Here is a 288,358-nt window from a genome sequence, read left to right as displayed (position 1 = left end):
TTAGATGGAGTTCACATTGAAAAGGTTGCTGAGGTGCTTTGTAGACCAGAGCTCTTTGAGCTAGTGTTAAGTGGAAGCAGCCAGTCGCAGATTGCATGATGCAGACCAAAGAGTGGAGAAAGTCGCTCTGCCCACAGAGGGATGGATTTACACCTAACAGTTAGCCACATACTTGCCAAACTGTGGAGCTTCTTTTTTAACCAAGAGCACAAGGTGATCATTGTGTGAGTAGAAAATGCAAGGAAAACTACTATCCTCCACCAATCTCTATGTATTATTGTAGTGTCTACCTTACAATATAAAGCACCTTGAGGTGACTGTTGTTGTGATTTGGTGCTGTATAAATGCAATTTAATTGAAAACTGAATTCAATTATTCCTTTGGGAGTGAAAAGAAGAAAGAAGGAAAAAAGCAAGTCAGTAATGAGTGGAGCAGATAACAATTATTAACTACTAATAGTTATTGTTACTAGTTTAGCAAAGTAAATGTGGGAGAAACACACACATCAACTTTTACTAGAATCACATCATTGTTTTTTTTTAAATCTTTTTTATTTTGACAGTTAATATTAACTCAGTAGCAGAGTAGCCTGGTATGTTTAGCTCTGCTTGCCATTATGTGACTGAGTATTGTTCATGTCGTTAGCAAGTCAAAGTAACGTACAAGCAGTATAAACACCGGCGATCGTGGCTCAAGAGTTGGCAGTTTGTCTTGTAATCGGAAGGTTGCTGGTTTGAGCCCTGGCTCGGACAGTCTCGGTTGTTGTATCCTTGGGCAAGACACTTTACCCGTTGCCAACTACTGGTGGTGGTCAGAGGGCCCGGTAGCGCCAGTGTTCAGCAGCCTCGCCTCTGTCAGTGCGCCCCAGGGTGGCTGTGGCTACAATGTAGCTTGCCATCACCAGTGTGCGAATGTGTGGATAACTGAACGTGTAAAGTGCTATACAAATACAGGGCATTTACCATAACCAGGCCACTTAGTCTTGGGCATTGTAAATGGGCATAAATTAAATATGGCCTCGCCCATTTCTGGGGTAGTCTTTTACCTGTTCTTTTTATAGGTATGTTGTTGTCCTTGTTAGTCTCAGATTATTCATTAAATAAATGTGATGAACACTGATTGGAGGGGCTCTATCTGAATTTTGGCGTAGAGCCTGGGCAAACTCTAGAATCGCCACTGAAACTTCTTTTATGTACAGATGTTCCAGCATACAAATGTATGTCTCCACTCACAAAATTAAACTCACTGAACTTGATTTGACTACCACGCTACCATGCTAAACGCTAACTGTATCCTAATGTAACTGATAGATGATTCATTTAACATGGGATCTAATACAGAGGTGGAAAGTAATGAAGTACAAATACTTTGTTACTGTATTTAAGTAGAATTTTCAGGTAACACAAATGTCTGTATTTTCTAGTCCTTACAATTTCAAAACATACTTGTTGAATCAGATTTAAGACATTTTAGGGCAGTTATTATTTCACATCACTGCACATCTTCAAATATCAAACAAATGTATTTTCTTATTGTGGAACTTTCTGCTAACAAAACATCTACATCATATCTAGGAGAGTAATCTAACTAAAGTATCATTAAATGACTAAAACTATTGGTTGAATATATGGGTTCTTCATTTTGTAGAAACAGAAGATTGCCTAAATAGTCTGACTGTTCTTTGTCACTGTTGCTGACATTGTGTTCTCAGCTGCAGAGCTGCTGCACTGTTAGTCTGAGAGAAACACATCATTATCCAAACAACAGCATGGGTGTGGGGATTTTGAAATAAAACAGACTGGAATCAGTTTATTTCCAGCACTCCATCAAAGCTGTAAGCTTGTTGAGCTGGCAAGGGACTTCCACTTCAACCAATACTCAGGTTAGCCACAGCACATGGAAACATGCCGGTCGGAATGCCAGATCAAGAACTGGTTCCAGAACTGAATAAGTACAAGAAGGACTGGAAGGATGATGGTCTGAGTGCCAACTTTGTAGGGATTTCACCATTGACAGTCCTCCTCTGCCTCCACCTGTTGGGTTCATGGAATTGTTTACATATTTAATTTTTTAACATTACATACATAAATATATAAAGCAGGTTTAAAGGACTCAACCCAGATAAGAAACTATTTGTGAAACTAAGAGAGCATGTGAATTGACAGCTAGAAGACTGGTCAGCTTCACAATAGAGTTTTGGTAGAAATGTCAGTCCTTTACAAGCCCATGTGTGTGTATGTGACATCACTTGGTAGCAGTGTCATCTCATTTCAGCATTGATCCAGGCTAAAATAATTATCTACAGGACTCACACACACATACACACACATGCACATTAGCATGTAAATTAAGCTCCATTCAAGCGCGAGCCCCTAGCCTTCCTCTTTCATTTGACCACATATCAATCCACAGGTTTAGGCATTCAGAGTGAATGAATATGGAAATAATACAGTACACTCTGCAAACTAAGTAGATCTGCTGCTTGGCTGAATGCTGCCTGGTTGAAAAGTGCTTGTGTGTGTTTTGCAATTAGATTCTAACGATGCTAAAAAACTGAGCAGATTGTAGGAACAACAATTGTAGCTTCTAGCAGTCATGATCTCGGACCTTCTTCTTCTCCTTCTTCCTCTATCTGCATATAGAATCACTACTTCTTTACCATGTACTCACGTTTTCTTGTTACTGTGTATCTGTAAGTGAGACTGATATGGGAAATCTTCTATAAAGACCATCACTACAAGTGAGTGACATTTAATTATTCAGAATTATCCAGGACAGAAACACAACACAAACACTCACATACCAGTATCTGTAAAAAAAAATCAGGGTTTCCACACTGGTTCTCCCTGTTTCTGCATCCACTCTTACAAAACTGTCATACATGTACACATACTAACATGCAGAGAGAGAAGAATAGCGAGAGACTTGCCCTTTACACAGTGAAGATGACGTTGGGGGCTTCACTGATATATTAAAGCAAGTCATTTTTACATTACTGCTTTTCATATATGTTAGCCTTGAGGTTTAAAACACACACACACACAAATCTGAAGAAAGCTTGAGTCAACAAGACAACGATAGAACCTTAAACATTATAAGGCATTATCAGTGACTGTTGAGATTGTCCAGACAGCAGCACCACTATAGTTTGCTTCAGAGTATAACACATATCTAAGAACCCTCATAGATATGTTCACCTTTGCTTTACAAAATATATCTGAAATATTCTTTAAACATGAGTATAAGAAATTTCAGCTGGGCACAATTCTCAGTGTTACTACCAGCTTGGGATTATGTATATATTTAAGACATAACTTTAGATTTTTGGAGGAATTTGGAATCACAAGGGATTATTTCAACAAGGGACATTCAGGTGACGATCCATACAAGGACCCTGCTTTGACCCTGCTCTTAATAGCGCACTTTTTTCCTTGGCAGAAGGGGTAGCGGCCAAAGTAAAACAAAAGGCTGATAAATTATTATTGTAATGATTAATTGTTCTTAATTATTATAAAGATCCTTTCTAACACTTTAAAAAGTTATTATCACAATGATTGGGGTCCAAGGTGTCACTTTGTTCACAAGTTTGTTTTTAATTACTAACATGATTCTGTCAAACTGAATATAATGTCATGATTGAAAGCTTTGACATGGTCAGCTACTGTCACACAGGCACTTACGCATCTTTATTTGGGAATAGACTCAAATAGAGTAGTAATGCTGAGGAGGAGATAGAGTGTTTACTTTTCCATAAACATGACTGAGTGCTTCAAACTGACAATGTTTGGTGTTCTGCAGTAAACGGAAGTAGCCAACATGAGGGACTCAAGGCGTTGTCATACTTTTTCTGGTTAAATGTGCATTTTCTAAGCTAATTGTAAGCTAATGTCCTTAGCTTTCTATCAGCAGGATTGGTAGTTAACTACTGGAGAAAAGCTATGTTTGGTAGCTAGGCTATTTTCTTTTTTTTTTTTTTTTAAATGACATCAGAAACAGCAGTATGCGACATTACGTGATGGCAGAGCTTCAGTTCATCCTTTGTCATTTTTTTTTTTTTTTTTTTTTTTTTTTTAATAAATAGGACAGGGGGAATGAATGAGAGAAAGAGGGGGAGAGAAAGAAAGAAAACCAAAGGGGAGAAGAGACGGTGAGAAGGGGGGGGAAGAGAGAGAGAGAAAAAAAAAAAAGAACTCCTGGGTCACCTGTATGGAGAAAAAAAAAAAACAAACAAAAAAAACAAACAGAGGAGACAGCAAACAACAAAGAGCGACATAATAATAGAGAAAACAAAGCACCATCACAATAAACTAGCTAGCCATAGATATCAATATTTACTAAATAATAAACGATATTGTGCAGCACGCAAGATAGACAGCGCACAGTGTGCTTTGAGGTAGCAGCCAAGAAAGCTTTAGTCCGCGTCTGTGAATACCCATGTGTGCATACCTGTGTGGATCAGCATGCTTGCATTCCAAAGGTTTCTCCATGTAATGATCTGCTAGGGAGTGTGGGGGGGCCACAGCCCCGTCCTCCAGGGTGTGAAGCGGGTATGGAGGAGATCAAAACTCTAGACATCCAGAGGCCCCCAGAACACAAGAGACCATGGAAGACCAACAGAGGGGCAGCCGCGCCACTATTCCAGTAAGAGCTGAGGAGAGTCCCAGATGAGGGCTCGCCCAGCAGCCGCGGAGCAGAAGTCAGGGGGAGTTGCAGTGACGCGCCCGTGAGCTCCGCCGGCCCCCAGCTGCGCCTGAGTGACCGAGCCCCAGGCCGAGAGGCCGGGGGCACCCCACCTCCAAAGGGGGCCCGAGCGAGCCCCAGGCCCCAGGCCCCGACAAGCGGCCACCAAGGAGTGAGCCGGTGTGTACCCGGACGCCCACCCCCAGACACAAAGAACCACCAACACACCGACACCTGAGGGAGTCCGCCACCGGCAGGGGAAGTGGTGGTGGGTGGAGATAGGCCTCCAAACCTTGGAGGGCCTGAGGTGTCCCCAGAGCGGTGGCGTCTGATACCCAACCTGACATATAGACACAGACATACAGGCACACACAGACACAAACATCCATTCCCACCCTCATGCTCTCATATGCACTCACTCCACACTCAACCAACGTGGAGACAGACATAAAGAGACGCTGTACACACAATCACACTCCCCAAGCGTACTCTACAAACCGGGTCTAGGTACCCTTGCCCCTGGAGGGGGGAATTGCTAGGCTATTTTCATTTGAGAAAACAATCAATGCACCTGAATAAATGACTGTTACTGTTATTGTACTTTTATTATGCACCTTATACTGTAAGAACAACAGTGGGTCTTGTTTTCAGTTCATGGGCACTGCTAAAATATCTGCAAACACCAGTGTGTTTTTTCACTCTCAGCATAGACATTCCAAAGTGATTCCAAAATTTTTTATTGATTCCAATGTAATTTGTGATCATTCAGAAAGAATGCAGTGTGCTGTGGTCAATGTTCTGCTGGAAAACTTTGGGTCCTGCCATTCATGTTGATATTACTTTGACACATACCACCTACCTAAGCATTGTTGCAATCATGCACCCTTTTACATGGAAACGGTATTCCCTGATTTCCTGAACCCTCCCACAAATTAAAAATAATGCAGGAATTATTTGAGGAGAACAAGTCTGAGGTGTCGACTTATATAGACCTCTGTTTGTGTGACTCTATATAGGTATGCCTCGCTAAATCGACACTGACCCACCACCAGTCATGCTTTCCAATCTTACAGGCAGTGTAACATTCATTTCTGTCACATGTGCTCACTTAAAAGCACATTCTGCTATTCTATGGCAAATGCCAATCAGACTCCAGACAGACAGTGAGCACAGGCATGACTAGAGCATATTGGGTCCTCAGGCCATCTTCGATTGTTTGGTCATATTTATTCACAGTAGTGGTCTCTGTAGGCCTCTGACAGTGCTCATCCTGTTCCTTACTGCACACTAGAGAAGAGAATGGTCCTGATGATAGGTTAAGGAACTTTTACGGCCCTGTCCAGTTCTCCTAGAATAACTGCCTGTCTCCTAGAATCCAGCCTGGAGGAGTTCAACTACATGTGCAATTCAGTACATTCCAGGTATTGTCTCCTGCTACCAGTTGTAACGCTGACAAATGCAAAAGTAAAAAAAAAATGTCAGAAAATGTCAATGGCGTCCACCTGTAAAAACCATGCCTATTTGGGGTTTTTCTGTGGGTTTTCTGTGTGGACGTGTGCAAAAGAAACAAAAAATCTTTCAAAGACATTTTTTCATACGTAAAAACATATAAATTCAGTTAATCACTTGAATTCTGTGACCGAATAATTAAAACCTTTCACCTCCATTTGAACTCAGACTTAAGGCACCAAAAGTTTTTATACCTCAAATTCCTACTGACTTTGGAAAATGTGTTGCAAAATCTAGGCCTAATGTAGAAGAAAATGTGTCCAGACATTAAAATGAAATGTGAATGATTTAGTTGAATCTGTATAAAACTGCTGTAACTGAGAAATCAGAATGATAGTCAAGAGCCTATATGCATAAGAAAACAAAGAAAATATATAAAATCTTAGATAGCACCAGCTACTTTGTAGTCCAGTAAAGTCATGCTACACAGATTCTGCAACCACTTTATAACATATGCTAGTTCCTTAAGTACTCATTAAGGCCAGTATCTAATCAGCCAATCATGTTAGCAGCTCAAAGTATCTAGGTGTGTAGACATAGTGAAGGTAGTTCAAAACCGAGCATCAAAATGGGGAATGAAGGTGACTGAACGTGGCATGGTTGTTGATAGGAAAGCAACAGTAAATCAATCAACCACTCGTTACAAACGTTCTCTGAACAGCAACATGAAATTTATCTCTCACAGAATCACCAAAACTGGACAACAGCAGATTAGAAAAATGCCTTTACTGGATCTCAGTCCAGTAGAGCATCTATGGTATGTGGTCAAAGAGGAAATTTGGATAAACAGGTAACAAATCTGTAGCAAGTGTGTAATACTATCATTTCAATATGGACCAAAATCTCTGAGGAATCTTTCCAACACCTTGCTGAATGTCTGTTTTTTTCAAATAAACCTTTGCTGAGAACATCAGAAAAGGTGTTTATTGCCCATATATACTTTCAGCTGAGGGGCAGTTTCACTGCGACCACTAAGTCAGGGCTGTGTGTCGGACAGGGTTGTCTGCAGCACGGGGGCCCCACAGGGAACGGTTCTGGATCCGTTCCTCTTCACCATCACACTGCAGACTTCTCCCACAACTCCACCCAGTGCTTCCTGCAGACGTTCTCTGATGACTCTTCAATAGTCGGCCTCATCACTGATGGGGACGGCAAGGAGTACAGAGAACTGACCCAAGACTTTGTGGACTGGTGCCAGCTGAACTACCTCCAGATCAACACTAGTAAAACCAAGGAGCTGGTGGTAGACTTCCGCAGGCACAAACATCCTCCACTGCAACCACTGAACATCCAAGGTATGGACATCAAGGCTGTGGACAGCTACAGGTACCTTGGTGTTCATCTGAACAATAAACTGGACTGGACTCATAATTCAGAAGCCTTCTACAGAAAAGGGCAGAGCAGGCTGTACCTACTGCGGAGACTCAGGTCTTTTGGAGTGAGGGGCCCACTCCTGAAGACCTTCTATGACTCTGTGGTGGCCTCAGCCATCTTTTATGGTGTGGCCTGCTGGGGCGGCAACATCTCTGCCGGGGACAGGAAGAGACTCAACAGGCTGATCCGAAGGGCCAGCTGTGTTCTAGGATGCCCTCTGGACCCAGTGGAGATGGTGAGTGACAGGAGAATGGCGGCTAAGCTGTCATCCCTGTTGGACAACATCTCCCACCTCATGCAGGAGACTCTGACAGCACTGAGCAGCTCCTTCAGTGGCTGCGGCACCCACGATGTGGGATGGAGAGATTTGGCAGGTCTTTCTGGGGTGGGCTCGGGTGAGCCTGAGTGCTGAAGATATCTACCTATTCTGAACCATGATAACAGGGTTCTGGCTGATCGGAGCTGGCTTGGCCCTGACTTATCGAAGAATTAAGGAAGCGGAACCGGCTGTTCAAACCCCCACAAGGCTGCCCACTGGGAGTGAAACGATGGGAAGAGGCGTGAGTTTCTCAAAATGGGCTCATTGAGTGCAGCACGGATAAGATCTTGGAAGGCTATGGCTGCTGTGAATACTCAGAATAAAATCTCTGACTGCAGACTGGATTACATCTCGGAAGGGCTAGCTTGGAATAACATCTCTGGGCGCAAATTGGATGACATCTCGGGGAGGCACACTGTCGTGAGTTCTCAGAATCGGCTCCTTGAGCACAAGAAATGACAACATCACAGAACGCAAGTATGGCGAAGCTCGTGGCTCTCCAACGGAAGATTGAGAGACCAGTGTTGGACTGTAGAACTGCTTTGAAATTCATATGAGCTGTTCGCACTAAAGTAAAAACCACCATCACTTCATGCGGAGACCCCATCGGCGCCAGCTGCGGTCTCAAGGCTGGAGCCGAACAAAAACACCCTGATAACGACTGTGTTTAGTCTGTTCCTTCCCATTCCATGCAAGGTCACCTGGGTTGGCTGTAAGACTGTTTACTTAGCCTAGCAGGGTGAAGGACACTGTCTCAGCTGAACTCTGGACATGCACACACATACATATACACTGATATGCACACACTCCCGTTCCAAACGCCTTCGACGCTTATTCCCTTCCGATGCTGACGGTGGATCAAGGAGACCAGCGCACAGGCTGCAGGCCCGGATGTACTGTCTAAATCGGCTGTCTCTCACCCTTTACCCACCCCTGTTGCTTGTCATGTGTTTCTTTGGTGCATTAAGAGTTTTTTCATGTGCAGAGGTGTTTTTTTCTATTCTCAAACTGATCTCCCTGTTGGAGCTCAGTCTGGGGGAAGTTATTTTTTTCTCCTTATCTTTCCTCGTGCGGTACATTTTCCATTGTTATACTTCTCTGACCTGTCTTCCCCATGTGATGTTTTGTGTAATATATGTATGGTCGGAGGGTAAGATGGTGTCGCCATTGCGTGCAATAGGTCGGCAGCCTTATGAAATTTCCCCTTGTGGGACTAATAAAGGTATATCAAACAAAGACTTTTGCAGCTGATCAAACCCACACATGTGCAATTAGAATGCTATATGTGCAATTCTTTTTCTGACAAAGTTGTACTTTTGTATGTTCTTACTCAGTTGTAAATAGCATTTGTATTCTATTTTATTCCAGTGTTTTCTAATTTCTACTACATAACTTTGCACTTTTGCTGTAACGAAACAAATTTCCCACCTGTGGGACTAATAAAGGTAATCTTATCTTATCTTATCTTATCTTATCTTATCTTATCTTATCTTATCTTATCTTATCTTATCTTATCTTAACAGTGTGTTTCTGGTCTTGCTCTTTCACATTTCATATATAGGCTACACATGTTTTCATTTCTAAGTAATTTGACTGAAAACACAAATGAAATCCTGGAAAGCATTCAGGCAAGTAAGAGCTCTGACAGACAAGTACAAACACTTTTGATGAGTTATGCGATTTCGATGAGAATCGCATCAGCACAACAACAAATATATGGAATTCTTTTTCTATCATAAGTCGAGCCCAAGAAAACAGTTGTGCCCTGAGGCAACTGTCGTTATGATTTGCGGCTATATAAATAAAATTGAACTGAACTTAATTGAAAAAACTTAATCTGAGCAAACAATTTAATTTTTTGAGTGCAATGAAATAATTAAAGAACTCACATGTTCATAACACAAAGAAGCCATCATGCACGTGAGAGTGTCTGTTTTGCACGCATTGCTACAGTTTCCCGCTCTTGCAGGTTGCTCTATGCACTTGGAGGTGAATCCTGCTGACAAGTGACTTTTGACTATTTGGAGGTGGAGCCCAAAGGAAGTGGGGTGTCATATTGTCATTGGTCACTTTGATGGATAGTTCAGGTTACTGCGTTAAACTGAGTAACATCGTGGCAGCCATTTTAAGCTGTATTTGTTTACAGTATTTGTTTGCTATAGAGCAGTGGAAATACTGACAGCTGTCACTGGATTACTTTACTGCTTAAGAAATCTAAGCCAAGTTCTGAAGCCACTGCAAAAACATTTAAACCTGTCAACAAAAAGTTGCTCAGTCTGCAGCAACAACATGTAACTGCACAAACTGGATGGGAATGCTTCAAAACATGCTCCAGAAAACTATGGTTTTTAATAGATTTTTTTTCTATATTAAAGTGAAGTCAATAAATCAATGCATCCACTGTGCTCAGTAGAAGTAACAACTGTATTTGAATTGGCAAACTGTAATTTCAAAAGGTCAAGAAATCCTCAAGACAGCAAGTTACTCATGTGTAGCACGAGTATAACTTATAGCTATTGATCGATGGTCATGACAATTTAATGATCATGAACCTGACCTCACGGCCTATTGTTTGCCAGTGGCGCTAGTGTCAGTCATTATGTAAATGTACTGTCTATAAGGTACAGGCATTCAGCTGAGACTGAAGAAGTCACTTGAATCAGTAACAAAACATTTTGTACAGATGAATAGAATTATAAAATTAATTATACAAAGGCTAATATTTTACAATAAGCTGTTTTTAGTAGGATTTAGGATTTTTCCACAACTGTAAAAAGTTGGTAATCAGCACTTGATCATTGCATTTGTTTGCTGTTCATCAAAACAGTATTACAACATTTTTACTGCCAATCACAGATCTATGTACCAACCAGAAACAGCTCCTTTAATGCTGTTCCCTTTATAAACACTATTAAGATTTGTAAATAAAGAAATACATAAACTTATCAAACAAAAATGTAAAAAAATGTCAAGAAAATTGTGCAAGAAGTATTTAAGCAATGACAACAGACAACAAATAGTTGTTGTTGTTTTTTTTGTTTTTTTGTTTTAGAAACGATGCATCCTCTTCATTATGATGATGTTTTCTAATCATAAAATCTATGTAATCCTGTACAACTCATTGATGGAACAGCAGTGCAGTAGCTTCAAAACTTGTTCTGGTTTTAAAGATTTTATCAGCAGTAAAGTAATCTCGTGACAGTTGTCTGTATTTCCACTGCTGCACTACAAACAATAACTGCTGACAACTGTTTGGAGTTTGAAACATGAAAGCACAGACTTTGGCTCCAAAAATGCAGCATTGCAGCTCCCATATTTGGGAAATTTTGGCTTAATCTTTGTTTAGTGCAGTGGTGTCCAACTCCAGACCTCAAGGGTCGGTGTCCTGCAGGTTTTATATGTGTCCCTAAATTACTTTCTCAACATGTCTTGAACTTTTCAAGAAGCCTGGTAATGAACTAATCATTTGATTCAGGTGTGTTGACCCAGGATGATATCTAAAACCTGCAGGACGCCGGCCCTTGAGGCCTGGAGTTGGACACCCCTGGTTTAGTGGAATGAAATAGAGCCAGGTCATTCATGTAAAGTCACTGGTGCAACTTTTGCTTTGGAAAAACTTGCGGATGGTTCTTGCTGTTGTTTGATACTGGCATAGATACTGGTAGTAATAAATACAGAAATAACAACCCGATAAACTCAACAAAGTTAGCAATTAAATTTTTCATAACAGCTGACACATTTCTTGAAAACTCCTTCCCGTTTCACTTAATTGCAAACACAAAACTACATTTTCAAAATGCATTTACAGAATGTCTCCTGGGAAAATAAAGTAATTACATAAAAGCTGTTTTATCTTTGCTCATAGATACAGTGTTTTTAGATTGTACAGTGAGTATATAAATACCACTGCTGAGCAATCATTGAACAGTAAACAAGGTAAATAAGTATTTAGAGCAAGTCCACTCTAGTCCATGTATCCATCTTATATTTCTACAAAGTATACATACACTATACAGTTAATATTCAAGATCATAATGGCCACAAAGAATCTGTTGAGACTGGTTTTCTACTTATTGAGCTGCCTCTCTTAGGCATAATATAAAAAAATGTTTTTACAATTGTATTGTACTTCTCATATGACTTGAAGATTTATCAATTTTCTTATGCAATACATAGTAAAACAAGCAATATATGTGCTGCATTAGAAAAATTGAGAAATGATTAAAGCCACTTTCATGAGAGAACTAGAACATGAGACGCATATTCTTATGTAGAGTTAGGTGTAGAGTTGGATTTCAGAAGAGCAAAAGAGTGTTTTTAGGATTCTAAAAGTGAAAGACTGAAAACAGGTTGTTAATGTGACAGCAAATTCAGACTTATGTTGAAAGTGATTTAATGTTACCAGTAAGATTGCTGCCTTAACTTTTACAATGTTACACTCCTTCAATCAGAATCAGAATCAGAATACTTTTTCTGATTCAATGACATGAAACCAATAAGTTCATATGTTGTCAGATTAATAGAAAACAATGCATGTGTGAAAGGGGCTTACTGAGTCTCTGATGGATGTTCCCTCTGTGTGCACACGTCTTCTCTACAAACATCTGTCCTTTGCTACAGAGCAACTGTGGGTGGGTGTGTTTGTGTGTGTGACTGAGGGAAAGGTTGATGAGACCAGACTGACCACCTGCTCACTGACAGAAGTAAAGACACACAGCGACATTTCATAATCCTGAAAACCTCATTCACATTACTGCTGGAGGGAATAATGTGAATGCACGCACACACACACACACACACACACACACACACACACACACACACACACACACACACACACATAGTCATCACATTGCTGAGGGATGTCCCTGCCTTTGTGTGTCCCTTCCCTTGTCAATATGAGGGTTATTGATGAGACAGCACAGCAACAGACCTCAGTGAAAGAGGGACTCCTCCTCTCCCCCAAACATTCACCACACCAGCACAGCATTGTTTTTACACTTTTGTGGGAAATGTCTTTAAAACATTCGGAAATAACCACTGATTGTATTTTTTGTCTCAAAACTTGGACTCAGCACTCACCTTGACTTATATTCTGTTGGAGCCAGTCTCAAGTAGTTCTTCTGCAGTTTTTGGTAATTTTACGTTCATGTTTACGTTACGTTCGTGCTTTGTTAATGCAGTGCAGGTCCAGTAAAAGTACGAGGAAGATGCAGTGTACATTTCTATCTGCAGAAGCTTACTGCTAGCAAGGTTGTAAAACTGTGCAAATATATATTTCCGTTGAAAGTAATAACTCCCAATTTTAAAGCAATTGGCAGAGTCATTTTGAGCCAAAAACAATTTAAATGTTAAATTAATCTGTAGTGATGTGGTCTGTCTTGGTGAAAAGAGACCTGAGTGTTAAAGTGAAGCTGTTTATTTACCATTCAATCTATGACCCTACCTATGGTCACAAGCTTTGGGTAGAGAACAGAAGACCGAGATTGGAGATATAACAATGGATTGAGCTTCTCCAAAGAGTGGTTGGTCTCTCCCTTAGAGATAGAGGTAAGAGTGGAGTCTATCTAGAGGGGCACAGGGTAAACCTGCTACTCCTCCACATCGAAAGGAGTTGAGGTGATCACACAAGGATACCTTACAGGCGCCTCCAGTGTGAGGTCTTCTGGGCATGTTGTCCCTGGAGAAGAGGCTAAACCTAGGACATGGCGGAGAGATTATATCTCTCATCTGGCCTGGGGATGCCCCAGTGTACCCCCAGATAAGCTGGAGGTGGCTGCTGGGGAGAGGGAGATCTGGATTTCTCTGATTAGGCTCCTGCCCAGGATGACTAGACAAAAAAGATAGATAGATGTTATTTCTTCTATACACCTGTGGATGTACTGATTTCTCACTGACTCCACTTTGCTACCGAAAAGAATCCAGTATCTTCACTGCTACACAGAAAAAAGTAACTGTTGGTAATAAATAATGAGAAGTTAATTTTCAAAATTGTAAACAAATGTGGTTTTAAGCTTATGATGTTTCCAAGGTATAACTTGGTTTAACACAGTAAACCGAACCTGTCCATTACAGATGCTGCGGCGTCTGTGATTTAAAGTGACCAGTCACATTAGGATCCCATTTTCTTTGAGCTTTGTCAAAAGTCAGGTTATTTCCAGCAAGCAGAATTCAGCTTTGACAGCAGAGTTGCCTGCATTAATCTGCTGCAGTGCTCACAAAGAAGCCACTTGTGGGCATGAGTTGCTGAATTTATGGGCAAGGAATTTAATTGCATGAGTAGCAATGAATACCTGCACCTCTGAAATGAAATTATTTGCTTGTGATTATGTTCTTTTTTCTTGTATGCAACACTTCCATACACCCTGTCTGTTTCTTTCTCTCTGCCAGGTGTTGTTCAGAACTTCTTCAGTACACTGAAAGAGCAGAAGCATTCAATTATACAAACTACTTCTTCAGTGTCTTTCTTCTGCATTCTCTCCATTCTATCTCACACACACACACACACACACACACACACACACACACACACACACACACACACACACACACACACACACACACACACACACACACATACACAAAGGTTTGAATTAAGTTAAAAGCTTCCAGCTGACTGCTATACAGGAAGTCAGATGAATTCACACACTCATCCGTCTTCCGCACTGCTCACACATTCACACATATGCGCATTCACAGTGCATATGCATTCACACAGTGCATTCACACACACAAACATTGCAGTCATTGCAGTCACATACACATTGGTACCAGTTTTCACACATTCACTGTTTCCACATGCTGTTGGTGGAAGATGTGCCAGAGCATCTGCCTTTTTCTTTGTGTGCAAGCCAATAATCTGGAATCAGTAAGTAACGGTTTCCTCACTGCTCAGTGGTCAGCAGATTGGAGTCTGTTCCAGACCGAAAACTGCTCTACCAGAAAGGAGCTACTGAACATGTTGGGATTCAGGTGAGTTTATTGATAAGATAAGATAAGATAAGATAAGATAAGATAAGATAAGATAAGATAAGATAAGATAAGATAAGATAAGATAAGATAAGATAAAACTTTATTAATCCCTCAGGTGGGTTCCTCTGGGAAATTCGGTTTCCAAAAGCACAGCACCGACAGAAGTTACAGTTACAGAATATTATATATATATATATATATATATACACAAACACACACACATATAAATACAGAGACATACTGTATATAAATAAAATATACGAAGGGGATAAATAGAATAAATAGGAATAAAAATAAAAATACAAGTGAATTGCACATTTCAAGTATTGAGGTCTATTGCACCATTGGCTATTACAGTTTTTGCCCGTTGCTTGAACACTATAAACCCATGCTCAGACTAAAGTAACACAACGTGAAGCTTTTGTTACCATACCTCAAACACATGTACCCATACCTTAAACAAAAGCGCTGCTTTGCACCCCAGTACCAATTATGCAACACTCCTACTCCTTTATGCAACACACCTACCCCTTTATGCAACACACATGGTCCTGCATGCTACACTCTATTTCATACATAAGACACTTCGCTCACAAAATGAAATTTCAGGGTGCCATTCGGAAAACACATGTATCCAAAATACAAAACACATCGGATAATTGCAACCACTCAAATATACACCTGAAGGCACGTACTTGCAAAACCGAACACCAATTAGCCAACTACAAAAAGCCCTCAGCGTAGCCATTTCAAGAACTTTGCAAGCATGGATGGAGGGAGAGCAAGAGGAAGAGGAAGAGGAAGAGGTAGAGGAAGAGGTAGAGGAGGAGGAGGCCGAAGAGGCCATGCACGGACCCATATTTCTGATGAAATAAGAGCAACTTTGGTGGACCATGTCATCAACCATGGCCTGACTATGAGGGAAGCTGGGCAGAGAGTCCACCCACATCTAAGCCGCTTCACAGTGGCATCTGTAATACGAACATTCCGACTAGAAAACAGGTATGTCTTCACCTCCATACCTTCTGCTCTACTCAGATGGTTCCATAGCACTGTTCTACAGTATATCACATTACCATATCAAGTGTACGGGGTGCTAATGCTCCTTTTGCAGCCAAAGTGGCTGATTCCTCATATTGAAGTACAGTGTTGTACAGTGGATGACACAGTACATACAGTAAAGTACTGTATGAAAAATAAGCAAACCGATGACAATATGTGGTTGTATTCCTCCAGAATGACCCGAAGACCTTCTGGGGGTGGACGGCAACGCCTGTTCACACAACAGCAGGAACTTGCCGTTGTGGACCTAGTGAGGGCAGACAATGCCATCCGTCTCCACCAGCTACGACGGACAATACTTGCAGACAGGCGAGTGTTCAGCAACATAGACCATGTGAGCATCACCACCATCAGACGCATCTTGGGTAAACACAGCATCACCATGAAGCAGCTCTACAGAGTCCCATTCGAGAGGAACAGTGACAGGGTCAAAGGACTTCGAGCTGAATATGTACGGGTACGTGTAACTGTCCCTTACATTTACAATAGAGTATTGGTGAAGTCCAGTAGCAGCTGAATATGTACCATATCAGTACCACATGGATCTATTCTGAGAGCTACACAGGTACCTGTGTGATGGGGTGAGGGTGCTGTATGTGTAGCACTGTAGTACAGTGACATGTTCCCCTTTTTTTCAGAGGATCATGGCCATGGATGGAGCTGCACAGCCTCATGAATACATTTTCATTGATGAAGCTGGATTCGACCTGAGCAAAACAAGACGACGGGGTCGTAATGTGATTGGCCACAGGGCAATTGTGCACGTCCCAGGGCAGCGCGGGGGAAACATCACATTATGTGCTGCCATATGCCTTCGAGGACTTCTGCACCATCATGCAATGCTAGGTCCATACAATAGCCAACACATACTCACATTTCTAGATGCTCTCCATAACATAGTTGTACAGAACGGACCAGATCAGCCCAGGTTTGTGGTGATATGGGATAATGTCAGTTTCCATCGGGCTGCTCTGGTCCAGGCCTGGTTCACCGACCACAATCAATTTGAGGTGGTATACTTGGAACAGGCCTGCGGCGACATTGAGGTGACAGCGATCCATGGATGGTTTCGGCATGCAAGAGGGTATTTTCCCCGGTGCCTAGCGGGAGAGGACATAGCTTGCGATGTTGATGAGGTCCTGTGGCCAGACCCCAACAGACGGCGGGATCCATGAGCCCACTTATGCACACTTGTCATGGTTTTTTGTGTTTACAGTATAGTGTTTTTTCTATTGCAGTATTATTGTGTTGTGGTTTTTTTTTTTTTTGCTTCATCTGAATTCATGGTACTGCGATGTACACTATTGAGTAGGTCTATTTGCGTTTTTGGTTGTTTGGAAATGTGTCTCCTGTAAATGTGCCTTCTGAATACACAATGGAAATCAAGGACTGCAGTGTTTTATGTAAAGAAGACTAGTGTGTTCCCCCTGATCTGTAAGTGTTTGCATATGATGCAAGTATGTGTCATTTTGTCAACAGAGTTACATTTTGACAGAGGAATGTTAGGTTTTGACAGCAGAGTTTAGGTTTTGGGAGTGGAGTTTCATTTTGGCACAGATGTGTATGGTATATTTCCCAGTGTTGTGTCGTGTTTACTTGTGTTTAGAGTTTTGGCACAATGAGCGACGTTTTGCCAAATGTGTTCAAGCAACGGGCAAAAACTGTAACAAAAATATTGCACAAAAGGTATTGCACAGTGAGGTGAAGAGGCACTACAGCTTAGTTGTTCCCCCCTCCTAATGTTTTTGATGCCATCTTGTATATGGTCACTTTGCAAATATAGCTAGACTAGACCTCACATTAAAATGGTGTCATAATGGGTTCAAGCCATTTATGTGTTTTCAGCATTTCACATTTGTTCAGATTAACTTGGTTTCAACTGGCAACCACTGGAACTGAAAAGTAAATAAACACTGTTATTTAGCTAGTTGTTAGTTGTCAAGTGAGGTTTATTTTTATCATGGAGTGAGTTTCTAGTTATTTTTTTGACTATCTTTCTCCTGAAAAACAGAAAGACAAGATTCAAAGTGTTCTTCCTCTTTAACTAATGAACAGAATGGACTCTGTTTAGGGTGAAAAGGGTTGCCAGTTTGACTGCATGTTACTGTTTCAGAATACAACTGCCTGCTGTGTGTGTGTGTGTGTGTGTGTGTGTGTGTGTGTGTGTGTGTGTGTGTGTGTGTGTGTGTGTGTGTGTGCTTTAGTGTGAGTGTGACTCAGGCATTCAGCAGGGCTGCAGAGACCAGTAGACAAGCTGCACCACAGGGGTTTACCTGCCTCAGGCTATTTCTGGACTTCTGGATGAAGTTTGTGCCCCATCACCAGGCTGCTTATCTTTAATGAGGAGTACAGACGTTTCACCAGTACATGCAGTGCTGAATGGATCACTTTGAAAAGCATTTTGATATCACTGGCTTTTATTTTGTCTGTATTATTTTGTTGTACTGCATCAACTATTGAAGCAAGTATGTAAGATTCTGTTGAGCTGGGAGAAAAAAACCTTCCTATATCAATATAGGCAAACATCAATAATACAATAAAAAAAAGTATATATATATTAGGGGTGCAACGATACACAAAATTCGAGATTCGATACTTTGGTGTCACGGTTCGATATTTTTTCAATAAAAAAATGTTCATGCCTTTTTAATTTGTCATTTATTAAAATTATAAAAATATATTTTAACTCAAAAATACAGTTTTTAAATTTAATGTTGTTGAAACAAAAAAATAATAAAAAAAAAATCTATCTGATCGAGAAATCACTCATCTTTGGAAAAGAGGGTTTATTACAGAGAAATGGCTCTTTCCAAAATAAAAGCTATACTATACGCTTCTTCTGGGCTATATTCTCAGCAGCATATTAAACATATCAGGTCCCCATAAGGAGAATCATCATCTTGTTGTTTTTGTCTGCTTCCATTTGTCTTTGCACTAGGATGATGTCGGCGTAAATGTGCAGTCATATTCGTTGTTCCCACTAGTGCTGTCAGTGTTAATCTCGTTAAAATGACATTAACACTATAACGCGGCAAAACTCCGTTAACAGAGACCATGGCTCAGGGGGTTGGGAAGCTTATCTGTAACCGGAAGGTCGCCGGTTCGATCCCCGGGCTCTTTTTCCTGGTCGTTGTGTCCTTGGGCAAGACACTTTACCCTACTGGTGATGGCTAGAGGGGCCGATGGCACGATATGGCAGCCTCGCTTCTGTCAGTCTGCCCCAGGGCACCTGTGGCTACAACCGTAGCTTGTCTCCACCAGTGTGTGAGAGTGAATGAATAGTGGCATTGTAAAGCGCTTTGGGTGCCTTGAAAAGCGCTATATCAGGGCTGCCCAATCCCAGTCCTCGAGAGCTACTATCCTGCAGCTTTTAGATGCATCCCTACTCCAACACAGCTGAATCAAATGGTTTGATTACCTCTTCAGCATGCCATCGTGTTTGGCAAAGGCCTGATAACAAGCCATTAATTTGATTCGGGTGTGTTGGAACAAGGATGCATCTAAAAGCTGCAGGACGGTAGCTCTCGAGGATCGGGATTGGGCACCCCTGCGCTATATAAATCCAATCCATTATTATTATTAACGACTTACCACGGATCGTCCTGTGTGTGGGGCTGGACGGTGTCAACACGTTAACAAGCTAACTGTGCTAACGCTCTAATTCCCACCAATTGAGCATTGCATGGCACATCCGACATACTGTTTTACTTTTGTCCATGACGCTCTTACCATCAGGGTCATGCTTCACATGAAAACCAAAATAGTTCCAAACGCCAGATCTGAATGAGGGTGGGGGAGGCTCAATTTCGGGTAGCGTTGAGGCAGTTGCCATGTTGCAACGGGCTTAGCTTCTGTCTTGCTAGCTTGCGCTGTGCTCAGTGGATCTGCACTCAACAGTGCAGCCTAGGCGGAGTAGTCGAACGCAGATCCACTGAGCGCTCAACACAGACAGCATCATCAGAAGAAAAGTTGATAAAATAAATTTTAAAAAATTGTATTGTTCGATACAAATGCGTACCGAACCGAAAGCACTGTATCGAACGGTTCAATATCGATACGAGTATTGTTGCACCCCTAATATATATATATATATATATATATATATATATATATACAACTTTCTGCAACTCCGTTAGTTGGCTAACCTCCCTCCGTGCTACTTTGATCTTGCTCTCTAGCCTCCTTACATAATGATCTCACTGAGGGGGTTCAGGCCTATGCAGAACAGCAGTGGGGACAGAGCATCTCCTTGATAGATCCCGCACTTGATGGTGAATTGTGCTATGGGCTTGGAGTTGGCCTCTAGTGTTGTACATGGATGACATCAAGCTGTATGCCAAGAGTGAACGAGACATTGATTCACGGATCCACACTACCAGGCTATACAGCAATGACATTGGAATGTCGTTCGGACTGGAGAAGTGTAGTCAAATGGTAACAAAGAGAGGGAATGTAGTCAGAACTGAAGGGATTGAACTACCAGAAGGCAACATTGCAGAGATAGAGGACAGTTACAAGTACCTGGGGATCCCGCAGGCGAATGGGAACCATGAAGAGGCCGCTAGAAAGGCTGCAACCACCAAGTACCTGCAGAGGGTCAGGCAAGTCCTGAGGAGTCAGCTGAATGGTAAGAACAAGATCCGGGCCATCAACACCTACGCCCTGCCCGTGATCAAATACCCTGCTGGGGTAATAGGCTGGCCAAAGGAGGAGATAGAAGCCACTGACATAAAGACAAGAAAGCTCCTTACCATGCATGGAGGGTTTCACCCCAAGTCCAGCACCCTGAGGCTGTACGTTAAGCGGAAGGAAGGGTCCGGGGACTGGTGAGTGTCAGCACCACAGTCCAGGATGAGACAATCCAAGAATACATTGGGAAGATGGCCCCAACTGACCGAGTGCTCAGTGAATACCTCAGGCAGCAGAAACCCAAGAAAGTGGAGGGAGACGAGGAACCATCATGGAAGGACAGGCCCCTGCACGGTATGTACCACCGGCAGATAGAGGAGGTGGCTGATATCCAGAAATCCTACCAGTGGCTGGACAAAGCTGGACTGAAAGACAGCACAGAGGCGCTAATCATGGCAGCACAGGAACAAGCTCTGAGTACAAGATCCATAGAGGCTGGGGTCTATCACACCAGGCAAGACCCCAGTTGCAGGCTGTGTAAAGATGCCCCAGAGACAATCCAGCACATAACAGCAGGGTGCAAGATGCTAGCAGGCAAGGCATACATGGAACGCCATAACCAAGTGGCCGGCTTAGTGTACAGGAACATCTGTGCCGAGTATAACCTGGAAGTCCCAAGGTCAAAATGGGAGATGCCCCCAAGGGTGGTGGAAAATGACCGAGCTAAGATCCTGTGGGACTTCCAGATACAGACGGACAAAATGGTGGTGGCTAACCAACTGGACATAGTGGTGGTAGACAAACAGAAGAAGACGGCCGTAGTGATTGATGTAGCGGTTCCGAATGACAGCAACATCAGGAAGAAGGAACACGAGAAGCTCGAGAAATACCAAGGGCTCAGAGAAGAGCTCGAGAGGATGTGGAGGATGACGGTAACAGTGGTCCCCATGGTAATCGGAGCACTAGGTGCGGTGACTCCCAAGCTAGGCGAGTGACTCCAGCAGATCCCGGGAACAACATCGGAGATCTCTGTCCAGAAGAGCGCAGTCCTGGGAACAGCTAAGATACTGCGCAGGACCCTCAAGCTCCCAGGCCTCTGGTAGAGGACCCGAGCTTGAAGGATAAACCGCCCGCAGGGGCGTGCTGGGTGTGTGTGTGTACATATTTAAATATATATATATATATAGGGGGGACCGGGGATAGTTGTAACATTTTTGACATTTCTGTCTGGAAATTGGAGCTCTTTTAAGGTAGTGGATTCAAAATGTAATGCAAAGTATTTACATGTGTCTGCTATTAAATAGTGCAGCTATTTTCTCTGCAGCACAATTACCCATTGCATGGTATGGTCTCAAACACAAAGAGTGAAATGTTACAATTAACCCCATAGTCTGGGTTAGTTGTAACATATCCTGGGGTAAAATGTAACACAATGAAATAAGGGTACTGACAAAACATTAACATGTAATCTTTGTTTATTCAACACATGAATGCACTTAAAGCCATTTATGTAGCTATGTGTGTGTGTGACAGAATGCAGAAATCTAGCTTTTGAACATATTCCAACCCCCCAAAAAAGACAAATTATGGAATTTTCTGCAACTGAATATTTCATTCATTTTGGTTGGTCTTCCTTGAGTTTGGTCCCATTGGCTCAGTGGGCATTATAACCTACAACTCTTGCACCAATTTTGAACATAACAATGAAGCTGAAAAAATGTAGTTGTTCACCAGCATCGCAATTCCATTACTTTTTATCATGGCTTACCTTGGTGTGGTTTGCAAAGTGCTTCAGAAAGATGAGGAAATCTGTTTCTTGCACCCATCCTGATTTATTTCCACTACCAGTACTTCCTACTGGTCCATCTCTGACACAGTGGTCTGCATAATGTATGTGTGGGAACACAAACAGTGGAGGAATTGTGTTGCCAATGACATTAACCGCATATACAAAAGCGACCAGTGAACCTCTCTCTGCTGATGTTGTCGCCCCAACTTGTTTAATATAAGTTAAAGTAATAGTGTGGTAAGTTGTAACATCTGCATTATTGTTACAACTAACCCAGACTGTTGCTGTTACAACTGACCCAGACTCCTATAGCCATGAACTAGCTAACATTACAGCCAACGGCTAAACATTAGCACTAAAGACCTACACAGAATATATCCCCATAGACATACAAATAACATAATTTAAGTTTGATGAGTTTAACTGCAAAGCAGATAATGCTATTAGAAATTGAAATAAAGTAGAAAAACTTACTTTTTGGCATACAAATTCCTTTTTTTTCGTGTTAAATTGTCTGTGACAAAATGTGCTGATTTTTCACATGTGATAGCAGAACTGAATTGGGCATGCACAGGATGAGTCACATCATTTGAAACTTAGCCCTGATTGGAGAAATTGGAAGTGTTACAACTGACCCATGTTACAACTATCCCCGGTCTCCCATATATATATATATATATATATATATATATATATATATATATATATATATATATATATATATATATATATATATATATTTTTTTTTTTAATTTATTTATTTATTTTTGTTGAAATGTAATCTGTATGTAGCATAAAAGAACAATATGTGAATGTAAATTTTGTTTGTTCGTTAAGGTGAATTCCCAAACTATAATTTATGGTCAAATGTTGATTTACAGTAACTGGATTCAAAAAGTAAACCACTGCTGCTTTTGCCTGTTATCAACTGGAACATTTCAATGCCACACAAATTGAAGATATGTAACATCCATTTTGGTTCATCCATTTGTTTTCTAGTGCCAGGAAACCTTTCCGTCTGCTGGCTCTGTAAGCTGCTGACAGTTTTGTCTACTTTTCTAGCTTTCGCTTTTCAAACAAACAGTAACTAACAGGCTTGTTTTAAATTAAAATAAAAACCTGAAACCTTTACTCTGGTAAAAGTTTTATAATAACTTGCCCAATGAGGCAAATTATTGATAAATCTTCACTGAGAGGGTGGAAGGTGGATATATACAAGACTTTGACTCAAGTGCATTGTGATAGTTGTATTGATTTTCCTAAATCTTGAATCTCACGTGTGCTTTTCATTAACTTATAGTTAGAAAGACTAAAACATTGAAGACTGAAACTACACATTTTAAACACTGATGAATAAAGTGAAACAAAAAAACCCAGCCTCAAAATAAACTGAATTAAAAAGAAAAACTTAAAACGAGTAGGTGCCTTTTTACTTATTCTTTATTATCAACAGGAAATGTGGCATAGCTGAACACATGCACGAAAACACACAAGTCCTGGTTACATGTCAGGTCAGGTAGTGCAGAGAGAAATGTCAAGAATCTCTTGGCCCGAACTCAACATGACCCTAACAAAGATCAACGAAACCTGATCCTTCAGATCTTAGCTATCTCTTTAACACCCTCCCCCCTCCCCCGACACACACACATACAAATATTTGGAGGTGTTTGTGGAATAAACATTCACATTTGTGTCTGTTTCTTCTGTCTGTTTCGCCATCAGATTTTTCTTGTTTTCAATAGCTTCTTTAATTCTGACATTTTCTGCTCTTTTCAAATTGCCACAGCTGCCCAAAAGAATGCATCTCTTCAGATTACAGCCAACTCAGTAATAGTTACCTAAAGGAGCTTCAGCTTCATCCCTACAGTATTAGAAAGAAAACACAAACAGTCAGATGACCCCTTAGGGACAAGCAGTTGGGAATGGTAAATTGGAAAAATTCCTTATTAACAGAAAGACACTTCTGGCAGTACCAGGCACAGGGAGGGGCAGCCAACTGCCCACCCCCAACTGCTGTGACCAGTCTAAAAGAGAGCAGAAGGAGACATGACTAAAGGAACACTTTGGGGGACAGACAATGTTAAATAATTACTTACTATTAAATGAAATAACAGTATTTAAGCACGTGAGAGTAAAAAGAGGTTAGTAAAGTTTTCTGAGGCAGGTCACATTTAAATGCATAGTGCATCACTTCCTACCCGCTTGACCTGTTTGTAATATATACATTTAAATAATAATCCTTAAACATTTAAATGTTTATTTAAGCTGTGCTTTAAATGTAAGTCAGATATTTTCCATTTGCATGATAATAAAAAAGATGATGATGTAGTTGTTGGGAGTGGTGGTAACGATTTGAATTTATTTTCCCATACATACATTCACCTTCACTGTATGGTGTATGGATTGTTTGTCTCTGCCTTCTTCCACTTTTTCCTGTTCCATTGTTAGTGTAGGATGAAATTAAAGATGAAAAAAGTAGGAAATTACATGTAATCCAGGCATTTATCTCTTTAAGATGTGCTTTTTTTTCATACTCAGAGTGGACAAGGAAAGAAGAAATAAAAAAGATAAAGGGCAACATGAAAATAGCTTTTAAAAAAAAAGCAAACTGTGCCCTTTATCCACCCCTCAGGTCAAGTTAAGCTCATTTTCACCATTTTTTTTATTGTTCTTTTTTGTCTCATCTGTCTATTTTGAACTTTGGAACATTTATTTTTTGATCGGAAGCTAAAGTTGTACCTAAAACCATAACTCTTTGACCTGAAGTCATCATAGAAAAAAAGCTGACCTTACATCTCACAGACAAATCAACTGAACTGTTATAAAATGTTATCAGTGCTTTACCACAATTCTTCCTGTAGGATAATCTATGACTATTTCATTTACAGGCAGTTTTGGGGAGGATTGGAAATATATTTCTGTCCACTGTGCTTTTAAGACTTGACTATTAATTACAATAATAAACTCAGCATGTATTTAGAGTACAATCCAAAATCCAGAACTCTCCGTTAAGTTTCTCAATTCTCATTTCTTAATTCTATCGTGGTGATAAACGTGGTGATAAACTTAAATACTGCTTATATTGAGTCCTGTGTCAAATTCTAACCATAAGGTTTGTGTTTTTGTTTTGCCTATGCTTCAAAACTATCAGCATGTCTATTAGATCCCATCCGTTCAAGACTGCTCAAAGAAGCCTTATCATTAATTATTGCCTCAATTTCACTTCATCCTTATTAATAAGTGACATATCACAGTCTTTTAAGGTGGTTGTAATTAAGCCATTACTTAAAAAGCCTTTACTTGATTCAACTGTCTTAGCTAATTTTAGACTGATTTCCAGTCTTTCTTTGATTTCAAAAAAGAGTTGATATAAATCAGCTATGTGATCTTTTGCAGTGGAATGATTAATTTGATGAGGTTCAGTCAGGTTTTAGAGTTCATTCAGAGTGAAGGATCCGAATGATAGGCTTGTTGGACACATTTCTGTACTTGTCCTGCTCAACCTCAGCGCCACATTTGATCCCGCTGATCGCAGCATTTTACTACAGAGAATAGAATAAACCATTGATAAAAAAGGCAATGTGTTGGACTAGTTTGAATCCTATTTATCTTATATATTCATATTTCTATCGTAAATTAATAGACTTCTTCAAAAACAAAAGTCACAGAGCTCAAAAGGTTTGTGTGCTGGGAGTGATGTATTTGTGTTGTCACTGTGTGATAGATGTGCCCTCGGTTTCGCCCCCATTTTGAGGACTGTTGATGCACTTTAGGCTGTTCCTGTTTCCCCTGTCTTTCATTCAAGCCAAGCATCCACCCACACACACACACACACACACACACACACACACACACACACACACACACACACACACACACACACACACACACACACACACACACACACACACATAGATATATGATAGATAGATAGATAGATAGATAGATAGATAGATAGATAGATAGATAGATAGATAGATAGATAGATAGATAGATAGATAGATAGATAGATAGATAGATAGATAGATAGATAGATAGACACAAATCAAGCAGAGAGTTCTGAAAGAACATGGCACAATAATCTGTTTATCTCAAGCTAACAGTATGCAGCCTCTAGTGTATGTGTCTTTGTGATGAGGACACAGGGTCAGGGAGTACACAGCATCAGTTAACCAAACACTCTCAGGCTTTCAGCCCTGTCTGCCACACAAAAGACAAAGTGGTGCAGAAAACCACTGCTGTAAAACTGTATTGTGTATTCTGATAAACAAATATGTCCAATTTAAGCACTTCATAAACATTCTTAAATTGTGTATTTTTTGTTTGTTTTTTTTGCTTGAAATCATAATTTCCATTGAAATGTCCTCATGTTTTTTTTTCTTGCACTGGATGAACAGGAATGTCTGGGCAGATAACCTTCTGCTCTCTGTTCTCCCCCTAACCTCCAGCCTGCTGACAAGCACACTTTAAAAAAAAAAACTTCAACTCTGCCTTCATGACCTTTTGCCTTTCTTCCTTTTTTTAGTGTTCTTTTCTCATAAAACATCTAGTTCGCTCGCTGCACAATGTCATGTTAGAAGGTGCTAAATGATTTTTAATGTAAATTCATTCATTATAAAATCCAGTATGTTGTTTTTCTTTTTCCTTTTTTTCCTGGGGCACTGAGATGGATGCGGAGTGGATTCCAAATTTGTTGTAGTTTAAACTGTAATATGGAACAAGCTCATTCTTATTTGGGTAAAAATAATAAATTCAGTGCTTGTTTGCAACCTCTTTTATGTGTTTCCCTAGTCACTACTAGCAAACACCAAAGGTTTGTCTGATTCCAAAGATGCACTACAGGGTTTAGAACACAGGACTTCTTTGTTAATGGACTGATGCTTTCAAAAACTAAGCCACAGCACTGTGGTTAGTGCTTTTGCATCTTAACAAGAACGAATTTTGTAACTTAATTCTGGTTTATCTGTTCATCTTATATAAGTCTGTTTCTGTCTACTAGTTACAGATTACAGTAGGCTAGATTGGTCATTACTATATTTGTACAATCTCAGCTGTTATTTGATCCTGGCTGCCGCCGAGAACATTGGGGAATTAATTTTTAGCTTTCTTCAGTCTGACAAGATAGTAGATTGTGCAGATTGGGGGAAACTCCACTGAACTTAAGAAGATTCACCTTCAAATGATTTATTGGGGGAATGATGCCAGACTTATTTTTCTTCAGAGCAGCAGCACTGAGTCAACAGGCTGACTCTGCAGGGCTCACATGCTTCTCTGTGGACAGAGCTAAGGAGGAGAACTACTGAACTCCGGATGACCCCTACAGATAAAAACCAGCACACATGCTCACCACTGCACTGTCTCTCTCTTTCTCTCTCTCTCTATCACACACACACATTTAACTTAGCACGTCATAAACACTAAAATCTTACTTCAGTTTGCTCTCATTTATTTATTGTATTTGTTTATTTCTGAAAGCCTTATCAAAATAGATATAAAAATCAAAGTGATTAAAAACTATTCAGTTCAGTTTTATTTATTAATATAGCACCAAATCACAACAACAGTTGCCTCAAGGTGCATGATATAATTACTGCTTGAAGGTACATTATAAAAACATATTAAAATGTAGGCAAGAATAAGTTGCCATCTATCCCAAACTGACAGACCTAGATTCATACCTATGGTCAATTTAGAGTCATCAGTTAACCTCTTTGGACTGTGGGAGGAAAATTAACTACCCACACAGACGAGCAAACTCTACACAGCCTGCTGGTGGATTTGAACCCATGACCTTCTTGCTGTTAGACAATGCTTATAACACCACTATTATTGTTATAAAAACATTTTTTTAAAGTGACGAACTCTTACTTCATGTTCCCCAGTAGAAAGGTGTCAGGACTTTCTCAAATGCAATCACTATTGTCTAACCAACAACCAAGAAGAAGAAGAGGTTATGTTATGTTGATCAGCTCAATAATTTAAAAACATATTGATGTATACTGTGAATACACATCCCACTGTTTGGCTCTAATTGGTCAGACCACAAACTTTTTTCAAAAAGTGAATTTAGATTGATCAAAAACCAAAGTAATACTGATCACGTGGCTGGTTAGAAAAAACAGAGCATGTAGAGGAATTTTAACATGAAGCACTATGACACGCTATAGCTCTTTGTTTGGGGTAAGATTGTGGGTGCCTGCACATGCTGTCTTCAATTTGAATGAAAATGTGAACTCTTGAACTGTAACCGCTCCACTTTATTTTTCACTGCTTTTTATGAAGGCATTACACACACAAACACATACTGAACACAGCAGCAGACAGTGTGTTGAACTTGAGATGAGTTGTGGAAAGTAAAACAGGAGTTTGAGGTCAGCCCCAGTGAGGTCATCATGAAAGAATTTCCACTCTTTGCTGAGGTCTTTCTTTCATTTCTCTCTCTTACATACACTCTTATCTTGTTATTTGTCACTTCATCTGCTAAAGCACAATATTTTTGTCCTGCTTCACCAATTTAACTATAGTATCAAAATCATGTTTGCAAGAAATTTGTAGGAAATTAAACATCTAATGCATGAGACTGTCTTCTTTGTTTAGACTTGGACACTATACTGAGATAAGGAAACTAAAACAGCAGCAGCAGGAGGGTTGCCAGTGCTCATAATTTGAGTAATTCTCCTACTGTTAGGTATTTTACATTATTTCAACATAATAACTGCATGCCCTGAATTAAACTCTTTTCCTGTGAGATCACACTAACTCGTTAACAAACTGATACGGTGCTCATATTCATTAAAGGAACACTTAGTAAAGACATCCAATCCAATTTCAGTGGGAAAAAAATCATGCAGGATACCTATGCTCATATGGCCTTAGAAATTAAAGGGATCCCACATTGTTTGATGGAAATGAAACTTAGAAGTCACCCCAAAAAAATCAAAGTGAAAAAATGATGCCATTTTGCAACTCAAAATGGAATTCAGTTCAATTCAATTTATAATAATAATAATAAAGACCCTACAATAATACTCAATAATACTCAATAGTTCATATTGCCCCAACGTGCTTGCATGCCTGACAAGGTTGGGGCATCTTCCTATGAGATGATCGATGATGGACCATTGACCATCCTTGACAATCTCAGGTGCAAGCTGGTGGCATCGGATAGACTAAAACATAATGTCCCAAATGTCTTCAATTCAAGTTAGGTCAGGCAACCATGGGGACAAGTCCTGGGAAGGAGGAACCTAGGACCCACTGCACCAGTGTACGGTTAAACAATGGGTTGACAATGTGTGACACCTCTTTCTCACAGATGTTTTCAAGTTTTAGTCATTTTCAGCAATAGGTGCATCTGACCTTGTATTACTTTTTACTTGTACCTGATAATGCACCCTGGATGCATGTATGGAGCACAGGCCATTTATTCTCTTGGCCTCTGCTTCTCTGGTATATCTCCTCAGCCTAGTGGCAAGGGCTGTGAGACTTTGTTTGGCAGTTTCTAGTACCTCAGTCATGGACATTTTACTTCTTATTCATCCATGGCCCTCTACAGCTCAGTTAGCTTACTAATATGCAACCAAATTTCCCCTTGTGGGACAATTAAAGGATTATTCTTCTATTCTCATATCCTTCTGAGTTTCTCTGATTCTGGCTCCCAGCCTTGTTATCCATGCGGGCTTTCTCTACACGCATCCTTGGTTTTATACCAAGTTCTTCTTGGTTTGCTGTGGCAGAGTCATATCTGAGCTCAATGGTTTCAGTGAGACTGGTGGTGGGGATGGTGCATAAAGCAATTTTCAGATCTGCAAGTATCTTGTCTGATGGGACTTTTTCAGCTGGGGAAGTTGAAGTGCTGTAAAAAGGATCTGTGAGTGGCTTCTGTCTAATCTTTATTTGTCATGAAGTGATGACTGAGTTTCCCAGTTAGCCTCTAGGAGAAGAATCTTTAGAACAGGAGTGATGAGAAGGTGATGAGGAGTCTGTTTACATGTTTAGATATCCCAGAGGGTCACCTTTAGATAGAGCTATCCACCCACAAAGGTCTGTAATATTCCTCACTGTGTGGAGGAAGGTGGATTCAACCACTGGCAATGCGGCCCTGTGAATTGAAGGAAAGCCTGCGACTGAAATGCATAAAGCTCTCTCCATGATGTTTTGTGCAAAGCATTTTTAATAGACATATACATTTATGTTATTTATATCATTCTACTCTTTATGTTATGGTCTGCAATAAAACTTTCAAGCCAAAAGAAAAAACTGACTTTCAGTTATTTTTTTAAAGACAGAAGACTTTCAATTTCAAACTAAAAACATTATAATGATGACTGTTCCATGGTTTAAATCACATCTTTCTTTTTGCACCCTTAGGTTCTCAATTTTAACTTAAAATCTTTCATTAAATGTAACCACTTTACACTAAATTATACAGAAGTGATGTACTGTATTTCTTCTTCTATATGGAGGACCAGAAGAGTCATGCTCATTGAAAAAAAGAAGCCTAAATATCGAATTGTACGATAAAATATGTATTTGTTCATTAATTTACAAATTAAGGCAGCACGGTGGCACGGTGGTTAGCACTGTTGCCTCACAGCAAGAAGGTCCTGAGTTCAATTCCACCATCAGGCCAGGGTCTTTCTGTGTGGAGTTTGCATGTTCTCCCCGTGTTTGCGTGGGTTCTCTCCGGGTACTCCGGCTTCCTCCCACCGTCCAAAGACATGCAGCTTGTGGGGATAGGTTAATTGGTTAATCCAAATTGCCACTAGGTGTGAATGTGCGAGTGAGTGTGAATGGTTGTCTGTCCCTATGTGTTAGCCCTGCGACAGACTGGCGACCTGTCCAGGGTGTACCCCGCCTTTCGCCCTATGACAGCTGGGATAGGCTCCAGCGCCCCCCGCAACCCTGAAAAGGATAAGCGAATGGATAATTTACAAATTCATTTAATTTACTTAAATAATTTAATTTAAAATAAAAACACTATTTATCATTCAAATTTTTTCAAAATGAATTATTAATCCATTAATAAATACTTTAAATCCAAAATGAATTTCATTTTAAAAAAAATAATTCTCAGTGAAAACAGATTTTCAAAAGGCAATTTTGAGTTCTAAATAAAAAAACCTGATTTTTAAATATATGAAGAAAAAAAAATTGGATAAAGGAATCAAAGATTTATTTTTGACATTTAAAATGGTGATTCCACTCCTCATCTGAAAATCCATTTCCGCACTGCATTTCCCGTTCCTCTTGGCTCATGAATTAGCTATTATGGAAACAGATTTGGGATTAACTACTGGATTAGCGCAGTCATTTGGGTTCTAGGGGCTGTCCTACGCTTTTGGTACAGTAAATTGTTATTAATTAATTTATGAATGTAACACACATGATGCATTCTGAAATAATAAGAACACTGGTGGGATTGTTTCCTCAAATCAAAAACAACAATATTAAACATAAATGTGGACCTCTGGCATCTCCTGAGTTTAGACAGATGGAAATCCAGTTTCATACCTTTAAGTGGTTTTCCTGAGACTTTTCTGATGTATTCAGCACTCTGATACAGTCTTAAAATTGAAACAAATAAACAAACAAACAAAAACAAAACAGTATTATCTATGAGTGAAGAACCAATCAATTCATATCATACACATACTGGTGTCAAATGTTTGGCCAATGTGTCCAAATAACAGCCAAAGAGTATAAGCATACCTTCTAGATGATTTTGCAATGTGTGAAAATAGAGGAATTTTGGAATGTTTTACTGTATTTTCAAAAGAGAGCAGTGTGTTACAAGTCATTAAGTCATCAGAGTGCTTATTTAAATTTTTCCAAGCCACAGAGCTGAATTATCTTCAGTTTTATAGCCTTCTCATGGCCTCTTGGGCTTCATTTTTTCCATGTGTGCGAGTAGACTGACTAGATGTGGAAAAACTTAGATATATGGAATTTAGGACATATTTTTCTTACAACAAGCTGTATATCATCTGTTTTGTAAATCCACCGTTCATTCAATCTGAAAGCAGAATGAAATTAAGCCTTTTGGAGGGTTTTTTTGCAGATTTTTATGCAACAGTTTCACTTTTTTGGTCCACTTGAGGTCAAATTGGGCTGTGTGCACTCCATTAATTAAAAGGAATTTGACATGCATGCATTAGACACTTCACGGTCAGTTTAAAAACAAAGAATCAACTCTTAATCAACAAAATAATTTTATGAGGTAGCTCAAAGTAGAAAAGGAGGCAGAAATATCACTGAGAGTCTCTTCAAGGCAGCAGAACTAAAATGAACCCTGTTCTCATTTAAAAACAATATAAGAAAAAATCAGTCACATCATTGTCAGTTCAGGGTACAGGCTGACATCAAACCCAGCCATTGTTCAGGAAAACAGACTCCTGAACAATGTAAACATGATCTGCTTGGATAAAATTATCTGGTACTGGAGTGGGTACAGGCGAAGGGAGATTCCAAACACAATTTTATTTTTCTAAAGTCATATTTAGGAGTGAATCACTTTATGTGAAATCATTTTGTCTGGAAAAGGAACATTACCCCCCTATTACACACACACACACACACACACACACACACACACACACACACACACACACACACACACACACACACACACAGACATATTATCTAGAATCAGAAATATAAACAACACATCCAATAAGTTATTCTCAATGGCAAGGACCCAGTCAGTAAAAATTAAACACTTCCACTCTTCATCTTAAGTTCAGTAGTTTCCCTAAACCCTGTCCTTTTAAGTGCACACAAACAAACACTCTACATTAACCTGAATCTAACTGACATGTTTATATTCTAAATCAGACTGCAGAAGAATCACAGCTTTTGTAAATGCTCATAAAACCTGAAGAAAACATAACATTCCAGCTTCATGTATCTTCTGTCTGAAAGTGTCACCCTGTAGTCACATAGTGCAAAGACCATAGCTGCATAGGAAGACACATGTAGGCCAACACTAGAAACAGTAAGAAACAGGGAAAAAAGTATGTTCAAAGTGTACCAGATAGCACTATATTCTCATCATTAGGCTTCCTGTGTTACCAACATAGCTCAGAACCCACATCATCATCTTCACAGTTTTGTATATATCTCCCCGAGATCATTTACATTTGCAGCATTCATGAAGGCTTTTAGGTGAGTTTTAGTGACATAGTAAAAGCAAATTTTATGGGATTGACTTTTTTAAATATAGAAAGTTAAATGCTATAACAGAATGACTAAAATAGATTTCCCCCCCCAAAACAATATTAAACTATTAACAAAAGAACTGTACGCCCCCCCCCCCCCCCCCCCCCCCATCAGACTGAAAGATTGATCATATAAAGATGATGCCATCGTCATTATCATCATCTACATGAATGAGTTTCACTAAAAGACCCAACATTAACTGCTCCCCTCATCCAGTTTGTATCAAAATCTATAATCAGATATTTTTATGCATTTTCTGTTATCTCCATGGCATAAGTGCCATTAGTTTGTCAAATCAGTGCACTTACTATATGTAACTGTCAATTATGTCACTAATATACATTTTTTCTTTCCCTAAAATGCACTGAGAACTTATTTTCTCCATGTTCATGTACATGAGGCATAAAAGTCCATCTGAATGGGTGGTCGGCCATTATAGAATTCTGGGACTTAGAAAATCTGTTCAACAGGCAGTCTTTTAAGAATGGGTTGATGGGTGTATCACAGTGGTACAAAGCCAGATTACGTCTCCGAGCTCGGGGACGCGCCTGGAGACGTAGACGCGGAAGAGCGGTCAGTGTCTTCCAGCTCCTTGTTCAAGCTGCTGCCGGTACCGGAAGAGGAGGAGAATGGCCGCGCAGACGCGGTGGCGCCTTCCCGCTCGCGCTTCTTCTGCTTCATGCGTCTGTTCTGGAACCAAATCTTCACCTGCGTCTCGTTGAGCTCGAGCGTGGCGGCGATCTCCACGCGCCGCGCTCGCGTCAGGTACTTGCTAAAGTGGAACTCCTTCTCCAGCTCCGTCAGCTGCCTCGTGCTGAAGTTGGTGCGCATGGCGTTGTTGTGGGCAAGACCGTAGTCGGCCACTTTGACTGCGAAAGAGATGGACAAGCTGTTAGACGAATGTTTTATGTTTTACTTGTACGTGTAATGAGAAAAACGCTCGTTGTTACTGGAGCTAGATGTGTTCGTTATTAATTAGAAAATAGAGATATATTTAGCTTTAGTCAGAGTTTGGTTTGTGGTTTGATATCCATAATTTATTAAATTACATCAAAATAAATACAAAGTGCATCACAAAGATGAGGTTTAAAAAACACAAGCAGTGAAGGACATCAGTGGGCCTAAGGAGGGATGGAGAACCAGCACGGGGGTGTCGGTGTTGGTGGTGGAGCTGGTTAATAGAGGGGCTGCTTTTAAAGATAACAAAGCAGGAAAGACTTCCAACGGAGAAATAACCTGTCTGCTGTAATCATTAAGACACACACACACACACACACGCACACACACACGCACGCGCACACACACACACACACACACACACACACACACACAGAGAGAGAGAGAGAGAGAGAGAGCTCACACTCCTGGGCTCAGCTGACCCAGACCAAAGTATCTACAGATACGACTGCATAGTGAAGTCCGAAAACGACTCTGATTTGTACTTTTAGTGCCATTCAATTAACTGTGTCACAGTAATAAAGTCCAAAGCGTTCCTAAATGCAACAAAGCACTCTGTTAATAAAAATACAGTGTATTCATATATCAGTTTTTCAACATCTGTTCTACCAGTTATTTAAAGTGAAATTATTTAAAGGCCTAATTTATCTGTGACCATTAGTCGTGCTGGATGGTATTAACGAGCAATCTTTTTTTTATATGGGAACTTCTGTCTTCTTTTTAAGTGCTCGCAACAACGAATTGCTGTAATTCATTATGGGCCTTATTTATGTTGGAAAACCACAACTGTTATTTTTTTCTTTCTCTCTTTCCTCTTCTTTGACGAATTGAGTAATTAAGATAAGTAAAAAATAATAATAAAAAAAATAAAAGCCTGCCATCCGCACAAAGAAAATAGTAGTAAAAATATGATGTATTTTCTCTGAAAGGATAAAATAATGTTGTAAAAATCATTTCGATCAAACAATGTTGTTCTCTGTACCATAAAGTTCTGATCTACAAATTATGCTCCTGACTGCATTCAAGCTACATTCACTCCTCATTGACCGTCTTAAAACGAATTCCCCCGCTCTGTTTGTTTATTCGTGCATTTATTTTTGACTGCATTTCATATGAAAAACATGCCATAATATTATACGAAACTTTTGACGGACTGCAGACTTAATCTCACGATAAGGTTTTATTAAGACGTTAAACGGATAAGTGAACCCTCTCTCACCTGTCTTCGGTGGATTTCTCTTCACCTTCATCCAGTCGAAGGTCTGCCCCTGCCCGGCCTGCTGGACCTCATCGTCCCCTCTTTCACGATCCTGAGATACCGGCAGCTCCCCGTAGCCTCCCCCAGGCGAAAGCTCCAGGTAGCCTCCTGCGTCAAGAACCCCCCCACCGATCTGCTGCGGGTACTGTGACCCAGCAAGGGTGCGCTGAGGCCCGCAGTAGACCCCGGTAAGAGAGCTGTAACTGGGGCCGACGGTTGAGGCCGAGTTGTGGAAGCTTGATTGATGACAGTAGGTGGAGGCCAAAGAATCCTCCATGAAATACTGCGGATGGACGGAGTTTGGTGCGCCTGTGGCAGCAACATACTCCGAGTTTGTGGTGCATGCCTGGCCCACATAGGCCCCCGTGTTGCAGCCGTTACTATAAGGAGAAGGTATTACACTCTGCAGGCTTTGGCTCTGGTGAAGCTGAGGGTGATTGTGATGTGTTGGATGTTGGTAGCCGCTGTGCGTATGCTGTTCGTGATGTTGAGGAGGATGTTGCTGATGATGCTGACTTACTCCTCCGCTGGCGGTGTCCGCCCCAACGCCCACGTACATCCCTCCATCCGCGGTATAACTCGCTCCTACGTCTCTGTTGTCATTTCTGGACCCGGGGACAGGAGAACCGCTGAGGCCTGTTTGGATGCTCACGGGGAATCCCTGACGCTGATCCAGGGGAAGGTGATGGTGCAGGTGATGATGGTGGTATCCAGATTTAGACGCAGAATAAATGCCAGTTGGTTGTCGGTTACAAATAGAGTATTCCACAAAGGAGTTCATGTTGTCCATGCAGACTCGAAGCACCAGGGAATTGGTAAAATGTCTCGACTTGTTATCAGCAAGAAACACGACCGAGGTTAATAGAAATTCGTTGAAAAGCAAAAATCAAATAACTAAAAAATCCATTTGAAAGTTGTTCCTATAGTCGGCAGTATGATATAGAATCTCCTTGTTGTGTGCAAAAAGCAGTACAAAAATCGTGTTGGTTTTTTAATTGAAAAACCCTTAAAGTAATAAAAAAAAAGTCGCGACAAAATTACATTACAAATAAAAAACTGTAGACATTTCCAATGTGAATGAAAAAATGCGAAGGCTTTACTTCTCCAAACCAGAAACACATGTGGTCTGCTGCAGTTTGTGTGTGTTTTAAAGGCCCTACTCTATCAGTAACTCAACCTGTGTTTCAAAGGCTCGTCAGTGACAGTGGAAAACAACGGGAGAGGACTGAAAAGAATACAGTCACATTTTCAGCTTCACACAGGTTACACCCAGTCTTCCTAAAGTCTGTCTTTTTTCTTCAAATTCTTCAATTTTCTCTGGCTCTTGCTCTTCAATTGTCTCCCTCTCTCCGTTTTACCGTGTCACTCCTTTTCTTACCTCCATGGCAGGTCACGTGGCTCGTCGCCTATGGTGACCGGAGGCCAGAAGTTTGTTAGCTGGTCACGGGATCGAGGGAAGCCGTGTGTGTGTGTGTGTGTGTGTGTGTGTGTGTGTGTGTGTGTGTACGGGAGGAGGGGAGAGGCTCTTTCTTTCGGTTCTGGAGTCGAGTTTGCACGCACGCGCGTTGAGTTGGCCCATTTGCCTCATCCATCACTCGCGGTGACATTAGCACGACAAAGAGACTTCAATCAAACCGGCCCATCAATCTGATATCAGCACGGATCTGTCAGAGCAAAGAGAGAGGCAGAGAATAAAAGAGGACCTGTGAGCCGGCCTGCAGCTTCCAGACCTCCTTCCTGCAAAAAGCTCAAAGAAAGAAGACTGAAACTAAACAAACTAAATACAGTACACTGGTACCATGCTACTATCCCTTTATTAAATATTAATACAACAAGTAATACTGGTTCTACATCTACTACACAATAAAAAAAAATCAAATTTATTATAGTTTTGTCCATGCTCAGCTAGTATAACATTGCACTCCAGTATAAATTGTAATTCAGAAACACAGAACAACACCACATCAAAGTCAGTGATAATTCACAGTCCACTGTTGAGCCTTTGGGTATATCCAAACCTACTGTATATGTGGACGGAAAAAAGACAGTGATATAGCTCCCTTTTTTGGAAGCAGGCATTACAATAACACTGAGCATGTAACAATAAAACCAATAGACAAAGAGAGTGCTAAAACAGGAAATGTGTTTAGTTTGGTATGTGATGTAACTGTTTGTTCTCATTTAAATTTCTTCAAAATAAACCTTGTTCATGTTATTGTGGTTATTTGTAGCAAGTAATATAGGGTCCATATTGAAAGAACTTAGAATTATCTTTTAACATAGCTCCTTAGTGTTTGAAGGCTTCCTAAACCCTGCGCCACCTCAGCTGCTCTGTAAAAAACCCCTCAGGTGACACAAATTACAATCATCTATTTCAAAATTAGATTTCAGCATTGAAGACTCTAGTTCTGACTTACTGCATACTCTACTTAGATAGCTCTCTTTCCCTCACCACATGGCGTATATGCAATACTGTAAAGGGAGACTCTTTAAATGTGAGGAAAGGCATCTATGGAAAGTGTTTCAACCTGATTTTCCACAAATTGACAGAAGTTCATGTGTGAAAACAACTTTACATTAAGAAACAGTAATTGACTTCATTTATCCTTGGCATGTTAATAACAATTCTGTCACTTGTGTTGATGAGGAGTGGTGTCAGGTAAAACACATCTTAAGTTTGGGATGAAGAACTGAAGCAACTACCAATGACAGCAAAAAACTGTTCATTGACATAGGATAGTGTAGTAAATATATATGTCTTTTCTGTATTTTCTTGTCCCTCAAACCCCAACTGTCCACAACAGATGGCTGCTCCTCTCTGAATCTGGTGCTAAGGGAGTTCTTCTTCCCCACCTCTGCACGTGTTTGCTTAAAGGAATACAATATTTGGTTTTCCAAAATATTGCATTGTCTTATCTTACAGCATACCGATAATGGGATGACTGTTGTTGTGAACAGGTCTACAAAAAATACTTGAAAAAAATGAATTAGGTTACATGCAGTGTCTACTAGAGATCAACTATTAGCTACAATGCAATATGTGATGAGCAAATTACTGGATAAGGCGTGACACTGTGCTGAGCACCAGCTGTTCAGCTCTGACATTTATCTGTATGTGGATGGTGTACTGACTCGTTGTCTTCCTGTAACAGCCACTTATGCACTTACAGAATGCGTATTTATGAGCCAACTAATACACACATACATATATCACATAAAATATAACTTAAACACTAGGAACACGTTTAGCCATTTTGGGGTAAAGTTAGCTGTTTTTTATAACAAACATTTCTCTCGACAGGACAGAAAAAATCTCTCTATGGATTAAAGGGCTCCTATTGATCAGAAAGCTCAATTGCAAGGGACTTATGGGAGTCAGTTTACTTTTCAACAATTGCATTGGGAAGCCATAGATTTCCGATGAGTGAATGTGCATGTGCAGGTGCCCGTGTGTGAGTGTGTGCTAATTGAATGAATGAACTGATCTGTTACACAAATGAGGTTAAAGTAGACAGGAGGCATTTTAGTGGGCCAAATCCTGCTGGTCTAGCAGAGCAGGAAGCAAGGATGACAACACAATGTACTTTCTGTGTGTGCGTGTGTGTACATGTGTATATATCAACGGTCTACAACTGTGCAATCGTTGAGGTTTTTTGGAAGAAGTCTTTTCAGTGGAAATGTTTCAGAATAGGACTTTTAATTCATTTTAGTCTTTCTATGTTTTTGTTATATTCTTTCAAGGAGAAAGGGGAACAACATCTCTTCATTTCTTACATTCATATGTATTAAACATTTGTTCCTCAAGTGTGTACTTCACAGCCTGGACACATTCTCATTGGTCATTAGCCTCCATTATAACTGCCTCCAATGAACCCATCATCAATTTTTCCCCTCCAGAGCCTGTGTGAAGTGCCTGACAGCAGGCGTACTGCAGCCGTGCCGCTATGACGAAATCAGAACGAGCGGCGTGGGCGAGCGACAAGGAGGGAGGTTAATCATCAGTGAGGGGCTGAAAGGAAAGAGAGGCAGAATGAGTGGGCAGGATGTCTGCAGGAATAGACCAGGACAAGAAAAAGATTAAATGACGCCTACACCGCTGCCTGGGTGGTGGAGAGCCTAAAGGAAAGAAAAAGAGAGAGAGCGGGGTCAACTGGTCAAACTCGACTGTGTCCCCATGTTTAGTTTTTTACATCCATGTAATTCTGTAATGTTAGTTTTTTGTGCAGGTTTGTACCTGGTTAACACATGATAATGCCACATGATCTAGTAAGCAGGTGTAAATGTGAAAACTAAGTAAAAAGTACTACTATTTTTGAATAAACACAGAAAATTAAAACACGAGGAAAGTGAAGCCACAGCTCTTTTTTATTTAGCTTCAACTAAACCACCACTTACCATTCCACCAAATTATAGTAAAAATTGGCTAATATAATTCATTCACTAAGGCAGTTGTGATCAACCTGTATTTCTTTCTTACTCCTCATTGCTCACCACCCACATAAGGCACAACATGGGTCACATATGGGTCAGGTGCAACATGTGTTGGGCAGCGAAGCAGTGAAGGCCTGGCAATCCAATCTCTGGCTGTTGAGGCTGACTCTTGGGACATAGAACGTCACCTCTCTGGTGGGGATGGAGCTTGAGCAAGAGGATGAGGTTGAGATATAGCATCAGATGTATAAATATAGATATAATCCGTGCTTCCATGCTGAGTAACACTGTAGAAGCACTGTTACTCAGCTTGATACACTCAGCCTTCACAGAGCTGCTGGGTGTATCAAGCAGCGGCTAAACCTATGCTTGAAGCCACTGAGGTGTTCGATGGTGGGTGTTGGACTTCCTCACTGGCAGAACTCAGGTGGTGAGGGTGGGCAGGTGCTTCTCCAACAGCATCACCATCAACACAGGAGCACCTCAGGGGTGTGTCCTCTCGCCACTGCTCTACTCCCTCTACACTTCAGACTGTGTGGCCACCCATGGCTCCAACACCATTGTGAAGTTTGCTGACGACACAGTGGTGTTGGGTGCCATCTCCAACAACGATGAGGCGGCCTACATGGATGAAGTGAAGAATCTGGCATCGTGGTGCCAGGACAACCACCTCCAGCTGAACGTCTGCAAGACCAAGGAGCTGGTGGTGGAATTCAGAAGGGGTCAGCACAGAGACTACAAGCCCATCATCATCAATGGAGCTCCAGTGGAGAGGGTGCAGTCCTTCAAGTATCTTGGTGTCCACATCTCCTCAGACCTGACATGGGCTGCCCACATTCAGGTCCAGACCAAAAAGGCTAGGCAGCGCCTGTATCACCTACGACAACTGAGGAAGTTCAGGGTCTCTCCAAAGATCCTCAGGATTTTCTATACAGGCGCTGTGGAGAGCATCCTCACACAGAACATGACATCGTGGTTTGGGAACAGCTGTGTGAAGGACCAAAAAGCTCTGCAGAGAGTGATCCGTACAGCAGAACGCTGATGCAGGATTGCTCTCCCCCCGCTTCAGGACACCTACACCAGGAGATGCCGGACTAGAGCAGCGCAGATACTGAAGGACCCGTCCCATCCAGGCAACAAACTGTTCCAACTTCTGCAATCTGGTAGAAGGTTCCGCATCTTCCGGGCAAGGACAGAGAGACTCAAGAGGAGCTTCTATCCCCAAGCCATCCGTGCCCTAAACACACACACCCGCCCTCTCACATCATCTATAATTGACTGAGACAGGACTCTCTTCCAGACACTCTAAACCAAGGCACAATGTACATTTCAATTCCTTTAATTTTAAATATGTTTATATTGTCTATCCTGTAAAATAGTCAGATGTCTATTCATATTAATGTACAGAATTCACCTGCTTGCTGCTACTACTGCACATTCACCCAGTGTATATACTATATGTATGTATATATATATATATAATGTTCTTCCTCTACACCCCCCCCCCCCCCCCCCCATTTTTGCACATGTCGAGGAGCGTGTCAGGCTACATTTCACTGTGTGTTATACTTGTATAACTATGCATGTGACAAATAAAGAACCTTGAACCTTGAACGCGATGCCACTGTTATGAATGAAACTTGCCACACTCCAATAACTCCAGCCATACTCATCTTGTCAATTTAACATCTTTATTGTATTCCATTGGTTGTATTTGTTGTTCAACAGTTCTTTTTATCCAGTGTCATTTATCATAAATGACAACAGCGCAGTGGTCACAGACTGTTTGCTCTTTCTGACCAATAACACCTGACACTAATTATGTGTGTCTACCTTAACCTCCTAAGACCCGAACTCTTCCACTGCATGCATTTTTCATTTCTCTTTAATATTTGGACATATTGGGGCCCGATGAATGTAAAAACAAAGAATTACCAGATTTTTTTTTTTGCCTTATTTTTGTTTTTAAGAAAAATGAGAGCCACATATGAGGATATTCATTTAAAATTTTGATAGAACAGTAGCACTATAATGTCCTCGTCAGTGGATATCAGGCCCTTGTAGAGCAAAATTCAGTATTTTGGTCTAAATAACCCAAAATGTGATGTCCACATATGTGGACGCCAGGTCCTAGGAGTCTCATAAACACACCATACAGTAAAACACAAAAAGTGACCCCTAGTGGCACACATTAGGTAACAAAACAAAAAATGGCTCCTACAGTGCCCCTCCTGGACACTCCAGTTCTTCTTCACTCATGTAAATGGCCTGTACTTGTATAGCGCTTTACTTAGACCCTAAGGACCCCTAAGCGCTTAACACTACATTCAGTCATTCACCCATTGGCGATGGCAAGCTACATTGTAGCCACAGCTGCTAGCCACCACCAGTAGGCAATGGGTGGGGTGTCTTGCCCAAGGACACAACAACTGAGACTGTCTGAGCCGGGGCTCGAACCAGGAACCTTCCGATTACAAGACGAACTGCCAACTCTTGAGCCACGATCGCCCCATGTAGATAACATTAGCAGGAATGGGTGCCTGATCTGAACCTGAGTGGTATTGTGTTATTGTTACAGTTTGTCCATAATGAACACCATGTTTGAACATAAGGATTTTCAAAAGTGCATGTGGCACCAGGACTCCCTGATTGAGTTTGGAATCCCATCATTAGATGAGCTCTCAATGAGCACCACATGATAGTGAGGTAGAGTGGTGTGGGAGGATGCTGGAGAGGCCCTCCCAAATGTATAGTAAGCGTTCAATCATATGATAAGGGAGTGTCTGACAGAGACCCCTGACCACAAAATCTTCAATTTCCAAGTCTTGCAGAACTTCAAAGACATTATGAGGGAGGCTAGGAACATCAAGTCTAAATTAAACATGTTTCACACCTCCATTGTTGAGGCAGCTACATGGATCTGTGGCTGCCACTACCTATACCTGTCATAGAAGGAATACCTTTGACATATTCAAGTCTACATGTGAGTTTACCTGACTAGGCTACATAATAATAATAATAATAATAATAATAATAATAATAATAATAATAATAATAATAATAATAATAATGGATTGGATTTATATAGTGCTTTTCAAGGCACCCAAAGCGCTTTACAATACCACTATTCATTCACTCTCACATTCACACACTGGTGGAGGCAGCTACAGTTGTAGCCACAGCTGCCCTGGGGCAGACTGACAGAAGCGAGGCTGCCATATCGCGCCATCGGCCCCTCTGGCCAACACATGTATTTTGTAGACATTTCACTCCATTTAACTGAGCTACTATGGGAGGTACTATGGGAGAGTATGTGCTGTAGTTTGTTGGTATCAGCCATTAACTGTATTAAGCTCTTGGTCTGAATTGCTGGCAGTCAGCCATAATTATTCCCAGTGACTCCATCAGGGCTCCGCTTTGTCACCAATTCTGTTCTTAAATTTTAAGGACAGAATTTCTAGACATAGCCAAGTGGGGAAAGCATTCCACTTTGGTGGCCTCAGGATCTCGTCTCACGTTTTTGTGGATGATGTGATTCTGTTGGCTTCACCAGGCGTAGCCTCCAGCTCACACTGGAGCAGTTCTCAGTAGGGATGGGTATCGAAACCCGGTTCTTGTTGAGAACCGGTTCCCACTGTTTCAATTCCTTGGAATTGTTTGCCATTTTTGCAAACGATTCCCTTATCGATTCCAGTCGCCCCGAATGAGGTCACCACGTTGCGGAGTGTCATTTACCTGGCAGGAAACAAGGTACCTAAGCGGCTCAAACGCTCAAAAGTTTGGTTATACTTTCCGAGAACGGATGACAACGGGGCAACTTGCAAAGTAGATATTTCATTTAAGGGAGGAAACACTACGAATATGCAAAAAACACACGATTACCTTAAATGAATGTCGTGTTTTTAATTCCGCTCTGGACTCGTGAATCTCAACCCAGCAGCAGCGGTAACGTTTGCACGTCCTCTCCCGTTAATGCGGCAGGTAAATAATCAACAACAGTGCATATTATGTTTGAAACCATGGTGCACAGCTGAAAAAGGGTGGAATACCCATGCTGAGTCAGGGATGATTTGCTCCCCCAAGTGTAGGAGTTTAAGTATTTTAGGATTTTAAACACAAGTAGGGGGACAGGCGAACAGGAGATTAGTAGATAGACTGGATAACATTACTGTTCCTGCAGTAATGTGAACATTGTACCAGTCTGCCGTGGTGAAGAAAGAAGTGAGTGTTGTTGTGTATTCAGTTTAATTCCCATTTAGCCTTTTGTGTGAATGTGTGTGTGAATGGGTGGATGACTGGATATGTAAAGCGCTTTGGGGTCCTTAGGGACTAGTAAAGCGCTATATAAATACAGGCCATTTACCATTTGCCATTTGATTCATTTTTTCAGACTTTTGGGCTTTTTTAAAATCTACTTTGTGCTTTCAGTCTCATTTGGGTCCTCCACCTCAACTCTTCTGGGCCTGAACTCCAATATAATACAAAAAAACCCCCAACAACAGACCACAAAGCCTGAAATGCTTACAAAATCTCTCAAATATGCTCTCGCATATTATTTACAGCCAAATTTCACAAAAAAATGTAGCTGTTTCCCTGATGGTTGTAGTTATCATTTAAACACAGTAGGTTATACTCAGTGGGTACAGTTATTTAAATGGGCCAGAAAATGACATGCTAAAATGACTAATATTTCACTCAGTCAACTGAAGCCATTGTTAATTTTGTAATGTTAAAAATGTTGTTATTGTGTTTGCTAGCCTATTCTGGCATTAATTAACACAAAACTCCTAATTTACTGTTCCACTAACATGTTTTAATTTGATTTACATGTGATGTTAACATATGGTCTTGTTTTACTTATTAAAACTGCATCTAAACATTCTGTAATGCTATATCTCAGTGGAATAGCTACTGTATGGCACTAACCTCCATGAACTACTGAAAGGGTCCATGATCTACTATTGCAATAAAGAAATGGTCCACTGGAGTGAATGGAGATGACTTGACACTTAATACAATATTTTCTTAAGACAATGTTTTCTATAAAACATTTCTCTAAAAACAGACACTTTTTTAATTTAACTAACTTAAATCCTATTTTAGGATAAATCTATTTTAAATTTGCTATTAGGGATATATAGTTTTATTACTAAAAAATGTGATGAATCACTTACAGCAATCAAAAATAAAACTGAATGTTAAAATAAGTGTTCGCTTCTTTATTCAATTTCTTTTTATTTTATTTTATTTTTTTTGCCAAAAGTATAAAGTGTTTCTTCAGATGGCCAAAAGAGCCACTGGTTTAAGACACCAGACCATAGTCTTCCATAAAAGCCCATTAAGTAGCTTTTTAGGCCCAATGAAAAAAAAATATGAAAACGAAATGTAAGTTTTTCAGCCTGTTTGGTAAAAAATCTATGTGCCCCCTACTCAGTCTCAAGCGGGCTTAGTTGCTCTTTGGAACCACTACTATGAATTTCTGGGACTATATGTAACAATATCAAACTTGTGTCCTTGTAAATAAACCAGTAGTTTGTGACTATGAGACTATTTTGGGTCAATAGGTATACTTGTTTGCCTTCACAGAAATAGTGCAGGCTCCCCCTGGAGCCTGCACTATAGGGTTCAACTTTACAAAGATATCCATCTGTTATCTTGTGTCACTTACCCTAACATGGTAATCCTGATAAGTGGTAACATGAAAATTGTCTAATGAGCTTGGAAAGAAAGGCGTCTGGACTTCTTTGACCAATTTGAAAATATTTATATTTATATTATTCCTTCCTATTCTTCTGTTTGAAAAAAAATATAGTGTGTTGTTAAACACTATACAGGCTGAAAGGAAGACAGCTGACATAGTGAAAGAAGTGAATTTGTGGTAGGAAAAGCATTGTGCAGCAGTAGTATTTACAAGCAATCTATGAATCTAAATCTTTAAATCGTGGCTTTGGCTAGTAAAAGTGTAAAAGTACTATATAAATGTAAGTTGTTTAATGTGTGTTAAAGAGTTTTAGCCTGAAAGCACCAGGATATGTCCTTCAATGCACATATTAAACATGTATGTAGGGATGCTTTCTTCCATTTGAACAATGTCTCTAGAATTAGAAGCATCCTGTCTCAGAGTGACGCGAAACAAACTAGTTTTTGGTTCTGCTGGAGGTTCTTCCTGTTAAAAGCAAGTTAATTCTTACTACTGTCACCAAAGTGCTTGCTAATAGGGGGGCCATATGATTGTTGGGGTTCTCTGTTTTCTCTGCATTATTGTAGGTTAACGAGGATGTTAACTTACAGGTATGAAGTGCCTTAAGGTGATCGTTGTTGTGATTTGGCTTTATATAAATAAAATTGAATTGAATTTCAAAAATGTAAAAATGTTCAAACCAAGTCTCTTGCGTGAATTTCTGCCTTGCAGTTCATTTGATGAAAGGTGAGGACTTGAATATGAATTGGTCCTAGTGCTTAGTTGAGAGATACAGGGTGATGGATACCCTGGTCAAGCTTCCTCATGTGGGTGACAACAGTGGTACAGACAGGCAGATGAGTTATCTGCCTGTACCAGGTACCAGCTGAGTTCTGAGCAAATTCTTCCAGAGAGCATCAGACCAGTACCGAGGCAAAAGTTACGTTTTCCCACAGGAAATGACAACACTTGAGGAAACCCAGAGAGGTTTCTGCAGAACAGAGAAACAGGAACATTAAAATTTCAAGAACACACAGGGAACATTTAGGAGCCCAACTTCCACCACCATTGGTACCAATCTGGCAAAGAGTAGTGGCTAGAGCTGCTTCTTAAATACTGGCAGCTTGATAAGTATATGAGCAGCAGGTGTGTAGGTTAGGTTGGAATTTATAGAATGTTACTGCTGCCCACTGACCTGTATTATTGGTCATTTTTGCTGTCCTGGAAAAAAAATGAAATAAATGTGCAAACCTGTTGAAATATGAAATATGAAGTTAAAGGGTTAGGGTCGCTTTTCTGATTATCTTTTTCCACTTACCAGAGTCTCTAGCTGGGAGGGCAGGTGAGCTGTGAGGCTTGTCTCAGGTAAGGCAGAGAGTCTTAGTTATAAGCTCAGCACCAAACTACCTCTGACTGTCTGTTTATGTTTCTGAGTGTTTGCATTTTTTGTGGTGTCTATCTAGGACTAAATTAAAATAGGTTAAAAGGTAGCATTAAGATGCAGAGACAAAACAGAAAGCTGATTAACTGTGATTGACTGTAACTTTAATCCCTTCTTCAAAGAAATGTATCAGTCTGATTTTAGATGCTTCTTCTTCAGTTTTCTTTATTTGTCTGTCTCTCATTTTAATATTCCTGTCAACCGAATGGCTCCGGAATCAGGAAGTTGTGCTCCAGTATTCCTGGAAAAGAGTGGAGATATGTGTGTGTCTGTTTGTCTGTACATGCACGTGGATGCAATTTTGTGTGTGTGTGTGTGTGTGTGTGTGTGTGTGTGTGTGTGTGTGTGTGTGTGTGTGTGTGTGTGTGTGATCTGAGGGGCTTTCAGAAAATCATGAAAGATGATATAGGAGACATGGTGAAAGCAAAGCACTGACTGAGTGAAGGAAACGGAGGAGACTGCTTACATAGTTGCATTAACTCTGTAACCTGAAACACTGATGCAGATATTAAACAGAATTTATTAATAACATTTACACATATTTCAGCTGATGAGAAAGAGAGAGAAATTGTCTGCATCGCTGACATTCTCGTTTTTAATTTCTTTTCCAAGTTTGAGCACCATCAGATGACATTAAATAAACCTGCTAATGAAATTAAAGTGATATTGACATTTTCTGCATTTGTGAAGTGATGATGTTAAATAAGAAGTAGATCTTCTACTTCATAATTTTTGTACCTTTTCAGGACATCATCATTTCACAATTTACTGATGTTTGACAACCAAAATGCAATGCATTGCAGATCCTGCAGGAAATGTGTACAGAAAACAGAAATTAATGATGAAAAAAACTAATTAAAAAAACAAAAAACAAACGACTCCTGTCACTATAAGTCAAATTCACAGATCCAGCATGCTGATTCCGTCTAACACAGTTTTTTTTTTTAATGTAATGCAACATGACTGTTTTTTTTTTTCTTTTCATTTTTTTTTCAACATTCCATGTTTGGAAAAGGGAAGAAACATCCAAAAGAATACTTGGCTGATGTTAGAACCTCTAAGTATTGCTACTACAGGCTGTTGTAAATCAATCAACAAACCTGGGGCCAAACAGCACCAAGGCAGAAAAGTGAGACATGATCTGCGATGTAGTTAGTATGTTATTAGACAGTTCTTCCTGTTTTTTGAAACATGCCATACATGTGACCTAAATGGACAGTAGTTTCTCACATATCTTAGATCATCTAATGAGATTGCTCTGATGGTGCCTAAATTCAAATTTAAAACAGTTCTTCACACTTTTTTGATCCAGTTTGAGTTGAGACTTTATTATCAACCATGTGGGATCTAGGTTGTTAATATTTGCAATCACTACCATGTATTTTAAAGAAAAAGAGAAGCACTTAAAAAAAAAAAAAAAAAAAAAAAAAAATATATATATATATATATCCCCTGATTGCCAATAATGTTAAGAACATTTTTCAAAGACAAAAATCTAACATTTTGATAGCATTAAAGGGTATGATTATTGTTCACAATCATTGAGGATCAAGATCTTTATTTCTCTTTTTTTGGCTTCTGTAACATTTTGCAGTACTTTGGTCAACGTTTGTTGTTTTGAAATATACTCTGTTTTTTCGGTTTTAATCTCCTGACATTGACTGGACCAAAATAATTGTGGTTTGGTTATAGTCAAATCAATGAATGTGGATACTTTCATAACAGTGATGTCATTAATGCTTTTTTAAAAATTTTGTTATCGTTTGTATATCAAATGGTGAAAAAAAACAGAACCAACAGTGAAAAGGTGAAAACGAGATGAAGGTGATCTTCTTGTGTATCAAAGGACTGCTTTGAGTCTCTTAATGAGCTCTTATGCCTCTGCAATTTCAGCTGACCTGACTTTCATCACGTTACCTGTGATGAAAGTTCATTTACCTATGATCAAACAGTTTTCCACAGTTTCTTCCTCTTCACAAAATGAGAACCAAGTTGAAGGGTCACCATTTGTAACAGTGAAGGAGCTCAAGTGTAAGGGAACCACTAATAAAAACTTCCTTGACATGCAGAAGAAAAGGATCTTGATGTTTTTTGATTACAACACAACACAAAAGTCATAAGTCATAGAGAGAGCCTGAGAGATTATACAGCACTTTGCATTTAATCATTAATTTCTGGCTCTCTTCCAGAACTTTCTTTTGTCCTCTCTTCCTTCCCTTGCAGCAGATGGCCACCCTTCCCTTCCCAACAGTTTCTTCCTTCCCAAGTACTTGCTCAAAGCGGGTCATTTGATTGTTGGTGTTTTTTCTGTATTATTTTAGGGTGTTGGGCCTTGAACGCCTTGAGGCAACTATCTCCCTCCTATTCACACACATGTATTCTGTCTTGCCTCTACTTTCATTCCTCTTCTCTTCAGTGCATACCTCCACCTCTTCAAGCTCCCTTCCACCTGCTTCCTACTTCTCACTACAAATTACAAACATCATACTTCATTGAGACTCCTGCCTGACCTCATCTGTCAACCTGTCCATCACTACTGAGAACAAGAAGAGGCTCAGAGCCAGTCCCTGATGTAATCCCACCCCCACCTTGAACCCATCTGTCACTCCTACCGCACACCTCACCACTGTCATCCAAGTCATGGTGGTCTAAAGAGCCTGAAAAAGAAGACAAATGGACTTCTTTAAGTTTTGTGAAACTCTCCTGAACTGCTCTCTACATCTCCAACAACACTCTCAAAGCAAATATCCCATCTGTAGTGTTCTTTGTCAGCATGAAGCCACATCTTAACCTAGCTTCAACAAAATAAGAAGCCTATTAGTGCCCGCAAATAATACAAGTTCACAATAGATGTAGTAGCTATGCATTTCATACTCTTCAAACTGAAGTCAAATGTTGGAGGTCAGAGTAATTATGTAGTGTTCCTCTGCACACAGAATGGTGATGTGAGAGAACAGTGGAGAACAGAAGAGAAAAGTCAGAGCTGGAGGGGGATGGACACAGCTATCAAAGGTACAGGTAAAATTAATCATAGGACAGTTAAAAGTTGCAGCAAGCAAATCACAAAATCTGGAATTTCCCCTTGTGACAGAGAGACATCTTAAACAGACTTTTTATGAAAACTCAGAATTTTGCAAAAAAAAAAGTGTTTTGGGTAACAAAAAATTTATTTAATATAGTATTTCAAAAAAGGTTAATTACCTTCAACTCTGGCCACTAGATAAGTTTATAATGTCTTATAAAAAGCTGGAGCACCCTTTTTAAGTGTGATGTTATAAAACACATCGTAGTATTTCCACCATGCATTTTTAGATGCATCATCATTATTTGATTTTTCTCAGTTCTTGGCTGCCGGTTAGTGGTATGAGTCGACCACTCAGCAGTCTATTTAGTGGCAGTTAATTAGTGCAGTTGAATTGACTGACAATTGTCTGTGTTGGTCCCTTGGCAAATACCAGTAATCCCATGGAATGGCTCTTTATTGACCTATTAGTAAGCGAGTCCATGAGAGAGTTTTGTGCACATATGGAGAGTGATTTGTGTTTGGTGTGTGTCCTCCAAGGCTACCACTTCACAACTCAATATACAGAATTGTGTGTGTGTCTGTGTAGGGTGGGGGGGGATAGCTGTCCAATCTTTGCTCTCACATCCACAACAAACAGTATATTGATGGCACCCTCATAGGTATTGCTCACCTCTCTTTGGCTCACATACAAGACTGAATGGAAGGTAGTTTACCTACCATTAACATACAGTGGAAATGATTCTGTCACTGTACACATGTATGTGACTCAAGGACAGAGCATGCACACACTCTAAACCCCAGTTACACATTTGTTTTCTTTAGTTATGACTCTGCTCCTTATATCACCTCTTATTTTTATTTTATTTATTGCTTTCAAACAAACTGGACAGACCTTTTGTTCAGGTCCCAAAACTGTTTAAATGTGTTGTAATTGTGTCAAGAATGCACATTAGTTTACCTGTTGCCAGGTTGGAGAGACTTTCAGTGAATCCCTTATGTTGTCCCTTATTGTAAGATTAAAAACAAACAGCTTCAATCTTCCAATTTTGGAAAAAAGTACAGTAACAAGTCATTTTCTATACCGGCATTATTGAATGCCTTTCATCTAATACTAGAAATGTTGCCCTCTCTGGCATTATAGGATATGTGCTGTGATATATGATTTCAAATATGTTGCTGTATATTTAAGCAGATAATAACAAGTGCATCTGATCATATCAGATGATAAAATTAGGTTTGAAAATAATCCTAAAAGTATGGCAATACCAAAAAAACTTGATGTGTACACGAGTTTCAGAACTTGAGACAAATCTAGGAACCGATCCGTGCAGTCTAACAAAACGGACAACTTTGAGTTAGCCAATCTAACACAAGGCTGTCTGATAGCTGTCTGTTTATCAGACAGTTGTGCAGAGAGCTTCTTGTGTTTTGAAACTGTGCTAAAATAGAGTTTCAAACAGTTTTCAAAAACTCTCGAAATTATCTTTTCGTTTTTTTTGTTTATTTTTTGTAAGCTGTTCCAGTTATGAAAGATATAATAAGCCATTCCAGCAGTGGAATGCTTCAGAACCGCATCTGGTTAGGCTCAAGTGACAGAATGGTCCAGTGGCCCTAGTAATGATAGGACAAAAGAGGAAATCCATTAACAGTCACAGAGCCACAAAACTGGAATAAGGAGGAGGTCAGGGTGGATATTGAGGCCAATAAAACACATAACTTCATCACAGGCTCTGTGTTTTCTATTTCTAATAAAACTTTCTTTATTTTTAGCTTTCTTCATTTTTGGGTGCCTGGTAACCTGAACAGCATCTATAAATAATATGTAAATCATGTATGTCCTAGGGTCGCAGCAGTGAAACTCATCATACAGTTACTCATAGAAAAGCTGCTCTTAAAACCAAATGTTCAGGTCCAAATGAAATTCAAAAGCTGCACTCATTGACACCACAAGCAGAAGTGTAGTTTTGTTTACCGGAGCTGTATACAGAGTAGGTTATCCTTCCAACCTGCTTCAAATAACCTTAACATCCTATTATAATAAATAGGTAGGTTTGGTTTTTTTTTTGTTTTAAACCCTTACAGCGTCACAGCAAATGTTGAAGGGGTTTTAAAGAAAACAATTATGTGACCATCAGTCATTTCAGGAATGCCTTGAAATGATGTCTGGTTTGGCTCAAGTGACAGGACCCTCTAGTGGCCAGAGCAATTTTCATGGGAACAAAAGATGAAGTCAGGTGACTTTGTCTTTAGATCCCCCAAATCAGCATAAACAGTAGGTCAGGGTGGATAGGAGGGTCCATCAAACAAGAGTGGATTTGAACAAGAATTTTTTTCTTTTGTTAATGATACTATCAGTGAAATGCACCTCTAAGTTTGTTTATTGGGCCTTGGCTTTTTGGTAATTTAATTAGACTCAAAATACTTACATAAGTACATATTTTTAAAAGCAGAGAAGAAGGACAGTTGCATAATTCCCCAAATGTACTATTGACATAATATTAGTATTTAAATAAATATTTAAAGTCTTTACCATAGGATCATTTATTTTACAGATTTTTTCTGTTCCCTGCAATTATTACCTTCTCCTATGGCAGAGACATACAACCAATAAGGTGGTTAGAATGGAGGACTTGTTATTATTTATTATTAGATCCCCCTGCTACAGTATTGTTTGCCCTGTTCATGCTGTTAGCTAGTTGATATGCTTAATCACAACAACAAATAAATAAATAGAAAATAGGGGTGTTAGAAATTTTCCAGAATGCAAAGATTATCTCATTTTAGCCCATTACTGGATCTAAATTAAAGGGTTTATCACAAAATACAGTTTTATTCAATTCAATATGTAACTTAGGGGTAATTTCGAACAATTTTATGTAGCAATCCCACTGGTCTCATGTATGGATTTCCTTATCTGAGACAGGCTGGTAACTAGTTCAGGGTGCCCCACCTCTAGTTCTATGGTAGCTGGGATAGCTACCAGCCCCCTGTGACCCTGAATTGGATAAGCAGAAAAGATTATGTATAAATATATCAAATGATAAGCTATGTTTCCAGTGTTAGAAAAAAAAAACAGTTTGCACAGTAATGTGATACAGATAAAATATTCACTTCTTTGTAAACTTTTTTGATTGCCAGGTTATGAAACTAATTTTGCCGTAGTCTTTATGCATTCAGGTGTGATGTTGTTGTATTAACAAGTAACTGTTTCTTTTTCTACATGAAAGAAGGTTAAGTATAAAACTTCTGCCATTAAAAATAGTGTTTCATTTTCTATTTAAGCCCATCCCTTTGACTTGTAGGTCAGCAGCAAAGCTAGCGAAGAAGCTGCAGGAGCAGCAATAGCATGACAGTCTTTTGAGAGGAAAGTTTCCTCTTGACAACCAGGATGATAAAAATCCACTACTCACATATTTCACCACTGCTGCTAAGTGGGTGATCTATCACACCTGAGTTATGCAGTATCACACACGTACCCTTACACACATACACACAGGCAGAAATCATAATGATGGCAATGGTGATGCAAGAGATAAAGGAGCAGCCCGCATATTACAGCATGGCAGCAGGCCGACAGGCGGTGACAGCCAGGAGAGAGAGATTATTGGAACACACACACACACTCTGTCCCCAATACACACATGCAGCCACTCAGAAGGTAAGATATGTCTCCCAGCATAGAGATGCTGGGAGACATATTATTGCTGTAATCTCTTTGTCTACAAGACACACTTAGATGAATGGTTACAGAAGAAAGAGAGATTGTAACTGCAACTGTGTTTAACTGCATGTCGCACAGCCTAGTCTCATAGTTAATACACTTATTATATGGTGATTAGAATAGCTTTTCGGTTAAATATTTTTTAGGATAGTTTGAATTATCCTTCTAGTTCATGCAGTGCTCACCTACTAATGTACAGCAGAAGAGTAAACTGAGAAACCATTCCTTCCTAATGAAGCACTTTATAATAAGTATGCAATGTAGAATGACACATGAGTGAATATCCGAACAGGAGATGAAAACAGGAGTTCCACACAAATCTCCTGCTGTTTATAACCTTTTTATGGCATCGGTACCAGAGGTGGCAAAAGTACAGACACTCTGTACTTACAGACACCCATATTAGAAATACTTTGGTAAAAACTGAAGTACTGATTCAAATTCTTTGCTTAAATAAAAGTGAAAAAGTACACGTTATGAAATGTAAGTAAGAAAGTAAAAAGTAGCTCATTTGTACCAGCAATTTTTTGCAAAGCTAACTGGACCTTGTGCTTTATGAACATAATAATATAATAATAATGGACATGGGAAAACCTTTTGCAGACTTTTTGCAGTATTGCAGATTATAGGAAATGGACCGCACATGGACCTTACAAAACCAACCAGTGTTTACTTTCAGAAAAAGGAATTTAAAATTGTTGTAAAAACATCAGTAACTAATTCTGAGGGAGGCAAAAGGACCATTTACAATCCCCAGCAGGCACAACAAAACATGCTGCATCTGCAAAGCAAGTATACCAAATTTAAGTTCAGTGGCAATAGCTTTCTAATGTAATATACAGTCTTTACTCCAGCAATATACCTTGACACACTGCATATAGTTAACAGAGCTGTCTGCTAACTATTATTAAACTATTGAAGCAACTCTTCCCTCTTATTATATCAAGAGAGGAGTGAGCTTGCTAGCAAAGCTAATGACTCAGGTGATGTTAGTAGTTTTAGCTTTTCAGCTACTTATACACAATAGTTAGTATTCAGTAAAAATGCTTTTTTGGATTTACACAGATTCATCCATCCGGCATTTGCCACTATTTTGCTGCTTTTATTGGTGATATATATATATATATATATATATATATATATATATATATATATATATATATATATATATATATATATATATATATATATATATATATATATATATATATATATACATATATATATATATATATATATACATATATATATATATATATATATATATATATATATGTAAAGTACATTGTTTAGTGACTGACTACTATTTTTTTATTTTATTTTTTATTTAATTCAACAAATAAATCTTAGCAAAAGATGATAAAAGGAAGAAAAACACTTTGAGCAAGTAGCAGAATGTCATCTTGTCTGAAATTGTGTGGACCTTTTCTTATTTGTGAAAAGAACAAGATACCACTGGCAGACCAGCCAGCTCCAGTATTTTTTGGGGAATGTCAGACAATTTGCGTGGTGCTGGACTGTGAGAGATGTCCCACTAAAAAACTGGCAGAGTTTGCTCTGTTCCTCCTTGCACAAAAACATTGATCCTGAGGCTCAGTTGATGTCTCTGTATACAGAGACATCAACTGTATACATCAGACATCAACTGAGGATCCTGTCTTGTCCTGCTTCTTGTAAATGTACCTATGGACATGCCATCCTGGTAGAGCTAGACTACTTGTGCACTGTTTCACAGTAGTAACCTAGCAGAATTAAATATTGAGGCACAGGAAGTGTGCTCTCATTGTTTAAGATTGTTTAATTGTTGTCATTCAACCACAGTGTAGTTATGAAAGGTGAAGAATTATATAAAATCAGTTACAGCACCAGTATACTCTTTTTAACTTAAAAAAAAATAAAACTTTTTTTTAACTTTAACTTTTTTTTCTTTTTTTTTTTTACTGTGGGTGCCAAATATCATTGGACAAGTAATCAACTCCAAGCTACTCTCCAATGCATCTATTAGAGAGTGAGTATAAAATAGTAAATACTTAAACACAAAAACAGTGGCTGTGAATGGGTGAACGAGGCATGTTGTATGAGAGCACTTTGAGTGCTCAAGTAGAGTGGAAAAGCACTATAAAAGAACCAGTCCATTTTCTATTTAAGACATAAAGATAAGATTGAATATTTTGACATATACACTATTCACAATATAGGAAGGGTGAGACAAACACATCATAACAACCACACCTACCAAGAACTTTTTCAAACTGCTCTTACCAAAAACAAACAAACAAAAACCTTTAAAGCACAAAACTGCTTAGTGTGCACATCTCTTAATTTCTTGTCTTTATGGTACAGTGTAATTTAGCTTGTCATAAGGCCTGTGCCTGGTCTTTATACAGCCTCGATGAAAAGTTTAAGACCATTGGAAAAATGGCAAAAAATCATATTTTGCATGTTTGGATCTTAACAAGGTTCCAAGTAGAGCTTCAACATGGAACAATAAGAAATGAGAATGAGACAAGACATTTTTGGAGCACACAATTTACTGAAAACAATGCTTAAACTGAAAAAAGCTGTTTTAAAGCTGATCAGAAGTTTAGGACCACATCCCTTTAAAAGGCCAAATCTGTGTGAAAATGTGGATTCATGAACCTTTGGGGATGGATGGCAAGGGAGGTTTACAAAATTGGACAAAAAGTTCCAAACAGTGGATACCTTTCGTGCTGCCGTCTTCACCACTTGGAGAAATGTTCCCACTCAGCTCATGGAAACGCTTGCATCACTGATGCTGCAATTAATTTTTGAAGTGATTAACAATAATGGTGGAGCTAGTCATTAATGAGTTCATGTTTGGAGCTTTGATTTCTGGGTGGGTGGGGGGAAGGCATGGGTTTTTTGGAGGTGTGTTCCTAAACGTTTGACCAGCTGTAAAATTATTATTGTTTTCAATAAATTGCATGTTCAAAAAAATGTTTTATCTCACTCCAGTTTCTTATTGTTGTGTGCTTAAAGCGCTACTTGGAACCTTGTTAAGATTCAACCATGCAAAATATGATTTTTTTTTTTTTGCCATTTTTCAAGTCGGGACTGTTTTAATGTTAGTTTTTCCTTAAACACTAACAAAACAAAGAGACCAAAGGATTTTCTTGGAAATGTTCTTTTACCCATCTAAGGTCTAAGTCATCACAGATGTTAACCCTAACCCTGCGCAAACTCTTTATCACAGAAATCAGATCCAACAGTGTGGATAATTTGAGATTTGTGTCAGAGTGATTATTTTCTTTGCTTGTTGATTTCCAAGACAAGGGAGAACAATTTATTAAAATGACATTTAATTTTTTTCTGATTTCCTAGGGATATGTTTAGAGTTGGGGTTGGAGTCATTATAGATGACAGTGCTTCTAGACCTCAGAGGGTTAAGCAATTGCTCAATCGAAAAGCTTTTACCACAGCTTTAAATTAAACAATATGAATTCTAGCTGAGTGTCTTAAGAAGTATAGCAGAATTTTTAGCATTGGTATTAAAAGGGTTTGTTTAAAACAGCAAAGCAGTAAAATTAAATTCACAGTGCCTTCAGTCAGTCATATTCCTCATGGCTCTATTCTAGCGCAACAAGTGTTTCTTCCTATGTGCTGCTGCAGGGCACAGGCATGGAACTGTGTTTGGGTATTAGTGGTGACACATGTAGACGTTCTGCTCTGGGCAATTTCTGAGCATTAGAAACTAAATTATCTTGCATTCCTGTGGATATCTATGGACGTTCAAAAGGGCTTGAGAGTTCAGTATGATCAAATAAGAACTATGGACTGTAAGGGTCAGTCCATCTATTAAGCTGCTTCTGTCTATTTTTCAGGTAACCTGCTAAAATGTGCATGTGTCATCTGTTCACACACAGACACACAGGATATGTTCCCATGTCCAAAACGTTATGCACATTCTAAACATCTGTATTTTGGGATAATTTGTTATAATTTGTAATTTGAAGCATGGCTGCAGTGTCTGATTCTTCCTCTCTATAATCTAAACCAATGCATCTGGTCGGATATTATATAGACAAACTCTTTACAATTTAACAGCATACTGGAACTGAATGAAAGAAGAAGGGAGACTTTTGTAAAGGTGTTTATATTTATCTAGGTAAGGCTCTAATGGAGTCCTGTTGGAATGGAATGACGTTAGCCAATAAATATTAAATATTAAATATTAATTTATTTTTTAAAAGAACAATTTGAGTGCTCAGTTAGAATATAAAAGTGCTATATAAGTGTCAGATTCCTTAACTGAGACTTTTGCTTTAATTTAAAAATAAAGGATATGGTGTTTGGATGTGGTGATGTTGAGGTGGATATTGACTGTGTAACCACATTATAATAACCCCTACATCTTCCCCCTCATCATATTTTGTCATCTTATCATATTTGCAAAATAATTTCAGCATGTGACATTGCAGTTTGCGGTTACAGAAAGTGAAAACACAATTGCTACTCAGATCAGTATGTCATTCAGCAGAGTTTTAAGAACAATTTGGATAGCTGATGCAGAACATTTTGATACCAGTGTCAGTGTCTTCACCCAACACTATTGTTAGAAAAATGGTGTTTGTTGTACCTGCTGGTTCCCATGGGAATCACTCTTATACATCTATCCATTTTACAACTTGTACTTACATGCATAGACTTCACTTGCTTCTGTCTCTGTTTATTTTGTCATTACTAAGACACTGTGAAAACAGTGTTGTCTTTTTGCTGATGGTTACACGCTATACCATTTCCTGTTATTTTTTATGGTGAATTTTAGGAATATATATATATATATATATATATATATATATATATATATATATATATATATATATATATATATATATATATATATGAATCGTGCATGGGGTAGAGAGTATATGCTATCAAAGTAAATATAACCAAAGAAGAAAGAAAAAACAGAAAAACAATACAGCTCACCAATAGGAGTTAAGTCAAGGGTTAAAACTCACCAAAAGATCTACTTTATTTAAACCTAGAGTCAAGGCCACTGGTGCCCAAGTGTAACAAATGTGCTGATGGTAAGATGTTAATGTGAAATGTTCTTTACTGACTGTGGCAGGTTAATAATGGACATCAATGCCCGTTAACTTGGGCACATGCCCTGTATGAAAAGTAAAATCTGACACCGGATTTTTAAAAAATTTGATTCTGAAAATTTTTATATTCTTCTAATGACAAAGAAATACAGCTCATACCCACAGGCAAGCATGAACAGGACAGTTTTGATCTGTGCAGTTTATTGTTTCAAATAAATAAGCCAAAAATGGTTTAAATTTGGTACAACATATTTATATTTTGGACTTTTTAATTATGTTAGCAACTAATACATTTTATTATCAGATTATAACTTTTATACATTATTATTATTGTGTAATAGAATGCAGCTCTTTTTTTCTTTCTTTTTTTTTTTACAATTTTTATATATGTATATATATGTATGTATGTATGATATGCTTTGTTTTTTACATTCAAATAATTATAAAGCTTTTTTTTTAGTTTGTTGCCATTATCATCTTATACTCTACTTTTTTTCCTTATAAGATGGGAACAGTCAACCATAATCCTTTGTTAAAATAAATATAAAATGTTTCTTCTGTCCTTTCTGCTCGCTGTCCTCACACAAACATCCTGCCTGTCACACTGAGCTGATCATCCTGTAATGGCTGCTACTGCTTATTGTTCACATCCTGCTTTGTCTTCAGCGCCATTTTGACTCCGCGGGAGGAGGAGCAGCTTTGCAATCACGCACACACTAATGGCAGACACACTCATGGTTAACTTCACATTCACATTTTAATAAAAGGACGCCAATCAGGGATTAACTTCCATGTTTACATACTACAGCAGCAGGTGAGCCTTGCTATTCTTCCACTCACTGTCAGTAAAAAAGGCTACATTGTTTTTTAGCACTGCTGTTGTTGCTACTTTGTAATAATAGCTGCTGCTGGTGGTGGTGGTGATGGTGGAGGAGGGCCACGCTGTGCTAACCCTTAGCTTGTACTCAGAGAGCTAGCCGTGCTGAGCTAACACCTGATGAAGGCAAGGAGCTCCGGAAAATGTGTTATTTTGCTCCCATTTATCAAGGTTATCTCCATGTAAACACACTAGCTATACATAGTTTCCTAGGCTATAGTCTTTAAGTTGGAAAAACTAAACAAGCATTTTAGGAATTTTAACAGGTCAATTATTTAATCCTTATCTAATAAAAAATAAATAAATTGAAACTGGAATTGAAATGAGAAATTTGAAAAGTGTATTGGATTCAATTGCTTTGGAGGTGGTTATAATGTATAAAGTATCCGTGCAAAAAACACAGCATGTATATAGGCTTTATATATAAAAATACAAATAATTAAAAATAGTTGTAATAAATAAACAAGTAAAAAATTGTGTTGTAAAAAATTAATTTTGTAGGTTGCTGGTCTAAAAACGTTCTAACCTATTTAGTGTTGTCAAATAAATTAATCCATACTATGTGTTAGGGTTACACACGTAAATGTGCTAATTTATAAATTCAGAGACTATAAAAAAAAACATGGGGCACAGTATAAATGTTTGTGTTTTTATTATTATTGTTATTCCACTATGAAAATATATGTACAATAAATAATTTGGATTTTCACTATTAAAGAATCTCAATAAATAAACTAGTGTTTAAACCTCCGGTCATCAGCAGGGCTTCCCTCTCTCTGCGTCGTGCCGTTCAAAGAGAGAATTCATTCATTCATTGTCCCATTTGGATTTTGTCAAAACGGTCCAGATATCTGCGCCTACAGACTCCGTGAACAGTTCCTGAGAAGCTTTTAAGAATCCATGAAGCTGCACCAGGATGAACTAGAGGAAACAAATCCACAAACTCATAAGGATTGATTTACACCCCCCCCCCCCCCAAAAAAAAAGAAGAAATAAATAAATAATAATAAAAAAAAAAATTCCAAACCGAGAAAGTGAAGTACAAAAAATACATCCACATATTGTCATATTTTCAAAGGAGGGGAAAAAAAAATCCTTTCGATGTTTTAAAGTGAAAAATTAATTGGATTTCTTTGAAACTATGATGCCCTCCAAAAAAGCAAGAAGAATATGTAAAAAAAAAAACATATTTTAATGGAGAAAGGTTTCAGGAATGTTGCCGAAAAGCTTTAATATTCTTTTATTTCTGTTAAATAAATAAGTGTTGTGTCCTCTGCTGGATTTCTCATTAACGCAGGCCCCTCTGCCCACTGCCCCACTCGCTTTTATTTGACCCTACTTTCAATTTGTGTCGAGGTCTCAGAAGTTGAGGTGCTGCAGGTCTATGGTGCACAGTGTGCTTGTGAACAGATCGAAGTCCTCTTCTGAGAAATCCACAGGGCTGTCCAGGGTGCTCTGCAGGCTGGGTGACAGGCAGGGGTCCCCGGCGAAGAAGGTGAGGTCGGGTAGGGTGGACGATGAAGATACGGCAGAAGGAGCAGATGAAGCTGTGGGTGTAATTGAGGAGTCCTGCTGCTCGGGAGCTGCTGTTAATCCAGGCACGGATTCGCTCAGCTGCATCAGGCCCGGGTTGTCAGCAGAGTTGGTGACCGCCAACGCCGGCGGAGAGTGACGAGCCGTCGCAGAGTCAGAGCACCCCGATGCCGTAAACAGCGGTGGCTGCTCGGGGATACTCAAACGGTCTCCCTCCTCTGGTGTGGGCTGTGCATTGTCCCCGCTGTCATTAGCGTAGGCGGCCGAAGATGGATTGCCGCCTCCCGGCTCTCCCTCCGAGGCAGTCTCCCCTGTGCCAGATGCTTCCAGAGGCTGGCTTGAATACGGGGAGGAGGCGTCAGCGCCTTCGAGCGGCTCAAAGCCTCCCGTGTCGCTGGATTCATGGCTTCCTCCGCTCCCGTGCGTGTTTTGCCGCTTATGTTTCATCCGCCGGTTTTGGAACCAAACTTTCACCTGCCGTTCGGTTAGATCCAACAGGGCGGCAATCTCTACTCTCCTGGGCCGGCACAGGTACTTGTTGAAGTGGAACTCTTTCTCCAGCTCCAGCAGCTGCGTGTTGGTGTAGGCGGTGCGCAGCCGGCGGGAGCCTGCTCCTCCAGCGTCTAGGCCCGCCTGACTCGGGTCTGGACAGGAACAAAGACAATAAATGAAACCCCATATATATATTTATTTATTTTTCCTGCAAGAAATACGCTACTTCGTCGCCGAGCTCACCTTGGCTCCTCGCCTGTAATAAAAAAAGAACTAATACTAATATTTTAAAAAATATACCTTCCACTTATAGTAGCAACCGTCACTCAGAAGAGTGAAAGATAACTATGTCATCAATGAAAGTGTGCTTCTGTGTCTTGTAAATCAGCGAGGGCTATGAGATTCTGCATTCTGTGATCAGAGAGGAACACGAATAAATCACGGAGCTAGAAGGAAATGCGTGTGGAAATGTGGGAATTTTTTTTAGACGAATGTGGCGGTATTTGTCAGAAACACAACTGAAAGCTCGATTTGATTTTTTCGTACTTCAGAAAAGAAGGCAGAAAATTTGCCGAGAAATTCCCATTAAAATTGATACGAGGTAGATTTCTAAATGTGTGGGGATAAGAATGGAAAACTGGAATTTCTTTCTTTCATTATTTCATCGATTTGTTTGTTTGCTTACTTATTTATTTGCAAAATTATTTATTTATTTTGAAAAATGCATTGACTGTTAGAGAGTTCAGTGTGAGAGATAGAAATAACCTGAATCCCACAAAATCAGATAGTGTGCAGTGCGTTTCCTGTGGGGACGAAACCTACACCCCCCACCACCACCTCCACACCCAAACGTATTTTGTCCTTATCTCGCCATTATTTTTTCCCACCTCCATCCAACATGGCGACCTTCTCATTTGTGTTATGAATCTATAATAACATGACCATGCTGCTACTGCACATCGTCCAAGAAGGTTGAAAGCGATATATGCTATAGCAAATATGTAAGCGATGAACATGAAATTTAAAAAAAAAGAAGAGAAATAAAAAAACTCCCGTGTGTGTTTTTACGCAAGACAAATAATTATACATGGAATTAATACATTTTCGATTCTCGAAAGTTCTGAAATTATTTAGTGCCTATGTAAAAGATCTGCCCTCAGTATGGCTGGCGTGCACGTATTGATCCGCACTGACAAGGATTATCTGTAAGACGTTAATGGGTTGTTTAATGCATGATGAAAGAGTGTGCAAAGCACTGCAGCATAATGCAGTGGTCTAGATATGGCTTCCCTGTTGACACAGCGCTGCACAAAACACACACAAACACACACGGAGGAGGGAAAAGACAATGTCATTCAAGTATATCCACGCAGGGTGTAATAACTGTTGGAAATGTGATGCGAGTAAAAAAAGAACAGAACATGCTGCACACTCTCTTACTCACTACCACACACATGCATGCAGCTATACACGCTGTTACCCGGCATCCCACCATACCGACCTGTGGGTGACTCGATGCCCGCCGAAGCGTACCCAGAGGCAGTTGACGACGGGGAGGATGAGGCGGGGGGGATGATGGATCTGGTACCGCTGGAGTTGCTCCCTGGCTTGGGGCACTTCTTGTATGATTTCTTCTCCTTCATCCAGGGGAACTCGTGGGCAATCGGGCCGGTCGGGGTGACCGTGGCCGGGGCGGGGGCCTGGCCGGTCGTGTATGGCTGCTGGGCGGCTCCGTGATGCGTCTGGAGGCCATTAGTGGCGGAGGCTCTCCGGTTCTGCTGGCTTCTCGCAGCTGGTCTCGGCTGGCTGGCTGTGCAGGGGCTGAAGCTGGGGATGGTGTGCTCAAAGGGAGGCGGAATTACTGTCGACTCCTTGATTGATGAAGTTTGAAATGACTCCAGGACGGCGGGGAAGGACGTCAGGCACTCTGCTAGGGACGGCTGGCTGTTTATGAAACCGATCTCCCTCTCAAATTCAAAATTCATAGCTCTCTCAAACGGGCTTTTACCCCGAAACGGCGATACCCTCCGAACAGCCCCTTCCCCAAAAATAAAAACAGAAGAAACAACAACAAAAACACATACACGCACGCACCCTTGCACACGCACGCAACACACTATGGCTTCACAAAAAAATCAACTGAAAAAAAACGCACGAACATGTAGGTTCCCGACCGCAATGGCGTAAACACCGTGGCTATATAATAATTGTGTATATTGGTGATATTACTAGCGTGTGGGGACCTGGGTAGTCTAAACTGAAGAACTATGGGGCGAAATTGCAGCCAGTTCCTGGCCACGTGATCCGAATCAGCCAATCCTGGACCCAGGCCAGGCGGCTGTGATGGCTGTGGGAAGCAGCATTATTATTTTTTTTCCATCAAATGTCGTGTCAGGATACTACTTCGCAGGGTAGCTGCCATTGTTGTATTTTAACAGGGCGTGAAAAAAAGCCCCGATACGGTGGCCATTCGCCATGTGCGCAGTGTGGGCGACTGGCCGGCGCATCCAGGCCCGGTGATGCTGCACAAACAATAGAGCATCCTCTTCTTGAGCATGTTGTCCCCGTCTTCTGGGTGATGTGGTGACGGTTAGGTGTATGGAGCCGGCCAGCACCGTCTACAATATGTCTCCTGTTTACAACGCGCTGCTCATTAATCTTAGAAGGTGTGACAGAGGGTGGAAATGTCACGCTTAGAACATTCTGAGAGTTTTTTAGATGGCGCAGAAGCGCACGAAGAGTGGACGATGAAGATTTGTGCTCAGCGGTAGTGCAGAGGGAACAGTTTACAAGAGCATAGCTTAGATTTGAGGACAGACAGTGAGGGGAGCCTACTGATGTGTAAGTGTGCGATTTTTATATCTAATAGATATCACATTTACGTAGTGGTGTGTATGAGAGGGGAGGAAACTTTAAACAAGGTCTAAATATAATCTTACCCTAAAATAACCTTTTCAGAGAGGCTCCAAAATTCTTCTTGCAAGATACCACGGTTCCTCTCCCACCCTCTCTCCACGGTGTTAAAATGTTCGCCGTGTTTACGCAGAGGGAGAGGGAGAGTTCACAGCGAGGTCGCTTCACCCAGCTGGGGAAAAAGGAGAGAACGCTACTCTACTTCTTATGATAAAAAGAATACAGCAGCAGTATAAATGGTAACTGTAAGTGAGAGTGGCCTTTAGACTCAACAGGACGCACATGTAGATTTTGCGAGAGATCAAGAAGCGGTCATTTGTTTAGCTGGGAATATTTTGGGGAGGGCCCGAATAGCCCCGAGTGGAAGAAAACGAAGTGCGGTGATCAATCTTTCTCTCGCTGCAAAGAGTCTGACAGCAGCCTCTCTCTCTCTCCCTAAATAACAAGGAAAAATCCACCCTCACTCTTTCTCTTCCTTTCGGGGCTCGATTCGACGTATTATGGATATGACTGAAATAAAAGACTGAAAAGTTCTTAGCTCCCCCCCGCCCCGTTTCTTTCCAAGTCGCTTTGCCTCACCCCCAGGCTCTAAGAAAGAGAAAAAGGCAGCAAAAAGGCAGAAATGTGTGTGGGAGGAAACGCCATTGAGCGCAGGCAGTGAGTAGGCCGAGGCTGTATGGGCACGGAAAACACAAGCCCACAAGGCAGACACAAGTTGCTGAGCGAGCAGCGTTCATTCTCTCTCTTTTTTAATTTAATTATTTTTTAATAATATATATGAATGCATATTTTTAAAATTTTGATAAAGAATTGGGAGTTTATATGAAGATTTTGTGGCGAGCAGAAAACGTTTTTCCACATGCCAGTAAAGACCTGAAGAGCGTGGATTGGTCGACTGAAGCTGGGAACGTGTAATTTCTATTTTATTTTATTTTATTTTATTTTATTTTAATAACGCTTTTGGCAATCGGTTATTTGATTATTATTATCAATTGATTATTACGAAAATACATTTTTAGTTAATCCACTGACAATATTAACATTTTATTTGTTTATCTCAAATACAGTTTTTCATTAATATTATTTGAGATTTTGATTGGCCTAAAGCCCAATTTCTGGTTAAACATGTAACGTGAGAAAAGACTCGGTAACTTCAAATTTTTCATAGTTCACTAATGACCAGGTTGTTGTACTTTTCCTTCTTTTAATACTACCAATACTACAGTAAACACACTTCTAATTCAATCATGACCGTACAAATACTATGTGCAGAATAGCATTTCTGTAGTCAAATAGTTCAATACTGGATGATAACACGATGACGGCTTTGTCACATCTTCTGTCTAACAAAACACATTAAAATCAAAAGATTCTAAGTGGAGAAATGTGCGTGTTTACATAGCTGTGAGTGTGCTACACTAATAGCTGGACGATTTTCAGTAGTGCCTGCGCTGCTAAAGCGGATCCGAGCTCTCCGTCTGTTTTTATGAGGCAATAAATTAGATCCAATCTCTGCTTATAGGTGTTTTTATTGTCTGTTAGTCCAACGGAGATGTAAAGGGAAGTGCGGCCATTATTTATGGGAGTCTGATTTATGTCTCAAGTTTTATGAGGCTCTCAGCCCTCCAAGCACGCGGGTGCGAGAGGGAAAGAGAGAGAGAGAGAGAGAGAGAGAGAGAGAGAGAGAGAGAAGAGGGGTGGGGGTCGATCACGTGATAGAGCCGAGGCGCAGTCCTCGGGGCTTTTTTAGTCATAAACACACAGCTGACACATAGCTGAGCTGCATGCAAGATGAGAAATCTTCAAAGAGGAAAGCATTAGCCACAAATGCCTAAGAGAGGATTTGTTGAAAATATTGAAATTGCTCTATGGGTATACATAGCTTGCACAACTCCAGCAACCTCCTAGTCAGCTTCATTGTTCCTATAGCTGTTGTTTGGAGTTTTCACTCACTGGATTTCAGTATTTTTGCACACTAGCCAGTATTTTCTGTTGACTGATTAACATCCTGAGGTGTCAGAGCGCTTATCTGTCTTTTGATTTAAAGCTGGGGGCATTAAATTAGCATCAGAAGATTTCTTCGTCACCTTGGAAAAGTGGTAAGAACAACACTAAATAAATAAGAATATGCATACATACATAAAAGGAATGGAAAATTCTTAGTATTGGTACTGCGTCAAGCCAAATTGTTACTTAATTTGGATAAACACTGATACCTAAGGAGAGCTGCAGTGAAGCAAAATAAATCAAATTGTTTGGCCTGGCTACTGAATGCCTTCCTGCTATAAAGTGATCTTCATCATTGCAGTAATGACTGGATTCAGCACACCAAAACTGAATGTTTTCTTCACCACTAGTGACAATAATCACTGCTGAACACGTGTCAAAAGCCAAACTGCCAGAGGACAGCTAACTGATCATGACACCAAAATGCATCTGACTGAAGGGACTGGTGCTCATTCTTTTATTCAACTTTTTGAGCCCGCAGAAAAAAACAGCTGCCAGAAGAAAACAAAAACTCAAAACACATTAGTACAGTATCTGGTGCTTATTTTTCAGGTTTTGTAGGAAAAGGTTTTGTACTTTAATATTAATCCCAACCTTAAGACCACCTGATATTAGCAAAAAGGATGGCTGCTGCTGCTATCCCAGCAATTAATACCAGACAGCAACTAAATAGCAGAGTAATAGGTGGTGATTTATACATTTCCTATTCTTACAGTGGTATCAGATAATAAAGCCCTTCTTCTCTCTAGTTTGTACAGCAAAGCGAAGCAGCGAGAAGGTTTTCTGAAAGCTAAAGGTCTTTTCTTTTTTGGACAATTCTGTAAGTTTTCTGACTGTGATGCTTTATCCTCAGACACCGACCCAGTATTCACTACTGGCACCAGAGTCAGGTCATCTCTGAATCAGAGACAAGCTGTTTGAACTAAGTCACGGCCACACCTAATCTGTGGTTTATGAGCAGCATTTGTTTCTATATTATATCTACATTATATATATTCTATACTATACTAACTATCTAACAAATTTGACAGTCAAATTTTCAATCTGATTTAACCTTTTGACACTATTATGCACTCTAGAGGCTTTTGAAACAAGTACCAAGTCCTATTATGAGTTTCTGAGTTCATGTTTTTACTTTCATCTTTAAAAGTATTTTTATGCATATTTATTTCACTTAAAAAAATGGTACTTTTTAGTACGGAATCTTACAGAATGCAGTGAAAGACTGATGGGATGGTGAATGTTTAACTTCTAATTCTTACTGATTGAGATTATAACTAATCCAACAAAAGTGCTGTTTAGACTGTGTGAAGATTTAGCTATTAAAAGGTCAGGACTGTTGCTCCAATCTTAGTAAAAACTGTTTGTTGTATGGAATGATACAAACACTCATATCACTGTCTCTTAACACATACAACACAAAGTGCCTTTAACCAACTAAAAAGTCTAGGCTAATCATAAATACATTTCTGAGTTCATCTTTTATAAAAGCACCTAAAACAACGATTGTATGAAGTGAATTAGAAAGCAAATTTACTTGGAATTTTACTTTTATTTGACACCTTTCCTAAATACTGCACATCTAGAAAAAAGCCAGTAAAATCCATTCCTCTTTTGTGTTGACATTTTTGAGGCACTGTGTTTGCGTTATCTAAGTAAAATAACAAGCATGTCTTTCACACATGTCAGTATCTATAAGATTTGTGTTTTAACTGCTTATTTGTGTGGTGGCTTTAAAGGTTTTAGTAGGTTGAAGAATTTTCAATCATACTGAATATGTTGTGATAATCAACATTCTACATATTTATATAATCATAGCAATTGTAACTTTATCTTAGCAACAAATCTCCTATTTGTAAATTTGATATTTCATATTAACCCAAGGAAATCCAGTATTCGTTTGACCATAATAATCTAAATAAGAGGAGCAGGATTCTCTGCTGATACCTTCACTGTGATAGTAGTATTCTGCTTGTTTTAACATTATCTGATCCTGACTTTTCAGTCTTTTTTTTTTTTTTTTACCAAAACAGCATGAATCAGGCTTTACACTCCTGTGATTCTTAAAACACTGAGGCTAGCTCTGAATAACATAACATTTTATTAAAGAATTGTTCAACATTCAACTCTCTCAACAGTGAAAGAAAAAGGATCTACAAAGGACAAAAGAAGAACTTGTTTTTTCTCCAAAAAGACTTGTTCTTTTTTCCATCTAATAGTTAGTCTATATTTTCCCACTATGCATGGGTGGTTCAACAATCCCCACACTTGCCTTTTCCCCTGTACAAGCCAGGACATTTATGTACAAGGGTCAGTATAGGAACATAAAAACTACTAATTTTCTTCTAAAATACAAGAACTAAAAAATGTAACTTTAGTACAATGGACAAGAAGAAACAATGTTTTTTTTTCTTTCATAACAGGTAAATACTAAAAAAGTACAGTATTTTTTCTCGATATAAATACATGAAGGATAAATAATAGTCATACAAAACAGAAAGTCTTTTTTTAAACTGGCTATAACAAATAAATATTTTATATGAATGTTCACTTGAACACACATTGGCAAAAGACGCTTTGATTGGAGGGCCTTTCGTCTTCAAAATAAGATTTCATTATTATTATTTTTTTTTTTTTTTTTTTACCTTTAACCATCAAAATGTAAACTCTAAGTGCAACAATGATGCCCAGATGTGGCAAGCTTTTGTGTAAATCATGCACTTTTAAAAACAAAACCAGGGATTCACTTCCTAAACATCAGCAAGTTTAGAGAGAGTCGAGCGCACACTGCTTGTGTTTGTTCCACACTGCATAGGCTCTGTGTGCACTGTATGCACTCACTGATGGTTCAAGCAAATAAACCCAGTAGTTTTAAAAATGTGTTTTACACAGCAGCTCTGACTTCTGGGACATGCATTTCTTGTTCAAATATATACCCTGTATCCATGTTAAAAGTCAAGATATGTGAGAACAAAACAACACAGGAGAAAGTGTGGACTTTTATGCATCGGTGTCCTCTATTGTAAGTTAACTCTTCCAAAGTGATAAAGAGAGAGAAAGAGAGAGCGAGAAAGAGAGAGACAGCAATGATATACCTCAACATAAATAAATAATATTCTCTGCTCTTTCGCATTTACCCTGTGTCAATAATGTGCTAAAATAAGGAATTTTAAATGTTTCTTCCATGTCCTCTCGTGTGTTTGTTTGAAGGTGTCAACAGCTGGCGTACCCTGGCTATGGAGGTGTGTTGATGAAACATTGCTAGCTTAGCACTGCTGTGTGTGCATGAAGGTGTGATTAGCTAAAGTAGCTTAGCACAGATGTGTGTCGATGAGTACTTTAGCAATTGAGCTCATAGCTTCTTAAACCCTGTTCGAGCGATAGGTAGGCTGTCCGTGTGATGGATGTGTGTGTATGTGGTTGGGAAAGGGGGTGGAGGTGGTGGTGGTGGTGGTGGTGGGGGGGGGGGGGTAGTCTGGGGAACTGTGGGAGGTTTTGCCTCCTTCTGAACCCATGTGCTGCTGCCATAGACAAGAGACAGTGGGTTAGTAAAGACTGGGTCTGAGATGGTTATACAGCAGGAGCCAGAAAGGGACAGTGACCGTCGAGTGGTTTTTGCAGGAGAAGATGTGTTCTGCCAGCTCCAGCTATATATTTCTGCTCTCCATTTCACTCTGTCTCCTTCTTTTCTCTCTCTCGCAAGCTGGTATAGAGACAGAGTCCTCCACATAGCTCAACCTGGCTGACAACAACATGTGTTGTCTGGAGGGGAAGAGAACTCAGCACCATAAATCTAACCACCTTGTTAACTGGGCATTAAAATTTCAACCATTTCATTTAGAAGGGGGAGAGCTGCGTTCATATATGTGTCCTATTAAGTATCAAAGTACAATTTTAGACTAAATGCTACCTCCAAAAGAGTCCTTTTAATACACAGTAGCCAAACTACTCCAGAATTTGCTGTGCTCACGTGCCCAACATACACACACAATCACTCCTCACCCCACTTTCTACTTGAAAGGCTAAAAATAGAAACATAACTAAGTTCTCAGTTTTTTACAGTATCAGGAGACCTGTATAGTCTGGGAAAGCATTATATTAAATTATAAAATAAATTAGTTTTAATAATGTTGTACTTATTGCTAAGTGTCTTAAATTCAAAATTTTTAGGGTTTTTTTATGCTGTTTTGAACAAATCTTCCTGATTTTTTCTGTGCGAACATGGTGGTTTTCATTTCAGTCTCAATCTGACAAATGACTATACAACGGTGCTCAACGTGGATCCTGTCATACTAAACAGCTGCCAATGTATCTCTGCCATAAGACAAGCTCCTTGATATGCATTGTCTGCAGCAGCAAAGAGCAGCATGGGGACTGAATGTACACCTGACCTCTCCCTACAATACACCTCATTTCCCTGGGGCTGTGGAATACTGTGTAGATGGGTTCGTTTTTAAAATGACTATACCACTAAAGTAAAAGTTAAATGTTTAATCCAAATTCAAATATGATTCAATATGGTTTAAAATTTGTGTTACTTAAAGTTTGTGTTACATAAAGTTAGAGCAATAGACATTATACTAGTTAGTTTAATAAGTTTGAAAAATCTATTTTAAAAAAGAGTTTGCATTATAATACACTGCTGTTGTTTCCAGCATTGGATATGCAGATATGCCTTTCATCAAGTTATTTGACAATATGAAAGGTTTGGGTTCATCTGTGATACTCGATACTGCTGTCTTTTTAAAATTAAATTACCTGCCGTTTCAAGGTAGCACTGAAAGGTCTCGTCTTAATCAGATTTAGTGGAGCTCTTTATGAAGGCAGTGAAAACAGGGCGGTGGCAGAACACTACCCAACACTGGCTGTTCCCCTTTGTGACTTCAGAGCTCAGGACAAACCACTGGACGGCCCCTGTGAGTCTTCTTTTGCCTCTCATGCTATCCTGCTGCAGCACTAGTCTCCCTATGTGTAAGTCTGTTTGTGAGCCATGATTTGTTCGATGTGGTCTTCACTTTTTTGTATGTTGTCATTTTGTTCCAAACCTGCTACAGGTGAGTGAGCTTGGGTGCTTCCTGGATTCTGCCCTGAGTCGAGGTGTGGTGTGCCGACAGTTCGGTGTATGTCGGGTGTGTAGGTGGGTCACAGGGACCCGGGGGACCCCCTCCACCCACATGGTGCTGGTTGGCAGCTGACATGGGCCCTGCGCCATTGTAGTCCATGGTTTGGTGGTGGGGTGGGGTGGGGCCGAGGTGGTTAAGCCCATACATGGAAGGCCCTGAGCCAGGCATGGGTTCCACATAATTAGCACCCCCCACATAGACTGGACTGGCCTGTATATTGGTGGGTGTCCCATAGCCAGCACTATTAGCCTGCACTAGGCTATGGTGGGGATGGGGATCACCATAGTCTTGTTCTGGGGTGCCATACTTCTGCTGGGGGGGGCAGCCCTTCATGGGGACATTTGAATAGGCAGTGGACATGGAGTAAGACACTCCCTGGTGGGGCTTGCCAAAGGATGGTGGAGATGGCGCGTCATAGCCTGTGCTGCCTCCTCCACCTCCCCCTCCCATTGGGTGCATTGAATTGAGAAAGCTGGCAGAAGACTGCAAGGGCAGAGGAGGAGAGCCTGTTGGTGAGGGCCCTCCAGAGCTGGAACTCAGGCCCTTGTTCTTCTGGTCCTTCTTGTACTTCATGCGTCGGTTCTGGAACCAAATCTTGATCTGGCGTTCTGACAGGTTGAGCAGGTTGGCCATTTCCACGCGTCGTGGCCGGCACAGGTACCGGTTGAAATGGAACTCCTTCTCCAGCTCAACAAGCTGGGCACTGGTATATGCTGTTCGAGCCCTCTTAGATGATGCTGACGAGCCACCAGTTGGACTCTTCTCCCCGCTGCTGCCACTCTCAGCTCCTCCTGATGCTGACAAGAGAACAAAAAGTGAATGTGAGAAAACATGAGGGCATAGCCACCCACAGAAAAATACCTGGTTGACAGTGGAAGAAAGGCAAGAAACCAAGGATATTTAAAAAAGAATGTTGGCATCTTAAGAAGGTAAAAGCTGAGAGATCGAGAAAGGTAGAGAGAATATAACATAATCAGGCTGCATGCTGAAGGAAATTAAAAGCATTCAGGTTCTTAATAAAGCAGAGGGGGTGTCTAGCAGGCCGACTGAATCCCTTGATATTAGTTGTCAACACTTCATAACAGTGGCAGTTATTAAGCTGTGGAGGCCCCAGTGCTGGCCGAGAGAAGCTAAATTGCATCTTGGCTGGAAAGACAAACCCCCCACAGCAACACCAGCTGCAGCACAAGGACTCATGAGCAGGAACTGAGGTTGACCTGCACTCACTTCAATTTGCTTGCCAGGAAAAGTCAAACTTCTCATCTCATTTATGTCATTATAACAGTGAATTCTAATAGAAACAGAAAGTTGTTTAGAGAAAAGGGATTGAACACATGCATATTTGATAAAGACCTGTTTCCTATCATTTTCTCTCCCAGGAAGTACATTTGTGGATCCAGTGAAGTTCTGAGACAACTAGTGATGACAGTGAAATAGCTTGAGTCTAAAGTTATTTTCTTTAGCTCAGAATTTTCCATATGGCAATGAACTCCTGTGCTTTTAAAACTGTAGTACCTGATAGTTAAACTAAAACAGTAACACGGGATAATCCGATAGCTTCAACCTCTTTTTTTTCCTATCTTGAGTTTTTGATTATGTTATACAGTTGCTCAAAACAACATAACCTCTCTCATCCTTGTGTGCACGTGTGGCACAGCAGCCTCTGATATAAATGTTTGTATGTGCGTGCTAGCGGTGCATTCTCATTAGTAACAGCTGATACAGTACAGTTTAAGGAAACCTAGATCCAGTCATTCATTATGTTTTCTTTGTTATCGTATTTCTATAAACAGAGATGGAAAGATGAGAGCAGTAACTAGTCTGGAGCAGTGACACTCTCTAAATGATTGTTTGAAATTTTCATTGATAAACAGTCTAATCTCTTTTCAGTTTTTTGTCTGGTCAGCTGAAATGTTTTTGAATATGATTATCACACTCATATTCATTTTTTCTGAATGATAACCACCAAATGAAATAACATATCTGTCTGCCTCAATGACTGTGTTCTTTTCCCGTTATCAGACATGCTGATGGTATTCAAATTTATCATCCAGATGCTAATATCTTCCATTTCAAATGTCTGTTCATCATTCTCTCACCCTCTCCTTGAAAATCTATTTATCTGTTATCATACATGACATTTAAATTCTTCCTGTTAATATCTTTCTACTTAAAGTGGCTTTTCAATGAGCAACAAAAATGAGGAGAAGGAAGAAAGGCGAGCAATCGGAAAGCAAATCATTTTCATGGAGTGATGAAAGGAGAAAGAAGTGCAGGATAGGGAGGAGGAGGTGGAAGAATGAAGAGAGGTATAAGCTACTGGTTGCAGGTTTGTGGCAGCATGTTGATAGACTATATTTTTACCTTAGTGATGTCTTTAGAGAAGTTTTTAGTCTTACTTGATAAGAAAGTCATCTCAAGATAGCCTGCCAACAAGGTTTATGTAACTCGCTTAACTATTATTCTTTTCCTAAGATTTGACACTAATTCCCAGTAAAACCAGGTATTTGTCATCTCTGAATGTCTGCAAAATTTTCCAGTTCAGTCAAATATGAATAAATATATCTTTTGTTATTCTTGTAATTCTATCTATCAATTTCGAAACTGTCAAATATTTAATCTAGTTATTAGAAAATACTTTCTCTGTATTTATGTACAAATTTTGTAGAGTTAGATAATAAAAATAATTCATTTGGTCTAAAAAATGTCTTGGCTGCCAAGGTGATACATTCTCTCTGTTGAAAGAGTGTAAAGATGTATTGCAGGAATTAAATATATTTCATATAATTACATATAGTTTCAAAGTCTCAAAACATAATGTTTACAATTTATGCCGATGTACCTGAACAAACAGATTGCTTTTTCATGACTGCTTCACATTTTGTCATTGAAATTTGACTAGCCTAACAACTCCATCCCTGACAGGTTCCAGGAGATCAATGCAAATTCCAACTGTTGTTCATCAAGAAGTAGTTCCAGGATATGACTGTAAAACTGCACAATGTTGTTTTTACCTGTCTGCTATTCAAAACAAAGCAAAATACAACCTTTTTCTTTCCTGACTTTTAAAGGTATAGTTGCTCTTAACAGAACCACGCCAGCTGTTTCTTCCTGCTTCAAGTCTTTATTTTAACTACGGGCTAAGTCTAATTCATCACTGGTGTTGACCGTAACCCTATAGCATGCAAACATTTCATTTTTGACACATCACAGAACATGGATTTTCTGCTGCTAATAGAAGTAAATGGGTTTTCCTCCCTTTTCATGTATTTTACTGAACACTTCTTTTAGTTTTCAATATTGGCCAGACAGTTTTACATTAGACCTTTAGCGTCTTTTACTAATGGAAACAAACTAAAGCTGGAGCTTACGTAACCATTCTGTTAGTGAACTGGTCACTGAAAATACTCAGAGATCAATGGCTTTAGTAAACTCCACTTACCAGCTACACTATTAACTACCAAAATTAACTAGAACTACAATAAACTCAGTCACCAGATACAGAGAGAGAACAGAACAGGCGGCTACTAGTCCCTGTCTCAGCTAGTGCCTGTGGGAACCTGGCTTGCCATAAAAGCCTAAGAAACCTTGTAAATTCTCTGGGGATCTGATGCTGGAAAGAGGATGTTGATAAGAGAGGTGAGGAAAGAGGGATGTGGGATAATAGGAACAAAGATGCTAATGAGGAAGGAAAATGAAAGAGGAAAGGAAGGACTGGGGGAGCCAGGGAAAGCAATAATGAGAGATACAAAGAGGTAGGCTGTGCTGTAACTGTGGGGGAAATCAAAGCAAAGACAGAAAGACCGACAGAGACAGGTGTATTGGAACACACCATTGCCAGAGTTGTTGCTGGGTGAACAGTTTTTCTGCTTAGTCGTCTGACGACACTCTTTCATCCAGGGAAAAATCTGCTTGGCCAGGGTTGGGTTGGGCGGCAGTGAAGAGGATGAAGACGATGTGGAAGATGATGTAGAGGAGGAAGAAGTAGATGACTTATTGGTGCCTGATTTAGAGAGTGAGGAGGACCCAGTACTGCCACCTGGCTGCTGAGCCCCAGTATTACCGTTGCTGGGGTTGGGGGGAAGTGGAGGGGACACTTGGGAGCCAGGGTGGTGCTCAGGTGGCAGACTGGGCCGCATGCAGCTGCCATTCAACTCCTTGGTCTTGGCTAGCTGCTGCTGCTGGTGGCCACCATTACTGCCCAGTGACTGTAAAGAGCAGGCAGAGCGCTGGTATGAATCCACATCCAGATGGGTAGCCGACTGGAAGATCGGCTGGTGGTGAGACGCTGGGACCGGGGCATCATAGCCCCCGAAGCCATTGGCGGCTGCTCCTGCTCCCACTGCTGCCCCCTGCACTGGGTAGGATGAGTAGCCACCAAAAAGTGTTGAGGAGTTGTCGTAGTATGTTGTTTTCTGCATCTCTGTGAGAAGTGGCGGCGTCTTCTTGTGCTCCGGTCCTTATTGAGAGCCACTGCCGGAAGACCATTTGGTACCGGGGGTCACGTGACGGTGTCTCTCCAACGGTCCCCTGCAACCTGACCTAAAAGGTTAGGAAGAGACAGAAAGAAAGAAATGAGAAAGATAAATCCATCTTCCTTGAATGAAAGGCACCATGACGTGAATAGAAACCACTGCTTTTCTTTCCACAGCCCCCATCCCCCTCCCTTTGGAGGCCAGTGCACAGCCTGCAGACGCTCTTCTGATCTCATTGCACAGCCTTTCTTGTACAAATGCACACACACACACACACACACACACACACACACACACACACACACACACACACACACACACACACACACACACACTGCTGGGTGGGTCAGTTATTTAATGTTGCAATTTCTGTTTAAATTGTAATTAACTGCAGTTTTTATTACTGCTATAGTTTGTTATTATCAATAACAGCCATTAATCTGTAGTTGTAGATTAATGGCTTTTATTTTTTTTTATGATTTTAACCAATTATTTTCTGTTTTTATGCAACGAAAATTACGCAATTTACTTAGATTTGTTTTTAAACAGAATAAATTAAAATCCATCATCATAAAATTTTAAGATATGTTGGTTCTTCTTCCATACATTCCAGAGATATTCGTTATTTTTGAAGTTTTCCTAATAAAGAATTACCATCAAAAGTGTGCTGTTATTCGGGCTGAAAACGACATTTTATGTGTAATGGCGGCAGTGGACACGGCCCATATCTATTTTCCTTTGTGACTGATGTAGGTAGTCTATTTCTGTCAACCTCTACTTTCCGCCTGTGATTTACTGTGTTCTCTCTGCTGTTACCTCACTTGTCTTCACTCACAGGAATCCAAGCGGAAAGGATTTTTGTTTCACCAGGGTTTTTTCCCCCATAAAAAAGAATCTATCTATCTATCTATCTATCTATCTATCTATCTATCTATCTATCTATCTATCTATCTATCTATCTATCTATCTATCTATCTATCTATCTATCTATCTATCTATCTATCTTAAACGGAGAAAAAAGTAACAAATATTACTGATGACGAAAAGTATTTAAAAGGTGAAGTATAGGTTAGAACTCGGATCTCAGTATACAAGTAATGTTTTATGTATTTACTGATTTATTGATTGATTTATCGTGAGGTAAACAGTAAATGGAAACATATTATAAAATGTAATTGCGCTCAACAATATACGATTTATATTGTTTTTTGCAAAAAAAAAAAAAAAAAAGACAAGACAAGAAAGAAAGGAGGCTCCCGGCAGAAATTTCACTAGTCAACAACCCATGAGGGTTAAGCTGTCAGAATGCTCAATCACGGCGCCTTTAGTTAAAAAGAGAGAAAGAGAGAAAAAAGGAAAGGAAAAACAGCAGGGTTAGCCTCCACACACTGTATCTTGCGCTCACCGCTGGTGTGGGCCTGTGGCCGTAAAAGGCCGGCTTGACAGACACGAGAGAACACCTGGCATTCGTTGCTTCTGTGGAGATAAACTGTCTGACGCAGAAAAGAGGAGATGAAGCAGCTCTTCCATTACACACAAGCTGAGCAGCGCTAGCACTAGCTACATCTAAAACTAGGCCTACTGGGGCTTTCCAAGTTAACCCTACCAGTATTTTAGCCTGGCTCCCGGCTCCATATTGCAACAACGGCTCACTATTATTAGCCATCTCTTTTATTTCGCTCTAATGTCGAAGATATTTTTGTATTAGTCCTGCTATAGTGGATCTCGTTTAGGAGAAATGTATAGAAAAAAATAAGGTTAAAAAAAAAACAAAACAAAAAGAAAAGAATTTGCTGAAGCACGTGCGAAGGTAAGACGATACATTAGAATGACAGATACCAGGCCCGAGCTTCATGAAAGCTGCACCGAAAATAGGATTGTGTGTATCGAAGTCTACTTCATATAGCCTACTGATGGTTCTGCACACGGTATATATAAAGAACAGGCCTGAATGATATACCGCCAACATAACTTAAGATACTAGAAGAAGGAATTGGAGATAGTAATGCTATCAGCGTGATAACAACAAAAACCATCAAATTTGTTTTATTGATATCTGTCTTCTACCAGTAACACCAAGAAATCGCAGTTCAGTCACCAATAACTTTATAGATTGGTAAAATTGTGCTAAAATAATATAATTCACTTTTCAACTATTTTAAAATGTGTTCCCATTTTTTTCTCAAAATCAAATAGTCCAGCCTTTCTCCGGCTCTCAGCACGTCACACATGTCACCCATTTATCTTTCTAGTAGACAACCTGGAATCCTAATTATTTACTCTAAGGAATAGTCCCAACGACAGAGGGAGAAAGATGGAGGCGGGTGGGGGGGAGTGGGGGGGCATGGCAGTGAGTGTAGGAGGAATATGTTATTAAATCATATCGCTGTTTCGCCATTAAACGGGACACGTAATGTCTCTGCCCCTGGCTTGTAGTGCTACAGCTTAATACAATCACCAACTTTGCTAGACGCCTGCCTGAATAATCCACTTACACTGACAGAGAAACAGCCACCCAAACAAAAACAACACAGAGAGGGAGATAGAGAGGGGGAGAGGGAAGAGAAGTGGTGTGGGGGGGTAGAGAGGAGGCGGGTCGGCCTTGGTGTCCAGTGTCTGTGTTTTATCCTGGGATATAAAATTACAAATGGCGTCTGCCATGAAGAGCTATGTAGACAGTGAGACAGAGAGAATGCATTAACTTGGACAATCCACGTATTCTTTATCCCATTAACAGAGAGAGAGAGAGAGAGAGAGAGAGAGAGAGAGAGAGAGAGAGAGAGAGAGAGAGAGAGAGGCCAATTATACAGACTCTAAACGACAAACAATAAAGAATTGGCCATATCTGAGCTATTGTTGCTATGTTCACGGTCTCATTTTAGACTGAAATCGCTAAAGGCGCTAAATATTCATGTGTGATTAAAATTACACCATCAAAATATTTTAGGAATAATTAAAATGCATCCCATATACCCAAATGATAATAAAACAGGAGCCTGTGGAGGGACAAAAATTGAACGAGAAAAGTGCATCACCCATTACAGAAAAACAGCCGGCCATCGCTCCTAAATATAATTTAAGTGAGGAAGAGGCGTGGAAAGCGTAGTGGAAGAGATGAGGACGGAAAAAGCTGAACAGAAAAGGACAGAGATGGACGGTCGAAAGAAAAAGGGGGGTTGCTTGTGGCGGGTAGCTACGGCAGTTTAAAGCATTGTGAACTCTTCTTGAACCGGGATTGAAGTCATACAGGCCATAAATCACTGAGCCAGCCACTCCGCGTCCACAAACTGCACAGCGAGCAAACACACTATGTATTTCTGGCTTGTTGTTTGAGCTCGCGCTGGCCTGCTTGCCCGCCGATGATGTTCCTTACCTGCCTTAGCACCGGTGATCCCAGTCCAGTCCGGCACGGACCCAACAGCACCGCATCATAGATTAGTCCTCGCACGCGTTCAGTTGGTAATCAACAATAACAGATAATTAAATAACAAATCCGCTCGTTTGGTCGTCCGTTTTGCTCTCCTCTTCTTCTTCCTCCTCCTCCTCCTCCTCTCCTCTCTCCTCTCCGCAAACCCCGCTACTCCTCCGGTGCTGTCTCGAGACTAGCACGGCTGCTCGCGACCACCACTTCAACAACACCTCCTGAAGCCCCAGCAGCGGCAGACCGGGCTGCGCGAACAGGACACCTTGTGGCATGAACGACTGGCGGATGAGAGAGTCGGAGGGATCCAAGACTATCGGCGGGGGCTCAGTGTGCGGGAAGAATTAACAGACGGGCTCGGTGCAGGCTACAGGCAGGCTAGTTAGGGCATGAGCTGAACGAGCTTACCGGGGAGCATGCCTGCTACCCCCCGCCTCCCCCCATCCCCCCCACCCCACCCACCCTCCACCCCAGCGCCAGCGCTGCCTGCACCGCTTCTGGCTGATAACAATGGCCTCAAATTTCTTTCTCTTTTAGCCACTGTCCTTCACACGGCCGGCCAGTCATTCACACAGCCACAGAGGAGTATGTCCGCCACAAAATGTCACTTCATCTTATTTTAGGTAGTTTTCTATTCTTGTTTTTTATTTCCTTACGGCTCTTCTTCTCTAAGTCTCCCCGAGGCTCATTTTCCCCTGGTGTTATTCCCGTCTGCCCCGGATCTGTGCTCCTTGCTTCGGTCTTAGGTAGGCTATAGGTGTGTGCCTTGCACACGGCTAGCAGCAGCACCAGTTTACAGCCTACAGTCTTCTTTGTGGTTGTGGTAGTAGCCTGGATATTCTCGTTATGATGGTGAAAATATGCCCCAGTATCAGAGACTCTCACAGGCCCTGTAACGAACGGAGTAACCAGATTGACGGCTGGACGAGATGATTCCCTCATCAAAAAGTCAACGTCACTCAAGAATTATGCTAATTGAGCTGGATCTAGCCATGCAAGCAGGCTAGACACATGTAGATTGTTTTTTCCACGTGTCACCATAACTTTAACTCTAATAAAGTCTTTGACTTTTTTGTGCTTTTCACTTCCTGTTATATTGGTTATACATAACCTAAAAGTTTATATTTTAACAAATTGAACTTTTTTGAGGGTATTGAGGCAATACTCTCAATAAACCTATATTTTAGAGGTTTGTATAGAAGTATTTTTTAGATGTTTTAAAAATCCCACTTAAAGGCTGTCTATATGCTACTATAGGCCACGTGGGCATTCTCTAACCAGGCCCAGGTTAACTAGTAAATGTCCAAAAAGTGTCACTAACGATGTGTATCATTATTAATCATAAATTATATTTTATGGTCTATAAAGTTAACCTGGTATTACATTTAGCTTTAATTATTTATTTTTGAAATTGTAGAGAGCATCTGTGTACTTTAAAGTCTATAGGAGGCAACAAGCAAAAAAAAAATCACGTGGTGAGGTCAACATATAAAACAAGACAGTCGCTCACAGTAAAAGGTTTATTAAAATTGCTGACCTCATCTGAAAATACTGCTTGGGACATATCATCGACAAATGCAAAGTTTATGGGGAAAATGCTTAAGCTCCTGGGCTAAGCTCCTGTAGTTTTCTCTTTCGGCAGGATGACTTTGCTATGTGTTTTTGTTTACATCAATCCGACTCTTTTAAAGTATGGATAAAATATTAGCATTCATTTAAATGTAAATTTCCTTCATCATAAATAGTTTTCAAGATTTTTTCAGAATTTCTTTTCAATATTTCTGCTGCTGCCTCGCCGCATAAACGTCACTTAAGACGTATGTAACGGAGGACAGAGTGAGAGGGACAAGACTAACATAGAAGGTGCACATTACGCTAACATTATAGCAAAAAAAGATTGTATGTGATCAATTTGGTTTTAAAGCTTCACTAACAGGGTTTTAAAGAAAGCATTTAAAGAGTCTTGCGTTTTGACTTGAAAGCACCGAGGTGGAAGATGAAGCAGCAGTGCAACAACACTTAAAGAAAGAAAACTGAAGTGGGCTTAAAAATAATAACCAACAGTGAAAAAAAACCTGAGAGAAAGAGAGGGGTGAAAGAGAGAGACCTAAATGGAAATGAAAATATGAGGGGTGTCCTATGATGTTGTCATTACGCCCCCTCACCCCCCACCCCCAACACACACACACACACACACACACACACACACACACACACACACACACACACACACACACACATTCTCTTCTCTAACTCTCCCCCGCTCCCTCTATTTTTATTATTCAGGACGCTACTCCTGTCGTTTATGGCTACGTAAGATTTATGAGTTCTCTAGCACCCAGCAGTGTGTGTGTGTGTGTGTAAACAGCCCGACTTTAAAACAGATAGCATTCGCTGTGGGCAGCAGAAATGAGAGGATGAGCTCGGTGTAGGTGGAAGGTGGGAGCCTGAAATGTGTCCATCTGCAACTTTTCCTTTAAACCAGCCTTTGTGTGGACTGAAGGATCTGCTAACCAACCTCATTACACATTAACCAAAAAGCTAATCAGCTACTTTTTTGTCTTTCTTTTTTTTTTCCATGTGTGGGAGAGACGTGCATGTGGAGAAATAAGCAGAACGGATTACACCTATGCACTGACTTGCAAAAGCACGCCAGTGCTTGTGGAGGACGGCTGTTTTTCTCGGATGGAAGACGCGCATCGACTCTGCATGTTTCGGATTGAGTCACGGATATTGGGTTTCACAACTAAAACGCGGTGCCTTCCTGCGCCATGGAAATCTTCTTTCCTTTTTCCACTTTCTTTCTCCTTTGGGACTATAGATATGTAGGCCACTGAGGATGACACAGGAATTCCCTTTGATTCTGTTTTTCAAACGATTTGAGAAATGCCAATGTTAAAATATCGTGCACAAGTGCAGAATGATTTTTACAGGACTCCAACTGTGAACTATTTAATTCAGCCGCTGTCACTTTAATTGCTGTGTTATGTAAATATAGCTGTATTAATAGGCTATGAACAGTGGTAGCATTAATGCCATTACCGCAGTTACAACATGCAGTTTTAATAACTGTCTATCAAATGATGAACTGACCCTCCATGCTTCTGCCTATAACCCGCGGCCATCATACACTTCCTTTCACACCTCAGGATTATATTACATAAGCACGTGTCATTACACGATATTACATCACTCACACACGTACACGCGCGCACACCCGTAGAATTTCAACATTACAATCACTTTCAACTTCATAAATATTTTCCATATATATGTAACTGCATTTATGCTTAAAAGATATAAATTAAATTATAGAGAGAATACTTCTACTACGAATAGACAAATCAGTTCCTGTAGAAATAGTATACATTCTACACATCAATATAATATGCACAGGATATTGTTTTTTTCAACATATGCAGCGTCCTAATTGTCTAAAAATAAAGGAAAAACTACCCGTCATGCACCTTCCACGTTGCAAAATCGTCACTGTCTTCTCATCTTATAATTCTATTAGCGTGTACACAGCACCCATGCACAAACTTCAGACTTCGTTCTAATGCAGGCTGCATCATGACAAATAATGCCAAAAAAAGTCCGAACTTACCGGAATATTTCCTATTTTCCCCCGAAGTTTTAATGGAGGAAAACGGCTTCCAGAAAGCTCCTAAGAACTGACGTATATTGCGGGAAAAGGGGCATGCGGAGGGGATGGGAAAAGGGTAGGAAAGAGAAAGAAGACATATGCAATCAAACACATCTCGGTAAAATCAGATACAGAGGCGGGTCACCTCTTGTACTCGAATCGAATGGTTGGGTCAGCAGCAACCGCTTGACTTCAAACCCTAAATAATTCACACACAAAAAAAGAAAAAAAAAGAAACAAACAAACAAAAACAAAAACAAAAAACAAAACAAAAAACCAACAACAACAAAGAACGAGGCAATGCTGTGCCTAACACCTTTCTAAAAGTGACCTTTGTGCTAGAGGGTGTGAGATGTTATTGAGTCTGGTTACCACAATTACACATTTGTCTTCTTTCCCTCAAAATAATAAAATAAATAAATACAACAAACAAACAAAAACACGCATGATTTCATATTCAATAATAATCTTGCTTATCCCGTCAGCGTACCAAAATGAGTTATGTAGGGAATAGAGTTATGGAATATATAGAATGCATTAGAAATTGTTCATTTGTAGCAATGGCCTAGAATATATAAACATAGACTTTGTTTAGGTTAGAAGGATTTGTGCAATAAATAAATACATAAATAGCTAAACTGTATGCGTAAATCATAATTACCCATCAGAAATAATGCTCCAGTTAGCACACACGCGGATTAACACAATTATATATATATATATATATATATATATATATATGAAATCTAAAAACTGCAATCGAAATCGAAAGGCATGCCCCGATTGCATCAAAATTCTGATTCTTGCTATTAAAAATGATCATTAGAATTTAATGCAGGGTCTCGTTTAAAAACTTCAAAAGTTAAATAAACTTCATAAATAATGAACACATCCGAAAAAAACCCACACAAAAAAACAACTTTCCAAAGTCATAAATTCTGTTAAGCACCAAACGGGGACTTAAGAGAAGCAAAAAATAGGGGGGAGAAAAAAAAACAGAAAGAGACAGAGAGAAAGAGGAGCGAACCAAAATGAGAACAGGCCCCATAAGGCAAACAGCTGTTTGATCCACGCGGCCCATAAATAACTCAAGCATCACTGAGTGAGAAAACACTCATCCTGGACAGTCCTGTGGACAGTCTTACTGCCGGGCTGAGGACCCACAGCAAGAGATCACATCTAGCTCTGTCCACAGATAAACACATATCCATCTGCTGCTGCGCGGGGCCGTAAACACTGCGTAAAGCGGAACCGTATAATTATATAAGTGGATCACAGGATGAAAAGTGTATTCCATGTTGTTGGCTATTATTATTAAAGTGCTGCAATAAAATCTCAGAGCCGTTCTCCTTCTGCTTCTGCTCCTGACAACTTCACCCAAACACATAAATCAAACGCAAAGGATCCCCCGACCTCCCCGCACAAGTCTACATCACTACTACTACTACCACCAGGCTACTACCGCTCCTGCTGCTATAAAGTTATTTATCGTTTCCATCCAAGAACTCACGCACCGCTCTGGCTACTGTGCATACCCATTGCAGCTCCTTCAGTCTGGGTCTCCTCAGTGTGCCCCCCTTCCCCCTCAGCCCCGCCGGTTACGGTCTGATTTTTGCAGCCGCAGAGCAGGCAGGAGTGGACTAGTCTAAAGTTGCCCAGAAAGTGATGCAAGGGCCGACTAGCTTAGCCAGCTAGCCTGTACGCCGAGACAAAGACAGGAGGCCGCCTCCAGAGCCCCTAGAGCCCCCAGAACAGCTGATGAGCGTTTTTTTTTTCTTAGAGGAAGAGGAGGCTGGGGGAGAGAAGGGGAGTTCTGGCTGCAACCAGGACTCAAAATACCACAATATGGATGGAAGCTTTTCTCTGTAAAAGTTTAAAAGGAGCGACAAAGAAGCAGCAGAAAAAGGTGTGCAACAAAGGCTGTTGGCCCATAATTTATCAGAATGTGAAGTGGATGTGAACAGCAGGTTTTAGACTCTAGGGAGATGGAGACATAGAGAGGGAAAGGAAAGGAGGAGCGCGAAATGAAACAAGTGTGTGATTTTCTCTTTCTCTTTTTAATAAATACAGCAATACTGCAGCATATAGTTGGCTGTAAACATTCAAGGATTAGGATAACGAAGGCATTTGTTTTTCTGAGACTCCATTGCATCCTACAGCTAACAGGTCTACTACTTTTTACGAAGATGTATTTTTTTTTTTAAGGCTGAGAGGGTTTATGGGACCTGATGCTGCTCACTGCTAGGCTTCAAAGTTTCGCGGTGTGCAAAAAGTTTCGTGCTTTTCGGCTTTCTCTTCTTATCTCTGCCGGGTCTGGCGGTGAAATCACCAGACCAGTTTTTTTTCAGAAAACATATGCACACACTGAGTCTTTAAAGATACACGTTTAGTGAGATTAGTTGGACATAAAAAATCTTTTTCTTTTTCTGCTGCAATTTCCTTAGTGCTTGTTTTCCTCTGACCTCGGACATGATTCAAACACAACTGAAACACATCACACCTTGCTATATTTTTTCAATCCTGTGCCTAACAGGAAAAGCTGAAAGCTCTCGCTGAAGCACTCATACAGTGACATATTGGATAACAGCTTTCTAAAAGTGACCTTTGACCCTGGAGCAGCAATGGATAAGCTCTGCAATGATCAACCAACTGGTCACAACTAGAATTCCAGTTTCTGCTTTGAACACTGACTCAGACTCTGATAACCTTTAGCACTCAGCTTTATTTTAAGTTGCAAGCATGAGCAGTCGAGGCAGACTCAATAAGTCAGTAGACTTTTAAAGTATAGGTCTTCAGTCAGCAGCAGTTATTGAAACAGCATTTCCATACTGGCACTGGCAAATTTATTTTAGTTAGAATGTCATTGATAATATGCCTGCAACCCACCTGTTTCTATAATTATTCAAACTAGCTTGATATTTATCTATTTAACCACATCGCAATGATTTTTTTTTTCTTTGTCAGTGTTTGGTGTCAGCTGTGAGGTTTTAAATAATCTCTGTCTATGATGTCAGATAACTCTGCCGGTAACTCTTTTGTGGAGCTTTCCATGACGAGGTACCTAAGAACTTTAAAACAATCTGACCTTACCTTAAACAAGCTATAGATAGCTTGTTTAAGGCTTGTTTAAGCAGATCTGCTGAGCACATCCCCCGTGTGCATCCACTTTCTGGATTTGACATCATGTGCAACTTCAGCGGGCTTCCGGCCACTTGCATTCTTTTCAAATGATCACAGTGGTTAGCATTTTATTTAGATAGCAAATGGAGTCACAGAAGAGAAGCTGCTAGTTCATGCTTTCTAAGATGAAAATATTAACATCAGAATTTTGGCATTCTGATGTCACATAATGATTTACTGTTTGTCGGAATTAATTTATATCTGATTTTCTTCCATGTTTGCTCATTTTACTCTAAAAGATTCAAAGTTCAAAACATTATTTCCACAATAAACCCAAAATTAGTCAGTTTTTAAATTTCACACATGCTTTGTTGAATAAAAATACGTTTTATCACAATGACACGCACCTTTCTCTAGAACAGATGGAATACCTGTTACACTCTGGGATACTTCCATGTCCATAAGGACACCCACTGCCATCACCACCACCTTCCTCAGAGATCAGTCAATGTCCATACTCTTTGTGTCCAAAAAAGACTTTTTCATCAAGTCTATTTGCAGAGTTTCTTCAAGTGTAATGAGCTCGAACAGCCATGCAGCATTGATACCGACATCACAGACACAACAACAAACCTAGCACTGCAACACATTTCATCTCCTCCCCTCTTGCAGATGACATACCACTTTCAACACCATTTTTCAGAGGGCAGATATGCACCAGGGAAAGAAACAGAGAGAGAGAGAGAGAGAGAAGTCTTACATGTTCATCTGCTTCCAGTTTGTTTAACTAAGGAGTGGGTCTCAGAGGGGGTGAAAGGACTTTTGGTTTGTTTCCCATATTCCATTCTAAATTTAATGCAAAAACAAAATGCCTGGAAAGTTAAATTAATCAAATTCAAACAATTCAAGTGCATGAACAAGCATTTTTTTTAAACATCTCAGCCAAGGAGCATGTTTGTGTAACTGTGCCATGTGGAAAATTACTAATTCATATCTTTGGTGTTGTTGTTTTATTAGTAAGGTTTACAACCACAAGCCACTCTGTGAGAAAACGCTAAACCTCCATAGGTGTGTACAGCCAAATTTGTAAAAAGTGTTTTTTATGTGAACTAAAAAATATTAGTTCACATCTTTGCTGGTATGCTATTCACCTAGTGAATACTTTCTTGTCATTCAGGATTGTGAAATCTGAATAAACCTACTTAATGTCTGTTGCTGTAGACACATAACTGAGGCATTAACTCGTCCTGTGTACAAAAGACCTGTTTGAACTCTATGTAAACCACGTGCTTCTGCTGAAGCTGCTTTCTGCTTCATGGCCCCTCAAATTCAAACAGGGATTATGCACAAACATATCCAACAACAAGAGCTGAGCTTAACAAGTTCTTACATCCCTTATACCCTTTCATTGTATGATTTTTTTCTTTTCTACACTTAGCTACTTGTATATCATTTTAGCCCAGTGTTACTCTCCTTTACTGCTCCAGGCAGGGTCGCACAACTTCCCAAAGAACTAACCCCATTTCACTAAGAGTCCTAAATCAGAAACTCATACCATCAACGCCTTCCTTTGACACGGAGTTAATCTTTATCAGAGATGCTAATCTTTGACCTCAAACTAAAAGAAAGCCCTGACACTAGGAGAAGGAAAGAAGGGGAAGGGGGGTTCTTGGGGTTTACCAGAAGGTATGATGTGGGGGTCGAATTGTTCTTTCTGCTCCTGGGCCATGAAAAGTGCCAAGCTCACCAAGCCTGTCAGGCATAGGTTGAACAGGGATGGATGTGACCTCCCATGCAAGTGTGTGTGTGTCTGTTGGGGGTGGGGGAGTGGCAGGTAGTATTCACAAAGTCAATGGTTAGCTAATTACCTTTTTACCTAAATGTGTAATATTGAACAAAAGCTCACCGCGATAGGAAAAAGCTGGCAGTTAATGATACAGTCAGCAATGTCTCAAAAATTTCCAAGATTTTCCAAATATTTTTTTTTAAATGTAAGATTTCACGTATACCTATAAATATCAAATTGCTCTTAACAGTATGTAGACTGTAGGTACGAGGGAATAAAACCTGGCAGTTATAAAGCAATTACACTGTAAATGTTACTCATGGGGAAGGAAAGGACATACATTACTAATAGTGGTGCGGGCTACTGAGCATATTAAACTCCACTTCTTACATTGTAATTCAGCATTACTTTTAGATGTGTAGACTTCCTGACTTTTATCTAAATTCATAATCAAACACCATATAATATAAATACTGCATATTAAAATGAAATTGTTTATCTGTAAATATTACATTCAAATGTAATAGATTTCAAAAGTGACCTAAAATTTGAGTCAGTCTGTAATTTGTAACGCTTTCATTTTGATTCATATGTCTAATAGGTGGAACCTGGTTATATTTTATTTTTAATATTTCTTTATTCACATCTAAGACAGACGCATAGATGGTGATTATATTGGTCAGTATTGTGCACTGCAGAAACCTGTTACAGGTAGTGACATGCAGGTATGTATGTATACAAGACATACAAGACCCACCATAAATAGTGATGGGTGGGTGGTGGGTGGGGATAATGGTGGTAGTGGGATTACACAGTCGGTTCTTTCTGGATCATATGCTGAAGACCAAAAATAATGACATCACAGAGTTTTGTACCGCATCAATATTTAACTCACTTTGACATAGATTATTTATTAATGCAGAATAGAATGCTGCCACTTGTAGAGTTCCATTAGATTTGGTGTATTATTATGGATCAGAGGAGAATAAACGTAAGGTCTCGTTTGACCATGTTTTTTGTAGAATTTGTCATTGTTGGTATGTAGGCTTTCTGGACATGCAGCCATTGTGGCTGCCTGTTGGTCAAAAACAATCATTTTCTGCATTTGAGAGTTAGTCCATCTAGGGACAGAAGCATTCAGTGATATGTGTCTATAGTAATTTGTGGTTTGGCAGGGCTTTCAAAATGGATTTTCCTAAGTTGTTATTATATAGCTCTGAGGCCTCATTACACTGAATGTTGAACAACCTGCACCACTATAAAAGGCCTGCATCCATTTCCTGACAACATGGTCCTCTTATGATGCAAGTTTCAGAAAAAGAAGCCAGTGACTGTAATATAATCGGGCCACTTGGCCTAGCAGCAGACAGTAGTGTGTTACAGCGGGAGAAAGCAGCTTTATGGATCTCAGCCAGACCTGTCAGGCTTTATACACAGCAACAGTGTTAGTTGTTCTTGCCCCTACTATTTTACTATGATTGGTATTCTGCCCATACTTTGTCAGTGATACACGAGGAAATCGATTAAATCACAGCTGTGCTAGACTTGCTGTGGGTTTTCATAACTTTTAAATCTATATACCTCTATACTTAGCAAAATACTTCAAGGTAAGTCCAGAGGATCTAACCACTGTTACACGAGATGGCATAAGCAACTCAGATTTAGCCTGGATGATACAGGGTGGGAGTATTTGATATGTTCAGCATTTTAGAATATGGCCGTTTTTTAAACTTGATTAAAATCATATATATCAGTTGACATTAGATGTAAAAATACACAAGAACAAACAAGCTAGGATTTTTGAAATAACTGCTTTCTTAGAAACAACAGAAGACAGCACTTTTGCTTTTGCCTTTCCAGACTGGTGGATGTGAGCTCTCAGGAATAGCTCTTCTTATAGTTACCAAACCTTTAAGTGTTTCTCTTTAATAATAATAATAATAATAATAATAATAATAATAATAATAATAATAATAATAATAATAATAATAATAATAATAATAGCATAGTATACTAGTGGGCTGTTTTCCTTGGATGAGTGCAGTTATTATATCTGCAGTTCATAAACAATATGGAGACTACATAAATGAATAAAGTCACAGTTTTGACTCTGAAATCTTGTTCTTTCGCAATAAATGTGTTAAGGGGCTCAAGAACTGATGGTTGTATGGTAAATCTATATTTAATGCACTTTTTTATGGACCTTAATTTCTCACCTCAGCCATTGTATAATTTGATTGTGATCCAGTTTTGCTTATGGTGTTTTCATATCCTTGTGATCACTCAATAAATGGACCCACGTCTTGGTGTAAGGAGGAGAAAGGCAACGCATTAGACCAAATGATTTCTGTTTGTAGTTATTTTACAATAGTTGCATTTGTAATTCGACGTCTATTGATAACCATTTCGTTTAAAATTGGTTGGAGCTAATATTTTTGTGGGGCCAAAGGGTGAGATGGGGGTTGATTTTTTGAGTAAGCAATCGTCACACTATCCCAAATTTCGTCGTGGCTAGCATGCATCTTCCTTCTTTATACATAGCAGCCATGCCCCTAATCGCCGAGACTCATTCTCTCTGTCCCACGCACGCACGCACGCTAACATGCACATACTAACACCTCACTTAGTCTAGCAGGCATACTGCTTTCCAAATGTGGGGCGAGTGAGCAGGGAGGTTGAGAAAGTAAGAGACAGAGTTCGTCCTATTTTCTGTTACCAATTCGGATGCATCTGTCTTCAGCTGCCTACACGCACGCGCGCACAGAAAAAGTGTTGGCTAGCAATAGAGCTTGCACGCGGTTTCACCCTATGGATGCCTGTGCGAGTTTGAGAGAGACCGCGGTCACACAACAGATAATTAATGACATGTCGAGCGGTGGAGTGTGTGGAATGGGGACGCCTCGGGAATAAGCACGGGGACACTGAGCAAGAAGCAGCCCGACAGACCTTACCTGCGCTCTTGGCGTGTCTTTCCAGATGGATATCCTCCTGGTGTTCGGTTTTTTCCTGGTTTCAGTCTGTTTTGGACACGGACGGACACACTAGCTACAGTTAGGATGACCACTGAATCCTCTCCGAAAGGCTTGGGCGTATTTTCTTTTAATTAATTGTACTTAAATACAAGCAGTCGCTCCTAGAGGTTGGAGTCCAAAATGGCACTAAAACGTTATTTATGCCAATTAAAGCCGACGTTTAAACTGCACCGTTACCTGTTATTATAGCACTGGTGAGCTCATTATGGCGCTTCTGTGACACGGCGTAAAGGAGACGCCAATCGTTTGCATGACCGGTTTGGGAAAAGACATAAATCTGGAGCGGCTCTGCTATAAATCTCCAGCAGTCAAGCCTACCTACAGCAAGCACGCTGACGGAACCCGCTTGGTCTGGGGCTCGCGGTGCGACTTTACCCTAAACGACACACCGCATGCACGCGCTCACCCCCTCCGCCTTTTGCTGTAAAACTCCCCTTGTAGCGGGCTGGTACGTTCCTGGTCAGAGCCACATCCAGGGCTTACGTTTGTCTGTTTTGTCGTCCGAGTTGACACTGTCCACCCCACTAATGTTTGGGAGACTGCTGAGCTCCGGTGGGCCTCTTTCTGAGCTGGACTTCAGAATAAAAACGGATAGAGCTTTCCTGGATTGAGGGTGACGCTGTATTCCCTGGGCTGCTTTTCGCTGCTCCTTCCCCTTTCTTCCCTTCTCTTTCGTTTAACTAAAAAGAGGGTCACGCAGTCCTCCTTTTCCATTCTCTATCTTCGTCTTCATCTTCCCTCGCTCTCTTTGGTGCAAGCTAACCAAATTCACCATTATTATTATTATTATTATTATTATTATTATTATTATTATTATTATTATTATTATTATTATTATTATTATTATTATTATTATTATTATTATTGCTACTACTAGCAATGAGTAACCTTGGTGAGCTAAAACCTCTGCAGACCAAAGCAATCTACGTTTAAGCCTAAAACACGTATCTTCAGGCGCGTCGTAACTGCTTCTTTGGTTACCGCTGGAATATAGTCTCTTCTCTCGGCGGTCCCTGCTTTTCTGGACAGACGGCTTGACACTGTGAACTGTTCCTGAAGCAGTTTGCAGTCTGACAACCTAGACAACCTGGGGAATCTGGGAGGGAGAAAAGGGAGTTCTGGTTTTGTTCCTGTCCAATAAGGGAGTGTGGTTAAGGTGCACCAGAAGGGTTAGCGAGGTTCACCGTAACCTGCCTGTTCATACTGCCTGCGCAAAGGCCAGATGTTGGTTATTACATGGCGTCAAACTGAGCGCGATCAGAGGAGAAGAAGAGGGAGAAGGAGGCCGAGAGAGCAGAAATTCCGCTGTGATTTGACCTGCGCGTTCACAGAGGGGAGCCATTTCCACCTCGCTTGGTTTTACACAATTAGTGGGCGATTTTAGCCTATGCGCAATTACTTTAAGATCTCCGATGTATTCATTATTAATGTTAAGGTTCAAAAGTTGCATACAACCACGCAACCAAGAGATATATATGTGTTCAAATCTATGATGTTGATGTGATATACAAACGGTGACTAGATATGAAGCGTTATAGCAACAGTATTCTAATCTACTTTGCACGTGTGGATTTTAAGTCCTGTTTATCCTTACTTGCGCCGATACAAACAGATGCACTTGCCCCCCCCCCCCCCCCACCACCACCACCACCACCACCACCACAGACACAAATTCACGCTTGTAAAAGGTACGTGTGTCATCTGCCCACGCTTGTAAACATGCCCTCTACACACACAATGAGAGATAAAGAGAGAGAGCGCGCGAATGAGTACGTGAGAGACAAGTTCAATTACACAAAAGTAAAGCCGGTATTTTTAGTTTTCTGTTATGATAGAAGAAAGAGAACGGAGAAAGGAAATCAGTTCGCGCCTGCTCTCTCCCTCCACTCCTGGTGGAAACATTTCCGCCTCAGCAGCTCGGGCTGTCTTATCGCGCTTGTGCTGGCTCTCCGGCCCGGTTCAAATGGGTGATGAAGGGAGAGAAAAAAATGGAGCTCTCGGGTTTTGGATACGGTTTCAGCGTCTCATTTTTCACAAGCTTCGAATCACTACCTTCACGCAGACGTTTATAAATTAGCAGAAGGATTCTTACTGATTTATTTTCAAACGGGTAATCGTCTCCGCGCAAGAAAGAGCTCTGGAAGTACCTGGCGCGCGGAGCGTGAGTGGTTAACTCCGGCCAGTAAGAGATATGGGACTTTCGGTTTATTATTATTATTATTATTATTATTATTATTATTATTATTATTATTATTATTATTAATAATAATAATAATAATAATAATAATAATAATAATAATAATAATAATGAGATATCGTCGTGCTTACATTGGTTAATTGTGTGTCTGTACTGTAATAAATCTTTCATGTTAGGGGTCCTTTAAAAGAATGTAACCGGTTTTTGTAAACATTATTTTTCCCACGCTAAATCTCTCCCTCGTTAACGTCCATCAGCTGCAGATTTATGAGGCCGAGTAGTCCTCGGATTTATGTTTTGACTGTTTTCGAGGAAACCCTACTCTTCTCTGTCTTTCCATTTCCATTTTCGTTTCGTTTTTTTCCCTTGTTTTTCGCTTTACCCGCTAGCAGGCAATTAAACTGAGATTTTCTGCAAGCGACTATTGAGCACGATGTATTGGAAAATACAATTAAAAATTTAAAAAAGAAATCAGTTTAACTTTAGGCACCAGTCTTCTGCTAGAAGTGGGACACATTTTGAGGACTGTTCAGTTCGTCAGTGCTGCTTCTTCATTTGGATTTCATTTGCATGAACAGAGTATTTTAAATACACTTTATGATTATTTTTTTAAATGTGGTCACAACAAAAACATTTTGCTATGTAACATACATATGTATAATTTCACAAAATCGCACTGTCTCTATACGGATGTATGTGCCGCACAAAGGTTACATGTCATTTTATTGCGTTAATATGTGGCTACTATATCTCTAGCTTGTGTGTAAATAGAGAGGGCGTTAAAACTGAACTAAATATTTTAAATACAATTTTTAAAAGAATGATTCACTCTTTTCAGATTGGTCGCTCCCAGGACTGAAAATATTTCCTGCTAGGGAAAAAGAACAGTGAAGCAGTCAATATGGCTGCCAGTCTCAGCAATGAGTGGGCAGATGCCTTGTGTGAGGTCTTGTGTCTTGTGCCTACTTGCTTTTGCTTCTCTTTAAGATGCGTAGGATTGTACCTTGTCTATGAACATGTGCAATAAAAGGATGCTTCAATCACAGTGAATGTTAACAGAAACGTAGGACGTAAGAGCAACACAAGAAAACAAGCAATGCACCGATAAAGGATGAAAAGGAAGGTACTTCGACAAACTGCTCTTAATGAGAAATAATACGCGTATCACAAAAACCGCGATCGACAACACCAGTGATATTGAAACATGTACTGTAATATGATAACGTTAGCTTTGAACATCTGTTGAACATCTTTTGTACAGTTGCGGACTCTCCGTGCATAGGTATTTCACATTTGGTTAATTGGACAAAAAAGACATTTAATAGTTAACATAATATGATCAAATATTGTCTTTACTTTTCTGACCATTGTAATTATAGAGTGGAAAGCAAACCGTGAACAAATGCTTATTTTTTATTCCAATAGCATTTTAGCTGCCTCTTTTATTCTCTGCTAAAACGAGCTGCCAGTATTACAATTGCCCTGCAGCGGGCTTCAGTGTAAACATTAATTTCAGCGTCAGTTATTTGTGGTCTTTCAATAGAAGGCACGCCTCAGTAACACATTAATGCCTAATATTAATTTCTTTCCACATTTGTATTACAGAACATAAGGCTACATAAATACCGGACCGAGTGAACACAGTTCGGTCTCAGAGAAGTTAAACGTGGATAACAGCACCAGCTTGAATGGATGTCAGACAGGGCGCGATATCATTTCTCAGGACCGTTTCAAACATTTCAATTATTTCAGATGAGTCTGAGCTGGAACTATCTTGTCATACCAAACATACTTAGCTGTGGACACATGGCTGAGATAAAATAAGATAAAATATTTCAAGCACTATTTCAATGCTGCATCGTCATCTAAATACATGTGTGTGTGTGTGTGTGTGTGTGTGTGTGTGTGTGTGTGTGTGTGTGTGTGTGTGTGTGGGGGGGGGGGGGGGGGGGTATTGGGGGGGGGGGGGGGTATTGGGGGTTGGTGCCACAATCCACCCCCTTTTCTGTCTACAGAAATGAGGCGAGATATTGTTTTTGACAGGGCTGCGGAGAGCAGGAATACACATCTTGAAAAGCGCCGCCTTTTGTTGCTGCTGTCGTTATTATGTGATGGGAGGCCGGCGGAGAAGCTCTAATTTGGTTAAGCTAAGGTTTACACTGCTGCTGATGGCCAAGCGGGGAACGAGACTACTGAAGGAGAGAGAGGACCATGCTGCAAAGGGGCCCGGCCTTAATTGTAAAACGATTCGAGGGGCACATCCATCAGTTCCAATACCAACCCTATTGTTTTGTAATTTGTAATAAAAAATATTAATAATATTAATAACACTAAAATCTGTAAAACAGTCTTGCAGTTCATTGTTTGCAATGCTGCAAATGTATCACACCAAAACAACGCAGCAAGCCTAGTACACTGTGTGTCTCTCTCTCTCTCTCTCTCTCTCTCTCTCTCTCTCTCTCACACACACACACACACACACCTACTGGCAATGGAAACGACAAAAAAATGGAACATCTCATAGTGTCTGACTTTCCATTACAAGAGGGCACACGAAATGCACCCAGCTTAATAGCAGACACGTGTGAATATAAACATGGATGGGGAAATAGAGAGGAAGGTCCTCCCATGTCTGCATCTTATTTTGCTCACCACATTAGAAGCTCTGACTCACGGTGGAGGATTTGAGCCAAAGCAGAGACACTGAGCTCTGACATGTGTAATGGCGAACAGCTCCATTCCGACGGGCATCCACAGAAAATGGGCAATAAGGAGAAACAAAACTTTATTTGTTGCATTAAGTTAAAGTTGATGCCACATAGCGCCTAACAGTAGATAATTTAAAATGTACAATAAGATGCAGTTAGGTTTGTTGGTACGTAAAAAGTCCATCTTCACTGCAAAGCCTGTTTCAGTGCAGAAAGCAGCCTAATGATTGCATTTCATTTACAAACCAGGGACTTAATGAAGATCAACAAGGTTTCCTTGTCATTTCCATCTTTAGTCCGAATTCCTTGGCTGAGTTACTTGGATTCATTTCTGCCTCCCGGCTAGATAGATGAGCTTTTCCTGGCCCATTGGTCTTTTTTATGAGATTTCATGCCGGCCGAGCCGTGCCCCGGTGTGCCAAATTTAAACAAATCTCTCGTTAATTGGTCGTCTCAGTAATTCAAGACCTGAAAGCTACAGCCAAATACTGTCATACTGAAGCGGGAAAACCCGAAACGCCCGGAGTAATAATTAAAGTGTAAAAAAACAAAGCTAAAGGACAAAAAAGAATAAAAAAGAAAGAAAACACAGGGGCGTGCATGGGGGCCGAGAAGGACGAGAGAGATTAAGTGGAAATTAAGCCGGAAGAGGAGGAAGGGGAAAGAGGAGCCAGTGGCGCAGCCGTGGCATGAACTCTTCCTGCTCTCCTTCCTCTTTCCCCTGTACCGTCGGTCCATCGACCGTCATTTTCCCCAGCCGTCTTACACACAGCGCAGGAAACCGTGATTTATCGTGGGCAGCGCCATAAACAACAGCGCTCCCTCACAAACACACAACGGCAGCCCCGGCCGCACGCTGACACCGAGCCTTACAATAAATCAAGAGAAGTAGCTAGCTGGGAGAGAGAGGGGGAAACGAGAGAGAGAGGGAGGGAGAGGGTGAGAGAAAGAGAGAGGGAGAGAGAGAGGAATGGACAGAGAGTCAGACAGATAGAGAGAGATGTAAAAGCAGACATGAAGTGATGGACGAAAGATGGAGAAGAATATCCAAGTGTTTCTTAAAATATAAACAGCCGTCGGCTAGCATTGCACCGCTCTCTCTCTCTCCCTCACTCTCTCTCTCTCTGGTTTTCAGGCTGCTCGGCTGCACGCTACAACCCATAAACAATGGCTGATGGTGATGATGATAGGTGGGGGGTGATGTGTAAACAACACGACAGAAACATGCACGACATAAAAAACACACGGCGAAAGACGAGTATTTGGGGGGCAATATTTACCACGATGTTAAAGTAGCCTATGATTCACAGAGAGGGATGCGGGAGAAGGCGGCGCAGCGGCGGAGAAGATGAGGAAGGAGTGTGGTTTCCCCCCATGCAGTTCCTTTCCTTCCGCAATACTCACGGTGTCCACAACGACCCGCAAGATACACGCCCGTCCAAATTTGTTTTATTGCAGCCTCCCTCTATCTTTTCTCTTTCCCTCTCTCTCTCTCTCCCTCTCTCTCTCTCTCTCTCTCTCACTCACTCCCCCTCTCTCTGTTGGTGTTTCTTGGTGTCTCCTCTTTTCCCCCTCTCTCCCCCTCTCTTTCTATTTTTTCTTCTCGCTCTCTTTCACCGCTGTTTTTTTTTTTTTTTTGGAGGGGGGGGGGGGGGTGAAAGGACAGTTCTACGTCAAGAGCAGCGGCACGTCTCGCAGTTATATTCCTGACGAAAACATATCTATTCTACAACCTCTGCATTAATTATTTAATGAATCACGTGATGTGTTGTTGGGGCGGGAGGTGTTTGGCGGTAGTGGTGGTGGGGGCTCTCTCCGTTTGTGGGACCCACACGGGCCCGTGGATGCATGCATGCATGCAGGAGTCCAAATGAAGTCAAAAAAAGAAGAAGAAGAAGAAAAGGAAACACTTGTGTTGACTTTTCAGTCGGAGGATGTTCGTGTGTAGGGTAAAGCAGTGGAGGCCTGGGACAGACACACAGAGGGGCCGATAAAAGATGAATTCGTCTTTTAAAAATGACTGCACGCCTCACACTCGTTCTTCGTTATTGCTCACTGTCATCTCTTTCTCAGCTCGCCGTCAGCCGACCAAAGAAGCGGGATTCCTTCCGTTGCTCCGTCTTACATTTGAGCCTGTGCTATATTTCAGTGTTTCTAGAAAAAGGAAATACCCGATGATGGCGGCAATAATTTATCAGATACACAGCGCTGGGGGGGGGGGGGGGGGGTATTTTTCTTGTTTCGGTGTCATATTCACTCCAGTCTTGAAGCTAAACTAAATATTTAACGGTAGCAAAGACTACCTGCCATCTGTGTCAGTGAGAACAAATTTCCTCAAATCTGTTTGTTTGATAATTAGGACAGACATCCTGTTAGGCGTCTGGAAACCCAAAACTAAATATAAGGCAGGCTTTTCTCCGAACTCTATAGGATAATAAAATTCAGAATTAAATATTTTGCTTGGACTCAATTAACCAACTTCACCTTACTTTTTTTAATCCCATTAACAAGATTTTGGTGCGGTGGCGAAGTGTAATTCGATTAGAATGAGATTTGTATTACTTATTTCGAGTTCGGTAAAGTAGCAAAGAAGAGAAGAGAGCTCTCACAAAAACAAAACAAAAAAAGAAAGAGACCGCAGAGGAAGAAAGAAAAGAGTAGATGAAGAAACAGCGAACTGACAAAACCCCCGCCATGAGGCCGACTGAGCTGCAACAATAGAACGTTGGAATCCTTCTATTGCGGGCTACCAAAGCTCGAGCCGACTCCAGCAGAACAATAGAGACTTGGAGTAGAAAAAAATGTTGAGGCTCTGAAGGCTAACCTAGCTGCTGAGTAGCAAATAAGAAACACTTCAAGGTCAAAGCATGGGCCTCGGGATCCTCAAGAAAGCGCTTATTTTTCCGCTCATGGCGATGGAGAGACTTTTAAAGAGCTTTTAGAAAATCATCCATTAAAACATAAAGGATCCTCTTTTAGGGACTTACCAAAACCGTCAGGGAAAGGTAAAAATATTTCGATTTCTATTCAAGTGACACAAAAGAGCAATATTGGCAAACAAAGAGTAGCTTTCTCAAAAGTGCAGTACAGAAATGCAACTGGCCAGTTTGCTTTTAAAAATGCAATCTACCCATGACACGTCTCCAAATAATTGGCAAAAGGAAACAAATGTGGCTGTAAACTATTAACAGTGACAGACCTGCTTGGACGTGTATTTATTTCTTCTTTCTGATGCACTAAAAACATGCAGATACTCCTTTAAATATACGCTGCCAGCACCGCGGAGATTTTTACCCACAACAAGATTGAAATCAAACATTTGCCGTGGTGATGATGGCGTCTTTAATGACGGCCATAAATTATAGCAATCACAGTTTGAAACAACAGCTAAGATAAGCAGCAGCGAAGACCTGGGCCGGCCTGACAACGGCCATAGAATCAGTCCTGTAAACTTGGCACAACCGCATGCAAAGCCATTACCGCAAAACACCAAACCGTTTCAAAACGTCCCAAAAGCGACGGGCGGAGGATTTTTCACTCATCTGCATCTTTATCCATTCATATCATGAGAACAAAATGACCCATGCATTATTTTACATTTATACTCCTCGAATAATTCACTTATACTCAGCATTACAACACAACACCGCGCGATCCACGCCAGCTTCAAATAGCTAGTTTAAGATTTATCAGTAGAACTGAGAGTCGGCACTTGAAAAGACTGTAAAAGAGTTCTTTGAGATCCTGGGGCTTTCTAGGTCAGTGATGGTAGATAGACAGGTAGATTCTTCCTCGTCGTTAATGATTAACTAAGTTTTGAATAAAAAGAGAGAAATCTTTTGTTAAGATGGATAATGGCCTGAAAATGAAAGTGCCGAGATGTGATTTATCGCTCACATATTCTAGGTGAGAAAATGTATAATAATAATAATAATAATAATAATAATAATAATAATAATAATAATAATAATAATAATATCAGTAGTCGCAGTAGTAGTAGTAGTAATAGTAGTGGGAGATGTGTGTGAGAGAAACAGGGGAGACAATGAGAGGGAGAGAGAGAGATTGATTTAGCCTGCCCCGACACGTTGCCTTTTACTGCGCCTCGTAAATCTGTCTCGAGATAGCAGTACGCATACAACCATTTCCCCCCCTAATATTCTTCTCCACGTGCGAGACGTGAGGTCTTCCCTCCGCTCTGGGATTAAAGCGGTGACGTCGCTCTGGGATTAAAGCGGTGACGTCCCCGGGTCAGTTTCACGAGTATAGTTTTAAACATCCTAAAACAGAAGTACTATCTTCTTTTACTCCTCCTTCTTTGTCTTCTTCTCTGCTCTATATAATGAACTAAGTCACATTATTATTTATGGCAACATTATTATTATTATTATTATTATTATTATTATTATTATTATTATTATTATTATTATTATTATTATTATTATTATTATTATTCAGAATCCTGTTCGAAACTCGCCTGCATGGAATAATTAGAAAACACAACCACAACTGTGTGGCCGTTTATGATCAGACTGGTGGGTTAGTGGTTCACTTTAGTTCATTTTAAAGGGAAAATGGAAAAAGTATGGATTAGTTTCATATTGTAGTCTGTTATGGCTTCACAGTAATTTATATCATATAAGATATTAGCGAGCAGTTAATATATCCACGTACAGTTTATTTATTGTGTTGTAATATCAATAATAGAGCGTGATATAAACTGCAGGGTTGATTGATGTCTGTCAGATTTTCACTTTACAAGACTGTGAGGAACAAATCTGTAAAAACATCAAAATGGAATGGAATGGAAAACTGGACAAAAAAAATTAAGAGCAATATTTTTATCCGTCAAATTCATGGCCAACTTTGCTTAATGTGTGTTTGTTTTTTAGGAAAAATTAATTAAACTCAAAGTACAAGCACATGATGGTGGTCAGAGAGTCCGTAAAGAAAGCATCCAAAAGGTAAAAACATGCAAAAAGCATAATTAGACAATTATTTATCATATCTTTTATCATACACATTTGATTTTTACTATCATCCTTACTGACGATAGACAGTTATAGTGACACCCCCCCCCCCCCCCCGCCCTGTTACGGGGTATTTAATGCAGCATTAACCTGCACAAGCAGCGACAGACGCACACAAAACATTTTGCCACGAACGCGCCATTTGCAACAATATTATAATGCTCAGACTTATTTTAGAAACAATGATAAATATTATAGCCTGAAAAAAACTGATAATACTACAAAATGTACCTTATTTACAACTGTCTTTGTTGCCTCTGTGAAGTTCTAGCTATATTTAAAGACACATTATTCATTGAAATCCTCACTGTGGAATTGAGGGTAAGCCAGCGTGTAAATGATTGAGATCTTTAGAACATGCCACTCAGATATCTTTTTTTTCTAAAATGCTTGAAAACGATTAGAAGTGACTTATAATAAACGTAAACAAACGGCAGATTTTACCAAATCCTCATTCTTACGTGTCTCCGATTTGCTGCTCTCAGTGCGCTATTCCAACTATACTTTATATGAAAAGGCAGTGAGTCTTTGTCATTAGGATGCTGCAGTAAAAAGTAAAGAGAAGTTGGTTAATCCAACAGTATAAATAGGCTTGTATGGGCCTAATTCTCCGCCATTAGTCATACAGGCAACAGAAACCTATTTATCACTCACATGTAACGGATATGAGAGCTGCATGCTGTATCGTACAATAGTAACTTCATCAGATTGCAGGCCTGCTTGTCTTCAAATTTCACTGGAAGTCTGACAACACTTGGTCACAAATTGACACGTGATTTCTTCATTATACATTTATTATCAGGGACGGGAACATTGGAGTTGAATACGAGCCAGCTGCAGAGCTGAAACAAAAACCAAGCAAACAAATGATTATCAAAAGTTGTTTAAACCCCATTAGAATCATCATTCCATCATTCCTTTTGTTCTGCAGCGAAGTCCACTCGAAAGCTCTTCTGCCGTCCTTGCTACTAATAAAGTTATTAGTGCTGATAAAGGCAAGACACTAGCAATTTCTGTAATTCTTCATTGCCTGGGTTAACGATATAATAATATTTGAGCTCGTGATTAATTGGCACATTATTGAAAAAAAAGTATTTAATTATTTAGAAAACCCTTTGACTAACCAGGCACGGATTGGAATCCACAAAGAGCGTGTATGCGCGTGCTGCTACTTGGCAGCCGCTATTTGGCTCTCTCTTTTTAATACTTAATACGTGTCTACTTTTAAATGGCTCCCCCGCACGCGCTCATGCACGCGCTCAGCCCGTGCAGCACTAAAAGCCTGGCAACCATATATCTCTCGTGACGACCTCCTCCTGCAGCCCGCGCGCCTACACTGTGACCTCTTCGGCTCCTCGAGCTCTCCAGAATAATAAATTTCTCGGGCAACGTGGATGCTGGGAGAGAGAGAGAGAGAGAGAGAGAGAGAGAGAGAGAGAGAGAGAGAGAGAGAGAGATGACGGGGAAAAGGAGCGGGCGATTTGTCTAGCAATTAGCAAACGCGGGCCATAGAGGGAGGGAGGAAGGGAGGGAGGAAAATACAGAGGTTTGTGTAACTTTTGTGTATCTGTGTGTGTTCCAGTCTATGACGATCGCTGAACACATGCGCTCATATTCGGTGCCTGGCACCTGATGTTCCACTGCATGTGTGAGTGTTCTGTTTCCTGTGCAAAGCTGCTGTTGAAACATCAGTTCCATCGGTTGGCTCAGAGCCTCCAAACAGCGTGCAAAGCAAAGAGCTGCTTGTCTGTAAACTGCAGGTCACATCTGTCTGTATGATCCCCGGCTGTTTCATGCTTTTAACTTTATAGTTATTTACATGCTAATCCCCCTGACACTACAAAATAAGTCTTCTTTTGGATTAAGTGAAGCATCAGGAGCAAGTAGTCAAGCTACAGAGAAAACACTTCACACAAGCATACAGGTATAAAGTATCTTTCAGTAAAGGAAAGCTCAGCAGACCTTTGCGATATAAGAGAGATACTGTTTGTTTGTTTGTTTGTTTGTTTGTTTGTTTGTTTGTTTGTTTGTTTGTTTGTTTGTTTGTTTGTTTGTTTGTTTGTTTGTTTGTTTGTTTGTTTGTTTGTTTGTTTGTTTGTTTGTTTGTTTTTCAGTGAAACTGCAAGAGCTCAAAGTAGAAATTACATTAAGTCACTTGAAGAATTGGTCCTTTATGAATCATATTATAGTATTTCAATATCCATTAACACTCAACATTAACATCGAGGGATGGGTCAAGTTTGAATTTCCCCACATAATTGTAATATTGTATTATAGATTTATTCACCTGACTGCGGTATTTGTTACCAAAATGCACAAAAACACTTTTCTGTCACATGCTGGAATGGCTTGCCTATTTTTAAAACTGCATCCGTTAGTTCTTACGGGACTTGACAGAAATGTAAGTTAAAACAAAAACAAAAAATCCTAACAAAACAGCTGGTCTACAGCTTTTGTACGTTTTCCCACATCTGTGTCTGTATGTACTGTGTCCGACTCATCGAATGTTGCACTACTACCAAAATAAGCATAACATGTTTGAACATTTCAAACCGTAAAAATTGACATGGTTACTCTGAATACTTTTATAGTTAACTGTGATTGTACAAACCCTTGCCAACCCTATAAACCTTATGTAATAACTAGAAAACACCAGATCATTTAAAAATATATATTTTGCTAACTATCAGCTGGGTCACAGGGAAAAACAGATTGTGCAAAAAGAAATGATAGAAGTTTCCAAAGATTCCCAATAATACTCAGAAAATCAGAGTTCTATAAACTTCAACCTGTCCTGTCCTAAACTATTTGTAAACTGTGGCATTGAACTACTCCAGCTTCACATTTGCTGTAAGTGGAAAAACTGTCAATTAACGATCATCTTATCGTTACGCTATAGTACATGGCTGACCTGAGTCAAAGGTTTTCCCGATGCAAGGCAAAGTGCATAGCACAGTTTTAAGGATTCCGCCACCAGTGAATTCACAGCAGCTCATGTATAAATGTCTGACTACTTCTTAGTGGTTCATTTAAAATGTCTTTTGAAGTTTAATGTAATTGAAATGTCTTATAATTTTAATAAATATACACAGACACTGTTATGACTGATACACAACTTCTTGTTCATATACTTGTTGCTTTGCTGAATCAGTACTATTGAAGACACACGCACACACACACACACACACACACACACACACACACACACACACACACACACACACACACACACACACACACACACACACACACACACAGGCGTGAACGTCCACTAGTTAAAAGGCTACTAGCAGCTTTTGCAGCCATGCAGACAGAAGGGGCATGCTGTGTTTACATTATCATCGAGGTCTGCGCAGCATCAGACCTAACACATCTACGACACAGTTTCGCACTTTAGCTCTCAGGACCAGACGCAGAGAGCCCCGGTCTTATATTCTCTAAACGACAGAGGGTTCAACGAAGGAAAGACATTTCCAGTAGTTTCAGATGACTCAAACCGCTACACCACACTTCAGTTGAAGTCCCAGTCAGAAGTGGCTTCTTACTGACCCCTGTAGAGGTGGATGAGTTGTCTGCTGTCTGTCTGTTTGGGTGTGGGAGTGGAGATATCACTGTTACCCCTGGGTTACAGTGCCCTGAACTCAGTCTGTTATGACTAAATGGCCTGGTGGCTCTGGAGGTCTGGGAATGTCCGAGGGAGCGCAACCTAGTGAGGTCAAGGGGGACAGGGACTAGAGGGGGTAGGTGTGGTGTGGAGGATGAAGAGGGGAGCCACAGGTCAGCCTCTGGTTTCAGAGCCACTGGACCTCATCGGTCAGAAAAAAACGTGTCCCCTGGCTGAACCCTCTGTGGCCTTAGCTTGGCCATTCCGTGTATGACCATTGATTTTTCCCTCCTCCATCTCTCCTTCTCTTTTTTCTTTCTATTCCGTTTTGTCCTTCCTTTCCACACATCGAATCACGCCGCACCACGCGTCCCCTTGAGAGGTTGAAGGCCCATCTAGCAGAACGCTACCCCTTAATTTGAATCGCTGGCAGATTGATTTCTGAAGGGGTCAAACTGAAGTGAACGCGCTTCTTGAGGCCGTCGCTGTTAGGCTCAGCAGATAGCAGAGGCCCTGAGCTCGCATCGCGACCGGCGATCATTGGCAGTTCATTTGAAAAGCCTCGCGAACCGTTTCTTTTCGAGCTAAATTGTTTTGAAGCGCAACCGAGACAGTATCCATTAACCAGCGCGCCCCCTCAGTTCGCTTAATTCCCCCCCCCCCCCCCCTGTCTAACTGAAGGCCGTATTATTCATATTCCCACTGCAGTGTCTGTAGCCTGCACCTGGCAAACAAAGTACACATACACATACACTAACAATATCTCATTAAAAGGTATAGGTCCTAAACCACAGAAACACTTTATAACCGCAGAAACGTAGCTAAGAAACAATGCATAATACGTTCCAGGAACCAGAAATTATTCTCGTGGGCCTTTCTGTCACATATTAGCAACAACATTTATAATTTTCCTTGAGTAATACGGGACTCCATAGGCATCCTTGTTAAGTTAGCAACTCGATAATATTATATAACCTATCAAAAATTAAAGATCTGCCTTTCGAAAAAGCACACAAAAACGGGCTCTTTACAAATACTATGCGTAAAAGACGCACCGCAGCACGTTCGACGCACAACAGCAGCTGTTTAGGAAGCGTCGGATCTCGTGGTTGACAAACAGACGCAGAGTTGACACCAATGGTTGCATAAACTGAAGGAAAAAAAGAGCACAACACACAGGCTCATTCCAACACAAACACTCCCAAAGCGCTTGCAGTCAAAAACCCCACGGCCGTAAATGCTCTTACAGCGTGACCTCGCCAAATGCGGGGGGGCAATAAAAACATAAAACACCACAACACAAGGCAACAGAAGCCAAAGCAGAGAAAGAAAAGACAAAATTTAGTCTCAGGCCCTTACCTTTCTTACTTTTATCGACCCGTGAGCCATCTTCTGCTTCGTCGTGAGGGATTTCTGAATGGTTTGTTGGAGTTCTTTGGAGAGATTTTCTTCTTTCCAACGAGGAAGAAAAAAAAAGTTTTTCTTCTTCTTATGGCAGCATGTTTATGTAGAGTAAAAAATAGCTTGGGTGGAAAGGGGAGGCGTGTGTGTAAAGGAGGTGTGTGTGTGTGTGTGTGTGTGTGTGTGTGTGTGTGTGTGTGTGTGTGTGTGTGTGTGTGTGTGTGTGTGGGGGGGGGGGGGGGGGGGTGTCTTCGTAGTGTCTTCCAAGACGTCTCCTTTTTTCTCTTCTGTCCCTCTGGCAACCCCCCCAACCACCACCACCTCCAGAAGGGGTCTTGTGTGTGGCTGCCGGATGACAATAGAGAAGAAGAAAAGTAAAAGAACTGTTTAAAGAAGAACAAGTGATTAATGATTGTTTCTTGTATAATTTTCGCATTTTTCTTAAGGGGCCGTCCCCTCTGTCCTGTCCAGAAAATAATGGCGGTGAACATTTTTTTTTTCCACAGAGATTTGATATGTGTGCGGTGGGGGTTGGGCATCCTCACAAAAATCTGCTTGCTTTCACAGAAGCAGCAGAACGACCCGGCTGATAAATAAATAAATAAATAAATAAATAATAAGGATTTTTTGGTGTATTTTATTATGCAAAATTGTCAGCCTGCACGCAAATCATGGGGCTTTAGGTCGTCATTTAGGTCGTCATTGTGTGTGTGTGTGTGTGTGTGTGTGTGTGTGTGTGTGTGTGTGTGTGTGTGTGTGTGTGTGTGTGTGTGTGTGTGCGAATGTGTTCAGATTCCCAATATGGGACAACTGATGTGTGGCAGATATTACCACATTTGGACACAAATATCATATTATAAGGAGGGGTATACAGCCTCAGGGTGAAGGAGGCGATATTAAACCACTATTGTTCTCACAATATAGGAAGAAAATGTATGCTTACTTTTAACAACTGGAGATGCAGGCCTAATATCTTTGGATTAAATCACGTTGTTTAATATAGAAAAACAAAAGACGAGATTAAATGTTTCACTAATGACACAGTGAAATGTACGATTTTACTGTTTTGACTCGAGTGGGTGCCCGAGCACATCTAGGGGTACAGTTTAATTGGAGGTGGCTTTTTGCGCTGGAGAAACCTCTCATAAATGGGAAGAAAACAGATAAATGGGCAACGTGAGTCTGTGTGGCAAGAAGCCCAGGGAGAAATCAACCAACAAGTAATAGGGAATCTTCTCTGGGCCGAGGAATACGAGAGAACCAATTTGGGGGGCACACTTTTTTTGTTTAAAGTTCATCGAGAAGAATGCTATTTTCTCGTGCCCCCCTCCCTTTTCTCTATATTTTTCGATACCTGTTCTAACAAAAGAAAATGAAAATTAATACGGGAGCCGCGCCTTACAAAAGAAGCCATTCGTCTTGTTGATTATCTATTTGGTTGTCAGGGTTTGAGCTATGGTGCGGGCCCGTTCCCTTTTTGTAATATATATATATATATATATATATATATATATATATATATATATGTGTGTGTGTGTGTGTGTGTGTGTGTGTGTGTGTGTGTGTGTGTGTGTGCGGGCGGGCGCGCTCAGCAGTCCAGAAAACAACGAAAGGAGCAGAGAGAAAAAAAAACAGTGTGGTGCAAAAATTACACTCATTAGCACATTAAGAGACCACGAACCGAGAAACTAATTTTGTTCTTCAGAACTACACACAGAAAGGAAGAAGGGAGGGGAGCTGTCACCTATGGTGTGTCGGTCCGGTGCAAGCGCATCTGAGCAGCCGTTAAATTAACCGGAGGACGGCCGCGAAACGGAGGGACGGTTTGTGATTTAAAACGAGATTACAGGATGTAATGTACCAAGATCACTCACGGCCGGGACAGATTAATCATCGCAGGCTCTTGATTTCGAAAGACAGGTTGCTTTGCCTTTGCAGGAAAAACCAAATTTGAAATTGTATGAAACTGTTGTGTATGGAAGCATTTCTTCTACTACTCAAATCTGGGGAGGTAAGCAGAAACAGTAAAATTCAACAGGACTCCAACTGTTATTCCTAGAAAACCCATTTTACATATAGAAAATGGAAAAATAACAAGTAATAATAATAAGATAGAAAGGGTACGTTTTCAGTCATTTATTTAAATGTCTATGGACTATTTACAAATAAGAGGACGGAGCAACATACACATCGGGGGATGTAACACATGTTCACCAGCACCATTTCATCAATAACGATCGAAAGGGATCTTTGGAATGTTAAGAAAATGGCATCAGTGGAAAGAAATAACACTTTTAGAATAAAATATCTAAAAAGAGACACAAAGTGAAAGAATAAACGAGGAAGGGGCAAAGAGAAAATGAAGTGCGCGCGCATTTAATGCGCGGAGAAAGAACAAAGGGGCATCTAAAAAGAAATAAATCACTTTTCATGCAGAGGATACTTGTTTGTATGAATGTCTCTTTGCTGCACAGTTGTGGAATTGTCTTTTTAAATGTCCACAAGATTTTTTGTATGGCAGGTAATAATAATAATAATAATAATAATAATAATAATAATAATAATAATAATAATAATAATAATAATAATAATAATAATATATTTTCACACAATTTTAAAAATATAGGAGCTCAGAAAGCTTTCACTTCATTAAACGAGCGAAAAAAATTACATAAAAAAATAAACTTATCGATATCGTCCGATCCAGCGCGTATAGACAGAGACACAAACGCACGCGCGAGCACACTCTCTCTCTCTCACACACACACACACACACACACACACAGAAATGAGGTAATAGGTAGTACATCGTATAGTGCTGTGTTTCTGTCATCATTAAAGTATCTGTACCGGGATTTTGGTGTGATCATTAGTGTCTTTTGTAAGTTGATGGAAATTACTTAATTTCACTTTAATAACCCTGTTACACTGTTTGCTTGTATACAACATCATATTACGAAAAATCAACTGATCACAAAACGCTCATCGTCACTCTCAGCATCAACAACATTTTATATTTCAACACTAAATTCAAAAAGAACTAGAACTAAAAATGAAGAACTATAGTTCGCCGTTTAACAAAACAAAAGCACCAGTTTAAACAGCAAGACGGCAAACTGCCTGGTGTTACTTTGGATCATATCGTGGTTTGTATGTTAAAGTACTATAAGGACACATAGAGGTAAGCGAGCACGTGTGGCTTTTCTATGAGTGTGTATGGAGTGCAAGAATGCTTCACTTGACCAAAGGAGAGTTCAATATATTACACGTGCGCCTTAAGTGTGACAATGGGGGAGAGGGTGGTGGTGATGGTGTGTGTGTGTGTAGTAGTAGTAGTACGGATGTCGTAGGGAGTGGTGTATTGGGAAGAGCAGTTCACCCTTTTGCTATATACCCACAAAATAAACATTACAAACGGGGGCAGAATTTGGCATGAATAAAGATGAAAACGAGGATACATCTTTAAATTAAAAGAAGTCTTGAATAGTAAAGGAACAGGAAAAGAACCACACACGCGCTGGGAACAGTATCTTCAGCCTACCACCCTTTGGTCTGTCAGAGGGAAGGAGAGAGAAAGAGTTTGAAATAGAGAGAGAGAGATGGATAATAGAGAGAGAGGGGGGAGAGAGAGGATTATAAAAGGACGAGTACAGAGAGGAAGGCAAAGAAGGAAAGCGGGCGAAAGCAACGTTCTCTTAGTTCTTTCATCTTCTTCGGGTAGTTTTGATCATTTTCATATATAAAGGAAATCTCCCTTGCCATCCCTTTTTACATCATAAGGTCATATTATTGTGAGAAACATCAGCGCAGATCAGGGCCAGAACGGCGGCTATGACATCTCTCTCTCCCCCCATACCAAAAACATTCCGGCCCAAAGTGCAGGTTCCGGTGGTTGCAAGCGTGTCAGGCCCGTCTTTTCAGTGTGGGATTCAGGGAGCAAAGGGGGAAGGACAAATTGCCTGCATCAGACAAACAGCCAAAGAATGGGCTATAGTGGTCCGGAAGAACGGCTCTGGGATCCGGCTAGAGCCTGGGAGTTTGTATTGTTGCTGCCTGTTCCAGAGCGGACCTTGGTGTTGGGCATCTTGTGGTCCTTTTTCCATTTCATCCTCCGGTTCTGGAACCAGATTTTGATCTGCCGTTCCGACAGACACAGCGTATGCGCAATCTCCACCCTGCGCCTTCGCGTCAAGTACCGGTTGTAGTGGAACTCCTTCTCGAGCTCTAGAACCTGCTGGCGCGTGTAGGCCGTTCGCGAGCGCTTCGGCTCACCCCCAGTGTAGTTTGAACTTACTGTAGAGAAATAATAACAATGAACGTTATAGCATTAACATGTAATAATAATAATAATAATAATAACAACAATAACAACAATAATAATAATAATAATAATAATAATAATAATAATAATAATAATAATAATAATAATAATAATAATAATAATAATAATAATAATAATAATAATAATAATAATAATAATAATGCGTTTGGATCTACAAAATGGGACATGACTGCAGCCCCTTTCATCCTTTCCTGTCAAACGCCGAGCTTACAGCCTGGCTGGTTTATTTTACAGTGTCTCCTTTGAGGAGGAGATTATATTTTGAAACGTGTTGTCAGGTGTCATTCTGGGCCCTGCGGTGGTGGGAATCCTGGCAATACTGCCAGCTTGCAATTGATGTCCAAATGTTGTGATGTAAGCTTGAAAAGCGGCGCTGTACTGACACGTCTGCGCAACGTACGACCGGCATTGCAATACAGGATCATGGCAAGCAGCAGGGCCAATTGCAGCGTCCCTTTCAGCATGTTATGCGAGAGATTGTAGCATCGTCTATTACTTGGTGTTTAGGAATAAAAGGTGGTGGTACAGCAACGTTTGCGGTAGGGGTGAAGGGGTGGGTAATATGTACGACAGTCACTGACAGATTAGGTAATGATTCAACAAATTTCAAAAACTGCAACATACGGTTTTTACGCAGCCAGCAAACAGAGAAAGCAGAGAGAGAGAATGAAAATGAAAGAAACAAAGCTTTCTTCTTCTTCTTTCTTGTCAAGTATACAGCGAAGCGGAGTGAGTGCATTACGGTGCAAAAGTGACTCCGCTTATCCCAGTATGCAGCAAGTATGTTAAAGCATCACAGATAAACTATAATAGACTGCAGCTATTCGGTCTTGCATTAGTGTTTTACGACCGGATCCATAAACATGAATATTTCAGCTGCTATAAAACTTTCCCTCCCATGGAACAACGACTGGGGAAGGAAGGCTAGACAGAGTAAAGTACACCGTTTATACAACCCGGCCACTTAAAATCAAATTATCACAGCATAAAAGCTAACTTATGGGCTCGGTCTGAGTTGTCATAAGGCGACGAATTAGAGCCGACGAGCGAGAGATCGGACTTCAAAAGGCACCTCAGCGAAGAGGTGTAATAAAAATTTATGGAGGGTGTAATTATATTGGCTCCGCAAACAGACGATCGTAAATCTCGACCCAAAGGCTACTCTCCTACTACTCCTAAGGAAAAAACGGGGGAGCTTTTCACGGTGGAAACCTAGCTGACTATACACGGGCACAAAGAAAAAGAGAGGGGGGGGGGGGGGGGGGGGAGAAACAAGTTTGTATGCTTCTCTTACCGATGTTTACATGAACTTTCTTCATCCACGGGTACACTACGGGGTCCTTACGAGTGCTTGTTGGGGAAGAACTGCTTTGGCTGTGGGGTGTTTGACCGCAAGACGGAGGTGGAGGCGGGCTCGGTGTCACGGAATCACAGCGGTGGCTCTGCTCCGGGAGTGGAGTGGTCTGCAGTCCGGTCGGGGCGACGACATGACCTCGTGGGGACATCACCACCGAAGCGGTCTGCGATCCACGCTGGCACTGTGTGTATGGAGGCTCGGCTCGCTGCTGCTGGCTGTGGTTCTGGTGCGGGTGGTGCTGATGGTGGTGGTAAAGAGAGTCCGGCTGGAAGGGAGCAGGCTCCTCTCTCTGGGAGCTGTAATAATCCGGAGAGTGACTGGGCAAATAGTCACTCTGTGAGTATTCCTCGCAAGGTGGAAACTTGGGGTCCACATAGTTGGAGTTGATCAAATAGGAGCTCATGGCCATTAATTTCTGTCTTTTTGTGGAACTGCACCTACTTGGAAAATATATAACTAAAATTTATATCTCATCCCTTTACTCTTCGGTTATTCCTGTTCCGTTGAACCCTCCTACTTTTCTGTCAAGTGAACAAAGTTAAGACACCACGTGACTACAGTCGGCCAATGGCGCACATCCAGAAGGAACCCCGGATAAGGAAATAGGATTAAGGATAAACACGGCCCCAGCACGCGCACTATTATATGCCCTCAGTTCGTGGGCGCTCAATACTTTTCCCGTCTCTCTCCATATGTCTCCTCTTTATATCTCTCCACCTCAGCAGACGGAGAATTATAAAATTAACAAAGTGCGTCACTGACGATAAAAAATCCACTCTGCTTTGCTTTGACAAAGTCGAGCAAAAGAGTACGGCGCAGATGAAGAGTAACCCCCCCCCCCCCCCCCCCCCCACGACACACACACACACACACGAAGTCACGCACACACACGCCCCACGCCGCATTGCAACTGAACCCTCTCTGCTTCTGACGCGTCCGATTGGAACTTTAAATAGACAAATGCAGAGGAAAAAGCAACAGAAAGAAAGTGCTGGGTAGATTTAAAGTTGATGTGTGTGTTTGGATGTGCTTTTTTTTCCCTGCTCTTCGCTAATCGCTAATAACGAGAATTGGAGAGTGGCCCGGCTCTTCTATTGCGCCGCCACCCAGCAGCAGCACTGTGTCAGAGATAAATTTGGCTTGTTTGGGATCGATAGAAAATTCATCAACTAATTCAGGTTACATACCTCCTAAATCACCGGCAGACCTTTGCATTAGAGACGGGACCAACCACCCCCTAAAAAAAGAATAGAGAAAAAACTTGCTCCTACAGGCTTCCATTCAACATTTCACATTTTTAACTGGCCTCGCATAATAATTCTGCCTGGACCGGGATCGCATGAATAAACAGGACTTGTTTCCACGCACTTCCTAATATCAACTTCCGTGGCATATTGAGTCCACGCACTCCATGCGTTTGCCCTTGAGCTGTTACTGAACAGAGGTACGACGCTCTTTGTTTTGGAACCCATCTTGCCAACTTTGACCATCTCACACAAGCTGCCACAGACTTTGAGAGTTGTGTTTCCTCGTGTCAGATACTGACCCAGTGTCATGTAGCACAGTCTCAATCTCTGCTTGGTGTCGCTTCTTTTTACTTTAACAAAACAGCGAAAAACAAAGGTTTTTACTTGCAGACAAGGGAAGCACGTTCCAGCATGCACCACTGATAAATCTGATTATTCTCTATAACTACCTTTTGCACAGAATTGCTTTTTCTATAATCATCAGCATCAAAACGTGGCAAAACACATTTAAAGCAAAAGAAAACACAAATTATGCGTTCGGTAGATTGGAGAAGTTGCAGTCCGCTTTCGCTGGTGTTATACGATAAAAGGTTCATGCTCAGACCCGCACACAAACACGGGAATGATGATGTAGATGTCAAAGTCCTTTGTTTCGAGAAAATTGACCGTCTCGACCCCCCCCCCCCCCCCCACCCCCTTACGCCTTCTCGAATGAACAGTGAAGCAGGCAGCATCATTTTTCAACAAGAAATAAAAAGTCCAATTCAGCCCGGAGTTGGGATTGAAGACAGCAAAGCGTTCTGATGACCAGAATAAATAACAGTTGAGTTTTATCACCGAACAGACACAAGTGGTTTAAAATGCACATCTGTATTTATGTGTCCAAATGCATTTTGAAAATTACAAAACTCCCCTTTCCTTTCTTTCTTTTTCCCCCCTCTTTTTTAAACGAACGAATTTTATAAAAATCTAACTGAACAAAAGCTGTACCAGCCAGGAACCGTAGCTGAAGGCCTCTCCTCATTGTATTGGATCCTTCGACGCCGTTGTGTATAAATCCACTATATACTCCCCTAGAAGCGAATTTGTGATTTTATTAATGATTTTTACACAAATCCGGATCTACAGGGTAGATATAGAAGACATTGACTGACAGTGACGGTGTGGGGGCGCATATCTACGCCGTCCACAGGATTTTATTGCTTAGAGAAATTCCCGTGTGTTGCCACTATAGGAAAATTCCATTCGTCAGTACTATCTCTGACCCGTGACCCTCTCACCGCGGGTGGGGAGTTGGCAGATGAAGTTATGAAGTTATAATACTTTCACGCTTCCTGTAACTCGACGGTGTCCAAAAAAGCAAAGAAACAAAAAAAGAAGAAGAAGGAAACCCAAAACCAAACAAGAAATATTATATATATATATATATATATATATATATATATATATATATATATATATATATATATATATATATATATATATATATATATATATATATATGAATGAAGTCGTGAGATAAGGTATAAGTGGTCGGAGCAAGCAATATAGGTGGGCTCCAGTACTGAAATTTCACTGTGGAGCTGCAAGCATAAATATGGCCTACAAAAACAAAAGAGGCCTTACTTGTTTTTAATGGAATGTGCGTTAAATGACTGCACACACACATATATATATTCATCAACTACATTTTTTGGTAAATAAATGCTAATTCTTTTTCTTTTTCTTTTGACTTTGAAATTAAAAAAAGTTTGATTGAATCTCAAGATATTCATGAACTCTACAAAAGTAACTCAAATAAAATTTAATTAGAATTAAAGTTCTAATTAGTCACAAAAGGGGGAAAAGAGGAAAAGAAAGAAAAAAAGAAGAAGAAAAAAGATCCTGGCATCTCCAACTGTGCAGCAACTAAAAGAATGAAAACAAATTAATGAAGAAAAGACAAATCACTTGGCACAGGGAAACACGGTCCTATCAGAAATAGTTCTGAGCATCTGACTGAAGAATGAATGGAGTGGTGAATAAATGGATGATTGTCCGTTCACTGTACTAAATGAATTGCAGTCAGTCTTCAAAAGTCTGATTTAAATGAATCAAAAAAATGATCTAATCAGCCACCATAGAGAGGATTGTATAGGGAGGACCTATTTTTATGTCTTCATATATGTATATATATATATATATAAAAAAAACACCCATCACGCCCCTGCGGGCGGTTTATCCTTCAAGCTCGGGTCCTCTACCAGAGGCCTGGGAGCTATATATATATATATATATATATATATATATATATATATATATATATATATATATATTTGTGTGTGTGTGTGTGTGTGTGTGTGTGTGTGTGTGTGTGTGTGTTGTATTGTATTTATTGTAAATGGTAAACCGTTGCAACTGTGACAATTACAAAATAACATTATTTAAATTGTAGGTATTTACCCATGAACCACAACTAATCTTCCTATGATATCCCAGCAATCAGTTCCTATAAATAAATCATAAATAGATCATAAATAAACAATTTAAATGCAATTTATAAAGGAGTGGCATGCTGTTCTCGGTCACATGTTTGTCCTGATATAGTGATATTTTCTGTCACGCTGCTCCCACGTAGGTTTTGTGACTCTAACGCTCGTTGTGCAGCTAATTAAAACAACTGAAATAAGTAACTTATTTATTTATGATCTATTTATGATTTATTTAAAGGAACTGATCGCTGTGATATGATAGAAAGATTAGTTATGGTTTATGGGTAAATACCTACAGTTTAAATAATGTTATTTTGTAATTATCACAGTTACTACGGTTTACCATTTACAATAAATACAATAAATATATAACATAAAGTATATGTATTACTACATAGAAATGAAATACAGAATATCTATCTATCTATCTATCTATCTATCTATCTATCTATCTATCTATCTATCTATCTATCTATCTATCTATCTATCTATCTATCTATCTATCTATCTATCTATCTATCTATCTATCTATCTATCTATCTATCTATCTATCTATCTATCTATCTATCTATGTGTGTTTCTTTGTAACCTTGACCTGTCTCTATGCTTTGCAGGTCATCTCAGGTATCGATCAAGGTGTGTTAAGTCTGACTGGGGCACTTCCCTTCCCTCTGTCAAGTCTGTCAGCAGTAGCCATTCAGTAGACGGGCGGCCCATTGTTTGGGGCTACAGGTAAAGGTCAGTGTGCGTAGCACAGATCCAGACACACTCACAGGTATTAAGATACAAGGAGACAAAAGCAAAGCGATCTTGTTGCCAGAAAAGAGTCTTATGATCTAGACATCATGCTATGCAATAGTAGCAAAACATGATAAGGATCCGTCTCGCCTATTTTACTAGTTGTAAAATACACTGATTTGATCTTACAGTTTAGATAAACATTATAAATCCTCACCTGTCGGAGGCTAAGGGCCACTTCACTAGCTGCGGCACTCCCATCTGAAACAACCAGACAGTCCTGTTTTCAGTCCACAAGCGAAAATACTTAATTTAGTGCTACACAGTCAAACAATTAAAAAGTCATGGTGTCTCTCTAAGCTATAGCATGTAAACGTAATATCAGCGCATATTTCAAGCGGGAGAGTGGAGCTAAAGGAGGACAGCACGCAGTAGTGCGAAATAAAGAGAATGGAAAAGGTCAGCGATTTGCATTTCAGCATGTGAGTTTTATTGCGGGTCAATTCCTTTTACAGCTGAAACACCACATAGGCTCAAGTGGTAGCTCAAGAAGTTAGGGGTGAAATGAAAAGCAATAAAATATTCAGGGAGCAGGAGAATAAATACGTTTAAAAGCCGCCCCCATTACAATTTACGACTTTCAAATGTCTTCGTCTCAGAAGCCCACAATCTCAGCTACCGCTGAAAGCTGTTAAGAGCACCTGTCGCACAATGCTTGTAGTTAACAGTAAACTGGGATTAAATTCTTATTTGAAACAGAGTTATGTAAACGGACACTAAAGTATGAGTTCACATTGAAGGGATAGCAATAGTGAGATTTCACAGTAGAGACAGATGAAAAAGTCTTGTAGGCTATACTTGTGTTAGAAGTACAAAATCGTGCGCTTCGTATACAATACTATCCTAGCAGAAAACTGCTATTTTGAAAGGGTTTTTTTTAATTTACTTTAATTTATTTATGGTTTGTTTTTTTTTACATTTTTAAACTACTAAGAACTTTCCCACAACACAAGGTCTTATATGGTTTAAGTCTGGTAAGAGAAAACTAGAGGGAACATACTGAAGGGTTAAACGGCCCTATTATGTGCAGCGACCGGACTTGTCAGTGTTCTGAAATATTACCGAGGCGAAAAAGCTACAGGGACAACGACGAAGAAGAGAAATGTGCTTTACTTCTTTGTGCAGTTTGAAAAATAAATTGAGCTCCATTCCCCTGGTTATTGTCATGCAAATTAACGGACAGAGAGGGAAAAATGAAGCGTTGCAGCACGTCCCTCCCTGTGGCAAGTATTCGTCTGGAGAGAAAAATAAATTAATTAATTTAAAAAAAAAAAAAAAAAAAAAAATATATATATATATATATATCCATCCATCCATTTTCATCCGCTTTGTGCGGGACCGGGTCGCGGGGGCAGCAGCCTATATATATATATATATATATATATATATATATATATATATATATATATATATATATATATATATATATATATATATATATATATATATATATATATATATATATATATATATATATATTTATTATGTGGAGACTGGACGCTCGTCTGTGAGAGTAAAAGATAATTTCACAAACTGACGGTAGGTACAACTGAATAGTGCTAAAAGAACAAGATAAGCGAAGTGGGTTGAGCCAGAGCAAATATAATTATTTCCCTCACATTTCCAAAACATCGCTTCTTCTTCCCCTGATACAGCGAAATCATAAGCCTTCTCAATACTCAACATACTAAAAAGACAAATAATAATAATAATAATAATAATAATAATAATAATAATAATAATAATAATAATAATTTAGACTAACACATAAAGCTTGCAGTAACTTAGGCTACTTTTTTGTCCTATTAGTAGCATATGATATAGGACCAGGAATAGCTTCTCTGTACAGACAGAGAAGCAGAAAAGAAACAAAAGAAACAAATTATTCGTTTTATCCGAATACAAGCTCACAACCCAACACCCAGAGGAAGAGAGAAACAGGCGGTCAGTAACATACACCTGAAAAACTGTGGCATTTATCGGCCCAAGCTTCATATACCACGTGGTCGTAGGAAACAACATATGAAAAAAACTGCAGCGATGCTAATGGTGAATCAAAATAACTCACATGCATCTGTAGTAGGGTGCAAGGCCTTCACCCTATCTATCTATCTATCTATCTATCTATCTATCTATCTATCTATCTATCTATCTATCTATCTATCTATCTATCTATCTATCTATCTATCTATCTATCTATCTATCTATCTATCTATCTATCTATCTATCTATCTGGTTGAGAAGAGTAAAAACTGTGCTTCTTGGATATGTAAAACCTCAGTCACCCTAAATTGTATAATAAAATGCACTCTCAAGTAGGATAGATCCAAGCTTAATTAGGCTAGCAAATTAATAGCCTGGGTATTGAAAGGAAATGTAGCTCTCACAGATGAAACACACAGTTCATGTCCCCGCAGTGTGACGTGCACAGCCTCCAACAGTCCGAAAATATGAATTGATAAGGTCACTATATCGTAAAAAAAATTCTTGCGAAGGGTGAGTAGGGTGGGGGGAGGGGAGGGGGGGGGAGAAGGGTGGCAGTGATTGAAGGTAAGGAGGGGGTTTTGCACCAACTCTTACACGTGGTCTTCCCCTCTTCCCTGTGGGCAAAGCACCTGCCACACAAATACACGGTGCGAGTAAAATGCGGGCATACACATATGCAGATGAGGCAGCTTGTTCTTCTACAGCGCGATTTGTACTCACTCTTCTGAAGCTCGCGGATCCTCCTTTCCGTTCTAGCGTCGTCACGTTAAGCTCAACCATTTTTTTATGTTATCATTATCTTCTTCTTCTTTACATCTGCAATAATTCGGCAGCTGCGTTCCACGTTTTTTCCCTCCGTACTGCGAAGCCTCCCTCCTAATTCAGCTTTCACACCTCAGTCTCCCTTTTCTCTCTCTCGCTCTTTCCTCTCTTTCGACGCCACAGATGTTTTTGACCTCTTCGAAAAAGAAAAAAAGTCCTTGTCGCTCACGAGCGTGCCGGCACACGGGCAGAGATAGACCCTGTGGTGAGAGTAAACAAGGATCTGTCAGACCAGCACGGTTCACAATCCGTGCCTAAATGCGGTGATAGTGTTAGAGCAAGGGCCAGTGTAATGGCGACAATCCAGCGCAAACAACGGCAAAGCTTCACCCTGCGACATCACAGCCAAGCGCTAAAAATGTTCAGTGATAAAGCACTCTTCTTTCCCCCATCACCGGTGGCCGTTCCCCGTGTTTTCCGGTCCTACGGGGAGCTGTTTGGGGCTGAGAGAGCGCGAGAGCAGGGCTTCTGTGAAGACTGTGGGCTCTTTAAGGCATTAAGTGTTGTGTGCGTGTGCATGAACTCAAGTTTTCAAATTAATCTGCCAGTTTGGCACACTCTTTGTTTAACGGGCGAGGCGTGTCACCCCGCGTCCCCGGTACGCATTTTAATATTGGTGAGACGCGCTGACCTCCCGTTCACCCCGAGCAAAGCCAAGCCTCTCCCTCTCTTTCTCACTCTCCCACTCCCTCCCCTTTCCCCACCCTTTCTTCTGCCATTTCCACCTCTCTTCCACTCCTTTCTGTGCCTCATCCCCTCTTTCTGTCTTTCTTCTCCTCCTCTCTCTCTGTCATACTAAATTGAGTTGGAGTCATTAATTCGAAGAAAAATGGCCAGTACATGTGGAGGAAGAAGGGGCTCTCTCTCTCTCTCTCAAACACACACACACACACACACACACACACACACACACACACACACACACACACACACACACACACACACACACACACACACACACACACACACACACACACACACACACAGTCTTTTCTTCCAGGATCATTTCTCCTTTTCCTTTTGTTGCATAGATATAAATAGTGCACGGTGTCATGTGGACCCAGATCGTATAACGACACCGCCTCTTCGGAGAGTTGTAAAAGAATATTTTGTCCAAACAAATGCAGTGCACTGTAGCGGGGTTCGTATAAACAGATGCTTGTATTGTGCTCAACGGTCTTGGAACCTGCGGACATGGGTATCAGGTGGATTTATGTTGATATTATTACGCTCTGCAAACCGCCAATAGATTCTTATCGAGTTCACTGCAGCCACATGTCCACAGAGCGCTTAAATTTGAAAATTTTTATCGGTAGAATGTAGGTTTCTGTTCGGTACCTGTTCAGTTTGGGTTATATTTTCGTATGTATCTGGATAGATAAGGACCAAGGCAAAGAAACTGGTACTTATAGACGGGCAAATGGGGAAGCTAGATTATTAAAACCGTTCTGCTATAGGCAGACAGGCGCGTGGGCTGCGACATACACTGAATTAATGAGGTGAACTCTGGATGAACCCAGAGAAACGCAACATTTTTGAACTGAGTTATTCCCCCATTACCTTCGGAGGATGTGCGTATGTGTACTGGTGGAAAAGACGAAAAGTCAGCCTGTTTTATGCCAAAGTTGATTCATTGTTTATTCTTTAATTTATTGAGAAAATCAGCTGTTCCAAGAGTCCAAATCCTTTCCCTCTCTACACTGCCCTGTTCTAAGAGAAAAGGTTCAGTTTAAGATTACTTCTAATCATCATCTTTAAGGTTAAATTTATTAGATTATGAGAAATGATTGAGCAGCATCTCCCGAGTTGGACGAATATCCGAATGTAACACTGCAACAATTATTAAATTTCCCTAGATTTTCTATAACAACTTTAGTTCATTTTATATTATTATTATTGCTGTTATTATTAGCAGCACCGGAAAGAAAGAATGAGAAAATGAAAAAGACGTGTGGGGGAAATCCAAGCAAACGGTACAGGACGTTAATCTCGCAAAGGAAAAATCAGATAAGGGGAGTAATATTTTTTTGGATGTAGAGCGAGATAAGAGTTTGATTGTTTTTTTGGGTTTTTTACGGGGCTGTGCCTATAAGACTCCGGAGAGGAAGAGCTCTGCTTTACTAAACTTGCATCCTCAAACACACATCAACATGTCTTAGTATCAAATATAAAACCCCTGCTTGAAGACCACATATATTTAGTTATGCAAGTGAGCGCGCGCATGCACGCGTGTGCCAAATATTCAGAAATCTTTAAATTTATTGCAAACGGTATTAAGGGTAATTCATCTCAGTATAAGGGTGTAAAAAAAGAAGAAAAAAATAACGTGAATACTTGAAACAAACTCTAGCTGGTGTGAACAAAATGTGTACCAAACACCTGTAATCCCCCCAGACATCCATTTACCTCCTCCCCTCCCACCACCTTGACTCCTCCATTTTCTCTACCCGCCCGCACATTATTGTTGCAGGAGGAGCTTTGCTGTTATTACTGGGGAAGAGAAGGCAAGGTCAGGCCTTCGCCTCTCCTTTGCCTCCTGCTATCATTTCTCTCATCCGTACCCCCTTCCCAACCTCGGCTACTCTGACTACCTCCGTTTTTGCCTTTGACATACAGCAATTGGTCCAGGATGGAGTGAGTGAGTAGAGACGAGGGCGGAACTCACGCAAGACGGTGAACTTTTGACCCTTCAACTCAGTGACCCTGTCTCTGCAGGCTGGGTAGTAGCTCGGACATCCAGTTATGTTTTTCTCTTGATAATAAGACTCCTCGTCTTTGCCCTGGGCCGGAATATGACGGAGGAAACCTATAGTAGCTAAAGGCTATAATAACTTGCTTGCTGGACTGAATGTTGCCTGGTTTTGTGTTTTTACCTGAGTCTGCTGCTACTTAGCAATGCAGTTTAAAGGAAATGATAATTAAGTGCTTAAATGACATTTTTTTTTATCTTACTTTTTGAACCTTACACTTAATGGCACAGGCTACTTGTGTGTTTTTATACAATCACCATCAATCAGCTTCAGAGAAGCGCGACCGCTCTGACAGTTGTGTATTTTAACTGAGAGAGAGATAGACGGGAGGTTGTTGCAGGTTATCGTCAGTTAGGATTCAAAGGGATGCACGTGCTGGGAGGGAGCGAGGTACAGGCAGAGCAGGGCAGGGCACGTGGGGGTCTTTTGAGCTCATTCTCGTCCTCCTAGTGGTCTAAAGCGGGCTCTGGTGGCGGCGCAAGAGAGCTGCATTCTCAGGAAAAAATATGACCTCCCCAGGCATGTTGAAACCACAGAATGGAGGTAAATAGAAAGAAGAGTACAACCTCACCACCACCCAAAGCGCTCTAAAAATATGAATTAGCACAGAAGGCACAGTAATTATTGGAATGGCAAAACGCCATTGTGATGGCAAAACGCTTGATGGTGACACACTGATTGTTGCAACAAGTTAATGTGTATATTTCCTTCATTATACATATGTTGCATGTTATTATAAGCTACTTCCTATCTGCTGTTATTTAAATGCATACTTCTCCATTATGATAACTATTATGTGACTGAACTATCTAAAATGATCGCAACTTCTATACATAAAACTTTAACAAAATTAAATTATATATTTGAAAAGAACAAATATTGACATAACCTGAACTTTCTCATAACCCATTGCCAAACAAGTCCGTTCTGGTGTTACCCGGGCTTTATTCAAATTGCACAAAGGGCCACTAATAAAGGCCTTTTTAGTGCAAACACTTAGGAAGTCAGTGAGAGCATCTTTCTGTTTATTCCCAGCATCCAGCGCTGATTGTAGGTGCCTTTCAGTGACTTAGACAGGCTATTTTCAATTAGCAACTTTAAATCCAAAATGAGCGCTGGTTTTATGGCTATTGTATTATTGGTAGTGTGTTTAATAGTCAACCTTTTGGTGGTGGGTTAATTGAACGGTCTATTTGCCCAGTGCTCTGCCTGAAATTGTCGAAGTTTGACGTTTGGCTTAGGCAAATTTCCCTTTTTTACCATCAAAATGGAGAACACTTTAAAGCAACCACCTGTTCATTCCACTATGTTGGTGAGGTAAATATACATACACTTGAATTCTGTAAAGAGGGGGGGGGGGGGGGGTTGTTAACGCTGACCTGCAAGCCTTTCTTCCTCCAGAGTAGAGCCAGGTCAGCAGACAGGCTCTGCTGACCTGGCGGTGACTTCTTGGTATGCATTATTCATGAGGCTTGGCCGCGTGGTTCACCCCAAGACTATGCTGAAGATATTAAGGCCGCAAATGCCTATTTAAATGCAGCGCAATCACACCAAGTGACACGAGGGAAGAAAAGACACAGGGATTTGCGGAAAATGGGCAAAGGTTGGCAGTTGGATTTTGTTGTTTTTGTTTTTCTTTCAGTTATTTATTTTATAACTTTGTCTCACAAGTCAGTGATTTCTTCACAATTTGAATATTTTCCCATGCTCAGCCCCCCCCCCCCCCCCCCACACACACACACATATACATAGCTCTCTCATGCCCTTCCAATAAATCTACCAAACACAGCAAAACACACCCCACTTACTCCTACACAAAGCAGCCGCTCTCACACAGACACACACACACCTTTGCAGCGCAATGGGAAGGAGAAAAAGGGCCGATCGCATTAGTTACTCACCTCACTCATCATCACCAACACACAGGCTGTAAAGCCAAACTCAGCGCCTTTTGACAGTTTGGACAGGTTCAAAGGAGCAGCAAGTCTCTACACATAATACACATATTACACATAATACTGAAAAGAAGCGCGTCTGTACACTGGAGCTGCCCTGTGTACATAAACGGGAAACACACACACACACACACACACCAAAAACAAAGGAGCCCATACAAAGCCATTGCTGCGCCTTCCCATGTCATAGCCTCACTCGCTTACCCGGACAAGAAAAGGAACTACTTTGTGTCACGCGTGTCATGTCCTGTCCCTGCGTGTGTACAGGTTATGGAGCTATAGGGAGAGTGTAGGCTCTTGGTGCTAAAGGGAGGTGTTCCTGCATCATCACTAAAAGGAGGAAATTGATGAAAAATGAAATAGGGAGGTTTTTTTTGCCTTCCTGTTTACCGAACTGAAACTTCCTCAAGGACCTAGGCCGCTCCCTAAACGCTCGTGTGTATGTATTTATAAACCAACGGAAAAAGGAGGAACATAATAATAATAATAATAATAATAATAATAATAATAATAATAATAATAATAATAATAATAATAATAATAATAATAATAATAATAATAATAATAATAAATAAAACAAAATAAAACGGACCTACATTAAATTACATTACATTACATTTAAATAAAAGTCTTTTAAAAATAAAAAATCTTCCTTATTTCTCTGTTTTTGGAATTACGTTCGACTGTGCTTAACTGCGCCACAAACTAAAAATGGCTTGAAATAAAAACCATTGCGATTTTGGGAAACATTCTATTATTTTAAGGTAATTAATCAACTACATTTTTTTAATTAAAAAAGGAATTCATTTGTTTTATCAGATAAACGTTTACAGTGAGGGAAAGAGCCTTCTTGCTTCACTCCCCTATCCCAGTCTTCCTCCCTCAACCGGTGCTTCAATAATTTATGGCATCCCAAACATGACTTAAAATAACATTCTTGTGACGCTCGTGAAAAATCATTGCGATGGCGAAGGGCAGCGCCAGGAATCCCCAGACTGAAAATACATCGGGCCAACCAGCCAGCCGGACTTACTTCGCATGTAAAGTGAACATAATAAATGAGAGTTTGAGCGGAGAGAGGGACTTCCGAAAAGTGGAATTCTCCTCTCTTATTAGAGCAGCACAGAGGCCACAGGATTAACTCTGTGGTGGTAGGTAGGAGAAATAGGCTCGTACTTGAAGGAGCCTTGTATGTATAAATATTGTAAGAATAGGTTTAGTTCAGGTTTACTTCCACTGCAAAACACTTTGTAAAACAGAGTGGAGAATACTTCCTTTGAGAGGTTTTATTAGATTGAAAAAGCAGACAAAATAACTGCTTAAAAATAAAAAAAAATCAAACTACAGCATAAAAAATCCTTCTGTGAACAGATTACATTTTGTCAGAACATAAACAGCGTATCTTGGCCTTGTTCTGCTTTATTCCAAATTATGGTTTCTTAATGTGACATGTTTCTATTAAGCGTAATAATAACTCTAAACAGATATGAATTTTTTTTAGCAGACAGCATTTTCTCTTGTGCCTGGGAATCATCTTCCTCATGTTGTCACCGTCTTCAATGAAGAAATCTGTTCATTTTATGGAGTTATTATGGCGTCGCTGACGCCATGGCGATCTAGACCAGTGGACACTGACCTCTCAAAAAAAAAAAAGAACTGATAGAAACAAGCTTGGACTTGATATGTATCGAAATTTGAGCTTCAGTTAAACAATTTACACGATGGCTCAAAGCAACAGGGTGAGTGCGTGCACGGGGCAGAGGATGGCTCGTGTGACAGCTTCAGTCCCACTCTAGACAGAAGAAGAGCTTGATTTGGAGGGTCGGAAAAAGAGCTATACAGTTACCACTCTTCTCCTAGTTTACTCACAACACGACCAGCTTGTATATTTCTTGATAAAATTGTACTGGTGTTCACCAACTAAAGGTTTAAACTACGATTTTCCGTGTCACAAATAAAACAAATGTACAATCCTGTTCATTTTAGAGGATAAACTATGGCTATATGCTATAGCGTGCTAAATCGATTAGTTCGCGTTGTATTTTGTGTGAATCTTATGTTCTGATTGAATAAATCATGTTTGTGTCATCTACCTTCGTTAACATTTCCTTAAAATATGCAATAATTCTGTTCTGTCAAGGACCCGTACCAGAACTCATTTCTTTACGAGTATTTATTTGGGTATCCGTTTAACTTAAAGACTGATAGAGGCTTGCTAGCTTAAGTAAAGCTATCATGTTTTGGTTTGGTTAAATCTAAAGTTATATTTTCATCAAGGGTGCTTTAGTGTCATGTGATGAACGCTTAGCTCGTATTAGAATACATGTCTGATGTTGCATTTTTAAGCGTCTGTATTTGTGTCAACAATTTCACCAATATTCGCTCCAGCGCCTGCACCTGTGAAAGTTGGTAACACTTTGGTCAGAGTAAAATAACTAGTTTGGGGTCTGGCAGGTTTGGGTTAATTTACCAGCATTTCCTTGTGTGTGTGTGTGTGTGTGTGTGTGTGTGTGTGTGTGTGTGTGTGTGTGTGTGTGTGTGTGTGTGTGTGTGTGTGTGTGTGTGTGGCGTGTGGCCCAAGCCCCGGCGTAAAACCAATACCTCTAAGGACTTAGTTGGCGAGCCTTGTTTTCATCTACAAAGCTGTTTCACACACATGCATCCCGCATTAAAAATAGAAAAACATGGGGGCAAGGTCTTGTCCCCAAGAACGCCTATCAGCACAGCCTGTGTATACACGCCTGCGTGTTCTTCTCCATCAGTGTAGTGGCTGATTTTTCCAACTCATAATCCTTTACAAAATCCATTTTACGCACACTTTGGCCGTGGGTAAAAATGTTATTTGATCACAGAATGAACGGAGTGAACATATGAGTCACAAGAGTTTTATGCTTTCAAAGATCACATAAACCGAAATCTGCAACATTTGCTGTTCGGTGTGATTTCATTAGCCTTTCAGCTAACGTATTATCAAAATAGTTCAAGTAAATTTGAAAATGCAAAATAGAAGTGGTAAAATAGCGCGCACAGGTTTTCCGTCTTATTTTCCTAAAGTTCAGCATATAACCCACATACACACAGATTTAAAATCACTGTATGAATTTAGTCTCTTTGTGTTTATTACCAACCACCTCTCCCCACAGTAAACCAAGTAGTAATTACCATTCTTACTTTGCGCGTCATCATTATGCACAAAATGAAACGCGTATATGCGGGGATACTGGCACATACAAAGACAATTCTAATCTTGCGTCATCTGTGAGGTAATAACTATCGGACGTTCCGAACCGGCGACGACAAGGACTTTCCGAGTCTCTCCGAGTCCTAATTGTCGCTGGCAAATACACCGGAGCTTGGCGGCACTCCGCCAGCGCATTAATACCCTAGAACTACATAGTGAGTGACAAGGTAATTATACCCCCCACCTCCACACCCTCCCCCGCTCTCTCTCCCTTTCTCTGTTTCTCTCTCTCTCTCTCTCTCTCGCTAACACACACACACACACACACTTTACCGACTCCTCTCCCCACTTAGCCCCCACTTGCAGACAGCCGTCACTACTTACTGTGCTGTGAGTCCAAGCTCTTTCTCTCCGGCGTCCACAGAGCAAAGCAGAGCGGAGATCAACGGTCTCTGAGTGTATTGTGAACCGGAGCTGGAGTAGCGGCCAGTAGTAGTGGCCTGCTCTCTCTCACACACACATACTCCCTCTCTCCCTTTCTCTGTCTACTTTACTGACCTCTTTAGGATCCCCGTGAAGCAGTTAAACCGTCACTTGCTTTGGAGAATGCGAAATATATAGTACATTGTCAACTCCCCAAAACCATAAAACTAAGCTTATGGGACCCCACGTGACTGCAAGCGAACCAGTGAGAGGTATCAGTCTGAGTCCAGGCTTGACCTTTACGATCCAACTTGGAGATAAAAACCCTTATTTGTTTGACATGTAAATGTCAAAGCCGCCTTCTTTTTTCTACAGTTTAGCCCAACGTAGAAGGAGGTTAGCTTTAAAAAATATATCTCAACACACACAGAGGAGAAGCAGGAGATAGAGGCTGTGTCCAGCCCCCACCCCAGCAACTCAGAAGGAAAGCCTTGTAGGAGTAGGGAAACGGCAGCACCATGAGCCGGTGAGTTTAAAAGTTCAGTCGCTTGTTTACAGGAGAGGAAACTTAATTTGCCCGGGAGTAGCCTTCGTTCGGGCGGAAAGGAGAAAAAGTGACCAATTTGTCCACCGCGGGTAGTTTGTTGTCTTGTCAGAGTTGGTCAGCAGAGTCGAGAACTGATTTGGGAGTGTGTGTTCTGTACTTGTATTTGTAATTCTCTCTGTTCTATGTGTGTGTTGACCACTTTTGATGTTCATCACATATAAAAGAAAGAAAAAGAAACTGTCAGTAAACCCAGTGATTCTGTTTGTGCGTGTGTGTGTGTGTGTGTGTGTGTGTGTGTGTGTGTGTGTGTGTGTGTGTGTGTGTGTGTGTGTGTGTGTGTGTGTGTGTGTGTGTGGCCCCCTTAGTGATTGCGCGCTTGATGCTCACAATCATGCTTGATGTGTTGCGTCTTTATGCATGGTGTACCTATTGTGCATTATATGTCAGAAAGTGCGTTAAAAAACTACAAAAAGAGGCGAAAATAGACACTTAAACTTGGATTGAAGAGTTAAGCCAGATCTACATAATGTAAAATCAAACCACTTGATTTCAGCCTATATTGGAAGTCAGGTAAAAATAGTAAATGGTTTGATATTGTTGGCACAATACATAATACTGCTTTAGTAAATAACCACACACGCCACTCCTAACTATTGAGGCACACTGGTACAGCACCTATGGATATGCAAAGAGAGCAATTTGGTGTTCGGTATCTTGCCAAAGAAGACTTCCGCGTGCAGTTTGGAGAAGCCACAGCCACCGGTGTTTGGCAACTGATGCCAACCAAAGCCCCAGATTTGCATAAAGATATATGATATAAATATGGTATAGATGAGGTAATATGCAAAAACGATATGTGTTCGAATCACTTCTTCAGTATGTTATACAAACACACACACACACACTCACACACTCACAGACACACACACACACACACACACACACACACAAAGCCGGTATCAATCTAGATTTCCCTTAAGCTGTTTGTGGAACTGTTTCTATTATGAGCAGTTGCTTCAGTCTTTCTGTTTAATGAGTACAATGAACTTTATTGGGTTTCTTGTTTGCTTTTTTTGTTTTTGCTTTTTTACTTGAAGCTACAAACAAATACAAAAAGCTCACTGGCAGACAGGTTACAGGCCTTAATGGACGGTAGCCATTAGCCATACACACACACACTCATATAAACACGAACTCGCATACTGCACCTACAAATAGCCAACTGGTCACATTTAAAAATGTCAATATATATATATATATCTATATACATCATTTGAGAAGCATAGAACCGATAATTACAATTATAATAACAATATAATACAGTTCAGCTTTTTTTGAATAGTAGAGCTGTACACAACTTTTTGGATGGATAAACAGATACAGGCAAAGTGATTTATTTTAAGTTTCAAACTCGGACGCGCGCACACACACACACACACACACACACACACACACACACACACACACACACACACACACTTTCTGCTTCAAATAGCACAGAATTTAATGGTAAGACAGCGAGTATAGTGGGTTTGGGGTAGGCGAGGGTATATACGTGCCTTACTGGATGTAAATAACTTACAATAAACGCTCACATGCTAACTTTTCTAGAAAGCACTTGGTCAGTTACAAAAATTCACACTTGACACATAAAACGATACGTAGACATTAAACAATAGGTAGGTAGCAATGTTGTAAGTAGGACATAAGGTAGGTAACATATTTATCCGTGACTCCCCTCCTTTTTTAAAAGAGGACATCATAAAGAAACACTTTTTTTGTTACAAGAGCAAGTACCACAGTCATGATTCTTTTTTACGTTGCCCTAAAACACCAAAGACCGACATACCGAACAAATGAAAAGTGCTGCGCTGCTGTACAGTACTCTTAAGTGTTTCTGATTACATTTTGGAATATTTTTTCTTCGTCTTCTTCTTTTGCTGGCCTCTCTTTTGCTGTTTTCTTCAAGTTTTTTATTTTTTTTTATTTCTGGTTTGTTTCTTCCCTCCTCCAGGGAAGCGTGTACATGGTAGTATCATCTCTAAAGAGATGAACGAAGACAGATTCTGGTTTAAAACAAAGATATTTCTAGGGTTGGAAGGCGCTGCCAGCAGTGGCGAGGCTCATGCTTTTCAATTTGTTGTCCTTCTTCCACTTCATCCTCCGGTTCTGAAACCAGATTTTAATCTGCCGCTCCGTGAGGCAGAGTGCGTGCGCGATCTCTATCCGCCTCCGCCGCGTGAGGTACCGGTTGAAGTGGAACTCCTTCTCCAGCTCGAGAGTCTGATAGCGGGTGTATGCCGTCCGTGCCCGTTTCCCGTCGGGGCCCGTCATATCTGAGGGTGATGAGAGGACAAAGGGCTTTTAAAGATGCGCCAACACGCGACAGAAACGGGCTGTTATTGAGTCCAAAAATAGAGTGCGCAATATATAGTCAGTATTTTACAGCGCTCTAAAGTACACTCCAGTATAAGAGAACTACTTGAAAATATCAATCTAAAGTCAGGAACGCCTCTGTTAGGGTGATGTTTTCTATGAGTCAAATGATTCTCATAGACTGGAGCCACAGGTGTTTGTTTTATTGTATCAACCTCTAACGCCCCCACGCATACACAAGGAATTAAACTTACTGTTTTATCAAAATCACCGAGCGTAAAGGGAGACAGTAAAACTGTCCATCATCCTAACCACAACCTTTCTTGACACATTTTATTTCTGCTATTTCCATTCCACAGCCTGGGTTAAAACATTTGCTTTTATCTGTCACATTACTTTTTTTTCCCCTTTTTAACCACCCGTCTTCACCATCACCTCTCTATATGCCCCATTTTTTTACACCCTTCAGGGTTTTATTGCCCCGTCCTCTACCTCACCTTTTTAATAAAGTTCCCATCCGTAATAAAGCTTCACTTTTCAAAGGAGCAAGCCGCTTCCAAAGCCTTCCTGGCCTCACTTTCTGCTTCTTTTTTCTTTCTTTGCCCGGCTCTGTCTGCAGCTTCCCAGCCCTGTTGAGTTTTTCTTCCCTTCGTCTCTCCCCTGACAGATTTATGACGCTTTTGTGGAATTTGCTAAAATAAAAAAGAGGAGACAGAAGGGGCAATTGTCCGGCGTTCCTGATTTCTAAAACACGAAAATGTAATGGGAATTTTCTACTAAGACGTTTTCTGGGGTGTACTGCTTCGATTTTTTTAGATCTTCATATCAGTATTTAAAACACGAATACATAATTTAAAATGAAAGCATCAATATTAACACAATGCGCACGATTAAATGCCATTCATTTGAGATTCATAATCTTGACAACTGATTTCTGACTGCCACACGAAAATATGAAATTGACGCAGTAGAAAAAAGTCTGGTAAGGTGCAGAGAAAAACGAAGAACCGTGGCTAATTGGGTATCTTCCTGCTGTTCTCGAGCATCCACTTTACACAGATCAAAGCAGCAATAATTCTGCACAATCATTAATGTGCATTTTAAGAAGCCCCGATATAGGTACAACAAGCACTGAACTGTTACCAGTCCCATGTGTCAACACGGAGGCTATTCTGCTGAACCAGTCATATGAATGTTATCGCCCGAAACTTCTAGGATACATGGAAAATAAGTTGTAAACACAAGAGCAATGTGTACCATGACTAATATGTAGCTTTCTCATCCAGGGGAATATCTGTGGTGTCTGCGCCTCACTGCCAGTGTTGCCAGCGGCTGATCCCGTCGGACCGCCCTCCTGCTTATGCCCGGTCCTGGGTGGCGGATTGCTGGCGTGACTGGTGTCCCGGTTATGCTGCAAGTCCTCGATCTCTGGTGACGCGTCATTCAGCTCGGTGAAACGCTGCACTGTGCCGCCACCGCCGGTGGAGGAGGCGGAGGACAGGTTTGGTGAGCTGAGATTACCGCTTCCTGCTTGATCCGAGCGAGGAGACGAACTCCGGGCGCCCAGTTTTGTGCTTTCGTTGCCGGGTGACAGCAGGGAGTCCGCCGCAGAGGCGAGGGAGCAGCTAGATGGTTGTCTGAACCCCCTGTCCGGGGCCGGGGAGCCGAAACCCCGCGAGTCCCCACCAACTGAGCCGCCCCCGAAGTGTCCTCCAGCGTTGGCGGTACTGTTGGTTCCCCCTCCCCGGTTAGTGACGGTCAGGTCCATGCCATTGTAGCTGTAGCCGTAAGAGCCCGTCGCAGGGTGCATGGTGGCGGAGGAAGAATCCCTGTACGTCCCGCCGTTCATTGCGCCGCTGCTGCCTCCATAATTTAGCAGTTGATATTCGGGGCCATTTGGGTAGCGCCCCGAGAACGAGTTTACAAAATAAGAGCTCATTTAGGTTGTTTTAGAGACTTGCAGGTTTATAGTTGAGTACTAAGGGGCGCTTGATTTGTTAGATTTCTCTGGGTCGTTATAACGCTGGTACTTTCAACGATTTATGATGTATTAGTGAATTATGGCGTTGCACTGTACTTCGTTTTTAGCTATGTATGCGCCGTCCAAATATGGGGGTGGGGTGGTGTGTGTGTGTTGGATGGAGGGGTGTGTGTGTGTGATGGGGGAGGTGAGGGGTGAGGCGAGGGAGGAGAGAGAGACACACACGTAGTGAGGAAGGAGGAGGGGGACGGTCACGTGCTTTTGTTGACCAGTCGTAAATTCTCGCCGATGACTTTAGAGAGGTAATTTATGCTCTGAGGTTTCAAATGATAAAGATTGGGCGGGGGAAGCTTTCCCTCTCTTTCTCTCCGTCTCTCTCTCTCTTTATTGCTAGAGGTGTCGGGGGTGAGCTCAGAGCGCCACCTACTGCAGATATAATTTATTGTACAGAAAGAAGTGTTAAGGGAGAAAGGACACACAAGAGTCCATGACATATCCATGCTATAAAAAAAAACATTGTGTGTGTGTTTGTTCATCACTCAGCTCTGTTAATTGACCTTTTGCTTAGTCTCACAATTAAGAGCCGTAAGAACCGTAAAATCAAACGTTAATAATGAACACCATGGTAAAAAAAAATAGTAACTAGCCTTTCTCCACATACATCTGATAGCTGTTGATATTTATCCCGGAGTTCTACCAAAAAGCGGTCTCACCGATAAAATACACGTGTTTTTTTTTGTGTTATGCAGTGTTTCACTAATTGTTTGTACCTCAACTTCCGGCACAGGTACAAAACACCAGTAGGAAATATAGTGCAAAATATCACAAAAATTAGGCAAAAATAAACAAACAAATAAATAAATAAATACATCACAGACCAAACTAAACAGTCAACACTACAAAAAATGTTTGAGTTATGACAATTCGACTGGCCTGCGACTGTACATTCTTTCTTTCTTACTGCAAGCCTTCTTTGCAGCTGCAGACGAGGAATGTTAAACCTGATCTGTGACGTCCACACTGGATGGAAATCTGCTGATTTATGATTTGTTGATTCCCGGGTTTGGGTGCATTTCAGCCGCGGGAGTGCTTGTGTGTGTCTAAGCGTTTGCGTGTTTGAAGTAGGCCTCAGTGTGCACTCGGGTGTACACGCTTTGTTGTAACTCCGGCACAGCAGCTAGAACAGGCGACAGATGAAGAATTCCAGAGCTTTGTGTGTATGTGTGAAATGATACAAATGGATGTGCTCAGTGGGGAAATGTGTGCAGTTTGCAGGCCACATTTCAGAGTCTCGGCTAAAGAAACCAGCAGTTGGAATGGGATTCATCTTGAATATTACAAAGTAGCAGGCACATTTAAAACACACGGGCAAGCACACATAACAGCAACATGGGGTTTAAAGCCACAAAAGACCCAGCTGTCACACTCCTCTCAGCACACTGCCTTTGGTATTTATAGATCAGCACAATCGCGCTGAATTTGTTCCATGAAAGAGCTCACTGAACGAAAAACATTTAAATATTTCAATAAGGCCAGTTTGAAGACAATCATAATTCAGTTTTAGCATAGAATAAAACTATCTGTCCGTCCGTCCGTCCGTCCATCCATCCATCCATCCATCCATCCATCCATCCATCCATCTCTTTTCTTTCGCTCAACCTACCTATCTCTTCAGCTGCACATGTTTTGCGTTTACTTTATGTTATATTGAATTTGTCGCATTCTGAGTAAGAATAAAGGAGGGTCAGAATTTAAGGTATGAGCCCAGATTAGAGCACATTTTGCAACCAGTGCCTGCGCACAGATGCAGTTCCTTTTATTCTAATAATCTCATTCAAAGAGCCACGCAGATTTCAATATGCTTCATTTTTGGAGATTTTGATATTTTAACCAATTATAGATTGTGGTCTAACTAATGTTCAGTTGTCTTAAACAGACAAATAAACAAAAAACAAACAAACAATTTTTCTTCTTCTAAATTGAGACTTTCAGTAGAGAACAGCTTTCAGTAGAGATAGAAAGAACAAAACAACATGAAACATTTCCTCTTCGTTTTTCTCTCCTTAAAATATGTTAAACACCAAGCACGTATGTGCAATATGTAAAGACGAGCCCCCCTGATTCACAGTAAAACCATTTCCACTGTGTTTAACATAGAACATCTGCCAGCACGTAGTCATACAACTGATTCAAAATGGGAACGAAATCGCCAATCGAGTCATATCCACAACACAAAAAGAAACCAACGTACACTGAATATGTCTGTGCTGCAGAATACGCTTTAATAGATTTTCTCTTGAGGTCATTTAAAATGTGTATTCGTTAGATACATGCTATAATAACAGCACTTGCTTGGTATGACTTAAGACCGTCAAATAATAAATAAACAAATATCTGTTCTCTGTTATGCTTATTATGTGTGTTATTATACCCATAACTGGAAAATTCAGAAATATATCTTGAATGTTCCGAATGAAAAGCCGGCAAATGAAATCATTCTAAAGTAACTCTGATTTAGACCATATTTGTCTTTATGGTTTTCATGTTTCATGAGATAAGCTAATGTGCAGTGGTGTGTGTGTGTGTGTGTGTGTGTGTGTGTGTGTGTGTGTGTGTGTGTGTGTGTGTGTGTGTGTGTGTGTGTGTGTGTTGCACCCGCATCAGTGAAACTTCCAAGATGGATACAACGCGCCGGTCACTCAGGGGACAAGTAGAGTTAAAAGGTCACGAGGACATTGTCCACTTTGTCTGCGTGAAGTGTGTGTCTATGTGTAACGTGTCTGGCTGCAGGGCTCGAGGAGAGGTCAACTTTCTCTGCCTCGCTCTGGTCATCATTTAGTTTGAGCCCGCCATCAGCAGCTCACTCTCCTCGTCGCTTTCCTTCCAGATCGTCGCGTGCGCCTGTTTGGCCGCAGCCTCGCGTTTAACACCAGTAAGAGGCTAAAAGGCTCAAGCGTGTTAAAGTTGTCCTCTAAATCATAAAATAAACCAATCTCAAATCCAGTAATGTTGAGTTTGACTAACCTTTACTGCGCGTTAATTAATGTTAGAATAAATGAAAATTCATTTCATGCCCCAAGACACACACAAACACACCCTATCCCCGTTATAAAAATAACCTTTCTCCATAAATTCCTTTACATTTTATTAAACATTTGTCATAGGTAGTATATGTGATTACTTGACAATAACACATAACCAAAACATGTAAAAATCGATAAAATATACACTTTCCTGAATGTTTTAGGTAGTTTGGCGAATATCATCAGTAGGTTAACAACCGCAACCCCACCCAAAGCTTCAACAGGTTTCCCGATATTGAAAAATTCCCCTCAACCGTAGTTACATTATTTTCACCATACAAGGTGTTTTTCCCTTGCTTATTTCTGTACAGTTTAAATATGAACACCATAAGACATACATACCTCCAATAGTTTTTCCTCCCTTCGTGTATATGCAGAGCATACTTGCACGTGTACTTAAAGGTATTAAAGGCTACACACATTTACAAATAATAAGAAACAAAATCGGGAAGGAAACAGCCGGAAGTCAAGTTCTAAAGCCCCCAAAACAAGTTGTAAACCCTAAAACAAGTGCCTTACATGATGTCTTTGAAAGAATAAAAAATAAAATGAAATAAATTAAATATGCATAGCCATAAAAAAGTACAGTAAAAAAATCGGTAGGCGGAATGCAGCAATAAATTGTGTTTCAAAACTACTCGTGGCCTTGTGTTGGTGGCCTTTAAAAAAAGTGTTCATTCATCTATTGTATTCTTTAATTTAACGCCATGTTCCTTTCCCCTCCCAGGTTTTATCGTATCTGTCCCTTTCCACAGTTACATAACCCTTGCTATAGAGTGTTTTACAAATTATTACCAAATATAAGACCACTCAAGTACAGCCTACAGAAAGAGTTGATGTAAGAGGGATAAAAATAAATCCCCCCATTCCGTTGTTTCACCACTGCTCAGGTGAGGAAAAGAAAGAAAGAAAGAAAAACAACAGAGAGAGAGAGAAAAAAATGCGGGGGGTGCTCTTGAAAAACTTGGAGGCATGAGATTAATCAGCATGTCTTCTCTTTTATTCTGCCCTTCCTTTTACGTGTCTTACATTAGTTTATTTTTGGTCCTGTTTTACTCAGTCCGTTTCTCCTCTTCATCTGCACCGTTCGCCGTAGAGGAAGAAGAAGAGGATGTAGAAGAGGAGTTGATCAGCTTGTTCTCCTTCTTCCACTTCATCCTCCGGTTCTGGAACCATATTTTAATCTGTCGCTCCGTGAGGCACAGCGCGTGCGCAATCTCGATCCGACGTCGCCGCGTGAGGTACCGGTTGAAGTGAAACTCCTTCTCCAGCTCGAGCGTCTGGTAGCGGGTGTACGTCTGCCGACCGCGTCTCCCGGGGCTACTGAAGGTCCCTGAGAAGCAAGAGACAGATACATTTGAACCAAGATAACAACACTGAGGCGTTAACTATTCTGTTAAGAAAACGTTACCAGAAAAGTTCATCACATGCATATTCTATTCTATTCTATTCTATTCTATTCTATTCTATTCTATTCTATTCTATTCTATTCTATTCTACAAGTTTCCACAACAGTGCCTGTTTAGTATTATCAAGGCTATTTGCCCCCGCTTAAATTAAGAATTAGTAATGTTCACATTAAAGAACAATGCAGACGATGGCTGCCATCTAACAATGTGCGCCATTCCTTAAGGACACTGTTTTAATGTGAATTTAACATTGTTTTACTAAAATGTTTACTTACTCTGACTGCGAAGCCGCGGATTATTTTTGGCTTTGTGAAAAGTGAAAACTTGGATTTCTTATTTTGTTTAATAAAAACAATAACAATCATTCTACAGGAAAGTTGAACTTCATGGTTTATGAAACACGGAGAATAACTATGTTATATAATGTTGCTGATGGTAAGTAGCAGTAAATTCAGAAAATAAATTCCCATTGTGGTGTGTATACACCGATCTTCACTAATAAGGCAATTAAGGCAACTTCAGTTTGTGTATTGATTTGAAAGTAAGAGCATGGATTGCATGCCACAAGCTATTCATATCTAAATCCAAATGACCATAAATAACTCTCCCCTCTCTCTGGCTACTATTTGCACCTTTAACTGTCATTTATAACGCGCTCTTTGTTTTCCTTCATATATATTTATTTGCGGCGAAGTATGTTACCACCTCATCTGTCATAACTCGGAGTGTCCTGCAGGGCTTTACAAAACACTAGCTCTGCATCATCTGCTATTACTCATTCTACCCTCAACAGGCCGTTTTTCTCTCTTAAGGATGGTTTGCAGCACAGGACAGTGTTTAACACTTTAGGTTAAATCATGCAAGAGTGCAAAAGCACAAACTTTTAGGAGAGCCGACTAAATGAAACTATTTCACATTATTTCCGCCACGGTTTGCCTCACTTTCACTTTAAACTTTAGGCTATATCTATATACGATTTGAATCAACAGTGAATAACACTGTCTACGCTGCGGAGGCTCAATAAATGATAAGATAGAAAAGGTCAAAACCAATAATAGCAACAGGAAATGTGATATATCTTTATCAGCACAGAAAAGAAACGTTAGCAAAAACAAAACAGTATTTATCGCATCCTATTGGTCATGGCTCAAAGCAGAGTATGTCTGAGAGGAAAAGCGTTTTCAAAAATAAAAGAGATGAACTATTCAGACACATTTGAATAAACGAATGACTAATAGAGTGTGGATATTTAGACTTATCTCTGTATTTCCTCTATATCTACATCATTAATTTTTTTTATCTGCTCCTTGTTTTCCCCCACACTTTGCTTTACTTGGTAGCATCGTCACGGGTCACACAGGCTACAGTAAAAGGACCCGCAATGCAAACAAACCCGTTTTATGACGGACAATAAAATACAGCGCACATGACGGACTGACAGGTCAACAAACGGGGATCATAAAGCAGCTTCTGTGGCAGGAGGAGGGGAAAAGGAAAGGAAATCTAACAGAGGCTGACAGAGGAAACAAATGTCATTTCTATGACTGGGATCATAAAATATGCAAGAAAGAGAGGAAGAGGAAGAAGAAGACACTCACCGTTGCAGGCGTTCATCCGCTGCATCCATGGATAAATGGGCACTGACGCCGACTGTTTGTCTTCCATCGTTTCTCCGAAAAGCCCCTTTGCACTGAGCCCTACGCACTCTGTTTTACGCTGCACGCCGTCCTGACTGAGCGCGAGCTGATGCTCCTCCAGAGCGCACGGGTGTTCCTTATCCCTGTAGAAAGTCGTGGCTGCAGCTGCGGCCGCCGCTGCCGCCGCTGCCGTGGCGTAGTCGCAGGCACCGGTTCCGGTCGCGCCCCCAACACCGACCCCCGCCGCTGCTGCTGTCGCCCGGTGTCCGGTATATGCTCCATTGGCCGCCTGCTGGTAGTAGGTGGATGCCGGGTACGGTTTGTCCTGGTGTGCGCCGGGTCCGCCGGTGCTGTATGCCACAGCTGCGGTAACGGCTGCTGCCCCCGGGTAGTGCCTAAGCGGGTGGTCGGCGGCGTATCCCGATGAGTAGAGAGGTATCTGACCCAAAAACGACTCTGCTGCCGCCGCCTGCCCGCTTCCACCCGTTCCCGGTAGCGTCACCGGGAAAGAGGAGTTGACAAAATAGGAATTCATCAGGAGAAAGAAGAAAAAGAGGAGAAGCCGGAAAAGAGGAGAAGAGGAGAGGGGAGGACAGGAGGGGACGAAACAAACACAATAACAACGTTCACTCGATGAAGAAGGAGAAGGAGGAGGAGTAGGCAGAGGCTAACGGCTAGCAGCTAACGGTTCTCCCTCCCGTCCTGCTTCCTCTGCCTTCCCCTGCCTGCACTTTATGATTTGTTGTGTTTTATAGCCGACAGTCCGACGGGCTGCCGCTATCACTTAGTGTATCGCAGATTGGGAGGAGGGGGGGGGGTTGTATTAGGTGGGCTGAGTGCCAGTGTGGGACGGAGGGGCGTGTGGAGGGTGGGGGGCAACAGAGAGAACCTCTCCGTGTGTGTATGCGATCGGAGAACACGGGACGGGGCGAGAAGGGGTATCGGGTGGGGGGTTGGAGGGCAGACACCAGCTGACCTCGAACTGACCAATGGGACGCGTCTGTGCCTGGCATTCGTTCGCTGTTTTCCTTTCGTAGGAGAGGAAGAAGAAGAGGAAGAGGAGGAGGTCTGGGAACTACCGAATACACCCCCACCACCACACACAAACACGCTCTCTTCCTTTCTTTCCTTTTTAATTCGTATCTAATCTCTCTTTCTAATCTTCCTTCTGTTCCCGGTGACATTGCACAATCACACCGGAATCCTCGACGCGTTAAATTGATTCTTTTCTCTCCCCGTGTGTCTTCCTCCGTCTGTTGTTGGACCCATAAAAACCAGCAGTTCTCACACGTATGCGCGTTTTCCCCTTGGGGTTGGGAGAGAAGGCAACCGAATAATAAAATATGTTTCCCGGCGCTTTGGAGATAATACCGACCGCATTAAAATGAATTTGTGGAGCGTAAATCACAGCCGGGAACGTGCGCGCGTCTTGTGTGTGGTGCAGTGTGTGTGATGCTAGTATTAGATTCAGCCTACTATATAATATGGGCCATGTAATTGGAGTGTTGTATATTTGCAATTGGTATATCTGGTGATTGGGTAGTTTATGTCCCCTCTTCGGCCAGTGTGTGTGTCCTACTCCTATCGCAGGCTGCTATTTTCTAAAGCAGAAGACTAATTTAGTAATTTGGAAGGGATTTTCGGCACATAATCTGATAGTTAGAAATGTAGAAAAAAAAATATATATATATATCCATATATATCCATATATATATATATCCACACATACATATGCTGCTATAAGAGTACCATAAGACTATTCAGTCAGAAAAATGTAACTCCTATACTGTGCCAGAGGGTGCTGGGTCTGATCAATGTGTGCAGTGATTTATTATTTTCCTTTTTTCTTCTCCGGTGACACTGATTAGCCTGAAATGTAAAACAAAAAAAGAAAATAAGTATTTTTTCTTTCTGCTTTTTTTCTTAGCGTCATCTTGACACTCATTAGACCCACGCGCCTGAAGCTCTTTCAATATATATATGGCCACGTCCATGTTTATATTGAACCGAAATATATTGCATTGTTTAAAAAAAACAATTAGAATGAAGTCTTCGAATAAAAAAACGCCGTTATTATAGATTTGTTAGTTTTACCACTAACAAAAAAAACATACTGCATTACTACTGTAAAATTATATTATATTTTTTTCTCAGTTTTACACTATATGGAACGATAATTATAAATGTAGAACGATAATTATAAATGTAAAAGAAAAAAACATAGCTAATGGGTACACTAGTGTCACAAATTATTATTATCATCCCTTAGAATAATAAAAACTAAATTTACACAGACACATTTTGCACTCTTTTCGCAAAGAAACATTAGAACCTCCCTTTCCTTCTTCAAAATTAGAGAGGAGAATAAATAGGGTCGAGCTGGGTGGAGGGTGGGGGTATTTCGGCGTGCTTTTCATTCGCGGTCACAAACGGAATATGTGTCGCTGAGGTCGTAAAATAACCGCAGTCATAAATAAGTCGCCCCCCCTCTCGGTGTCTTTCTGTGCTTCCTCTACAGGCTCTGACTTGTCTGAATGGCCAAACTGTAGACAGTTTGACTACCGATAGAGACAAAGCCTATTTTTACTTTTACTTCACCTCCCCACTTCATCAGTTCCCCCATCTCTTCGTTTTAAAGTAATACTGTTCGTCGTAGGAGGACAAATATGAAATTTAATCCCCGAGCCGCGCGTTCTATGCAGGATTACACAAACTGATGGAGAATCTGTCTTCTGAACTTTTATTTTGACCTCTCGCTCTCTCTCTCTCTCGCTCTCTCTTGTTGGCAGGACGCTCCGTTTCCTCTCCACTTTGTGGGAACGGGAAGCAACAGCATTGTGTTGGAGCTGACTGTGGTGTAATCATTAATGAGCACTAACAGTCGGGACAGGACAGGCATGGCCTACAGCCTGGGACACACACAAGACGGTAATACTATTATTATATATACAGCCTATTTGCATTAGCACGGTATTAACGTGATTGTGGCTTTGGTATTATATCTGTGGTAGGCCTATACCAGCACCAGCCCACAGAGTAAATATGAAGAAAGAACTTTGAAAAATACAAATAATAATAATGATAATACTAATAATAATATAAAGGCAGAATCATAGCTTTTCCTGATTCGAGGTACAGCTCTGCTTAAGCTAAGAATATTGTCAAGCCAATTGAAGTGTTGGTATAGTAACATACCGAAAGTTTTGTTACGAAGCATCTATGTATTTTATATGACAATTTTTGCAGAGATTAGCAGTTTATTTAAAGTATAGATTAATGTAACATTTAAGAATAACTTCAGAGGAGATCTCACGAACTTGTAGTTTGGTTCTAATGCTGGAAAAGCAACATGAAATATCATCATCTTATCATCTTATATCATGTGACTGCATGGAAATATTCATAGGCAACACTGCATGATGACATTGTCCTCCATGTTGCAAGTGGACATATATTTATGTGTCATTGCAGATGCAATTGCAGTTGGGAGAAGCGAGTGGCAGACGACACGAAAGAGCAGAGCAAAGAAAAAAACGACCTAAACTTTGGAAACATTTTGCTATTTGAGAACCGGATGGTTGGTCCCTGTGCGAGTGTGTGTCAGGGAGAGGAGTGGGGTGGACATAAAGGAATAGCAGAAGGACATAGTCTGCTTTAAAGCTAGTAAAGAAGTCACATTTTATGTCACGTGACCTTATGCTTTGTTGCGTTTTACTGCCTGATATTTCCTTGTGTTGACGGGGATATTGAAGTCTACCAAACTTTAACTTGCCGTCCACCAGTATTGAAAAAAAGGGAACGGGGCTGTGTACCGACGCTGCTGAGAGCATTACCATGACATTGGGTGTGCTAGACCTTTGTGCCGAAATTCAACGAATTATTTATTTGAGTAACTACAATACAAAATGGGAGACTTAAAAGACCACAAATAACATAAGCTACCTCGGATGGCCTGTTAGCTGCTTTAACCACCCCAAAATCAGTAGGCTAACAGCCTTCCAGTCATTAGCTATATAGTTATTAAGTTTTTACCACTGGTCCAACACTAATAACAGGGTAATGACAAGAAGCGAAATCTGTTTTAAGTATATGAATCATAATGACACAAATAAATAGAAACTGTAGAGAGATGGAATGGTCTAGATTATATCAGAAAACAAAGAAAGAAAAAAGTTAATATTCTGGGACATTCTCCCACGTTAAAAATTGGTTGGATGACGATTACAAATCCCATCTTTTTTCTAAACGGATATGCGTTTTAAGCCTGCTGTATTCCTGCACAGTAAATTTAATGGTGCAGCTTCAGAGTAAACAGCCGAGAGGCGCTGAAGGAACTCCAGGAATCCGGGAAACTTCAGAGATTATCGACAATTAAAGCTGAAAGAGTCAGGCGGCTGCTTTATGGCTTTATGGGTCCCTTTCACCTTTTGCGTGTGTGTGTGTGTGTGTGTGTGTGTGTGTGTGTGTGTGTGTGTGTGTGTGTGTGTGTGTGTGTGTGTGTGTGTGTGTGTGTGTGTGTGTGTGTAAGGGGGGTATGTGCGAAGGAGAAAGAGAGAACTCAGGACTTTTATGGTTTTATGACTTTTTATGACTCCTTGTAAAGTCCGAGGAATGGCTACGAACTGAAAAACAGGCCCGCAGCAAAACAGCAGATGAACAAATGTGCTGTTCTCCGCACAAGTAACGAGCACTGTGCAGCTCACCTGTGGTTTATTTCAGCCGTGGCAGTGAAAGGATCGATAGCATTTCACGGGTTAAATAATTAACCGTCTATGAAATTAAAAATTCACTGCTTATCCTACTAAATTACTCTTATGTGTCATTTTAGTACGAGTTATTTACAAAAAGGAGTTCAAAACTCTGCGCGCATCAGACTGGTCCTTGTCTGGCAGAGCAGACATTTTAAGTAGGTGGTCTGTTATAATGTCATTAATTTAGATATTTTATGGGTTTTACTCATGTCAGGAAAAACGGGGACATTTTTTGATATAAGTAGAATACTTTCGCTCTTAGGATCGTATAGAAGATTGCAGAAGTTGTGATGCTTGGAGATAAAAAGTTCATGTGTTCAGAGTTTAGATACATGGAGCTTCTATTGCTAATTCTCTTGCTCGGTGTGTGTGTGTGTGTGCGTGCGCGCGCGCGCGAGAGAGAGAAAGAGACCTCTTCTGCTGCACCAGTTAATGACAAACTCCAAAAAACTGCCTGACTAGTACTTTCTCTTGTTTAATATATTAATCGTTTCCAGGCAGCGCCAGTCGACTCGCCGCGTCCTTCAGGGTACTGTGAGCACGCGCTCCAGGTCAGTTCACTGGACTATTACCGGTGGACGCCAGCCCTCAGCCACAAAAGGCCTCGGGACCAGTTAAAGTTTAACGGGTGGGTGAATGCAGCATCAGAAAGAGCCGCATATTTTTCGGCTAAATAAGAAGACTCGAGCTTGATTATTCAAACTGTGTTGTTCGACATTATTTGGTCAGACGAATAATAATAATAATAATAATAATAATAATAATAATAATAATAATAATAATAATAATAATAATAATAATAATAATAATAATAATAATAATTATCTGGTACTATCATCCTGGCAATCGTTATTCTAACTGCACAGAAAATCCTGTCGAGGTATTTATCCGCTGCGCAGACCACAAATAGGTGAAGCGAAAACAAATGTTGTATCTGATCTCAATACTCTGAAATTGAATACTCAATTTAAAGTGAGACTATGCTAAAGTCATAAATTAAACAGAACGCCATAGTTTTCCCTCCATGAGGGTCTTTCAGATGATTACACACACGTTCACAACTGGAAACATATATCTGAGTGGGGCTGCACAACAGATTTACAGATAAGCGCAAGTGATAAAACCACAAAGCAAGGACGAATTAATATGCTTACACACACACGAACACGGTGAAGCCCATGCACTCACATTCCCTGCTTGCCGCTCTATTCCGAAACAGCCCTCCTGACCAATCAGCATAAATTTTGCATCCAGAATTACTTTTCCTTGAGCACATCCAGTGCTCGTGCGCACGCGCAAACACGCACACACACAAGCACAGCATTCTTCTGGGATTTTGTACACACACGGTTTTCTCCACGTTTCATTCAGCAGTGTAACAGCACCCAGCCTAACCTTGGCAACAAAGCAGGACGGAGAGAAACACCCGTTTCTCTACCTCAGTGCTACAAGTCGACCTTTCCAACCCTACATCAAAGACAAAAAAAATCTTCAGCATACACTCTTGTGAAAGCACACAAAAGCTTTTTGTGCCACTCGCTGGGGTTGACCTGGTATTATTTTTCCAGAGGTAATACATAAGTAAAATTGCGGGCATGGTTTTTGTAAATCGCACTGACACTGACCCAGGGATGTATAACTTGTGTTTCCGAGTCTTGAGAAAGAAGAACCTGTGTATGTGTCTATGTGCTCTTTGGTATTGTTGTTAACGGAACACTAGATGGCACCAGAGTGTCTTGTTAAGTGCGGACTCTGGGCTGCTCTGAAGCTTCATTGTAAGGACTGCCGTCGAACACAAACAGCCTCCGGATTGTGTCTGTCTATAACCGTTGCTCCCAGAGCTGTGGGATCACAGCTTTACAGGAAAACAGACTATTGGCTTCAACTTATCTACCAAAACAGAGAACACAAGACAGAAAGACACACATTGCTCGTACCTTATATACCACTCTCTAAATGTTACTGTCTTCATTTAGTATTATATAACAATTATATTTGTGTTAAATTATCCATTTTAGTTCCAGAATTTCAAGACATACATTAACATCTGTATATGATCCAAATTGTTTGACGGTTAAATATAACTACATCTGTAGTATGTGAAAAATGTATAACTAAAGATGACACTTCTAAATATGGTAAATAAGACCGTAAACATCTCTCGAGTCCGTGATTATTAATGCACACACATACATAAACACACACGCATACTGCTGTTCTAAACCTAGTCAATGATTATAATAATAAAAATAATACTACACTGCTGACAATAATGAGTGTCAATAGCTGATTTGAGATTCTGCGTGGTCTTTCTCTGTTCAATAACCTCAATACTATATTGATATCTGCGACAAAAATATAAATATTTTAGCATACGTGTTTGTTAAAACCCATAAGTATGCTCAATGCATTTCAGTAAAGTCATGTTTTTAAAGCAAATGTTTCACGGTACCTGGGACCAAAAAGAAATTCAATTTCAAATTTAATTAAATTTTATCTATACAACGCCAACTCACAACAGTCTCATAAAGGCGCTTTATATTGTAAGATAGGCCCTACAATAGAAATGCCTTCTAATCGCAAACAGATTTAAAAAAAATATACATAATTTATTATACATTTTATTTCTCTGTTCTATGTTTGCGTTTGTTTTACTTATCACGTTCAGCATACCCCGTAACTTAACGAATGCACGATTGATTTATGTTCCGTTTACCACTACAGACGGAATAAAGAATTGGAAAAGTGCCGCAGATCTGTAGCCACGACTTAGTGTGATCGTGGCTTTAGAAAGTCCGGCACGGCGTATTGCATGTGGCTCACAATATATCCCTAAAACGAGGCAGTGACTTTATCTTAAAGAACTGGTGTTTATTGACAATACTGAATTTCTCACAAAGCAAGACTGTTGATTCTAGGATATATGTTCATCATGCTACAGCTTACTATTAGGCATATCCTTGTGTCTACTGTGTGTTTTAAACCATCCTGCATAAGAATGATTGTGTTAGCTGTTCATCTACAAAGCGGAATTGGAAACGACTCGAAATGTGGTTTAACTGTAAAAATACATGTGCATACATTTCTATGAGTGGTTTGTGAATAATTTGACAACAACCAAATAAATAACTATAAGGTAAAATACAAGTTGTTAAAGTGTATATTTGTCCAGCGAAAATTTCCACAGCCGTTTGCAGACCTGCAATGTTCTTAGATAATCAGTCAGACCCTGTTTTGTATGAGGAGGAATATCAAGGAGCACATATGAGCGTTAGTAAATAACATGTTACAATAAGAAAAACCACATAAGCTTTAAACATTGGGTGATGATGATTTGTCAGACAAGGGTAAAAATAAAGATAAAATCTTCTTTTTTTGTCCTTGTGATCAAGTGTGTGTGTGTGTGTGTGTGTGTGTGTGTGTGTGTGTGTGTGTGTGTGTGTGTGTGTGTGTGTGTGTGTGTGTGTGTGTGTGTGTGTGTGTGTGTGTGTGCGCGCGCGCTCTGAGACGAAAAGTCTGGCTATTTGATATTAGAGACGGCAACAAATTGGAGACCAAGGAGATGACACCTACAGGTGTGTTTGTGACTGTGGGGTTGTGATTGCAGGGAAAGAAAAAAAACGTCTGCTCCAGGGAGGAAATGAGAAGGGAACCAAAGTCATAAAAGTGAGACAGACAAACATGCCTTGCTTGTAAACTATCTCTCTCTCTCTCTCTCTCTCTCTCTCTCTCTCTCACACACACACACACACACTCGCGCTGTCAATCTAATGAAAAAAAAATCGAAACAGAAAAACCTACACGCTGGAAGTAAAACACTGACAAAAACCCCAGAAGCTCATCTTCAATTCACCTGCAGCCAGATGCAAACCCCCAAAATAGAAAACTGTTGCTTTTATCTTTAAAAGTCATAGTAAATGAGGGACTTCAAATTCTGCCAAAGCCATCAGATCAAAGCCAGTCTTTTTCATTTGCACATTTGCCTCCTTCCTGCAAACACAATGCGCAGCTTTTGGAGGAAAAGCTGGAAGCTAATCTTTCAGTTCTCAAACAGCCTCCAGCTCCTCGACAGCTAATACCACTATTTAAACTAAGCAATATATCTGTATAGATCCAGCTAGGAAACCGTTTATTCTGAAATGGCGGAGCAACGCTTCGTTTAGAAAAAACAAACAAAACAAAACAAAAAACAAATGAATCAACTAGATGCTGCAGAATTGAGAAAAGCTGCGCTGACTCATTTTCTCTGCTCCTTTAACAATGCGCATCATGCAGGGTTGCGTTAAACGTGCGTGGACGCCTCTTACCGTTTGTTGATAATCCGTCACGAGCCCACACACCTGCCGGTCACTTCCTTGCGTTCGAACAAGTCAGGCAGTCTGGAATGGCACGAGACAGCCCTGCACTGGGTGGTAATTAGGTGGATGTAATGTTGAGGAAGTGCAGGAACTGGGGATGGGGGACTGCTGTCACCCAGGCGTCAAACCACCACCGTAGTCTTCATCATCCTTGCAGTGACAAGTGACAAATCAAATGTCAAATTGAAATTAAAAATGTAAATCATGAGGGCATCTCCGGGATGCTTTCTCCGGGTTGGGTCCCACTGCTCGCCCCTTCTTTGTCTCATCACAGCGGAACTGTCCTCATCCAGATCCGCCAATTTGGAATAGACAGCAGCAGCACGAGACCAGACGGAGCAAGAAGCCATAGCGAAGCAGGAAGAGAAGAAGCAGGAGGGGGAGGGGCGGCTTGTTGTCGGCGTCTCGCCGTGCCGGTTTCCACAGTCACAACAAATATTCTCATTAACTCGCTCGTTTAATTACAGCCGGGTGTTCATTTCCTGGCGGTGGTCGGACTCCGAGTGGAGCCTTGCAGGAGCAGGGAAGGACAGGCGGCAGCTCGGGCCGGAGCGGAGTGCTGCAGCAATATAGCCACTTGGGAAATCATAAAAAGTTCATGTTCACGTTAAGCGCGTCCACATGACCCGCCCGTCGGCCAATCCCCGCGCGCGGTCACTCATAAACTTGTATCACAAAGTTGTAAATTTTCATAAAACAACAAAGAATTTATTGCATTTCTTCATGGAGTGTTGTTAGAACCGAGCTGCTCCTTCTCTTATTTCATTCTCCAGGCCGCCATTTTCTTCATCGACCGCTTCTTAAAAAGCAAGCTAAAAGCTTTCAAAGCACTGGAGAGCGTGAAGAATTTTGCCACGCATTATTGTGGATTTTTCATGTCATGCTTTATATTTATTTGATTTTTGTTCGTTTTAGATAATTAGACAGAGCTTCCTTATTATCTTCACTGTCATATTTGCATTATATTTTCATTAACGACACGTGACAATATTTAGACCCAAAATGTTTCAGAAACCAGATGTAGCTATATAAAGACAAGGTAGGAGGAATAATGTGGAGCAAACAAGTTTCTGTTTCCATACTGCATTTGAGATTTTTTTTAGTACAACACCAATATTCCGTGTTCTGCTGTTGTAAGAAGACCTGGTGTCAAAACACAGACAAGTTTTCTTTTATGAAAGTGGCACGAACGTAAAGTCTGCGTCCCTGGTGCTGAAATATGAATCAGCTGAATCAACAGAAATCTCTCATCTTTTGAAGCCGCCTATGCGACATTTTTTAATTATTAATGAATTAGTTTAAACGTCATTCTTTGCGTTTAAAGTGTTATGACACAAGGGATTGAACGCAGTGTATCGTAGCCTACTGTGGAAATGTATAAGTGAAAATGAGTTAAATGAGAGATCCCTAGACAAACAACAACAACAACAACAACAAAAAACAGCAGTGGAGTGTAGTACCTGTCCCGGCTTGAAATGTTGTGAGTAAAAGTGGTTTCGCAATGCGGCAAGGCGTCACCATTTAAAACCTGCAGGCCCGAAGCCGAGGATAGCCAGAAACTGCAGCGAAAGTATATTAATGTTTTTACAGATATACAGTTAGAAATCGGAAATGTTCAAGCACATCAGAGCTTCATTTCAACGACGAGTGTCTGGAGTACACCTGACGTAAAGTCTTTGAACGCATCATTTTATTTGGTAATGCAGGTCTTGTTCTCCCACAAAGAAGTCCAAATCCAACGCTTCCTGAATCTTAAAGAGGTTGCAGTCTAAATTGCTGCAGTATGACGAACCATTCCCCGCATCTACTACAAGAAGATCTCTTCAAAGAATATAAGACCTTTCAAACGTTTAAATTAGGTTTCGTTGATATTAAAACCCAGTTTATAAGCGAATTTGCTTTGACAGCAGACTGGAACCACATCCCATATGATCAAAAGCGCCAATATTAGCAGAATTAGTATTTTCTGTGTTGTTAGTCAAGTTGGTCTGCATTTATCTCTGTCATCCTCTGTATGATGCGTCCTATTTACAGGCTCGACGTTTGGCAGATTTCAGATTTTCTTTTAAACCCTCACTGACCCATGTGTGACCTTTCCAAACCAGCACACTGTCTGGTTAGCAGGAGAAGGGGATCCGATGCTTCCTCTATCTGAATAGCTCGAGTTAAATTTTAACTGAAAACAAAACAACTGCATAGAGCAGATAGAGCAGGACAAAGAACTAGTCCATCCTCCCATCTGCTTTATTCGTCTGATGCCTTTATTGGAGTTTTTGGCCTCTTCATGGATGCAACCCCCCCCCCCCCCACACACACACACACACACACACACACACACACACTCATGTTATGATACTGGGTGGCTTTTTAAGGCAAACACTCCTTGAAATGTCTGATGATACTAAAGGCGCAAACTTGATATTTTTGGCCGAAGAACAACAACAACACAAGAAAGTCCATTTTTTTCTTATCTTAAGTAACAAAGATTTTCTGCTGATGCTAAAGGACTTGGATTATTGAAGCACGTTTTTGTAAATAACACCCTTTTCTTTAGTAACATAAAAAAGATTTTTAAATATTGAAATGGTGATGAATAAAAAGCGTTAGCCTTTATTAATGTTATAGATCGATGTATAGTCAATAATGTTTGGTTGTTTGTTTTAAAATCAAGCAAACAAACAAAACAACTGCGTTTTGTACAAATATTTGATCCCACTAGATACCAAATCTTGTATTTTATTACATTATAATTCCATCCTTTAGTTTTACAGGGCTCGAAGAATACTGTGCTAGCATCAATTATATCTAAGCACATCTTTCAAAATAAGCGACTGTTAAAAATTAAGTTTAGGGGAAAATATTATATTCAGTCTTCATTTGTCTAAATATTTGTCACTAGAATTATGTTTTCAGTATATAAAATTACTCAGTATATATATATATATATATATATATATATATATATATATATATATATATATATATATATATATATATATATATATATGCACTAACAGCAACTAAGTAAGGAAGCACTGGTGCAAACAGTCGATTAATTTTAATTTTATTTTAAAAACGCGATCATTTAAAATAAAAATCAGCCTTCTGCTGCAACGAAATTTGTTGGAGCACCTTACCACATGAATGTTTCATATGAAATGTCTCGGTCTATCTTTATACATTTATGGTAACAACGTCTTATAAGGTAAAACAGAACTTTCAGACACTAAATAACACAAAAACAAACAGGAGTATAATGCAGTACAGTACTGCTCGCGGACAATTCTTCCTACAGTTTTCCCATTAAGCAGAATACCTGCTGAGTCATTAAAAAAATAAATCTTACTGTTTTAATCTATTAGTAGCATTAAAATATGGGGGGAGGGGGGGATATAAATTAACCTCTTCCGCTAAATATTGAGGGGACAAATCAAAATATTGCGGAGAGGATTGCCTACTTTCGCTCTGAAGTGATAATAAGAACAATAATAACAGAAACAAAAAGCTAGTATAGCTCTTGGATTGTGATTTATGGGCTCAGACTTTTTCAAACATAAAAATATATACATACATAACTGCACATGGAATAGATATAACACGAATCCACAGAAGTCACAAGTGCTGCTGTTCATTGCATCAACAACCATCTCGTGCCTTTCTGCCGCAAATCACTTGAGGTAATAACACGAAGGAGTCTAGGATTCTTGAATTGTAACAGAAGAGTTCTTTGTTGAAAATGGTCCTATCCTGTAAATTCTGATACATTTTTCTTATCTCTTAAAATCTATGGTCACACATCAGTCCTCCTCATCGACCGCCTCCTCTTCTTCTCGACTCACTGCTGTGGGGGCGCCGCTCTTCGTCACAATGTTCTCCTTTTTCCACTCCATCCTCCGATTTTGGAACCAGATCTTGATCTGTCTCTCTGTGAGGCCGAGAGCGTGCGCGACCTCTATCCGCCGTTTACGCGTTAGGTACCGGTTGAAGTGGAACTCCTTCTCCAGCTCGAGGGTTTGATGCCGCGTGTACGTCTGTTGGCCTCTTCGTCTGTCAGAGACTGGACAGAAGAAAACACATTCTCTTTCAAAACAAAATCTTCCTCGAAAGATGAGGAAATATGATGTAGGTTAAAAAACGCTTGTTGACTCGTCGGTTAGTTTTCGACTCCACTTTCTGGCAAACCCGAAAAACTTTTAAATGATGGGGAAACGCGTAGTTTTAGCTTCTGCCTGTCTGAGATATACTTCTATCCTTTTCACCTACAAAAATAATGAAAGAATTTAGAGAAACGGGCATAATCAGTCTGACTGTGATTACTGATGTGTAATTTTTAACTAATTAATACAGTCAGTGTAAACGGACACGTGCACATGGCAATGTTGGTAGAGAACTGTTAATTCAATTTAAAACTAAAGAAAAAAGCCTCTTCTTGTGAAAAATGCATGAATCCGTGAAACTGCATTGACCTCCTGTGTTTATGAGGTCACACATCGCCTGAAGGTTAAAAAAAAAATAGGTCACATTTTTAAATCTCAAAGGTCATTTGCCGGCCACAAAAACGTCCAAGCGCATTTCCTCTGCACATCGCAGTAAAAGAAAGCTTCTTGTACTGCACCCATGACATTTAGAGATCAGTGGAAATCTATTGTGTACTGGACGATTTTCAATTGGGATCACAGTGCACGACATTTTTAGGTGTAACCCAGTGAAAATCTAGGTATAGCAACCGAGAAGGTATTTTACATGGTTCCTGTAAAATATTTACACATGATGGACGGATCACAATCTGTATCAACATCATTGTCTATAAAGACATCATTAATGGGGCAAATATATATTTATCATTAGGAATGATGACTGAGTATTTTTATGTACTGAAAATATAATTTTTGTGAAAAACCTTTAGACAAATCTAGTCCCCTTATTGTAATGTGTTCTGTACAGCTTCAAAACAAACTATTCAATTCAATTCAATTTTATTTATATAGCGCCAAATCACAACAGTCGCCTCAAGGCGCTTTATATTGACAGTAAAACTATCTCTTCCAAAATGATCATACAAAAAATAAATAAAAGTTATATTGACTAAACGTTTTCTTCTACTATGTGAATTGTAGGTGAACCCAATAAAGTTGCAGCTGTAGCTTGAATACCATTCAAGACAATGAAATACTTTTAGTGAATATATATAGATAAAATCTATTAAAGGTTAGTTTTTTTTAATCAGAATGTCTGGTCTTCTGATGAATGTGTTCTTATTCTGCCTAAATGACATTGACTGTATGACATGGAAGCACAGCTCATGAATCTTTGTCTGTTGTACTTGTCACTATACAAGAATCATATATCACAGATGTGCAATCATAAAATCTATATCAAAACCAAAATTTAAGAAATTACAATAAAGGATTTGCAGTGCCTGTCTGTGATTTGCCATCATTCCTTTCTGTGTGTATAAATTTCACCAAAAAGCAAAAATTAAATACATACTTACGAAAGGTAGGTGTGTGTGTGTGTGTGTGTGTGTGTGTGTGTGTGTGTGTGTGTGTGTGTGTGTGTGTGTGTGTGTGTGTGTGTGTGATTATGCATGATGTGATTTCATTTCCTAATTATATATAATTAGGAAATAAAATCTTTTGGGTAAAAATCAGTCTATGAGCTTGTAAAAGAATCTTGACTCCATCCATTTCCTTCCACTTATTCGATTTCCAAGTCTCACAGGGCAAGAAGACAGATATAGCTTGGAAATACTGCTAATCTGTGACAAGGTAACACAGACAAATAACATATAACAATTCATGATCACACACACCTGTGGTCGATTTAAAATGGCATAATGCCATGCACTGTTTTAGTATGACAGAGTATCTGAAGAGAAAGACACAGAGAGCACGCATCACGGCGAATGTCCCTAGAGGAGATTCAAGCGCAGGGACATCTTGTTGTGAGACAACACTGCACCACTGTGAATGTCAACTCACTCAGCCAAAAGCCCTCAATTTCTTTTCTTTCTTTTTTTTTGGTTTGTTGTTCTTTCTTTCTTTCTCTTCTCTCTCTCTCACACACACAGACACCAACCTTGTCACATTCAAATGCTAAAAGAGAATATGATGTTCTGATGTTTATTTCCTGTCCACGGTTATTTGTTTTTCCACCTTTTTAGATGTAATTATTAAATACACATTTCAGGGAATGTATTTATGAATGTAATCAATACATTTAATTAAAAAAATACTTCCAGTTACTTCCATTCTTGCAGCTGCTATTTGTGTTTGAGGACATTGTAATAACTGGCTGGTTCATGCGTTTATCTGTTTATTCTTATTCATGTCAGTGGATATCTCACTGTTTTCTCCTGTTTCACGTATACACGTTATATGGTATTTTTTCCCCTTAACTCACAGTCCATAACAATAATTAATAATGATTGAAGGAGAGTAATTACAAACATAAACTCATATTTGTTTACATATATGCCTACATACACATTGCTCTCATTGTCCTTAAAGAGAAAGTCGATAACCTGCACTTAAAGGCTCACCAAGAATATTGTCGAGTATCTCAGTGTGTGCAGTCTCCTCTGGGTTTGTGCCACAGATCAGTATGTGTAACTGTCAGCACCTAGACATGTTTTGCTAGTTTGTGTGTGTGTGTGTGTGTGTGTGTGTGTGTGTGTGTGTGTGTGTGTGTGTGTGTGTGTGTGTGTGTGTGTGTGTGTGTGTGTGTGTGTGTGTGTGTGTGTGTGTGTGTGTGTGAGTGAGAGTGAAATTCATTTTCGCTGGTAATATTTTCTGCTCAGCAGTGATTTTCTTGAGCCAGATTTGGAATTCTCTGGCAGTCAGTGACAACAAGGGGATTTGCTGTTGCTTACTCTCTCTCTGGTGCAAACACACACACGGGAAACCAAAACGAAGTAATTGAAAAGAAGTCTGTTGGTGTGCTTGTGCGCACATACACATTCGAAGAGAGAGGCCAGCAGTCTCCTTAATCAACACTATCAACGGGAACATCCGGATCTTCTCTGTCCAGTCATCTTCGGATGCCTGGATCTAAATCAACATCTATAAATTGATTGGCTGATTCGACCTCAGAACACTCGGTCTCTCAATACACATTAAATAAAAATAGAGAAGACTAGGAATAACAACAATACGGATTTTGCAGTGCCTCTGCAGTGCCTGTCTGTGATTTCCCACCATTTCTTTTTTTAAAAGATTTTTAATTAATCTTGGTAAAATATTCTAATTATATTTGTAGGCCACAATATGTGGGCTAGTATTTTATTTGTCCATTACTAAGTTTTTATAATTCTATATGACACACGTTGTTTTCACTTTTCTGCCTGAAAACGTGAAACTCCAAAATAATTTCTTCATTCTTTACAGTTTAATGTTTATACATTATGGAGCTCTTGAAATGAAAGACACTTCAAATTTTTTGTTATGCTGTCAGTGAGATAAGCACCCACACGGGGGCTGTGGGACAGGAGGACTGTATGGTGACAATAAATAATAGTGAAACCTGGGTCCCCTACACACGAAACTTGTCTTTGCTTTTTTCTTATCGTAAAAACATAAAGTAAAGCACAGAGTAAGTGTACATTAATTATTTAACAAATACTTGGTTATAAGATTTCCTTTTATGACAGCTTTGACCATACATCTTTATAATAGTGCCACTTAAAAGCGCAGGAAGAACCTTCAGGTTCTCACCTGCGAGGCAAGGCAAGCTTTAACATTTTTCACTTCTCTCCTATATGATTCCACGTGACTGTTTACTGTGTGGGGCAAAGATATCTTCAGCGCTTTTACGGAGGTTTTACGCAACAGTATTCCTAACCTACATCCCATATTGTATCACATGTTCAATTTTACCAGTTATAAAAACAAAACATGGTATCTTTGTTGTAGTTCGAGACTCAGTATCCATTTTGCATACAGCTCGATGTCGGCATGCCAGATCAGTTCGTGGGAAAGAGCAAGCCTTCAAAGATCTGCTAGTTTATAGTGTTTGTAGTGGTTAGCTTATTGTGTGACAGTACAATAGCACAATGGGCTTTCAGCGGACTGGTTTGTGCAGACAGTGAAACATAAGGATGAGGTGAGCTGAGCCAAACACTGACTGTGATGATTCCACTCCTGACGGCCAGGTGAAAACTATTTTTCTTCATTTTCAAACAGTCAGAATAAAGCTCCACCCTGCCCCCCTTTTAAACACAATATCACCTCATGAATATTCATAAAGTCTTAAATTCTGGTTTTATGGCATTATGGCAGAGCCATAAAAGAACTGCAGAGTGGGTAGGGGTGCTGTAAAATAGTTGCAAAAAGACCCTGACAGGCATAGTTCATCAACCCACAGTGGCCGCTGCGCAACCGGGCCAACAGTTTAAAGACCGTTTAACGAACAAGGACACACACACACTCAGTTCTCTTTCTTAGTTCACCTCCCTGTGTTCCCAGCTGACGAGAGGGGAGGGCGCCTCATCACCTCTCATAACTTTCTATCCCCATCTCTCCTCACCTGAGCTTTTCATCCAGGGGTAAATACGCAGTCTCTCGTGGTTTAGCCTTCTTTGATCGGGGCTGCTCTGCCTCCTGGAGGTCGGCTCAGGAAGCTTCGGAGCCAGCGAGCATAACTGAGTCCGATTGAGTGGGAACAGCTCTGCGGGGCATCTCAACGGCCGGACTCCCAGTGAGTTATAACCTCCTGCTGAGCATATTTCTGTAGCCTCAACACCCCTAATGCCCCCGTTTAGTCCCGAAAGAGAAGACCCAAATGATAAAGGAGAAGAGGAAGAGGGAGGAGAAGAAGAAGAGGGAGGAAACTGGACTCTGCTGCTGCCTCTCTCACTGGATGCATAATGGTGGCGATATCCTCGGACACGAAGGCGCACGAAGAAGACACGGCGGGAAAAGGAGAAGAAGACGGACAGTGAGAAGTTGAAGTGTCCGCTGAAAGCAGTCCACAGCTCATTGTGGATTGTTGGTATTTGGTAAACAGCGCGTTGGCGAAGTCCAACGAACTCATAATTTGGCTCCGGTGATTTGTGGGCCTGGGTGGTTGAATGTCGATCTTTTTAGGAGCGATAGTGAATTATTGGTGGGGTATTACTGTCTATAGTTTTACACACACACACACACACACACACACACACACACACACACACACACACACACACACACACACACACACACACACACACACACACACACACACAATCACCCCACCCTGTATTTCTCATCCCCCACCTCCCATTGCCTCCAAGAACACGTGACGGAGCGTCCATGTGATGTCAAGATGTCCAATGGCGGACGGGGTTTCCCTCCGGATGCAAAATCATAAAGGGATCACAGGGAGTGACTCCTACAACATGTAGAACATTATACAAAAAAGTCGGGGCAACTCAGAATCTTCGCCAATCACCTAGAAACCAAGAAGACTGAAATCTGACAAATATTCAACTCAAAGCTAAATCATTAACTGCCATACTTGAAATGGGCTTCAAACAAACAGCAGAGGACACTATTAGAAGAAGAACAATTGGAACGTATGCGAAGCAGCCGAGCAGACTTCAACAGAAAACGGAATTCTCTTGTTCTCAGTGTCTTGTCCCGGCTCATGGTTTGAGGGGACCACACATGCAGAGAGCAGAACAGACGAGCTGTTGTGTGCCTGCAGTGGGCCGCTGCTGTCTGGTCAGTACAGGCAGAGTGATAGACGAGGATGTAATGCAAACAACAGATAACGTTTAATGGAAGCAGTCCAAAGGTGTCACTTTGAAAATAATTCTGTGAGCCAACGGTGAAAGATGAAATCTCTCCACTAATATAAAAAAAAAATTACGTTTTAATATTGCTCATACCATATCACGCTCCAACTATAAAGCAGGCAAACAAAAGTTAACGAGTAATGGATATGGTTTCAAGAACAAGCATACCGAGTCTTGATCTTATACAAATTCACCGAAGAACACAAAGCGCACCTCTCTATGCCGTTTCATAAATCACCTTTACTCTTGAATTCAGCTTTAATGAATCCTGCGCCCTCGTAGATTCAGAGAAACTCACCTAGCGTGCAGGTGCTCTGCTACGTCCTTAGATGTTCAATGTCCACGCAGCATTCAATTCAATCAGGATTAAATCTGCGCGTTGAGTCTAAATAAGAGTTATGAACTGGAAGAACGAGGGAGAGTTTGAGGATTGAGAAAAAAAGATTTGTTTTTGGTGACTAGTCAGACATAATCGGATGTAGTACGCTTCAACCTCTGAAAAAAGGTGGCATCTGTCTCGGTTTTAACTGTTCATGTAGCAGGACAAGATCGCAAAGCATGGCTATGACGTTTGCATGCAGTTGTTTAACATCAGGAACCCCCCGCCGAGATTAGATATTTTAATAGTATGCTTTGATCATACTTAAAGTGCTTATTAAATCAGAAATATATCAGTCATGATTACTTAGCTCACCAATCAGATATGATAAAAAAAACTCCTTGGAAATGTTGTCCAGTGTGCCCCAAAACATTTATATTTTGACAACTACAACTGCCATATCCCTCATTTACAGTGCGTCTCTATCTCCTGCTGGTAAAATATTATTGGACATAAAATATCTGAATTTCAGAAGCGGGACCACATCATTATCCCAGTTCTACAAGCCGTTCGTTCTCGTTTTGGTGCCCCACTCCCCCCCCCCCCCCCCTTTTTTTTTTTTTTCAATTCTTTCACGTCTTCACTTCTCATTAGTATGAGTATCTGCCAGGCCCGGGAGCCGCCACGGGTCCCCTCCAAGGCCTTCTCCAAACCGCAGCTTAATTCATGTTTGAGCCATTCGCCTTTATCTACTTAAACGCTGTCAAACCTAAACTGAGGACATAAGCCCAGCTAGTGAAATGAACAAGTGCAGTCTGTAAATATGTACTCTGAAATTATATTTTCAAGTACAGGCTTCTTAACTGTGGTTCATTACTTTAAAACTAAAAATGACAAACAGAATGAAATATTTCGAACATTTAGGTATACATTAGTGCATGTGCTTTTATTGTGGAAACTGCACATGTGGTCCACTTTGCCTCAATATGTCAAAGCCTGTTAGATTTGTGCAATTATTCGAAGCCTATTTGTCGTCCTATTAAAGCTTTACTCTGAATCTGTCTTCCAGCCAACGCCTGAAAACCCGACCAGCCAAATATTCAGTGATTTGATAGCATTCAAACCCAGACTTCACGGATACGCTACAGTTTAGGTGAATGCGGACAAGCGCATGCTCCCTGAATTTGAGCTTCCCATATGGAAACAATCGGATCTGAAGTATCACCGTGATGATGATGGAAGACGGTGTAATGATAACTTTAGAGGTCTCTAATAATGTAAATGCAGGTGGAGTGGCACGCCATAAATAAAGTAATGTTTGGAAGGATGAGGATTGTGCGCGAGTGTGTCACCGTGAGGGTATAAGAGGGTGGATGTCTGTTGTTTTAAGAAGAGATTTCCGAGTCAAGGCTAAATGTTTGGCCTCGTGAACTGAGCGGTCTGGCAAGTCTGCGTGGTGATAGAGTGAAGAGGGATAAAAAGGAAAAGGATGGAAGGATGCGGGAAAGGATGGAGAGTGCCACACAAAAGATGAAAGGCGGGGATTATACGATTATACGAAGACATAAAAGGAACCCTCAGCTTCGACTTTTTATCACATTTTCCCATTTTTATTCTTATAAATGTTCTTGCTTTTGAATCTGCACTGCGCGCATGCGTTTAACCCCCCTCCCCAAAGAGAAAACAACATAAGACAAACACCACCAATCAAAAAACAAAATAAAACAAGAAAACAAACAAATAAACAAAGGGAAAAAACGACAGTTAGAGGGTGTAAAAAAGAGACCCGACCTACTAAAACGGCATAAATAGGCAGTTTCATGTTGTTGGAAATTTCATTAATTGCTACGTCATCACCATCATCATCAATCATTGCCATAACAACAACATAGAAGTGAAAAGTACAGTAAAAAGTGCACCATTATCATCGTCGTCATCATCATCATCATCATCATCATTTTAACTTAAAAACTATACAGCTGCCAAAGATAAAATTGTTAATGATTAACTTCTAACAATATAGAAATGTTTCCACGATAATTGTTCCACAAAGAAAGAAAGCTATCTTTTTTTCTTCTTTTTAAGTTTATTTTAAACACTAGTGTAGACTATGTTTTCTTGCTTCATTGTCACGTTTTTTTCCTCTCAAGTCCATCTAGTTAGCCAGTCACCATTTTTAGAAACTCACATTCCCTTCCAACGATTGAATCGTGGAGACAGCAGGGGAGTCCAGTGGCCTCAGTTAAGAAAAAACAGCCCACCCCTCACCCCATCCTGCCTAACATTTACACCCACCCTGTCCCCATCTACCCCATTTTCTTTCTCCCCTACATTTGCTTGTGGCTTTTCTCGCAGCAATCGTCGTTCACAGAAGCCTGTGACCCCGCTGTGCCTGCCACCGAGCCTCCTCCACCACCTCCTTCTCCACTTCCTCCTCCTGCACCACCGCCACCTCCGCCGCTGACGCCATCCCGCAGCTCCTTCTCCCTCCTCTCCCTCTCCACTGCCTCCTGTTCGCTCTTGCTACTGGGGAACTTGTCCTTGTTGTTCTCCTTCTTCCACTTCATCCTCCGATTCTGGAACCAGATCTTCACCTGCCTCTCCGTCAGCGCCAGCGCGTGCGACACCTCGATACGGCGTTTCCGGGTCAGGTAGGGGTTGAACAGGAACTCCTTCTCCAGCTCCAGGGTCTGGTAGCGACTGTAGGTTTGGCGGCCCCGCCTCCTGCCAGCAGCTACTGGGGGAAGGTGGGAGAGTGAAGAGAGAAAATTGTTAGACACAAAACTTCATTCTTCCATGTCTAATAATCAACTTGACACCACGCACACACGCACTCAAATGCACTTGCGTGGGAAACCTTCAGCACTTTCAGGTTTTCGTGAAAATTTACCTTCGCCTTCGTGATATTTTGAGTGTTTCTTTTTCTTATGGATTTGGTAATGCTCTCATTATTTCTGACGTATTACTGTACCTTTACCAATATCAACTGACTGCGAATATTGTAGTGAGTGCACCGTGGTGTTAGCAAAGTCTCCTCGGTCATTTTGAAACGCCTCTGATTTTAATACACAAAAGAGTGGTGGATGTGGATGAAATTTAACTTAAGCAAACAAAAAACGTTTGATGACTTTGCCTGAAAATAAGTTTCCAAAGTGTTGCTAAATTCTCCCATCTAAATCAGTGCTTTTTGTCTACTTGCTATGGCTCCTTTCGTGTTGACCTTTAACTTATAATGTTTACATGTCTATATTTCATATTGCTCTTATAACAATTTCAACACTATACACAAATTGCCACCTTGTACGTCTAAACCTCACCTTGTTGGAGGCGTCTACTGGCATGTACACTCCCAGGTCATCGCTTTTCCTCCAACAAGTTCTTTGTTCTGCTAATGATGGGGAATTAGCTTTCGTGCCAATTACAGTAGGCTCGTTTACAGACAGAAATGAACACGACTCACAAAGCGAGACATCGTCCAGTGTTATACAATTTGCAGTCTGGATCAAATACGCATGTGCCAAAGGAAAAAAAAAACAGTTTAATGCAGGCGCTGTGAAATTATGTGACAGCCGTACGTGAAGTTACAAGAGCACAGTAAAAATGGACGCACGCGCTCTTTGAACACGAGTCTAAAAACTGAAACTCTATACCGCTCAGCCGGTTTTACTGCAGTAATTAAGACGTCTCTTATGTAGACAAATCAACTGAAGACTTCCCCTTGTGCATATAAATATTTAGTACTATAAATGCATCGTAAATGCTTTTCAAACGTGAAAAATACTCAGCGTATTTGAGAGGAGCCTAAAGGTCTTTTCTAAGGACTTTAAAAGATGCCCACAATGAAATTTTGGAATAAGAAGGAACTATTTCTCAAAACATTTGCTAAATGCAGGTCCGCATTGTGCTGTAGTCTATTGATATGGTTTGGTTCTTTTCTGGCATTCGTATCATTTTATATAAACCCTTGGAAGGTACATTTTTCAACAAACTGGGCGATGTTTTAAATTGAAATAATGTCTAAAGGTTAAGCTAAAATGCATCCAACATGACATCTTGGGGCTGTTAATAAACTCCAAGTTGTTTCAGCGTAAAGTGGACGATTAAAACGACACATTTAACCATGACAGCCTGGCAGCAGTATCTCCACGGTTTATACAAAGAGGACATTTGTGTAAGTGATTATATTTCCATAAACATGTTTGTCTTTCGCCTTTATTATTATGTCATAAAAAGGGAGCGCCGTGCCATGGACAAAATATGCCAGTGGCCATAAAAGCTTTGAAGTAAAAAAGGCTGCGTCCAAAGTATTGCTCTGAAGGGAAACTCAGCTTTTACAAGTTTTGTATTGATTGTCGCTAATCGTGCTCGAAGACCATCGATCTGGGAACACGTTGAACCGTATTGGACTAATAAGAATGTTTTATGAGAGAGCGAGAAAATTCATATTTGATGTTTTTGTTTTTTGGGGACGGGGGGTCGTCAAGCCTCTAATGGACTTCTAGTGGACTCTGGGTCTACAGCCCCCATTTCACATGCAGACAACTATCTCTCCGCAACGCTAAAATGTAAGGGTTTAAGTAAAGTTTGAGGGCATAGTCTCATATAGTCGACCACTCTGATATAGGGTGACACTAGGGGTGACACTAGGGGTGACTAGGTAAATGTTGAAATTTCCTGCACTACACTGTATCAAGAACACATCTTACCGAAACAGTTGTACAGGTTGCGGTCTAATTTTTAAAAAGAGCACAAAGTTTACATGTCCACAATATGGGAACAAGCCGCGGGAAAAGATTAGACATGGAAATGCAAAAAGTTGTAAGCGGTGTAGAGGTCCTCTGTGTGTGTTGTCAGAGGAGTGTGACAGTAGCCGTGCTATACAGTTTCTTACGACGCAACACCACGAGGAACTGAACCTTCAATCCTCGCCGTTTACGTACAGCCTGTGTTCGAAGAATATATGTGTCTATATGAGAAAGATAAGTAGAATAATAGTTCTACTTATCTTTCTCATATAAATGTTAGCTTGTGTTTTTTCCATTAAGAATATATGCTACCTTTGTGGCATGCTGTATTGTTGAAAATGTTGTTATAAGCTTACAGTAATGAAACAAATTTAGTTGTTTTCCTTTACAAAGCCACTGGAACAAATACTAAATAAATGTACGGGAGATGACATTTGAGGAAGGAGACAGCAGATGCCAGTGAAAGCTGGGCCAACGGGAGCTAATACCATTACACATAGACATTTATTAGCTGGCCTAATCACATTTCTGTTCTCTTTGTGTCATGTTTAAGGTCGTACAGAGAAATCATTTATCAAGACTTCCAACCACAGGGGTGAAGTCGTAAAACTGGCTCATGTTCGCAAGTTTACAGTCAAACTCTGATATTACACCCCACCTTTGGAATATATATATATATATATATATATATTCCAAAGGAGGGGTGTAATATATATATAAAATGAAATGGAAGGGGAAGAAGAGTAAAAAGACTAAAACCTTAGTCCGCTCGGTCTCTGGTGCGTCTCCGTTTTATCATTATTTTATTTTGTTTCTGTTTTTGTAAAGAGACTTTACACACACAGTTATGATAAGCAGGGAGTCGAGCAAGTACATCGTTTTAAGATGTAAAATACCAGAATTTACACTAACGCTGAGGCGGAAATGTTGTAGGAAACGCTTTGCTAAATCGTGCGTAAATGTGAATTGCCCGCTATTATTATTGCTAGGTTCTTTAGCAGCTGGGTAAAAAGCTGCATCCTGTAAGGATGGAGAGAAGGTAGCTTCAGATTAATACACATCTGAGTTGTTGTTTATTTATTTTTAATTTTATGATCATTAGCTTGAAGTCACAAAAGTTCAGCACAGGTCATAACAGCGTCTGCAGCCCTACTTTGAAAATACAGCCGAGAACATAAGCCATAAAATAAGCGCGCGCGCACACACACATACTCACACACAGAGCAGGAGAGAGAGATATGGACTCAGACAAAACAGGCTACTATACATGCCAGTCCATTCACTCTCTCCCTTCAAAGCACAAAAAACAAAAATGCCAACTTGCACAAGTCTTTAGGTCTGACTGTGGTGCTGCTTTACGTTATAAATTAGAACCCGGCTCTGCTTTAAAACAGTTCTTTCAAAGAAAGTCACATTTATGCATCTTACGTGATTTATAATGTGAAGGAGTTGAACCGATCCGGCCTCATCTATATATCAATGGCTTTTTGCACCACAAAACACAAAAGCGAATTAAATATGAATCCGAGGGACTTCTGCTGGGGGATAATTTTGTTACGCGAGGTCTGTGAATTTAGAAACCACAGACGCTGTGCAATGGCAAAAAAATGCTCTCTCTGTTCTCACATGCATTCTCTGAGCTCTGTAGACAACTGACCACCGTGTAGCCAAATAATCCCACCACAGGCAAGTCGTAAACCGAAAAAAACAAAGCCCAGTAAAAGTTTAACCGGGGTCAGAGCTGCATGTCCAAAATGTGTCGGTGAGGCTGGAAACAACTACCTTCAACATCTCGGTATCTTCTTCCTGTCTGTTGAAACTAAGATTTTCTGCGTTTAGTTCTAACTGGAGGCACTGAGGTTCAGTTCCCCCTCGTCAACCACCATTTCTCCCCGTTTCTTGTCTATTTTCCATCACCCCCCTTCTTATCCCGGGGCTTTTCCTCTCTCTGTTTGGGACGGTGCAATTAAACCCTAAAGTCATTCACACATGTTTTGCTGCTACCAATAAAACCATAAACGTGCTATTGTTTCCCCACTTTGAACGCAGGAACCTCTAATTGTTCTCCCTAAATTGCTGCTTTCAAAACAACTTCTCCAACTTTCTCCCACTATTTCCTGCTCCCTGTATGATTATATTTTCTGCCTTCGGTTCCTGGAGGACAAGCAGCTTTGCTCTTACTGCAGACTGCTTTGTAGGAGTGAAGTTCTATGGTTTGGAGGGAAAAAAGAAGAGAAAAAATGTACTAGACTCGCCATTTCCTCACCTTGCGGCCTCATCCAAGGGAAGAGTTGCGTCGGCGAGGGACTCTGCTCGGTGCCCTCCGCGTCCTCGCTCCCGAGTCCGGGCGCGCCTCCCAGCTTACAGTCGCTGTACTGAACCAGATCCGCGTCCTGGGTGCCGAAAAGTGTCTGCCGCTGCAAGGCGTCGTATCCGTAGAAGTTCCCTGGTTCACCGTGGCATGTGACCGCGCACGGGCTCTGCTGGTATGGGTTGCTGGGCAGCGTCGAGGCGCTGTGGTGGTAGAAGTCCTGGATTTGCGGAGCGTGCTGGAAGGTGGCGCCGGAGCTCGGGCCGTACACCACGGTGGGCCGGCTGCCAGCCAGGTCCTGCGCGAACCCGCACTCGTAGTAGTTCGGACGTAACGAGTCCCCGCTTTTATATTTGGAGAAGAGCGAGTTGACGAAATATGAACTCATCTTTTGTGTTGTTTTCTGTTTTAATTTGTGTTCGGCTCGGCAGAGTCAGAGTGAGGGTGAAGGAAGAGACCAGTGGCTTTCAACTGTTTTCTTTTTTTCCTGCTGCTTCTGTGGTACGGTTTGAGGCAGACACACACACACACACACAGATAGTGAGCAGGGAGAGTGAGGCAAGTCCGCCGCCGGTGTAAGTGACCGTTGTTGTAGTATTTTCCACCTCACGGCGGCAACAGACGAGTCGGTTGCGGTGTGAGTAACGGTGACGGCAGCCGGAAATGTGAGAACCACAACCAGCACCACAACAACAATAATATAACAATAATCACAGTGACTCCATAGAATTTCCAGCCCAGAGGAAGAAAAATAAGAGGAAGGAGAAGAAGAGGATAAGGAAGGGCTCGTGCGCATCACAATTCCGGTGTTTGCGCTGTAAGCCCTGTCGCGCTCTCAAACGGCTTTTCCGTGATTTACTCCCCTGCAAATGAGTTGTTTCATATTTTTCTCCTTCTCCCTCTCTCTCTCTCCCTTGCTCGCTCTCTCTCGCTCACCCCCCCCCCCCCCCCCCTCTCTCTCGCTCTCTCTCCGGCTGTGTCTCACGCGCCCTCTCTTTCTGTCGCCTCCTGGGCCAGGGTGTGTGTATGTGTGTGTGTTTCAAGGATAATTTGCATCTGTTATCAGCTCTTCATCCCATTGGGTTTCGAGGCATACCGACAAGTGTGCACCAGCCCGCGCGCAAACCACACACAAACACATGCGGAGTCTTTTTTTTTTCAATTTCCCCCGTTCTTTTTGCGCACGCACGCGCTTATAAACTGATAGATGATAGTTTCCGTCTGACGGAGCCTCTGTGCGCCTGTGATTATAAAAATGTAATGAGAGAAGGAAAAAAGATGGGAGAAGAAACGGGAGAAGGAGAAGAACAGGATGAAGAAGGTGAAGAATATAAAGCAAGAAAAGAGGACACACACACACGGGCGCGCGCACACACCGCTCCTCTATCCAACCAAAATAAAAAGCGATGCCTTAAGTTTTGCACAGGTTAGTGTTGGCTGCACCGGTGCTGCTATGTTTATGTGTGTCATTAATGAATCGTTCTTATTTCTCACCCTGATTCCTTCAAGTGGAGTTGCAGTGGAAGCGAAGGCGTGAAAATATCAGGGAACCCGACAGAGAGTGTTTAACTCACAATGAAACGAGAGATGGGGAGGGTAGATGGGGGGTGAGTAGACCAGAGTTTCCCTATAAATTTAACTGAGGTTTTAGCATTATTCTTTCCGTTTCGACTGCTGATGTTTGCGTGTGGCCAGAAAATAAACACGTCTTCTTATAATCATGTGCTTGTATAAATATGCAAGGATGACCAGCAAATGTAACAGGCGAGGAGAACGTGGCTGCTAACGCTGAGACAAATTATAAAGCAGAGGGGCTTGGTTTGCTTGTTTATGTCCTTTCAGCTGAGAAACAAAAAGGGGGCTTTACGACGCGCCCTTTGCAAAACTGGAGGCCATAAAAGCCCTATCCTTGCTACGTATCATAATTTTCGTCTCGTCTTCCTTCAATTCCGGCACAATAATAACAACAGCAACAATAAATAAATAAATATTTGATCTAATTACCAAGACTCATCCACTTTGTGATGGGAGTTCCAGTACAGCAGCTGCTCTAAAGTCGTTTTCAGACTCGGTTAATATTATTTTATTTTCGAGCTATCGCTGCTAAAAGCAGCCAAAATAAACATTAAATGAATTAAAATTACCAGAACTGATTTTATTTACGTTTCACGGCCATGACACAAGAGGCCAAAATTCCGGCAACAGCCAGAATTACAGACTGAGCTCCTTTAAATCAGCTGATTGTCTGCCTGACTTTACGAGGAGTAATTGCTGCCATATTTTATTTCCCGAATATGATCTTATTGAAACTTCTTCACTCCGTGTTTTACACTTCCAATAAAGAGTATGATTATGAGATTTGATATCTACATGGTGAGATGAGAATGTGGTTCTCAAAAAAACCAAAACCAAAAAAAAAAAACAGCTAAATGTTCACACACTGGGCAAAACAGCACGAGGGCTCAAAGAAAAATAGAGTTCAGTTCTGCCGTAAACATCTAGACATATGCGTTCACACTCACAGCAGCGCATTTAGAGCGGGATTAACTAAATGAAAAATAACAATGCTAACAATTCCTACGTATTAAATCTACTCTGATCAAAATATCAGAGAATGGGTAGAAGAATATGATCGCACGAGGTAAGGCCTTGATGATATTTAAAATAAAACGTTTCCATTAAGACAAACATATATAGTATATTCACCTTTTAGAGCAAACCTTTACAACCCCGCAGCAAGGTCTTCAATGAGAATTCTGAAAATACATATCCCGCATACCAATGGGTTATTAGTTTTTTCAAGGCCTCAGCCTCTTCCTCTTCGCCCACTGCGCTGTAAAACGCCCTACAACTACTTCAGATTTCACTATTTGTTCTAAAGCAAAGTGAAAAAAAAAATGTCATCAGGTATCCGAATTTCCTAAACCAAAATCAAAAAGTATCATCTTCTTCTTTAAAATAAATCTTTACAAAACATCAAAATGGAATAGGCCCAGTTTCGCCCCCTTCAAATGAATCCTTTTCCCGTCAAGGCAGGGAAAGCCTCATCGAGAATTGAAATATCCGTGAAGCAAGAGTGCCATCAAGCGGTCAGCTACAGTAAGGCCGCAGGGGAGGAAGACAGCCTCTAATGTGGCTTTATGGTTCTATTATGTCGGCACATAAAGCTAAATAAGATGCTTTAAAATAAAACCCTGCGTCGTAATTGTGAGTCTGATGCGAGGGTCGATTTGGGATTTGTGGCGAAAAAAATGAAGTGAAATGAAAACAGATCCGTGGCACGTTAATGTGTTTCTGGAAATTAAAGGGGAAATAATCCGCTTAAAGCAGCCAGTAGCTGATATACTTCTTTTTTTTCTGGCATTATGAAATTTACTGTACTTGCCTTACTTTCATACCACAAAACACTGCCCCAAAAGCAAAAGTGAACTAAAGATAATAGATTTATTTTTCTGTCTCAAGGACACCTCTTTAACCAACAACAAACGAATAAATTCAAACCAGGAACCTCCACATTAAATGTAACACCAGTAAAAACTATAATTTTTAAGATTGCAGCTTTTTATCTGTGTTCTTTACGCCACACTACACTTTTCTTTATGTAAGGTTTTATAGCCCACCTAAAATAGATTACGTTTAATCCCAGGACGATTAGCTTCTAGACTTTATGTAACGGTTTGCATATAATAGATTTACTAATGTACACATAAATATACAATTTATGTTTTTATTTTTTTCTAATATAGTTAGCGGGTTTTTTTTATCATAACCGCGATATATACAAATACAAAGGCATGTAACTTGCCAAAAATGTGCATAAGATAATGTTATAAGTAACTAATGTTGTACATATAAAGTTTCAGACCTTCTCGTCAGTTATAGATTCTCTCAGATTATAAATGAATGACTGATACTATATGGATCCTAATACTATATTTTTGTGACACTTCAGTCCACTATTTACAGTTAATTAAGAGAGGAAGTAAGTAGGTTAATGATGAAGCGTCAAAGAAAATAGAAAGCTATTTTCATTTTTAATGGTATTTTGAAATTGTGTTTTGGTTACCCTGATTTTCTATTTTCAAATGAGCAAAGCCGCAGTGATGTAAAGTGAACAGTGTGTTTCCCACTCTGTATCCAGTTCAGTGCAGACAAACCGGTTTTATTACAGCGCATGATTGCTTCTTTAATGTTTGGCGGGACCTGTGGCGTGATTGTGTGTGCGCGTGTGTGCGCGGTGGCTAAATTGCAGGTTGTAAACAGACTGTAAAAAGCAGTTGTTACCATTATCTGAAGAGACTGCCGCCCAGATCCTCAATTTCACCTCTGTGGGAATGTGAACACTATAAGTTGCCGAATGGTAAAACCACAGAGAAATGAATAGGATAACATTATTACTTAGCATAAGTAATAAAAGCATAAGACTCTGTCTCTGAATATAGCTTAGCACATGTATCACATGTTTATAATCCCCTTGAGGGAAAAACAAACAACGAAAGAGAAACAAACAAACAAACAAAAATCCTCTTGCAGCTCAATCCATCGGTTCAGCAACATGCGGAGATTGCTCTGCCCTCCCACCCTGTACAGCCCGAGCTCAAGCCCGATACTTGGTCAGCTCTCAATCTGTCTGACTGAGTCTGCAGTCTGCGTTTTTTTCTTTTTGTTTGTGGTGGTGGCTTTTATGGCTTCCGCTGTAAGTATGCATCTGAGAGAAACAAAGGGAGATGGGCTTGAAGACAACACACACACACAAGGCTGCCAGAATAGGCCCATAGAACCAAACGGCTACAGAGCCATAAAAGTCCTGAAGCTGAAAACTAAAAAGGAGAAGGAGGATGTTTTTATTTTTATTGTTTTGTCTTTTTTCTAAGTTTTTTTTCTCTGTTTTTTATCTATAAGCCAGGAAGTCTTAAATATAGCTACAATTTTTCAACGTTTGGACTAACATTTGCCTTCATCTCATGACTCCAGCTTAAGTTCACAAAAGGCTTCAAATAAATTATCAAGCAGGGAGATTTGAAACTTTGCTTTCATATTTCCTCCGTCTTTGTGGCTTTCCTTGCTTCGCTGTTCTTCTTCTCTAGGTGTGTTTGCTTTACAGCCGTTTAGTTCTTAACTTTCAGAAATTTATAAGCTATAAACTTTTATTGCCGTCATATTCTTTTATTGCGCCGCACCGCCTTGAATCTTTTCTCAGTCTCTCCCGCCTATTCTCCTCTTTTCCATCTTCTTCTTCGCTATTTTTACGACAGTCGGTGGCGGCTTCTTCTAACGCATCCGTTCCCATTCACCCCCCCCCCCCTCCCCCCCAAGGCACACACGTAGCACATCCTGCTCCTCTTTTGCTGCTTGTTTCCGTGTTTGAAGATAGGAAGTGTGTAAAATAAGTTATGTGACAAACAAGAAAAAGAGCCGCAATAGAAAAACGCTGCTCGGACATATTGGCCTTAAATGAGAGAATACCTTACGATCGGATATCTATTTGTCTATATCAGACAGATTGCTCATCATTCAAAAACTATTTTTTTTAGTATTATTACTGCTACTACTAATTACTACTACTACTGCAACTAATAATAATAATAATAATAATAATAATAATTATTATTATTATTATTATTATTATTATTATTATTATTATTATTATTATTATTATTATTATTATTATTATTATTATTATTATTATTATTATACAGTGGGTGTTGGTCTAATAACTTTGTTAAGCACTGTATTTTTTTAACCCCGTATCGAGGTTAAAAATTCAGATAATAAATATTATTGAAAATATATTAAATGATGAAATCTGCACATGAAATTTGTCCTGGGAAGTTTGATATGAATTACTTATTTTTCTCAAACTTCCTTTTTCAAATCTTTCCTTATTTATGATGTAAGAGTTGTAAACATATTGCTCTTTGTATTCTTATTGTTACTTTTTGTCGAAACAGTAGTAGCTGTATCAGTAGTTTTGTTATTTTCATTGTTCTTGTTAATTAATTTTTGCCCCAGTCCTATTAGTTCTTTAATAGTTTTGTTCAGTAAGAAACAAGCAGCAAGCTCAGCTTTCTGAGCAGTTATTTATTCCTCTGTCCTATATTCTTTTTCTCTATGCTTTAATAGGCAGTTGTCACATGTGCACATACTGTTATTATTTCTGTGTTTGATGCTATTATTATTATTGTTGTTCAGCATAGTCAGAGACAGCTGTAACATGTGCGATGCAGCCAACAGCACTTGGCTTGCTGTCCAACTGCTAATGAGTCCAGAATGGCTGATATGATGTGATCCATATAGTCATTTATATCAGCAGGACCATAACTCTTTTTAAGTAAATTTATGAATATGAATGATTTCCTCTACAGCTTGATGAATTATAGAAGAATCTCAAAGCAGGGGGGGAGGCAGGTCTGCTACGCGTTCAGATCCACCCAGAATGTGTCAGCAGAGGCAGTTATTATCTGTGGACTTAATATGAGAGGATAAAGTGAAGATGTACTGGATTGGCCACATCCACGTGGGCTGAAATATGATTTCTTGCCAGCAATAGTACCACGTGCTTTGTCTTGTTCAGCCCATTTAGTTCCTGAAAATATCACTGAAATGATGAGACCTGTGCCTACTTTCGCCACACAGCTAAATCACTGCACAATGAGCAGATCTGAATCTCTACATTATCTAACAGCTGGGATACATTACAGACAAAATAGTAGAGTTAGCAGTGGAATTGTATGCTGGAGTTGATGGCTTTTGGATTGCAATTCAACACTATGACCAAGATTGACTCCAGACCAAAGAGTTGGAATTTTATTAAAAACAGATCAATAAGAAAATGAATTTCTTCTGGTGCACAAATCTACATAGACAGTGCAAATTTTAATAAATCTCAGAAAAAAATTTGTGCTACTGCAAATGTTTTGCTTGGTAAACTACCTGCAGTTTATTCCTTAAAAAGTCCAGTTTTGCTACTAAGTCTCTCTTATCCGCAATAACTGTACTGCTTCCTTCATTAGATATAACCATAATATCACCCTTGTGTTTCTGCACTACTATTCCGAACCTAACTCGATCTTTGTGCATGTTGTTATGGGGGACTCCTGCTTGGAGTATTCTCCTAGATTTACTGTGCCATGTGTCACAGTTCTCCCCTCAGTGTGCACACATACACACTAGGTTGAAACAGTCTGCAGCTGCCCTCCCTGGGACAGCAGGCTAAGGCTGGAAGGAGGCCTGATGCAGGAGACCAGGCGCTTCTGGATTTAATGAAGCTCAGACCCTGCCAGACCTCAGAGAAGTATCACAATCATCTGCTGTCGAGTTCACAGATGTTTTATGGGTTGTCTTTGTTGGGGCCAGAGTCTAAATCTGCTTAAATCCCCAGGCTTCATTGGTTGGGCCAAGAGGAAGCAGAAAGGCTGTGCTCAAACTGCAGTCACCATCACAGTTCTAATCCTTTCCAACAAGCTGTTTCCACTGCTCCTCCTAGAAGCCTTTCATATTAGAACCATCACAAAAATATCAACCATTATTACCATTCTTCATTTTATTAACTAAAAATGTATGTAATAATTTAATCGGTGTACTCAAAATTAAATGGAAAATATGTTAATTAACAAAAACTCAAATCTAATGAATACAATCAATATATAAGAAATCAGCAGACAGAAGATTGTTAATATATTTATTATGCTGTGTTATGTTTCTTTTGATAACTATAAGCTGTTCCCAGAACTGCCTTTTATTTAATTACAGGTAACATATTGTGTTCAGTGGTGTTTTAAGCAATTTAATATCTTATGAATGCTTTAGCTAAAGTGTTAACATTACATATGTCCAGAAGCTGTGCTGAGCTTATTAATTGTCCTACTAAGGTTACAGGTTAGGCAGTTGGGTTTCTAGATAATTTGTCCTTTATTTAAATTTGTCAGTGAGTTTCGAGATGCTTTTAATATTATATGACTCAATAACTTATACATTAAGTTATTACATTAAATTAAATCTAATCCCTATTTGTTCTCAGTAGCCATTTCCTGTACAAGACCAATGCGACTTAGTACACTTTTTCAAGGTGCCTTGTATTTGTTTAACATCTGACCTTGCCACACATTGGTGCAATTATTCAGAAATAGAAGAAATATAAGAATGCTTAGTCGCCCTGGATCTGGAGCCCCAAAGGTGATGGATCAGCACAAAACTAAACAGGATGAGCTTGTTAATGATCTAAGGCAGTTGGGACCACAGTCACTAAGCACGGTATTGGCAATACATTGTGTCAGTATGGATTGACATTTTGCAGCACCTCTAATATCGTAGACTGAAATGTTGGAGGATCTGTGAAGATGTACAGGCCTGGGAGAAAGTACAGACAAAACCAAAATCAAGCTTTTGGCATCAACTCAACATGTTAAGTTTGCAGGAAGAGAAATACTGAATATGACCCAAAGTACAGCATCTCTACCAGGCATGAAGGTGAAAACAATTTTCTGTTAAGCGTACAGGAAGACTTCAGCACATTGAGGGTCAAATTCATAGAACTTCTTAGAGAACACTGAAGTTAGATCATTAATGGGTGTTCCAACATGACAATGACCCAAAAACTTCAGCAACAAATGTGTGGCTAAAGAAGCAGTGACCTAGCCACTCCACACCACAATCCTATAGAAAAACTGAGGAGGGAGCTCGTGTTTGTTAACTAACTTGTAAAGCACGTTGTTCAAAGACGTGGCATGGGTGGGTCAAAATCATTCCTGAGATATGTGCTAACCTGAAGTATTGTTTTGCTTGGCACTCAAATACACTCTCTCTCTACACATTGTTCACTCTGTCACATGCAATTCAATTTATATTGTTTATGTCATGTGTCCGTGTTTTTAAATATTCCGCCTCCCTCCGTTAAAATACCTTAACAATTAGAAACTGTTCCATTCTTTTGTTTGTGAGCAAACTTGCAAATTGAGCAAAAATGCTTTTTTCCATTGTACATTGCTGCTCTTTTTATTGGTACTGCTGGATCGAAAACATAAAATACTGTTTTGTATTACTAGCTGCTAACAGGCTTGTTTTGGAGCTAGCTGATATATAGTCTCACCCTCTTCTTCAAAGTCACTGTCAGACTATGATTTGACAGTGCTGCTGTACAATTCAATTGAATTAATTAGAGCAATTAAATTCCGTTTTAATTATATAGTGCCAAATCACAATAACAGTTTCCACAAGTTGCTTTGTACTGTAAGGTAAAGACCCTACAATAACACAGAAAATAAAAGAGAGAGAAAACCCTAACAATCAGATTATACCACACTGCAAGGACCTTTGCTTCCTATGCTCCACTCCCCCTGAGTCTCTTACTTTCCTATCTAGTGCCTTATACAAAAAAGACCAAATAACTTGTGTTTTGAAAACTCTTACCCTTTATCATCTTCCAGATCGTCTCGCTCCTGAAAATACTGAGGGTTTTCTGAGCAGAGAGTATTTTCTTTATTATTAGGGAGACACACAAGCAAAGTTATTTATTTGTTGTGTTCCACCACAGAGTTACACATATCCAGACGACAGAGGGTAAAATCAAAATGTGGGAAAGGGACGACACGCTGATGTAAGTGCTTAATATGTAACAATGTTGGAGCCTTGTGTGGGAAAAGAACGAGAAGAAAGACAAAACATACAAGTACACACAATTACGCAAACACACATAGAAAATAATAGAATTTAATTTTCTTGGTCAGGGAGAATGATAGCTTTCTACTCATCCATAGATCCGCCGGCCTTGCTCATTGGGATGGCAAGTATAGCAACATGTATGTTTTTTTTTCCAGTAGCCTACTTCACATTGGTATTTCCTGATAATATGTGACACAGATGATATTAAGCCTGGTGACATCTGGGTATGTTTCTAGTTATGTATTGCTTTCATGTTCCAAGGTAGGCATGGGGGGATAGCCTGGTGACCCTTTACTGGATGCAGGCCCTTGCCAGGATTCAACATCCGACCTATTGTTTCTTTGTTTTTTCTTCTTTTTTTTCTTTTTTTTTTTGAAAAGAAAAATGGTAGGGTTTGACGGTAGGCCAGATCTCTGCTGGGGAAATAGGACCACAATATTCAGCATGATTTCACGAGACTGAGCCACAAATAGTAATATTTATAAAGTCTTGCCCAAACCCACCTGTAAACACACTTCCCAACAGCTGGATATCAATTTTCAAATATATAATTTACTTTTTTTTTTAAATAACTCATTGCTACACTGATACCAAATTACACAAAGAGAAATGAAATTCATATTAGTACTCCCAAACCTAAGTATTCTAGGCACTCTAGAGCTTTATGTTACTATTTTGTAACTTTCTGCATTAACAGCATAACCGTGGCAACTTTTAACTATTTCTACAGTTTCAGCTATGATAATTGTATCTGTGATAAATAAGAAAGGAAATAGAGACGTTGTATGCATAATCAGACTTTGTGTCTGTAGGAGTCATTTGGTGCAGCAGAGACAAACACAGGAACCACAGCGGCTTCACAAGCCCCTAATGGACGGATGAGACGCCTCTATCTAATGAATGCACTCATCATCTGTGTGTGTGTGTGTGTGTGTGTGTGTGTGTGTGTGTGTGTGTGTGTGTGTGTGTGTGTGTGTGTGTGTGTGTATTTGGGGGTGGGGGTGGGGGGCTATGGGTTTATTACAGGCTTTTGGTGTTGCAGCCAAACAGACGCCCCTCTTTTTTCAGTTGCAGTGTAGAACTGAAGAGACACATATTTTAAACACATGCTGTTTCATCTGCTTTTATCCCTCAGTCTCTTTGTCTTTTGTCTTTTCCGTCACAAACTACTAACTCTGAACCTCCTCACATTTAAATACATAAGCCTATATACCAACATGGTAATCAAACTAAACATGTTCTTAATATAATTAGTCTCACCATCTCAAGTTTGCAATTGCATAAAGAAACAAGAGACAACAAACCAAGCAAAAAAAGGACCAGGGCTTTAAAGAGTCTTTAAGGAGTCAGAGTGTGTGCATACATTTTCTAAAAAAATAAAAAAACTCCTGTGTGTCTGTGTGTGTGTTTGTGTGAGTGTGTGCGTGACCTCTTTCATCCTTACTCCACCTCTGTGATGACGTGGCTTTATTTTGTCTTAAAGAAACATGTCTTCATATAAAGTTAAGCCATGTGGTCTCATAGGTGACGGGCTATGAAGAGGATTTTGTGTGCACTGAGCTTCAGCACCTTGTATTACACACACGTGGTGTTCAGGTCCACTGGAGTGTGGAGGTGCTATGTCCTTTCATCATTTTCTCCTCCGGTTTGTGTTTGTTTGCGTGTATCCTTTCATGTTTGCTACACCTCTGTGTTCACGTGGCTTGATTTTGTTTTGAAAACGCATGGATTAATATAGAGTTAAGCCATGTAGTTCTATAAGAACGACTTCTAGAACTGCGACATCCAGAAATGATTGTTCCTTTGTCAGGACAGTAAATAGTGGAAGTCAGAGTAAGGGCAGATAATTATAATACTGTTGAATCTCTGCCCCAATACATCACCAGAATGTTATTGTTCACCAAAACAAAAATAAAAAATACAAAATCAATGACACAAGAGGTTCACCGGACTGACATCAGAACATGTTTTAGACAGTTGGTACAACAACATGGAAATAGAATCTACAGAACATGGCAGACAAAACGAACAGTCATCTATATTACAGTAAAATGTAATTTCCCGAAAGGACAACTCACTCAACTTATTCCAATAAGACAAGGTTATTCACTTTATATAGAATAAATAAGAAATATTTCATATCAAGAAACTTCTCTTTATTTTTTTTTTCCTGTTAGCATCCCCTCTGACAGATTTACACACAAAACGATGTACGACGAAATGAAGTCTTTGAGGCATGCGCAAACCATGTAAACATTTGTGTAAATAGAGGATTTGTTGATGCTTCGGAGAAAGGGCAGGTTTCTCTTCTTGCTAAAAAAACATCTGGCCATACAAACCCATTATAATTTTTTGTAAAAAGGAGTAGATGTATTGTATATGTATTTTGGTTCACACACAAACTCCCCCCCCCCCCCCTCTCTCTCTCTCTCTCTCTCGCTCTCTCTCTCTCTCTCTCTCTCTCTCTCACACACACACACACACACAAGCGCTCGCGCATGTTGTTTATTTCCCATCCATAAAACTGCTACGGGACGCCATTTAAGTATACCGACACTACAAAAACGCAGTCCGGCTCTACAACACGGCCTACTTATGTGTTAACATCCAAATCAATAAAGTTCTGCATAAAATGAAGAAAACACTCGAAGATATAAAATCTGCATACTAACCTAAGACTTTTTTTTACTTTCTGTCTGTTGCTCTAGACTTAAACTTGTAATGGGACCTGCAGACATGTATTTATTTTCAGCTTTATTTATTTATTTTTATTGCACCAAGTTTCTGGTAGTAAATAGAAACCAGTGTTGCGCACGCATTCAACACAATTCGTTTCATGAGAGAGAATGCCTTGCATAGCAGTTGATACACGACAATTTATAAAAATAGAAAGGACTTGGAAAAAAGACTGACGATGGTAAGCAGACAAACGTTATATCCTTGTTTTCAGTCTGAAATGTGCACAGCTGAGCTGGAAGTTTAATTTGATGGAAAGGGTTGATTTATTAAATAAATAATAACTGTCGTGAGTCCTCTTCTTAACTAACTCTAAACTCTTGTGACGTCAGGCTACTGATCAGCCGCCGCCGCAGCGCATGAGCCACCCTAAAAGCAAGCCGAACGCCGAGATCCCAGGGATAGACCCGATGGTCAGACAACCGGAAAACAAACGGCTATTGGCTGCTTGTATCAGCTTCAACTATCAGGCGCTATGTAATTAAATCCTGCCAGCAAAAAAGAGTGGGTGGGGTGGGGGAGTACAAATACAAACGAACAGCAACGCGCTTGTGTGCGAGCTGTGGGTGCTTTTCGTGCTTGTTAATGACCGGGTGAAATCCCATTTTCAGCACTTCAGCACACACCTCTGGTGTCAATAAACAATCAATCAACTTTCTGCACATTTTATCTTGAAGAATTTAATCCGATATCAAATTGCATTACTGTATAATAATTGCTAGCTTAATAAGAACTCGGTAGAAAGTAATGGCAACAAAATCTTTGAATTCATCAATCTATTAGTCTGATCCGAAGGTTTACACTGAGTCAATCTGAGTGCTTTGAAAGATTGGCCTCCGAAACAAACTCAATTTTTTACTATCGCAATCGCCTAATAGGAAATAATCCAGAAGTTCCAGGAAATTTCCAACTCTGAAAATTAGACGTTCCTAATACTTCAGCTGCAGCGTCATATGCGCTTGTTTGGGATCATACTTAGATTGACATCACGTTTGGCTCACTCGGAATGTTAAAAGAAATTGAAGCAGTAGATGTGCATGTACATTTTTGCAGTTCTTGGGAATGTGAGATGTGTGTGTGCATGCATGCGTGTCTGAGCGTTTATGTCCTGCTAGTCCTTGGATTGGTCCTTATTTTGTTTCTTCATTTTCATCCTCCGGTTCTGGAACCAGATCTTCACTTGTCGCTCTGTCAGATTGAGTGCGCGTGCCACCTCATGTCGCCGATCGCGCGTGAGGTACATGTTGAACAGGAACTCCTTCTCCAACTCTAGCGTCTGGTATTTGGTGTACGGACAACGTTTCTTTCTGGAGGAACGTGCATGAAGCCAATTGGCCGATGGGTCATCTGCAGGAAGAAACGACAGAAAAAAAATCATCGATTAAAAAATGGAAATTGATAATCCATGCAGTCACTCTAACACTATTTTGTGTTCACGACATCTTGAAGACAACACTAGACTCAGCAAATGACACTTTTATGCACGTTATTAATAACACATAATTTGGACATAAGTAAAACCATGGCCCTTTTATATGGCATCACATCAAAGCCACGCGGCCTTCTTTCCATGAATACCCTCCAGTATGCAGATGAAAAATGACAGAGGATTAAAGGGGGGAAAAAAACAGAAAAAGAAGAGAAAAGAAAAACTCGGACTACCATGCTGATTTCCTTTTTTTTCTTGTTGGTTAATTTTTTAAAATTATTATTGAACTCATTTGTACCTCACATTGGCTTCACGCGCCATTCAAGGAGGCAACTATCGATAACAAGAAAACAAAACAAAAAAGCAAGGCAAAGTTGAATGCACTAGGAGTAAGCACTGTCTCTATATTTGCAGCTTAATCTAATTTTATGACAAAAAGAAAGCAAACACACAAACACACATTGGTGAAAGTGTTCTATCTTTTAGTTTTTTTGTAAGGATTATGATTTGAATAGAGCGCTAAATCCATCGCTTGTGTAGCAATTGTTCCTAAATTTCCTAGCTGTGGGAAATCTATAATCCAGAAAAAAATGTTATCCTTTGCTATTCATTAAGCGTACTGAGATTTGGCTCTTTTGAGTGCAGTAGCAGAAATCTGAATGAAAACTAAATGTTTTTGTTTTCGATGAGAACATAATGAATTTATCTCAGTTATTTCCCTCGTTGTCTTTGCATCGCCTCCTTGTTTGCCAGGCCACTGTGCCCCCACCACCCCTGCTTCCCATCACCACAACCCCGTTTATAGCATTCAGGACAATGTAATTAGCCTTAAATTCTCGTTTAGCAGGCATGGGTTTGGTTTGGGGCTCAAAGCTATGTCCCCCCCCCCCCCCCCCCCCCCCCCCCCATCTCCACTATGAGGCAGGTTGTAAAGGTTGTAAGGAGTCTCCCGGCATCTCAAGTTTCTAAAGGATAGTTAGAGATCAAAACAAAGCCCCCTACTCAATTTTAAACCCGTTGATAGTGCTTTTTTCCATCTGAAAGAAAATTGCGCATCCATAGCTCGTTCTGGTACATTTCCATTTTTATATGTTCTAAATAAAATCTTTAACCAAGCGCAAGCATTTCCTGTGGTTAGGTCAGAGTCTTCCTCCATTAAGTCAAACCAACAAACGGAAACGCCTAGCAGTTAGAATAACTAAACTTTAACAAAGAAAAAAATACACCCAATGTTACCAAGTCAGGCCTTAAAACTCCAAACAAGACAAATAAAAACTCAGTTTTAAAAGCCATAAAATGCCATCAGCAATGATAAAAATGTGGGACGCACAGGGGAAAACAAGAGCATGCTGCGATTATTTCCTTTAAAGCTGCTGTTCATTCGTTGCAGTGTTATTCGATTTTATTTCATTTAAAGGAAATCAGAGAAACAAACCACAAATGAAGTCTAACCATCAGTATGACCTGGAAATAGTTACTCTTTCTGAATCTTTCTGATTCATCCTTGCACCCACCAGCAGGTCTCCAGCAGGTGCTATGTCCTTTCATCATTTTCTCCTCCGGTTTCTGTTTGTTTGCGTGTATACGTCCTCCTTTCACGTTTGCTACGCCTCTGTGTTCACGTGGTTTGATTTTGTCTTGAAAACACATGGCTTAATATAAAGTTAAGCCATGTAGTTCTATAAGAATTACTTATAGAACTGCGACCTCCAGAATAGGTTGTTCCTTTGTCAGGAGAGTAAATAGTGGAAGTCAGAGTAAGGGCAGATAATTATAATTCTATTGAATCTCTGCCCCAATACATCATCAGAGTGTAATTCGTTATTGTTCACCATAAAAAAAAAGTTAAATCAATGACACAAAAGGTTTCCCGGACTAACATTAGAACGTGTTCTACAAAACGTAAAGAAACATGTAAAGAAACATGAGGTATAACGACTTGGTAATTAGAATCTACAGAAGATGGCAGACAAAACGAACAGTCATCTATATTACAGTAAAATGCAATTTCTTGAAACGACAACTCACTCAACTCATTCTAATAAGACAAGGTTATTCACTTTATATACAATAAATAAGAAATATTTCATATCAATTAACTTCTGTTTAGTCTTTTTTTAGTCTTTTTTTTCCTGTTATCATTGCCCTTCCCAATTTAACATTTGAGGTGGCTGCTCCTCCCTGAGACTGTTTCTCTTCCTCCTAAGTGTGGAGTTTGTCCTCCACACCATCACTAAGTGCTTGTCATATAATCATCTAAGTAATCTTGTAGGGTCTTTAAAAGATAAAACACCTTGTGATTACTGACATTCTGATCTGGATCCCATTTTATATTTATGTATAATAAATTGTTTTAATAATTAGATATCAAGCAACTTTTTGAGTTTGAAATGAGTAAATACAATTAGGATATTAACTCTCCTGCATTTCATGGTGACATTTGCAATTGGCTTGAAGTTGACCTCTATTGTAGTTTGCCACATCCATATTGACTTCCTGATGAAGGCTCTTTGGGTCCGGTTGGTTTTGTACAGTTCTAAGCATTCCAGGATTCATGTGTGAGCCATTCACTCATAGGCTTTCTTGTAGTCAGTCCAGGTGGTGCATGATTGGTCAGTCTCATGTTGCAGACAATGACTGCTCTAGCTACCAGTAGCTGGTGTTTTGCCCCTCTGATGTTTCTGCCAGTTCCTGTCTGAGGTCGAATAATTTATTGAGCCATATGCCTGTTCATAGCTCCTATGATGCCTGACACTATGGTTCTTCTGTGCTGCCAGAGGCTCATGGAATATAGTTAGCTTTTTTAGCCAGTACGTGTGAAAGACGCTAAGGACTGGTACTGTCCAACTCTTCATATTTGAAACTCTTGAGATGACTGGTGTTGTGAACTGACACTGTATATAACCAGTGGGTGGCATGATGGGCTATGGCCGTCATTTGTATGCAGTCTATAGTAATCTTGCAATGCTTGAAACTCTGGGTTTTGAAAATGATTGCATTATCTAGAATCTGTCTCTGCTTGGATTTGACAGAAGATATAATTTAGGTTTCTCTTCTGTTCTCCCTGCAAGTTGAATTATAGTTAGTGGCCATTGTCAGTAAATATGTCCTTAATACCTTCTGGAATTAATTTCCTTCAACAAAAGCAGCATGTAGAGGATTTATTTCAATGCAGAACAAAATATTGTCCAGTAAGGTGATGAGGCTGGTGGGAACTAGGGGGGTGAGAGCTTTTGTCACTGTAAAGTGTGTGCTTTGCATTCCCTGGGTGTATATTCACCTCTACGACCATTCATTACCCTCAGAGCTGTGCCGTGACGATGGCTGTCACCCAGGATGACAAACCGATTGAGGAGTGGGAGAGTTTGGAAAGGGCTGAGTTAGTGTAGACATCTTTTTTCTAATATATGGGAAGTCAGAGAGTATCTCAATAGAAAGAATAAGGCTGGGGTGGGGTGTTGCTTGTATAATGGTAACCCTTGCTTGTATGTTAACTTTAAGTTTTCTGTAGGTTACATCCACATAGTTGCAGAAGCCTGGTGTTCATGGACAGGCGCATGGATGAAAAGATTTACGTTCCCTTAAAGCTGCCTGCTATAGCCCATGGCCCTGCAGCTGATGTTCAGTTGTTAGCATGTGGGTCTTTGCCTAGGTGTGTGTGTGTGTCTACTTTGATGAATGCATGGAAACAGCAACTGAAACAGTTAAGATAAATATCCCATCCAGTCTCTTTTTCTCTGTGTGTCTTCCTCCCTTTGCAATTTCACCCTAATAGTTCCAGAAATTGACCTCTCATATATCCCAAAGGCATGTTATTACATTTCCCAGAGTCATATTTTATCCCGCTCCCATACTTCCCCATCCCCATCCACCGCCAACACTTATACCCCATCTCACCAACAGCAACACGCCAATTAATGGGGTTGTTTACTCTGTGTTATAAGTTAATAAAGTTCAAGGTAATAACTTTGTCAGCCTGCTTGGCAGCAAAAGCAGAAGCACAAAGACTGGAGTGTAATCTTGTAGTTTATTCTGGAAAGCAGCCCAGTGCCAGCAGCATAAAGAGAAATCTGTAGCTGTAGACTGGCATTAACTGGATAGGATGTTTTCAAAGGTAGCATTCCAGTGATGTTATTCACATGGCGACCATTTTAAATACTCAGCCATAATCTGAAGATAGACTACATCATGCAGACACTCATTTTTATATATTCCTCCCTGAAAACAAGTTAAAGAGGACAAGTACAGTTTATTAGACTGATTTCACAAGCAAAGCTAGTCTTAGAACCTGGCTATCACAGCATGTTCATTTTCAGATCTACAAGGTTGAACAGTCAAGTTTTTCATGTTGATAAAAAAAAAATGTCCAGAATGTTTCTGTGGTTGACGACACATGAATGCCAAAAAGTAAAACTTTTTCAGAATTCTTCCAACACCAACCATCTGTTCAAAATTCTTTATTACTATCAAATAGGGGAGGAATTTTGCCGTGCTGTAGCTGACACATTTAAGTATATAATGTCAACATTTTCAGGGGAATCTGGTTACTGTGGAGGACTGCATTGTTAGGCATTTATATGTGACCACTTCTATCCGGTATAAGACCCAGTGTTACGTGAATAATAACAGAAAGTACATTTTAATGTTCTAATTTCATGAGTACACAATATGTAACATGCCTGTTTGTGAGTTTTAAAGGTGCTGAAATTTTTATTTTGCTACCTTTGGAAATTAATGGCTCCTTGCTTCCCTGTTTCCAAGCTAAGTTAAGCCAATAAACGTAATATGTATCCTATATACATAAACATGGTTTCAGTCTTCTCATTTTACCCTTTTCAAGGATGCAAATAAGACTGTCCCTAAAATGCCTAAAGATGTAAAAGAAAGTTATTCCAAACCAAAGAGTTTTGAAAATGACAAATGCAAATCACCCAGTGTGTTTCCACTCAAACTGCTTTACTAATTACTCCAAAAAAAAAAAAAGTCGCGCGGGGAGGATCAATCAACGCAGTGTTGTGACGCCACCATTTTGAAATGTCCACGTTATGAAAAAGAGAAAAGGCTTTCACATGCTGCTTAGTATGCTCCCACTACCTGAAACATTAAGTCACTGCAATACGGACACAAAGAGAACACAAATCAACCAGAGGAAAAAAGTCTCTATGGCTGCTTTTTGAACCCTATAAGACAGCTCAGAGAGAAACTTTTTTTTCTATTACTCATTCAAACAGGGGAACAGAGGAACTCTTCAGGAGGAGCACCTTCACGAACACCACGGCGCTACGAACGGAAAGTCTAATAATTCAGACTGGAGCCTGCTAGCCTCCATCCTGTCTTTAGACTAGCTCACTGTTCTGATGGATAGCGTGCTCAATCGCAGTAATAAGCTGGCTGTGCATGTGTATGCATATGTGTGTGACTCTAGTGTAGTATTCGTGTATATATACACTAAACGTGAATGTGTGTATATATGAATGTGTGTTTCTTTGTGACCATTTTTTTCTTATTAAGGCCACAATAGAGACAGAGGTCTCCCGCTCTTTCTCGCACACTGATGTTCCGACTCCTCTGGTAGATTTGTCAGGAGGGAGTTGAGAAAGGGAAATAAACTCCGGCGTCAGTTAAAAAGAAATTATACATTCATTTGAATCTCTTTCTAGGGTACGGTTTTCTTCTGTCCCATCCAAAAAGTCAAGAAACTTTGGAAGAGAACTGTGAAGAGACCCAGCATCAAATGCTGTTGTTAAAAAAAGCAAACAATCAGAAAAAACACAAAGGAACAAAGGCACATAAAAGAAGAGGAGAGAAAAAAGACCGTCCTGCACTTCTCAAACTACCAACGGATTTATAACAAGATGACTGTGATTTGTGGAAGGTATTTTTACATATACGTTCATATAACCACCAGACTACAGACCACAATAAGGTCAGTAGAGCTGTGCCTGGGTTGAAGTATTACACAGCAGGAAAGGGTAATTTTAACAAAGTTACAATTCAATTAGCTGTTTGTTTGATGCTTTGAGATTAACCTGATTTGAAGGCTGCAGTCATTTATATATTATTGGGTGATTTCTTTTTAAAAGTAAATAAATAAATAAAACTCGCTAGTACATAAAGAACACACAAAATTAAATTAATTTAGGATATATATTCATTGTGTTTCACGTTGTAGCTGGCAAAGCTCGAAGCCATTGAGGAATTTACATGGGCCTAGGTGGGACGATTTATACACGCCGTGAGAAGGCAGAGTGCACGTCCTGACTGTCCAGCTCTGATGTGAGTCTAACAAAGTGTAGCCAGACTTAGGCTGACTTAGAGGCCTCTGCGCCACAGATGCTGGCGGCTCGGAGCTCTGCGGCTAGGTCACTGACCTTTCATGATTTTTAAAAAGAAACCGGGTTCGACAATCTGGTTTGTAGTCTTTTGTCTTCTTCTTCCCATTTATAAGCGTACAACTAACAAGAGAAACGGTAGACGCGCGGGGCGTGGGGGGCATAAAATGGGTAATGCGTAAATGCGAAGGATTGGAAGCAGAAGGGTCCAGAGACGATATCTTAATCTATCTCAAAGAAGATTTGGTCTTTTTGAAACAGGATAGTAATGCGTATGTCAATCTGAATGTAACACAAACAAACTACCTTCTGTGATTTCTGTCGGGTTGATAGATTTAAGGACGAAGAGGAAAAAAAGTGCCAAATAGGCTAGAAGTTTTCCAACTGTTAGTCTTAATAATCTTTCTTCCTAAGTTGACTTTGAAGCTTTTTGGACTCACCGCCCTACCGCGCGCTCAAAACCTTTTAACGTGTATATAATACGCATCATTTGCGCAAAGCTGTGACAAGCTTTTGCCAGACGGTCAACACTATCGTAAGCACTATGAGTCACTTTGACGGTCTCTTTTAAGGCAATACCAGGGTCACCTTTAAAGCAAGCAACATTATAATACAGAGTGTTGCTCGTAATATCTTTAGCTAATTTAACAGCTTTAATAAAATCGTATGCATCACTTGCTAGTCACTGACACATTTTTTAAAGAACTGTTAAAGTCTGAAAAAGTTGCGTCCCATAATCCATTTAAAAAATGTTGCTACAGGCGCCAGCTGCAAATACAAGGATGACATGAGCCAAAAAACACAGTAAAGTTAGAGAGCAGACGGTGGGGGCACTTCGGCCTCTCCAGTTCTTTGTTCTAGTTTTATGGCGGCATTAAAAGCATTTACAATCACCCTCCCTCGTCTTGTTCTCTCCCACTATCACGCGTTATTTCCTGCTTTAATAACTTACTTTGATCCAGGCCATCTTTGTCCTCATTCCCTTCACTAATGTCCTTGTTTTCTTCGAACCCTGTTCCCTGGATGGCGGCCGAATGGTGGCTAAGCTCGCGCGCTGCCGTGGACGCTGACTCCAAGATGTATGTTGTGGGCTCGTGCTGATGCTGTCCCATGATTTTGGATGCGATCTCCCCACCGAGATGGCCAAGCTGAGGCTCCAGCTTGACCTGACCCGTTTGGCCCTGTACCGGACCAGACTCAGAGCTCCGCGGCGCACAGTCCAGCCATGAACGTATGTACCGTGTGTCCGCGGCGGGCACGTGCTGCGCGGGGATGTAGGGATGGTAGACAGCGGGGAGGCCACTGGCTCCGTGGTGTGGATTAAATGGACTCCATGATGACGAGAAGACTGGAGGCTTGGGCTGGAAACTGCAGGACGGATAGGAATCGGGATGGGGATGCTCCGTGTGCGCAGCAGCGCCACCCGGCAGCCTCCCACTCGCGGACGCAGCGGAGCTCGAGCCGGAATATTGGGCGCTAGGAAAGCGAGTCTGGGATGAGAGTTCATCGCTCTCGTGACTTATGATGGAGTCCACGTAATAGTTGCTCAAAGTCCCAGAAATGGACATTCTCGGGCATTATCTGTGAAACGCCTCGAGTTCACTAAATAGAAAACAAGACAAGAGACATTACGAGATTTCCTTCTTTTGCCTCTCTTTCTTTTTCTTCTTCAATTCTGTGCTTTGGTAGGTTGCCCCCTCCCTTTCTTACTTCGTCTCTCTGCCTCTCTATCCCTCCCCTAGTCCCTTTCTTTCGAAACAAAGTGCTACAGCCCTACAGCCTAGCACTGTGCACGGGGGTTTGTCAAGTCTGTGAGCGAGGCGAAAAGTGATTGGCCGGTTTTTTTTTTCTTCTAACCTGAAAAAAAGCGTCAATGAAGCGTAAATCACGCATGCACAAGCCCCCACCCCCTACCCCAGATAGATGTTTATATGCAATATGCAAAATTAAGGCTATTTCCGAATATCTTGTCAATTTATTTACTGCTGCTTTCGATCTAGAATGATATAAAACCGTTAAATTATGTTATGTCTGGACTGTATGTATGAACTGTAAAGCAGAGACAATGGCTGACAAATAAGTAGTGCCAAATGAATGAAAAAAAAAAACTAAATCAATTCCTGGATCGAGGAGTGTGCTTTTAAAATACCAGTAGTATAAGTGCCAATAGTCCTCCACTTAAGGAGAGTTAACACAGATATTTTCTATCCTAGACAAGATAGGCGGTAAAATTCACACCTATGTGTGTTTTTCATCGTTTACTTGACTCCTGGATCTACTTGGCAGCTTCTCTGAGAATTCTGGAGCGTTTTTATTGACAGATTAACAGCCAGTTGTGTTAACGAGCGCCATTAAATCGGGTCCTGCGTGGTTAGGTCGCTTGTCTTTATAGCGCAAACTACTTCAACTACTTTTTTGAGTCTGTTTAATACCATAATAAAATCCTAGATCGTGCCGGCTGCTTTGGTTTTTATTGAGTTGATATATGGCCTGTGGTGGTGCGGATTGTAAACGCAACTGGGGCTGTTGAATCTTTCCTGCTACTCCGGTACAGGGTACTTTACACTCAGCGGTCAGCCTGCTATGGATAAACATAACTCGGTCCGGAGCGCAATGAGGGCACCGGGAAGAGAAGCTGGAACGGACTTTTGTTTCATGGAACCGGTGGTGACTTCTTTGGCTGAATTAGTTGGGATGAAATCCGCCGGTGTGCTCGAAACCAAGAAGCTGAAGAGCAGCTGCAGTCTGTGCTGATCGGAAGTCCTAACATTTGACTTGCAGCTGACCTGCAAAGTCACCGGGCTTGTAAGTCTTTGCATTTATTTATAATTACAGACTTGGAGTCTTTGACTCGTTCAGGAAGTCATTCAAGGGTATAAATCCGGTCTGTGCATCGTGTATGGAGCTAACAGTTATTTACGACAATTGAATATGAAATACAGGTTGCTTGTTATTAAAGCTGTTATTTACCAGGTGAAAGATGGACTATAGCGCAGCTTTCATATATGCTGAGGAGACGATTCTGAGCAACGGCTGGTGAATGTTCATTTCAGGAGAAGAAATGCAAATACAAACCCAACAAACCTAGAGTCCTTCAAACATGACTGACTCTGGCGCACAGTTTGGTATTTGAGCTTGAATTCACCACATTCCTCTGAGCTTTTGTATTAAAGCACTCATTTACAACTTCGTTTGAAAATCAAAAAGAAAAAGAAATAAAAATATAAACTGTATTAAAAAAATCTAGCTGTTCATGCTCAATCAAATATGTTCTAGATAAAGTTACTGTGACCCAGATCGCTTTTATCCACAAGAACAAGTAATGAGGTGCGTTGTGAAGCAGTGTAGCACATTGCCACATACGTGCCAATTAACCGGACAGTTCAAATTGTTAAGCATTAATTAGCATTATTTTCGATATGTTTAGAGTAGAAAAATACATACTGTTTTGCAGGCATAAATGCTAGGGATATTTTTCTTTTTCAGACCACAGGCTGTGGGAATTTTAATTGTCGGTGGGCCTCCGCCCTGCAGGGCGTTCTGCCAACTCGAGGAGTTAATTGGAGACAGTGGTGCTGAAAAAGCTAAAATAATTTTTCTGCAAACCACCTTAAATTTCAACATCTTCAGTGTTATGACTAAAGAGAGTTTTGGAAAATAACCTTCATAGACACACAAACAAAATCCAACACCGTCATGCTCGGTTTGTTAACATTGCCCATACCCAATTAGATGTTCTCTTCAAATTTCCTGTAGAGAAAATATTTCCCATCTGACATGGCACAGATTGGCACAAAAGCATGAAACAACTGGAAAGACGTCGGTAACCAAAAAACACAATTTCACTGCGAAAACTGAGCATAATGAAGTACATGTGCAAATTCAGCCTCGTCTGTTCAACTGTTATGTTTTTTATCCATTTCCAATATCTCAAATTTTCTGTTTTGTGTGTTTGTTTTTTTCTGTTTAATATTATCTTAATATCGATCGCAGGAGTCATTTAGTGAGAATGAAGCCAGCTGAGTCAATTAAAAAATAAAGTGTAAGAAAGCAATTTACATGCATGATGAAGATGACTTTACTTCATGCATTTCTCTATTTTCAGATATTGAAATTGAAAAGAAAATGATCGCAGTGTGCCGGATATACTAAAGTGAATATTTTTAAGTAAACCTAGTTTGTTTTTCCCACAGTGAAAGCTCCACAATCACATTGTAACCAATTACAAATTAGATCTAAAGTTAAAGGTATTTTGGCTGTTAATCACAATAAAGTTAAAATTAAATAAATGTAGTCGGTGGGGTAAGAAAAATAACGTGAACTTAACAATTTTCTAAATTATTTTGTCGCAAAACAAAACAAAAACAAAATAATAATAATATATAAATGTAGCATTGACACAGCTAAAATGTCATTATGCAGATATTTAATATTTCAGAAAAGCAGCTCAAATCATCGACTTGCATACATTTTTTTCTTTTCTTTTTTAAGGGTAAATATTATTTTTAAATTACTTTTAATTTGTTTTTAGTTTTACTTAGATAAAATATATTCATTAGCCCTTTGATCTGATTTTTTTTTTAAATCAACTAGTCCCTGTGGTATTTGTATTTAATTTAATACAGAATCGGTCGGTTAATTGTTCAGTCGGTTAGTTTCCCTGGGTGAAAGAGGTCTCAACATTCTGTCTCAAGAACTTTTAATATTTAAATATTTAATTTCCCCTCATACTGGCATTTTTTTCTTCATCCGCTGTTCCTTTTTTTCCTAAACGGCGGAAACGTTTTGAAAGGAGCGCAAAATAGGCAATAACATACATTTCATTATCTTCTGAAATAGAATGAGGGTCTCAAGTATTCTCCGTTGCATTAAAAGAAACACAATAACCTTTTTTCCTGGAATATGCATAATGAGTTAACACACATACAGACATCGTTTCCTCTTCTGTTCAGTTCTTTCTGATATTAAACTGCATTTTCTATTTTGTTTGTAGAAGTAGTCTGTTTAAATAGGCATGCATCACGTGGTCACATTAATATTTTTAGTGTAATGTAATTAATATGTTTTTAAATTGAATTTCTAAAAATCCAAAAAATCTCAAATATTATGAACATTGAGTACAAAACCAGAGGAACAGACTGTTTCAGTGTTAATTCTACAAGAAAAAAATTCCCAAATGTGATAACAGATACTGCAAAAATTAAACTATCAGATTAACACTGATGCATGCTTCTGGTGGAGGTCAGCGTTTACCACTCCAGTAATGGCGGTGTAATAATAAGTCTAAAAAATTAAATAAGATAATAATAAATAATTAAAAGAAATCATTAACACTTACTCATGTGATTTACAATGACTCATTTAGGCTTTATATTCTTATTAAAGGTAACGGTTGTTACCTTACAATAAAACCTGCTGAGTATGATAACCTGTGTGATTGATGTGATCTATATATTTTAATAACGACCACGTGGCTGAACGTCGTAGATCATCATATTTCTCAGCTGAAAAGCTTAAGGAGGCTTTCAAAGGATTCAATACGTCCTATACATTCACCTATTCACACAAGCGGTTTTTTATGCTTAAATCTTTCTATCTAACACTGATAGATGCATCGGACCAACTTGGAGTTAGTATCGTGCCCATGTTTGGCAAACAAACCAGCAACGTTAGGATGACTAGATGACCGCTCTCCCTCCTAATCTACAGCCACAGTGAAGTCAGTATTAATCATTAGTTAAGCAGCAGGAAAAAAGTAGAAACATATCGTTATGCTGGACGGGCGACAAGTAATGTCTGGAAACATCTTAACTATAGTACAGCTGCTGATAATTCATCTTGTATCATTTGACTCAAATAGGGATATTGTTAATAAGTCCACGATATCTTTTAGTTTAGGCACTTCGTTGCTCTAGGGATGATAGTCGTGCTGCTGATGTAATTACAGTATCTTAAAAATCTACAGGAGACCAAAATTATGGGTCTGTTAAGGTGGGTGCAGATTATAAAAAACAAAGCATTTATTAAACACATTAAAAGGATTTATTTTATTTTTTGCCTGGCTTAGTAATTCATGATTTGGTATCATCACTACAATCATTCTTTTATTGAGAATAGAGATTTATAAATCTTAGTTAAATGCATGCTTTTGCTAACATTTGTTCTACAATACATAGCCTCAGAGGACATTTTTGCCAGCAGTATTGAAATCCTAGACAATGTTTGAATATGAATATCTCAAAAAAAACTATTAAAGCATCAATCTTTCAATGGCTTCTCTCACCACAAAATTAAATCAGGATCTGTAATTTGTGAGTATTGGCTAGTTAAAATGTGGAAATAAACGACTAAATAAAACCGCCCTGTAAAGTCGCATATTTTAGCACACACTAATAAAATTAAACGAAATCACATTGCAGAAGACAGCTAGTGACAATTTTTGAATAGCATATAGTTGTATTACATAATAACGCAAAGACAAAAATGTAAAATACTTTTTACCATGAATTTCTTCTAAAAAGAGTTTTCAAATGGCACTTTATTTATAACTGATTATTTTAATATAAACATATTTTTTTTATTTTTCAAGACTGAAGGCATGCACATTGCCCTGGAGATGTCTTATGCTGCACATCCTTTCCAGCCCTCTCTCTGTCTGACTCTATGGAAGTCCTCTTCTCCTTCTTTAGTATCCAGCCGCATATGCAAATCACTATAATCGCTTTCCTTTGCCACCCATCGCTTTGCTGTATGCCTTGCCTCAGAGTACTCTTGTCTACTTTCTTTATCTCCTTGACTGTCCCATTTTTTCTTTGTTCTTCCTTTAAGTATTTTCCTGTTCTTTCTTATTTCACCAAGTCTCCTTGTTCTCTTTCCTGTATCCAGAGGGCACACCAAATACCTTCTTGCCAGTTTCCCCGTCACGTAGTAAGTCTTCCCCACCACCGAGAGCCTGTTTCAACTCCTGTCTGAACTCTGTGTAACATTTTCTTTCTTCTGCTTCCACCACTTAATGCTTGCCTGGGCCTTCACACACTTCCGTTGCTTCATTTCCAAAGTCATCCTACAGATCACTATGCAATGCTGTCTAGCTGCTCTCATGGTTTTGGGTTTTCGACTCAGTTTGTGGACTTTTGAATTCTTCTTTATCATTTTATTCTCCATTTGGTTCTTAGTTTGCTTATTATTGGTTGACACTTGCCTAGGCATCTTGAGTCTTAAGTTCTTTGGCTCACTTAATATTCTGCTTCAAAATATTTGGTTTAGTCTGTTCCTATTTTTTCTTAGTCTTTCCCTCCTTCTCTCAACTTGTCTGTCAATGTCTCTGTGTTTAGTTACATCCTGTTTTATTTTGTTAACCTCTTGACTCATTTCTGTTGTGTTTCATTTTGCTTCCCCTATTTTGTTAATGTGATTAGTTTCAGCTTTTTCACTATTTTGCCCCACCCATGTTGCTTTTGCCTGATTAGCCTCTGATCTATCTGAATCCTTTGTTAGTCTGTTCTTGTTCTGTTATTCTGATTGCCTGCTGATCTGTTTCTGCATGTTTTCCCTGTTGGTTTTCTCCATGTTAGTACTTTGCTTATTGGGCTCTGTTTTTTTTCCAGAAGTCTCAGCCTCAGTTGAGATGATATTTTTGTTTGTTAAATATATCTGCAGTTCTGCACATGGATCCACATTCTCCTTAATTCCTTAAAGCTACATTTGCCCCTGCAACTACGGTTTCATATCTTTTTCAGATTGTACTTTCTGCATAAAATGTGGTCCACTCTCATGCAACATGTAGTGTTTCTGTCTCTCCTTGAAGTATGTATTGACAGCTATTTCCATCATTTTCACAAAATCCACTTTTCCATTTATTTATTTATTTATTTATTTTTACTTTTTTGTGGTAGAACATAATCACCAAATGGGATGATGGGTTACACCACAGCAATACCACATGAAGAAGGCTCGTATTTACAATCATTTTATCGAATAGACTGTTTATTTAGTGGGACAGGACAAAGTACCTTTTTCTGTTTGTTTTTTGTTACCAGCACACAATAAACAGCAGCTACAACTAGTGCTAGGATGTGCTTGATTTACGCCTCTTTTCAGGTTGGTGGCATGCAGCTGGTGTGACTCAGGCAGTTTCAGGTTCCTGTGATCTTAAGCATACAGACCAACAACTTGAAACAACTACATCTCACAGCTCCTGTTTGAATCCAGAAGCTTTGTGAATGACAGCAGCAGTGGCCACCAACATTGAAAATAAAATAACTCCAATTTATTCTGGAATCTCAACACAAAAACTGAATAAAACTCAGTGAAGCCAATGCCTAATTTTTAAATGCAATAAAAACTTCTCTGAAGCTTTGGCATAGGGGAACATTTTAGGGCCACTTGGAGATGGGGCTTGCAATCTAAGATCGAAAACCTTGGACTGTAAAAACTAGTGAACAAGGTAAGCTCTTCAGACATATTTGTATGAATGCAATGGCAGAGGGGAAAGTATTTCTTCCTCCGATCAAACTAGAGGATTTTTTATTTCAAAAAAATATAAAACATAAAAATGGTTTTTTTTTTAAACTACACTATAGAGCCACTTACTCGTGCCTTTTTTTTTTAGTTTTACAGCTTGGCCTACACACTATCTTGTGCAAGACATTCTGCTTTTCCCTGGATTGAAATGTGCCAAAATTATAAATTAGTTTTACTTTTGTGCTTCATATCAGCCTAAACTGTCAACTCACTTGAGTCTGAGTCCTTCTTGAATCTGACACTGACTCCACTCAAACAAATTTCATATTACAATACTATAATACTAGAAGAACTGATGGTCACACATGTAACAATAAATAAAAATGCAAGAAAAAAATGTTCTTTAATATCTCGCTATGTTTACTTGCAATATCCACTTTACACACATCTGTTCTGGGCAAGCATGCAACATGTGACAGCATGCTTTTGTGTGACTGTGTTCAGAATGTAAATCCATGTTAATTGACAGTATTTTAGCTGTCACGCAAGTATAATAACTCCCTTAGGGTTTTTTTGTGATGGGTTCAAGCCTTAGAGTATTGCCTTTTTCTGGTTTTGATCAAATTTTTTGGATTGTGTGTGGTTAAATCCAGCAGTAGGAGGTCAGGCTGCTGCCATAAATCATGTCTAACAAGTAAAATCCATTCAGCACCAGGTTGCTGCTTGGCTTAATGAATATCCAGGTGTGACTCTGATATGAAAAGAAATTGAAATCATGTCTAGGGTTGATTTTGTAGACTAAAATGCATGTAAAAAAAAAAAAACATACACAGACAAAAAGTTTCAGTTCAGTCTCAGAAAATCTGACATGAGGGTATTAAAAGAGAATGCAACAGACAGGAAGAATAACAAAGCAGACATTCCATAGGGTAGAAACCTTCCTTTTGAGTGTATTTTATTGACCACCAATAAACAATAAAAGGCAATTCGGCCACCATAAGGCAATACTCTACGATAATATACACAACGTGTACAGCTGCCGCCTGTACTTTCTCTAGCCACAAATAAACAAGATGGATAATTACCCCTTGGTAAAACATCAAAAGTGGCAAAGAGAGAGAGGAAAAGGAAAGAGACACATAGATGAGCAGGGAGGGAGTAAGAGCAGATATGAAGCTTGAGACAATGTGGTGGGACAGAAATGTTGCTGTCTCAACATGGCGCCTGCAGTCCTGCAGCTGGGGAACTGTCCTTACTGCCTCCTTTAGTAAGCACTTGTTTATTTCCTTCTGTTTCTCCACCCTTCTTACCCTGCACTCCATGTTTGCCATATTTTCCCAGTGAGTATTTTCCTTTCCTCAGTGTCTTTTCTTTTCCTCCTCTCCTCTCCTCTCCTCTCCTCTAATCTCCTTAAAAATGGATGGGCGCTGGTTGTTGCAACAGCATGTGTTTCTGATTAAAGCTCCACACTGGAGTCTTGTGGATTGCTTCTCATGCAAAATAATGTGACCCAGAGTGTCAGATTTAGCCTGTAATGAAACAGAGTAATCTTTATGTTGAGGAAAGCACATCCACTTTTGACTGGCACTATTCTATTATGTTTTCACATGTTCCAATCTCCATCATTTTTTTATTATAATAATAAACAAAATTTATAATAATAATAAAATAATAAGAATCCCAACTGGCTAACCAGATTGGATATTTACTGTAAGGTAATATTTTATACTTGACCTTACTTTCTACCATCTTAAACCCTTAACCCAGATAAGTCAGGAAATACTTTTTTAGTATCTATGAAGAGACCACTACATTACTGGAGCTTGCCAGTTATAGTGAAAATGCTCCTTGAGCATGATGTCATCCTGAAGTTGTCTTATGAAAGACTTAAATACAGTCCTTGTGGAACAAACCATGTTGCTAAGAATACATTTTCTTTACCATTAACAGTAATACTGGTGATGATATCACTAGTCTGATGCTATGTTAATCTCTACTTTGATTGTAATAATTTAATGTAATAATAAAAAACAAATAAATGAATACAAAAAAAACAAAATTTCAAAAAACAACAAAACTAAAACTACAATTGATGTTAAATATTTGTTACATTTGTAAACTGCAATATCTTATTTTGTTATTTTATAGACATTACATATGTACTCAGAGCAGTTAACACAAAAACTTGTACAATTACTGCCAAGCTGTGCTCTTATTGTAGATGATGTGTGTCATATGTAAACACTGTGATCACCACTCATGCTCAGCTACTTGGGTGCTCAATAATATTTACCAAAATTACTTAAAAGTCTTTTTTTCTTAAAACACATTCTTTCTTCTTCAACAAAATTTGAAGTTATGATGTCAAACAGTGTTTTAAGATGCTTAGTGAATAACCTGCCCAAGTCTCTATTTAATTGCATTTTGTTAAAATGCATTTTAAAATTACATTTCAATACAGCTCCCAACAGAGATCATAATAATTAATTAATTCAGTTCAATTCATCTACAATACAGAGAAAACCCCAACAAACAAACGGCAGCCATCTGTCTACAAATAGTTTCGAAACACTTTCACAATATGCTGAAACAGATTCAAGCCCCACTTTTCTGTATGGATGTATATATGTGTGTACACTGTACAATCTCATTAGTTCCCAGAACTTTAAAAAACTATGCAAACTCATTGCCTCAAAAAAACTAAGTAAAGCCTACTTAAGATAGCTACATTAGGACACTTATCCATTTCAAGTACAACTTGTTGTTTCTGGCTGCGCAAGACTAATTGTTTACCCACTGACAAACATTTCAAGTTCTACTAAATTAAAAACAGATTGTAGTAACTTAAAAAAAAAATCACATTATGTTTTATCATTCTTGAAATTTCTAGTACAACACTTATATTAATATAACACTGAATGTACGTAAGTATGATTCAAAAAGACTAATTGGGTTTTTAAAATCAGCCCAACTTTTATTTTCAAATGCAAAAACGCATATCAGCCAACATACTGGACACTGTTCTACTGAACAACAAACAATTACATTGCCATCGTTGTTTCACTGTAAGGTAATAACCTTACAGTGAAACAACGATAACAAAGTATCAGATTTAATTATTGTGAAACTATGTTTATACTCCCCATTATTTTGTATTGCAAGTTACATTACTTATATAATCAAAGTTAAATGTATTTATTGTTCAGCCACAAGTGCAATCTCTAGATCAAACAACATATTTGTTTTGCATTCAAACACAGAAGCTTGTATGTTGTAATATTTTAAGGATGGCTTGTTTGCAGTCCTGGTATTACTGCCTGAATGACCGTCATGGATTTAGGTGATCCTAAAGTAAGTGCAGAAGAAAGTCTTTAACATTGTCCCAATTTCCCTGCAGGTGACCATCCTTACTGACCACACCATTTGTGATGGAGGACTCATCTTCCCTGGTGTCAAATAAGACAAGCAAACAATCATATTCTTTAGAACACCAACTTATTTGCTTTCTTAAAACATCTTTTATTTTTATTTTTTTTTTTGCATTTGCTATAGAACAGAACCCGATTTAGACAATCTCAGGTTCTGTCCCCACCGGAGAGGTGACATTTAATGTCCCGCTTGTCAGTCTGGATACCCCTGACCACCACCTGACACACAATAATGTCATGAAATCATATTTTTAAAAAAGGCCATGGAAACACGGCCAATAACTTTTCATCCTGGTGATCTGCAGAATAAATCAGGCACAAAACAAATTTCACTGTTCAAAAACTTGCAGACTTAACTATACAGTGTAGACCCTCTAAACTAAGTTTGTGGGATATGATCTTTCAAAAAATGCAGATCAAACTGTCCTTGTTTGCATTTACTTATTCAGCTTGTCTTGTAGAATTTATTTAAGTCAACAGTAACAGCATAGTGCAGTCATATCTCAAGTCTAATAAGAGAAGACAGGAAAAGACCAAGAAACAATTTCCCCAAACTAAAGCACAAATGAAACAATAAGTAAAACAGGTTGATCTGGTATGATTAAAGTTTAGCCTGATTAATATAAATGTCACTGAAAATTACTAATGTATTGTAAAACCAAAATACTTACCACTCATGTAATGAGTGTTGGTCCAAGCCTCAAAGACACAAAGCAGAGGGAGAAAAAACATAAATTATTTATAAGCTGATTTAATACTTAATGGCTGTGTGACTGTTATAAACTTACAACACAGAAGGTCAATGTAGACCTCATACAACCAAATTATTATTTTTTTTTTTATTTATTTATTTATTTATTTTTTTGTGTGTCCCGTTTGGATCTTTAGCCATCAGAATTGTTGTCTTAAGGCCAAGTAAGATGCCAAGCGGATTTATTTTACCAAGTGGAGCATCATGGCCTTGCCATATTGGTCCATTTGATTGACCTTTATTATAATTATGAATTTATTTTCTGTTGCTACAAACGGGACAGACATGACTGGGGGATAGGACAGGGAGAAAGAATGAAAGAAAGAGAGGGAGAGAAAGAAAACCAAAGGGGAGAAGAGACAGTGAGAAGGGGGGGAAGAAAGAAAAAAAAACACCTGGGTCACCTGTATGGAGAAAAAAAACAGAAGAGAAAGCAAACAACAAAGAGCAACATAATAAAAAAAAAACGGCACCATCACAATAAACTAGCTAGCAGTAGATATCAGTAGATACTAAATAATAAACGATATTGTGCAGCACGCAAGATAGACAGCGCACAATGTGCTTTGAGGCAGCAGCCAAGAATGCTGTAGTCCGCGTCTGTGAATACCCGTGTGTACACCTGTGTGCATACCTGTGTGGACCAGCATGCTTGCATTCCAAAGGTTTCTCCATGTAACGATCTGCTAGGGAGTGTGGGGAGCCACAGCCCCGTCCTCCAGGGTATGAAGCAGGTATGGAGGAGATCAAAACTCCAGACATCCAGAGGCCCCCAGAACACAAGAGACCAAGGAAGACCAACAGAGGGGCAGCCGCGCCACTGTCCCAGTAAGAGCTGATGAGAGTCCCAGATAAGGGCTCACTCAGCAGCCGCAGAGCAGAAGCCAGGGGGAGTTGCAGTGACGCGCCCGTGAGCTCCGCCGGCAGCCAGCTGTGCCTGAGTGACCGAGCCCCAGGCCGAGAGGCCGGGGGCACCCCATCTCCGAAGTGGCCCGAGCGAGCCCCAGGCTCCAGGCCCCGATAAGCAGCCGCCAAGGAGTGAGCCGGTGTGTACCCGGACGCCCACCCCCAGACACAAAGAACCACCAACGCACCGACATACAACCAAATTAGACTTAATAATACTAAAAACACCATCTACTAAGTGTCTTAATGTGTGGTATTACCACCGTCAGTTTAGGCCTAAAGAGATATGTGTTTTGTTTTGTTTTTTAAACAGCTAAATAAAATGGATTCATTACATGCTTGTTAAAAGCTAACTTCGAATATATAAAGTTTCTAATGAGAACAATAACCAGGTAAAACATGTGACAGTGTTTATATTTAACATAGTCAATTGTGACTTTAATGCAATTCTTTAGAAGGACAGGCTAAAATTACTTTATTTTTTTTAACTATAAAGCCAAACTAGACTGATGCATGATGCATGTTAAAAATAGTACTTCCCATATAAAGGGCTTTAGTTGGAAAATTAAAAATCTAAAAATAGTGTACGTTCTTTAAACTTTCCACTCTAAAATAACACACTATATCTGGAAAACTGTCCCATGTTTTTTAAAAAAAGAAAAGGTACAAGCTTCAGCCATGGAACCAACAGAACAGATTTAGAGAAACTGTTCTTAAAAAACCATGCTAATGCAAAGGAATAAAACAATGATCAGAAATCTGTATGTATCTAAATATAGGATTTATGTTCTTCATAACTGATTATAGTATATTTTTCATATATTCATCTAATCTAAATTAAATATATAACTTAAGGACCTTACATGTGAGCCATGAGTTTTCTATTAAGTGTTAGGTAACAAAACGGTAAACTAGACAAAAAAAAGAGAGAGAGAGAAAAAAAAAACTAATACAATCTAAAATCTAAAGAAAAGAAGCCCTCAGGTTCAGTTAGGCACACTTACCTGTAGTTTGTGAAAAAAAAATCAATAGAGCATTTTAGTTCTACACTACACTGGGGAGTGGTTGCATGCATGCTGGGACACAATGCGATTCATGTCCCTTGAATGCAGGCAAACACAGCAGAATACACATACGAGTCCAAATAAGTACTGTTTGTGTGTGTGTGTGTGTGTGTGTGTGTGTGTGTGTGTGTGTGTGTGTGTGTGTGTGTGTGTGTGTGTGTGTGTGTGTGTGTGTGTGTTGTAACGTGCAGTGGAGGTGAAGCCAGCCGCGGAGGTGTGCAGGTGGACAGCGAATGAGCAACAGCTTCTGACTTTCCAAAAAGTACTCATTTATTTACAATATCAAAATAAAAGTGCTACCTCTACCACACATTACTAAAGAGCACACTAGTCCGCGTACACACGGGAGCATCCATTACCGGAGGAGTGCGAAGAAGAACAAAAAGGGGGTGACACCAGTCGTGAGACAGGAGGCGCCGCCATGTGGTGATACACTGCATTACAATAGCAACTGTTACAGTGTGTGTGTGTGTGATGCATGATGTGATTTCATTTCCTAATTATATATAATTAGGAAATAAAATCTTTTGGGTAAAAATCAGTCAGTGTATTGTATGTGCACATATGTATACAAACAAGACACTTCACATGTTCCCTGTATTCATTATTTTTTCAGCTCCGAGATTTGCAAGCTCCTCTTCTCCGACAGTCCATTGGACCTGAAACAAAACTGCAGCTCCAGGTATGCTCTGCTACCTGAATTCGCAGGTTCTGAAACTTCATCGTCGCCTGGCTGGTAGGTCGGTGTTTATGTCAATTTCCATTAGGCGACGCTGTTGAGTCAAGCACTGGTAAAACAAGTTATCCAGCTCCACTTGATCGGTGTCAGGACTTGATCGGGGCTCATCTGGAGAAGACTTTAAGGCAACACACATCGGACACGTGTCAGTTGCATTAATCTTTTTAATTAATACTACTACAATACAGCTTTCAAAAGCAGGAAATATCATGTAGTGACTTTAAAAGAAATACCATTCATCGTTTACAGTTTTTTCTGAATGCTTAAACCCTAACTGTGATTCTTATAGCACAATTTCTAAAACTATTAATACTTATAGCAAAACCACTCACTGAGTTTGCAAAACTAAAAGCACAAACACTGCTTTGCACTCAGTTTGCCATTTTGTAACACACACCTTGCAAAATTGTGGCTATCCACAATCCACTGCACAGCACTCTTTTTGCAGAACTGTAAACACAACTCACTGCTTTACACTCAATTTCCAAATGATCAACACGCTCCTAGCAAAACTATACACATTTATGGCTATTACAGTGGGGCAAAAAAGTATTTAGTCAGCCACTGATTGTGCAAGTTCCCCCACTTAAAATGATGACAGAGGTCAGTAATTTGCACCAGAGGTACACTTCAACTGTGAGAGACAGAATGTGAAAAAAAAATCCATGAATTCACATGGTAGGATTTGTAAAGAATTTATTCGTAAATTAGGGTGGAAAATAAGTATTTGGTCACCTCAAACATGGAAAATCTCTGGCTCTCACAGACCTGTAACGTCTTCTGTAAGACGCTTTTCTGTCCCCCACTCGTTACCTGTATGAATGGCACCTGTTTGAACTCATCATCTGTATAAAAGACACCTGTCCACAGCCTCAAACAGTCAGACTCCAAACTCCGCCATGGCCAAGACCAAAGAGCTTTCAAAGGACACCAGGAAAAGTATTGTAGACCTGCACCAGACTGGGAAGAGTGAATCTACAATAGGCAAGCAGCTTGGTGTGAAAAAATCAACTGTGGGAGCAATCATCAGAAAATGGAAGACATACAAGACCACTGATAATCTCCCTCGATCTGGGGCTCCACGCAAGATCTCATCCCGTGGGGTCAAAATGATCATGAGAACGGTGAGCAAAGATCCCAGAACCACACGGGGGGACCTGGTGAATGACCTGCAGAGAGCTGGGACCAAAGTAACAAAGGTCACCATCAGTAACACACTACAACGGCAGGGAATCAAATCCCGCAGTGCCAGACGTGTTCCGCTGCTGAAGCCAGTGCATGTCCAGGCCCGTCTGAAGTTTGCCAGAGAGCACATGGATGATACAGCAGAGGATTGGGAGAATGTCATGTGGTCAGATGAAACCAAAGTAGAACTTTTTGGTATAAACTCAACTCGTCGTGTTTGGAGGAAGACAAATACTGAGTTGCATCCCAAGAACACCATACCTACTGTGAAGCATGGGGGTGGAAACATCATGCTATGGGGCTGTTTTTCTGCCAAGGGGACAGGACGACTGATCCGTGTTAAGGACAGAATGAATGGGGCCATGTATCGTGAGATTTTGAGCCAAAACCTCCTTCCATCAGTGAGAACTTTGAAGATGAAACGAGGCTGGGTCTTCCAACATGACAATGATCCACAACACACCGCCCGGGCAACAAAGGAGTGGCTCCGTAAGAAGCATTTGAAAGTCCTGGAGTGGCCTAGCCAGTCTCCAGACCTCAACCCCATAGAAAATCTGTGGCGGGAGTTGAAAGTCCGTGTTGCTCGGCGACAGCCCCAAAACATCACTGCTCTCGAGAAGATCTGCATGGAGGAATGGGCCAAAATACCAGCTACTGTGTGTGCAAACCTGGTAAAGACCTATAGTAAACGTTTGACCTCTGTTATTGCCAACAAAGGTTATGTTACAAAGTATTGAGTTGTATTTTTGTTATTGACCAAATACTTTTCCACCCTGATTTACGAATAAATTCTTTACAAATCCTACCATGTGGATTCATGGATTTTTTTTCACATTCTGTCTCTCACAGTTGAAGTGTACCTCTGGTGCAAATTACTGACCTCTGTCATCATTTTAGGTGGGGGAACTTGCACAATCGGTGGCTGACTAAATACTTTTTTGCCCCACTGTATGTACACTATTTTGCCAACTGTCTGGCACACTGTCACATGTGAAAACTGTGTTAGATAAGTAGTTCACTTTGCAATCAGCCTAAGCACTATAAATAAGCTACAGCAGCGGTCCCCAACCCCGGGCCTCGGACCGGTACCGGTCTGTGAGTCGTTTGGTACCGGGCCGCGAGAGTTGAGGCTCAGGTGTGAAATGTATGGTTTTCAGGGTTTTTATCGGTTTTCAGCGTTATTTTGTTATCGTTTTTATCTTTAACTCGGTCTTCCTGGGTCTTTTCATGTGTGTTATCAATAAATCTTCTTTTTTTCGCTACCGGTACTAGTTTTATTTTGTTGTATTTTTCCGCGACACCTTAAAGGCCGGTCTGTGAAAATATTGTCGGGCATAAACCGGTCCGTGGCGCAAAAAAGGTTGGGGACCGCTGAGCTACAGGTAAGCTGTCCATGTGGAGTACAATAGAGGGAGCAAGAAGAGTGAGAATTAGAGGAGGCTGAGGAAGAGGGCGTGGAGGTGAAGAAGTAGGACGAAGAGGACGACAAGGACAAGGAGGTGAAGTTAGAGGAAGAGGACAAGGAGAAGCAAGAGGAGGACGAGGAGGGGGAGGAGGAAGGGTAAGAAGAGTAAGAAATATAATTACTGATGACATCACAGCTACAATAGTGGACCATGTAATCAACCATGGAATGACCCTGAGGGAAGCTGGCCAACGGGTTCAGCCTAACTCGAGCCGCTACACTGTAGCAAGCTAGTGCATTGGGTGCTTATTACAGTTTTTTCTGAATGCTTAAACCCTAACTGTGATTCCTGTAGCACAATCTCTAAAACTATTCAGACTTATAGCAAAACCACTCACTGAGTTTGCAAAACGAAAAGCACAAAAACTGCTTTGCACTCAGTTTGCAATTTTGTAACACACACTTTGCAAAACTGTAGGCACAATTCACTGCACAACACTCAATTACCAAATTTCCAACACACTCCTAGCAAAAGTATACACATGTATGGCTATCATTAACACTAATTTGCCAACTGTCTGGCACACTTTCACATATGAAAACTTTTTTAGATAATTAGTTCACTTTGCAATCAGCCTAAGCACTATAATACAGGTAAGCTGTGTGTGCGGAGTGCAATGGAGGGAGCAGAAAGAGTGAGAAGTAGAGGAGGCCGAGGAAGAGGACGTGGAGGTGAAGAAGTATAGGATGAAGAGGACGACAAGGACAAGGAGGAGCAAGAGGAAGACGAGGAGGGGGGGAGGAAGATGAGGAGGGGGGAGAGGAAGGGTAGAAAGAGTAAGAAATAGAATTGCTGATGACATCAGAGCTACAATAGTGGACCATGTAATCAACCGTGGAATGACACTGAGGGTAGCTGGCCAACAGGTCCAGCCTAACTCGAGCCGCTACACTGTAGCAAGTACCATAAGGACATCTTGAAATGAGAATCGGTTAGTACCGTCACTTCACACAAAGATTTGTAGCACTGCCATATGCCAATGAGAAACACACCAATACCATTGATGTAAAAATACTGAAATTGTTACTTTACAGAATTGCTAGATGACCAGATGCTGGGGGCAGAGGAAGCATGTTCACTGCAGACCAAGTAACCCATATAGTCATTATGGCGATTGCAAATAATCCTATACTTGGAAATAAACACTTGTGTTTGTTTTGATGTGTTTGAATAAACAGCAGTACTTGAAGTTTGGATCCCTCTATGCTTATGGATTTATGACAGAAGTATGAGCTCAAACTGACATAGCCTACCTTGTGCACAGAGAAAGCAAAAGCCAGATGTGTTTTGTATTCATACCATCAGTGTGCAGTTGGCGCATTGTGTGCTTAGTAAATGATGCATGGCTTGTGTGTACTGTTTGATACGGAAACACCATTTTTACGAAGGTGTGAAGAGTTAATCTAGCTGTGTTTGCTTTTGCAAGAGAACTACAATGTTTTGATTATTGGGTGACAGGTTTTCTTATTTGTGTGAAGAGTTTTGCAAAATTAGCCAATAGTTACAAAAAATGTGCTTAAGCAATCAGAAAAAACTGTAATGTGATGGCTTGTGTTAACTGTTGGATACGAAAATACCATTTTTACAAAGGTGTGGAGAGTTAAGCAAGGGTTATTCGCTTTTACAAGAAAACTACAATGTTTTGCTGATTGGGTGAAAAGTTTTCTTATTTGTGTGTAGAGTTTTGCAAAAATAGCCAAAGGTGACACTCTAACTTCCGTGTCGCTTGGCTGGCTGGTTGTTATGAGAGAATAACTTAAAAATACAATAACTTATATAATATACGCATATTATAACTTATTTCCCCCACTACCTTTCTCCCTGAAATGGATGTATTGCTTCTTTATAATTTAATTACCCACTTCCCGCATACAGCTGGCCACCAGGAAGGCAACAATGCAATGCCGACAGATCTAACGAGCGGCTGATTGTAGCTCGCGAGGTTGGTGATTTGATCTCTGCCTGCTCCAGTCTGGATGCCACGTGTCTGAATGTTAAATAGAGAAGCACTTATGAATAGAAAAAAAGTGTTTGTAAGGGTGAATGTGGCATGTTTTATATAGCACTTTGAGTGCAGGTAGAGTAGTAATAACCATGTAAGACCCAGTCCATAACAAGTAAAATGAAGGGAAAAAAGTATAATATAATAATATAAAAGTCCTCTGTGAACCAAAACGCACTCTCTTGTTGTCTCTTGTTAACTGTTTTTAAATTTTACTAATTCAGGAAGTAGATTCTTCTTTTTCAAGGAACCAATAAATTATTCTTTTTTATTTATTTATTAATTATCATTTCTAGCTTCTAACACATCTACTGTACTTCTTGGAGGGTGCAGGAGAGCAAGAGCAAGAGATGTCTTGCAGAAATCGCGGAATGGAGGGGACATTATTGTGAATTATCACTGTTCAAACCAGAGGTTTCACACACTGTGACAAGTGTGCATCCAGGTGGCCGGTACCACAGAAAGCGAATGCTAAAGTGTTTTCTGCCATTTATACTTATGATCTATACTGATACCTCTGACTGGATATCGATCAGTGACTGTAAAACAGTTTAGATATCCTGTAGCCTAATAATAATCAACACGTTCTCACTCCCGAGGCGTAATATTTTACGCTAGGTGAAATCGTCAACATGTTACGCTTCCGGGCATCCAACGCGTTCCTAAATGACGAGATCAGAAAAATGAGGAAACATGAGAACCGTTTTGGAATCCGTCTACACATATTCGTTAATTTTCCTCAACTCGCTTAAGTCTGATCCTAACAGCCATAATAACACAATCATATATTTTGTATTTAAGTTTTTATTTAGTTCTTATGCTGCGATAAGCGTTGTTTTGGTAAGTACGCCTGTCGATCCAAATAACATCTGTAACATTAGATAAACTGATGTTACTATAAAATGATATCCTGTTATTCCGGTTAAATTGTGATGGTATCTTAGGCTGATGCGTTTGGCATAAGCATAATAAGAACACTGAATAATGTGCTGAGTTAGTAGTAGTATTAACTCAAAGTTCTTCCCAGAGTTTATTCTCCCTGTTTGTTAAAATAACACTGTACTCTATTACAGAAGACTTTAATTATTGTCGTCAAATGTCATACAAAGTAAATATATTAGATTTTAACTTTTTGATTTTGTTTTCCCCATGTACTGTATTACAACCGCTACTAGTACTACTGTTTCTAAAACTAAAGTAGTATGAATAATGATAATAATGTATTATTTAGTTTCTTACCTTGTTTCGACTATGCCTATAAAGGGTTTGGTCCGATAATAAATACAGTGATACAAGGATACACAGTTGCCCATTTTTATCTTAATTTCTTGTCTGTTTATATTTATTCAAATTCATCAGAAAAAAATATGATATGGAAAACAAAAATGAATGTTTACTCCAGTTATACATTACAGTTTTTTCTGATTAAGCACATTTTACGCGCCAGAGATCCCTTAGCTACACCGTGTTTGTTTCTATTTAGCACACCTTCCCGAGTGCCCTCCTCTCTCTGAATTAATTTATCCCAGCCCTTCTTCTGCTACGTCTATTCATTATCTAAATCTTTTCTTTCCTTTTTCCCCCACTTTTCTCATTTTCTAATTTCTCTCGATCCTACAGGTTCACTCTTCCATACCGTGTTCTTGTGGGCCGCTGTCCCTCCACCAGGCTGTCCCATCCAGTGATACTGCTTTTTCTACGGCTAAATTCGACCAGAACAGAATGACATGTTATTTCTTTATGTTATATCCGTTCTCCACTCCTCGTCCCTCTTCCTCTTCTCTTATGTAATTAAGCAGCCGTCGTATGTAGCAGTCATTCATTCTCACTGGAAGTCAAGGTCTGCGTTTGTAGTGAAGGAGGACCTCTCTGGTTGTAGTTTTAGATGCCCAAGTCACACTCCTGGAGCCGACTACAGTCCAGACTACAGTCCAGAAGCGGACCCGCGGCAAACGTGAGAACAATGCATGACGAGGAATGTGTTGTGCGACTACCTGCGCTGCCGGTTTGCCTCGCGAGTGATGTGTGCAGATGAGGGCGCCATGAGATCGCTTTTGATGGTATACTGCAAAAAATAAAATAAAAATATAATAAAAAGGTAAATATCCCATAGCTCATCCGGCAATGGCTCATCCAAAAAAAAAAACTGTTGGTGTGTGTGTGTGTGCGTGTGTGTGTGCGTGTGTGTGTGTGTGTGTGTGTGTGTGTGTGTGTGTGTGTGTGTGTGTGTGTGTGTATCTATAGGCCTATGTATACATATGTAAATTTAGAAACACACACACAAAACCTCCAAGATGGATGAAACAGGCATGACAGAGAATAGCTTAAAAAGGGGACAAAACAAAAAAGGAATGTCCAACTTTTATGAAAACTGACATTTCTGATCAACCAGTTCAGTATGAAAACATTGTAGTTAACTTTAAAATTCTTGTGAAATTGACTGCAAGCTGCTCCGGAGGTTGCCTTCATCACTTCACAGTCGCAGAGATATGTGACCTGAAACTTTCGATGGATCTGAATGAAAACGCCAGGTTGCTGTAATCAGAAAGAGAAAGAGATTGGTAGTCTAAACAAATTGCCTAGGGTCCACCAAACATTTTTCTCCAGGGATCTTTAACTTGTTAATCCTGCCATGATCTCACCTGACGGCACGGGACGCTGTAGCTCTCTCCTGCCATTGATACCGGCTCGTCATCTTTATGCACAATCTAGAGACGTTATCGTAACGGATATTGAAGATGGATTGCTAGAGAACACCGGTGATTTGATTTCCGAGGTGGCTACGATGAGGGCCGAGGACGGTCCATTACACAGTTGATACATATTGTTAACTGTACACAAACCTTCAGTGTGCTCTATAGCGAAGGGTTTTAGAGGGAGAGGCATGCAAAGGGCAGCCAATGACAGTTTCGGGCATGCCACGCCCAAAGCGTTCGGAAGTTCTGACGTAATTTTCTTATATATTATTAAATAATCTGCAGGCTTCATTAAATGTTTTTGCCATATTTTCATATTTCACCGTCGCTTCAAACAAGAATCGTGTTTCACCGCTTATAAGCGGGCAGGAGACTGAGGCGAAGTCGCCCTGACTGTCAAGCTGCATCCAATTACTGTTGCAGCCCGTAGTGGAATTTCCCCACCGAATACAAGTGTCTAAGCTTGTGTAGCAGCATGGGTCTTCTTTTAAGCTGGAAACATGGCACACACAAACACCCACACACACATTTCAGTAAATGCTGACATTTCTTTTTTACCAAAAAGAAATGTCAGCATTTATTGTCCACAGATTTTGTAGATGGTGTTTTTAGAACCCTACAAAAAGACTCCACTAATCAAACAAAACATTAAGAGCAAGTACTTGACGAGAATGGGAAGGGAAAACTCTATTTTAACAGGAAGAAACCTCTGGCAGAACAAGGCTCAGGGAGGTGCAGCCATCTGCCACAACAGTTGGGGGTGAGGGGAAGAAGACAGAACAAAACCACACTGTGTAAGAAAGCCAGAGATTAATAATAACTAATGATTAAATGCAGTGTGATGTAGAAAAATTTATCAAAACTTACAGAATTGCCAATAATTCATAAAAACAATAATATACAACATTCAGAATTCATTGATATCAATCACTCCATCAGCTTAAAATATACCTTTTGCTACTGCAAACACAGACATGCAGTGGTTACTTGAAGCAAGTCTTGCTAAGGCAAAAGTATTGTTTTTCTCCTAATATAAACATTTTCTTTCTATATATATCCATCTACCTCACAGCTCTGTTGCTGTCAAACTGTGCTGGCACATCTACAGCATTATGTGCTACATCTGCTATTTACAGCAAATGACAAGTATGTGCATGTCATGTCCTTAAGAAACAGGGAAAACAATCCAGCAAAGAATGAACCAGGACCTGGAAGGGATGATGTCAAGAAGCCATTCTTAAGGCAGATAAACAGATAAAGCTGGTTTGAGGCTGCATTTAAATAGTAGTGTTGGGAATCTTGTAAAGTGTAATCATATTATGAATGTCGAAAAGTGCCATCAGATTTTGATACACCATGCAATGCCATCTAGGGAATGGCTGGTTGGCACAGGTTAATTTCTTAGCATGATAATCATCCCAAACATACTGCCAGTGCAGTACAATTATATAATTATTGCAGTAAAGTTGTAGCTGAATAGAAAACCAAACAATGGAACACTATCATTCTCATCATTAATGAAGCAGTGTAGGATCATGCTTGACAGAGAACAGCACAAAAGGTAGCCAACGTACAAAGAAGAAATCCAATAGTTCTGGAGAAGCAACTTAAAAAAATTATAATAAAGCTTGCCTAAAAAAGTTCAGGCTCTAGATCAATAAATACACATGGTCATACCAAATATTAACCTTAAATCTAGTTCAAATTGTATATGTTCTACTTTCATTTATATTTGCATCTCTCACCCCAACTAGTTCTCATTATTCTACTAAATATACAGAAATGAGATATGGCTCCAAACTTCAATGATTATACAGCATATATCTTAATGACTTTAAAAACAAGAAGTGGGTGTACACGTTTGAAAAATAGCATCACCATTCCTGAAGAATCTCTTTGATTTCTGTATTTCTATTTCCATGATGAGCATCAGTAATAAATATAGATTCTCAGACATTTTGTTGCTTGATTTTTTTCTGTCTACAGCAAATGACTTAACAACAGTTGTTCTATAAATGTTGACATATATGATCCTAAAAAAGGACACCCAGACTGTGCTTCATATTAACTTTGTACTAAGCTAAGCCTATAATTGTGTTTTTATCATAGCCAATATAGGCCAGCTGGACTCAAATGCTGGACTTGGAATCTCAAAGTTCAGTTTTATTTCCAGTGAAGTCAGCAACAACACACTGGAAAAATGAGGGAAGCAGTGATCAAAGGGTCCATGGAGAAAAAGAGTCTAAACATCCAGTTATACACAAGAAACTCCTCTCAACTCGGGTTAGGCTCACCCAACACCAGAGAAAAGAATCCAGGAATCTGTGTAGAAGAGACAAATGGTCAGTATCCAGAAAAAAAACAGGAGCAAGATAAGTCAAAGGAGCTTGCAAAGAAAAGCGTCTGGACTTCTTTAAGTTGCTTGAAGATGTTTCACCTCTCATCCGAGAAGCTTCTTCAGTTCTAAAGTCAAATGGTGGAGAGTCCCAGATATAAACCTGGTGGGAGTAACCCCCCACAGAGGGACTAAAGGACCCCCTGATGATCCTCTAATCTCCTGACACCCAGTTTCACACCTTGGCTCAGGCGATTAGAGGATCATCAGGGGGTCCTGATATCTGGGACTCTCCACCATTTGACCTTAGAACTGAAGAAGCTTCTCGGATGAGAGGTGAAACGTCTTCAAGCAACTTAAAGAAGTCCAGATGCTTTTCTTTGCAAGCTCCTTTGACTACGATGACCTGGATGACTGAGAACCTTCACAGACAGGAGCAAGATAACAACACAGTGAACCAGTTTCACTAACTGTATAGCTTACCAGTGCACCAAAGACTGACTGCCAGCCATTATATTACAGTTTTTTCTGATAGCTTTAACCCTAACTGTGATTCTTATAGCACAATTCCTAAAACTATTAATACTTATAGCAAAACCACTCACTGAGTTTGCAAAACTAAAAGCACAAACACTGCTTTGCACTCAGTTTGCCATTTTGTAACACACTTTGCAAAACTGTAGGCACAATTCACTGTTCAACACTCTTTTTGCAGAACTTTAAACACAACTCACTGCTTACACTCAATTACCAAATTTCCAACACACTCCTAGCAAAATTATACACATGTATGGCTATCATTAACACTATTTTGCCAACTGTTTGGCACACTTTCACATGTGAAAACTGTTTTAGATAATTAGTCCACTTTGCAATCAGCCTAAGCACTATAAACAGGCCACAGGTAAGCTGTCTATGTGGAGTACAATGGAAGGAGCAGGAAGAGTGAGAAGAGTGAGAATCAGAGGAGGCCGAGGGAGAGGACGTGGAGGTGAAGAAGCAAGAGGGTTAGAGGAAGTTAGAGGAAGAGGACAAGGAGGAGCAAGAAGAGGACGAGGAGGGGAAAGAGGAAGGGTAAGAAGAGTAAGAAACAGAATAACTGATGACATCAGAGCTACAATAGTAGACCATGTCATCAACCATCGGATGACCCTGAGGGAAGCTGGCCAATGGGTTCAGCCTAAACTGAGCCACTACACTGTGGCAAGCATCATTAGGACATTTCGAAATGAGAATCGGTAAGTACTTTGTAGCACTGCCAGAGAAACACAACAGTACCATACATGCAAAAATACTGAAATTGTTACTTTACAGAATTGCTAGACATCCAGATGTTGGGGGCAGAGGCAGAATGTTCACTCCAGAGCAAGAGACCCATATAATGAACATGGTGATTGCCAATAATGCAATAAGAATGCGCGAAATACAGCAGCGCATAATTGATAATGACACCATCTTTAAAAATATACACAGTGCAAGCATTTCTGCACTAAGTCGTGTACTTGCGCGCCACAGAATAAGAATGAAGCAAATTTACAGAGTTCCCTTCGAGAGAAACACAGAACGTGTAAAGCAACTGCGATATGACTATGTGCAGGTAAGCTAGTGTCATTGGTTCTGAATTTGGAAGTGCATACTGTAGTGCTGTGCATGGGCCTGATGTGTTGCATTTGTTTTGTCTTGTCCAGAGAGTGATGGAACTAGAAGCAGATGCAATGGGACATGAGCTACTTTTTGTAGATGAGGCCGGTTTTAACCTCAGTAAAACCAGGAGACGTGGCAGGAACATTATTGGACACCGTGCCATCATCAATGTCCCAGGACAACGTGGTGGTAACATAACCATGTGTTATATAAGCCAAAATGGTGTTGTTCACCATCATGCAACCATAGGCCCATACAACACTGCACACATTATTGCATTCCTGGACACCTTGCATGACATGCTCACTGTTCAGAGACCAGAGCAGACCCAATATATCATCATATGGGACAATGTTAGTTTCCATAGGGCTGCTTTGGTCCGCAACTGGTTTACAGACCACCCATCCTTCATGGCACTCAACCTCCCTCCATACTCTCCATTCTTAAATCCCATCGAGGAGTTCTTCTCTGCCTGGCGCTGGAAAGTGTACGACCGTCATCCTCATCAACAGGTAGCCCTTTTACAGGCAATGGAGGAGGCATGTGGAGATATTGACCAGGCATCATGTCAGGCCTGGATATGGCATTCAAGGAGATATTTTCCCCGGTGCCTTGGACTGCGATGTGGACAAAATTTTGTGGCCGGACCCAGAAAGACGACATGATGTAGGCTGATTGTCTTTTTTTTTCCTTTTTTTTTTGTGAAATTCCTATTTTGTGTTCTGACTTTGTCTTGGTTTTGATGAGTGTGAATAAACACCAATACTTGAAGTTTGGATGTTTACATGACAATATGACAAAAGTGTGACCTCAAATTGACATCTGTACACAGAGAAAGCAAAAGCCAGATGTGTTTTGTATTCATACCATCAGTTTGCAGTTGGCGCATTGTGTGCTTAGTAAATGATAGCTTGTGTGTACTGTTTGATACGAAAACACCATTTTTACGAAGGTATGAAGAGTTACAGTTTTTTACAGCCGCTAGGACACATTTCACAATACTTAGGTCACTTTTGCAAAACTCTTCACACAATTCTCCTAACTGACCTTCAGCTTGGCAAAGCAGTTCATTTCACATTCAAAATGCACTACAACTACCAAAACACTTTATTCAGGTCTCAAATAAACTCATTCTTCCAGAACACTAGCAAAGGTTGACAGCTGACAAACACACTTTGTCACCCACAAAACAATGACCTAAAAAACATTAACAACATGTAGCATTACACAGTGTTTTCTTGTGTAAAACAAGGACACATCTCTGTTTATAATTTCAATATATGTTACTGGAATGAATCAGACATCATGCAGAATTCGTTAATATTTGTTTATGTATTTTTTTTTTTTTGCACTAAGTAATCCCAAAATACAAGAATTTGTATACACACCATCCACTGATACACATACAATAGTAATGCTAATCTACTCGGTCTTCTCCATTTGGCCACATCACATCTTATGTCATCTAGGGCAATACACCTAGGAAAGAATCTTCTGGCATGCCAGAATTGAAGGAGTTGAAAAATTGAAGGAGTAACACCTGTGTAGATGTTCATCTACAATGAGAATAAGCTGTGGCTGGTTAAACTGCATTTTTAGATTTAAAATATGTTTCAATAAAATATTGCTGTTGGATTTTGCTGTCTTTTTAAGTTTTGCATTGTGTTATTGTTTTGGCCATAAGTTTAACAGTTTTGAAAACAGTATGTAAGCACATGCAAAATGTCCTGTCCGTACAAAGATTTTTGGCAGTTGTTGTGTCTGAGTGAGAAGATAATTCATGAAATTTGAGAGATGTAGTCATTGAATGCATTTTGTGCCAAAACAATGATAACTGGTCCTCAGTTTAGCCCACATAGACTTCTGTTGTGCTCACTGTGTGAGGAGTTTTGCAAACGTGACCTAAGTATTGAGAAATGTGTCCTAGCGTCTGTAAAAAACTGTAATATTTGTTTATGTATTTTAATTTTTTTGCACTAAGTAATCCCAAAATACAAGAATTTGTATACACACCACCCACTGATACTCATACAATAGTAATGCTAATCTACTCGGTCTTCTCCATTTGGCCACAGGTTCTAATCCACATCACATCTTATGTCATCTAGGGCAATACACCTAGGAAAGAATCTTCTGGCATGCCAGAATTGAAGGAGTTGAAAAATTGAAGGAGTAACACCTGTGTAGATGTTCATCTACAATGAGAATAAGCTGTGGCTGGTTAAACTGCATTTTTAGATTTAAAATTTATTCCAATAAAATATTGCTGTTGAATTTTTCTGTCTTTTTAAGTTTTGCATTGTGTTATTGTTTTGGCCATAAGTTTAACAGTTTTGAAAACAGTATGTAAGTACATGCAAAATGTCCTGTACGTACAAAGATTTTTGGCAGTTGTTGTGTCTGAGTGAGAAAATAATTCATGAAATTTGAGAGATGTAGTCATTGAATGCATTTTGTGCCAAAACAATGATGACTGATCCTCAGTTTAGCCCACATAGACTTCTGTTGTGCTCACTGTGTGAGGAGTTTTGCAAAAGTGACCTAAGTATTGAGAAATGTGTCCTAGCGTCTGTAAAAAACTGTAATCTAGCTATGTTCACTTTTGCAAGAGAACTAAAATGTTTTGATAATTGGGTGACAGGTTTTCTTATTTGTGTGTAGAGTTTTGCAAAAATAGCCAATAGTTACAAAAAATGTGCTTAAGCAATCAGAAAAAACTGTAAGTAATGGCCTTGATAAGCTCATTGGAGATAGGTGGGTGATTACAGGGGAACCCAGAATGAGTCTCAACCATGGGCAAAGACAATAACAGCACACAGAGAAGAGGAGAGAATCTTGGCATGAGAGACCAACAGGAGCTAAACGCGGTGAAGTCCATGACAGTTTTTATATTTGTCTTTTTAGATTTATAGTTTTTAGATTTAAAATCATCTGGAGGCACCACAAGTTAACTCATTATGTTATTCATAGCATGTTTTACACATTTTGTGCAATGTATAGCAAAGAATCTGTGAAATTGCTCGTTTTTTCTTCAGTGTACACTACTGACTACAACTATGCATTTGTAAAAGAATAATTGGAGATTCGTGTACACTTGGTTTTGTGAACACTGGAAAAAGAACATGAAAACAAGTACATCTTTTTCCATCCATCTCCATCTTCATCCGCTTTATCCGAGGCCGGGTCGCATGGGCAGCAGCCTAAGCAAAGGCTGCAGCCCCAATCCGTCTGTCGATCTCCGGCTCGTCCCTATTGCCAGTCTTGGCAGCCGGGGGTCAGTCCGCCAGGGCCTCCGCTCCTGGCTGCCACCCGGCACACAATGCAACCGACCCCTATGGCGCCTCCTGCGGGTGGTGGGCCTGCGGGAGGATGGGCCCATGTCTCCTCTTCGGGCTGTGCCCGGCCGGGCCCCATGGACTAAGGCCCGGCCACCAGACACTCGCCCTCGGGCACCCTCCCCGGGCCTGGCTCCAGGGCGGGGCCCCGGTAACCCTATCCCAGGCAGGGTAAACTGTTCCCTCGATGTTCTTTTCATAAGGGTCTTCTGAATCGCTCTTTGTCTGGTCCCTCACCCAGGACCAATTTGCCATGGGAGACCCTACCAGGGGGCAAAAGCCCCCAGACAACATAGCCCCTGGGATCCCTGGGACACACAAACCCCTCCACCACGATAAGGTAGCGATTCAAGGAGGAGTCTTTTTCCAGTAATGTTAAATTGTTATAAAGGAGCACTGGTTCTTAGATGGGGCACTTATGAAGAAGATGTAACAGAAATATTGACCGATGTATGGGAGAAGCTCCAAGATAAACATCTGTCCATACCAACCATCAACTTATTTTAAAAATCAACTTATTTTAGAAATGGACTCTTTCTAATCCAAAACAGAGGTCTCATTGGCCTCCAGAATGTAAACCCAGTATAAATAATAAAAGTTTAGTGTTGAAGACATCTTAAACTGTCTAATTATTACATGATCAATATGGAATATGGCCACTATCACACATTTGAAACATAAAACACATGGATCTGGGTTGCATCTGAAGTCCAAATGGATGCTTTGTAAAAAATAGTCTCTCAAATTCTGCAGATGAGAACACATGTGGTGTCCAGATACACTTTTATTAATAATCTCATGCCCTCCTCAGCTTTCTTATAATGAGTACAATCTTGTCTGTAAACATGCTCTGTTCTCTAGCTTGCTGAAATTTTAAATCATCAAAGGCTGAATTTACAAGTGATGTGGGCAGGGGTTTGCTGTGGATAACGCACCCTTAGATTTATCCACAATCCCTAAAGTCTATATATCCCTTTAATCTATAGTCAGACACAGTCTTGAAATAAGACGAGTACTGAAGTATTTTTTTAGGACACAAAGAGATGGTCATGACCTGGATTATTCTTCGTTCTACATTAATTATGTGCCTCACTGGGTATGTTTCAGTAGCCCACCTTGTGCCAGTGACCTACAATGACAATAAATACCAGTAAAGTAGCCATCCCCTTTTCAGTGTCCTGTTCCCCGGAAGATCCTAGTTTAAGTTACAGAAGGTTGACGGTAGTTGACAGTGTGTGCTTCAATCTGTGTGTATGTAAATAAGTAACAGGCTTTGGAGATTGGCCTTCTGTTTTCAAAAACGACAGTTCATTTTTTTTCTCTCTCCCTCCCTTTCTTTCTTTTGTAATTTCTTAATGGATATATACACTCTCTCTCTCTCCCCATAATTATAAACAGAGGAAGATTTGCAGACACACACACTTTTTTGAAAATGGTGCCCCCCACCCCCACCCCACCCTGCAATCCACCCCCCAGGCAAGCTCATATAACCAGTTACCATGACAGCCAGGCCCCAGATTGCAATAAAGTTTTACAACACAGAAAGAGGCCCCAAACTCCCACTCTGCCCCCTTTCTGTGTGTTTGTGTGTCACTGAGAGGAATTGTAAAAAAAAAGAATCTATGTCAAAACACACTATAATCCTTTTCTCCCTCTCACGCCTTCATTACATGCTTTCTCTAAAAGGATTCGTGAGGGGATTGAGCCCCCCCCCATTTTTTAAACAGGCTGTGGGCACATTAGGGGAATTAAAACATATTTATGGAGCTGGATTTGCATTTCTTACAGGCAAGATACACACGGCCCATTGTGTCATTGTGTGTCTGAAGGTCAATCGGTTTGAATCCAATGTGCTGTATTAAATGCACTCTTCAGAGATCAGCACTTTGATCTGCTCTGGTACACTTCATCCCAGTGAAGGCTCTAATTGCTTTTTATCTTGGTAAAATGTACAAATCACACATGTCATTTATATCTCCACAAAATTCTTTCAAAACTGCTAATAATGTTCTCCCTATATATGGAGAGGTTTGCAGTATTTGATATTGTGAAAAACATCAGGAATGATGCTGTCCGAGACTTCTCACCAAGGGAAAATATATTTTGCTGTTTCTTCTTACACTGCATGCTGTTATGTTTGAATTGTATTTCCACGAGGACCAGATGTATCCAGACTGAGTCTGGACATGTGGCTTTTAGCAGATCACAATAGCAGAGATTACGTTACTGAAGCATTTTAACAGGATACAATCTAAAGAGGCATTCTATGCAGAGTAGGTTACTTTAAGATATAGTCAGAACTGCATGATGTTCTGATTTTTGCTATTCTGTGCACCAAAGTGATCTGAAACTTAAGCTTTAAGAGTACACACTGCTAAAGAGCTGAGCTGATATAAATTTAACACAATTAACTGATATTAGTACAAAATGTAATTTATATATTGGCATTAGAATACCTTATTCAAAAATTATTTTTATTTGTTAAAACACAATACATTATTATCCTTACAATGTTTCTGTGTAATCCTATATCACCTACTCTGAAAGTAAATATTAGCTTTAAAAAAAAAAAAGCTAATACAGCAGGTTTTGTTTTTATCAGTGTATCGTTAATCCATCTGAAAAAAGGATTACTATAGACACATCAATTATAAACTCAGACTAAATACTAAAACAAATTACTCCTGTATTATGGACAGACAACCAGCAGATGGCACTGTGGTACAAAGAAAGAAACTTTGAAAACAAATGTAAATACCGATACAAAAAAGAGAGTCAGATCAGAATTATTCAGTGTCTTGTATCCCAGTTGACAAGCTTGTTACACAAGTATTAAAGTTGCAGTCTTTAGTTAGTTGATATAAAATGTATTACTTATGAAGGGACAATATTTTTTTTGATTACATTTCATGTTGTGACTGTTATCTGTATGTGAAGCCATCTTTTATGAAAATGCTGAATGCTTACACCTAGTATTTTTATTTTTATTTTTTATTCCTATTTATTCTATTTATCCCCTTTGTATATTTTATTTATATTTGTCTCTGTATTTATATGTGTGTGTGTGTGTGTGTGTGTGTATATATATATATATATATATATATATATATAACAATTCTGTAACTGTAACTTCGGTCGTTGCTGTGCTTTTTTTGGAAGTCGAATTTCCCAGAGGAACCCACCCGAGGGATTAATAAAGTTCTATCTTATCTTATCTTATCTTAGTCATTTTCAAGCTAAAATGCATCCAGTTATTCGCCTTAAACCTTCAGCCTGTTTTTTCTTCATTTCAGTCTCCTAGGACACGTTGGGCTCCAGCCGGCAGCTCTTTTTATGGTTCTATATTTCCCGGGCTTTTTTATTGCCACTGACAGACAATTAAAGTCTGCTGAACACACGCTTGCTGCCCGTCAGCAGGCTGTGGCTCCATAAAAGCGTCTTTCTGTGAAAAACAAGTGGCTGTCCAATCAAAGAAAAGAAGAGCAGAAGCAGTCAGAAAAAGCCTTACCAATCAGGGTTAAGCTGGGCCCTATAAACTTGGGAAACCCACAATGCCCCACCTCAGCCGGGGTCGATTTGACCTTGAAATCTTGCAAAAGTGCAGCTCCCTTCCTTTGCTGTTTTGTGTCACAAGGAAGCTGAGCGAAAATGACAGTTGGTTCTGAAATATGTTATCCCAAACAATGTCAATTGGATCAAATTAATTTACCCTGGAATACAGTGAGCAAATTGGCAAAATGTTAACTTAATGTACAGCCTTCAAACAGATTGTATTATGTGACTAATTACTGAATGGTAACCTAAATTTATTTTTGTATTAACTGTTTTTCAAACAGGGAAATTAAGCTTATAAAGACCTTTAAATTATATTTGATGATATAATAATGTGTATGGCACTAATGCTATCACTCAATTTTCAGCCCATCTTACTTTACATTGGAGTTGGGCTGGATCAGGTAACCCTGAATCCTCCCATAATTATGCTGCAGTAGGCCTAGGCTGCAGGGGGGATTCCCAACATACACTGATTATTTCTTCCTCACTCACGCTTTTTCGCTCAGTATGTGTTTATACCCCCCTATACATTTAATCATTACAGGGAGTGCAGAATTATTAGCCAAATGAGTATTTTGTCCACATCATCCTCTTCATGCATGTTGTCTTACTCCAAGCTGTATAGGCTCGAAAGCCTACTACCAATTAAGCATATTAGGTGATGTGCATATGTGTGCATAATTATTAGGCAACGTCCTTTCCTTTGGCAAAATGGGTCAAAAGAAGGACTTGACAGGCTCAGAAAAGTCAAAAATAGTGAGATATCTTGCAGAGGGATGCAGCAGTCTCAAAATTGCAAAGCTTCTGAAGCGTGATCATTGAACAATCAAGCGTTTCGTTCAAAATAGTCAACAGGGTCGCAAGAAGCGTGTGGAAAAACCAAGGCGCAAAATAACTGCCCATGAACTGAGAAAAGTTAAGCGTGCAGCTGCCAAGATGCCACTTGCCACCAGTTTGGCCATATTTCAGAGCTGCAGCATCACTGGAGTGCCCAAAAGCACAAGGTGTGCAATACTCAGAGACATGGCCAAGGTAAGAAAGGCTGAAAGACGACCACCACTGAACAAGACACACAAGCTGAAACGTCAAGACTGGGCCAAGAAATATCTCAAGACTGGTTTTTCTAAGGTTTTATGGACTGATGAAATGAGAGTGAGTCTTGATGGGCCAGATGGATGGGCCCGTGGCTGGATTGGTAAAGGGCAGAGAGCTCCAGTCCGACTCAGACGCCAGCAAGGTGGAGGTGGAGTACTGGTTTGGGCTGGTATCATCAAAGATGAACTTGTGGGGCCTTTTCGGGTTGAGGATGGAGTCAAGCTCAACTCCCAGTCCTACTGCCAGTTTCTGGAAGACACCTTCTTCAAGCAGTGGTACAGGAAGAAGTCTGCATCCTTCAAGAAAAACATGATTTTCATGCAGGACAATGCTCCATCACACGTGTCCAAGTACTCCACAGTGTGGCTGGCAAGAAAGGGTATAAAAGAAGAAAAACTAATGACATGGCCACCTTGTTCACCTTTTTTTTTTTTTTTTTTTTTTTTTTGCCTGTCCCGTTTGGCTCTTTTGCCATCAGAATTGTTGTCTAAAGGCAAAGAAAGATGCCCAACGGATTTACTTTACCAAACTGACCATCCCAGCCTTGCCATAATGGTCCATTTGATTCACCTTTTATTGTTTATTTTATTTTCACTTACTGAATATGGGACAGACTTGACTGGGGGAAAGAAGGGGAGAAAGAAAGAGGGAAAGAGAAACAGCTGAGAAGAGGGACGGGGGAGAAGGGCAAAAACCAAAAAACAACAGAATGAGCAGAAAAAGAAAAAAAGAAAAAAAAAGAAAAAAAATGTATATATCAATCACCTGGGTCACCTGCTGAGAAAGAAAAAAGAAAACAAGCAGAAGAGAACAAGAGTAATAGAATAAACAACATCACAATGATATATGGGAATATGACAGTAAATACTAAATATTAAACATTATTGTGCAGCACATAAGATCAACAGAACACAGTGTGCTTTGAGGTAGGAGCCAAAAAGGGTGTAGTTTGTGGGTGTGATCACCCGTGTGTACACCTGTGAGCATGGACGCGTTTGTTTTTTGTTTTTTAAAAGGTTCCTTCATGTAATGATCTGCTAGAGGGTGTGGGGGGCCACAGCCCCGTCCTCCAGGGCATGAAGCAGGTATGGAGGAGATCAAGACTCCAGACATCCAGAGGCCCCCAGAACACAAGAGACCAAGGAAGACCAACAGAGGGGCAGCCGCGCCACTGTCCCAGAAAGAGCTGAGGAGAGTCCCAGATGAGGGCTCACTCAGCAGCCGCGGAGCAGAAACCAGGGGGAGTTGCAGTGACGCGCCCGTGAGCGGTCACTCAGCCGCGCCTGAGTGACCGAGCCCCAGGCCGAGAGGCCGGGGGCACCCCACCTCCGAAGTGGCCCGAGCAAGCCCCAGGCTCCAGGCCCCGATAAGCGGCCGCCAAGGAGTGAGCCAGTGTGTACCTGGACGCCCACCCCCGGACACAAAGAACCACCAACGCACCGATGTCTGAGGGAGTCCGCCACTGGCAGGGGAAGTGGTGGTAGGGGGAGATAGGCCTCCATACCTTGGAGGGCCTAAGATGTCCCCAGAGAGGTGGCGCCTGACACCCAACCTGACATATAGACACAGAAATACAGGCACACACATATACAAACATCCATTCCCACCCTCATGCTCTCATATACACTTACTCCACACTCAACCAACGTGGAGACAGACATAAAGAGACGCTGTACACACGATCACACTCCCCAAGCGTACTCTACAAACCGGGTCTAGGTACCCTTGCCCCTGGAGGGGGGGAACTGCCCCCAGACCCAGGTGGTGTTACCCTTTTCCCTGCGGTGGGGGGAGGCAGACCGCCCCGACTCCGCAGCAGCAGGGAGGCCCCACACTCCAGACCGCAGTCGGACGGCCAACTCCTCCTCCTAGCCCCCCTGCTCCAGCAGGTCGCAGAGAATGGGGGTGAGAGAAGACTCCAAACCTCCCTCCACCTGCTCATTGTAGTGTTGATGCATGTGTGTTCTAAGGTGCATTTAAAACCCAGGAGGGCATGGAGCTACCTGCCAGAGAGCAGCAGGTAAGCGCATGGTCCCTCCTGCTGGCCCTCAATGTCTACGTGTATTTAACCTTGTTCACCTAATCTGAACCCCATTGAGAACCTGTGGTCCATCATCAAATGTGAGATTTACAAGGAGGGAAAACACCTCTCTGAACAGTGTCTGGGAGGCTGTGGTTGCTGCTGCACGCAATGTTGATGGTGAACAGATCAAAACACTGACAGAATCCATGGATGGCAGGCTTTTGAGTGTCCTTGCAAAGAAAGGTGGCTATATTGGTCGCTGATTTGTTTTTGTTTTGTTTTTGAATGTCAGAAATGTATATTTGTGAATGTGGAGATGTTATATTGGTTTCACTGGTAAAAATAAATAATTGAAATGGGTATATATTTGTTTTTTTGTTAGGTTGCCTAATAATTATGCACAGTAATAGTCAGCTGCACACACAGATATCCCCCTAAAATAGCTAAAACTAAAAACAAACTAAAAACTACTTCCAAGAACATTCAGCTTTGATATTAATGAGTTTTTTGGGTTCATTGAGAACATGGTTGTTGTTCAATAATGAAAGTATTCCTCAAAAATACAACTTGCCTAATAATTCTGCACTCCCTGTTAGGGATGGGTACCGGTGTCCGGGAACCAGACCGAAAAGCAGCGCACATTTCGGTGCTTTATTTCGGTGCTTTTTTTTCCTGAGCTGTGATACACTTCTAGCCAATCATTTTACGTTTCCGAGGATAGTAGGCGGGGCCAGGTACGTACATTCTGTTAGAGCAGAGCTACAGATTAAAAATGTCCAAGGCGAAGCAGTCAAAAGTCTGGCTGTACTTCACAGCAAAATATGCAAACTCAGCAGCCTGCAACAAGTGCTTTAAGCTGATACTGTGATACTGTCAAAGGAGGTAACACCAAGAATCCGATTAAACAGCTGGCGACGCATAGCGTTTTTTTTAAAAGCCGAGAAATGCGCCGTATTTGATAGCTTGCTGCCAGACCTCACAATGTGCACGTCGGGTGGGTTGCCAGTTATCGGACCCGGAGCAACATCCCCCAAAAACCCGAAGAATAGAGTCCTGGCCCCTAGCCCTGCCAGTGTAGCAGAAATGATGACGGATGATGATGCAGCAGCAGCCGTTCTTCTCTGCATGAGTAGCTTCATGTTGTTCGTGTGTAATTTACGTTGAGTAGGCTAACCACGTTATTACATTAATGCATGTAAGGTGAACTAGCAAACATCATCATAGCTACATGCGGCTGTCTTCTTGTTTGATGGCAGATACTCCCTTCACCCTGGCCAAAAAGGCTAAAATGACCAAAGAAAAAGTGGGAAACAGTTAAACATGAGAGGTTTTTGGACAAAGTTTGTGTTTTTTCCATTGTTTAAGCACTGCTTCCAGCCAAGAGTGATGCCATATATGCCACATAGCTGCAGAAAAGGCACACATTGTTATCTTTTTACAAAAAAAAACAGCTGAACATGAGAGGTTTTTGGACAAAGTTTGTGTTCTCCATTCTTTAAGCACCGGTTCGAGCACCGTTTAAGCACCGGCACCGTTTCAAAAGTACCGATTTGGCACCGGTATCGGATAAAACCTAAACGATACCCATCCCTACTCCCTGTAGTTATTATTGTCCGCTGTCTCTCTTGCACACTGTCTTTTGTCCTGTCTTCCTCCTCTGACCCAAAACCGGTGAAGTGAAGAAAGCCATCAAGCTAAATGAGTCCTAGCCTAAACCTAGCCCGTCTGACTTTGGAAGCAGGTAATGGGTACCTGCAGGCCAATCAGCACACAGCTCGAGTGGTGGCTGAAACATGCAACTGAGGATAAAGTTAGGTGGTGAAAGGAATACTTTGAAGATGTGGTAGAGATGTGGTCTGTGGCTCTGCTGCAGAGGAAACATGGTCCTGGGGTTAGTGCCAGGGAGCCTGCCAGAGCAGCTGGGACTAATCTCCTGATGATGTCCCCTATGTTTAGTAGCCCATTGAGACCAGAGGAAGCAGGGATGAGCAGGATATATCAATATTATTGTTAATATTGTTGTTTTGTTGCTGTGGAGGCCAATAAATGGACTCTTGTCCATAAATGCTGCCTGTGTGTCCTTTAGGCCCTTCTAGGACCGCCTTAATGCCAACTGACATGGTTTCGGCAGAGAAAGCAGAGTCCAGGGATGAGGGGGGCAACTAGCTCTTCACTGGGGGCGAGGTCACTAAGGTAGTTAAACATCTCCTTGGTGGTAGGGCTCCTGGAGTTCCTTAGGCTATGGATGTCAGGGCTGTCTTGCGTGACATGTCTCTGCAACATCACATGGCAACCAGGGGCAGTGCCTCTGGATTGGCAGACTGGGGCATTATAATAAAAAGTAAAAATACAAAAAGTCAGACAGAGATGATTATGACTGCAACAGAGATGTTAGAGGGAAGTGAGAAGCATTTTGGTGGTTCCAGTCGTGAAGAAAGGGGATCCGAGAGTGGGCATAGAGGGAATCACACTTCTTAGCCTGCCTGGGAAGATTTTTACCAAAGTACTAAAAGGTTTTCAGTTAATTTAATATTAGATTCGGGAAGAACAATACAGACAAAACACACTGACAGGAAATGTTCCCTCTAAGCTGCCCGCGTGCGCAATTGCGCAGAGTAGGTTACTTTACGGTCTCTGCGCAGAAAAAAATCCGCGTTGCGCACAAAGTTTTTTTTTTTACCTGAGTTGAAATTAAAATTAAAATTTTAACAATTCTGTTTTGCAGTGTTAGTCAGTAAGTGACTGGCTGCTCCAGTATGGGATTAGAACGATGCCACCTTATCCCATAGTCCAGCCAATGACGCGATTCACATTCACGTATATGCGCAGCTAATCAACGTCATTGACAGGCTATGACAACGTCCTTATGTGTTTTAGCTAGGAAAGAGGCGTGGCAGATGTGGAATGAAGCCATGTTAATGACAACGTGTACAACCATTGGAGATGTGAGCAGGACAGACGGGACAATTGATGGAAAAAGTGTGGACTTTATACCAGTTTTTAAATTGTGTTGATAGGCCACGTAAAACCAGAGTTATGATAAAAATATATGCAATGTTTGGTTTTCTTCCTGATTACTATTGTTGTTTATATTTACTGCAGGAAGAAACGGTAAAAACGGCGTTTTATAAGGAAATCGCTGGAAAGCACTCCGCATGTGAGCAAAGATGAAACCAAAACACCCCCCACCCTTTCCCTTTGGTCGAAAAATGCACCATGTTGACCAATCAAAACATGGCATTTAGTTGTTAAGAAACGGGGAGGAAGTTTTAGGAGTGATGGCGGTTTTGAGATGTGAGAGATTTGCGATGTTTAGCACAAATCTTGTGTAGTTAGTGTGTAGTGTATTCAATAGTTTAATTGTGTGTGTCAGAACAATGAGGCGCTACAGGTGTTACAGGAGTGATACATCTCCTGTTGTCAGGCCTGCAGGTATCAGGCTTTTGTTCTCCTTTATCTCATAGTGGACAGAAATTAGTTTTTGGAGTGGCACAAATAATTTGTGTGGCATCAAATTTGATGCAGAACAGCTGATTGTTCTGTAAATATTTTGAAATGTTTGTTTAAAAAACGCCTTGGCTACATTTTTAGGTAAACAGCTGCAAAAAACTTTGTTGTTTGTAAAACCTTTTAAAGAAGTAACTATATAATTAATTGCCCAACATTGGTCTCTATATACTGTATTTTGCAGACAGAGAGTTACAGAACTCTCTCCCAGACCACAGACTCATACTCATAATACAAGTCCGCTTTATAAAAAAAAGAAAAGAAAGAAAGTTGTGTTTTCAAAATTGGAGTACAAGTTATTTTTACTTCCAATACTGTTACTGTTACTACACAGGTCATGAACAAGATGTTTGTAAATTTTCATTGTAAGTGGGCTAAAGCAGTTAATTAAAAGTAGTCTAACATAAATGTAAATGCTGTAATTTGATTATTTTAATAAACCATGTAACTTGGATGGATTCGATGCTGGCGTGACCACAGTGAACACGTTTACTGTTGCTCACAGTGGTCCAAGGGAGTTTGTGCGTTTACTCAGACACATGAAAAATTAGAGGGAACATTGCTGACAGGGAATATACTGCACTGAGAGATGAAAGAAGACAAGAAAAAGAACTCAGTGAGATACAGTGTCATGGTCTGCGGTGGGTGGCTGGAATTTCCATAAGGCTCCTGAACTGACCTGGGATCCGCCCCTGGGCAGGGCCAACTCCAGCTCCTGCACACCTGGAGCCTATTGCAGGCAATCTAGCCAGAGGGATTTAAACCACACGTTGATGTTCATTCACTGCCAGTTTGTCATCAACACATGTTGGTAACAGGCCTTATACTTCAAGTTCTTGCTGTGATCTATCTTGTTAACAAGTCTCTCTTGTGCTGCAGTTGCTGTATTCACCTTGGCTCATGCTCCACCTCCGGACTCAGGATACCAAGCAATCATTTTGAAAATCTCTCTGTGCCTCACCTGCCTGCCCTCCTGCCATCAAACTCCATCTGAAGCCCCGGATCTCAGGCCAGCCTTTCCACGCCACTCAGCCTCCCCTGGATTCTCATCACCCCCTCTCAACACTCCATGTCCCCTACTGCAAGTAAGAATTGCTACTCTTACAACTGGCCACTTCAGAGCTGCCTCCACTACCTCCCTAACTCCTCTATCTTCTCTCTTCAGTGTGACTGTTCCCTGCTCAGCTCCACTCCGCATCTCAGGCCTCATCCCCTCGCCCTAGCCACGTTCCCCAGGCCACGCCTCGTCAAACTCCACGTCTTATTGTTTTTTTTGTCTTTGCTACGTTTTCTTTTTTTTGCACTTAAGCCTAATAAATTGTTACATCATCTGCTGTCTCTGCTCTGGGTTTCTGCACCTGAGTCCTGTTCAGTACAGGCCACTCGGCCCCGTGACATACAGACCATATATAGGCACACAGGATAATGAAAGCATAGGAAGCAGGTGGGGAAACAGCTTGTAAGAATTAAATTTGAGGACACGAGGAAAGCAAAACTAAGCAAAATGCACATGAAACAAAGACAAAAAAAATTGAAACAGGAAGTGACAAAAAAAACAGACAGATTGAGGAGCCACTCACCTAGTTTGGGAGTCACCGCACCTAGTGCTCCGATTACCACTGGGACCACCGTCACCTTCACCCTCCACATCTTCTCGAGCTCTTCTCTGAGCCCATGGTATTTCTCGAGCTTCTCGTGTTCCTTCTTCCTGATATTGCTGTCATTCGGAACCGCTACATCAATCACTACGGCCGTCTTCTTCTGTTTGTCTACCACCACTATGTCCGGTTGGTTAGCCACCACCATTTTGTCCGTCTGTATCTGGAAGTCCCACAGGATCTTAGCTCGGTCATTCTCCATCACTCTTGGGGGCATCTCCCATTTTGACCTTGGGACTTCTGGGTTATACTCGGCACAGATGTTCCTGTATACTATGCCGGCCACTTGGTTATGGCGTTCCATGTAGTGATGGCCAAATGAAGCTTTCCGAAGCACTGAAGCTTGTATTGAAAAACGGTTCATTACTTGAAGCTTTTCAACACAGTCCTCTCCGGTGACATCTGGTGGTGAAAATTTTGAAGAGCAGCTTGAATCTGCAAAATAAAACGGACTGCTCAATTATCACTGCTCACTCAAGAGTGGAGTTCTCTCTGATATTGGGCCACCGTTCCGTTGCTTTGAACATGTAATTGGTTTTGTTTTCTCGATTGGGGGGCTGAAAAAAATGTAATGCGTATTTGCGTAATACATTTTGATCAATAAACTTTCCCTATTTAAACATGCACTATGGTGGCCTTTCTTTGCTCATAACTCCTTGATGTTGGTAAATACAATAAGTGAGCAATATATATAATATACATATGATAATGCACAGCACATTATGGAGTATGCCCCTGCTGTGAAGTCCTGCCTCCATCTACTTGTCGTTTAATCACTGGACAGCTGGACAGGTTCATACAAAATATTAGATTAGGCCAATTGTCCTATACATATTTTTGACCTAGGGGTGGGATTGATTGTGAACTGGAAAGGGAAAATGCTTAGGAAGCTGAGTACGGCTGCATCGTCACTGATTTGTAGAATCATTTTGATTCGATACAGGATCCGATTCAATTTGATTGGAATCTGGAAAGTTTTGCCTCAGTCAGAAATATTACAAGTCTGATCATTTAACAGTATATATCCATAATTTCGTATCTATTAAAAGAAAGCTGACACATGTGAGACTTAATTAGAGATGTAAACAGAGAGTTATGAAACCTGCAGCTGCAGAAGCCAGCGAAAAAAAAAGAGGCAAACACAGCGCGGACCCGCCGACACATCAAAATCTGACTCTGACGCGTCGGGTCCGCGCTCTGTGTTCACGTTTGTATGCAGAATCCGTAAACCTGCTCCCAGTTACTGTTTTAGCTGCATGGTGTTTGACGACATGTTGTGAGGTTTAACCTGAGATGCTGGCGTTTCAGGCATAATAACGTTAATTTACAAATCGACACGGGATTTTAATGAATCAATATCACTTTATTCAATTTAGCATGGATTGTAATCAGAAAGGCGATAATCAAAACCCATCCCTAATCAAGAACTTGCAAAGTAAAAACATGATCAATGTAAGGTAGCCCTTTTGTTATTTACAGTTAACAAGAGGATTAGTGTTACTGTGCGCTGGCTGAGTCTGTTTCTTTTCTTAGAAATAGTTTCTCCTGCCCTGGAGAAAATCCACTTGCATGGAACAGAAGAGGCTGTGGAGTGCAGGAACTACACTGCAAGTTGGTAGATATGCAGGTATTCCTGGGTCCTGCAGACTATCACCTAAAAACAATAAACAAAATGATTTTCTAAACTGTGTAGCAATGTCATGTACGTATAGTGTCAAATACATTTTTGTAGTCTTCATTAGCTTTAATTCACATGGAAGTGTTCCTGAAGTCATATGCTGTAATGATATTTACATTATGAAAACATGATTTTGGACATTTCAAGTTTTTCACTTCGGCAGATAAAATGAATTGAGCAAAATCAGCTCAAAATATTCCCACACGCCAGAACGTCCTCTCTTCCTCGCTGGCTCCATATCTGTCAGTGGAATGATCACCTCGTCGCTATCTGTCACCATCAACACACTCCACGAATCCCGTGGATGATTCACTTCCTTATATCTGTTTGAATCAGGTACCGAAGCAGTTACGTGCGTAATGAAGCTTCGGACGTCACTGGTCACGTGACTTTTGCCAAACGAAGCAAGCCTCGACACAGTGCTTCTGAACCAGTGTGTTGTTTTTTTCGACACACGCTCCGGAGCGTCAGCTTCAAGCGGGCCATCACTAGTTCCATGTATGCCTTGCCTGCTAGCATCTTGCACCCTGCTGTTATGTGCTGGATTGTCTCTGGAGCATCTTTACACAGCCTGCACCTGGGGTCTTGCCTGGTGTGATAGACCCCAACCTCAATGGATCTTGTGCTTAGTGCTTGTTCCTGTGCTGCCATGATTAGTGCTTCCGTGCTGTCTTTCAGTCCAGCTTTGTCCAGCCACTGGTAGGATTTCTGGATATCAGCCACCTCCTTTATCTGCCGGTGGTACATACCGTGCAGGGGCCTGTCCTTCCATGATGGTTCCTCGCCTTCGTCCACTTTCTTGGGTTTCTGTTGCCTGAGGGATTCACTGAGCAAGCTATCAGTTGGGGCCATCTTTGTGATGTATTCGTGGATGTTCCTTGTCTCATCCTGGACTGTGGCGCTGACACTCACCAGTCCCCGGCCCCCTTCCTTCCTCAGGGTGCTGGACTTGGGGTGAAACCCTCCATGCATTGTAAGGAGCTTTCTTGTCTTGATGTCAGTGGCTTCTATCTCCTCCTTTGGCCAGCCTATTACCCCAGCAGGGTACCTGATCACGGGCAGGGCATAGGTGTTGATAGCCCGGATCTTGTTCTTACCGTTCAGCTGACTCCTCAGGACTTGCCTGACCCTCTGCAGGTACTTGGTGGTTGCAGCTTTTCTAGCGGCCTCTTCATGGTTCCCATTCGCCTGCGGGATCCCCAGGTACTTGTAACTGTCCTCTATGTCTGCAATGTTTCCTTCTGGTAGTTTGATCCCCTCTGTTCTGGCTATGTTCCCTTTCTTTGTTATCATCCGACTACACTTCTCCAGCCCGAACGACATTCCGATGTCATTGCTGTATAGCCTGGTAGTGTGGATCAGTGAATCGATGTCTCGTTCACTCTTGGCATACAGCTTGATGTCATCCATGTACAGGAGGTGGCTGACAACTGCTCCGTTCCGTAGTCGGTATCCGTAGCCAGGATTGTTAATGATCTCACTGAGGGGGTTCAGGCCTATGCAGAACAGCAGTGGGGACAGAGCATCTCCTTGGTAGATCCCGCACTTGATGGTGACTTGTGCTATGGGCTTGGAGTTGGCCTCTAGTGTTGTACACCACATCCCCATTGAGTTCCTGATGAAGGCTCTTAGGGTCCCATTGATCTTGTACAATTCTAGGCATTCCAGTATCCAGCTGTGGGGCATTGAGTCATAGGCCTTCTTATAATCAATCCAGGCAGTGCACAGGTTTGTCAGTCTGGTCTTGCAGTCTCGGCTGACTGTTCTGTCTACCAGTAGCTGGTGTTTTGCGCCTCTGGTATTCTTGCCAATTCCTTTCTGTGTCCCGCTCATGTATTGACCCATGTGCCTGTTCATCTTAGCCGATATGATGCCTGACAGGAGCTTCCATGTAGTACTGAGGCAGGTTATTGGTCGATAGTTGGAGGGGACCGGTCCCTTCTTGGGCTCCTTGGGGACCAGGACCGTCCGGCCTTCGGTTAGCCATTCCGGGTGTCTCTCGTTAACTAGCAGCTGGTTCATTTGTGCTGCCAGACGCTCGTGGAGTGCAGTCAGCTTCTTCAGCCAGTAGGCGTGAACCATGTCGGGACCTGGTGTGGAGACCCTTTCTTGGATATCTGCCACTGTGATGGTTACTGGACCCTGTTCAGGGAGGTCGCTGTGGTCTGCCCTCAGATCCACTAGCCACTGAGCATTGCCGTTATGGGTTGCGTCCTTCTCCCATATGCTCTTCCAGTATTGCTCCGTCTCCAGCCTTGGTGGTGCTGTTCTCTTATTGTTCCCTTGCCACTGAGAGTACACCTTTGCTGGTTCTGTGGAGAACAGCTGGTTTATTCTCCTGCCTTCTATCTCTCTGGTGTACCTCCTCAAGCGGCTGGCCATGGCTGTGAGTCTTTTCTTGGCAGTTTCCAAGGCCTCAGGTATGGACAGCTTGCTGTATTTCTTAGGCACCTTATTTGTCGCACCTTTCTGCAACTCCGTTAGTTGGCTAACCTCCCTCCGTGCTACTCTGATCTTGCCCTCTAGCCTCCTTCTCCATGGAGGGTACTGCCCCTTGTTGCTGTTCAACTTGTAGCCGAGCATCTCACTGATCACTGCTGCCGTATTGTAGATCAGCTTGTTAGTGTCGGTAATCGTGGTTGTAGGTATTGCCCGTAGTGCTACATTAACATCATCTAGCAGACCTTCTGAGAGTACTTCACGTAATCTTGGTAACCGGCTACGGGGGATCCAGGTTTCAAGCTTGGCCATGATTCAGGTCAGTTTCTCTCGCACTCAACGATCCTTCTCCTATCGCACTTGGGGCTATGTACCCAATCTCGGGTGGGGGTGATGATATCTCCCCCCTGACCTGGCGTCCTGACTCCTCCTTGCCGTAGCATTTGTGTTGTACCTCGTCAATCTCTAGCTGTGAGAGCAAGTCCCTTCTTTCGAATGTTGGAACACTGAGCTACTAGTTGTTTCGCCATCATTGTGGATGTTGGGTATCGAAGAATCCATAGGTCCGTCATCCTATTCATGTAGACCCTTCCGCCGGGGTTACTTGCGTAGTAGCATTCCAACAACGCCCTGTTTTCGTCTCTTGCCCACCGATGCCTTCTTGTTCCAGTAGCCCACTTTTCGTCAGGGTGCCCTGGTTCCTCAACACCTGACGCGGACCTTGTTGATCCGGGCGACATCCGAGCGACGTCACTCTTCTTGGCTGCAGTGGTTATTATTATATTCACATGTTTCCAGCTCCCGTTTCTGCTCGATGACAGCTTGTACTTTTCTACTTCCTTTTTCTCCCTCCTCGTGCTCAAAGACACATAACGGGTATGGCAGTCCATTCTCCCTGCAGCATGGACTACACTGCCCATGTGTCAGGGTTCCTGGGTCGTTGACCCAGTGTTTTCCGTTTTGTCATGTTCAGTTTATTTTCACATCTGTTTTCTGTGCCAGCATACCGCCTGCGTATTGTGTTCCAGTTATTTCCATGTATCATTAGTCAGAATAAGTTCAGCTGCGTACTCACCGGTTTCTAATCATTCATCACCCAGCGTGTATTTAAGTCCTCAGTTCCATCCGATCATTGTCGTGTCATTGATGTACATGTGATGTTCCTGTCGTCTCCCCGTATGTACGTTCAGTTAGTCAGCCAGCCATCCATCCAGTCTTTCAGCCAGCCATTCATCCAGTCTTTCAGTCAGCCAGTTCTTTGTTCCTGCTTTGTTCATTCACCCGCTCCAATAAATCCCCGTCATTTCTGTACCTGCGAGTCCTGCGTTTGGGTTCCTTCTTCCTCGCCTCCACACAATGCCTGACAGAATGACATGACCCGTGCCACGAAGACACGATTGGAACCCAGCAGACTCGGACCTCTACGAGCGGCAGGAGGCAGCGCTTTCCCGTTGGGCAGAGGAGCTCAGGGGAAAACAGCGGTTCTTCGCGGAGAGAGAGCACGTCTTCAAGGGGACTCGCCTGGCTCTGGGCGGGCCTCGGAGACTCCGCGTTCCCCCACCTGCTGCCTCACCTGCACCGGAGCATTTGCCGCGGAGAGTGGACGTTTCATGCCGCGCTTCGGCCGCTCCCTCTCTCGCCGCTCCGCTCCTCGCTCACACACCCGCCGCCTCATTCGCCGGACCTCCACTATCGCCACGGCACAGCGGCTACGCCTCCCACCTCGGCTCAACGGAGGCTACCGCGCCAGGGGTTCTGCTGTTTACCCCGGCCGCTTCCTCTTCCCGGAGAAAGCGGTGCACACGCCGCCACAATATGAAGCATTTTCAACAACTCCCGGTGGTGAGTTCCAGTGACTGTTTTTCGCACTCCTCGACTGATTCCTCACTCAAAACAAATAACGGACTCATCTCTGATTCGTGGGGAGTTTCCCTCCAAGAGGACGATGTAGACTGGGACGAATTTTTCTGCTCTGCTCCCCCAAAAACTGTTCAGTCAAAGACTGTAAATAGTGGTGGCAAGAGTCACAGAATAATCCCAGAACAACCTGCTAGTATCACACACCCACTCGTTATCTCCACTCCCGTCCGTCAGGCTACACCCACATCAGTGCCAGCTCCCAGGAGGAGGGCAGCTGCGACCCAGTCTACCGCCACACCTGCTTCTGTTTCTCAGGTGGGGGTGACTGGTGTCCAGCCACCTCCCGTGCCTGTCCCAGCGCCCAGGCTGAGGGCAGCCAGAACCCAGCCTGACCCCCCTAGAGGCTTGGAAGAGCTTATCCGTCCACCACTTCATCCATCACCTGATCCAGCCTTTAACACACTAGCTTTATCCCTGGTTAGGCTAGCTGAAGTGTCCCCTGCTCAGGCACCAGCTTTACTAGCCCAGCTCCATCGTCAGCCTCGCCTACCTCTGTTCCTCCCTTAGCGTCTCCACTCCAGTCAGTTCCCTCACCTACTGTTCAGCTTTCACTCCAGTCAGTTCCCTCACCTGCTGTTCAGCCTTCACTCCAGTCCCCTGTAGTCCAGTCTCCTGCCTTCCAGTCCCCTGTAGTCCAGTCTCCTGCCTTCCAGTCCCCTGTAGTCCAGTCTCATGCCTTCCAGTCCCCTGTAGTTCAGTCTCCTCCTGTCTTCCAGTCCCCTGTAGTTCAGACTCCTCCTGTCCTCCAGTCCCCTGTAGTTCAGTCTCCTCCTGTCCTCCAGTCTGTCCAGTCAGTCCAGTCTGCTCCTGTCCTCCAGTCTGTCCAGTCAGTCCAGTCTGCTCCTGGCCAGTCTGTAGTCCAGTCGCCTCCCGTCTCCCATCCACCATCCTGTTCAGTTCCCGGACCTGCAGCCACAGCGCCCAGAGCCAGCTGTGAGCTCTCCTGCGCCTCAGCCAGGGGTTTCCGCACCCGCTGGCCCGGCCGCTCCTCAGCCAGGGGTTTCCGCACCCACTGGCCCGGCCGCTCCAGCAGCCAGGGGTTTCCGCACCCGCTGGCCCTGCCTGTCTCCAGCCTGAGGCTTCCGCGCCTACTGGCCCTGCCTGTCTTCAGCCAGGGGCTTCCGCGCCTGCTGGCTCTACAGCTGTGGCTCCGTCACCCCCGGCTCCCGTGCCGTCGCCTGGTCCAGCCTCAGCTTCAGCTTCAGCTTCGCCTGGTCCAGCTTCAGCTTCTGCTTCGCCTGGTCCTGCGGCCGCCATGCCGTCGCCCAAGCCACGTTCTGGACGTCATCGCCTGCGTGGTCGCCCACCGGACCCGTCTTGTCTCGGCCGCCGCCGTCTTCCTCACGGCCGCCCACTGGACCTGCTCAGTGGCCGCCGCCATCTTCCTCGCGGCTACCCACCGGAACTGTCCCGTCTCGGCCACCGGCCACGGGGCCGCCCACCTGAACTGTCTCTATGTGGACTCCATCCCTCCGTCCTGGGCCCCCTCCGCCCGCCCTGTTCTGTTTTTTTTCTTTTGGCCATCGGGTGCCGGCCTTTGAAAGGGGGGGGGTACTGTCAGGGTTCCTGAGTCGTTGACCCAGTGTTTTCCGTTTTGTCATGTTCAGTTTATTTTCACATCTGTTTTCTGTGCCAGCATGTATGGGGCCACGTATGGGGCCACGCACTGTAAAATCTTGGAGATTCTCCTTGCCTCAGTAAGAACACTGAAGATGAATCATGGATTAGTCTTCCAGCGTGACATTGACCAAAACCATGGACCCAATACAACAAAGGTGTGGTTAAAGATGAAATGAAAGACCAAGACAGACTTTTAATTCATTTGAAAGCCTGATGCTTAACATTGTCCACCCCAGCTGTGAAACTCAGAAACCAGTCTTACTTGTTATCATCTATCGTCCCCATGGGCCTTACACAGAGTTTCTGTCTGATTTCTCAGACTTTATATCTAATTTAGTTCTGAGCTCAGATAAAATAATTATTGTGGGTGATTTTAACATCCATGTAGAGACATGGCATTTAATCTGTTATTAGACTCAATTGGTTTGTCTCAAAATGTAAAATAACCCACCCACCACTTTAATCACACTCTAGATCTTGTTTTAACATATGGCATAGAAACTGAACATTTAACAGTGTTTCCTGAAAACCCTCTCCTGTCTGATCATTTCCTGATAACATTTATATTTACAATAATTGATTACACAGCGGTGGAGAGTAGACTTTATCAAAGTAGATGTCTTTCTGAAAGCGCTGTAACTAAGTTTAAGAATATAATCCACCCACTGTTATCATCTTCAATGCCCTGTACCAACACAGAGCAGAGCAGCTATCTGAACGCTACCCCAACAGAGGTCGATTATCTTGTTTATAATTACACCTCCTCACTACGTACGACTCTGGATACTGTAGCTCCAGTGAAAACTAAGGTCTCTAATCAGAAGTACCTGACTCCGTGGTATAATTCTCAAACACGTACCCTAAAGCAGATGACTCGTAAGCTGGAGAGGAAATGGCGTGTCACAAATTTAGAGGATCATCATTTAGCCTGGAGAAATACTTTGCTGCTTTATAAGAAAGCCCTCCGCAAAGCCAGAACATCTTACTATTCATCACTGATTGAAGAAAATAAGAACAACCCCATGTTTCTCTTCAGCACTGTAGCCAGGCTGACCAAAAGTCAGAGCTCTTTTGAGCCAACCATCCCTTTAACGTTAACTAGTAATGACTTCATGAACTTCTTCACAAATAAAATTTTTATCATTAGAGAAAAAATTACCAATAATCATCCCACAGATGTAATATTATCTACAGCTACTCTTAGTACCATTGATGTTAAGTTAGACTCTTTTTCTCCAATTGATCTTTCTGAGTTAACTTCAATAATTACTTCCTCCAAACCATCAACGTGTCTTTTAGACCCCCATTCCTACAAAACTGCTCAAAGAAGTCCTGCCATTAATTAATTCTTCGATCTTAAATATGATCAACCTATCTCTAATAATCGGCTATGTACCACAGGCCTTCAAGCTGGCTGTAGTTAAACCTTTACTCAAAAATCCATCTCTAGACCTAGCAGTCTTAGGCCAATCTCCAACCTTCCTTTCATATCAAAAATCCTTGAAAGAGTAGTTGTCAAACAGCTAACAGATCATCTGCAGAGGAATGGTTTATCTGAAGAGTTTCAGTCAGGTTTCAGAGCTCATCACAGCACAGAAACAGCTTTAGCGAAGGTTACAAATGATCTTCTTATGGCCTCTGACAGTGGACTCATCTCTGTGCTTGTCCTGCTAGACCTTAGTGCAGCATTCGATACTGTTGACCATAATATCCTATTAGAGGGATTAGAACATGCTGTAGGTATTACAGGTACTGCACTGCAGTGGTTTGTATCATATCTATCTAATAGACTCCAATTTGTGCATGTAAATAGAGAGTCCTCTTCACACACTGAGGTTAATTATGGAGTTCCACAGGGTTCAGTGCTAGGACCAATTCTGTTTACATTATACATGCTTCCCTTAGGCAGCATCATTAGAAGACATAGCATACATTTTCACTGCTATGCAGATGACACCCGGTCTATCTGTCCATGAAGCCAGATAACACACACCAATTAGTTCAACTGCAGGAATGTCTTAAAGACATAAAGACCTAGATGGCCGCTAAGTTTCTGCTTCTTAATTCAGATAAAACTGAGGTTATTGTACTCGGCCCTGAAAAGCTTAGAAATATGGTATCTAACCAGATTCTTACTCTGGATGGCATTACCTTGGCCTCCAGTAACGCTGTGAGGAACCTTGGAGTCATTTTTGACCAGGATATTTCCTTCAACGCACATATTAAACAAATATGTAAGACTGCGTTCTTCCATTTGCGCAACATCTCTAAAATTAGAAATATCCTGTCTCAGAGTGATGCTGAAAAACGAATTCATGAATTTATTACTTCCAGGCTGGACTACTGTAATTCATTATTATCAGGATGTCCAAAAAACTCACTGAAAAGCCTTCAGCTAATCCAAAATGCTGCAGCAAGAGTACTGACAGGGACTAGAAAGAGAGAGCATATTTCTCCTGTTTTGGCTTCCCTTCATTGGCTTCCTGTTAAATCGAGAATTGAATTCAAAATCCTGCTCCTCACATACAAGGTCTTAAATAATCAGGCCCCATCTTATCTTAATGACCATGTAGTACCATATCACCCTATTAGAGCACTTCGCTCTCGCTCTGCAGGCCTACTTGTTGTTCCTAGAGTAATTAAAAGTAGAATGGGAGGGAGAGCCTTCAGTTTTCAGGCCCCTCTTCTGTGGAACCAGCTTCCAGTTTGGATTCGGGAGACAGACACTATCTCTACTTTTAAGATTAGGCTTAAAACTTTCCTTTTTTGCTAAAGCATATAGTTAGGGCTGGACCAGGTGACCCTGAATCCTCCCTTAGCTATGCTACAATAGACGTAGGCTGCCGGGGGATTCCCATGATGCATTGAGTTTTTCCTTTCCAGTCACCTTTCTCACTCACTATGTATTAACAAAACTCTCTGCATTGGATCATATCTGTTATTAACCTCTGTCTCTCTTCCACAGCATGTCTTTTATCCTGTCTTCCTTCTCTCAACCCAACAGGTCGCAGCAGATGGCCGCCCCTCCCTGAGCCTGGTTCTGCCGGAGGTTTCTTCCTGTTAAAAGGGAGTTTTTTCTCCTCACTCTCGCCAAAGTGCTTGCTCATAGTGGGTCATATGATTGTTGGGATTTCTCTGTATCTATGAAGCGCCTTGAGGCGACTTTTGTTGTGATTTGGCACTATATAAATAAAATTGAATTGAATTGTATTGTCCAGCTGATCCATCAAACCCCCCAGCAGGTGAACCTTATTCATGACATAACACAGTAACTATTTAAAAAATTAAACAGCAAAAGTCTAAATGTAAAGTGCATTCTAAACTCCTCTTCAATAAATTATATGCAAAGAGTCATTCAGGACTGTAACGTGAACTACAGAACCCAGAGTCTTCATCATTAAATCTCTGGTTGCTTCGTTTTTCTATCCTATATCAGATACTTTAAAGGTTTTAGTAAAGTTGCATTCTCATGGTGAGGCAAAGTGCTTTATGTGTGTGTCTGCGTGTCATGAACGGGGGTTTGAGTTTGAGTTACGGCAGACTGGCGCTACTTGTAAATGGAACGCAGCCTTCCTACGGCGGACAGCTAGTAACAGGAATCGGACGCGCGGTCCACCTTAATCCACAGCAACCACCATAGCAACAACCTAGCATGTCTTTAAAAACATATTCTGTCTTCATAACTATCAAAAACGTGAAATGATTTGCAAAGCGTGAAAGTGTTACAGCTGCAGAGAGCTATGGCGGCATCTTTGGAAGCTGTTTACATAGCTAATAATATACGATGTAACCATGGAGACAGTCAGTCACGTGAGCTAGCGGTGCACGTTTACTACAGTGAATAAGGTGATTGCGTGCACAGCGTCCACACACGCTGCACAGGGTAAAGACATTACTTCAATGTTGTTTTATATCTATATATATTTGCCTTCTGTTGACCATCACCTCAGGTTCACCATTACAGTTCCAGCATACTGTAATGTGTTCATATTTAAACAGTGTGCACACTGTTTAAATATGAACACATTCACAAAAAAAAATCATGTCTCAGAAATAAGCACAGCTGTTCATGTTTGTCATTATAGTTTTATTTGTAAGAAAATTATGAACTTCACATTGTGTATCAAATCAAAGAACATTTGACAAGTCTGAGTCATTCCTTTGCCCTACGAGAGCTGGAATAAATGTATATCCTGACAGTTACAGTTGAGCAAACTTCAGTGAAATGTTGAAACAGTAGAGACAGGTAGAAATGGGATCAGACTAATCTTTGCTTAGTCAGACACGTCCTGTGTTCAGTCCATTGTATTAAAAAACAAACAATAGCACGATCCGTGTGATTTTGCATCTACTTCCAAATCGTAGTCAAGCAGCCCAGTCTCATAAATAGGTAACAGAAATGTCTCTAATGTAGACGTGTACAGTGTAGTGTAAGCATTAAAAGATCATAAAGGAAACACTAACATTTATGTGAAACTAATTTTAATTAAAAATGAGCAGGTGCTTTGCAGATTTAAAAGAAAGATAAGATAAGATAAGATAAGATAAGATAACCTTTATTAGTCCCACACGTGGGAAATTTGTTTTGTCACAGCAGGAAGTGGACAGTGCAAAAGTTATGACGCAAAAATTAGAATACAATAAGAATAAATACAGTACACAGCTGTACAGAATAGAATAAAATAATATACTATATACAGTAGAATAAAATAGAATAAAAATATACAATAAGATAAAAATAGAATATGAATGCTATATACAACTGAGTAAAAATACAACGATGCCAGAAAGATTATTGCACTTAGTGTTATTGCACATTTGTGGATGTGTGTGTTTGTTCAGTTAAAGTCTTTGTTGTGGAGTCTGACAGCAGTGGGGAGGAAAGACCTGCGAAATCTCTCCGTCCCACACCGTGGGTGCCGCAGTCTCCCACTGAAGGAGCTGCTCAGTGCTGTCACAGTCTGCTGCATGGGGTGGGAGACGTTGTCCAACAGGGATGACAGCTTAGCCGCCATTCTCCTGTCACTCACCACCTCCACTGGGTCCAGAGGGCATCCTAGAACAGAGCTGGCCCTTCGGATCACCCTGTTCAGTCTCTTCCTGTCCCCAGCAGAGATGCTGCCGCCCCAGCAGACCACACCATAAAAGATAGCAGAAGCCACCACAGAGTCATAGAAGGTCTTCAGGAGTGGGCCCTCCACCCCAAACGACCTGAGTCTCCGCAGCAGGTACAGCCTGCTCTGCCCTTTCCTGTAGAGGGCGTCTGAGTTATGAGTTCAGTCCAGTCTGTTGTTCAGATGGAACACCAAGGTACCTGTAGCTGTCCACAGCCTCAATGTCCATACCCTGCATCTTCGGTTCTGGTTTGTGTTGTTAGTTTACCCAGTTTAGGTTTCAGTTTCATGTTCCTAGCGCCTTTGTTGTTTGCATTTTGTTGTTAATAAACACTCACCTGCACCAGAGCTGCCGCCTTTTGGTCCTATATTTAATTCCACACGGCTTGCCCCCGCAAACCGTGACAGTATCAGTCCGATCGGTCCATCTCTATTATGATGTCAGACGATTCTGGAGAATACACAGTGTTGGTCTTACTAGACCTTTCCTCAGCTTTTGACACAATTAATCATACTATCCTAATAAAAAGACTGAAGAATCTGGTTGAGATATCCAGTCTGTTTTAAAGTGGTTTTCATCCTACATCCTAATCTGGTGGGAGTTTTAATGTGTCTGCAAAACAGATTATGTCTAAATGTGGAGTCCCTGAAGGCTCTGTGCTGGGACCTATTTTCTTTTTAATATATATTCTTCTTTTAGACCAGATATTAATGATATTCAGCAGTACTGCTCTTTTACGCCTTCAGAGGTTCACAAACTGTCTGTTTTAATTAATTGCTTAACTAACATTAATCAATGTTTAAATAAAAACTATTTACAGCTAACCCCAGATAAAACTGAAACTTTGATTATATTGCTGATTAATTGATTATTGCTGTTTAATGTTGGAAATTGCAGTGTCCAACATTAACCTCCTAAGAACCGAACTCTTCCATGGCATACATTTTTAATTTCTCTTTGATATTTGGACAGATTTTTTTTTTTACCTAATTTTTATTTCGAAGATAAATGAGAACCACATATGAGGACTTTCGTTTAAAATGAAAAAAAGAACAGTGGCAGTATAATGTCCTCGTAAGTGAATATCAGGCCCTTGTAGACCAAAATTGAGTATTTTGGTCTAGACAACTCAAAATGTGATGTTCACATATTTGGGCGCCAGGTCCTAGAGGTTAATCAGAAATTGGGTGATCCTGGTCACTCAGAAATTTAGGTGTTATTTTTGACAAAGCTTTTTTCCCAGAAATATAACTTAAAACAGACAGTAAGAACTAGCTTCTTTCATTTGAGGAACAGCTCAAAACTTCAATCAATGGTGTCAGCAAGTGAACTTGAGATGATAATTCATGCTTTTGTCTCTACGAGACTGGACTATTGTAATTGTCTATTTACGTGTCAAGAAAGGGCTGAATAGTTTCCAGGTTGTCCAAAACTCTGCAGCGAGACTATTGGCTCTCTGAAACAGAGGAACTCATAACCCCTGTTTTAAAGTTGCTGCACTTTTAAAATTTTATTTGTAACTTTTAGAGCATAGGTGTCAAACTCTGGCCCGCGGGCGCCATACCAAATTATTATTAGAGCTGGCCTACTGGTATTATACAGCTAATATATATATTGTTTAGTATTAAGTTTGCTTGTCCCATATTCAGTTTTTCAGCAAAACTTGTTTGAGTCCATAAGAAGAGATCCATTCTTAAATCTGGAGGAAGATTTTTTTTCAGTAAATATTAATGTTAGCCCGCGGCCTTGTTCCAGTTTTGAATTTTGGCCCACTGTGTATTTGAGTTTGACACCCCTGTTTTAGAGCATTATATGGAGAAGCCCTTCCTTGTATTGTTGATATGATTCATATATAACTATATATATATATATATACCTCTTCTCGTAGCCTGATGTCATAGAATCAAAACCTTTTAGTGGCCTCTCACACCTGCTTCAAAACTATTGCACCCAGACTGTGGAATGCATTGAACCCTGTGATGACTTAAAGGGCTTTAATGCTTTGATGATGCATTTATGATTGTATTATTTTCTGTTTTTTTGTGGCATTTGTCTGCAAAATCTGCTGTATAAAGAAACTTTAAGGCTACGTTCACACTGCAGGTCTTAATGCTCAATTCCGATTTTTTGATCAAATCCGATCTTTTTGTCTGCCTGTTCACACTACAAATAAAATGCGACAGCAAACGCGCTCTAGTGTGAACGCTCAAAGCGGCCCGCATGCGCAAAAGAAGACTTCACACACAACGCGCTCTGTTTAGACCCAGAGCAAACAGTATTGTTTGATAGATGGCCCTTAATATAAAGAGTTCGGACTTTACATTTCCCAATTTTTTCTTTAAGTTATTTTGTTATTTACATAATAATGTAAATAACCTAATAATGATCCTTATTGCTGTTTTAGAGAGGAGCGGTGCTTCAAAGGATAGTTGCAGATTTCTGTCAGAATCTGCAGATTATACAGTACAAATAAAATGTTCACGTTTCTCCAACATTGTCTGCCCAACAGTTTCACTGATATCTACACGGGATGGCCAGAGAAGCGTTCGCGATGTCTTCTCTGGCGCTGATAATTGGCGTCTGTCTTGTGTCAGTGACGTAAAAGACGGATTTAATGCGACCTGACCGTTCACACAGCAGTCGCTTTCTGAAACATCGGATATGTATCGGATTCAGTACCACATACGAAAGTGACCCAGATTGGATTTGAAAAAATCGGATTTGTGCCGTTCACACTGTCATACCATGATCGGATATGGGTCGCATAGGGTCAAAAAAATCGGATTTGATGCGCTTTCGCCTGCAGTGTGAACGTAGCCTTATTTACTTACATATTGATGTTATTTTAAAAAGTGACCTGCAGTGTAAATGCCATGTCACAGTATCAGGTTGCATTGTCTCTTGCCACTTGTAGGGCCCTCAATTATATGGGTGGGAACAGAATTTGTGTAGGCATCAGTTCACTGTAGGAAATAATTTCGCGAGCTATTGACCTGTTAATAACGACTATCAATCTCATCTTGAATGTATTTCTTGGCCTATAATATGACTATTTTGCATTACCTCTGTGCCATTTTTGTTGACTCTGAGCATTTTTATAATCATCAGTCACTGATGTTTTCAGCTGCATAATGTTTTGTCAGGGTTTATCATGCAGTGCAGTGCATTACAAAGTTCCAAGATACAAAGCATGACTGCAACTTAAAATATTAATCTTTAGAGTACACACAAAAAACTGACAGAATAAGTTCCAAGACCCAATGAAGTAGATCTATTGGATATCAGAGGGGAATTCAGGTGTGAGCTGAAAGAGTTTGTGGTTTTCTGAGGAGTCAGTGGAAAGTGGGCAGCAGGATTTCGTCTCTGAGTAGTCAGCTGGTTGAACAAAGAACAAAGATCACCAGGATTTACAGACTTGGTGATCTAGAGGATGAGGAATATAGGATGAGCATACTTGAAGCAATAGCTATCTAAGAAGATGTATAACATTGTTTTTGAAATATGTAACATTTGTCAAAGTATTAGAATTAAAACATCTCTTATATCAACATTTACAAAAAGAGATTTGTTGGTTCATCAGTTTTCCAGTATATTCTGTAAATTATGTTAATTGCTGTCTTTCACTCAGAACTGTGATTTTTATTACCGGTATAAGTAAAATATTTAACATGTCTACTGAAAATGAATTTCTAGAAACCATTGGGGCGATCGTGGCTCAAGAGTTGGGAGCTCGCCTTGTAATCGGAAGGTTGCCGGTTCGAGCCCCGGCTTGGACAGTCTCGGTCGTTGTGTCCTTGGGCAAGACACTTCACCCGTTGCCTACTGGTGGTGGTCAGAGGGCCCGGTGGCGTCAGTGTCCGGCAGCCTCGCCTCTGTCAGTGCGCCCCAGGGTGGCTGTGGCTACAATGTAGCTTGCCATCACCAGTGTGTGAATGGGTGGATGACTGGATATGTAAAGCGCTTTGGGGTCCTTAGGGACTAGTAAAGCGCTATATAAATACAGGCCATATATATATTTAATTTTCTTACACAATGGATACGTTTATATATATATATATATATATATATATATATATATATATATATATATATATATATATATATATATATATATAATTTCTAATGTCTTCCCTTACCTTTGCATGTTATACATAATTATTCTGGTATCAAACATAGAATGGTCTACTGAAGAGGAATACCAACATGTCATTGCAACAGTGTTAATAAATAAACTAAATTATTTTGTATTGATTCATATTTTGAATGTTACCTTATTAAGAATATACTAAAAGTAATAATTGTACAAGAGAAATAAATGTAATTGCCTTGTTTATTATATGCCAATAATTTCCACTGAATTTACTGTTTATCAACTTTAGAAATATGCAGCTGATGAAATAAATGAAGGTTAAATAAAGCTGTTTTTTTATTCCTGCTCCTCTGAATTCCAGGAAACTCTTTCCGTGTTTTTCAAACCAGGCTGGCATTCACCATCCCACACACAAAGGCTTTGTTGGAGGCCTGTCCGGCTGTATAGTGTGTTTATAGTCATTTCCTTTTCTTCCTGAGCTGTTAAAATTCACACATACTCAGACACACACGCATACACACATAGTTACATGCATGCACACACACACACGAACACACACACACACACACAGTAGTAGTGTTATTTCTTTACATCTCAATTTAAAGTTAGTTTGATTTCATATATTCTCCATTCTAGAGCTTCAACAGTTTTACCATTTTACATCCAATATCTGTGCTACCTAGTCCAGTGTGTATTTTTTTAACTGTATTTTTTTTAACAGATCTTGAACTTGAAACAGATCAGAGATTGTATGTGCATATGAAAGCATTTGGTTTAAAAAAGGGTTGCTGAATTCAGTTCCCCCCTCCACTGCTGCCACCACTTCCCCCAGGCCATTCCGCACTAGACAAGGGCCAGACTGCCAACAGTTTACAAGCTGTCTGTCTGTCTCAAGTTCAACTTCAACATTCAACCTGGAGAACAAAAAATCAGTCTGCAATGCACACAGAGAAGGATGGCTAAAGATGGTTTGTGTGTGTGTGTGTGTGTGTGTGTGTGTGTGTGTGTGTGTGTGTGTGTGTGTGTGTGTGTGTGTGTGTGTGTGTGTGTGTGTGTGTGCATCTGCAGTCTGTTAAACACGAATTTGAGACGGGAAAAAAAAGAGCTACAGTCCTGCATTCCTGATGTAAAGCATACCCTAGAGAAGGTGTGTGTGTGTAGTGAATTGACACTTTGTTTTATGCCTCTAAATCATAATTTGTACTTAGTATAATTTATTGACTTTAGAATAACTGAATTTCATTGAGTATTCATTAGGTTTAGTTGTGTAATTTGTAAAGCTTAGGGGTGATAAATAATGGTTTAATTTTGAAATTTTATACTGTTTTCCAGGCTTTATGCAGCCTTACTCATAACTCGGCTAAAGTATTTTATCATACTTTTTAGAATAAATACATTATCAATTTAAGTTAAGTTCTTTGATTTAAATTATTCAATTATAGAATTTAATTCTTATTTTATTTTTTTGTTGTTTTTTGTGTTTATTTATGCTAAATAAAACATGACATTGCATACCTCTGTACACAGGCAAACTACAAAGTAAAGGCAAGTTTCCTGAGGTCACAGGTATAGTGTGATACTATCTAGCTCGCTGATCTCTTATATTAATCTCTAAACATGTTTGTGGTTGTACAAGTCAATCTTTTTAAAGCTGTCTTCCATGTATAAATTTATTTGCACACATAATGCATCTGATAATGAAATCATTGTGACCCCCCTTAAGTATAATATTTAATTTCACTTCACACCACTGTCAATCCCAGCTGTGGATAAATGTGTATAGGCAGCTTTCTTTTGAACATCTTTCTTTTCTTTTTTATGCCATTTCTTTTTTTGTTGTTGTTGTTTTAAGTCTAGTCAATTTAGTCTCTAAAAAAAATGGTTGGTTGGATCCAATGTTGAATTTTGACTAAGTATATAATATAATTTAACAAATATTAAAATTTCTCTGCAAAATATTAGCTGTGCACTGATATATAAACATATAAATGCCAGTGATGCGTGATAACCCTGAAAATTCCACAGTGAAAATGATCCACTCCTTTGAAAGCATAATAACTTTATTGAAACCCTTCCTGAATAAAAGTACTGAATAATAATCTATAAAATGCACTTAATCATTAATAAAATAAATAAAGTAAATTTGAATGTTCTTTCTGATTCTTTCATATGTGTGTGTTACTGCATTCATTTTTAAATTGAAGATCACTTTACTTATATTTCAGATTTTTTATGTTTTATTGATTATATATTTTTTATTTATTTATTTACCCTCGGTGTTTTTTGCTCTTAATTTTGTGACATTTTCAACCGATATTGTCAAGTTCTTAAAGAGTTACATAAAATTATAGTCTTGAGTCCTGCATTTTTTCTATTTTACTAGGAACATGGGCAATAGGTACAGTAATTTGTGGAAACATATGACAACATGACTCCTACCAAAGCTTTCTTGTAATATCTTTAATATCTTTATCTTTAATATCTTGTATAACTAGCTCGGCATTCCAGCTCTTCTTTAGATGCTGATTGCCTTTTATTCCATTCTCTTTCATGATGATCCCACACTGATTTAATAATTATGAGGTCAGGTCTCTGGGTAGGAGTGTCCATTGTGTGTTTTTAAATCCAACGCATCTGCAGTTTGTAATGCTGTTTCTCTTCCTTAAAATGTCTTCTTGACAGCAATGGTTTCTGACCTGCATTGCCTTCCATGCCAAGATATGCCAACTATTCAGCGATACTCCTTGAAATAACCCACGGTGAAAAAAATGACTGTTGAATTGTGTTATCATTATCATTTTTATAGATTCAGCTAAAGAAATGGGGGTGGAGAGGATTATTTTTGTGGCAGGCTGCTAGTAACTAAGTGTATAAATTTTTAGTGCTTGTCTGTTATGTGTTTAAACAACACTGGTTCCTACCTTCAGTTAGATACCTTTTTATTTTTTCAGTGGTTATTAAATGAGTGTTAAGTGGCTTAAAAAACAAACAAAAAATAAAAATTCCTCTGACAACGGCCAGGTACAAGGAGTGGCCTGAAAAGTCAGTGAAAATATAGCAATTATCATAAGACCTTCAAAACAGTGGTGTGTCTAGAAAATTTTTGTTGGGGGGGCCAGGTAGGGGCACAGATTTGGAGAAGGGTGGCAGATGTAATTGGCAGATAATGTTTAAAAAAAATTCAACAATCCTATAATACAATACAATCTTCTCACAAACTGGTGTTTGATTTTGAAACAGGAAAAAAGTGTGGAAACAAATGAAAAGACTAACATTTGAATAAAACCTGAAAGCAAGTAAATACTTTCTATGCTGCCTTATGGTAAACTTTGGTAATATTGATCAAGAGCAACACTGGCTGATGATGAAATACAGTCAGCTGGCATGGTGACACTGCCAGTATTAACCTGCAGGGCTGGACTGGGACAGAAAATCGGGCATTTTGACTATAGACCGGCCCACCAGGTATTAAAGCCATAAAGACTTTGAATGAAAACAAATGCTGTTGTGACAGTGCCCATATGGAAAAGAAATAGTAAAAACTTATATGATTTACTCATGAAAGTGGCCACTTTCTTATTACTTTCATATATTGTTTTAGTATCCAAAACATACAAGATTCATTATATAATCTTTCAAGGGATCTTATATCTGTTTTTACTCTTTCATGCTTTTCATACAAGTTTCACACAAGACAGATACAAACTTTATAAAATTTATATATATCTTTTCCATATGTACACTGTCTTGTTGGTATATGTATGATTTCTATACATTTTACATCAGATAAAAACTTTGGTTGCAAGATTTAGATAATTATTTAATAAAAGCTAGATATTTTAAATGAGAATAAGAAAGAAAAGTATTTCTTTGTGCCCCACCTTTCCTGTTAATGCCCTACCTGCCCCCCTGGCAAAACTTTCCTAGACCCGCCCCTGCACAGTTACCAGCTGTCAGCTACATAAAAAAAGGATCCTGGTGTTATTTGTCTCTCAGATACAGTTCATAACTTCAACTCATTCATGTGAACTAAAAGGTAAACCTGTTTCTCCATCACCTGTTCAGCTCCGATGATTCAGTAAGGACATCTCCTGGTTTCATCTTCATGTTTCCCTCTCACCAGATAACCAAACCGACATCATGACCAGCAGCTTTACAGCTGTGGCTCCAGCCAACATCAGCTGATACTAGAAATTAATATTAAATAAATTCTAACATCAGCTGATCAAGCTTAAATGTGCTGCTGTTGTTTAGTGCGACATCTGCTGGTTTCCTCTTTCTGGCACAAAGTGGGTGATAAATAAACAAGAGAGAAAAGCCGATCAGCTGATCATTGATCAGTTTCATGATTGAAGTAGCAACAGGAGAGGGGGGGGGGGGAGAATGAGAGAAGTTCACTATCAGTAAAATCACAGCACCCACCCAGCTGTGTAGAAACTCCGTCAAGCTGGCTAGAACGCAGTATGAGTTATTGTAACTGACAGTAAAAAGTCAGCACAACGAAAATAAACTCCACCTAAACTTGGTTTATATCTGACCCACATAGACTGCAGGTCATAACTTCTTACCTGAAGCTCAGTTCACCTGACACTCGGACTGGCGGCTGCCTCTGGGCTCTCCTCCTGCCTCCCCTTCCCTCATCCACCTGCTGGCCTCTGTGGAAGCCCTGCCATAGCCACCACCAAACAACTGAGTTATTTTTACACATCGACCTGCATCTGGCCAATCCACCACCTCTCATTGTTCATGCCATTACAAAAAAAAAAAAAATAATAAGTCACCGGGCATATGCCCGGTATGCCCGATGGCCAGTCCAGCTATGTTAACCTGCAACCAAATCTGCAGCTCCATACAGCAATGTTACGACTTAGATTATATCTTATAACGCATAACTCTTATGTTAGCTCCCCTCAGTAGCATACTGTCTGAAATATTCGATGGCTGCAATAATTCTTTAAGTGTTATTTTTTCCTTGGTATTCTAATTTCACCGAAGTTTACTAAACTCAACAAACTTAATATTACTTACCGGGACATTTATTCTGTCCTCATTTTCTTTCACCGAAAAATTGTTTCCTGCAGTGCCGTCTTTCGTGCTTGGCTCTCCTACCTTTGCTAAAGTGATGCACATAGCGCAGAAGCCGATGCTGCATTCACTTACACTCGGATATCTGAGCTTCACCGTGAAAACATAATCGTACATTTGATATTTGATTGAATTTTATTGTTTTGCCTTTGGGGTGGCACCTGGGGTGGCCAGTCTGGTTGGGGGGGTGGCCTGTGCCCCCCCAGGCCACCCTGCTGGACACGCCACTGCTTCAAAAAACTATGGCTCAAGTACAATCTTAAAAATGACAAGTTTTGCTCCTAGTAAGGAAAATATAAAGAAATAAGGGGTGGCTCTAGACCAGGGGTCTCAAACTCGTGGCCCGGGAGCCACTTGAGGCCCACGTCACCCCTACATGCATATCGATGTGAAGAAATACAATGCAATTTTGCCCTTGAAGTTACTTTTTTTGCTTGGGAGGATTCGTTTGTTGTTGAGTGCAATGTTAAAATAAGTTATTTAAAAAGCAAAAAATGATTTAATATGAAAGCAATATGAGAAGAGAGTACAAACATCCGGATTGGCTGTGTTAGTTCAGTGAGACAGTTATTTGTCACTGGCTGTCAAAAACTAATATATACACTTATGTCTGCATTTTTATTTTGTTAAATACAAACAAAATGATAGCAGAAGTGCTGCCACGTGTCTGGTCAGAAAGAGAGTACCAATGTATTTATTTGGTAGTTCAATGAAAGGCTTCAGTTAGTTACTGTAAGCGTGAGGGAAAAAATTGTATTCACAATTGAAGTTAAATTTACTAGTTGAACACTAAAGTGGCCCTCCAATGAGATGACAGTACCAGCAGTGGCCCACAGCTCAGACCCCTGCCCCAGACTTTTGCATACTACATTAGATGCTGCATGCCTTTTTTTCTTTAGTAAAGATAAAAAGGCATGCTAAGTGAAAGACATATTTAAAATGCATGTGTGGATTAAAGGGATTTTCTATAGTTATGTGTGAATAAAGTGATAGCATGGTCCAGCTCAAAGGCTTGCTCTTTCATCTCCTCCTCCTCGCTGGTATGCAAAATAAAGGGGAGAAGTAACTTTGTGAGCTTCAGGTCTTCCATCAATTTTGTTGGTTTTAAAGAAGGAAAGAGATGAAGCAGTAAAGAAAGTAAACAGACCAGCAGAACACACTGCTATTTGTGAAGTTCAGTGTTAATTTTTAATGGTAACACACATGGGGCGATTGTGGCTCAAGAGTTGGCAGTTCGTCTTGTAATCGGAAGGTTGCTGGTTCTCGGTCGTTGTGTCCTTGGGCAAGACCCTTCACCCGTTGCCTACTAGTGGTGATCAAAGGGCCCGGTGGGGTCAGTGTCCGGCAGCCTCGCCTCTGTCAGTGCACCCCAGGGTGGCTGTGGCTACAATGTAGCTTGCCATCACCAGTGTGTGAATGTGTGGATGACTGAATGTAGTGTAAAGCGCTTTGGGGTCCTTAGGGACTAAGTAAAGCGCTATACAAATACAGGCCATTTACCATTTACATGCATGTGCCTCATTTTGAAATATAAAGTATTATTTTCTTGATAGAAGCAATTAATCAACTCTTCATATATGTACCCAGCAGTTCAATTATGTGCATTACCTGGTGCAGCCTGCTTTAAGCAAAAATAACTACTGCTGTCCAGTTCATTCTAATTAATACATTGTATGCTTTAATGTACACTTGACCCTGGAGTTTCACTTCAGTTCTGCCAAATCGCCCTGGCAAAGCAAATAAAGTTGTATTTAATATTGTATTTCAATTTTTAACACTGTATTCTAAGCCACATATTTGAGCCTGTAGATATTACTGTAAAAATCTTCCTGCACACAGAAATCTCACATTTCATCTTTGATTGTATCTGAAGCATGTGTATACATATTCTATTTGTTTAATACAATTAACTGACTTCAAGCAAAGTATCCAATGAAAGAGAACTAAGAACTTTTAGAAGCAGGTCTGTTGAAGCAATTAACTTCAATTTGACAGGAACACAAAAAGTGCATGCATTTAACACCAGTCAAGTTTTACAGAAGCATTTTCCTTTATAGTTTTACTTAAACTATTATATTTCTGCTGTCACCCCATGAAATTTATAGTCAGCACTCCTTGAGTGGACTTGGACTTTCTTTAAAAAGTCTACAGTGTCACTTCCATGAAATGTGCAGATGAAATGCTCAGTGCAATGAAAACCATTTTCTGGTGGACTGAAATGTTCTCATTTAAAATACATTGCCCAATGAAGCAAAAAAATAAATAAAATAAAATAAAAATTACGGCCATGAAAAAGAAGCCATCAATATGATTTTGTGTAAATTATTTCTGGGGATTCATGGTAGAGATTTGGATATAGACCAAAACTGTTTTAAGACAAGAAATTCTGAAAAGTGTTTTTATTCAATAACAATTCCTGAATTTTAAAAATTTCTCTTACAATAAAATTGATTTTTCTTTGCTGCATTTCAGGTTTGTTTGACCTTTTTACAGCAGAAAAAAAAAGACAACCTGTACCGGTGGTCAGAACCACTTGGAAGGGACCACATGGCGATCAAGAAGGCACTCCTTGATAGTCATTTGAATTTTGGGCCACGAGGGTGACCAAATGTCCCTCAGAACGTGACACAGCGTTTTTGTTCCCTGTGCTCCTGTCCCAAATCTTGAGGCACTGTGACTAGTTCTAAAGGACATTTAGAACTAGCGCTTATTAGTCTGGTTTTTACCCACATCTATGTACATGAAAGGAAAACTTTTTATTATAGTCTGAAGAAGGTTAGCCAGTCTAATGCCCTACTCCTCAGCAGATAAGATAAGATGAGGCTTGATTATTCAAGACCTTGTATGTGAGGAGCATGATTTTGAATTAAATTCTGGATTTAACAGGGAGCCAATGAAGGGAGGCCAATGCAGGAGAAATATGCTCTCTCTTTCTAGTCACTGTCAGTACTCTTGCTGCAGCAAATGTTTAATATGATGGAAACTATCACAAACAAAAATGGAACAGCAGCATGTTCTGAGAAATCGATGTTTGGTCTTTTTTGCCAATGTTATTTTTCATTTTCACTTTGGGGGGAAATGTTGTGTGAAATCACTTAGTATATGTCTCAAGGTCTGGCTGTGTGGCAGGCAGGATGGGACCCAAATGCAGGACTCGCGACCCGAAAGAGTGAACTAAGGGAGGCAGCTTTATTTTGGGTGTACAAAAATTCAAATACTAAATACAAGAAAACTAAAACAAAAGCTAGACACTAGAGACAAGGATAAAACTTGTAAACTGAGAAACTAGAATTAAGCATTGCAAGGCTCATAGAGGAACATGCAGCTATAACAGTAGCATGAAACAACAATGGACAGAGGAGAACACGGGGCTTAAATACACAAGAGAGTAATGAGGGAATGGGAAACAGGAGGGAAACACAGCTAGTGCTAATCTGACATAACAAGACGAGGAGTTAGCAAAACTGAATACATTGAACACAGGAAGCGGAACTATCAAAATAAAAAAGAGAAACACACCAACCAAAGACACACACTTTTAACACAGTGACTGGGGAGACATAAGGAACATAGAGACAAAGTTGACTATACATGAAACGTGGGACACGGGAAAAGCACAGACATGTGACAAGGGAACAGAGACTAAACACAGATAAATACTAAGGGAGAAAGAACTAACATCACTAAGAACTTAAGAAATAAAGATAACCAAAACCAGAAATAACAAAAGTCAAAGAATATTAAATCAGAATCTGAAACATAAATATTGGGTCACAGACCCAGTACTGTAACAATATGTGTGTCATAACTGGATAAAGTTTGCAAAGTTTACAAAAGCAATTGACCATAATTAAAGAATATTGGCCTGAGCATATACCAACTATTGATTGAGATCATAAGGACAAACCAAATTGTTGGAAATATGATATGTTTAGCCTGTACAAGCTAAATGATAATCCTGTATCAGCCACAATTTATTGTATTTTTAATTTTAGTTTAGATATCAAAATTTCAGAGTAACTCTCAGCATTGTTCACCTGTCCCATGTTGTCCCACATAAACACTGTGTTTGCCCCACATTTTATTTGTTAGAATCTGGACAGCCTATGTGAATATTAAACCCTTGTTTTGGACACACAAAACTGCGTCAAAAAATGTTTCAAAGATCTTTGATTATAGCACCCTCTTAAATCCGTCGCTACATCCTCTCCCTATAAACACTTTCAAATTTATTTGAGGATAGCCCACATTGTGTGCGTTTCCAAACAAATTACCTTTAAGTGAAGTGGTTATCAAACTACTCAGCATATTCTGCATCTATAAAGCCTACTAACCACAATCTGTGTGTCTGGTAAAGAGGTGATAAGATCCGACACAAGGTCCGGTGCCCCAGTTCTTAATAATAATAATAATAATAATAATAATAATAATAATAATAATAATAATAATAATAATAATAATAATAATAATAGTTTATTCATTCATTTCAGTTATGTTTGAGCATTAACGTAAATGTTTAGAACTCGGTTTATCGCCCATAAAACACAGTCAAAGGATTTGTTAAATTCAAAAAACGTTGCTCATGGTTTTCAGATTGAGGACTCAGATTTCAGCGTTGCGCAAGAAGTTCACATCAGAAATCTTTTGACTTCACCAGTGCTGAACATTTATGAAATGGAGTGGCATTTATCGATTGCCAAAGTCGCATACTTTGTCTCGCATATATGCGAGACAAAGTTATCAAAGTATACTTTGTCTTGCATCCACACAATCAGACTATGTAAATTAAAACAGATCCCAATCGCCAGAAAGCACACTAATGTTAAAGGGCTGGACATCGCGTTGAAACCATAGAGAGTAAAAACTGTGGTGAACTCATGTGTAGCTGTAATCTGTGGTGCATGGCAGTGGCCCGTATATATTGTGTGTATTGTTAGTGATGTCCCTCACACACCCCGCTATTATAAAATATTCATGGAAGACTTGATACAAGCCTGTCTGGTCACATGATTTTCAAGGTCACCCACCCTCACGTTTGTGTTTGAGAGCTACATACAATGCAGGCTAAAAAAAATTGTATACATACGCACAGACAATTCTGTTTTGTTCTACAGGAGCTTCTAGGATTATCTTCACGGAACATCAATTATTATTATTATTATTATTATTATTATTATTATTATTATTATTATTATTATTATTATTATCATCACACATCACGCTCAAGGTCAGGGTCTTTTTTGTCCCTCCCCCCCACCCTCCTTATTCTCTCTGTCTCTCTCTCTCTCTCTCTCTCTGTGTGTGTCTGTCTCAAACGCACGCACAGTGCAGGCTAAAAGAACTTGCAGAAAGCGCAAAGAAAATAACACGATTTGAAGTCTCTACTCAGTTTTGTTCTGGAATTATTATTATTATTATTATTATTATTATTATTATTATTATTATTATTATTATTCACGAAATATTGAACTGATATGAATTGCTAAGTTAACTTTATTTAAAATTAAAATACTGTTCACGTTAGTTCTCTGTAATGTTAATGTTATGGATAGAATGTTCAAAAAGGGAAGAAAGGAACGAGAGTTTTTGTTTAGCATTTTTTAAATAATATTTTTATAAATACTTTTTAACAAGTAAATATATTAAAACACATTTCCAATGTCTATGATAATAATAAGTACACTAATGATTTTTTCTTCTTCTCCCATACGCGGTTCTGTCACAGGCATGGAAAACCAGAATGCTTGCCATTCCATGAGACAGGCTTCCACCACAGGGAGCGTTCCTCCAGAGGCAGACTTGGTAAGTGAATCTGGTCTATCGTGAACAGTTTTAATCAACAAGCGCAATATGGATTCCTCTGCTGTTTGTCTAATTTCGGATATCAGTTTTCAATGTTAAATAAAAGTTTGTTTGCCTCCTCAAGGCATAGAAAATTATTTTAAAAACATAACACCTTTATTGGGGTGGGACAAAATTTATTTAGTGTTACACTGTGATTTGGTTACTGTTTTACATGCGATATAAACAGTATGGAGAGCATAGTAGTTATGCTATAGGCTACTTGGCACGGACAACACTGACAGTGGAAGACACACACTAGACAGATATATTATCAAAGCAGTCAGGAAAGTTCTGTAATTACAGTCTGTGAGAGGTCCCACTTCCAGTTTCTTTACTTTTTTCCATTCACTGTTAATTATCTCAACTGTTACGAATTGTCCAAAGAGCAGTGACCTGCATGCTATTGAGTACTGCTCTTCACTTTGGCCACGAATTTTTTCTCCTTCACCCTCCTGTTCTGGAACCAGATGGTAATCTGTCGCTCTGACAGGTTGGTCACGGCCGAAATCTTTCTCCTCTTGTCCTTTGTGATGAACTTGTTGGCTGCGTACTCTTTCTCTAGCTCTTTGAGCTGGACCTTGGTGTAAGGTATCCGTTTCTTCCTGCCTCGGCGGAAAGACAAGCTGTCGTTCTGGTGCGCCACCACATCTGTCAAAGAGAAAAAGCCAGTCTGAAGGTGATGGGCTGCACACACCATGATACATTTTCAAGCTCTACACTCCACGATTGCTGTAATAGTGTAAGTGCCGATAAAATATTTATCGAGCACAATTTAGCATTTTTAAGGAAGTGAACGGGAACTTTATGTTTCGATCGGACTGGATACAATCCTGCGAGGCAGACGGGAAACGAATATCTGCTGTCTGGGTTAAGTTCAAATTGACCTACAAAAAATGGCGTCTTTAAACACAGTGCACGCATCTATTCTACTCCACATAGACTGTCACAAGGACAGCATTTTGTGTCTTCTCTTGACTTTGTGTTTACAGTGTTTTTAGTTTAATTCTAGATTTGTGCGATGTGTGTGTTAAATAAAGAGAGAAGTGGAGTGGGCGTTAGGGTTTTTCCTGTTCACTGTGAATATTGGGCCAAGAGGATTAATTATTTCCATCATTATTATTGAATTAATTACAATGTTAATAATGAAAGTAAATTTTCCTGTTTATTTAATTTATTTATTCATTCATTAATTTTAGGAGTGGCAGCAGAGTAACATGTCTCTCATCATAATAACCATTATGATAACCATTAAATTAACTGGAAGGCCCCAGCAATAAAATGATTATCTCACTTGGTTAATAAACGATATTGAACGAAACACCAAAATGTTTTTCACTCTGCACCAAGAGATGGCAATGCAAGGCTCATTTCTAAGTTAGAGTCTGCAACATGTTGGTATTTTCACAATATCAAGGATCCAATCAACATGACGTTAATTTTCACTTGTACGTGACGCCCTAAACTAGATGGGGATTCAAGGGCAGTGATTAACCTCAGCCATCACAAACCTCAAGCACATTATTGCCTTGCTTTTGCAAAGAAACTCGATGCATTAACCGCCTAATTTTAGTCCAAATTTATGAAGACGATAATTTACTATCGGAGCAAATTAATCATCCGAGATGTTTTTTGTTTTAACAAATGTCAATCCTTTAATTTCTTAATTGTTATTAAATGTAATTTTTATTAAATAAATATGTTCAGTTGCGTCATAGTTACAAAAAATCTGTTAGAGTTCTGTTTAACTGTTTTAAAATCGTTATTATGAACCTTGAAAGCAGCAGTACTCACCAGCAAGAGCGGACTTCCAGAGGTGGCCGGCCTGTCCCTGATCTTTGGAGCAGTACATCTGTCCTCCCCAGGCGTTGGTCAGAGCCCAGGGCTGGTAGCTGTCCATGGGCAGCAGTGTGTCATGGCGCGGTTCCCCGGTGCCGAGCGTTTGGACCACCGACACATCCAGGTAGCTGGCCATCGACTGGTATGGGCTGGCATAGCCATGGTAAAAGGCGAACTCCTTGGCCCGGTGGTTCGGATATTCGTCTGAGCTCACTGTTGTGTCCATGTACTGTGAGCTGAGAGCGGCTCCGGCCGCTTGTGTACAGGACTTAAGAGGAGCCCGACCCATCCTGCATGGGTAGTAGCCGTTACCAAAGTAGCTGTAGGGTAATGCGGTTGCGGCCGACGAGTTCTGGTGCGGCACAGCCGCACATTGCTTCCCCGAAGAGGCAGCGGTCTCACCGGAGCCTGAAGCGGACACATCCATTGTGGAATACCCACCTGAAGAGTGCACCAAGCTGGACGGGTGGCCACCCAGAGCAGCGGCGGCCGCCGAATGTGCCATGATGTTGCGGCACTGGCTTGCTGCAGTGGCAGCGGCAAAGTTGCCGCTACCTACCAGCCCCTCCATGTTCTTGTTCAACTCGTCCACGTTGTTGTCATACACAAACATTACCGTTTCCACTGGCCAGCGAGGATTGAGTACTAAAGAGGCTGTCATATGCCCACCCTTCCCCGTTTTGGCCTTCGTGTGCCTCAGACTCCGTCCGTTCCTGGCGCTAAGCTGCTACATTTGCTGAATGAGGCTGATCACTGGCGCTCACTACACATACATACATATACACACACAAATACAAACACACAAACGCAGCTCAAGAAATGTACTTGTACAGCACTATCATAGCACGGTATGCTGCTTTGTTGGAGTGACGGCGTGTCATTCGGTAGCAAAGACTCCCACTAACCGGCCGGATCTCCACTTACATCCCAGCCGCAGCCTTGACGCAACAAGCCCCCTGGACCAAGAAGTAAGGGGAGCATAACTATTGGATGAGACAGGGTGATCACGTGATGGGACAAGCGCAAAAAGAAGAGTAGAAGAGACTAGTTGAGGACTGTCAGTGAGAGGAGGGAAAAAGCATTTTATGAGTTTCCAGCTGTGATATGAGAAGGGAATGAGCAGATTCGCTTTAGCTTACTGTAGTTTGGTTTACTTTTGTTTGTCTCTGCAGCTGCCTTTGCGTCAGACTCAAGTCTGTGATGTGATGTTCTCTGGTCGATACTAAGAGTGACATTACCTTAGTCTGCCTAAAAACAGAAAGAAAGAAAGAAAGAAAGAAAGAAAGAAAGAAAGAAAGAAAGACAATGAAAATAAATCACTCGACCAACTTCTTTTGTGTCGTGCATAAAAGTGCGTGGTGCAAATGGACTCGCCAATATCTGAAATCGACTCGCCAATATCTGAACTGACCGTTTAGATAATCACTTTTTCAATAACTATACTCTCCATTCTACACTAACAGCACACCTGAACCACAAGAAACAAAAATGTAAACTGTAAAGTGTATAAGTTTCAAACTGATTTGAAACTTATACACTTTCAGAGAAACTGAAATTTTGTTGTGTAAATGTTATTTATTTATTCAATATTTATTCTTCTTTTAATATGGAACTCCAGATGCTCAGTTTTATACAGATGTGAACACATTTAAAATCGGTGCTTCTCAAATGCATGAAAAACGTATTATTAATTTATCATTACCGTGAATGTTTTCAAGCCTTCAAAAGCAAAGTTTGGCTATTAAAATAAGTGCACCCACTGGAACATTTCTCCACCTAGTCAAAAACCAGGTTTTAGTTTAACTCGCTCTCAGTCGTTCTGACTAAAGTAAACGTTAAGGAGATTTATGGAAGGGTTTTGGAGTTCTTAAAACTTGAGAAAAACGGCTTTGGTTGAAAGTGTCTCAGAAAGGTTTCCGCGGCACTCAAGGGCCGTTATATTAAGAAACAATTTCACTACGGGGAAGTTATTGTTCTCATTTTTTATAGGAGACGGGAACTTAGTCTGCGCTTGGTTTGAAATTAATCCTTCTGATGCTCCTCTATAGTGTAATTGAAATTACTGTAATTATTTTTATTTTGAATCACTCCATGTGCCGTATACATGAAGGCTAAATAAGCCGTAAGTGAGAAATTAGTGAATTTCCTAAAGGTTATTAATGAACATGAAGACATGGAAAAGAAATGGTTGGTCAATGAAATACTGCAGACAGGAACCATTATTTTGCTTCAATACATGTTTTATCTCTGGCCTGCAATGAACCTATATGACTACTTCTTCTGCAAATAATTTAAAAGGAAACTTAAAGATTAAGCATTTTTTCAGTTTTTTATTCATTCTAGAATAATTTTGTTCAAGTTCATTATCTACAGAAAGCAGATCTAAAGAGAAATGTGGTGGGTAAAATAAACTCCTTACACATTACCATGAGCTCTTAACCCGAAGCTTCCAGCTTAAAAGCGTAGGGCCACTCATTTGAGTTCACTGGATTTTCAGCATTTTCACCAGGGAGTCCGCCATTAGGCGCATATACGGTGGGGAAGTTCACTTTTACGTGTGCCGCAGAATTAATCCGAACACGTTAACATCAGACTTTGTTTTCAGTAACATTACAGTGACAGACTTTAGGATCACGTGTAAAGCCAACAGCCTGTACAATGTGAAGAATGCGGAAGTTTACTTCTCACCAAGCTACATAAAGAGGAAATACGTGTCCAGATCAAGTCTTTGTTTGAGCTTTATGGTCATAGAACAGTGGCTGGATCCGTACAGTATAAAGAAATAAGCCGTTATAATGGACTTTAAATAAATAAAATATAATAATCTGTGCAATCATTTAAATGTTTTGAAATGTATTAGAATTCAAAATTAGCAACACAAGCTGAATGTAAAACTTGTATCTAAAATATATTCTTACACATGTAACCATCACGGTGTTTATTCCAGCTCACTATCAGGTGAACTCGAATAAACACTATTATATTTAATATTTATATAGCGCTTTTATACTAAAAGTGAGCACTTGAAGCGTTTTTCTTACTCAAGGTCTCAATCAAGCATTCACACAAGTGCTTTTTTCTATGCATGAACACTTTTAAAGTAATGTTCATACACTCGGATGGCTGCAACTTGCTCACAGACACTTCTACATGCAGGTTGGGGAAACCAGTAGACGACCGGCTAAACCTCCTGTCCAATCCTCACTTGCCGTCACAATATGACTATACTATCACAATATCAAAACAAGGAAAGAAAATATTCGTTTTAATTCTATATTTTTGTTGTAATATCTTTAATTGTTATTGACAGTTATATAAACATTTCGCTGTGCAATAGTTCTGTGTATGTGACAAATACAATCTTAAATCTTGAAGCTGCCAATGAATAAATAAATAAATAAATAAATAAATAAATAAATAAATATTCACAATATTGCCATCAGTTGTATTCATATGCAACATTTATTTTCCTTGTGTTGTTTTAAAGCAAATGAATAAGTCTGAAAATACAAGTGAATGGGGCGCCAGTATGATAAATTTACACAGTTAACATTAAGTCCATGATAAGCATAATATCTATAATTGTTATTCTGAAATATCACCAATATAGTCCGTAAACATTATTGATAGGATATTTTTAAATTTCTATTCCTAAATAATTTAAAAATAATTTTTTTTATCAACATAAGGAAAATGAATCTCCCATGTTAGTTTGGCATTTATTTTACTTATTTCCAATTTATTCTGACGAGGAATCAGTACATTGCGAGGTTGAGGGTTTATTTTTAAATTAAAATAATATTTTGTATTTTGCCCAACAAAGTAGAAAGCTTAAAAATGCTTCAGTAGACATAGTCCTTTAGAAATGAAAGGAAATAAACAGCTCAGTGGTGACGTAAATGCAGATGAATCACCTGCTCAAATCGACGCTATTGCTTTGTATAGCTGAAGTCTTCTGTTCAAAAATATTCAAACCTTGCAGCGTGGCCTATTGCAGACAAGACTTCACAAACAAACCACCCAGACAGTACGACTCTAACCCACAGTGTGGTCTGCTGTTGGTGGGGGTGTCAAATGTCAGACCGCCCCCGAAGGTCAAGGTCAAGTTTAACGTGAAAGGTGGGTGGGTTGGGGGGTTACAGCCAGAAAGACAGACATATTGTAATGAGTTCAACTTCAAGTTCAAGACCACCGCACACCTTGAAACTCACTCTCTCTGTCTGCGTGTGCTTGTGTGTCACCATGGTTGTGTTCAAAATTGCTTAGATGATGCCACGCACGGATGAGGCCCAATGTTACCACTATAACCGGTATGGAGTTAAATCAGCAGACTGCAATTCACTCAAAATGAATCGTGAATAAAAAATAAAACCATTCTCAATAACATAGAAGTCAACAGACTCACAGAGAGACTGAAAAGTCGTTTCTGAAAATAATAATAATAATAATAATATTTTCACTTTCAAATACACAGCGCTATGAGGATAGTACACTTTATTTCAAGCCTGAATCGTCCTCTGGTCTTCGTCAGGGAATTTTGTCATGTATGTATTTTCGCTTTTTAATCTAAATACAGTCTATAGACAAATAAAGCTAATACATCATTTATTTTAGAAAAAGAAAATGTTGTGTCGTATTCATTGATACATTTCATTAGTTTCCTAGGCTAACCCTATTTCTCTGGGCCACTGTGAAATTACTAAAACATTCCCAGTCTCATTTTCCCCATATTTCTGCAATCCATGAATCGAAATCAGCGGTATAGGTTATAAAATGTCATACAGTAAGTGAGAGATGGAATTTAACGGCTAAAGCAAGCATAAACTGATATATTTTATTTTAAGAAATTTACACGGTAGGTACGTGGGATGTTCTACCTCCTGAACTACGGGAGTGGTTCCTGCCACAAGGGTGGCTGGCACCCAAAAGGTAGAACATGTCAGTTATCACTCGGAAGATTTGTGGTTTGATTCCTAACCGCTTCAGTCTGCATAACTTAGAAACAAACCCCAAGTTGCTCTCCGCTGTATCCATCAATCAGAATGGGTTAATTGAACACGATTTGAGCGCTCAGGTAGAGCAGGAAAGCGCTATAAGAAGCAGGGCATATAAATATTGGAAAACGTAACATCAAAAGAAAATAGAGCCGACTACGCGTTCCCCAGAAACGTTACAAACTGTACGTGTCAAATTATATCTGCGTCGACTTAATCATGTTTTAATGTTTTGATTTCATTTGGTGATAGTTATAGGTTAATTACAACCGATTAGTCTGCGCAAAAAAGAATTAAATAAATACACATCTAAATGTCCTGTTTTTACCCTCATAAAGGCCAGTGGAACGGTTTCACGGGTCTTCTAGCATTTACTTTTAGAAATCCCGCGAATGTAAAAATATCGTATATGCTATATCAGTTATTTCATTTGATGACTTAGTACAATAGACTTAGATTAAACGTATAAAATCACCCTGCCTAATAGAAAATAATAAATTTATATAGGGGTTTAGGGTTGCAGGACTATAATATAATAGAATATATTAAGCTGGAGAAAAAAAATGGTATTACAACATTGGACACATTTTAGAATGTTAAGATGAGAACAAAACTGGTTTCATACAGTATTATGTACTTCTCCCTTTGGCTTTCTGTGTAATAAATTGTGAAAAAGACGGTTGCGCAGATCGATCCTGGTGCTTTTACGTGGTCTTGTCTTATTCTCCATCTTGAGCAAAGTCTTGAAGGTTATCATTGCATTGCAGGTTTGTTTCAGTTTAAAGAACTGCATCCATTGTAATTTCACAGTGCATCCAGGCTTGATGCAAATGCAGTAAACAAGGAACATTTGCAGCCTGACAATATGGATTGAAGTATGAAAAACGCGCCGGTTTCATAACACAATACCACTTCCGGCTTTCTTTTAGGTTACCTGATCCCAAAAAAGAAAAAGAAAAAAGTCTGAGCTGTCACCTAATTGACATGACCTGTCCAAAGTTCAAATTTATTCCAAAGGTGCCGTGGCTGAAAGTAATTCGTTATCCAGACTTTGTCTTTAACTTCATTAGACTTAATGTCACTCATCTAAATTTAATTCAGCAATTTACATCCGATAAAAAGCCGTAAGAGCTTCAGTAGAATAATGGAAGGAAAGTTGCCAGGCAGTGGCTGTAATCTTTACACTAAATTTCCAATAATGTTAGTTACATTTATACCTCTAGTTTTATAAAGATATATTTAGAAAATATATGCTGTATAGTCAATATATCGAACTAATTACTTACTATGGTATAAGTTATTAATTAAAGTACCGGTATATACAATAGTGTAGAGGAACTAGGTCAAGCATAATGCTGTAGTATTTTTTTATTTAGTATTTATTTATTTATTGTCATTGTCAAGAACAATGAAATTGCGTTTGGGGCTTCCATACAACCCCCAAAAAAGAAGAAAATAATAAATACCCCTTAAAACCCAAGTGTACATATTTAACCCAGTGTGACTCCAATGCAATAAGACAATCCTTAGCAATAATGTTCGTAGAAATTCAGACAAAGACCTGAGAAACATGACAAAATACAACAATGCAACCCATTCAATATTATTGTACTGTGAGATATGATATCAGATATGATAGTTATCTATTTAAGAAAGAAAGTATCTACGATTAATCACATAAATGTGTGAATATATTATATTTGTAGGAAGTATATAAAATACCATGCAATCAACATATTTAGCTGATTGTATGTAGCTTATTTAAACATTCCTGAGTTTAGCTGCACCAGTCAGCAGTGTTTCAAATAGGGTACCTTTTTTATAATCTTCATGTTTAATTCAGCAGTAAAAACATATTAAATTATTAGGGTATTCAGTATTGATATAAAATCCTCGAACTTTATTTCAAATATGACTTCACACACAAACATTTAAATACACTATGGAATAGCATTGTTAAATAAAGAGTGTAAAGGTAATTTTGTACACACTTTGAAAACCTCCATTCACAAAATGGACAACTTGGTCCTCTAAAGAGCAATATACAATCTTGAAAAATTATAGTAAGTTAAAATTATAAATTAAGCTACATAGTAGAATAAAGTTTTCAACACCCTATTAACTGCAGTCATGATATGTATTAACTCAAAAAATAACCTGATTTGAGCCAGTTTAACTCACTGTATGCCATAGGTCTAGATCTATGGAATCCAAGCTGTGGCCCTCTTCCCCTGCTCTCCCTATGGTCTTAGTGGAAGGTTGGCTGTCAAGAAGCCATTATTGAGGAAAGGAAACAGGGTGAAAGGGGTTAGGTGTGAGAAATTACACAAGAAATGGACTAAACATCAGTGCCAGCAGGTCTGATGGAGTGATTAATGTAAATTTGACATTTTGTATCAAATCATCAGGATGTACAGAGGAAGTCAGGGGAGAGGTACATCAGTGAGTGGCCACAGGAATCTGAAAGGGTTGTTTTCACACCTGCGGTGTTGAACTTCTTTAAACTCCGGTCTGGTTTGTTTCCACCCTGGCTGCAGTTCACTTGAGCAGATGTAAGCCTAGTAATCAAACTTGGGTGCCAACCAAAAACTGCTTTGAAGGAGGTGGTATAATGAACTGTAGTGTGGTTAATTTCAATTCAATTTTAATTATACAGGGCCATATCACAACAGCAGTCACCTTAAGGCATTTCTTGTAATCCGGACTGTACAAAAATTAATTTTATGACTTTAGACTTGAAAAAAATGTTCTAAGACTTGTGACTTGACTTGGACTTTTACACCAATGACTTGGGACTTAAATTGGATATGAACCTGTTTACTTGAAAAGACTTGATATTTTACCCCAAATATTAAATTTAAAACATATATTATATAAAAAGTGCGTACCATTAATTCATTTAATTCATTCTTACCACACTCCGTATGTATGTGTGCAATGACTGTAGCACAGCCAATCAAATAAACTAGATTAAAAAAACAACAAAAAAACGTTTCAGACAAAATTTTGGCCAGTAAGGGCGGCGGGGGGGGGGTGGGGGGGGTACATAAATTCAAATTCAAATTCAAATTTTATTTGTCACGTACACAGTCATACACAGTACGATATGTAGTGAAATGCTTGGACAACTGCTCGTGACCTAAAGAAAACAAAAAAGGAAAGGGCTATGAATAAGATAGGAAATAAATATGAAGGGATAAAATATAAATTAAGGTTAAAAATGAAATAACTGTACAACACAAATTAGAATGAAGGGTAAATTTAACTGGGAAAGAATAAGATACAATATATAAATTAAAGTTGAAAATAAAATAACTGTACAACAAAATACACAATATAGAACTATATAAGAATGTATGAAGAAATATAAATAAATATATACACAATAACAGCAGCTGTACAAGTATTAACTGGAAATGAAGAATGTAGTGACCAGTGTTGTGCAATCCACATTATGTCTTGTGCAGTGCAAATATGCTTAAAGTGATTTAAGTGATGAAGTGAAAACAATGTCCAGAATGTCCAGTGTGTGTGTAAGAACTATATGTGTGGGTCAGTACTGTGTGGTGGTGTGATTGAGAGACCGTATCGCCTGCGGGAAGAAGCTCCTCCTCAGTCTCTCTGTGTTGGTCTTCAGGGAGCGGAATCGCTTTCCTGATCTCAACAGAGAGAACAGTCTGTTGTTGGGATGGCTGTGGTCCTTCACGATCTTCCTGGCCTTGGTCCAGCACCGCCTGCTGTAGATTGAGTGCAGGTCAGGGAGCTCGGAGCGGATGGTGTGCTCAGCTGACCGCACAACCCTCTGTAGAGCTCGTCTGTCTTGCATGGTGCTGTTCCCGAACCAGGATAAGATGTTTCCCGTCAGGATGCTCTCTATGGTGCACGAGTAAAAGTTCCTGAGCACCTTGGAGGGCAGTTGGAAGTCTCTCAAGAGTCTGAGGTGGTAGAGACGCTGACGGGCCTTTTTCACCACGGTGTTGATGTGACAGGACCATGACAGGTCCTGCGTGATGTGAACTCCGAGGTATTTGAAGCTGTCCACTCTCTCCACTGGGCACTCGTTGATGACAGGGGTCTGGCAGTTCCTCTCCTGCTTAGTGCCGAAGTCCACTATCAGCTCCTTTGTCTTACTGACGTTTAGAAGGAGGTTGTTCCTCTGGCACCAGTTCTCCAGATTCCTAATCTCCTTCAAGTAGGCCGTCTCGTTGTTATCAGAGATCAGGCCCACTATGAGGTAGTCAACAAAAAACAAAATGCAATATGTAAAACATGCAAGAAGGGAATCACACATGGAGATGGAACAACCTCCAACTTTGTAAGACATTTGAAGAACAGTCTGTGGTTCTTTTCTGTTGCTACAATGAGATAGCTGACTTAGCTAACATTATCTTATTAGCAAATGTTCTCCCGGATATGTCAATAATATTGTTTGGCTTTAATATATGTGATGTTTTTGTCATGCTATTTTAAATCATTTCAGGAAGTGGGCTCTGAACCTGAAAGACAGTTTCTCACCATCTCTTTCCCATTATTCAACCCCGCTTGGACTAACAAATATTTATTTTACCATCACGTCAAAATTCAAAACCCACTGTGTTTAATTTGCAATTAGTGCATGGCAGTGTTTTACTTTTGCATGGCTTTTATCTGGACAGGCCAAATGCAATGTCTGGCCCAGTGAAATTTCTTGGCTTGAAAAACTGGCCCATCTTAGTGTGTAACAGCCCTGTATTACATGGCCTTTTTCTTCTGTCATTTATGTCAATAAATCACATATAATACTTTGAGTGCTCTTATTGAGTTAGCTGTTGTTTATTTGCAAATGTCAGTAATTCTTAACAGGGATCTGAAATATTGCTTATTAGAACTGTGACTTTGACTGTCTGAAAACTATGAGGATTTAAGTGTTAGTAGAAACAATTAAAGTCAAATGCAATTCATTAATGGCTATAATGGAATTTATTATATCAGTTTTCTTAACTCTAGCAGATTTGTGCTGGGCAGTACAGTATGGCTATCTACAGCAGAAAGCCATCACAAATGCATTATTAAGTGACTTGATTATTGGTTGTAACCTGCCCCTGTCTATTGTGGAAAACAAGCATTTTCGGCACTTTCTGACAGTAATAGTTTCTGACAAAAACAGTCGTTTCTGACAGCAAATACAGAACAATTTTTGATGAACAGTTACATCAAAAATGATGATGATGGTGATCATCTTGATGACCCAGAGCTCTGGCACGACTTAACCTTGGAAGATCAGGAAACAGTAGGTGCTGCAATGGCAACAAAACAGCACCTGCAGTGTTTTGCGCACACACTTCAGCTGGTGGCGAGAGATGGGTTGTCAAAGACCAAAGTGGCATCTCCCCTTCAAAGATGTGTTTGAAGCTGAATTTTTTAAACAGAAAGTGATCCCTGCTGCTGTAATCACAAGACGGAATTCAACACTGAGGCAAGTAAAAGCAGTTCCGCAATGTTAACATCTAAAGTTGTTCTTGAAATGCCTGGGCACAAGGAGAGTGGAACCTGTTGAAGGAGATGGTAGACATTTTGAAGCCTTTTGGATTTGACATTACATGAGAACACGATCAGTGCCGTTGTTCCATCCGTGCTGTCCATCAATCACCACCTTGAAAAACTGAAGCCTCAAGTTTGTTTCCTGAATGGTCTGGTCAGGAGTCCCAAGCATCTTTGAACAAAAGATTTTTTGGAATTTTTATCAGTGTGCGAATGGCTAGAGCAGAAGATGGGATCACTTTTCAGATCCAGTGTACCTGGGCATTTAGTATATCTATATCTATATATATGTATTAGTGCTGTTGTGCGCGGTTATGACGTTAACACCATAAGGCAAACCTACGTTAGCGGGATAGCGCGGATTGCGTGGGGCTGGACGGCATCAACACGTTAGCGCGGTTAGCTCGTTAACGCATTAGCGCCGTGCAGCCCCACGCACAGGGCGATCCGTACCCGGGGCTTAATGGCGTTAATATAATTTTAGCACTAACATAGATATACAGAGATTAAACAATAATACTAGTAAAAATAAAATAAAATGAGTAAATAATTAATTAATCAATTAAATAATTAGTTAGTTAATTAATACATTAATTAAGGAATTAATTAATTTAATTAATACAATAATAAAAAGAAATCTACTAAAGCCCACATATAGCACTCCTGAGGATCGGAAAGATTTTCTTCCTAAAGATTTTTTTATATACAATGAAAACGTCTGCCCAAAAAGTAAAGCTGACTAGGCCACTCCAGGACTTTCAAATGCTTCTTACGGAGCCACTCCTTTGTTGCCCGGGCGGTGTGTTTTGGATCATTGTCATGTTGGAAGACCCAGCCTCGTTTCATCTTCAAAGTTCTCACTGATGGAAGGAGGTTTTGGCTCAAAATCTCACGATACATGGTCCCATTCATTCTGTCCTTAACACGGATCAGTCGTCCTGTCCCCTTGGCAGAAAAACAGCCCCATAGCATGATGTTTCCACCCCCATGCTTCACAGTAGGTATGGTGTTCTTGGGATGCAACTCAGTATTCTTCTTCCTCCAAACACAACGAGTTGAGTTTATACCAAAAAGTTCTACTTTGGTTTCATCTTACCACATGACATTCTCCCAATCCTCTGCTGTATCATCCATGTGCTCTCTGGCAAACTTCAGACGGGCCTGGACATGCACTGGCTTCAGCAGCGGAACACGTCTGGCACTGCGGGATTTTACTACAATTACGTTTGCTTGACTCTGTGGATTCTTTTAAAAAACAGTTAAAAACTCTTCTGTTCAAACAAGCCTTTTGTTGATCTACATTTTTTTTTTTTTTTTTTTACATTATTTACATTTGATCTTTTACATTGTATATAATGTCTATTGATTTTATTGTTTATTTTAATATTTTAATATTTGTGTACAGCGCTTTGTGATTGCCTGTCTGCGAAAAGCGCTTAATAAATAAAGTTTACTTACTTACTTACTTACTTACTTACTTATTCCCTGCCGTTGTAGTGTGTTACTGATGGTGACCTTTGTTACTTTGGTCCCAGCTCTCTGCAGGTCATTCACCAGGTCCCCCCGTGTGGTTCTGGGATCTTTGCTCACCGTTCTCATGATCATTTTGACCCCACGGGATGAGATCTTGCGTGGAGCCCCAGATCGAGGGAGATTATCAGTGGTCTTGTATGTCTTCCATTTTCTGATGATTGCTCCCACAGTTGATTTTTTCACACCAAGCTGCTTGCCTATTGTAGATTCACTCTTCCCAGTCTGGTGCAGGTCTACAATACTTTTCCTGGTGTCCTTCGAAAGCTCTTTGGTCTTGGCCATGGCGGAGTTTGGAGTCTGACTGTTTAAGGCTGTGGACAGGTGTCTTTTATACAGATGATGAGTTCAAACAGGTGCCATTCATACAGGTAACGAGTGGGGGACAGAAAAGCTTCTTACAGAAGATGTTACAGGTCTGTGAGAGCCAGAGATTTTCCTTGTTTGAGGTGACCAAATACTTATTTTCCACCCTAATTTACGAATAAATTCTTTACAAATCCTACCATGTGGATTCATGGATTTTTTTTTTCACATTCTGTCTCTCACAGTTGAAGTGTACCTCTGGTGCAAGTTACTGACCTCTGTCATCATTTTAAGTGGGGGAACTTGCACAATCGGTGGCTGACTAAATACTTTTTTGCCCCACTGTATGTAATCTGCTGGTAGGTTCTTACACGGAAGGCAAGAAGGGTCTGCATCAGAATACATGTCTGGAAGCTCTTAAGAACAAATTGAGGATCCAGGTATACCTCTAAGAATGGCCTCCCATGATTCATCACCAGTTGCTGAACCTATGTCCGCTTCCCACCACCTTTTGTTTTGCTCAAGAGATCATGTCATTAATTATCATTATCGTGTCATTACTTAACCCATACAGGGTGGCAATTAGTCTGTTCTTTGGTGGTGACAGTGATCAAATATTGTCTGTCACCATCTGGTAAATTTGGAAAGGAAGGAAAATCTCCAGATATCTGAAGAAATTTGAGTTTGAAAAATTAAAGGTCACTTAGTTAAAAGAATGGGAAAACATTTTCCCTTAAAAACATTTTAAACAAAAATTTAATGCCTTTTGTGTGCCATAATTGATAATAGGCATCCAAAGAGTAAACATGGTTTACCAAAGATGCATACACATGATGTCCCTTTAAGACCAATTGTCTGTATGATGAACACGGTCACCTATAACATCTCAAAGTTTCTGGCTTCGAACCTTTAACCATCTGGTAGGCAGCTCTGAACACCACATCCAGAAAACCTTGGATTTTGTTGAGAAGATGAGAGATTTCATTATGGAAGCAGATGAAACAATGGTCTTGTGTGATGTTGCATCTCTCTTCACTTGCGTTCCAGTCACTGAAGCAGTGGAGGTAGTTCATAAGGGATTACAGGATGACCCCAACTTCAGCAACAGACCTACTCTCGGCACTGACCAAGTGTGTTTTCTTTTGGAAGAAAAACACCATTTTCACGTACAAGTGTCAGTACTACATGCAGAAAGATGCGTGTTCAAGTCATTGGTTCAGGTATGTGGACAATATCTGAGTGAAAATCAAATCAAGCGAAAATCCTTAGTGATCTCGTATGTGTCAGGAGAATTGGAACACTTGAGGCACATTTTTTTTAAACACTGCGCCTCTCCAAAACACACTGCACAAAATTTGGTTCACCCCAAGGATCGGGTACCCTGACACAAACAGAGTAATATAGTGTATGATTTTAAGTGCTGGGAGGATTGCCATGATTCATACATCGGGGAAACAAAACGACCTCTGGCTATGCAGATGGCACAACACAGAAGAGTTAACTCGTCAGACCCGAACTACAAAGTCTATTTACACCTAAGGACCAGTGACCACTCTGAGGTGGAGGTGTGGTCTCTGGCTCAGCTGCAGGGAAGGGTGGTGCAGCAAGCTCAAGGGGCAGTTCCAGGGAGGTTGGTGGGACAGGTGTGTGGTGTTTTGTTAATGAGATCGCTCTCTTCCTTTATGATTTAGTAAAACTGGAGCGGCGTGTGGGAGAGGAGTGTCGGAGTGCAGCTGGAAAGCTGCATGAGTGGGTGCTGAGCCAAAAGTAGAGAGATAAACTGTCAGTTGTGTCTCACTACAATAAAAGAGAAAATCAGCACAGACAGCATGTCCACTTACTTACACTCTTTCAATGATGATTATGTACACATCCTGGACAGGGAAGAACATTGGTTTGAGCGTGGTGTCACGGAGGCAATTTACACAAAAAAGGAAAGACCACCTCTGAATCAAGGAGGGGGGCCTAAGTTTACATCTTTCCCCATCTTACAATGCTGTGATTGTAACCATTCCCCAACGCTCTGTGAATAGTACTTATGGTCCCTGATCAGTGGTCTTTGATCAATGTGTTTTCATCAGTTTGTTGATCAATGGTTAGGACAGTTTGAATATTAATGATAAAAAAACTGACCTCACAGGCCATTGTTCATTCAGTGAGCTAGTTTCAGTTATTGTGCAAATGTACTGTTTATAATGTACTCAGTACATCAGTGTTTATAAGTCTGAAGAAGTCACTTGGATGAGTGATGTTTCTCCAACTGAAACGCTACATCCAGATGAACAGAATCAACCTTTTGGGATTTACTTACCTGGATGACTGAGCATGCATCAAGACACGACCATTTCAATTATATTGAGCCTTCCAGCGACAGACAAAGGAAGGTCTTTCCATCTGTCAAAATCAGATTTACATTTCTTTAAAAGAAGAGAAAAATTTTTTGTTAAAGTGTTTGCAATTTACGTGTCACTTCCACTCCAAGATATTTGAAAGAAAGATATTTGGCCAGGGGCTCTATAACAACCGCAAAGAGGAGTGGGGACAACGGGCATCCCTCGCATGTGCCTCCACCAACTGCCACCTGGTTGGAATAAAGTAACTTTATCCATGAAATTAAACCAACCCCAAAGCCAAACTTATGGAGTGTAGCAAGTAAAACTTCCCACTCGGTCAAAAGCTTTCTCTGCCTCAAGAGATAAGATGATTTCAGTGCTTGGATGGGTGACTCCAGCCCACAATTTGACTACATTTTTGTCACTCAGAGCAGATTGGCAGCCATAAAATACAATCAAGGCTTTTGAGTCAAGAAGGATGATATATTTTAGCATGTTATTTCACAAGTCACTAGCTTATCAGTGTGCAGTGTCCTTCAGTGTGCAGTGTCCTCACTGTCCCTTGTCACTTATCCAGCATATGACCATCTGCCACATCCAGTTTTAAACACAAAGGAGACAGTAAAAACACTCAACTGGAGTCTTTATAGTGGGAATTCAATAACCACTGGGTGGTTCACTAGAATGACTGTGATGTGCTATGTTTACTCTGTTATTCTAGATCAAAATAACTAGTATGAAATAGCCCTACAGATTTCTGCTTCTAACAAACATTGTTGAGATAACAAATAAGCAATTTCATTGCTTTACTTCTGCCTGATTGAAATTGCATGCACCACTGTGGTGTAGTGATTAGCACAGCAAGAAGGTCCAGAGTTCAATTCCACCATCAGGCCAGGGCCTTTTTGTGTGAGAGTGAGTTTGCATGTTCTCTGCATGTCTGCATGGGTTCTGTCCAGGTACTCCAGCTTCCTACCATAGTCCAAAGACATGCAGTTAGTGGGGTTAGGTTAGTTGGCAATTCTAAATTGCCCTTTGGTGTGAATGTGAGTGACAATGGTTGTCTGTCTGGCAACCTGTCAAGGGTGTAGCTTGCCAGCAATCCTGAGCCAAAAAATAAATAAATACAAGAAAATGGTGGCACACTACCAAGAACATGCTTGGTAGCTGCAAAAGTCCTGAACCCAATAAAGTAACTCTGGAAAATCCTCAAAATACCTTTCATAGGCAACCTAGTTGAGCAATTTCTACAAGAGCCATCTAAAAGAACAGTGTGCCAAGCTTGAATGATGAAGCTTGAAGCTGTCATTGCCTTCAAAAGTACTTAATTTAAGTAATAATTTTGCTTGCATAAGAAAATTAGGTATTTTATATCTGTCTATTTGTTTTATTCATTTGACTTGAATTGGAACAAGTCCCACTTTATCAACAAATTATTTTTTTAGATTAAGAATGAAAATGAAATGAAAATACTGCACGAATTTACTGTGTCAGTAAGGAAATTTGGCATATAAAATCCTACTAAATAGAATGTACTGATTACAGATTCAGACACCTATTATAATATGCTAATATGAATTCCAATTTGTCACACATTTTTCCGAAGCAAATGTTGAGCTATTCCTCTAACTGCCAAAACTGCTACCTATTTATGCTTCACAACGTGAATGGGCAATCGAATGGAATATAACGTTTGAGAGCCAAAATGACATGAATACACCATACATGTATTAGAAATTAAGAAACCCTTCATGAAATACTAACAAAGTGAAATCTATTAATTTGAGTTGTTGGACAGGAAATTGTCTCCTTTCTTTGATTTGCATGAACAGACCAGGTGGATGAGTTATTTTGCTCCTCACATCATCAACCACAGATTGAGACCCACAATGAACCAAGAAGTTTTACACTTTATTACATTACTTATTATTTTTTTTACATTACATAGTTTGCATTTAGGTTCATTTTTGTTCTTTGTTTGCTTTGGTGTTGAATCCAGTCCTTGGTTACAACAGATAAAAGCTTTTTTCAAAGCTCTCTGTTTTCATGATTCTGGATTCAATTTTATTTATACAGCACCAAATCACCAAATCACAACAACAGTCATCTCTGTACCTTAAAGTGTAAGGTAAAGACCCTACAAAAATACAGAGAAAATCCCAACAATCAGATGACCCCCTATAGACAAGCACTTGGCAAGAGTGGAAAGGAAAAACTACTTTTTAACATGAAGAAACCTTCAGCAAAACCAGGTTAAGAAGAGGTAGTGATCCATCACAACTGGTTTTGGGTGGGAGGAGGAAGACAATACAAAAAATACATACTGCAATTGAACCATATGGTAATAATAACTAATGATTAAATGCAAAGTGGTGTATAAATACATAGTGAGTAAAAAAAGTGAGTGAAGAAGAATCACTGAGTGCATCATGGGAAGCTGCCACCACCCTAGGTCCTTTACAGCATAAATAAACAAGGTTTTTAGGATCACCTGATCAAGATTAAAATAATCAGTTGTCATAACTGCCCAAGTATTTGAAAACATCCTATTACAATAATTTGTTGGTAGTTTCCAAATGCCTTCAGACTTGAATTCTAAAGACTTTCATTGTGATTGGTAGTAATTTATAGTGAAAGTTACCTTAGAGCATGTGTTACTGCTGATTTTATTAAATGAAAGATAGTTCCATAGTTTAGGTAAATAAAGAGTTGAAAGACATGACACACTTACTCCACACCACCATAAGTACAAGTATAAGTACATAGGTATAAGAAAAACTGCAACAGCAAACTCATTTTTCTATTCTGGGTACTGTGGGCAACAAAACTATGGATGTTAAACTATTTGAATGTCATGATAAAAACAAGTCCAATAGCCATATGTTATACAGATACAATTGTGTACTTTGATCATTTGATCAAAAATACCAACCCTTTGGAAAAGAGTTTGGCAGTGTCCACATGCAAACTCTGCAAAGCATGACATCTGTAAAAAGTCCGGTGATGAAGCTGAAATCAAAGACAATAAGAAAATCTCATTGTCATGCATGGTCACAAATGATGCTATTTATCCTTGCATGGGAAATATGCACTCAATAATATATCTGCACAGGATGTTCTTCGTTTTTTTCTGCATAACATGTGTTTCTGATGAGGCCCGCATCAGCCATGTAGTACCACACTTGCCACTGTAGTCAGTCCCTATCTGAATATATGTGAGTAATATGTGATTATAAAGCGAGTAAGAGCTGTATGATCAATGACAATGAGAAATACAATGATGTCCATATACTGTAAACACATTTAGTTATGCTAGCTTAGCCTGCAAGGGGGCTTCACATGATGCACTAAGCATTTTTCTTTTCTCACCTCTTTTACTCAGTATGTATTTACACACCACCTCCCTCACCACCAACTGGTCACGGCAGAAAGACTTTCCCACATTTTAAGTCTGGTCTGCTTCCAGGATGAGGCAACAAACATCCTTGAGTACATCAGGAAAATGTCCATAACTGACCGTGTGCTTAGTGAATACCTCAGGCAGCAGTAATCATGGCAGCACAGGAGCTTTGAGTTCTGAGCACAAGACATGCAGGCTGTGCAAAGACGCCCCGAGACAATCCAGCACATAACAGCAGGATGCAAGATGCTAGCAGGCACAACATACATGGAACAACATAACCAAGTGGCTGGCATAGTATACAGGAACATCTGTGTCAAGTATGGCCTGAAAGTCCCAAGGTAATGCGATACGCCCCCCCGGGTGATTAAGAATGACCGAGCTAAGATCTTCTCTGACTTTCAGATATAGACAGACAAACTGATGATGACTAACGAACTGGACATAGTATCTTAGAGCATAGAAGCTTGAGAAATATCAAGAGCTGAGAGAGAAGCTCCAGAAGATGTGGAGAGGGAGGGAGGCTAGCTCATGTAGTCTGCAAATGCAAGAGAGATTATAGGACTCTTTTTAAGAAATAATTTTGTCAAATTTACATTTAATTTATCACTGTCAAAAGATCCCTTAAGGTCTATTTGGTACTGGTACAGGTCCACACCACATAAAAAAGCAACAATAACACCTTGAGAACATTTCATACAAAGTATGTTTCAGAACCTGGGCTGAGTTGTGAATCGATTTGTTATGTGTGTGTACTAGAGGACAACACACACATTTTCTGTAAATTTCCAAGACATTTTAGCAACAAGAACAGCATAGTTACATATGTTTGGCACATGCAGATTAAATGCAACATGTGCATTGCTCCTCAAATATGGATCTAGTGAAGAAAACCGTGTCTGAGTGTTTGATCAATTACACAGATTGGGATAATTCATTGTTCCAAGCCCCAGACTTCCAAGTTATTCAGCTGTATTAGGACATTATCAGCCTGTACTTCAGCCAGTTGGCTGTCACTGAAACACACACAACATATACATACATATACATACATACATATATATGTGTGTGTGTGTGTGTGTGTGTGTGTGTGTGTGTGTGTGTGTGTGTGTGTGTGTATAGATAGATAGATAGATAGATGAGTATGAACAGGACAATTCTGTGATGTTGAATGTTGAAAAGCACTTCAGTGGCTCTCCCTATTTCCCAGGAGGTCACCACAGTAGATGGATCATCATGTTTGTATTTGTATTGATCAACAAATAAAGATTTTCAAGATGGCGGCGCGCACAGACGCAGCGGCTCACTGCTCCTCACGTTCGGTGTTTTGTTTTTTACTTTTTCTACGTGTATCTCTGTGGATGTGTGTGTTTTTTATTATTATACATCGAGTAGAGTCCACCTACAGTCGTCAGGACCTTCTGAGTTTGGGATTACGCTGTGCAAGGAGCATTACATCGGACTACCACCACTTTCATGGCATTCCGGAGGACATAATAAGAGCTCCAGGGTCTCCGTGGTTGGTTCTTCCCAGCGGCAAGACAAAGAGGAAACGTAAACAAAGGAGGCAAAAGCGTGGCTGCAGGGCGGGCCCACTAGCTCGGTTAAAGAAAAAGCCATTTAAGCCACCGCTTCCGAGTATTTTCCTCTCCAACGTCAGGTCCATAACCAACAAAATCGACGAACTGAGATTACAAATTGCAGTCAACAAGTGTGTACGGGACAGCAGCATAATATTACTCACAGAGACTTGGCTGCAGCCATCAATTCTGGACTCGGCTATTGAGCTAGCAGGCCGCACGGTCCACCATCACGACAGGAACGGCCACTCCGGTAAGATCAAAGGAGGGGGTTTATGCATCTACACCAATGACAGCTGGTGCAAAAACACAAAGACTGTAGACAGCCATTGTTCCCCGGATTTGGAATATTTGACTGTGAAGTGCAGACCCGTCTACATACCTCGCGAGTTTACTGTTGTCATGGTAACGGCTGTGTATGTACCACCCGATGCTAATGCTAACTCGGCCATGGAGGAGCTGCACAAGACAATAAGCAACCAGCAGAACTCCCATCCAAACGCAGTGCACATTATAGCTGGGGACTTCAACCATGCTGATTTAAGGTCAGTATTCCCCAGATTTGAACAGCATATTAAATGTGCAACGAGGGGGGAAAACGCATTGGATAAAGCCTACAGCAACATCCAAAAAGGCTACAGAGCAACCCCTCTACCACATCTAGGTTTGTCAGACCACATGTCCATGCTGCTGATCCCTGCATACACTCCCATTAGGAGAAGAGCCCCCCCAGTCACAAAAACTATGAAAACCTGGCCAGAAGGTGCATCACATCAGTTGCAGGACTGTTTTGAAAACACGGACTGGAGTGTGTTCAAACATCAGGACCTTGAAGAGCACACAACATCAGTGCTCTCATATATTAACTTCTGTGCCAACAGTGTCACTGTGGACAAACTTCTCCGGGTGTATTCCAACCAGAAACCCTGGATGACTAAAGAGGTCCAGGTCCTGCTGAAGCAACGTGACACCGCTTTTAGATCCGGTGATGGTATGCAGTACAGTCCAGCCAGATCTGAGTTGAAAAGAGGCATCAGAGAGGCCAAGAGAAGGATCAAAGACCACTTCAGCACCAACAACTCACGACAGGTATGGCAGGGAGTTCAGCACTTAACCAACTACAAACCTTGCAATACCACATTGACTGAGGGTAACGCGGAGCTTGCGGAGGAGCTGAACCACTTCTTCGCACGCTTTGAGGTGAAGGCACCAGAGGCAGCAGCAGCAAAAACATCGGACAGCAGCAGCAGCCCAAGCCTCATAGTGCAGGAATATGAGGTGAGGCGCACACTGAGGGCAGTGAACCCCAGGAAGGCCGCCGGACCAGATGGGGTAACCACAAAGGTCCTAAAAGAGTGTGCAGACCAGCTGGCTGGGGTCTTCACTAAGATCTTCAACAGTTCACTGTCCCAGTCCTGCATCCCGCCGTGCCTAAAGTCAGCCACAATTGTCCCACTGCCAAAGCATACTAACATTAGCAGCCTCAACGACTACCGACCAGTTGCTCTAACACCTGTTATAATGAAGTGCTTCGAGAAACTGGTCCGACTTCACATCATGTCCTGCTTGCCACCCACACTCGACCCGCTCCAGTTCGCATACAGAGCTAACAGATCAACTGAAGATGCCATTGCTACAACGCTCCACACCACCATCTCTCACCTGGAAGTGCAGGGCCATTACGCCAGGCTGCTCTTTGTTGACTTTAGCTCTGCTTTCAATACAATACTCCCGGACAGACTAATAGTTAAACTGCTGGAAATTGGACTTCCTTCCACCACCGGCTCTCCACAAGGCTGTGTACTGAATCCCCTACTGTACACTCTGTACACACATGACTGTGTTAGTTCCCACCCAGACAACACAGTCATCAAGTTTGCAGATGATACCACCGTGGTGGGGCTCATCTCAGGGGGAGATGAGACTGCGTACAGAGCTGAAGTTCAGAGGCTGTCAGATTGGTGTGTAGATAACAACCTGGACCTCAATACCACCAAGACAAAAGAACTGGTAGTTGACTTCAGAAGGAGGAAGTCCGAGCTGCAGCCTGTCAGCATCAACGGGCAGTGCGTGGAAAGGGTCTCAATTTTCAAGTTTCTGGGTGTGCACATAGACACAGACCTACAATGGAGCTCTAACACCTCTGCGGTCTTATAGAAGGCCCAACAGCGTCTCCACTTTCTGAGAATCCTCAGAAAAATGGACCCGAAGAAGGAGCTGCTGACCGTCTTCTACCGCTGCTCCATTGAAAGTGTGCTGACATATTACATCAGTGTGCACTGTAAAAACTGTGATTGGGGTTAATTAGAATCTAATAGGAGAGTAATAGTAATTATTACTCAGTAAAAACGTGTATGAGTAGTTTTAATCAAATCTAAGCAAAATTCAACAATTTTGAGATGTTCAGTTATTTAAATTTACACAGTTTTGTTTGGGGTAAATTCAGCAATGGTTTGTTGAGTAGATTTTAAAAAAAATGTTTGAGTACTAAAAAAATTTAAGAAATCTAATAGATTTAACTGATGAAAGCATTTTCATTTTAATCATTGAACACTTCCACCCATAATCCTTTGTGCCACGTGCAGGACACACGCGCTTCATGAGTGGACATCTCCATTTTGTCAGAGGTAAGACTTCTTAATTTGTTCAAATATAAGACACGGTTTAAACAATAACGTATATCGGTTTTGAGTAAAGGTTTTAAACAGTATGATACGTCGAAATTTTATTAATAATCATCACTGTAATGATAGTATCGTATTTTTACACAAATGGCAGTTAGTGGACTGCTAGCACAAGGTCACTTTCCAAGCCTTCATGACTGTGTTACTGAACAGCTTTAACTAACCACATGTTTTACCGTATTAAAAAACATCAACGACATATTCCGATGAGTTTTAACGTCTTTCATCCACGTTTAAAAGTTCATGAAAAGGTTTTGCGGTCAGTTGTGAGTGATTTTGTCAGCCACAGTCAGTTTTTCGAACTCCAGTTTCCAATAATGGCGGCCGCTACTAAGTTTTAAAATTACTCTTAGTAATCTTTCTGGGTCACAAAATAAACTTTTAACATATTTTCAGGCGAGAAAGTAGCTGTGTAAACATCAAATATCTGCTCGGTTCATCAAGATATCGCATGTTTGCAAAAGTGCTTCGACGTTTTCGGAGCATCTGCTACCCACCAGCTCGATAGCAAGCCGGGAGCTCGAGGGTCACTGAAGCCGCTGAGAACGGCACAATTCCCGGCACATCATTTTCAGATCACCGCGGGGTTTCGCTACTCAGTTTAAACGTAATGTATAAGTCACTTAGACAACCTAAAAATGTTATTGTTTGGTTTTTTCGGTGTTTTATTTGTTCGTGAGTAAATCGGTTTGGCTGAGATTAAAGTTATTAGATTAGATTAGATAAAACAAAACTTTATTAATCCTCCGGGATTTTCACACAGCTGAATAAACGTCAAACAGAAAACTGATTAAACAAAAGTGTGAGACGGTCGAGAATTTACTCCAGCGTCCTGTTATATTTTAGATAGCAAGGAGCAGACGGCTGAGTTTATTAAACTCCACCGAGACAGCGGTGACGCTAATCAGAAGGCTAGACCGTCCAATTTCCCCAGCCGTTTACTTCCAGCCTACCCGACCTTCTGGGGACCCCGGCTGAGTTTATTAAACTCCACCGAGACAGCGGTGACGCTAATCAGAAGGCTAGACCGTCCAATTTCCCCAGCCGTTTACTTCCAGCCTACCCGACCTTCTGGGGACCCGGCCCACGTAGACCGCGAAGGCTGGGTCCTCAGGAGGATGCAGCCCATGAATTTGGACAAACTTTTAAGATATTTTCATGCGAGGTGCTGTGTAAACTTCAAATACCTGCTCGGTTTATCAAGACATCGCATATTTGCAAAAGTGCTCTAAAGGTTTGTGTTCGTTTAGAGGCGTTAAGTCAGTGTCAGTGAGTTTATATTTACTGTTAAGAGTAAATATCTCACCAGAAAATTTGTAGAATCATTATTAGAAAATAACAGTAAACGTCCTTATATGTTTTGAAATGTGTTAATCTATTGGAATGACTGCGTGTGTTTGTGTAAATTTTTTATTTTGGAGACTGCTATTAATGATAATGTTGCTTTCCTTTCAGGTAATGGAAGATCCCTCAACTTAAATTCACCTGATCAGCATGTACACTGTGCATTATAAAGTAAGTTGTGATAACATGTTATATTAAATTAAACTAATGGTTTTGAAATTGAAGCGGCATAAAATTACCAAGTTGACCCCACTTAATCTAACTTATTTGTTTTTGTAAAAACAATAAGTAGAAAATAATTGCTTATTATTTGTAGGATTTTTTTCTTCTTCTCTATAATCTCAACATCAAATGTGTATAGATACCCATGCTCTTACATTTGTCATGAAAAACTATTTAGATTCTTAGATATATATTTTTCCATCACTTTAGGACCTGGCAAATGGGATGGCAGTGTAAGATATGCAAATCTTTTTCAACAAACAAACAAACAACAAAAAACAAAACGACAACAACAAAAACTTGATAACATGTACATCTCCCAAGTATTTGTTATTTGCAACATTTGGTGTGTTGAAGTGTGCTTTTTGTTTTATAGTTTTATATCTCAACTATTGTATAAATGAAGAGTAATAACTAATTTTATTTAATTGAAGGGAAATTTAACTCTGCCCATTTACATTTTATTCTAGGTTGAACAAGATGGAGGCAAAGCTTCGTGTAATTATTGATGACCAAATCGAGAAGTTGGTTCTTCCATCAGGGATCCCACCAACATTGGAGGAGCTGCAGAGTGTTGTGAAGGATACTTTTGGGATTTCAAATGACTTCAGTCTTCAGTATTTTGACCCAGAATTCCAGGACTACTTCACTCTTCACAGAGCTGACCAGATAAAAGACAAAGACACTGTGAAGGTTGTTGGCATCACCCCAGTCATGCTAAGCTTGACTCCGGTTGATGACAGTTTTGGCGGCCCCTCTGGCCAACTGTCTGACTATGACTCCTCATATGCTGAGTCAGTTGTATCCAATGCAGACTCTGCTGCAACTACTTCTTCTCAGGACACCATTATTCTCAAAAGGCAGAAGACCACAGAACGTTGTGAGCCCTGGCCGAAACAGTTTCCCATTCCACAGTTTGCATATGAAACTGAGATGTACCTGGAAAGAGCCACTGAGGAGTATAAAAAGAATGGAAATCTTCTGCCCACCTCCAAAGTAAAGACTGATATTCTTGAGAAGTTGGCTGAAACTATATTTACATTTACGGCCTATCCTTCAAGTGCACAGGTTAGTTATGTTGCTGAGGCACTTGTGACAAAATACCCTTGTCTCAAGGAACCTGGCTCTTTCTCAGGTTATTATGGTTGGCAACAAAGCATCAAATACAAGATGGCCAATTATCGTACAAAACTTAGAGGGTTTGGTGTTCCTGAGTTGACATGCAATGCCATGAAACACAAGAGTCCAGGTGACCAGAAGTCTGCAAATAAAGTGAAAAAGCCTCGGAAAGCAGAGGTAAATTACCTTCCGCCATATCCAGCAGGTGAAGATGAGGACAGTCAAGAAGAAGAGAGAATTCAGTTGCTTACTGAAGTCAAGAAAAGAGACAACAACAAAGTGATAAAAGAAAAAATGGCTAAAACATTTGCACATAGACGACATGAAATTGTCAACCTGTCCCCCAGCATTGAAGACATCAAAGCCAGATGGCCAGCTTTGTTTGAGGCATCTCATGTGAGTTCCAAATTCATTTTGGGTAGGCTTTTGGGTTTTTTTAATGTAATCTTTCAAACTTCAAATAATTTGAGGCCGCATCATGTTTTTTTTTGTCGTTCAGCTGCAGGATGAGTTCTACAGGATCACCCTGGTACACCTTGAACCCAAATTCATGTCCATGCTGGATGAGTACACTCCCAAACTGTTGGCCCTTTTCCATTCCAAGGGGGGAGCCATGGGATTGAAGTTGCAGGCTATCATAGCCAAGGTATTTTCCACAGACATTTCAGCTTGGAATTTTATTTAAAGAATTTTTTTGTCAAATTTCATTTGCATGGTGCACAGCTCCACTAATTTGTTTGCATGTTTTTGTCAGTGCAAGAGGACGCCAGGACGTCACTGATATAATTAACAACACAATTATGGGTTTCATGTTTTAATTGTATTTTAAATACATGTCTATTCTTAGTAAAAACAAACAAACAAAAAACAAACAAAAAAACACAAGTACAGGTATTGCTGGGTTTTTGTTTTGTCCCAAGAAGGAAAAACCCTTTCTGACGAACATAAACTAAATTAGATAAAAAACTAAAAGAATAAATTAATGTAATTTACTAAAACGACACATTTAAAGATTGAAGCTTACAAGCATGTTGACAATACCTTTGTGTTGACTGTCAGCACCCAGGCATGTGCATTAACATCAGCTAATTATTGCACATAATGTTCCATGTGATGATAATTTGATATTTAACAGTTTTTTTTAATACTGCCAATTCTCACAGTTTTGTCTTAATAAATGGTCACTTATCTGATGGTAATTTTTGGAATTCTTGCTCATTTTCAGTCACCAAGCAATCCTAGCAATGACATAACCAGAAATCTGGTTATTCGGTGCTTGATGGTGTACCTTGGGGAGTCCATTGATCAACTGATCAAAGAGTACAGTGTAAGTGTTGAAGTAGAAACATTATTCTGTTTTTGTTATTCATATGTGTTTGTCAAGTTTCAAATAATTTGAGGCATTATCATGTTTTATTTGTCATTCAGCTACAGGATGTGTCCAGGAAATATTTCATGTGTGCAACTACAGTCAGAAAACCCATGTGTTTGTTGTTTCAGGATGCTGATGAGGATGGTGTGTCACAAGATCTTTCTGAACAGAGGATGAAAATCTACAAAATCAAGGCTGTTGGATCTGAGGAGGATGACATTGGCATTGTGCTGGAGGGTGTGAGAGTTATGCCTGCTCTGGGCAATTTTCCAAGAGCATGCGCAATGCTGGTTGAATTGACATATGCAGTCAATCTTGCCTATCCCAAAGAGCTAAAATACACCTTGGAAGTATTCCAGAAAACTTTCCTTGAACTGGATTGTGCTAAGCTCTCACCAAAAGTGAACAGCCTCAAGAACAAGTTATTGGCTTAAGTGAGGACTCTGAAAGAATGAAAGGGAAATAAGCTCACTGAAAACCTTTGGTTTGTCTTTGTTAGATGCAGCTATCTTTTCAGTTTTCAAAATAATTTCAACTTATTCATGTCTTACCCAAATGACCTGCAATGTGTCAGGCTGTATTTGTGCTCTTCATTTTAATGTTTGTTTTTTATTACCTACAAGTTTCTTAGGAATATTCTGTTTGAAAGGCAACAAATTGGAGGAATCACTAGTGAAGCTTTTCTTTGTTTATAGTGTATGTTACTATAAAACATTAGTTTAAAACAACTTTAAAATTTAACAGAAGTGCAGTCCTGTAGCTGTAGAAATGTTACTTCCTCTTACATGTGTCTTAGATTTTCTCAGGTTAAACATCCAAATTGGGATAAAAGGTTGATTTACATTATTGATATTCCATGTACATGAGTTAAAAAACCTTTGTTCTACAGTTATATTGAGTGATTCAATTTAACAAAAGATTGACTAACTAAAGTTTTTGTTAGTCAATCATAAATAAGTAACAGAGATAAAGGAAACGGTAAAGGATATTCAAATTTCAGGTTCATGTTGATATTACAGTCTAATCTAAAGATTAATTTCTTTTTTACAAAACTGGTTTACATTCATGCAGTTTATGTTGCTGTTGCTCTGTACACAAAGCTGTGTGATAAACTGTTTATGACACTAAAACAAATTTACAGCAGAGGAATGTATTTAGGAGATCAGGAGATTGTTGATGAGAATTCAGTGTATACGAGCAGAAAAATGTTATATTATAAATTACTGTTTTATTTTCCACAATAAAACAAATTACTGTTTTGATGTTTTCTTTGTGAAATTGATTCATTTTACTCAGAAAATAAGTTAAATTCATTTCATTTTCTCTTATTATTCAGTCATTATTTTTAAGGTTTATTTGGAAAATTATTGAATCCAATTTGAGTTTTACTGAAAAAACAAGAAGATTTCATTTCTTTGTAATGGATATTTTAGGAAGTTTTTACTAAACATTTGCCAGATAGTTAGTAAATTCAAAGTAATTTTTCTCAGAGACTTATTTCATATCAATTATTTTTTTTGGTAAAGTTGGGCAATTTCAACCTTCAGTTTGAGATTTTGACCCTAAATCCAACACATATTTACAGTTTAATTCTATTAATATCTACTTTTGTTTTCTATTTGAATTTAATTAACATTTTCTCTACATTTTACATAAATCTTTTGAAATTAAAATCTACTTAATTATTTCAAGTGTCACTTTGTTGCCATAACTTTTTTAAGTAACCTCTAGTCACAGTTTTTACAGTGTGTGTGGTTCTCCAGCTGCACCACAGGACACAGAAAGGCACTCCAGAGGGTCATCAATATGGCCCAAAAAATCAATGGACATCCTCTTCCCTCCCTGAAGGACCTGTACAGCACTCGCTGTCTCAAGAGGGCACGCAGCATCCTACAGGACTGCACACACCCAGGACACCGGGTGTTTAAGCTGCTGCCGTCTGGCAGGAGGTTCAGGCTGCTGAGGTCCCGAACAAATAGACTCAAGGACAGCTTTTACAACAGGGCAATAGCCCCGATCAATGCAAATAGCTGACCTAACTGGCTACCTCCCTGGACTTTTTTAGGGGGGAGGTAACAGTGTTTAAAACAATAACAATAATAATATTTATATTTATAACAAGATGCAATAATAATTAATGTGCAATAATAACACTGTGCAATACACATACACTTATTCTTCTTTTTTATACTAAGTTAATATACTGTGTTGTGTTGTTTATTGCGTTGTGATGTGTCATATCGTGTCGTGTTGTGTTATATGTAGTGCCGACGTAGGACAGTTTTCCAATTTCATTGTACTACTGTACTATGTATGACTGTGCAATGACAATAAAGAGTTATCTATTATCTATTATCTATTATCTATCTATTAACATGTTTGTATTTGTATCTGATGGAAGCCATCATTCATCCAGACTAGAGACCGGCACTAGGAATGCACTAGTTTGTAAATCCCTAAGGCTGGATTTGTGCCTCTACCTGTTCTTTTGTATTTAAAGTAAATATGTTTGCCATTGTTGACACGAGGTCCGCAGACCGTCACAAGAGAAAGAGATAGCGATTTGCAGAGTGTTTTTCAAACCTAGGTAAGCGACTCATGTTGTAACTGATGTCAGACGCCGGAGATTTTGGCGGAAAATTAAAGCGAATGGTAGTTTACATTTGAACAAATTCCTTTAAGCTTCAGTATTACCAAATATACTTATCAATTGTCTTATAACTAACAACATTTGTCTAAATCATCTCCAACACCCTGGAGAACAACGGGGAGAGTTTAGAGGCTCTCCAACATTACATTGATCAGTGCTTCCAGGATCTCGTGATGAAGAAGGCCCAGAGTGCAGCTTCCCCCAAACCTGACACGCCATCATCATCATCATCATCATCATCATCATCATCATCATCATCATCATCATCATCATCATCATCATCATCATCATCATCATCATTTATTTATTTATATAGCACTTTAAAAACACACCTGGTAGACCAAAGTGCTGTACAATACTAATATGCACATAGTAATAAAACCAGACATAGCAATAAAGTTAAAAAACAATAAAAAATGAAAAAAATAAATAAAAAATAAAAAAAATAAAAAAATAATAAAATAAAAATGTCAGTTACCCACAGAGTTAAAAGCCAGGGAATAAAAATAGGTTTTTAATAAAGACTTAAAAACTGGCACTGATGCAGCCTGTCTAATATGGAGAGGAAGGTTATTCCAAAGCATCGGCGTGGCAACAGAGAACGCTCGGTCTCCTCTAAGTTTCAGCCGTGACTTTGGGACCGAAAGCATCAACTGCTCAGCTGACCGAAGGGAACGAGTGGGGACGTGGGGCTTCAACAAATCAGACAAATAAACAGGTGCCAGACCATTTAGAGATTTAAAAGCCAATAAAAGGACTTTAAAACAGATCCTGAATTCAATTGGAAGCCAGTGTAGAGGCCAAAATCGGAGTGATGTGATCAAATTTTCTTCTACCAGTTAAAAATTGTGCCGCAGCATTTTGCACTAATTGCAAGCGTGACAAAGTGCCCTGCCCAACCCCTGTTAAAAGAGAATTACAATAATCTAAACGTGAGGTAATAAAGGCATGAATAACGCTTTCCAAGTCACGCTTGGAAAGAAAGGGCTTAACCTTTGTTAAAGGTCTGAGGTGATAAAATGCTGATTTTACCACCCCGTTTACATGGTCATCAAAGGTGAGTGCAGAATCAATTTTAACTCCGAGATTTGTGATCGAACTCTTTAGTTGGGAAGTCAAAGCTGCAAGATCAACATCCAGAGTATGAGAAGAACGATTTGGGCCAAATAAAATTGCTTCTGTCTTCCGATCATTAAAATTTAAAAAGTTGTTTGCCATCCATGCTTTGACATCAGTAAGGCAGTCAAGCAGAGGTCCAGTTGGGAGACTATCAGAATGACTAAGAGGTAAGTAGAGCTGGCAGTCATCTGCGTATAGATGGAATGGCACTTTATGCTTTCGGAAAATCGCACCAAGGGGCAAGAGGTACAATGAAAACAATAACGGCCCAAGAATAGATCCCTGTGGAACACCCCAAAGCAGAGGGGCCACAGAGGATGAAGCCGACCCCAACTTAACACAAAATGTCCTATTTAAAAGATAGGACTTTAACCACAAAAGTGCCGAACCAGTAATTCCCACACCGTGCTGTAAGCGGGAGATCAGCAAATCGTGATCCACAGTGTCAAATGCAGCTGTCATGTCCAACAAGACCAGCACTGCATATTTACCACGGTCTGTCGCTATCAGGATGTCATTCATAACTTTTACGAGGGCTGTCTCCGTGCTGTGGAATGGCTTAAAGCCGGACTGAAAGATTTCTGACAATTTAGAGTCATTCAAGTAGTCCATCAACTGAGTATAAACAATCCTTTCCAGAATCTTACTAAGAAAGGGAAGCTTAGAGATGGGTCTAAAATTTGATATGACTGAACCTGGTTTCTTAAGTAAAGGATGTATGACTGCATGCTTAAATTCCCTAGGTACTTGACCAGACAAAAGACTAGTATTAATAATGTTCAGAATATGTGGTCCGATGATAGGAAATACCTTTTTAAGAAAACGGGGAGGAACAACGTCATTTGGAGAGCCACACGGTTTAGCATTCAACACAAGTTTCTCTAAATCAGATAAAACAATTGGTAGAAAAGCAGAGAACAGACTTGAGCAAGAACCATGCATGGCTGGGTCAGCAATAGGTAGAGTCGGAGGTCTCAAACTAGCAACCTTTTCCACAAAATAATTAAGAAACTTATTGCACATAACCGCAGAAGAGTGCAAAAGAATATAGCCTTCCGGATTAAGTACAGAATTTATAGTGTTATATAGAACACAAGGGTTATGCGAGCTGGCAGCAATAAGTTGAGAAAAATAGGAGTGCTTGGCAGCCTTTACTGCTCTCTGATAGACTTTCCAGCTAGTCTTAAGAGCTTCCATAGAGACGCACAGCCTATCTTTTTTCCACCGTCTTTCACATCTTCTACATTCTTTTCTAGCGGCTCTGGTAAAATCAGTTAGCCAAGGACTAGCCTTTGGCTTGCATTGTCTGAATATAAAAGGAGCGACAGCGTCGAGGACAGATTTACAAGCAGAATCCAAACAAGAAACTAATCCATCTGAGATGGACAACTCAGGAGGATAAGAAATAAATTGGTCAAACAATATGGAAA

General features: G+C 40.3%; 12 protein-coding genes and 5 long non-coding RNA genes across 29 annotated transcripts; 5 read left to right on the top strand and 12 right to left on the bottom strand.

Moving 5' to 3' along the window:
* Positions 1-15,209: 15,209 nt before the first annotated feature.
* LOC113009248 (uncharacterized) lies at positions 15,210-17,302 on the top strand. The gene is made up of 2 exons (XM_080301039.1): positions 15,210-16,373; positions 16,555-17,302. Exons 1-2 carry the CDS (start codon positions 15,621-15,623, stop codon positions 17,089-17,091), a joined length of 1,290 nt encoding a protein of 429 aa, XP_080157165.1. The 5' UTR covers positions 15,210-15,620; the 3' UTR covers positions 17,092-17,302.
* A 16,366-nt stretch (positions 17,303-33,668) lies between these two features.
* On the bottom strand, positions 33,669-43,151 carry hoxb1a (homeobox B1a). Its single transcript, XM_026163749.2, has 2 exons — positions 35,728-43,151; positions 33,669-34,420 (listed from the first exon to the last, which is right to left on the bottom strand). The coding sequence occupies exons 1-2, from the start codon at positions 36,554-36,556 to the stop codon at positions 34,074-34,076; spliced, it is 1,176 nt and encodes a 391-aa protein (XP_026019534.1). The 5' UTR covers positions 36,557-43,151; the 3' UTR covers positions 33,669-34,073.
* A 15,793-nt stretch (positions 43,152-58,944) lies between these two features.
* Positions 58,945-62,492, top strand: LOC145428612 (uncharacterized). The gene is made up of 2 exons (XR_013908911.1): positions 58,945-59,947; positions 61,367-62,492. It is a non-coding gene; the product is annotated as an uncharacterized LOC145428612 (long non-coding RNA).
* Positions 60,646-67,174, bottom strand: hoxb2a (homeobox B2a). The gene is made up of 2 exons (XM_026165935.2): positions 63,537-67,174; positions 60,646-62,187 (listed from the first exon to the last, which is right to left on the bottom strand). Exons 1-2 carry the CDS (start codon positions 64,018-64,020, stop codon positions 61,370-61,372), a joined length of 1,302 nt encoding a protein of 433 aa, XP_026021720.2. The 5' UTR covers positions 64,021-67,174; the 3' UTR covers positions 60,646-61,369.
* Positions 67,175-69,037: 1,863 nt separating this feature from the next.
* hoxb3a (homeobox B3a) lies at positions 69,038-148,542 on the bottom strand. Of its 11 annotated transcripts, XM_080301035.1 has the most exons (7): positions 127,792-128,149; positions 119,420-119,721; positions 116,871-116,914; positions 106,457-106,843; positions 83,582-83,648; positions 75,911-76,620; positions 69,038-72,875 (listed from the first exon to the last, which is right to left on the bottom strand). In XM_080301035.1, exons 6-7 carry the CDS (start codon positions 76,497-76,499, stop codon positions 72,004-72,006), a joined length of 1,461 nt encoding a protein of 486 aa, XP_080157161.1. In that variant the 5' UTR covers positions 76,500-76,620; positions 83,582-83,648; positions 106,457-106,843; positions 116,871-116,914; positions 119,420-119,721; positions 127,792-128,149; the 3' UTR covers positions 69,038-72,003. The 11 variants fall into 11 exon arrangements, with proteins under 11 accessions (XP_080157161.1, XP_080157162.1, XP_080157160.1 ...); XM_080301036.1 differs by lacking the exon at positions 119,420-119,721; XM_080301034.1 differs by lacking the exon at positions 127,792-128,149 and having other exon boundaries at positions 119,420-120,036.
* On the top strand, positions 72,865-84,966 carry LOC145428613 (uncharacterized). The gene is made up of 2 exons (XR_013908912.1): positions 72,865-74,407; positions 75,004-84,966. It is a non-coding gene; the product is annotated as an uncharacterized LOC145428613 (long non-coding RNA).
* hoxb4a (homeobox B4a) lies at positions 108,620-113,009 on the bottom strand. Its single transcript, XM_026165932.2, has 2 exons — positions 112,135-113,009; positions 108,620-110,791 (listed from the first exon to the last, which is right to left on the bottom strand). The coding sequence occupies exons 1-2, from the start codon at positions 112,604-112,606 to the stop codon at positions 110,487-110,489; spliced, it is 777 nt and encodes a 258-aa protein (XP_026021717.1). The 5' UTR covers positions 112,607-113,009; the 3' UTR covers positions 108,620-110,486.
* On the bottom strand, positions 129,406-133,797 carry hoxb5a (homeobox B5a). The gene is made up of 2 exons (XM_026165928.2): positions 132,011-133,797; positions 129,406-130,713 (listed from the first exon to the last, which is right to left on the bottom strand). Exons 1-2 carry the CDS (start codon positions 132,690-132,692, stop codon positions 130,466-130,468), a joined length of 930 nt encoding a protein of 309 aa, XP_026021713.1. The 5' UTR covers positions 132,693-133,797; the 3' UTR covers positions 129,406-130,465.
* LOC113021320 (homeobox protein Hox-B6a-like) lies at positions 135,863-139,769 on the bottom strand. The gene is made up of 2 exons (XM_026165929.2): positions 138,825-139,769; positions 135,863-137,150 (listed from the first exon to the last, which is right to left on the bottom strand). Exons 1-2 carry the CDS (start codon positions 139,396-139,398, stop codon positions 136,870-136,872), a joined length of 855 nt encoding a protein of 284 aa, XP_026021714.1. The 5' UTR covers positions 139,399-139,769; the 3' UTR covers positions 135,863-136,869.
* Positions 139,775-146,756, top strand: LOC113021325 (uncharacterized). 2 transcript variants are annotated; one of them, XR_003272281.2, is made up of 3 exons: positions 139,775-139,929; positions 141,653-141,791; positions 142,335-146,756. It is a non-coding gene; the product is annotated as an uncharacterized LOC113021325 (long non-coding RNA). The 2 variants fall into 2 exon arrangements; XR_003272280.2 differs by lacking the exon at positions 139,775-139,929 and having other exon boundaries at positions 140,578-141,791.
* Positions 148,543-151,019: 2,477 nt separating the features above from the next.
* On the bottom strand, positions 151,020-158,627 carry LOC113021324 (homeobox protein Hox-B7a-like). Its single transcript, XM_026165933.2, is given in 3 exon segments — positions 151,020-152,029; positions 156,496-156,855; positions 156,858-158,627. Coding segments are annotated over 3 exon segments (765 nt in total). The 5' UTR covers positions 157,003-158,627; the 3' UTR covers positions 151,020-151,769.
* A 1,024-nt stretch (positions 158,628-159,651) lies between these two features.
* Positions 159,652-166,034, bottom strand: hoxb8a (homeobox B8a). 2 transcript variants are annotated; one of them, XM_026165930.2, is made up of 2 exons: positions 165,075-166,034; positions 159,652-160,800 (listed from the first exon to the last, which is right to left on the bottom strand). In XM_026165930.2, the coding sequence occupies exons 1-2, from the start codon at positions 165,505-165,507 to the stop codon at positions 160,391-160,393; spliced, it is 843 nt and encodes a 280-aa protein (XP_026021715.1). In that variant the 5' UTR covers positions 165,508-166,034; the 3' UTR covers positions 159,652-160,390. The 2 variants fall into 2 exon arrangements, with proteins under 2 accessions (XP_026021715.1, XP_026021716.1); XM_026165931.2 differs by having other exon boundaries at positions 159,652-160,797; positions 165,075-166,032.
* Positions 166,035-178,169: 12,135 nt separating this feature from the next.
* hoxb9a (homeobox B9a) lies at positions 178,170-187,051 on the bottom strand. Its single transcript, XM_026165917.2, has 2 exons — positions 186,229-187,051; positions 178,170-178,862 (listed from the first exon to the last, which is right to left on the bottom strand). The coding sequence occupies exons 1-2, from the start codon at positions 186,842-186,844 to the stop codon at positions 178,627-178,629; spliced, it is 852 nt and encodes a 283-aa protein (XP_026021702.1). The 5' UTR covers positions 186,845-187,051; the 3' UTR covers positions 178,170-178,626.
* Positions 187,052-200,136: 13,085 nt separating this feature from the next.
* LOC145428610 (uncharacterized) lies at positions 200,137-207,268 on the bottom strand. The gene is made up of 2 exons (XR_013908909.1): positions 206,917-207,268; positions 200,137-200,745 (listed from the first exon to the last, which is right to left on the bottom strand). It is a non-coding gene; the product is annotated as an uncharacterized LOC145428610 (long non-coding RNA).
* Positions 207,269-207,629: 361 nt separating this feature from the next.
* On the bottom strand, positions 207,630-208,351 carry LOC145428609 (uncharacterized). The gene is made up of 2 exons (XR_013908908.1): positions 207,923-208,351; positions 207,630-207,815 (listed from the first exon to the last, which is right to left on the bottom strand). It is a non-coding gene; the product is annotated as an uncharacterized LOC145428609 (long non-coding RNA).
* A 46,681-nt stretch (positions 208,352-255,032) lies between these two features.
* Positions 255,033-257,912, bottom strand: hoxb13a (homeobox B13a). Its single transcript, XM_026161185.2, has 2 exons — positions 256,711-257,912; positions 255,033-255,567 (listed from the first exon to the last, which is right to left on the bottom strand). Exons 1-2 carry the CDS (start codon positions 257,414-257,416, stop codon positions 255,320-255,322), a joined length of 954 nt encoding a protein of 317 aa, XP_026016970.1. The 5' UTR covers positions 257,417-257,912; the 3' UTR covers positions 255,033-255,319.
* A 20,798-nt stretch (positions 257,913-278,710) lies between these two features.
* LOC113018130 (uncharacterized) lies at positions 278,711-284,407 on the top strand. Its single transcript, XM_026161186.2, has 4 exons — positions 278,711-282,183; positions 282,287-282,433; positions 283,013-283,114; positions 283,288-284,407. Exons 1-4 carry the CDS (start codon positions 281,149-281,151, stop codon positions 283,591-283,593), a joined length of 1,590 nt encoding a protein of 529 aa, XP_026016971.2. The 5' UTR covers positions 278,711-281,148; the 3' UTR covers positions 283,594-284,407.
* The last annotated feature ends 3,951 nt before the right edge of the window (positions 284,408-288,358 follow it).

Source organism: Astatotilapia calliptera, chromosome 4, assembly GCF_964374335.1.
Source record: "Astatotilapia calliptera chromosome 4, fAstCal68.1, whole genome shotgun sequence".
NCBI lineage: Eukaryota > Metazoa > Chordata > Actinopteri > Cichliformes > Cichlidae > Astatotilapia > Astatotilapia calliptera.
The sequence above is the reverse complement of the archived record's forward strand: the minus strand, read 5'-3'. Positions and strand labels throughout refer to the sequence as shown.

What these genes read in the sequence shown, in the direction of transcription:
- LOC113009248 (XM_080301039.1), top strand. Translation starts at nt 15,621, where the DNA reads ATGGATGGAGGGAGAGCAAGAGGAAGAGGAAGAGGAAGAGGTAGAGGA. An exon ending in TTCGAGCTGAATATGTACGG is followed by an intron (nt 16,374 to 16,554) that starts GTACGTGTAACT and finishes CCTTTTTTTCAG; the next exon opens with AGGATCATGGCCATGGATGG.
- hoxb1a (XM_026163749.2), bottom strand. Translation starts at nt 36,556, where the DNA reads ATGGACAACATGAACTCCTTTGTGGAATACTCTATTTGTAACCGACAA. An exon ending in GAGAAATCCACCGAAGACAG is followed by an intron (nt 34,421 to 35,727) that starts GTGAGAGAGGGT and finishes TCTCTTTCGCAG; the next exon opens with TCAAAGTGGCCGACTACGGT.
- hoxb2a (XM_026165935.2), bottom strand. Translation starts at nt 64,020, where the DNA reads ATGAATTTTGAATTTGAGAGGGAGATCGGTTTCATAAACAGCCAGCCG. An exon ending in GGGCATCGAGTCACCCACAG is followed by an intron (nt 62,188 to 63,536) that starts GTCGGTATGGTG and finishes GTTCCTGTCCAG; the next exon opens with ACCCGAGTCAGGCGGGCCTA.
- hoxb3a (XM_026165918.2), bottom strand. Translation starts at nt 76,499, where the DNA reads ATGCAGAAAACAACATACTACGACAACTCCTCAACACTTTTTGGTGGC. An exon ending in CAGCAACAACTCTGGCAATG is followed by an intron (nt 72,876 to 75,910) that starts GTGTGTTCCAAT and finishes TTCTCTTGTCAG; the next exon opens with CATCAGGAGGAGCTGAGAGT.
- hoxb4a (XM_026165932.2), bottom strand. Translation starts at nt 112,606, where the DNA reads ATGGCCATGAGCTCCTATTTGATCAACTCCAACTATGTGGACCCCAAG. An exon ending in GAAAGTTCATGTAAACATCG is followed by an intron (nt 110,792 to 112,134) that starts GTAAGAGAAGCA and finishes ATTTCTCTACAG; the next exon opens with TAAGTTCAAACTACACTGGG.
- hoxb5a (XM_026165928.2), bottom strand. Translation starts at nt 132,692, where the DNA reads ATGAGCTCTTATTTTGTAAACTCGTTCTCGGGGCGCTACCCAAATGGC. An exon ending in AAAGCTACATATTAGTCATG is followed by an intron (nt 130,714 to 132,010) that starts GTACACATTGCT and finishes CATCACCCTCAG; the next exon opens with ATATGACGGGCCCCGACGGG.
- LOC113021320 (XM_026165929.2), bottom strand. Translation starts at nt 139,398, where the DNA reads ATGAATTCCTATTTTGTCAACTCCTCTTTCCCGGTGACGCTACCGGGA. An exon ending in GCGGATGAACGCCTGCAACG is followed by an intron (nt 137,151 to 138,824) that starts GTGAGTGTCTTC and finishes CTTGCTTCTCAG; the next exon opens with GGACCTTCAGTAGCCCCGGG.
- hoxb8a (XM_026165930.2), bottom strand. Translation starts at nt 165,507, where the DNA reads ATGAGTTCATATTTCGTCAACTCGCTCTTCTCCAAATATAAAAGCGGG. An exon ending in CCCTTGGATGAGGCCGCAAG is followed by an intron (nt 160,801 to 165,074) that starts GTGAGGAAATGG and finishes ACCTTCCCCCAG; the next exon opens with TAGCTGCTGGCAGGAGGCGG.
- hoxb9a (XM_026165917.2), bottom strand. Translation starts at nt 186,844, where the DNA reads ATGTCCATTTCTGGGACTTTGAGCAACTATTACGTGGACTCCATCATA. An exon ending in CAAAGATGGCCTGGATCAAA is followed by an intron (nt 178,863 to 186,228) that starts GTAAGTTATTAA and finishes TTCTTCCTGCAG; the next exon opens with ATGACCCATCGGCCAATTGG.
- hoxb13a (XM_026161185.2), bottom strand. Translation starts at nt 257,416, where the DNA reads ATGACAGCCTCTTTAGTACTCAATCCTCGCTGGCCAGTGGAAACGGTA. An exon ending in CTGGAAGTCCGCTCTTGCTG is followed by an intron (nt 255,568 to 256,710) that starts GTGAGTACTGCT and finishes TCTCTTTGACAG; the next exon opens with ATGTGGTGGCGCACCAGAAC.
- LOC113018130 (XM_026161186.2), top strand. Translation starts at nt 281,149, where the DNA reads ATGGAGGCAAAGCTTCGTGTAATTATTGATGACCAAATCGAGAAGTTG. An exon ending in CTTTGTTTGAGGCATCTCAT is followed by an intron (nt 282,184 to 282,286) that starts GTGAGTTCCAAA and finishes TTTGTCGTTCAG; the next exon opens with CTGCAGGATGAGTTCTACAG. An exon ending in AACTGATCAAAGAGTACAGT is followed by an intron (nt 283,115 to 283,287) that starts GTAAGTGTTGAA and finishes TTGTTGTTTCAG; the next exon opens with GATGCTGATGAGGATGGTGT.